Source organism: Pongo abelii, chromosome 10, assembly GCF_028885655.2.
Source record: "Pongo abelii isolate AG06213 chromosome 10, NHGRI_mPonAbe1-v2.0_pri, whole genome shotgun sequence".
NCBI classification, from domain to species: Eukaryota; Metazoa; Chordata; class Mammalia; order Primates; family Hominidae; genus Pongo; species Pongo abelii.
The window spans coordinates 99862260-100150617 of record NC_071995.2 but is presented as its reverse complement, the minus strand read 5'-3'; the positions used below and the strand labels follow the sequence as shown (position 1 = coordinate 100150617).

The 288358-nt window shown below is 40.7% G+C and overlaps 3 protein-coding genes, 3 non-coding genes and 1 pseudogene across 7 annotated transcripts; 2 read left to right on the top strand and 5 right to left on the bottom strand.

Annotated features, from left to right (window-relative positions):
* Positions 1 to 62868: 62868 nt before the first annotated feature.
* SPIC (Spi-C transcription factor) lies at positions 62869 to 74435 on the bottom strand. The gene is made up of 6 exons (XM_002823642.3): positions 74269 to 74435; positions 72714 to 72793; positions 71975 to 72068; positions 70133 to 70245; positions 66953 to 67061; positions 62869 to 63518 (listed from the first exon to the last, which is right to left on the bottom strand). The coding sequence occupies exons 2-6, from the start codon at positions 72714 to 72716 to the stop codon at positions 63091 to 63093; spliced, it is 747 nt and encodes a 248-aa protein (XP_002823688.2). The 5' UTR covers positions 72717 to 72793; positions 74269 to 74435; the 3' UTR covers positions 62869 to 63090.
* Positions 74436 to 82906: 8471 nt separating this feature from the next.
* Positions 82907 to 83022, bottom strand: LOC112136042 (U5 spliceosomal RNA). The gene has a single exon (XR_002917242.1). It is a non-coding gene; the product is annotated as a U5 spliceosomal RNA (small nuclear RNA).
* Positions 83023 to 125144: 42122 nt separating this feature from the next.
* LOC112135821 (small ribosomal subunit protein eS27-like) lies at positions 125145 to 125466 on the bottom strand (annotated as a pseudogene).
* A 12997-nt stretch (positions 125467 to 138463) lies between these two features.
* LOC112135923 (U6 spliceosomal RNA) lies at positions 138464 to 138566 on the bottom strand. The gene has a single exon (XR_002917152.1). It is a non-coding gene; the product is annotated as a U6 spliceosomal RNA (small nuclear RNA).
* Positions 138567 to 140862: 2296 nt separating this feature from the next.
* ARL1 (ADP ribosylation factor like GTPase 1) lies at positions 140863 to 156781 on the top strand. Of its 2 annotated transcripts, XM_054527551.2 has the most exons (7): positions 140863 to 141924; positions 142045 to 142270; positions 143913 to 144050; positions 146930 to 147011; positions 148705 to 148816; positions 153304 to 153482; positions 154233 to 156781. In XM_054527551.2, the coding sequence occupies exons 2-7, from the start codon at positions 142267 to 142269 to the stop codon at positions 154261 to 154263; spliced, it is 546 nt and encodes a 181-aa protein (XP_054383526.1). In that variant the 5' UTR covers positions 140863 to 141924; positions 142045 to 142266; the 3' UTR covers positions 154264 to 156781. The 2 variants fall into 2 exon arrangements, with proteins under 2 accessions (XP_054383526.1, XP_002823686.1); XM_002823640.6 differs by having other exon boundaries at positions 140863 to 142270.
* Positions 156782 to 159336: 2555 nt separating this feature from the next.
* UTP20 (UTP20 small subunit processome component) lies at positions 159337 to 266751 on the bottom strand. The gene is made up of 62 exons (XM_024257181.3): positions 266529 to 266751; positions 265659 to 265739; positions 261231 to 261297; positions 260985 to 261117; positions 260357 to 260545; positions 257825 to 257906; positions 256602 to 256739; positions 255984 to 256139; positions 254990 to 255136; positions 254476 to 254610; positions 253358 to 253435; positions 250925 to 251103; positions 246939 to 247094; positions 246714 to 246802; positions 244237 to 244342; positions 240815 to 240965; positions 240122 to 240184; positions 238881 to 239039; positions 237362 to 237438; positions 235428 to 235507; positions 234954 to 235194; positions 229637 to 229822; positions 227661 to 227751; positions 226355 to 226440; positions 225666 to 225791; positions 219675 to 219841; positions 217477 to 217685; positions 211464 to 211607; positions 210405 to 210484; positions 206615 to 206841; positions 205936 to 206080; positions 204283 to 204370; positions 202339 to 202482; positions 202089 to 202139; positions 201833 to 201985; positions 200177 to 200332; positions 199243 to 199383; positions 198350 to 198487; positions 192760 to 192899; positions 192425 to 192507; positions 190436 to 190722; positions 188864 to 189003; positions 188475 to 188631; positions 183501 to 183599; positions 181827 to 181994; positions 179961 to 180127; positions 178891 to 179032; positions 177612 to 177728; positions 175711 to 175881; positions 175046 to 175177; positions 174437 to 174547; positions 172656 to 172735; positions 172151 to 172220; positions 171854 to 172036; positions 170989 to 171120; positions 170173 to 170305; positions 166399 to 166586; positions 164758 to 164829; positions 162631 to 162903; positions 162275 to 162401; positions 160207 to 160352; positions 159337 to 159967 (listed from the first exon to the last, which is right to left on the bottom strand). Exons 1-62 carry the CDS (start codon positions 266571 to 266573, stop codon positions 159812 to 159814), a joined length of 8358 nt encoding a protein of 2785 aa, XP_024112949.2. The 5' UTR covers positions 266574 to 266751; the 3' UTR covers positions 159337 to 159811.
* LOC112136015 (small nucleolar RNA U13) lies at positions 186678 to 186779 on the top strand. Its single transcript, XR_002917225.1, has one exon. It is a non-coding gene; the product is annotated as a small nucleolar RNA U13 (small nucleolar RNA).
* Positions 266752 to 288358: the final 21607 nt, after the last annotated feature.

Genomic DNA, 288358 nt, shown 5'->3' with positions numbered 1-288358 from the left:
GTGATAGTGAGTAAGTCTCATGAGATCTGACAGTTTTATAAAGGGAAGTTTCCCTGTACAAGCTCTCTTCTCTTGTCTGCCTCCCGAGTATCTAGGATTACAGGCATGTGCCACCATGCCTGGCTAATTTTTGTATTTTTAGTAGAGACGAGGTTAGGCCATGTTGGCCAGGCAGGTCTTGAACCCCTGACCTCAGGTGATCCACCTGCCTCAGCCTCCCAAAGTGATGGGATTACAGGCATAAATACATAAATAAATAAAGAACAATTAAACTATTTTTTACTATAGTCACTCCGTTGTGCTAGCAAATACTATGTCTTTGTTGTTCTAACTATTATTTTTGCACTCATGAACCAACCCCCTTCCCCCATCCTCTCCAACTACCCTTCCCAGCTTCTGGTAACCATCCTTCTACTCTGTCTCCATAAGTTGAATTGTTTTCATTTTAGCTCCCATAGATAAGTGAGAACAATGCGATGTTTGTCTTTCTGTGCCTGGCTTATTTCACTTAACATAGTGACTTCCAGTTCCATCCATGTTGTTGCCGATGACAGGATCTCATTCTTTTTTTATGGCTGAATAGTACTTCATGGTGTATAAATACCACACTTTTTTAATCCATTCATCTGATGTTAGACGGTTAGGTTGCTTCCAAATCTTGGCTATTGTGAATAGTGCTACAATAAACATGGGAGTGCAGCTATCTCTTCTGTATACTGATTTCCTTTCTTTTGGGTATATACCTATTAGTGGGACTGCTAGATCATATGGTAGCTCTATATTTTAGTTTTTTGAAGAACCTCCAAACTGTTCCCCATAATGGTTTTACTAATTTACATTTCCACCAACAGTGTATAATGGTTCTTTTTTCTCCATGTTATTGCTAGCATTTGTAATTCCTTGTCTTTTGGATAAAAGTCATTTTAACTGGGGTGAGATGGTATCTTATCATAGTTTTGACTTGCATTTCTCTGGTAATCAGTGATGTCGCACACCGTTTTATATACCTGTTTTCCATTTGTATGTCTTCTTTTGAGAAATATCAATTCAGATCTTTTGACCATTTTTAATTGGATTATTAGAATTTTTTCCTATAGAGTTGTTTGAGCTCCTTGTATATTCTGGTTATTAATTCCTTGTCAGATGAGTAGTTTGCAAATACTTTCTCCCAATCTGTGGGTTGTCTCTTCACTTTTTTAATTGTTTCCTTTGCTGTGTAAAAGTTGTTTTTTAATTTGATGTGATCCCATTTGTCCATTTTTCTTTTGGTTGTCTATTCCTGTGGGATATTGCTTGAGAAATCTTTGCCCACTCCAATGTCCTGGGGAGTTTCTCCAACATCTTTTAGTAGTTTCATTGTATCAGGTCATAGATTTAAGTCTTTAATCCATTTTGATTTGATTTTTGTATATGGCAAGAGATGGGGTCTAGGTTCATTCTTTTACATACGGCTATGCAGTTTTCCCAGCACCATTTATTGGAGAGACTGTCCTTTCCCCTGTGTATGTTCTTGGCAGCTTTGCTGAAAACAAGTCCACTGTAAATGTTTGAATTTATTTCTGGGTTCTCTATTCTGTTCCACTGGTCTATGTGTCTGTTTTTATGCCAGTACCATGCCATTTTGTTTACTACAGCTTTGTAGTATAATTTGAAACCAGGTAATGTGATTCCTCCAGTTTTGCTCTTTTTCCTTAGGATAGTAGAATCATGAAATTTTAGATGGAATTAATCTCCCTTTTCTCCCTCCAATGGGATGCAAATCAAGCTTCCAGAATAACTAATAATTTTTTTTGGAAAAAATAACCAAAGGTATGCAGAGGTAATTAGCAGATTTTCAAATTCACATTTCAAACTATAAACAAAGATGGCGAGTAGATGTTGGAGAAGCATCTACAATTAGTGCACTATGTACATTCAGGAAACACAAAAGTAAAATAAAAGAATGTATTTCTACTATTAGCTCCAACAGGAAGGGATCTTGTTTTGTTTTGTACACTAATGTATCTCAAGGGCCTAAAACAGGGCCTGGAAAAGATTAGGTACTTGATAAGTATTGTTAAGCAGGTAAATAAATGGATAGATGAATTTGTCAATTACATAAGCAAAAAAATTCTGTTTCTCTCAGTGAGTACAATTTCTGTCATTTTAGACCCAAAGTGTTTTGACTCATGCACTCATCTTTTTTTTAATCCTACTCTCCTTTTCACCCCTTCTTCCCATTTTCTGAATCTATGTTAGATTCCTTCTTTCTTTTTCTTTTTTTTTTACTTTTTTTTTTTTTGAGACAGAATCTCACTCTGTTGCCCAGGCTGGAGTGCAGTGGTGTGATCTCAGCTCACTGCAACCTTCACCTTCTGAGTTCAAGAGATTCTTATGCCTCAGTTTCCCAAGTATCTGGGATTACAGGCACGCACCACCATGCCTGGCTAATTTTCGTTTATTTTGTAGAGATGGGGTTTCGCTATGTTGCTCAGGCTGGTCTTGAACTCCTGAGCTTAAGCCATCCATCCGCCTTGGCATCCCAAAGTGCTGGGATTACAGGCGTGAGCCACCATGACTGGCCTCTTTCTTTCTCAAGCGTGAGATTTTCCAGTAGCACCCATGCGTACTGCTTAGACCCATAGAAAACTCAACCTTCAGGATAAGTTTGCAGGAGTAGGAAAAAACCTTCCAGATGAGTGTGTAGGAATAGAAAAGAGCTTCTTGCTCAGCAAAAGAAACAATCAACACAGTAATCAGACAACGTTCAGAGTGGGAGTAATTTATTTGCAAACTATGCATCCAACAAAAGACTAGTTAGTATCGAGAATCTATAAGGAACTTAAATAAATCAACAAGAAAAAAACAAATAATCCTATTTAAAAATGGGCAAATGGGACCAGGTGCAGTGGCTCACGCCTGTAGTCCCAGAACTTTGGGAGGCCGAGGCGGGAAGATCACGAGGTCAGGAGATCGAGACCATCCTGGCTAACACGGTGAAACCCCGTCACTACTAGAAATACAAAAATTTAGGCGGGCATGGTGGCAGGCGCCTGTAGTACCAGCTACTCAGGAGGCTGAGGCAGGAGAATGGCATGAACCCGGGAGGCGGAGCTTGCAGTGAGCCAAGATTGTGCCATTGCACTCCAGCCTGGGCGACAGAGCGAGACTCTGTCTCAAAAAAAAAAAAAAAAAAAAAAAAGGCAAATGGCCAGGCATGAAAGCTTATGCCTGTAATCCTAGCACTTTGGGTGGCCAAGGTGGGAGCAACCCTTGAACCCAGGAGTTCGAGACTAGCCTGGGCAACACGGGGAGATACCATCTCTATTTAAAAAAAAAAAAAAAGTGGGGCCAGGCACAGTGGCTCATGTATGTAGTCCCAGCACTTTGGGAGGCCAAGGTGGGTGGATCACCTGAGGTCAGGATTTCGAGACCAGCCTGGCCAACATGGTGAAACCCTGTCTCTACTAAAAATACAAAAAGTTAGCCAGGTGTGGTGGCAGGCACCTGTAATCCCAGCCACTCGGGAGGCTGAGGCAGGAGAATCACTTGAACCTAGGAGACAGAGGTTGCACTGAGCCAAGATCGTGCCATTGCACTCCAGCCTGGACAACAAGAACAAAACTCCATCTCAAAAAAGGAAAGGAAAGTAAAGGAGAGGAGGGGAGGGGAGGGGAGGGGAGGGGAGGGGAGGGGAGGGGAGGGGAGGGAAGGGGAGGAGAGGGGAGGAAAGTAGGCAAAGGATATGAACAGACACTTCTCAAAAGAAGATACAAGTGGCCAACAAACATCTGTAAAAAATGCTCAGCATCATTAATCATCAGAAATGTAAATCAAAACAATGAGAGAGAATCTTATACTAGTCAGAATGCCTTTTATTAAAAAGACAAAAATAACAGATGTTGGCAAAGATGAGGAGAAAAGGAAACTCTTATACACAGCTGGTGGGAATGTAAGCTAGTATAGCCACTGCAGAAAACAGTATGGAAACTTCTCAAAAAAACTAAACATAGAATTACCATTCGATCCAGCAATCCCACTACTGCATATCTACTCAAAGCAAAATAAATCAATATATTATGTTGGTGCAAAAGTAATTGCGGTTTTTGCCATTAAAAGTAATTTTTGCCGTTACTTTTAATGGCAAAAGCCACAATTACTTTTGTACCAACCTAATATCAAAAGGAAACCTCCACTTGCATGTGTATTGCAGCACTGTTCACAATAGCAAAGGTGTAGAATCAACCTGTGTCCCTCAAGAGATGACTGGATAAAGAAAATGTGGCATGTATAGGGAATTCATACCATGGAATACAACACAGCCATAAACACGAATGAAATCATGTCCTTTGCAGCAACATGGATGGGAGCTAGAGGCCATTATCCTAAGTGAAATAACTCAGAAGCAGAAAATCAAATACCACATGTTCTCACTTATAAGTGGGAGATAAACAATAGGTACACCTGGTCACAAAGATGAAAACAATAGGCTTGGCACGGTGGCTCACGCCTGTAATCCCAGCACTTTGGGAGGCCGAGGCATGGGATCAGTTGAGGTCAGGAGTTCAAGACCAGCCTGGCCACAATGGTGAAAACCCATCTCTACTAAAAACACAAAAATTAGCCAGGCATGGTGGTGCACACCTGTAATCCCAGCTACTCAAGAGACGGAGGCATGAAAATCACTTGAACCTAGAAGGTGGAATTTGCAGTGAGCTGAGATAACACAACTGCACTCCAGCCTGGGAGACAGAGCAAAACTTGTCTCAAAAAAGAAAGAAAGAAAGAAAGAAAATAATACACACTGGGGACTCCAAAAGTGGGGAGAACGGGAGTGAGGCAAGGTCTGAAAAATGACCTATTGGGTGCCATGTTCACTATTGGAGTGATGGGTTTGCTAGAAGCTCAAACCTCAGCATTATATACAATACACTCATGTAACAAACCTGCACTTGTACCCCCCTGAATCTATAATTTAAAAAAAGAAAAAGAAATGAAGGTCTTCACGATATTAGGAAAAGCAACAATTCCCAAACTTCAAAGAACATTGATCACCAGTCAGGTGTGTGATGATTTTCAGATAACACCCTGTGAGGCCAGGCCTACATTTATTAGTTTTTCTCTGACACTTGATATAAATGCTGTATGACAAATTTGAGGAAATCATCCAGAAAACCTGACAAAAAGAAAGATATGAAAAATAGGACCTGAAGTTGCCCAGGCAACGGTGGCTCAAACCTGTAATCTCAGCATTTTGGGAGGCCGAGGCGAGCGGATCATCTGAGGTCTGGAGTTCGAGACCAGCCTGGCCAACATGGCAAAACCCCATCTCTATTAAAAAGACAAAAATTAGCCGGGTGTGGTGGGCATGCGCCTGTAATCCCAGCTACTCAGGAGGCTAAGACAGGAGAATCACTTGAACCCAGGAGGCAGAAGTTGCAGTGAGCTGAGATCTCGCCACCGCACTCCAGCCTGGGCGACAGAGCAAGACTCCATCTCAAAAAAAGAAAACTAGGAGAGTGGTAGCTCATACCTGTAACCCTAGCACTTAAGGAGGTTGAGGCAGGAGGATCGCTTGAGCCCAGGAGTTCGAGACCAGCCTGGGCAACACAGTAAGAACCTGTCTCTACAAAAAATCAGAAAAATTAGCTGGGCCTGGTAGCACATGCCTGTAGTCCCAACTACTTGGCAGGCTGAGGTGGGAGGATCACTTGAGCCCGAGAGATCAAGGCTCCAGTGAGCCGTGGTTGTGCCACTGCACTCTGGCCTGGGTGACAGAGTGAGATGCTGAAAGAAGAAAGAAAAAGAAAAAGAAAATAAAGAGAGATACTGGGCATGGTAGCTCACGCTCGTAATCCTAGCACTTTGGGAGGCTGAGGCTGGCGGATTGCCTGAGCTCAGGAGTTCGAGATAAGCCTGGACAACATGGCAAAACCCCATCTCTATTAAAAACACAAAAAATTAGCCAGGCATGGTGTCACATGCCTATAGTCCCAGCTACTCGGGAGGCTGAGGCGCAAGAATCGTTTAAACCCAGGAGGCAGAGGCTGCAGTGAGCCGAGACTGTGCCACTGCACTCCAGCCTGGGCAATAGAGTGAGACCCTGTTTCAAAAAAAAAAAAAAAAAAAAAAAAAGGAGAGAGAAAGATAAAATTACAGGGCCAGTATAGGAGCTCCAACACCTGAATAACAAGAGTTATAGAAAGAACAGAGGAAATGAAGGGAAGAAAAGCATCAATTAAATATTTCAGCTTGAAGTACCTGAGCTTCCAGATAGAAAGCATCCATCAGGCATCTTGCTCAAAGGATAAGAATGGACCCATACCAAGTCACATTATTATAAAATCTTAGCACTCTTTCAATTAAAAAAAGATCCACAAAGCTTTCAGAGATGGTAAAAACAAAATCAAAAACAGATTACATATAAATAATAATAAGACAGGATTGTATCAGAGTTTTCAGCAGCAATGCCAGGAACTAGGAAGCAAAACAAACAAAAAGAAAGCCATGTTTTCAAAATTCTGAAAGAAAATTAGCTCCGTCCAAGAATTCTATGCCCAGCTGTGTGTGGAAAAATAACCTCAAGACTTGCAGTTCCTCCCATAAAGAGGTAGAGTCACCACCCACCCCAACCCCATCCCGCCCCTTGAATCTGGGCTTGAACAATAGAATGTGGCGGAAGTGATGTTCTACAAGTTCCAAGACCTCAAGAAGCCTTGAAACTTCTTCTCTTGCTGCTCTTACAAACTGCAACTACCAAGTGAACTAGCCTGGGCCAGGATGGTGGATAATGAGAGATGTATGGCCCAGTCAACCTTGTCACCCTAGCCAACAACTAGCTGATCCCAAGAAGCAAAACAACCTAGGTGATTAGCAGCTGGCCTCAGACACACTAGTGAATGAACTCAGTGGAGAACAGCCAAAATTGGCATCCCATAGAAATGTGTGCTAAATAAATGGTTGTTGTTTTAAGCTACCAAGTTGTGGGGTAGTTTGTTATGCAGCAGTAGATAACTGATACACCAGCCAAATCAGCAATTAAGTGCACCAGCAGAATAAAAATGTTTAGGGCCAGGTGTGGTGGCTCACACCTGTAATCCCAACACTTTGGGAGGCTGAGGCAGGAGGATCACTTGAGGCCAGGTGTTTGAGACCATGCTGGGCAACATTGTGAGGCCCTATTTCTAAAAAAAAAAAAAAAAAAAAGCCAGGTGAGGTGGCAGAAGCCTGTAATCCTAGCTATTTGGGAGGCAGGAAGATCACTTGCCCCCAGGAGTTTAAGGAGTAAGTTATGATAGCACCATTCTAGTGTAGCCTGGGTGACAGAATGAAACCCTGTCTCTACAAAAATAAAAAATATAAATAAATAAAAACGTTTTTAGGTATGCAAGGTTTTGTGTAGTTGAATTTCATTTACCTCTTCATCCACATAACAATATTTATCAAGCCCCTGTTATGTACCAAGCACCATTCCAGGTATTAACACTAGGAATTAAAATCTTCCTTAAAAACAGCCTTTTAAATGATCTTCCAATTTTCAGCCTCATCTCCTCATGCTTCCCCAGATAACTGATAGTGTTGTGCAATTCTTCTTGGCTTTCCCTGCTTCTGGCATGGGCTTCTGTTTTCTCAGATCTGCTAAAGCTGGTTAGTAATTACCAATGTACATTCAAACGTCCAAAGTGTTGTGGTAAAGTCTTATCATCCATTCTCTTTGTCCTTGTTTGGGTTTGTACCTGTTTTTTAACCCTTTTACTGGCTTTTTAGTGGGGTATTTAGGAGAGCGTGGAGGATATTGCGTATATTTCATCTGCTATCTTGATCTAAAACAGATTGATATTTATAGGGAAATACTGTATTCCAAAAGGAAGATGGAAGCATGCCCTTCTTTCATTCAAATACTTATTAAATAAATACCATGGGCCAGGCACTGTGCTGGGCCTAAGGAGTACATCACTGAAAATGGCATAGTTTCTGTTCTCAAAATGTTTGTGATCTCTTCCTCTGAAAGGAAAAGACAATAGCAAGAATTACAATGGAGGAGCCAAGAAGTAGACACAATTGAGCCTCCTATAGTTTGAGGCTGAACGTTCTTTCTCAGCAGCGATCTCAAGGACAAAGCCCATGGTTGACTCATGTCTGTAACCCTCGCGTCTGACACATGGTGGAATCTTGATCTGGATTAGATCTGAGTCTCTGATATGACCTTTGTGACACTTAGAATGAGCATGAACCAGTGAGATTTCACCCATGTTGCCGTTTTGAGCAAGACCTTTAAGGGTTTGAACTAGATATTGTATGTGGTTCAAAAGCTAAAGAGAAATTGTTGATATCACATTGTGCATGTATTAGTGGAGAATATGTGTCTCTGGTCTGAACCTTAACATCGCTGCTCGCACCACATTTTTCTTGGATATCTTTGAGGCATCTCAAATTCCACAAGCTGAAAATTGAACACATAGTCTTTTCCCTCAAATCTTGTTCTCTCTGTGTTCTGTATCTTGAAGAAGGGCACAGGCATCCATCCAGCTATACAGCTGAAAACTCCAGGAATTATTCTTGACATCTCCCTCTCCCTTACCTTCTATATCCAGTTATTACCAAGTCCAGTTCTGACCTTCTAACTATCTTTCAAATTTGTCTACTTGTCCTCATATTTAATATCACCTCTTGCCTGGACTATAGCAAATAGGATTCTTGTCTCCCTGCATGTTCTCTTTAGCTCCTCTAACAATTTTTTTTCACATTATATTTAGTTGTCTTTTTTTTTTTTTAGACGGAGTCTTGCTCTGTCACCCAGGCTGGAGCACAGTGACGCAATCTCGGCTCACTGCAACCTCCGCCTCCCAGGTTCAAGCAATTCTCCTGCCTCAGCCTCCCGAGTAGCTGGGATTACAGGTGTGTGCCACCACACCTGGCTAATTTTTGTATTTTTAGTAGAGGGGGCGTTTTGCCATGTTGGCCAGGCTAGTCTCGAACTCCCGACCTCAGGTGATCCACCTGCCTCAGCCTCCCAAAGTGCTGGGACTACAGGCGTGAGCCACTGCACCCAGCCAGTTGTCTTTTCTAAGGCAACTCTAATTATGTGTTTTGCCTTTGCCTCCTACCTAGAATTGAGGCTCATTGGCCTTAAATGTGTAAGAGCTTCACTTCCTTATCTGGAAGAGTTGGTCTCTTCTGAAGTTCACCTCTAAGCTGCGGTCCAACTTCTCTGTTGTCTGCTCTCCCAAACGTCAAGACAGAAATCCTGAGACAGAGGCTCAGAATTGGTTGGATAATTGGAGAAGGGTAGCCGAAGGGAGGACCAGAGACAGGCTACAGTTACATGGCTACAGTGTCAGGTTGCACTTGATAGGGAATAAAAGGCATGTGAAGCCCTTTGCCTAGTCTCTCTATCTCTTGATGCACTGACATTTTTATTTAATCACCATTATAAAGAATCAAAGTGTGGTTTAACCCAGCAAAGAAAAGCATCCTGAAGTGTTGGAGACCCAGTAACAGCTTCCTAGTGTTCTCCATGTAAATATAAATTCTTTAATAGCTGTCAAGAGCCTGCTATCTCTGCTCCTACTGACTTCTCTAGCCAAACCTCAGCTCTGTCCTTACTCTCTGTGTAAGGCCCACTGCCCTCTTTCCATCTCACCACACTTCTGCCACACCAGGATTTCTGTCCATGCTGTTTCCTCACCTAGGATGCATTTCCCTCCCTCTCCACCCGGTTAACTCTGCCTATCCTTCAGCTGTCAGCCTCATGAGCACTTCTTTCGGGAAAAACATCACTGACCAAATCAAATTTCCTCCTCATAGACAATCTGAGCGACCTTTCCTCTTCTTAATAGCAATGATACCAGTTGGCAAGTTTATTTGTGTGATTATTCAATTAACGTCTTTCTCCTCGACTGGACAGTAAGCTCACAATTTACATATCATGGTGCTTAGGCCCTCAAATATATCCTGTGATTTTTATTTTTATTTAATTATTTATTTTTTGAGACAGGGTCCCACTCTTTCACCCAGGCTAGAGTGCAGTGGTGCAATCTTGGCTCACTGCAACCTCCACCTCCCAGGTTCAAGTGATTCTCCCACCTCAACCTCCTGAGTAGCTGAGAGTACAGGCTTGTGCTACCAGCACGGCTAATTTTTGTACTTTTTGTAAAGACAGGGTTTCACTATGTTGGCCAGGCTGGTCTTGAACTCCTGGCCTCAAGTGACCCACTCACCTCAGCCTCTCAAAGTTATTCTGTGATATTAATATGGATTTGTGGCTGGAAGCCATAGTTTTGAGAAGACAAGTACTATCTTCTTACCCTGGTAAAGCAGGGTTTAAATCTCTCCAGAGATTACCAAAAAACAAGCTGGGAAAATTCTACAGCCGTGAACCTAATTTTACATCCTAATAAAAATATGATACTGCTTATTTTCAAAATTCAATAAGAGTCTATTTGCAGACTTAATGGTGTAAAGAAGTTTGTCAGATTACAGGTTGCCCAGCTGTGAAAGTACAGCTCAAGACCAAACTTTCCCTGTTAAGCTTTGAAGTGAAGTAGGAATTTTAAAATGGCATATGATTTTCATCATCTTAAGATATCAGACATACGGTTCTAATTTAGAAACCCCAAAGTCAGACCTTACTGAGAGATTGCTTTGCTCATTAGGAGGTGGTTAAACTTATATCTGATTACAGTAAGAGCTAACATTTATTGGACACCAACTCTGTGCCAGGCAATGTTTTAAGTGCTCTTTTAATCTCCATAACAATTCTAAATGAGGTTTGTACTATAACTTCTCCCAGTTTATAGAAAAGGAAACTGAAGCACAGAGAGATTATGTAATTTTCCCAAGATTATACACTTAGGTCTTTTATGTGTATACTAGTCCATGGGGCTGTTGGGGACTTGAAATGTGGCCCAGCCAGAGTTGAGATGTGCTCTGAGTGTAGAATACATACTAGATTTTGAAGACTTAGTATGAAATGCTATATAAAAATCTCAATAATTTTTTCTGTTGATTGTGTGTTGAAATGATAATATTTTCAATAACACAGGATTAGGTAAGACATTATTAAAATTAATTTTTCTTTCTTTCTTTCCTTTTTTTTTTTTGAGACAGAGTTTCACTTTGTCACCCAGGCTGGAGTACAGTGGTGCGATCTGGGCTCACTGCAGCCTCAACCTCCCAGGCTCAAGCGATCTTTCCACCTCAGCTTTCCGAGTACCTGGGACCACAGGCATGCAACACCACGCCTTGTTAATTTTGGGGTTTTTTTTTGTTTATGTTTTTAGTAGAGAACAGGTTTTGCTATGTTGCCCAGGCAGGTCTCGAACTCTTGAGCTCAAGCAAGCTGCCAGCCTCCGCCTCCCAAAGTGCTGGGATTACAGGTGTGAGCCACTGTGCCCAACCATAACATTACTAAAATTAATTTTATCTATTCTTTTTCTTTTTTTAATGTGGCTACTAGAAAATTTGCAATGATATTCATGGCTTTCATTCTGTTTCTGTTGGACAGTGCTGATCTACAATCTTACACTACATTATACTGTCTCTCCATCTGGTAGCAAAACCCTTCGTGGCTAATGGCTGCATTTTGCCTAAGGCTGTCAGTAAAGTGAACAATGCATTGAAGAATGTGGAATGAAAAACAAGAAGAGAAGCAGAGATGTCATCCGAACGTATCAGCATTAAAATACTGAAGCAGGGAGACAAGTTAGCTATTGAGTTCATCACCTATAGCTCTGTGGAGCTATTCATTGTCTGCAATGCCTCCTCATGTCTAGACTCTGTTCTGGCTCAGGCATTGATGGGCAGTCTCCAGCAACCAATCAACACCTTCCTTGTTCCCTTCTAGACAACAGAAGAAAAACCATGCCTCTTGTAGTACAGTTTGAAGTCAGGTAGTGTGATGCCTCCAGCTTTGTTCTTTTGGCTTAGGATTGACTTGGTGATGCGGGCTCTTTTTTGGTTCCATATGAACTTTAAAGTAGTTTTTTCCAATTCTGTGAAGAAAGTCCTTGGTAGCTTGATGGAGATGGCATTGAATCTGTAAATTACCTTGGGCAGTATGGCCATTTTCACGATATTGATTCTTCCTACCCATGAGCATGGAGTGTTCTTCCATTTGTTTGTATCCTCTTTTATTTCCTTGAGCAGTGGTTTGTAGTTCTCCTTGAAGAGGTCCTTCACGTCCCTTGTAACTTGGATTCCTAGGCATTTTATTCTCTTTGAAGCAATTGTGAATGGGAGTTCACTCATGATATAGCTCTCTGTTTGTCTGTTGTTGGTGTATAAGAATGCTTGTGATTTTTGTACATTGATTTTGTATCCTGAGACTTTGCTGAAGTTGCTTATCAGCTTAAGGAGATTTTGGGCTGAGACAATGGGGTTTTCTAGATATACAATCATGTCATCTGCAAACAGGGACAATTTGACTTCCTCTTTTCCTAATTGAATACCCTTGATTTCCTTCTCATGCCTAATTGCCCTGGCCAGAACTTCCAACACTATGTTGAATAGGAGTGGTGAGAGAGGGCATCCCTGTCTTGTGCCAGTTTTCAAAGGGAATGCTTCCAGTTTTTGCCCATTCAGTATGATATTGGCTGTGGGTTTGTCATAGATAGCTCTTATTATTTTGAGATACGTCCCATCAATACCTAATTTATTGAGAGTTTTTAGCATGAAGGGTTGTTGAATTTTGTCAAAGGCCTTTTCTGCATCTATTGAGATAATCATGTGGTTTTTGTCTTTGGTTCTGTTTATATGCTGGATTACATTTATTGATTTGCGTATATTGAACCAGCCTTGCATCCCAGGGATGAAGCCCACTTGATCATGGTGGATAAGCTTTTTGATGTGCTGCTGGATTCGGTTTGCCAGTGTTTTACTGAGGATTTTTGCATCAATGTTCATCAAGGATATTGGTCTAAAATTCTCTTTTTTGGTTGTGTCTCTGCCTGGTTTTGGTATCAGGATGATGCTGGCCTCTTAAAATGAGTTAGGGAGGATTCCCTCTTTTTCTATTGATTGGAATAGTTTCAGAAGGAATGGTACCAGTTCCTCCTTGTACCTCTGGTAGAACTCGGCTGTGAATCCATCTGGTCCTGGACTTTTTTTGGTTGGTAAGCTATTGATTATTGCCACAATTTCAGCTCCTGTTATTGGTCTATTCAGAGATTCAACTTCTTCCTGGTTAATCTTGGGAGATTGTATGTGTCGAGGAATTTATCCATTTCTTCTAGATTTTCTAGTTTATTTGCGTAGAAGTGTTTGTAACAGTAACCAAAACAGCATGGTACTGGTACCAAAACAGAGATATAGATCAATGGAACAGAACAGAGCCCTCAGAAATAACACCACATATCTACAACTATCTGATCTTTGACAAACCTGAGAAAAACAAGAAATGGGGAAAGGATTCCCTATTTAATAAATGGTGCTGGGAAAACTGGCTAGCCATATGGAGAAAGCTGAAACTGGATCCCTTCCTTACACCTTATACAAAAATCAATTCAAGATGGATTAAAGACTTAAACGTTAGACCTAAAACCATAAAAACCCTAGAAGAAAACCTAGGCATTACCATTCAGGACATAGGCATGGGCAAGGACTTCATGTCTAAAACACCAAAAGCAATGGCAACAAAAGCCAAAATTGACAAATGGGATCTAATTAAACTCAAGAGCTTCTGCACAGCAAAAGAAACTACCATCAGAGTGAACAGGCAACCTATAAAATGGGAGAAAATTTTTGCAACCTACTCATCTGACAAAGGCCTAATATCCAGAATCTACAATGAACTCAAACAAATTTACGAGAAAAAAACAAACAACCCCATCAAAAAGTGGGCAAAGGACATGAACAGACACTTCTCAAAAGAAGACATTTATGCAGCCAAAAAACACATGAAAAAATGCTCACCATCGCTGGCCATCAAAGAAATGCAAATCAAAACCACAATGAGATACCATCTCACACCAGTTAGAATGGCGATCATTAAAAAGTCAGGAAACAACAGGTGCTGGAGAGGATGTGGAGAAACAGGAACACTTTTACACTGTTGGTGGAACTGTAAACTAGTTCAACCATTATGGAAGTCAGTGTGGCGATTCCTCAGGGATCTAGAACTAGAAATACCATTTGACCCAGCCATCCCATTAGTGGGTATATACCCAAAGGACTATAAGTCATGCTGCTATAAAGACACATGCACACATATGTTTATTGCGGCATTATTCACAATAGCAAAGACTTGGAACCAAGCCAAATGTCCAACAATGATAGACTGGATTAAGAAAATGTGGCACATATACACCATGGAATACTATGCAGCCATAGAAAATGATGAGTTCATGTCCTTTGTAGGGACATGGATGAAATTGGAAATCATCATTCTCAGTAAACTATCACAAGAACAAAAAACCAAACACCGCATATTCTCACTCATAGGTGGGAATTGAACAATGAGAACACATGGACACAGGAAGGGGAACATCACACTCTGGGGACTGTTGTGGGGTGGGGGAGGGGGGAGGGATAGCATTGGGAGATATACCTAACGCTAGATGACGAGTTAGTGGGTGTAGCACACCAGCATGGCACATGTATACATATGTAACTAACCTGCACATTGTGCGCATGTACCCTAAAACCTAAAGTATAATAATAATAAATAAATAAATAAATAAATAAAAAGAAAAACCATGCCTCTTGATGACTTACCTTTGTGTCTATTAATATAACACCTCCCTCTACCCAGCAGTTGTATTCATTCATGGATTTATTCTCTCCCTGCCAGTTTTATTGAGGTAGAATTAACAGATAAAACTTGTGTATACTTACAGTGTACAATGAGATACTTTGATACACATATACATTGTGAAGTGATTATCACGGTGAAGCTAATTAACCTATCCATTACCTCGTATACCTACTTTTTTAATGTGTGATGAGAACACTTAAGATCTACTCTCTCAGAACATTTCAAGGATACAATACATTGTTATGAACTATAGTTACCATGCTGTACATTAGATCTCCAGAACTTATTCATCCTATAAATGAAAATTTGTATCCTTTGACCAAAATCCCGCATTTCTCCAACACCCCAGCCCTTGGGAACCTCCTTTGGTACTTCCTGATTTTATGAGTTCAACCTCTTTAGTTTCCACATATAAGTGAGATCATGCAGTATTTGACTTTCTGTGTCTGGCTTATTTCACTTAGCAAATGTCCTCCAGTTTCTTCCATGTTGCTTCAAATAGCAGGATTTTCTTCTTTTTTACGGCTGAACAATATTCCATTGTATATGTATACATTCCACCTTTTCTTTATTTCTTCATTCATCAGTGGACACTTAGGTTGTTTTCATGTCTTGGCTATTGTGAATAATGCCTTAATGAACATGGGAGTGTAGATATCAATTCGAAATACTGATTTCAATTTATTTGGATAAACACCCAGAAGTAGAATTGCTGATCATATGGGAATTCTATTTTTAGTTTCATGGGCAACCTCCACATTGTTTTTCATAATGGCCGCACCAATTTACAATCCCACCAACAGTGTACAAGAGTTCCATTTTCTCCACACCCTCAATGAACACTTATCATTTGACTTTCTGATAATAGTCATTTTAACAGGTGTGAGGAACTATGTCATTATGGTCTTGACTTGCATTTCCCCAATGATTAGTGATGTTAAGCACCTTCGTATATGCCATTGGTTTATTCCCGAGTCAGACAATATCCTCACCCTTGATATTTTGAGGAATACAGTCGTGTCTTCCTTTTTGCAGCTTCTATGGGACAAAGGATGTGGGGCTGTGGGAGAGAGGAGAAACGGGAGGAATTAGAAGTGAGAGACTCAGTGTGAAAAGGAGGAGGCCTTCATGGTCGTGGCCCAGACATAGAAGGGGACCCACTGTCCTTGTGCTCTTTGTCCAGGGGTGACAATGCCCATCACAGGATGAGCTTTGCTCCACCCCCACCCTCCAACCACCTCCATGCTTCTCACTACTCTGAAGCCTCTTTCAAGATTTAAGTTCTAGTTGTTTTCATCAGAATCACCAAAGGGGCAGGGTAATTAGCCAGGTTAGTCTTGCAGGAATAGAAGACGATGCACTACAAACAATATGCGTTCTGTTAACTCCAGGAAACTTTCTTCTTAAGACCAAAATAAATGTTCCAGAGTCAGAAGAAGAAATGGTGATGCCTGACAACTTGGTAAAACCTGAGACATGAACATTGAGTCCTGGACTCGGATTGTCTGGCTCTCAGGACAGGATACTCCAGAATTCACTCTGAGGCCTCCACTGGTCAGTCATTGGTCTGCTGAGAACATCACACCGTGGGATAAACTTCCTGAAGTCATAATTTAAATATTGAGTTTTCCTTTTACCCCAGCAAGGCCTTTATGTTGGCTCACAAAGCAATGTAATGACAATCTTGCTTAAAAAAAACAAAAAGAAAAGGAAAATGCTCCAAGCATACAGGAAAGGGAAGAAACAATAAACAGCTTACTGAACAATAACAAAATCATTAACCTGATTTAGTTGTTAAATTTGTATATTTTCCGGAGTCTTTAAATATCATCTACTAGAATGTAAATACCATGATGGCAAAGGTTATTTGTCTGTTTTGGTCACTGCTGTATCACCATCACCTAGAAAAGTGTCTGGCCCATAGCACCTACTAAAAAGATGTTTGTTGAATAAATAAAGGAATGAGTGAACGCCCAGTCCCACTCATATAATTAGAAAGAAATGTCTCAAAATGTCAATGAAGGCTATGATTGTGAGTGAATTGTATTTTTTTCTTTATAATATTCTGCATTTACCAGTTTTAGGAATAACCATGAATAATTTGTAATTGGGACAAAATAGGTATCACTTTTGAAAGACATTTAGACAATAACTTCTTAAAGTATATTGGTGTTTTTAATTAACATACATAGTTCCTCCTTTTTACCACATGTTTTAGAACATCTTTATATAACAGGCCAAATTAAAAGACGTTTGGTATGGAAGCTGCTTTTTTTTTTTGAGACAGAGTCTTGCTCTGTCACCCAGGCTGGAGTGCAGTGGTACCATCTCGGCTAACTGCAACCTCTGCCTCCCGGGTTCAAGCATCTGGGTTATCCTGCCTCAACCTCCAGAGCAGATGGGATTACAGGCACCCACCACCATGCCCAGCTGATTTTTATATTTTTAGTAAAGGGGGGGTTTCACAATGTTGGCCAGGCTGGTCTTGAACTCCTGACCACCTGCCTTGACCTCCCAAAGTGCTGGGATTACAGGGGTGAGCCACTGCGCCTGACCTGGAAGCTGCATTTTAATTGAGCAAACATTTATGAGGACCTACTGTGTGATGAACAGATGAGCACTATGGACATAAAAGGCTGAATGATAAAGTTCTTGTCCTTAAAGATGATCATGGAAAAGAAAATCTGAAGAAGTGAAATATTGCTTTAAAAAAATCCTTGCTATTGTATTGGGTTTACCATATTACTTTAGTTATCACATTAAAATACATAGAGCATTTTTAAGAAGTCAGTCAGGCAAGTGCTATTATTCCCATTTTACAGATGAGGCTATGCAGCTGAGAAACTGAGGTACTTGCTCAAGATCATATGGTTAGAAAGTGGTAGATCCGGGCTAGATGTGGTGGCTCACGTCTGTAATCCCAGCACTTTGGATGGCCGAGATGGATGGATCACGAGGTCAGGAGTTTAAGACCAAGAGGGTGAACGCTGTCTCTACTAAAAATACAAAAGTTAGCCAGGCGTGGTGGTGCGTGCCTATAATCCCAGCTACTCGGGAGGCTGAGGCAGAGAATTGCTTGAACCCAGGAGGCAGAAGTTGCAGTGAGCTGGGATCGCACCACTGCACTCCAGCCAGGGCTACAGAGCAAGACTCAGTCTCAAAAAAAAAAAAAAAAAAAAAAAAGAAAGTGGTAGACCCACACATTAGCAGGCCTTTACCCAGCGTTATCAGCTTTTCAAAGCCCTACCACAAGAAGGCTCTGCACACATATCGAGAAGGAACTCCAAGCAGACGTCTGTGCTCTCCAATATGACAGCCACTAGCCACATATGGCTATTTAAATTGAAATTAATTAAAAAATATTAAATATTCAGGTTTTCAGTGGTGCCAGTGACATTTTAAATTCTCAATAGCCACTTGTACCTAGTGGCTACCAGATAGAACAGCACAGAATAGAACATTTCCATAATTCCAGAAAATTCTATAAGCTAGCACTACTACTAATTCATTTTAATTGGCATGTATTAACAAATAACAATCAATGCTTATTAACGTGAGACTTCATTTAAACTTTGTAACAACCTTACGAGGAAGGCTCTATTATTATCTCCGTTTTCAGACGAAAGAACTGAGGCCAGAAGGATTAAGCAACTTGCTCAAGATCATGTGTCTAGTGAGGAGGTATAGTTGGGATTTGAATTCAATTAGTCTAGCACCAGAGTGGGTGACTTAACCACTGTGTCAGTCATTCTCCAAGTGTGGTGCCCCAGGCAGCAGTAGCAGCACATGGAAACTTGTTTGAAATTCAAATGATCAGGCCCCACCAGACCGACTAAATCAGAAACTCATGGTGGGGGTGTCCAGCCATAGGTTTTAACCAGTTCTCTCACCCCCAGCCGACACTGATGCAGGCTCAGGTTTGACCACCGCACTTTTCTATGTTGCATCCCACTTTTTAAGCGTCTCTGACATGCCCAGCACAATGCTAAGCCTTGACTGTTGGGGTCTTTTAAACAGGAAATAATGTGTCCAAGGAATCTTTTTAACAGAATAAAAAGAATAATTATTAATTAACATGCACTGAGCACTTGCCCTACAGAAGACTTGGGGGTCCATTTTTCACTGAAGTGGACTCAGAGCCATTATCTAATTTGCCCATGGTCACCCGGCTCATACGTTGTGGGCTAGGGAATGGGAAGCCAGGACCCGGACCCCACCGGCCCACCTCTTCCCCACCAGGTCTTATTTAGCGGACAGTATTTAGTGGACCTATTGAGTAAGAAGTAACATGTCCTGTCCCTAAATACAAATTCCTTTTTTAATCTGCTGCTTGGAGTGTCCTCACTTCTATTCTCCTAAAGGAAACAGACTCTCCCTTTTTCCCCTCCAGGTAACATTCTATCGATTTTTAAAAAATAACTAGCCCAACAGAATAATAACTTTTCACCTCAAAAGATTTCTATCCTGGAGCATGCCAACCTGAGATTCAGAATTTTTTTTTTTTTTTTTTTTTGAGGCAGAGTCTCACTCATTCTGCTGCCCAGGCTGGAGTATAGTGGCGCAATCTCAGCTCATTGCAACCTCTGCCTCCCAGGTTCAAGTGGTTCTCCTACCTCAGCCTCCCAAGTAGCTGGGATTACAGGCGCCCACCACCATGCCCGGTTAATTTTTGTATGTTTAGTAGAGACGAGGCTTCACCAGGCTTAACCAGGCTGCTCTCGAACTCCTGACCTCAAGTTATTGGCCCGCCTCGGCCTCCCAAAGTGCTGGGATTACAGGTGTGAGCCATTGTGCCCGGCCAAGATTCAGAATTTCTATCATTGGGGGTTTTCAGATAAGATCAGGCCCATTCTGGGTGGTATGGCCATATACTCCCTGGAGGTTTTCAAACAGCAGATATCCCTCCATTTATTCTTCCATGTAACAGATCTTTATCGAATACCTGCTATGTGACACACATAGTCCTAGGCAACAAAGAAGCAGCAATGAATAAAAGACAAGGCTCCTCCCCTCACAGGGCTTATATTCTTAGTGTCTTATAAGAAACTATATTCTTATATTGTTTGTGGGAGAGATACACAATACATAAGCAAATACATAAAGCAATAAATGCAGACTGTATACCACAGTAAGAAGGCTGCTGTCTTAGGGAGTAAATGGTGGTCATTAGGGAAGACCACTTTGCAGAGGTGATGTTTAGGCTGATGTATAAAGCATGAGAAGATGCTTGTCATCTGAAGAGCCTAGGAGATGGCATTTCAGACAGGGGCAATGGCATTTACAAAGGCCCTGAGGTGGGAAAGAATTTGGCCACTTCTAGGAGCTGACAGGCTGTGGGAAACAGAGGAGAATGGATACAGGTGGGCTGAACTGATTCTGCAGAGGTAGGAAGAGGCCAGGTCGTGCAAGGAAAATGTTTGCATTTTATTGCGAATGCAATATTCACAATACCCTATGCAAACCCTATGAGGGTTTGTGCTTTAATAAAGGAGCAGCACAATCTGATCACAATCTTTTACAGTTTTGGAAGATCACTCTGGCTGTGAAATGGTTTGAGTCTAGAGTGATGCTGAGCACGGTGGCTCATGTCCGTAATCCCAGCACTTTGGGAGGCTGAGGCAGGAGGATCACTTGATCCCAGGAGTTCAAGACTAGCCTGGGCAACATAGTGACACCCCTTGTCTACAAAAAATTAAAAATTAGCCGGGCATGGTGGTGTGTGCCTGTAGTCCCAGTTACTCGGGAGGCTGAGGCAGGAGGATCACTTGAGCTCAGGGGGTTGAGGCTGCAGTGAGCTATAATCATGCCACTGCACTCCAGCCTGGGCGACAGAACAAGACCCTGTCCCCCCAACAACAACAACAAAAGAGTCAAGGGTGGAAGTAGGGAAATCAGTTAGGAGGCTGATTGGATGATGGCAATGGAGATGGAGGTAAGTAAATAGACACAAGAGACATTTTGGAGGAAGATGATAGTGTACTCAGTACCTGATTAATAGACGGTGGAGACGGATTTGGTGGTGCACACTTGGAGTCCCAGCTATTAGAGAGGCTGAGGCAGGAGGATTGCTTGAGCCCAGGAGTTTGAAGCTGTAACGAGCTATGATCACACCACTGCACTCTAGCCTGGGCAACAGAGTTAGACCCTGTCTCCAAAAAAAGGAGGAGTGGGCAGTGAATAACTATGTACTCAATGAATGAGATAGTTCTAGATCCCACCCCGGGACAGTGTTTTAGTCAACATGTCTCCTCAGTACTTAATACAGTGCCTATTTAATAACTATTTGTTGAACAAATAAATCCAGCATGAGGACTCTAAAATGGACTCCAGTAAGAAGAGTGCTAAGATCTCTTCTCTTCTGGCAGCTCTAATTTATGGAGTACCTTTTGTAAGCCAATTATACATTCATCAATTTGTCCTCACAACAACCCTATGAAATGGGTACTATTATCATCCCCATTTTACAGCTGGGAAAACAAATTCACAAACATATATACTCAATACACTTACTCTGTAAGTGTGTATCCAGTGTCTTATGTGCAGGATTCCACGAATAATAAGTGGCAGAGCTAGTTTTGAACCCAGGACAGTGCGATTTTGAAGCTCACGCACTTTCACTAGATTATACTACCTCTAGTAATAATTAAAGAATTGAAAATTCTGCTGGGCCTGGTGGCACATACCTGTCGTTCCAGGTACGCCAGAGGCTGAGGCGAGAGGATCACTTGAGCCCAGGAGTTTGAGACCAGCCTGGGCAACACAGCAAGACCCCCCACCTCTAAAAAAAAAAAGAGAGAGAGAGAGAAGAAAAGAAAAGAAAAATGTATAACCTTGCTAAACCTGCTCTGTAATTTACAGATAACAGCGTGTACAAAATGGGAGCTGGTTAGGCTGGGTTTAGAGCACACCATAAGCCTGTACCCCTGACCTTTTATCCCCAACTCAGAATACTCCTATGCCTGACACCAGGATATCTTGCCACGGGTAGAGACTGGGAGCTGGCTGGCTCTGTGTATCTGCATTCCCACTTGCTGTCCCAAAGGCCCAATTGCTTGCAGCTCCCCAACGTCCTGCCTTGATTGCTAAGTCTGGTCTGGCACAGGGGCAGAGGGACTCCGAGGCCTAGGAGCTGAGAATTCTTGCTGGCGGCTCAAGAGAGCCAGATAACACAAGCCAGACGCCGGCATGCTAAAAAGAGGGAGTGCTATTTTGAGAATCTGGTCAAGCAATGTTTCACAGTGGAAAAGTGGTGGCATTCTGCAGCAGGATGTGACCTGACATGAGTTACAGCTCAGGTGTCAGTGCTCTGGGTTTCTATTTTTATTGCTAAACTTGCAGTCTGAACTCTAAAAGGGCTGGCCCCCTAGGAAAGAGGTAAAAGTTGATATGCAATTTGAAAACCTTACTGTCAAATGTCACAGATAAAGACTGGAGAGTCAATCTGTTGAGTCCGTCATAAGACGGCTACACAAAGGAACACCATGCAGCTATAAAATGATGATACGAAGTGTTGCTTGTCAACAAGGAAATACATTCATATGAAATTTTTCCATGCAAAAAGATGGTTACAAAACAGTGTAAGTTATGGCATCATTTTATAAAGTATTTGCATGTGTGTATGTGTATAGAAAAAGGAGACCTAAAATGGTGGTTACTGAGTCTTTATATTTAGTCCATAAACTTTTTTTTCTTTTTTTGAAACTGAGTCTCACTCTGTCACACAGGCTGGAGTGCAGTGGTGCGATCTTGGCTCACTGCAGCCTCCACCTCCAGAGTTCAAGCGATTCTCATGCCTCAGCCACCCAAGTAGCTGGGATTACAGGCGTGTGCCACCATGCCCAACTAATTTTTGTATTTTTAGTAGAGATGGAGTTTCATCATGTTGACTAGGCTGGTCTCGAACTACTGGTCTCAAGTGATCCACCTACCTCGGCCTCCCAAAGTGCTGGGATTACGGGCAAGAGCCACTGTATCTAGCCTATGAACTTTTTATAAATATAGATTATGTGGATATCACCAGAAAATAAAAGATGAAGCGATTTCCATTTTTAAGGAAACAATACAGTGATCAAGGGATCCAAGGCAAGCGATTAAGGGAAATCCTCTAGGGTGAGGTTTGGATAAGAAAGCACCCACATCCTTAGCTCAAGCTTTGTTTCTGCTATTCTCGTAAAACAAAGTGTTCTGTTTCTAAAATTGTCCTCAATTTGTTTATATAATGTTGATTTGATGTGATTTGCAGATTAGATGTGTAGATTTATATTCAAACAACATCTAAAAAGTCAATGAAGGTAAAAAGAAGCTATAAAAATTAATCAGGCATCATGTCCAAAAGTTTACAGTCAGTGCACAAGGACTAATTAACATTGAATGCTTTGGCCAGAGCCAAGACAACTATTTATGTAGGGTTAACAGACATCTACTAAAGGCAGAGAGCCCTGGGAGAGGAGAGATGAAGTCTGCAAGGCAGGAGGTCAAAGAGCTTCCGGCACTGTGACTATGAGAGTTGACAGAGAACACATTGAATAGGGGAAATAGAAAGTTCACCTCACCATGTGACAGCGCAGAACTCACCTGTCCTCTTCAGTCTTCAGCTCTCCAATTTAGAGAGAGGGTTTTCACTCTCAATTTTCTTCTTGACTTCTTCTCAATTTTCTTCTTGATATTCTCCTAAACCTTGATTCATTTAAATGGCATAACATTTTGAGTAAATATTTAACCTAAAAGAGGTTGTCATTTTCATTAACAGTTTGGAAGATATGAAATGTATTAAATATGATGCAATTATGATACAGAGCACAAAGTTCTATGTGGCTGTGTTATGGATTGAATTATGTTTCTGCAAAATTCATATATTGAAGTCTTAACCCCTAATATCTCAGAATGTGGACTTTTTCTTTTCTTTTTTTTTTCTTTTTAGACAGAGTTTCGCTCTTGTCGCCTGGGCTGGAGTGCAGTGGAGCAATCTTGGTTCACTGCAACTTCCACCTCCCAAGTTCAAGCAATTCTCCTGTGTTAGCAATCCAGTAGCTGGGATTACAGGCACCCACCACCACGCCCGGCTAATTTTTGTATTTTTATTTTAAAAAAATTTTTTGAGATGGAGTTTTGCTCTTGTTGCCCAGGCTGGAGTGAAGTGGCATGATCTCGGCTCACTGCAACCTCTGCCTACTGGGTTCAAGTGATTCTCTTGCCTCCCCATCCCTGTAGCTGGGATTACAGGCACCCGCCACCACACCCAGCTAATTTTTGTATTTTTAGTAGAGATGGGATTTCACCATGTTGGCCAGGCTGGTCTCGAACTCTTGACCTCAGGTGATCCACCCACCTCGGCCTCCCAGAGTGCTGGGATTACAGGCATGAGCCACCATGCCCTGCCAGAATGTGGCCTTATTTGGAAACACAGTCGATAGGGATGTAATTAGTGAAGATGAGTTCATACTAGAATAGCGTGAGTCCTAATTAAATATGACTGGTATCCTTATAAAAAGGGGAAATCTGGACACAGAGACAGACATGCATAGAAGGAAGACACAGAGAGAAGATCCACATGAGTGCTACCATGCATGAAGATCCACAGAGAGAAGGTGATCACCTGCAGGCCAAGGAGAGAGGTCTGGAGCAGATCCTCCCTTCATTGCCCTCAGGAGGAGCCAACCCTGCCGGCACCTTGATTTTGAACTTCTAGCCTCCAGAACTGTGAGATAATATATTATTGTCATTAAGCCACTCAGTTTGCAACACTTTGCTTCAGTGAACTACCACAGAATGCAATATATTCTAATGATATTTGTGTGTTCAATTCTACCAAGAAGTATTGAAGGTGACTCATCATGTTTTCCTCATTTATGGGCGACGTCCCCAAAGCTCATAAGTAAAGGGCTTGACCAAGGTCAAGTAGAGCCACAAATTGTCTCCATGTTCTCTTTCTAAATCTGGGTTCCCTACAAACAATTCTCCACCTAAATCCTTAGAAGGACATCACAAATGGTAAAGTCATTTATCCCTAGCAAACCAACGCTTTGCTGAGGATGCAGACTGTGTTACCCATTAATAGCAGAAAGGACGCTGGATCAATTATTAAAAGTACCGGCCGGGCGCGGTGGCTCACGCCTGCAATCCCAGCACTTTGGGAGGCTGACATGGGTGGATCATGAGGTCAAGAGATTGAGACCATCCTGGCCAACATGGTGAAACCCTGCCTCTACTAAAAATGCAAAAATTAGCTGGGCATGGTGGCACATGCCTGTAGTCTCAGCTACTTGGGAGGCTGAGGCAGGAGAATCACTTGAACCCAGGAGGCAGAGGTTGCAGTGAGCTGAGATTGAGCCACTGCACTCCAGCCTGGCGACAGAGCAAGACTCTGTCAAAAAAAAAAAAAAAAAAAAGTAACTTGAAAAATTTAAGGAGGAATTTGTGCTTGCTGAGTTTTCTCCAAAAGAAGAAAATCATCATCTAACATGAAAAGCTGTAAGCATCCCTGAGTAGTGGCAGGTATCAGTGGATTGATATTCAGGGTGGCAGGAGGGGAAAAGACATAATAGCAAAAGATACAAAATACATAACAAGGCAGGGGATGCAACTGACGTCAGTATTGAGACCATGTTACTCCCCCTCTTAGCTTCCTTCAATGTTCTTCAAATCCTTCTTATGGCCCTTAGGATCAAGTCACACTCCAGCCCTGACCTCCAAGGTCTGCCCTCCAGCTCATCTCATTTCATTCTTTCTCTCATCACGTGCACACTGCCCCAGCTTCTCACATGACTGGCTCGTTCTTCAGGTCTCAATGCAGAGATCATCTCTTTAGGGAGGCCTTCCCTGCCTACCTGATGTAACATGGACCCCCTCCACCATCTTGATTCCATGTTCCACTTTGAATTCTCTGAAGGGCACTCAGGACATTTTTGTTTAACTACTTATTTGGTCATGATCTGTCTTTCCATTCTAGAAAGTGAGATCCCTGAGAGCTGGGACCTCATCTGTCCTGTGTTCCTCGCAGTGCTCAGTGGGGTTCAATAAATGTTTGCTCAATAAATTAATGGGCAATTTTCATTTAAATTAATAAAGAAGTTTGGGCCCGCTGTGGTGGCTGACACCTGTAATCCCAGCACGTTGGGAGGCTGAGGCTGGAGGATCGCTTGAGGTCAGGAGTTCAAGACCAACCTGGGCAACATGCTGAGACCTCATCTCTTTTGGCAATTTATGGAATGTTTCATTGAAATTCTGTTGGTGCCAATTATTAATACAATATTAGTGCAGGAGTACGGGGGGAGGTCTTTAACAAAATTAGGCATGCCACACACACTGTGAGAGGCTGAATGGTTTCTTTTTCTTTTTCTTTTTTTTTTTTTTTGAGCTGGAATCTCACTCTGTCGCCCAGGATGGAGTACAGTGGCACAATTTCGACTCACTGCCTCACTGCAACCTCCACCTCCCAGGTTCAAGCTATTCTCCTGCTTCAGTCTCCCAAGTAGCCTGGACTAAAGTTGCACACCACCACACCCGGCTAGTTTTCGTATTTTCAGTAGAGACAGGGTTGCACCATGTTGGCCAAGCTGGTCTCAAACTCTGAACCTTAAACAATCCACCCACAGCCTCCGAAAGTGCTGGGATTACAGGCATGTAATCCCATGCCCAGCCTGGCTAAATGGTTTCTTTCTTGACCCTAGAGTAGGAGAGTGTGATTGTATGAAGTATAGGAGAAGAATCTCAGTACAGCAGGTCATCACAAAATGTCCTTTCTTTCAACATCGTTTCCTTATAACATTCATGAGGAAAAAAATGCTTCCTAGCTAGGGCTGCAGTCTGAAATTTGCATGTTCCCTCCATGTCTGCATAGATGTTCTTCAGGTTCTTCGGTTTCCTCCCGCATTCCAAAGATGTGTGCATGTTAGGATAACTGGCACGACTGCGTGGTCCCAGGGTGAGTAAGTGTGGGTGTGGGAGTGGGTATGGGTGTGGTTGTGAGTGTGCCCTGCAGTGAAATGGTGTCCTGTTCAGGGATGGTACCTGCCTTGTGCTTTGAGTGCCTCAGTCAGGCTCCAGCCTCCTGAGACCCTGAACTGAAATAATTGGGTAAATCATTATCTTACTTGCTTTTATTAATTTTTCTTAAACATATGTATAGCTTACATTCGTTTCAATGTTTAACATGAGAAGTGTTTCGATCTTTATTTAGAAATTTGGTGATGTTGGCTGGGCACGGTGGCTCGCGCCTGTAATCCCAGCACTTTTTGGGGCTGATGCAGGTGGATCACCTGAGGTCGGGAGTTCGAGATCAACCTGACCAACATGGAGAAATCCCGTCTCTACTAAAAATACGAAAACAAACAAACAAAAAAAATTAGTAAGGCGTGGTGGCATATGCCTGTAATCCCAGCTACTCGGGAGGCTGAGGCAGGAGAATCGCTTGAATCCGGGAGGTGGAGGTTGTGGTAAGCCAAGATTGTGCCATTGCACTCCAGCCTGGGAAACAAGAGCCAAACTCTCGTCTCAAAAAAAACAAAAAAAAGAGAAATTTGGTGAAGTTTTCGTGACCAGAAATATGCCATAAGAACTTAGCTCTTGTTTATATAAACTAGCCTATGGTCAAATTGGTTTCTTTATATGTCATTTCGCCTAAAGTCACAGTTTCCAAGAACTTGTCAATGATGTTAAGTGAGGACTTGCTGTATATGATGATGCAGTTTGGGCTTGAAAACCTGAACAGTCCATAGAAAAGAAATGCTCCTGCTTAAGAATAGCAAATGAAATTTCCTTCCTGGTCCGCTGACTTCACCAGCTTTGTTCAGTAAGCATGTTAGTTAGATCAGGGTCTCTATTGTCAGTCAGCCTGGGCTTGCACCCCTGCTCTGCCTCTTCTTCACTGTGACCCCTCACACAAATCACAACCTTTCAGAGTCACACTTTCTTCATCTGTGCGGATGATAATTATTGCACACTAGGTCCAGAATTCCTATGTAGCAAGGGCTTAGGAGCAGCAGTGTGGTTGGAAAGAGATGTGAGGAGATTTGTTTAGAGCTGGTTTGGCTCTTTATTTAGATTGTTTATTTTGAGGCCCTGATGGAGATTTGGTGGACTTTGTGTAGACCTCCCAAGATACCTGTTGGTACCACCACTGGGTTGTTGAGTGGATTGAGTAAGATAAGATTTAAAAGCCCTTAGCAGAGTTCCTGGCACATAATAAGGGCTCAACAAATGTTCCCTGCTGCATCGATGCCATGTGGATGCTCAGAAGAGTAACATAAGGCCCCCTTCTAAACAATCAAACTGGGTTTTCCAAAGTGGGCAAGGGAGGGTGGGTGTCTCAACAAGTCCCTGGGGAGTACCAGTGTCCAGAGAAGAGACAAGCTTCGAGTTCAACTAGTAGATCTTTAAGGACTGAAAATGTAATTTCCCGAAATACATTGTCTCTCAGAAAAAAAAAAAAAAAAAAAGAAGTTTGGAAGTTTATAAGATGTTTCATTCAAAGGAGACTTTGAATGGGAGACTTAAGAGTCTCCCTATTTTTGAATCCTTAGAAAAACTTATATTATGACTGATATAGTTTGGCTCTGTGTCCCCATCCAAACCTCATGTCAAACTGTAATCCCCATGTGTCAGGGGAAGGACCTGGTGGGAAGTGATTGCATCATGGGGTCAGATTTCCCTGATGCTGTTCTCATGATAGTGAGTGAGTTCTCACGAGATCTGATGGTTTAAAAGTGTGTGACATTTCCCCCCACCACTTGTCTTCTGCCTCCCTGTGAAGAAAGTGCTTGCTTCCCCATCATGATTGTAAGTTTCCTAAGGCCTCCCAGTCATGCTTCCTGTTAAGCCTGTGGAACTGTGAGTCAATTAAACCTCTTTTCTTCATAAATTACCCAGTCTCAGGTAGTTATTTATAGTCGTGTGAAAACGGACTGATACACTGCCATACTCTTGCAATTACTTTATTTTTTGCAACAAAGTTCTGTTTGGGGAGGAGTTATTTGTCTGAAACCACCTCGATCAATGTTCATCTGAAAGGCTTATAAAATTGGTAAAAATGGAGACGAAAAATCTAACACAGATTTAGTTATTATTTCTGAGGATGTGACTTCACAATTGTGAGTGTTGGTGTCAGCAAGATTTTTAAAGTTCACTTTAAATTTATTCCTTCTATCTTACTATATGTTGTACTCTTTAATCCACTTCTATTCATCCCCTCCTCTCCCCACAGCTCACCCTTCCCAGTCTCTGTTATCTATATTTTCACTCTTACCTCCATGTGAGCAAATATTTTAGCTCCCATATATGAGCCAGAATGTGTGGTATTTGTCTTTTTCTGCCTGGCTTATTTCACTTAAGATAATGGCTTCCAATTCCATCCATGTTGCTGCAAATGACATGATTTTATTCTTTTTTATGGTCTAATAGTTTCCTATTATGCATATATACCACATTTTAAAATCCAGTCATCTGTTGGACATTTAGGTTGATTCCATATCTTTGCTATCGTGAACAGCTCTGTGATAAACATGTGAGGACAGGTATCCCATTGATAAATTGATTCTTTTCTTGTGGGTAGATACCCAGTAGTGGGATTGCTAGATCATATGGAAGTTCTATTTTTAGTTTTTTGAGACACCTCCATACTGTTTTCCATAGTGGCTATTCTAATTTCCATTCCCACCAACAGTGTGTAAGAGTTCTCTTTTTTCCGCATCCTAGCCATCTGTTATTTTTTTGTATAAAAAAGATCACCTTAATGTTTGCAAATGAGTACTTGGTCTTGCAATGACATTTCTTGTAATGGAATCATAAGTGATTCAAGGAGAGCTATAGAAACAATTCAGATGGCAAGGACAAATTAGGTTGGTGTCTTAAAAAGTGGCCCCAGTGACTTGGATGCTAAAGACCCATGTAAAAATGGAATAAAAACATGCTGTAGAATAAGAACACTTTTAAAAAGCAGTTTTCCTGGCCAGGCGCAGTGGCTCACATCTGTAATTCCAGCACTTTGGGAGGCTGAGGAGGGTGGATCATAAGGTCAGGAGTTTGAGACCTGCCTGACCAACATGGTGAAACCCCATCTCTACTAAAAATACAAAAATTAGCTGGGTGTGGTAGTGGGCACCTGTAATCCCAGCTACTCAGAAGGCTGAGGCAGGAGAATAACTTGAACCCAGGAGGCGGAGGTTGCAGTTAGCTGAGATTGCGCCGTACTCCAGCCTGGGTGACAGAGCAAGACTCCGTCTCAAAAAAAAAAAAAAAAAAAAGCAGTTTTTCTGAGTTAATATTGGCTGTGGGTTGAATGTATGTGTCCCCTCCAAATTCATATTTTGAATCTCTAATTCCCAATGTGACAGTATTTGGAGTAAGGATGTAATTGAGGTTAAAAGGGGTCTTTAAGGGTGGGGCCCTGATCTCCTGGGATTAGTGTCTTTAGGAAGAGACACTAAAGAGTTCTCTCTCTCCCGCCTTCTCCTCCCCACCTCTTGAGGACAGAGCAAGAAGATAGCAATTGCCATGCCAGGAAGGGAGCCCTCATTGGGAACTAAATTGGCTGGCACCTTGATCTGGGACTTCCCAGACTCCAGAACTGTGAGAAATAAATTTCTGTTGTTAAAGCCACCAAGTCTGCTGTGTTTTGTTGTAGAAACTTACATTAGTCAGAGTTCTCCAAAAAAACAGAATGTGTGTGTGTGTGTGTGTGTGTGTGTGTGTGTGAAGAGATTTATTGTAATGAATTGGCTTATCCAATTATAAAGGCTGAGAAGTCTCAAGATCAGCAGTCAGTGAGCTGGAGATGCAGGACACCTGATGGTGTAGCTCCCGTCTGAATTTGAAGGCCTGAGAACCAGGAGAGCCTGTAGTGTTAAGTGGTTTCAGTCTGACTTCAGAGGCAAGAAAAGACCAATGTCCCAACTCAAGCAGTCAGACAGGAGTTCTTTCTTACTTAGCCTTTTTGCTCTATTTAGGTTTTCAATTGATTGAATGAGGCCCACACACATTAAGGAGGGTGTGGTATGATATGTACGTGTACATGCATGTGTGTGTGTGTATGTGCGTGCGTGTGTGTATAGGTTTTTGTCCATGGTTCCTGGCTCATAATTCCCATAGCTTTTGTTATAATGTTGGGGTGCTTTAGACCTCAGAAATAGGCCCAGAAAACAGACTCTCTCTCTCTGACCTTCTGCCCTCCCTTTACCTGCTCCTTTCTCTTTCCAAGGCGAGAATCTCCCCTCACCTTTCTTTTATTTTATTATTATTTTTTAAATTGAGATGGAGTCTCACTCTGTTGCCCAGGCTGGAGTGCAGTGGCGTGATCTCAGCTCACTGCAATCTCTGCCTCCCAGGTTCAAGTGATTCTCCTGCTTCAGCCACCTGAGTAGCTGGGATTACAGATGTGTGCCACCACACCCAGCTAATTTTTGTATTTTTAGCAGAGACGGAATTTCGCCATGTTGACCAGGCTGGTTTTGAACTCCTGGCTCAGGTGATCCACCTGCCTCAGCCTCACAAAGTGCTGGGATTACAGGCATGAGCCACTATACCCAGACATCTTTCTATTAATATCTTAAAGTTGGCCATGTACACCTGGTGTAGTGCCTCATGCCGGTAACCCCAACACTTTGGAGGCCATGGCAGGTGGATCCCTTGAGCCCAGGAGTTCAAGACCAGCCTGAGCAACATGGCAAGACCCCATATCCTCCAAAAACAAATACAAAAATCAGCTGGGTGTGGCGGTGTGCTCCTGTAGTCCCAGCTACTTGGAAGGCTGAGGAGGGAGGATCGCTTGAGCCCGGGAGGCAGAGGTTACAGTGAGCTGAGATCATGCCACTGCACTCCAACCCGGGTGACAGAGTGAGACCCTATCTCAATAAATAAATGAATAAATAAAGTTGGCCATGAAGAAATCCTCTGACCCACCTTGTCTGATAGTAGGTCATAAGACCCCCATTTCAGAAGGGTTTCTGCCATGTACTCTAGAGGAAGGGATGCTGCACAGAGAGGCCAAGAAGAATCTGAATGTGTTTCCCCACTTGGTTTATAGTATTAGATCACACCCTTTTTGTCCAGTCACTTTTCTGCATGTTGGTCAATCATGCCTATGCAATGAAATCTCCATAAAAGGCCCAAGAGAACAGGGTTCAGGGGGCTTCTGGATAGCTGAACATGTGGAGGTTCCTGCAGGGTGGAACGCCCAGGGAGAGCATGGAAGGTCCATGCTTTTAGACTCCTAGCTCATCCTGTGCATTGCTTCATCTGTATCCTTTATAATATCCTTTATCATCAGCCAGTTAACATAAGTAAGTGTTTCCCTGATTTCTGCCAGCTACTGTAGCAAATTAATAAAGAAGAGTCATGGGAACTTCAACTTGAAGCCAGTCAGAAGTTCTGGAGGCCCAGGCTTGTGACTGGCACCTGGAAGATAGGGGAGGCAGTCTTGTGGGATTGAGCTCTCAACCTGTGGGATTTGACACTATCTTCAGGTAGATAGTGTCAGAGTTGAACCGGAGGACACCTAGCTGGTATCTGCTGCAGAATCACTTACTCGCTTGCTGGTGGGGAAAATCCCATGCACATCAGGTTACAGAAGTCTTCTGGGTTGATTTTTGTTGTGTGAGAGCAAAAGAACAGTTTGAGTTCTTCCACTATAACAGAGGGCAACTTCCCTTACTCAGTCTATCAATTCAAATGTTAATCTCCTCCAGAAACACCTGAATAATATAGACACAGTCAGAATAATGTGTGGCCAAATGTCTGGGCGATCTGTGGCCCCGTCCAGTTGACACATAAAATCAACCATCACCAGTCCACCACTTGTCAACGTGGCACCCATACATATCTCTTTAAACCAATAACACATTTATATTATTGATATAATTATAAATTATTCTATATTATTTTATATACATAATTTTAAATATTTATGAGTAATAACATTACTATACTAAATGTAGTCATTTGACTAATCTATACCCTAGAAGTTTATATTTTCTTTTTCTTTTTTTTTGAGACGGAGTCTCCCTCTGTCGCCCAGGCTGGAGTACAACAGAGCGATCTTGGCTTACTGCAACCTCCGCCTCCCGAGTTCAAGCAATTCTCCTGTCTCAGCCTCCCGAGTAGCTGGGATTACAGGTGCACGCCACCAGGCCCAGCTAATTTTTTGTATTTTTAGTAGAGATGGGGTTTCACCATGTTCCCCAGCCTGGTCTCAAACTCCTGGACTCAGGCAATCCACCCACCTTGGCCTCCCAAAGTGCTAGGATTACAGGTGTGAGCCACCGTGCCTGGCTGAAGTTTGTATTTTCAAGTGACTGAAAACTTTTTTTTTGGACTTCTCAGTGAGAAAACAAGGAATTGAGTTATATATGGAGTCAGTTTTAATTGGGGGAAATACAGCTTTTCTGTGGGGTAGATATGTCATTTAGCCCTCATGATAGCCTTGAGAGACAGTAATATCTACATTATAACAACAAATAATAATAATTCTTTGTGTCTCAAATAATTTAAGTCACTTGTCCAAGAATGAAGATTCAAACTCAGATTTTTCTACTCTAAATCTGGTGTACTTTCACAGAAGGAACTTAATACTTGTCAACCACTCATATTAAAAAGCACAACACCATATGCCATAAGCTTTGTTGTAATGCTCTTTCATCTATTGAATTTTCTATGCCATAAGCCTTGTTGTAATGCTCTTTCATCTATTTAATCTCAGCTGTAACTATTTAATTTACTTGTGATTCCCTTTCTCCTACAAATGACTTGCCAGATAGTTATAGTCTCCTCATCAAAAGCCATATACCAGCCAGGCGTAGTGGCTCATGCCTGTAATCCTTGCACTTTGGGAGGCTGAGATGGGAGGATCACCTGAGGTCAGCAGTTTGAGACCAGCCTGGCCAAAATGGTGAAACCCCATCTCTACTAAAAATATAAAAATTGGCCAGGTTGAGTGGCTCACGCCTGTAATCCCAGCATTTAGGGAGGCTGAGGCAGGTGGATCACGAGGTCAGGAGATCGAGACCATCCTGGCCAACATGGTGAAACCCTGTCTACTAAAAATATAAAAATTAGCTGGGCATGGGTGGAGGTGTGCGCCTGTAGTCCCAGCTACTCAGGAGGCTGAGGCAGGAGAATCACTTGAACCTGGGAGGTGGAGGTTGCAATGAGTCGAGATTGCGCCGCTGCACTCCAGCCTGGGTGACAGAGTGAGACTCCACCTCAAAAAAAAAAAAAAAAAAAAAAAAAAAAAAAAAAAAAAAAAAAACCATATACCAATCCAAGAAATAAGTTTAAAAATTCTCTTCTGTTTTACATGTTTTTAAATTATTTTTATTTTTAATATTCAGATGCAGAGGGTACATGTGCAGGTTTGTTACATGGATATATTGCATGATGATGAGGTTTGGGCTTTGATTGAACCCAACACCCAGATAGTGAACATAGTACCCAAGAGACAGTTTTTCAGTTCTTGCCCCCTTCCTTCTCACCGCCTTTTGGAGTCCCCAGTATCTATTGTTCCCAGCATTATCTCCATGCATACACAATGTTTAGCTCCCACTTATAAGTGAGAACATGTAGTATTTGGTTTTCTATTCCTATGTTAATTCACTTAAGATAAGAGCCTCCAGCTGCATTTATGTTGCTGCAAAGGACATGATTTCACTCTTTTTATGGCTGCATAGTATTCCATGGCATATATTTACTACATTTTCTTTATCCAATCTAGTGTTGTGGGCACTTGGTTTGATTCCATATCTTTGCTATTATGAACAGTGCTGTGATAAATATGCAAATGCAGGTATCTTTTTGGTAGAATGATTGATTTTCAAATCAGTAATTCTAATACCCAGTAATGGAATTGCTGGTTTGAATGGTAACTCTGTTTTTAATTCTTTGAGAAATCTCCAAACTGCTTTCCACAGGGGCTGAACTAATTTACAACCCCACCAGTAGTGTATGAGCATTCCCTTTTCTCTGCAACCTTGCCAACTTCTGTCATTTTCTGACTTTTAAATAATACCCATTCCGACTGGTGCATGATGGTATCTCACTGTGGTTTTGATTTGCATTTTTCTGATTATTAGTGATGTTGAACATTTTTTCATATGCTTGTTGGCCGCTTGTATGCCTTCTTTTGAGAAGTATCTGTTCATGTCCTTTGCCTACTTTTTAATGGAGTTGTTTGTGTTTTTCTTATTGATTTGTTTAAGTTCTTTATAGATTCTGGATATTAGTCCTTTGTCAGATGCATAGTTTGCAAATATTTTCTCCTATTCAGTAGGTTGTCTGTTTACTCTGTTAATGGTTTCTTTTGCTGTGCAGAAGCTCTTTAGTTTAATTATGTTCCAATTTTCAGTTTTTGTTTTTGTTGCATTTGCTTTACAGAATTGAGGAGGAAGTATTCCTCCCCAATTCATTCTATGCAATCAGTATTGTCTGATACCAAAATCTGGCAAAGACACACACACAAAAGAAAACTACAGGCCAATATTTCTGATGAACATAGATGCAAAAATCTTCAACAAAATACTAGCAAACTGAATCCGGCAGTTGAATTAACATCAAAAGTTAATTCACCACAATCAAGTGGGCTCTATTCCTGGGATGGAAGGATGTTTCAACATATGCAAATCAACAAATGTGATTCACCACATGAACAAAATTAAAAACAAAAACCATATGATCATTTTAATGGAGGCAGAAAAAGCATTCTATATAATCCAACATCTGACCAGGTGCAGTAACTCATGCCTATAATCCCAGCACTTTGGAAGGCCAAGGTGGCCAGATGATGTCAGGCCAGGAGTTGGAGAACAGCCTGGACAACATGGTGAAACCCCTCCTCTACAAAAAATACAAAAATTATCTGGGTATGGTGGCATGCGCCTCTGGTCCCAGCTACTCTGGAGGCTGAGGTGGGAGGATTGTTTGAACCTGGGAGATCAAGACTGTAGTGAGCTGTGATCATGCCACTGCACTCCAGCCTGGGTGACAGAGTGAGACTCTGTCTCAAAAAACAACAAAAACCCAACATCTCTTCATGATATAAACCCTCAAAAGACTAGACGTTAAAGGAACATAACTCAAAATAGTAAGAGCCATCTATGACAAACCCACAGCCAATATCATGCTGAATAGGCAAAAGCTGGAAGCATTCCCCTCAAGAACTTGAATAAGACAAGGATGCCCACTCTCACCACTCCTATTCAATATAGTACTGGAATTCCCAGCCAGAGCAATCAGGCAAGAGAAAGAAATAAAAAGGCATCCAAATAGGAAAACAGGAGGTCACATTATCCCTCTTTGCTGATTATATGATTCCTTACCTAGAAAACCCTCAAGATTACACCAAAAGACTCCTAGACCTGATAAACAACTTCAGTAAATTTCCAGGATACAAAATCAATGTATAAAAACCAGTAGCACTTCTATTTTTTTTATTTTTATTTTTTTGAGACAGAGTCTCACTCTGTCACCCAAACTGCAGTGCAGTAGCATGATCATGGCTCACTGCAGCCTTGACCTCCTGGGTCCAAGTGATCCTTTTACCTCAGCTTCCCAAGTAGCCGGGACCACAGGTGTGTGCCACCCCACCCAGCTAATTTTTGTATTTTTTTTAAGAGATATGGTATCCCTATGTTGCTCAGGCTGGTCTCAGACTCCTGGACTCATGCTATCCTCCTACCTTGGCCTCCCAAAGTGCTGAAATTACACACATGAGCCACTGTGCCTAGCCAAAATTTAGTAGCATTTCTATACACCAATAATGCTCAAGCTAAGAACCAAATAAAAAACATGATGCCATTTAAAATAACTATACACAAAATAAAATATACCTAAAAAGGAGGTGAAATACCTCTACAAGGAGAACTACAAAACATTGCTGAAAGAAATTGTAGATGACACAAACAAATGGAAGAACAGTCTATGCTCATGGATTGGAAGAAACAATATCATTAAAGTGTCCATACTGCCCAAAAAAATCTATAGACTCAATGCAATTCCTATGAAATTACCAACATCGTTCTTCACAGAATTAGAAAAACTATTATAAAACACATACAGAACCAAAAAAGAGTCTGAATAGCCAAAGCCATCTGAAACAAAAAGAGCAAAGCCAGAAGCATCACATTACCTGACTTCAAACTATACTACAAGGCTATCATAACCAATACAGCATGGTACTGGTACAAAAATAGACATATAGACCAATAGAGCAGAATAGAGAACCCAGAAATAAAGTCGCACACCTACAACCAATTAATCTTAGACAAAGTTGACAAAAATAAACAATAGGGAAAGGACACTCTATTTGATAAATGTTGCTGGGAAAACTGGCTAACCATAGGCAGAATAATGAAACTTGACTACTACCTCTTACCATGTACAAAAATTAACTCAAGATGGATTAGAGACATAACTGTGGCAGAGCATGGTGGTTCACATCTGTAAGCCACCACTTCACTTTGGAAGGCTGAAGCAGGTAGATCACTTGAAGCAAGGCATTCCAGACCAGCCTGGGCAACATGGCAAAACCCCATCTCTACTAAAAATACAAAAATTAGCCAGGTGTGTTAGTGCACACCTATAGTTCCAGCTATTTGGGAGGCTGAGGCATGAGAACTGCTTGAACCTGGGAGGCGGAAGTTGCAGTGAGCCAAGATGGCAGCACTGCACTCCAGCCTGGGTGACAGAGCAAGACTCTGTCTCAAAAAAAACAAAAAAAACAAAAAAAAAACTTAAATGTAAGACCTCAAACTATAAAAAAATCCTAAAAGATAACCTAGGAAATAATCTCCTAGACATTGGCCTAGGCAAAGAATTTATGGCTAAGTTCTCTTCATTATTTTTTACTTATTTACCAACCAAAGTAAGTCTCTGTACTCCACCAAAGTCAAATGAGTTGAATAACTTATTCAGTATGAAGGTAATAAGATAGCAAAATATTTTTATGAGTTGGATTGACATATTCCTTCTGCCACTCAGGGGACATGATAGGATATTCTTGCTCTACAAAAATGTTTTTACATCATCCTGCTATCAAGTAGTCCCTACATAGAAATGTTTCTAAAAATATCTATAAAAAATATTGGGTTGTTTTTGCCTCTGAAGAAATTTGCATAGAGAAACCTATAAGAAGTATTAATTTCATGTGGGCAAATGCATATAACTGATAGTTTTCCTTGTTTTTTTTTTTGTATTAATGTGAGGAGAGGTAGAAAATTTTTCTTGTATTTTAAAATGTCTTACATATTTTACGTATAGCAAAATAAAGTCTAAGAAACTTTTACAAAGTCTAAGAAACACCAAATGTCTCTAACGCTGATTTTCTAACTTCTTTGTATTAGATTAAGTTGATTTCCCAGTGACTTAACAAAAAATGTTACACAAAATTAACAAATCATGTTACTGTCTTTGAAGGAAACTGTCACCTTACAAAAAAAGCAATGAAGCCAGGTGTGGTGGCTCACGCCTGTATTCCCCACACTTTGGGAGGCTGAGGCAAGCAAATCACGAGGTCAGGAGTTCGAGACCAGCCTGGCCAACATGGTGAAACCTCGTCTCTACTAAAAATACAAAAATTAGCAGGGTGCAGTGGCGGGCACCTGTAATCCCAGCTACTGAGGAGGCTGAGGCAGGAGAATTGCTTGAACTTGGGAGGCAAGGTTGCAGTGAGCCAAGATCACACCACTGCACTCCAGCCTGGGTGACAGAGTGAAACTCTGCCTTGAAAAAGGAAAAAAAAAAGCAATAAACAAAATAATCAATGCAATAGATAGGTACATGTATACAGATATAAATAACAGATTGATATAGTACCTCAAAAGACTATAAAGCAGCAGACAATAAACACATAAAAAGCATATTGGATAAAGATAAGGAAAAAAACAGAAACCAAATATAGACAAAAAAGTGAAAATTAAATCAGAAGTCATGAATTAGAGTGCTTAAATAAATGAATAAATTAATAAGATTATTACTGAATGTCTATTATGTAATGTTTTGAAGTTGCTGGCTACCAAAGCAAGGAGAAAGAAGTAGAATTAGATAGAATCAGTGCTTCTGAAACTTTTCCCATAGACTTCAAAGAGAATGACTCCTGGGGTGCGTAGACTGAAACAATCCTCCAGAAGTGAGAAATCATTTTGCAATTTAGCATAAGAATTCATTAAAATACTGCATTCTATCTTCGACATAGTGGAATTAATTTTAAAATAATAATTTTTATTGTCCGTAATCTAGAGTGTATTAGTCTGTTTTCATGCTGCTGATAAAGACAAACCTGAGACTAGGAAGAAAAAGAGATTTAATTGGACTTACAGTTCCACATGGCTGGGGAGGCCTCATAATCATGGCAGGAAGTGAAAAGCACTTCTTAAATGGCAGTGGCAGGAAAAAATGAGAAAGATGCAAAAGCAGAAACCACTGATAAAACTATCAGATTTCATGAGACTTATTCACTACCATGAGAACAGTATGGGGGAAATCACTCCCACGATCCAGCCATCTCCCACTGGGTCCCTTCCGCAACAGGTGAGAATTATGAGAACACAATTCAAGATGAGATTTGGGTGTGGACACAGAGCCAAACAATATCATTCCACCCCTTGCCCCTCCAAATCTCATGTCCTCACATTTCAAAACCAATCATGCCTTCCCAACAGTCCCCAAAGTCTTAACTCATTTCAGCATTTACCCCAAAGTCCACAGTCCAAAGTCTCATCTGAGACAAGGCAAGTCCTTTCCACCTATGAGCCTGTAAAATCAAAAGTAAGCTAGTTACTACCTAGATACAATGGGGAATACAGGTATTGGGTAAATACACCCATTCTAAATGGGAGAAATTGGCCCAAACAAAGGGGCTAAAGGCCCCATGCCAGTCCGAACCCCAGCAGGGCAGTGAAATTGTAAAGCTCCAAAATAATCTCCTTTGACTCCATATCTCATATCCAGGTCACGCTGATGCAAAAGGTGGGTTCCCATGGTCTTGGGCAGCTATGCCACTATGGTTTGCAGGGTACAGCCTTCCTCTGGGCTGCTTTCATGTGCTGGCATTGAATGTCTGCAGCTTTTCCAGCTTCATGATGCAAACTACAGGTGTATCTACCATTCTGAGGTCGGAAGGACAGGGGCCTTCTTCTCACAGCTCCACTAGGTAGTGCCCCAGTAGGGACTCTGTGGGGTTCAGACCCCACATTTCCCTTCTGCTCTGCCCTAGCAGAGGTTCTCCATGAGAGTCCCGCCCCTGCAGCAAACTTCTGCCTGGACATCCATACATTTCCATACATCTTCTGAAATCTAGGCGCAGGTTCCCAAACCTCAATTCTTGACTTCTGTGCAGCTGTAGGCTCAACACCATGTGGAAACTGCCAAGGCTTGGGGCTTGCACCCTCTGAAGCCACAGCCCAAGCTCTATGTTGGCTCTTTTCAGCCATTGCTGGAATAGTTGGGACACAGGGCACGAAGTCCCTAGATAGCGTGCAGCTTGTAGACCCTGGGCCCTGCCCACAAAACCATTTTTTCCTCATAGACCTCTGGGCCTGTGATGGGAGAGGCTGCCACAAAGGTCTTTGACAAGCCATGGAGACATTTTCCCCATTGTCTTGGTGGTTAACATTCAGTTCCTTGTTAATCATGCAAATATCTGCAGCTGGCTTGAATTTCTCCACAGAAAATGGGATTTTCTTTTCTATTGCAAAGTCAGGCTGCAAATTTTCCAAACTTTTATGCTGTTTCCTTTTTAAAACTGAATGCTTTTAACAGCACCCAAGTCACCTCTAATGCTTTGCTGCTTAGAAATTTATTCCACCAGATACCCTAAATTATCTCCCTGAAGTTCATAGTTCCACAGATCTCTAGGGCAGGGGCAAAATGCCACTAGTCTCTTTGCTAAAACATAGTAAGAGTCACCTTTACTCCAGTTCCTAACGAGTTCCTCATCTCCATCTGAGACCACCTCAGCCTGAATTTCATTGTCCATATCATTATGAGTATTTTTGTCAAAGCCATTCAACAAGTCTCTAGAAGGTTCCAAACTTTCCCACATTTTCCTGTCTTCTTCTGAGCCTTCCAAACTGTTCCAACCTCTGCCTGTTACCCAGTTCCAAAGTCGCTTCCACATTTTGGGGTATCTTTTCAGCAGCACCCCTCTCCTGGTATCAATTTACTGTATTAGTCTGTTTTCACACTGCTGATAAAGACATAACTGAGACTGGGAAGAAAAAGAGGTTTAATTGGACTTAGAGTTCCACATGGCTGGGGAGGCCTCAGAATCATGGCAAAAGGTGAAAGTCAGTGCTTACACCACGGTGGCAAGAGAAAATAAGGAAGATGCAAAAGCAGAAACCCCTGGTAAAACCATCAGATCTCATGAGACTTATTCACTACCACAAGAACAGTATGAGGGAAACCACCCTCATGATTCAAATTATCTCCTACTGGGTCCCTCCCACCACATGTGGTAATTATGGGAGTACAATTCAAGATGAGATCTGGGTGGGGACACAGAACCAAACCATTCCGTGGAGTAAAATTTGTTTTCCAAAATAAAGTACCATGTTAATTCTGTAGCTTAACACCATGTTCCCACAATATGATGCATTTCCTCTTACCCCTGGGAAGTAAATATAATTTTAGAAGTCTGAGTTTACAAATTTCTCATCTTATTAATTTTTAAAAGCAGGCTGGGTTTCATGGCTCACACCTGTAATCCCAACACTTTAGGGGGCTGAGACGGGCAGATCACCTGAGGTCAGGAGTTCGAGACCAGTCTGGCCAACATGGTGAAACCCCATCTCTACTGAAAATATTTTTAAAGATTAGCTGGGTGTGGTTGTGCACCCCTGTGATCGCAGCTACTCAGGAGGCTGAGGCAGGAGAATTGCTTGAACCCAGGAAGCAGAAATTGCAGCAAGCCAAGATCTTGCCACTGTGCTCCAGTCTGGGGGACAGTGTGAGACTCCCAAAAAAAGAAAATTTTTAAAAATCATATAACAGACTTTTTAAAGTAGAATCTTTAAATTTAAATATAACATATGGGCAGGGATATCCCCCCAGGAGATAGTGTAAAAAGGGAAATAGGTTTTAGTCTTTATAAAATATAAAGACTGTCTTGAATTAGCTCAGTTTCTGACTGAATAAGGTGATCTACTCCTAATCTGTCCTCAATTGAAGCTAAGATAAATCCTTTCTGGAGGAAATAGTATCATTCACAGCCTATAATTTTTCATCTGCAATATCTAACATTTTCTTAAAAATTAATGAAATTGGCCAGGCACCAGTGGCTCACGCCTGTAATCCCAGCACTTTGGGAGGCTGAGGTGGGTGGATCACTTGTCATCAGTAGTTCAAGACCAGCCTGGCCAACATGGTGAAACCCTGTCTCTACCAAAAATATAAAAAATTACCACATGTGATGGTGCACGCCTGTAATCCCAGCTACTCGGGAGGCTGAGGCAGGAGAATTGCTTGAACCCAGGAGGTGGAGGTTGCAGTGAGCCAAGATCATACCACTGTAATCTAGCCTGGGAGACAGAGTGAGACTCCATCTCAAAAAAAAAAAAAAAAAAAAAAAAAAAAAAAATTAATGAAATCAAGAAATGAGACCAAGAAGAGAAAGACAATAGAAATAGACCCATTGGCTGGGCACAGTGGCTCACACCTGTAACCCCAGCACATTGGGAGGCCAAGGCAGGCAGATCACCTGAGGTCGGGAGTTCAAGACCAGCCTCACCAACATGGAGAAACCCCGTCTCTACTAAAAATACAAAATTAGCCAGGCATGGTGGCACATGGCTGTAATCCCAGCTACTCGGGAGGCTGAGGCAGAAGAATCCCTTGAACCCGGGAGGCAGAGGTTGTGGTGAGCTGCGATCGTGCCATTGCACTCCAGCCTGGGCAACAAGAGCAAAACTCCGTCTCAAAAAAAAAAAAAAAAAGGAAAAAGAAACAGACTCACAGCTTATATAACAGAGGTATAATAATTGCCTTGGCCAAGAAGAGAAAACCTCAATCTGTGTGTTCATAGACGGGGAAACTTAAGAGCAAAGTTGATTCTCCTCTACCTAAGAAGTTTGGAATTTGAGGGCACCAGGTATCATGGAAAACAGAAGTCAACGTAGGGTTGAAAATAGGGTCCTTGGTTGTAAATCTTTAAGTGGAGCAAATGCATCCCTAAGTCCACTATCCCAAAAGGTAACTATTTCATCTCCTAGGAGATCAGTTTTATTATGTAGATAACTTGAATCAGAATGGCTCCAATTTAGGTTGGAGGGCAAAGTGAAGTATGAACCTGAAAACATGAAGATGAGTGAACATCTGCTTATTGAATGGTAGGAGCCTCAGATTCTTATTCAACCTGCTCTGAGAACCTCAGGAACCAAGCATATGCCCCTCCAGTCAGGAGCCTGGAATATTCTTCTAAGAAAGATTTTTCTCCATGTGATGATATTTGGGTTCCCTCCAAAATATCCTGCTCCCAACTATATCATCTTAAAATGGACCCCATAGTCAGCAAGTTCTATCCATAAATGCCTTTCAGTGCCTCACACTTAACATTAGTAAAGAGACAAGAATCAATAGACAGTTGAAGAAAGTAACAAACATAAAAGAGAGAGGAAAGCAAGTAGGAAAAACATAAAGTAAAGGAGGGGCTTGGAAAGAAGGAAGATTATACTGGAAATGGAAGAAAACTTAAAGCTACATATGTAATTAATAACCTTACAGATATAAAGGATAATGCATTCATAGAAAAAAAAAAAGACATAATGAAAATGAAACAATCAGAAAACAAGATAAAACACTTGGAAGTTAAAAATATAATAGCTAAAATAAACTTTAAATGAGGAATTGGAAGAGGAAGTTGAAAAAAGTCTCCCAGAGAGTAGAAGAAATACAAAGAGAATAACAATGATAAGACTTCTACAGTCAATTCATTAGGTCTACCAATTAGAAGTTCCAAAATGAGAAGACAGAGAAAACCCCTGTGACACAAGTTTACCTATATAACAAACCTGCACATGTACCCCTGGACCTGAAATACAAGTTTAAAAAATAATTGCCATGTTGTCCTCCAAAGGTTGTACTAACGTATATTCCCATTAACAGTGACCGAGAGGAGGCAGTTATTTTGCACATGATTTTTGCTGATAACATTGAATAAACTTAGCAAAGGCTTTTTGGCAAATGATAATGTTATGGAGATCTGACGTTGCCGCAGGTGGAGAACCTATAGGAATGCATTCCTTAGATATTCCTTAGTCAGTGAGTAGGGTGGAATGGTAGAAAGAATTAGATGGACCTGAATTCAAATTGACAATGAAACCTGAGTTCAAATTGACACATTAGCTGTATGAATTTAGAAAAGATATTAAGATTCTTCCAGCACCAGTTTCTCCATTTACAAAATGGAGCTGTTAACACCCACCCTGACTCATGGTGTAGCTTGCCTGAAAGAGACAGAGAGAGTCAGTTAGCAAACATGCTAGTATTCTACTAAGCTCTGACTATCTGACCACTGCTCTTATTTATAATTGATCAACTGAGTGTCATAAGTAAGTTGATTCAGTTAATGGTTTATGTTGGGTTCTCCTTCACCCTCAGAAGCAGACGCCGAGACAAGAATGTGAATGTTAGTTTTTAAGAGGTGGTCCAGGAAGCATCAGTAGGAGAGTAGGGAAGTAAGACAGAGAAGAGAAGAAAGTCAATTGAAGGCAAGTTATCCAGCAGGTTACTGGAACTCAGTCCTCTTGGGTAATTCTGGGGAAACCGTGTAGAACACGTCTCGGAATTATCCCAACTAAGGGTGAAGAAACAGAGGCATGTGTCTACCACTCCCAGATGTCATTGATTGAGAACAACTGCCAAGGGGACATTAAAACCTGAGTACTTCCAAGGTACCCCTCAAGTCTTCAAAGTAAGCTCTGGCAGTCAGAAAGTGCTCCTGGGCAAAGAGGCAGCATCAATTATCTTCTATAATTGTAACTGGTTGATTGCATTATTTGGAGCTCTTCAAACTTAATTTTAGTGAAATTAAATCATAAAACCGGAATATGATAAGAGCTTCCTGGAAGAAGGAAAACATATAAAGAAAGCCTCTATATTGAGAAAGTTAGAAATTATAGACTTTAATTTCTTAGACTAGCTTCAGTTACAGAAATGTAAGTTATAATTTTACTTGATATTTGGAGAATTTAAATACCATGCTGAAATTGCCCTCTCAGAAAGATAAGGAAAAGTTGTTTAGGAGCTATTTAAATTCCTATGACCACAGAAGTACAAAGAACAAACAGTATTTTTGGAGATTAGCCAGGTGGGGCAAAGGTCTTTAGAATTAAACTATACATGCTGTGATCCTTGTTGTTACGGTTTAAAAAATCTAATAAACGTTTGTCATTTTTTTGGCTGCCCAGCATCTGAACTCCTTCCTATGTTTGGGGAATTCTTGACCTTGTGTCTTGGTAGGAAGAAGAAACAGTCTCCCAGTATAAGAGATGAGAGTTCCAGATAATCAATTTTCTAGTTTTCTTCATAGCCAAACATGGGCTCCTGACTTAGCCTCAGCCAATCAGAAGCCCCTTCCTCTAGAATTTGAATGGGTGATAGGGATATCGAGAAGAAGCAGGGAAACCTCAGCCAATCAGACGCCTCCTCCCCAAGAATTTGAATGGGAGGTTAGGGATGTCAAGAGGGAGGGATGATGGAGAACCATCTCTGAACACAATGGCAGTTGCAGCCAGAGAGTTTCTGGGGGCAGCCATGACACTGTGGATGCTATGCTAGTTGTGTTCAGTGATGTCTAAGTGACATAAACTAGAGGCAACTAGGGATTGGTAATAGTGACAATGATGTCTTCTCTTGAATAGATCTTTGGTGTGGTTCAGGGCTTTGTCTGACTGCATGTTCTCCAGGCTTCTCAGAGATTCCGTAAGCCATCTAATACCATTCAGCAAGTTCCCTTTGCACCTAAGTGAGGCAAAGCTGATTTCAGTTAGTTACAAACAGCAAAGTTTACTGCTTCAAAATCCAGCACCCAGGAAGAAGGGTGTTGTCAGTAGCAAATGCCAAAATGTAGAACTGGCAATCCCAAACCCCTGAACACATATGAATATATTGCTATACAGCACCAAGAAAAAACATCTTTCTAATGTCCATCTCAAAGAGTGCCATAGAAAAACATAAACAGGAAAATTATCCCAAAAGGCAGAAGCAGGGCGAGGGCCCATGGAGGATATGATAAAGAGTATTCCCTGAAGAGAGTGGAAATAGGGCCAGCCTGAGGGAATGACCAAAGAACATCCGCTCCCAGGCAGGAATCTCACCACTCGTGTGATGTTGGATAAGACATGTTTTACTTATTTATTTATAAGACATGTGTTTTATTTACTTACTTGCTTGATTATTTATAATTTCAACTTCTATTGAGATTCAGGGCTGGGCACAGTGGCTCACACCTGTAATCCCAGCACTTTGGGAGGCCAAGGAGGTGGGGATCACCTGAGCTCAGGAGTTTGAGACTAGCTTGGCCAACATGGCAAAACCCTGTCTCTACCAAAAATATAAAAATTAGCCGGACTGCACTCCAGCCTGGGCAATAGAACAAGACTTTGTCTCAAAAAAAAAAAATAATAAATAAATAAATAAACAAATAAATAAATAATAAATAAAAGATTCAGGGAGTACATTACATGTGCAGGTTTGTTACACAGGTATATTGTGTGATGCAGAGGTTTGGGGAATGAATGATCCTGTCAACCAGGTAGTGAGCATAATTCCCAATAAGCAGTTTTTCAACCCTTACCCCCTTCCCTGTCTCCCACTCTAGTAGTCCCCAGTGGCTACTGTTGCCCTCTTTATGTCCATGAGTAGCTATTGTTTAGCTCCCACTTAGAAGTAGAACATGCGGTATTTGCTTTGCTGTTTCTGTGTTAATTCACTTAGTATAGTGGCCTCCAGCTGCACCTATGTTGCTGCAAAGGACATGATTTTGTTTCTTTTTTGTGGCTGCATACTATTCCATGGTGTATATGTCCCACATTTTCTTGGATAAGATACGTGTTAATATGTGTTATAGACAAGTGGCAGTTGTTTTCTTCTCCTCCCCTTTCCAGATCAGACTTTATATTGTTGTCTATTGCAGGACTGCTGTGTTGCTGGAAGAGCAAATTCAGTCACGGATCAGAGGAGACAACTGAATGTTACACCGCAATCCTGGGCTTGGAGGTAGTGACCCCATGAGACTTAGGGTTGCCATTCCTTAAAGAGTATTTGAATACTTTCCACAAAGACATGAACATCTTTTAAGTGTTTTCAGAAAACGTGGTCAAAGAGGTGCACTAGAGCAAAAGTTGTTGATTTCCTACTCAACAACCACTACTCCCTTTCTCCTTCCAAGAAAAACTTATTTTATTCAGGTGTTTGTCCTCTCCTACAGTGACCTTTCTCCTCCTCCAGAGAGAAATCCTATTTGGTTTGAATCAGTCACAGCTGTCCCCTTCTTGCCAGTGATTGATTCAGTGCTGAGCATGAGACCCAGGTCTGGTCACCAAGACATGAGGAGATGTGTTCTGGGGGGCTCTAGGTGGTTTCCTCATGGCCACAAAGGAGACAGTGGAAGAAATGACCCTTTCTGCCCCTGAACATTGCTGTGTTGAGATGTATCTGGAACTGCAGTGTGAAGATAAGGCCAGTGGCAAGAAGAGGAGACCAAAGACTCAACGAAAACTGAAGCCAGAGCAAGAATGTATCATGGTTGTAGCCCACTCTTCCTTTGGACTTCTTGGTCAGTGGCATAATAAGTTTTATTGTTTAAACCAGTTCATGTCAGCATTTTTTTGTTACTTGATGCTCACAGTATCCTAACCAATCTTCTTGCTTTTACTGAGTTAATGAGGAGAAACAAAGTATTCCAAGAAATAGCATTCTGACTGCAAAGCTTGTAAACGTAATCTTTCACCACATGACTTGATAGAATTTAATTGCTTGTGTAAAACATGCTGGTTATATAAAAACTTATTGTTCGCTTACATCATAAGGTGTTTATTGGCTAGGCATGGTGGCTCATGCCTGTAATCCCAACGCTTTTGGAGGCCAAGGTGGGAGGATCGCTCGAGGCCAGAAGTTCAAGACCGATAGGGGCAATGTATAGAGACCTAGTCTCTACAAAAATAAAATAAAATAAAATAAAATTCAGCCAGATATGGTGGTGTAAAACTGTAGTTCCAGCTACTTGAGAAGCTGAGGTGAAAGGATTGCTTGAGCCCAGGAATTCGAGGCTGCAGTGAGCTGTGATCTCGGCACTGCACTCCAGCCTGGATAACAGAGCGAGACCCTGTCTCTTAAACACACACGCACACACACACAAAACAAACAAAAAATGTTTATTATAAGAAATTTGGTTTGCTTACTTGAGCTGCATATGGATTCATCAGCCTTTCATTGATTAATTCACCACTACAGAGCCCAGATGGGTTTACTTGTCAAAGAGAATCTTCACTAGCTCCTGCAGCTGTAGAGAATAAAGCTACCTCTGACAGCGAATCCAAACATTTTGCAAAGCTTTGTTCTTGCACAAAGTGCAAATATCTCTTATTTGAACCACGTCTACTTCTCTGGCACCAATTATTGGCTCAAGATCACCATGAATATGTTACATAACATATTAATGTGGTACTCCATTTTTGGGTTTTTAATCATGTGGTCCATGGCTGAGAAACCTGGATGCTACAGATTCATCTTCCACTTTCAGCTCTTTATTCATGGCTGGAGTAAGTTGGGACTGCCCCTGACAAAAAATTTATTTTTGTATTTTTGAGACAGAGTCTTGCTCTGTCACCCAGGCTAGAGTGCAGTGGCATGAGCCCCACTCACTGCAACCTCCGCCTCCTGGGTTCGAGTGATTCTCGTGCCTCAGCCTCTCAAGTAGCTAGGATTATAGGCATGCATCAACACACCCAGCTAATTTTTGTATTTTTAGTAGAGACGGAGTTTTGCCGTGTTGGCCAGGCTGGTCTCGGCCTCCCAAAGTGCTAAGATTACAACTGTGAGCCACCGTGCCTGGCCAGAAAATTATTGAAGTACTCTATTTCACACAACCATGGCAAAGCACAAACCAATCCCTACCTGCAGTCCTCTTTCTCTCTTGAATCTATCCATGCCCTTAAAATCCATCCAGGACTAAATTAGAGAGGCAGCCATCCACCAAACTCAAAACACTTTTTCATCATATTGCAAGGGCAAATCTAAGGTATCTTGAGCTTAGATTTGTGATCAAGAAACGTTAAGAAATACAGTTGTTAATAATGTCTTAATGGGGGATCTCAGTGCCCACTGAAATCTGGAGTTCTAATAGACTCCTGGATCCATATTTTCACAACTTAAGAGGGTCCCCCAACCCACATGTACATCAGCTGGAGACCTGACTGTGTCTTAACAAATACTCAAAGTGACCAGGTGTCTGAACAAGCACTAACACTGCCCACCTGCTCAATTGGTCCAAATTGCTATAGTTTATTCTGGACATCTAGAAGGAATTTGGGACATCTGAAACAATAGAAACCAGCTGTTTAATTTAACATCACTCTTCCAGCAAGTCCGTGTCTTTGCCAAGCTGAAGCTTTCCCAGTCTCATTGTCCAAGAGTTTCTAAAGAGCTCAATCTCCAGCTGGACGTGATGGCTCGCACCTGTAATCTCAGCACACACCTGTAATCTCAGCACTTTGGGAGGCCGAGGCAGGTGGATCACTTGAGGTTAGGAGTTCAAGACCAGCTTGGCCAACATGGCGAAACCCCATCTCTAGTAAAATACGAAAATTAGCCAGGTGTGGTGGCAGGCGCCTGTAGTCCCAGCTACTCAGGAGGCTGAGGCAGGAGAATTGCTTGAACCTGGGAGGTGGAGGTTGCAGTGAGCCAAGATCACACCACTGCACTCCAGCCTGGGTGACAGAGTGAGACTCTTTCTCAAAAAAAAAAAAAAATTAAAAAATTAAAAAAAAAAAAAAAAGAGCTCAATCTCCAGTCTCCATCTCCTTCCCACAGGTCTGTAGGTGGGGCTGAAAATTCACACCCTTTAATCACTGGCTCTTTCTGGGACACACCCCATCCTTAGGCTATCTAGAGGCCCCACCCTAAGTCATCTCATTAGCATAAGTTTAATGTGATAAAAGGGGACTTGTTAAAAATAGTAAAAGATACTCCCTTGCTAGGGCATGGTGGCTCATGCCTGTAATCTCAGCACTTTGGGAGGCTGAAACCAGAGGATTGCTTGAGACCAGGGGTTCAAAGCCAGTCTGGGCAACATAGGAAGACCTGTGTCTACTAAAAAAATAAACAACGAGCTGGGCATGGTAGCACATGCCGGTAGTCTCAACTATTCAAGAGGCTAAGGTGGGAGGATTGCTTGAACCTGGGAGACAAAGGCAGGCTGCATTGAGCCGTGATCATGCCATGGCACTCCAGCCTGGGTGACAGAGCAAGACCTTTCTAAAAATAAAATAAAAAAGATACTCCTATCACTCAGGGAAATGTGAAGGGTTTTAGGAGCTGCATGCCAAGAAAGAAGGACAAAGACCAATTTTTAAAAATATAAGGCCGGGCGCAGTGGTTCATGCTTGTAATCCCAGTACTTTGGTAGGCTGAGGTGGGAGGATAACTTGAGGTCAGGAGTTCAAGACCAGCGTAGCCAACATGGCAAAACCCTGTTGCTACTAAAAAGACAAAAATTACCCAGACCTGGTGGTGTGTGCCTGTAATTCCAGCTACTCAGGAGGCTGAGGCAGGAGAATTGTTTGAACCTGGGAGGCAGAGATTTGGGTGAGCTCAGATGGTGCCACTGCACTCCAGCCTGGTGACAAAGTGAGACCCTGTCTCTAAATAAATAAATACACAAATAAAAAATAAATAAAAATATAATACTACAACCTATGATACGTAAAGAGAGTGCATTAGTAATTTTTTTTTTTTTTTTAAAAGGCCGGGCGCAGTGGCTCACGCCTGTAATCCCAGCCCTTTTGGAGGCCAAGGCAGGCAGATCATGTGGTCAGGAGATTGAGACCATCCTGACTAACACAGTGAAACCCAGTCTCTACTAAAAATACAAAAAAATTAGCCGAGTGTGGTGGTATGTGCCTGTAGTCCCAGCTACTCAGGAGGCTGAGGCAGGAGAATCGCTTGAACCCGGGAGGTGGAGATTGAAGTGAGCCGAGATCATGCCACTGTACTCCAGCCTGAACGACTGAGCAAGACTCCGTCTCAAAAACAAAACAAAACAAAAAAACCAGCAATAAAAGCCCAGAACTAAATAGCTTCACCACTGAATTCTACCAAATATTTAAAAGATTTTTTTTTGAAAGGGAGTCTTGCGCTACATGCTAGATGAATTCACTTATGTGATAGTCAAGAAGGTGGGTATAGACTGGAAAACGACGTCAGGGAACATTAGAAGGTGCTGGGAATATTCTGTATTTTGGTCTGGATGTTGGTTATATGGGTGTATACATCAATCACAATATACAGTAAATATTAGTGCACTTTATATTTATTATACCCCTTGAAAAAAATTAGAAGCTAAGTCTAAACCATGCTGTTATCCATCTGATGCTAGCCAGCAGGAGCCTTAGAATGATTTCAACTTAGATATACTCTACCTCTAAAAACCTAGAATTAGGGGACTTGAATCTTGGAAAATCATAGGAAATTGTTTACATGAAAGTAGCAGGCCGGGCACGGTGGCTCACGCCCATAATCCCAGCACTTTGGGAGGCCGAGGCAGGCAGATGGCTTCAGCTCAGCAGTTCGAGACCAGCCTGGGCAACATAGTGAAACCCCATCTCTATAAAAAATACAAAAGTTGGCCAGATCTGGTGGTGGGCATCTGTAATCCAGCTACTCGAGAGGCTGAGTCGAGAGGATCATTTGAGCCTGGGAAGTAGAGGCTGCAGTGAGTCAAGATTGTGCCACTGCATTCCATCCTGGGCAACAGAGCAAGACACTGTCTCAAAAAGAAAAGAAAAAAAAAAACAAAAAGCCAGGTGTGTCTCATGCCTGTAATCTCAACACTTTGGGAGGCCGAGGTGGGTAGATCACTTGAGGTCAGGAGTTCAAGACCAGCCTAGCCACCATGGTGAAGCGTCATCTCTACTGAAGATACAAAAATTAGCCAGGCATGTTGGCATGCATCTGTAATTGTAGCTGCTTGGGAGGCTGAGGTACAAGAATTGCTTGAAGCCGGAAGGTGGAGATTGCAGTGAGCCAAGATCACGCCACTGCACTACAGCCTGGGTGATGGAGTGAGACTCTGTCTCAAAAAGAAAAAAAAAGAAGCAGTCAAAATTAAAATTAAAAAAAAAAGAAGAAATGCAAGACTCCAGTCAAAATTAAAATAAAAAAAATGAAAGTAGCATATGCCTCAGGGCATTCTTAGTGGATTTTTATTATTTAATTTAATTTAATTTAATTTTTTTTTTTGAGATGGAGTCTCGCTCTGTCACCCAGGCTGGAGTGCAATGGCGCAATCTCGGCTCAGTGCAAGCTCCGCCTCCCGGGTTCATGCCATTCTCCTGCCTCAGCCTCCCGAGTAGCTGGGACTACAGACGCCCGACACCACGCCCAGCTAATGTTTTGTATTTTTAGTAGAGACGGGGTTTCACCGTGTTAGCCAGGATGGTCTCGATCTCCTGACCTCGTGATCCACCCACCTCAGCCTCCCAAAGTGCTGGGATTACAGGCATGAGCCACTGCACCCGGCCAAATGAAGATAAAAGGAACACATACTTTATAGGATTGCTGTGAATAGAAAATGGAAAGTACTTAGCAAAATGCCTGCCATATAAAAGTGCCAAGTAAATGTTAGCCATTGTTACTGCTAAGAAAGTGGCTCAGAGAGGAACTTACCTGTCACCCTTCTCCCTGGTGTGCTAACTTCACCCCCTGCGCAGCTCTTTGATGTTGGCTTCGGCAGAAGAGGGTGAGAGGACCCAGAAGAGACAGGGAAGTGGCAAGAGGGCCCAGAGAGAAGACTAGAAGACCTTAGCAATAAGGAAGGAGAAAATGGGGCAAGGGGGGTGGGGGGAAGCAGATGAGCATATAACTAATGACATTCACTGAATTCATTGAAAGGATCTTTTTTTAATTTCTTTTTTATTTAAAAAGCTTTTCACTTCATACTGGATACCCCCGATGTGGCATAATCTACCTTGCACAGGAAAAGCAGGAGAAGAATAGGAAGGAAAAATAGAGGGTGGGAGAGAGGAGGGACACATATTGAAGCTGTCTTTCAGTTTATTATAATTAATGCCATCCTCCACTTAATGCATTTGGCTTTTTCCTTAATTTAGTAAGGAAGATGCCTTTGAGTAGGGCTGCTCCATAGAGTATTTTTTATACAGAACAGATGGCTGAGATGAGGAAAAAGAAAATATCCTTAGCACTGGTGCCTATGAATAGGAAGAACTGAAGGGAGAAAAAAGGATAAATCAACCAGAAGGCCCACCTGCTTCAGGACCAGAGCTCAGAGGAGCATTCAGTGATTTAAAAGAAGTGCTATCACTGATCATCAGGGAAATGCAAATCAAAACCACAATGAGGTATCACCTCACACCTGTTAAGATGGTTTTTGTCAAAATAGACTAAATGTTGGTAAGACTGTGGAGAAATTAGAACTCTTGTACATTGTCGGTGGGAATGTAAAATGGCACGGCCACTATGGAAAACAACATGGAGGTTCCTCAAAAATTTAAAAATAGTACTACCATGAGATCCAACAATTCCACTCCAAAAGACTTTAATCCAAAAGAATTGTAATCAGAATATTGAAATGATAACGGCATTCCCACATTTGCTGCAGCATCATTTACAATAGCCAAGACAAGGAAACAACCAAAATGTCCATCAACAGATGAACAGATAAAGACAATGTGGTGTGGTGTCGTGTGTGTCTGTGTGTGTATGTGTGTGTATGTGTGCGTGTATAGTACTATTCGCTGTGAAAAAGAAACTAATTCTCCAATTTGTGACAACATGGATGAACCTGGAAGACATTATGCTAAATGAAATAAGCTAGTCACAGAAGGACAAATATTGCATGATTTCACTTATATGAGATATCTAAAATAGTCATACTCAGAAGGAGACACTAGAACAGAGATTGCTAGGGGCAGGGGGGAGGAGAAAAGGGAGAGTTGTTGCTCAAGGTATATAAAGTTTCAGTGATGCTAAGTCGAAAATGTTCTAGAGATCTGCTGTACAACATAGGGCCTGATATGGTTTGCCTGTGTCCCCACCCAAATCTCACCTTGAATTGTAATAATCTTCACGTGTCAAGGGTGGGGCCAGGTGGAGGTAATTGAATCACGGGGATGGTTTCCCCCATACTGTTCTCATGGTGGTGAATCAGTCTCACGAGATCTGGTGGTTTTAAAAAGGGGAGTTCCCTTGCACACTCTCTTTTCTGCCGCCATGTAAGACATGACTTCCGCCATGATTGTGAAGCCTTCTGCCGTGATTGTGAAGCCTCCCCAGCCATGTGGAACTGTGAGTCAATTAAACCTCTTTCCTTTATAAACTACCCAGTCTCGAGTATGTCTTTATTAGCAGCATGAGACTAATATAGTGCCTATAGTTCACAATATGGTATTGTAATCCTAAAAATCTGTTAAGAGGGTAGATCTCATGTTAAGAGTTCTTACTAGGCCGGGCATGGTGGCTCATGCCTGTAATCTCAGCATTTTGGGAGGCCAAGGCAGGCGGATCACCTGAGGTCAGGAGTTCAAGACCAGCCTGACCAACATGGTAAAACCTCATCTTTACTAAAAATACAAAAATTAGCTGGCCATGATGATGGGCGCCTGTAATCCCAACTACTCGGTAGGCTGAGGCAGGAGAATCACCTGAACCCAGGAGGCAGAGGTTGCAGTCAGTCGAGATCACGCCATTGTACTCTAGCCTGGGCAACAGAGTGAGACTGTCTCAAAAAAAAAAAAAAAAAAAAAGAGTTCTTACTACTGGGACACCCCTGACCTACCTACCTTCCCTGACCCACCCTCCACACACAAAGGGACACAGGGAAACTTTTGGAGGTGGTGGATATGTTTATTTCCTTGATAGTGGTGATGGTATCATGGGTGTACACATATATCAAACTTATGAAATTGTATACCCTAAATGTGCAGTTTTTATTGTATATCAATTATACTTCAATAAAGCTCTTAAAAAATAAATAAAATCAGGTCTACAAAAATAATAAAATAAAGGAAGCAGTGACAGGAAGCACATGGAAGCAGAAGTTTAATGCATAATCCCTGGGCCAAGAAAACTAGTAATGGGAAGCTGCCCATGGGGATGCATAGTGTATAGGTCAAGTTTGCTTTTCAGACCTCCAGCTCAGTGGAGAAGAGTTTAACGAGCCATTCAACCAGATGAAAGTGACAAAATGGAGGATGGAGTACCATACACTAGAGATTGAGGGGGCATGAATAAAACTAAGAAGTCTTCCCTCCTTGTCCTTAGCAGGTGGGTGCACATGCCATGGCAGGGAAGAATGACCCTGTTTGTAATAGGACATCATTTTTCATAATAGAGGAAGAGTGTTTTAATCTCTGAGCACTGGTATGAGCATGTCTTTATAAGGAGGAACCTGCTTACAGAAATGGGCTTTGGTCAGCGCTTTTTGCATTGACGGCAGAGCCCAGGCTTCTGCCTGAGAGAAAGCAACTCTGTATAATGTAGGGAAGAGAGTTAGAGCTGTCTGGGAGCTTTGGGGAAGAATTGTCAAGATGAACCCCTCAAGCTGGCATTGGTTATAGGAGGAACTACGGGGAGAACTAAATGTTGATGGAATTGTATTAAGTTGTTGGCTGAATGATTTGTGTGATACACCCTTGTTACCCTTTCTCCTTTCTTTTTTTTATTATTTTTTTCAAGTTTCCATTGCCCAGGGGCCATTTCCCCTTTCAATCTTTGGTAAAACTTATGTTTCTTCTTAACTTCACTGTTGTTGCTATTTTAAATAGAGATGCGGTCTCACTGTGTTGTCTAGGCTGGTCTCAAACTCTTGGTCTCAAGTGATCCTCCTGCCTTGGCCTCCCAAAGTGCTATGATTATGGGTGTGAGCCATCACACCCAGCCAAAATTTATGTTTCTTATTAATGCTTTATAAGGCATTTTCTTTGTGGGGGCATGGGTGTAAATCTCAGTCCTGCTTTGAGATGAGCATGGATTGAAATAGACTACACTTGGAGACGGCCAATATCAAGTCCACCTTCCCTCAGTCACTCTGGATTGATCATGTCTTTTCCTCAGAGTCCCTGGGGAAGGTAGGGCACCCAAGAGAGGGACATGAAGGAAAAGAGGACACTGGACATTCTACAGCTCCCAGAGGTCAGGCCCAGGGAGCTCTTGGCCTGGACTGAAGATGGCCCATGTAGTCTAGAAAGTTTTCCTGCCTTGTGGTAATATAAATGACATACGCAGTCACCTGCCAAGCATGAAGAAAGAAAGCGTTTCCTTCCAGGGTTCCTTGTGAAATGTGGAGAATAAGTCATAGCTTTCAAGCCAGACTGCCTATATCCTGGTTCCTTCCTGAGTTTACTATTTGCTGGTCTGTGGCCTTTATAAAGTCTTTTTATTTTCCTTCTCTAACTGTTCTAGCCTGTCTCCACCGGGCTAGTTCAAGGGAAGAGACCATGTGCCAGATAGATACCAGGGCAACAGCACCTCCCTATGGCTTCGTGGCAGGATAGCAAGAAATATTAGCACCTGGATCTACCTAAGAAAAAGGTCAACCACGAAGGGGATTTGTAGGAGGTGTAAGCTTTAGATTTTTATTATCATTAAGGAAAGTGGCATTTTCCTTAGGCTGTCATCTGTTGAATGCCACATGGTTACAGATCATGAGTGGAAGTGCAGAGAAAATACAGACTCAAGATACCCACTAAAGTTTTTCTTTTTTTATTGTAAATTGACAATTTATAATTGTATAGATTTATGGGTTCTGTAAAGAGGGAGTTGCGTGGGGAAAAAATTTATGGGGTACAAAATGATGTTATGATTTGTGAACACCATATGATATAATTCAGTCAAGCTAGTTAACATATCCATCACCTCAAATACTTAACTTTCTTTGAGGTAAGAACATTTGAAGTTTACTTAGCAATTTGAAATGTACAACACTCTACTATTAACTATATTCACCATGCTGTGTGATAGAATGCACAAAAAGAGAAAACATATTCTTCCTGTTTGAAACTGTATACCCTTTGCTCATCACCTCCCCATCTCCGCCTCCTCCAGCTTCTGTCACCACAATTCTAATCTCCACTTCTAACAGTTCATTGTTTTAACTCCACATATAAATGAGAACATGTGGTATTTGTCTTTCTAGCCCTGACTTATTTCACTTAGCATAATATTCTCCAATTTCATCAATGTTGTCACAAATTTCAGGATTTCCTTCCTTTTTTTTTTTTTTTTTTGAGATGGAGTCTCACTCTGTCGCCCAGGCTGGAATGCAGTAGTTCCATCTCAGCTCACTGAAACCTCTGCCTCCCAGGCTGGAATGCAGTAGTTCCATCTCAGCTCACTGAAACCTCTGCCTCCCAGGTTCAAGCCATTCTCCTGCCTCAGCCTCCCAAGTAGCTGAGATTACAGGCATGCATCACCACACCCAGCTAATTTTTGTATTTTTAGTAGAGATGGGGTTTCACCATGTTGGCCAGGCTGGTTTCAAACTCCTGACTTCAAGTGATCTGCCTGCCTTGATCTCCTAAAGTGTTGGAATTACAGGTGTGAGCCATTGCACCTGGCCAGAATGTCCTTCTTTTTAAAGGCTGAATAGTATTCCATTGTGTATATGCAATACATTTTTTTAATCCATTCATCTGTTGATAGACAGAGATTGATTCCCTAACTTGGCTATTGTGCATAGTGTTGCAATGAACATAGGAATGCAGATATCCCTTACACAAACTGATTCTGAGTCTTTTGCATTACTACTCCGAAGTGGGATTTCTAGATCATATAATTCTATTTTTAGTTTTTTTTGGGGGGGGGGGAATTTCCATACCGTTTTCCATAATGGCTACACCAATTTACATTTCCACCAACAGTGTACAAGTGTTTCCTTTGCTCTACATCCTCACCAACACTTATCTTTTGTGTCTTCATTTGAAAACATTGTTTTGAAATAAAGTACAGGATGATTAAAAACATAATAATAAACATTTTAAGACATTCTGACAGGTGAGATATTATATCTTATTGTGGTTTTAATTTGCATTTCTCTAATGATTAGTGATGCTGAGCATTTTTTCATTGTCTGTTGGCTATTTGCATGACTTTTTTTAAGAAATGTTTTTATCACTGGAATGCAAGGATAGTTCAACAGATGCAAATCAATAAATGTGACATGCCGCATTAACAGAATGAAAGACAAAAACCATATAATCATCTATTAGATACCAAAAATCATTTCACAAAATTTAATATCCTTTTATGATAAAACCTTTCTCTTATCATCCATTCTGTAGGCAGACATTGAGAGCAAGAGAGAGGGAGAGAGAGAAAGATGACAAAAAAAAAGTTCACCAAATTATATGTAGAGGGCATATACCTCTTTGAGGATACCCTTGAGTGCAAATTTTTAAAAAAGGAATGTAAGGCCAGGTGCAGTGGCTCATGCCTATAATCCCAGCACTTTGGGAGGCCAAGGTGGGTGGATCACTTGAGGTCAGGAGTTTGAGACCAGCCTGGTCAACATGGTGAAACCCCATCTCTACCAAAAACACAAAAAATGAGTTGGGTGTGGTGGCACATGCCTGTAATCCCAGCTACTCGGGAGGCTGAGGTAGGAGAATCGCTTGAACCTAGGAGGCGGAGGTTGCAATGAGCCAAGATCACGACATTGCACTCCAGCCTGGGTGACACAGTGAGACTCTTTCTCAAAAAAAAAAAGAAATGAAATGTAACTCAACACAATAAAGGTCATTTATGAGAGGCCCACAGCTAACATTACACTCAAAACCTTTCCTGTAAGATCTGGAGGAAGACAAGGATTTATACTGTTTTAGTCTGTTTCCGTTGCTCAATAAAATACCTGAGCCCAGGTAATTTATAAAGAAACATGATTTATTTGGCTCATGTTTCTGCAGGCTGTACAAGCATGGTGCCAAATCTGCTTCTGGTAAGGGCCTCAGGAAGCTTCCACACATGGTGGAAAGTGAAGGGGAGCCAGAATGTGCAGATTACATGGTGAGAGAGGGGAAGCAAGAGAGAGGGGCAGGAGGTGCCAGGATCTTTTCAACAATCAGCTCTTGGTTGGGCGCAGTGGCTCATGCCTGTAATCCCAGCACTTTGGGAGGGCAAGATGGGAAGGATCACTTGAACTAAAGATACAAAAATTAGCCAAGTGTGGTGGCACATGCCTGTAATCCCAGCTACTCAGGAGGCTGAGGCAGGAGAATTACTTGAACCTGGGAGGCAGAGGTTGCAGTGAGCTGAGATCACACCACAGCACTCTAGCCTGGACAACAAGGTGAGACTTTGTCTCAGGAAAAAAAAAAAAAAGAGAGAGAGAGACTCCATCTCTACAAAAAATCAAAAAATTAACCAGTCATGGTGGTGTGTGCCTGTGGTCCGAACTACACGGGCAACTGAGGTGGGAGGTTTGCTTGAGCCAAGGAGTTCAAGGATGCAATGAGTTATAATTGTCACTGCATTCCAGCCTGGGCAACAGAGTAAGACGCTGTCTCAAAAAGGGAAAAAAAAACAATTTCTAGCCTGTAATCCCGGCACTTTGGGAGGCTAAAGTGGAAGAACTGCTTGAGCCAAGGAGTTCGTCTCTACCCCACCCACACACAAAAAACTTAGCCTGGCCTGGCAATGCACACCTGTGGTACCAGCTACTCCAGGGGCTAAAGTAGGAGGATTGTTTGTTTGAGCCCAAGAGGTTGAGGCTGCAGTGAGCCATGATTGTGACACAGCACTCCAGCCTGGCAGAACCTGTCTCAAAAAAAAAAAAAAAAGAAAAAAGAAAGAAAGCCCTTTGCAGGGACATGAAGCTGGAAACCATCATCCTCAGCAAACTAACACAGGAACAGAAATCCAAACACCGCATGTTCTCACTCATACATGAGAAATGAAAAATGAGAACACATGGACACAGGGAGGGGAATATCACACACTGGGGCCTGTCAGGAGGTAGGGGGCAAGGGGAGGGAGAGCATTAGGACAAATACCTACTGCATGTGGGGCTTAAAACCTAGATGACGGGTTGATAGGTGCAGCAAACCACCATGGCACATGTATACCTATGTAACCTGCACATTCTGCATGTGTATCCTGGAACTTAAAGTAAAAATTTAAATTAACAAAAGAAAAAAAATTTAAAATTCATATGAAACAACAACAACAACAAAAAAAAAACAAAAAAAACCCAAGGCAATCATGAGCAAAAAGAACAATGCTGGAGGTATTTGCTTCAGAGGTCTCTGAAGTTGACAAAGCTGGAGGTATCACACTACCTGGTTTTAAACTATACTGCAAAGCTATACTAATCAAAACAGCATGGAATTGGCAAAAAAGAAAAAGATATATCAACTAATGCAACAGATTAGAGAGCCCAGATTAGAGATGGCATGTTGAAAATGGAACTGATTTTCAACATGCCAAGAAGAAAAAGACAGCTTTATTCAATAAATGGTGTATGGAAAACTGAATTTCGGCAAACAGAAAAATAAAATTGGACCCTTATTTCAACACCATATACTAAAGTCAATTCAAAATGGATTAAAAACTTAAACATTCCTGCATTAGTTTGCTCAGGAAAATTGTCAACAAGAAAAAGAAAGAAAGAAAAGAAAGAAAGAAAGAAAGAAAGAAAGAAAGAAAGAAAGAAAGAGGGAGGGAGGGAGGGAGGGAGAGAGAGAGAGAAAGAGAGAGAAGAAAGAAAGAAAGAAAGAAAGAAAGAAAGAAAGAAAGAAAGAAAGAAAGAAAGAAAGAAAGAAAGAAAGAAAGAAAGAAAGAAAGAAAGAAAGAAAGAAAGAAAGAAAGAAAGAAAGAAAGAAAGAAAGAAAGAAAGAAAGAAAGAAAGAAAGAAAGAAAGAAAGAAAGAAAGAAAGAAAGAAAGAAAGAAAGAAAGAAAGAAAGAAAGAAAGAAAGGCTTAAACATAAGACCAAGAACCCTAAAACTACTTGAAGAAAACATATGGGGTCAGATGACAGTGGAAAGAAGGAAAGAAAGAGAGAGAGAGAGAGAGAGAGAGAAAGAAAGAAAACATAGGGGAAACATATAAGACATTGGTGTGGGTAGTGATATTTTGGATTTGATCCTGAAAGCACGGACAACAAAATTAAATATAGACAAACGGTATTACATCAAACTAAAAAGCTTCTTAGTTCATGACGTGTAGCTAAAACAAACAAACTAAAAAGCTTCTGCACAGCAAAGGAAATAATCACCAGAGTAAAGAGACAACCTATGGAATGGGAGAAAATATTTGCAAGCCAGACATCTGACAAGGGGTTAATATTCAATACGTATAAGGAACTCAAACAACTCAATAGCAACAAAAGAAACAAAAAAGCAATTAAGACCTGCTTTCTGCTGACCAAATCTTCTTCCTTACCCCTCCCTAATAAGAAGGAAGAAAAAAGGCAATTAAAAAAATGGGTAACTCCTCCTTAGTATAGTGGTAAAATTTAAACATTAAAAAAGTTTTGGGGCCAGCTCGGTGGCTCACACCTGTAATCCCAGCACTTCTGAAGGCGAAGGTGGGCAGATCGCCTGAGCCAAGGAGTTAGAGACCAGCCTGGGCAACATGGCAAAACAGTCTCTACAAAAAAAAAAAAAAAATTAGCTGGGCTTCAGCCATGTTTGTGTCACTGCACCTGAGCATGGGTGACAGAGTGAGACCCTGTCTCAAAGAGAAAAAAAAAAAAGCTTTAAGTTCTAAAAATGGGTAAGATCAAAAGAGAAGGAAATAAAAAAATGTGTAAGGAAGCTGAACAGACATTTCTAGTGATGTTTTTAAAGCCATGAACCCATTTTGGCACAAAGGCTTTATCATATGCAGTCATTTACAAATTTTTTTTGTAAATCCATCATATGAAAGTGTGAATTTTCTCACCTGAGTACATGACAAGAAAATGCTGAAATCAATATATAAATCAAATCATCTGTACTGGCACTGTTAATCTAGAAGAAGGTGGTTGCATAGAGAATAGCAAGAATTTAGAGCAGCTTATTGAAGTGTGAAAAGAAAAAAAAAAGAGAGCTTCAGAGGTAGGCTTTGCCTCTTAAAAAAAATTAAAAATAGCCAGGCACGGTGGCTCACGCCTGTAATCCCAGCACTTTGGGAGGTCGAGGCGGGCAGATCATGAGATCAGGAGATTGAGACCATCCTGGTTAACACAGTGAAACCTCATCTCTACTAAAAATACAAAAAAATTAGCTGGGCGCGGTGGCAGGCACCTGTAGTCCCAGCTACTCGGGAGGCTGAGGCAGGAGAATGGAGTGAACCCGGGAGGCGGAGCTTGCAGTGAGCCGAGACTGCACCACAGCACTCCAGCCTGGGTGACAGAGCGAGACTCCGTCTCAAAAAAAAAAAAAAAAAAAAATTTAAAAATATAAGTCACTGTCAGTGTTGTGCTTGGCAGTTAGCAGCCAAAAACAAACAAACAAACAAACAAAAAAAGAAGTCATACTCTGTGAAAAGAAAAGAAAAAGAGAAAAAAGAAAAAGACTTTGCATCCATTGAAGTATGCAGCAAAAGAAAACAATTTTTAAAATAAAATAAAGTGGGTATAGTAGGGAGCTTAGCAATGGTCATACAGAATGGAGTAATGGACACTGGAGGCTCCAAAAGGTGGGAGGATGCCAGGGGGATGAGGGATGAGATCCTACCTATTGGGTACAATGTCCACTATTCTGGTGATGAGGATGCTATGCAATATACTTCACCATTATGCAATATATCAAAGCAACAAAACTGCACTTGTACTCCTAAATCCATAAAAATAAAAAATTATCTTGGCTGAGACCTCTTTAAAAAATAATAAAATAAAAATTTTAATAGAGAGAGAATAGTAAGAGCAGAGCAAGGACCTTAGTCTATACTTTCAAGTGGGCTTGATCATTTGAAACAATAAAGTTGTTCATTGAATCTTCACAAAGTTTCATAAAAAAGTTGTTCATTGGCAGAATTTCCCAACAAGTTAGTATAGATTACATACTCTTTGATAAAAGCAACAATAAAGTTAATTTTTTTTCCTCTTTAGTATTTGCTTTAAGAGAAAAATCCTAAATTTCTTCAGAGGAGGAAAAAAAGAGAGAGAGGGAGAAGTCATTAAAACTTGTAGAGATTTCCAATGCCAGTAAACCATGAAATATGAAAGTATATTTAGCAATCATGGTGATTTAGCTCATGGTAATTGGCATATGTATAATTATAATTTGCATTCCAGTTATTTAAACTGAGATATTCTTGATCAGGTTGAACACATTGTGAATAGAAGATCTCTTTCCCCAGGAAATAGGATGGAGAGAGTCTTTGGAGAATGACCTCACTGAACTGGTAAGTCAGCTTCCTCCGGATTTTGGTAATTTCCCCACTTCTTCCGTAATTTCTGAGTGCCCTGGCCATTTTCTGGTAAGTCATGGTCTTCCTGTTGCCTTTTCTTTTCCCCCAAAGCTCGGCAAGTTTTTCTTTGTTTTTTGACACAAACTGAAAGATGCCTTTGGTTTTATCTACCCACTGAATACAAGATGCCATCTCCGGATTATACAGGGATTCATGAAGGTATTCAAACAGTCGGAGCTTCTTCCTGCCTAAAACGAAGGGAAACAAGGTCAAACTCCACCGTGGCTGTAAACTGAGAACATCCTCAGAAAGGGTTTGTTGAGCAACTACCGAATTAAAAGCTGCATCGAGACTGGTTTTTCTCCCACTCACTGCCCTTACGAATGCATGATGGCATCATTTTATGGGATTCAAAGGTAGAGGATCTATTTGGCCTATTGAAGTTTCAACTGGATCTTTCTTTGTTGGAGAAGTTGTTAAGAATGTTGCCTGGCCGGGCGTGACGGCTCACGCTTGTAGTCCCAGCACTTTGGGAGGCCGAGGAGGGCGCATCACTTGAGGTCAGGAGTTCACTAGCCCGGCCAATATGGTGAAATCCCGTCTCTACTAAAAATACAAAAATTAGCCAGGCAGGGTGGCAGGCGCCTGTAATCCCAGCTACTCCGGAGGCTGAGGCCGTCCCCTGAGGATTCTCCCTCGAACCCAGGAGAATCATTTGAGGTGGAGGCTGCAGTGAGCCGAGATCGCGCCACTGCACTCCAGCCTGGGCAACAGTGCGAGACTCTTGTCTCAAAACACAAAACAAAACAAACTTTCCACAGAACAACATTGAGCAAAATGGACCACAAGTTTAGCAGTTTCGAAGAGAAGCCTCAAAAGGCCATTTCCAGAAAACAAGTCATTTTAAGGGGCTTTATTCAAATGAGTTAAGGGATGTAAATGCACTTTGTAAAATGCAAAATAGAATGCAAATATAAGGTAATATTAAGGAAATTAATACCGAAGACCTAGGTAAAAGTGCTAACTCTGGGTTTGCGCAGTTACTTGAAAAATAAAAAAGGAGAAAAACTCATATGGAAATGCCAAAAATGTTTTTATATCACTTTAACATTATTCGTTTAACAATGCAATGGGCACTGTGATATTTCTCATTGTTGTGAAATAAAATGGTACCACTAGACTCTTAGGAACACAGCCATTTATATTTCAAAATAACTAGGCAGGAAATTTTGAGAGAATCTGTGTGGGTTTTGTTCAGTTGATAAGATTTATTTTGCATAACAGCTCATGAGAACAAAAGTGACAGCCCATTTTGTGACTTCTGAGTTAGTCTGTAAATACTGTGCTCTGCCAGATCTGTCAGTAGCTAAAAAATTTGCAGCCAAATTCCATTTTCCCTTGAGGAGGTATACTAGTGGATTCCCAAACTGCTTTAAACAGTCTCTGGGGAATAATACTCTTGCATGATGCATTTATCACTCATCCAAAGACCTCAAACATTTTTACAAAGATTATCTTTTGTATTATATTATCTTGAGTTTATGAATTGAGAAATGAAAGGGACTTACCAAAAAACACATCATGAATTAAAGACACAGCTTAAACAAAACTCTTCTGCCTCTCATTCAGTGATCAAATTGGTCTTAATGGATCATCATCTTTTAAAGTTTTCCGTATTTTTTTAATGTTTAAATTTTATTTTATTTTATTTATTTATTTATTTTTTTTTGGAGATGGAGTCTCACTCTGTCGCCCAGGCTGGAGTGCAGTGGCGCAATCTTGGCTCACTGCAACCTCCGCCTCCCGGGTTCAAGCGATTCTCCTGCCTCAGCCTCCTGACCTGCCTCAGTCTCCCAAAGTGCTGGGATTACAGGCATGAGCCACCATGCCTGGCCTATAATTTTTTTTTAACAATGCCCGGCCTATAATGTTTTTTAAAAGTGAATCAGGTAGCCTCCTTGAACCAGAATAGGTTCAGAGAGACTCCCTCAACTATATATTTATCTATCTATTTTCTTTATTTTCTTTATTACTATTATTATTATTTTTTGAGTTGGAGTCTCACTCTGTCACCCAGGTTGGAGAGTGCAGTGGCTTGATCTTGGCTCACTGCAACCTCCACCTCCTGGACTCAAGTGATCCTCCCACCTCAGCCTCCCCAGTAGCTGGGATTACAAGTACCCACCACCATGCCCGGCTAAATTTTTTGTATTTTTTGTAGAGACAGAGTTTCACCATGTTGGCCAGGCTCGTCTCGAACTCCTGACCCCATGTGATCCGTCTACCTTGGCCTCCCAAAGTGCTAGGATTACAGGCATGAGCCACCATGCCCAGAATTTACTTAAGATATATTATTTACTGGAAAAAGTGCAAGAGTACAATCCCATTTGTAATTTCAAAGGATATGCATATACTTGTATATGTGAAAATTTTTTTTAAAAAACTTTTCTAGAAATATGTAAAATACACTGGAACTTTTACTTTCACTTTGTACTTTGGTTTGAGTCTTTTACCATGAGTATATAATACTTCTATTTTGAAAAATAAAAAGAGCTAGACTCTGTTTCAAAAAAATTTAAAAAATAAATGAATGAATAAATAAAAATAAAAATAAATAAATAAAATGTATTGGTGAGGGAGTCTCTCTGAACCTATTTTGGTTCAGGGGGCTGCCTGAATCACATTTAAAAAAAATTATATGGCCAGGCATGGTAGCTCACACCTGTAATCCCAGCACTTTGGAAGACTGGATCACCTGAGGCCAGGGGTTCGAGACCAACCTGGCCAACATGACAAAACCCCATCTCTACTAAAAATACAAAAAATGGGCCAGGCGTGGTGGTGAGTGCCTGTAATCCCAGCTACTCGGGAGGCTGAGGCAGGAGAATTGCTTGAGCCAGGGAATCAGAAGCTGCAATGAGCTGAGATGATGCCACTGCACCCTAGCCTGGGCAACAATAAAAAAAAAAAGAAAAAAAAAAAGAAAAAAAAAAAGATGATAGTGGAGCTGAAAAATTCCTATCACCTATATATATTTTATCATTATTTTGTATTGTACTCCTTCTACTTAATTTTCTTTTAAAGTTAACTGTAAAACAATCAATAAATAATAAAATAAAAATTAAAAAATAAAAAGCTAACTGTGAATCAGCCTCAGGCAGGTTCTTCAGCAGGTATTCCAAAAGACACTGTTACCATAGGAGATGACAGCTCTATGTGTCATTGTCCCTGAAGACCTTCCAGTGGGACAAGATGTGGAGGTGGAAGACAGTGATAGTGATGATCCTGTCACTGTTACTCCTAGGCTAATGTGTGTGTTTGTGTCTCCGTTTTTAACAACAGAAGTTCAAAAAGTAAAAAATAAAAAAATTTAAAAATAGGAGGCTGGGTGTGGTGGCTCACACCTGTAATCCTAACACTTTGGATGGCTTGAGTCCAGGAGTTTCAGACCCAGCCTGGACAACAGAGTGAGGCTCTGTCTCAGAAAAAAAAAAAACACAGGAAGTCTCATCCAAGATGAATGGCTTGGACTGGTTCAAGAAGTCAGAGTTAAATTACTCTCGATTGTGATAAAAGAATATTTTGCAAATTCAGTTCCAAACTCTGTTATAAAATCCCTTTAAAGCAGCTATGAGGAAGATCTGGTTCTTTTACCTATGTAACGAATGATGGATCAACGTACCTTTTCCCCCCTTTTGCTGGAGAACAGTGGGTTGTACCAGCTGGTTTTCAGTTATGTTCTGCAGAGATTGATGAATATTTCCTTCAAAATAGAAGTCCGCAGCACTGTTCTATATAAATAATGAAGCAGGATGTTAAGTGAGACTTTCCCTGTTGCCCCCTATTATAGGCTGAAGTCAAAAGCTAGGGGAAAAAGAGGCTAAGCATCTCCCAGAATGTAAAAGGAATTACCCCCGACTGCAGCCAGATAGCTCCCAGGGCAGCACTAGCATCAAACCCACATAAGGAGAGGACCAGGGGACAGAGGGTAATCCTTGGCTTTGTGAGGAGTGTCATGTCCTACCCTCCCTACAAGAAAGAGGGATTGCTTAAAGTCTGTGGTACCATCAGAAAGGGAAGATGGGCTTCCATTCCTGTGTTGGATGCCCATGTAGGCAAGGGGAGATAAGAAAAGAAAGATGTCAGTAGGCAGCTAGCAAGATAAAATAAAATAAGTAATGAAAACAATAAAAATTTTACAAGACAAGAAAGGGCCGAGCACGGTGGCTCATGCCTGTAATCTCAACAGTTTGGGCAGCCAAGGCAGGAGAATCACTTGAGCCCAGGAGTTCAAGACCAGCCTGGGCAACTTAGAGAGATCCCACCTCTACAAAATTTTTTTTTTTTTTTTTTTTGAGACGGAGTTTTGCTCTTGTTGCCCAGGCTGGAATGCAATGGCACGATCTTGGCTCAACGCAACCTCCGCCTCCCAGTTTCAAGTGATTCTCCTGCCTCAGCCTCCCTAGTAGCTGGGCGTGCCACCATGCCCAGCTAATTTTGTATTTTTAGTACAGACGGGGTTTCTCCATGTTGGTCAGGCTAGTCTTGAACTCCCAACCTCAGGTGATCCGCCCGCCTCGGCCTCCCAAAGTGCTGGGATTACAGGCATGAGACACCGCTCCTCCTCATGCCTGTAATCCCAGCACTTTGGGAGGCCGAGGCGGGCGGATCACCTGAAGTCAAGAGTTCAGACCAGCCTGGCCAACATGGTGAAACCCCGTCTCTACGAAAAGTACAAAAAAATTGGCTGGGTGCACAGTGGCTCACACTTGTAATCCCAACACTTTGGTAGGCCGAGGTTGGTGGATCACCTGAGGTCAGGTGTTTGAGACCAGCCTGGCCAACATGGTGAAACCCTGTCTCTACTAAACATACAAAAATTAGCTGGGCATGGTGGCAGGTGCCTGTAATCCCAGCTAATTACTAGGGAGGCTGAGGCAGGAGAATTGCTTGAACCTGGGAGGTGGAGGATGCAGTGAGCCAAGATCACATTATTGCACTCCAGCCTGGGTGACAACAGTGAAACTCTGTCTCAAAAAAAAAAAAAAAAAATTAGCTGTGGGTGGTGGTGGGCACCTGTAATCCCACCTACTTGGGAGGCTGAGGCAGGAGAATGGCTTGAACCCAGGAGGCAGTGGTTGCAATGAGCCGAGATGGTGCCATTGCACTATAGCCTGGGCAACAGAGCAAAAAAATTTAAATTTAAAAATTACCCAGGCCTGGTGGCACATGCCTATAGTCCCAGCTGCTTGGGAAGCTGAGGCAGGAGGATCCCTTGACCCCAGGAATTTGAAGCTTCGGTGAGCTATAATCGCACCACTGCACTCCAACCTAGGTGAGAGAACAATACCCTGTCTTAAAAAAAAAAAGATGACAGCCAAGGGAAGGCAGAATAAAGAAAGGGAACAGGAAGAAGCAGCCCAAGCTTCTACCATTTACATATGGCAAGAATATTTGGGTTTTCAAGGGTTAAACACCAGAAGGGGCTGGGCTTGAGCTGTCTTTCCACGCCCTAATCAAGAAGGCTGACCAGCAGGCAAGGAGTCTCCAGGGATAAGAGGCTGTGAGGTGCACGCTAGAAAATGGGAGCTGAAGTAGAAAGAAGTAGGGTTGCCAGATTTAGCAAACAAAAATATTGGGCATCTTGCATTTTACCTGGCAACCCTTAGTGGAGGTGGAAGAGGTTAAGCTGGAACCGAAGCACCCTCTGTTTAAAATTTTTATTTACAAATTTTTTTTTTGAGACAGGGTCTTGCTCTGTTGCCCAGGTTGGTCTCGAACTCTTGGGCTCAAGTGATCCTTCCTCCTCAGCCTCCCAAAGCTTTGGAATTACAGGCGTGAGCCACTGAGCCCAGCCCAAAGCACTCTCTTAAAATAAAATGTCTTGTGAAGAGGCCCCAAGGGAACAATTTATAGAAACAGAAAAAGGACATTTGACATGGTGTGATTGAAGGTAGTGACTGAAGAAAAATAAAAACCAATTCACATTTATACCTCATCCCATGAAGACTGCTTGATAAAATGGATGCATGAAGAAAACAACTAAAAGAATACATGAATGGGGAGATGGCAGGGCGTTTCCCTTTGCAGATGCTGCTATTAATAAAATATAAATGAATTGGTCCAATACATGCAGATAACACTGAGTTTGAGAAGGAAAACAGAGCAGGCTAATACAAGACTGCAGGTAAAACCTGTGCAGGGGCAGTTTGGACCTTTGCCCTGTGGCTTTTAGGGGAAACTTTTTTGCAATTTCCCAGATGGACTAAGGAGAAGCAATTGATATTAACATCCTGAAAACACCTCCTTTTTACAGAAGTCATCCAAACCAGTCTGAGGCTAAGTAGAGAGCAATGATGAAGGGTTATTTCCTTCCTAACAGCACATGATCATCCATGTTGACTGTCAACTTCAGACTACAGCTGATGGCCCTTAAAAAGCATTTTCAGGCAGAGCACAGTGGCTCACGCCTGTAATCCTTCCCTTTGGGAGGCTGAGGCCGGTGGATCACCTGAAGTCAGGAGTTTGAGACCAGCCTGGCCAATATGTGGAAATCCTGTCTTCACTAAAAATACAGAAGTTAACTGGGCGTTGTGGTGCACGCCTGTAACCCCAGCTATTTGGGAGGCTGAGGCAGGAGAATCACTTGAACCTGGGAGGCAGAGGTTGCAGTGAGCCGAGATTGAGCCACTGAACCCCAGCCTGGGTGACAGAGCCAGACTCCATCTCAAAAAAAAAGAAAGAAAAAACCATTTTCATAGTCAATGCTGTCTTTAAGCTGGGTTTCAGACAGTGTATGTGAAATGGAAGGCTGGCAAGAGTAGGATATTTGCCTGTTACTAAGGGATGGTCTGGTACTTACAATTACCGTTCTCCAATTATAGACAGGCTCCTCTGTAGGCAACACTCCATAGCAGCTAGAATTTCCTTTGACATGAGGACGATGGTTGATTAAAGCCAGGTAATTTCTGTAATCTAATTTTAAATCAGAGAAAGAAACTAAAAAAGTCAAAGTTTGTATTTGTGCATATAAATATGTGTGTGTGTGTATATATATATGCACTTATAGATGCAATTGCTCTGTCTATGTTTTCTTGCCACTTTGCACTTCTCCTGTGGTGTTTATCTCATTATGCTGCTATTATGGATACTGTTATACATATCCCATTTGGAGAACATGCTCCTTGCAGGCTAAGACCTCATGATTTCTCTTTTTTCTTTTTTTTTTTTTTTAAGACAGGGTCTCACTCTGTTACCCAGGCTGGAGTGGAGTGCAGCCACATTATTTCGGTTCACTGCAGCATGTGCCTCCTGGCCTCAAGTGATCCTCCCACCTCAGCCTCCCAAGTAGCTGGGACTCGAGGCACACGACACCACATTTGGCTAATTTTTGTATTTTTTGTAGAGACAGGGTTTTGCCATGTTGCCCAGGCTGGTCTTGAACTCCTGGGCTCAAGTGATCCACCCACCTTGGCCTCCCAGAGTACTAGAATCACGGGTGTGAGCCACCGTGCCCTGCCCACATGATTTCTCTTATCTTGGAACGAGCTGTAATACCCTATGTAAACTTAATACATAACATATTTGCATTCTATTTAGACTATATAGTCCATAGGATAATGGGTGAGGAAGGATAAAAATACTTATTCTTCCAAGTAGAATATATCTTGTTGTGTGGGTGGAAGGTCTATAAGATTCATTGGAACAATTTAAAAGCCTTTTGTGAATAGTTAAAATGAACTATTAGGTAAATAAATGTCAACCAGATATTTCTAATAGCAGATAATTACATATCTTTGTATTCCCGTGTGGAATGTCATCCTCTATATTCTCTGCATTTTTATATGTAAGACTTTAGTTTTATTTAGGCTAGATACTCCTGGACATATTTTGCCTTTGCTAGAATTAATCCTGGATGCCTCAGGTAAAAATGATCTCATGTTTGAGTCCAGGAGTTCCAGACCAGACTGGGCAACATAGTGAGACCCTGTCTCTACAAAAAAGTAAATAAATAAAAATTAAATTAATGATAAAAAAGGTCGCCGGGCCCAGTGGCTCACGCCTGTAATCCCAGCGCTTTGGAAGGCCGAGATGGGTGGATCACGAGGTCAGGAGATCGAGACCATCCTGGCTAACACGGTGAAACCCCTCTCTACTAAAAATACAAAAAATTAGCCAGGCATGGTGGCGGGCGCCTGTAGTCCCAGCTACTGGGAAGGCTGAGGCAGGAGAATGGCGTGAACCCGGGAGGCGGAGCTTGCAGTGAGCCGAGATTGCGCCACTGCACGCCAGCCTGGGCGACAGAGCGAGACTCCGTCTCAAAAAAAAAAAAAGAAAAAAGAAAAAAAGGTCTTCTCTGTTCTGATCATTATTCTGGAATACAGTGGCGCCATCTCGGCTTGCTAAAGCTTCTGCCTCGGTTCAGCAATTCTTAAGCCTCAGCCTCCAGAGTAGCTGGGATTACAGTCGCGCCACCATGCCTAGCTAATTTTTGTATTTTTAGTAGAGACAAGGTCTCGCCATGTTGGCCAGGCAGGTCTTGAACTCCTGGTCTTAAGTGATCTGCCCACCTTGGCCTCCCAAAGTGCTGGGATTACAGATGTGAGCCACCGCACCTGGTCAGCTGATCATTATTCTTATATGTGTATGTGACCAACAAGCCATTTGATGTACCAGCAGAAGAGGGTAAATGACTCATCTTTACCTGGCGAGTACTGAAGATCTCCCGTTGAATGTTGCCTCAGAACCTCAAAAGCATCTTCAAATGCTTGACCCAGCTTGTCTTGTTCAACACACGTCTGTTGGAACAATGATAGAATTCTGGAGTTTTAGAATTACCAATTAAACTTAATCTCCCTGATTTAAAATAGTATTTAGTCTAAAGGAGGGTTTCTCAGTCTTGACACTACGGACATTCGGTGTTGGCTGTCTCTGTTGTCAGGGGGCTGCCTGTGCATTGTATGATGTTTAGCAGCTTCCCTGACTCCTACCCACTGGTTGCCAGTAGTACCTTCACAGTTGTGACCATCAAAAATGTTTCCGACCAAATGTACCCTGAGGCACAAAATCAATCACAGTTGAAACGCACTCCATTATAGTATAGTATTTAGAGAATGGTATTCATTCTATAGTATAGTATTTAACATTATTGCAAAATTTTAGCAAGGAGTTGTAGAGCAGAGGAGAGTGATTTAGAAAAAAAGGGTCAAGGAAATATCTTCAATGAAACAGAGCCTATGAATTGTTGTTTAAAAATGAAATGCTCTTATGTCTCCAAGACCTAAAATTGAATTGCTTTGCAAACTATTTCATATCCTTACTAATATGATCGATATATTTTATTTTTAAAATGGAGGGAGAGTAAAGAAAAAAATTTTTTTAATTATTATGCTGTAGAGCTCCTCTGTGGACAGAGTAAAGAAAATTTTAAAATGTCAGCTTACCATATTTCATTAATAAATTGACAATTCTGTTCCTTAGCAATTGTTGCTTGAAGAAAATAAAACAAAATAAGTTGACAATCCTGAAAAAGTTTAATATTTAAAAAGCAAAATTAAATGCAGTCTCTAATTTGATTCTGAATAAGATCTTGCTCAAAAATATTTTCTGAAAATACCTTACATAAACCAAGAGTACCTCCTGAATTCTCTTTGATGAGTACAAATTTTTTTCTACAAAATTTTCTACAAACATTTCTTTTTGCTTTTCCATGATTACAAAATGCTTTAATATTAAAATAGCTATATATTTAATTATCTAAGCTGTTGATTGATAAGAGAAAGTGGAAATAACTCAAAAGTATATATAAGTATTTCAAAATTATTTTAAATATTCTAAAATTCTGAAAATCAAAATTCTTTTTACCTTAGCATAGCTTTATAAAAGTAGGGCTTTTTTTAAAAACCTTTCTTTGGTGTTATATTGCCTTCTGAGAATCTGGCAAAAGCCATCCTTTTCCTCCCATGAAAATTGGACTTACATTGCAAATAAAATTTAGCCTGTGAAGACTATCCTTGGACTTGCTTGATTCCTAGGCTAAGAAAACTTGTCTATAATTTTGCTATTTACTTTCTTATCTCTAAGTAATTCTGATTTTGCTTTACATAAACAATTATCACACAGACCCACAATTAAATGCTTTTAACTCTACGTTCTATAGACCAACACAAGGAACAAACAAACAAAAACCAACCCACATAATAAAAAGAACTGTGGTGGGTCCAAAATTGCTTATCATTCCACTAAGTAAACCCAGCAATTCTTTTCATGCAAGTATTTATCTTCTCAGTATTTATCCCGCAAACACAATGTGTTTACTCTTAGTGTTAAAAGCTGAATAATAAAATGAGATGATGTAATCTAATGCCAATATTATACATATCCATCATATATCAACATAACATGTTAAATATCAAAATTCTATTTGGCTCTTTGAAATCATTACATCATGTCAGTTAAAAGAAAATAGAAGAAAATCCAGAAATCACTCTTTGGCTCATGGTCTTTAGTGAGTATTATCAGTAGTACATATTTTTTAAAAGCCATGTCAGTGATTTTCAATTAACTGCTTTGACTCAAAAGTGCAGAAGCACTGAATGTTGTATTTTGAATTAAATATTTAAAAATGAACATGTTCTGTGTTTATCTCCTGACCTTCTCTACACTATTATCCTATGACCCTGCCATATCCCCCTCTCCGAGAAACACCCGAGAACGATCAATAAATACTTAATTAAAATAAATAAATAAATAAAAAATTAAAAAATAAAAATAAAAATGAACACGTTCTCTTTGACTAAAATGCTCCACAAGACTATCGCAACTACTAAAAGTAGTAAATCTAAAGGGAAGAAAAAGCTCGAAAACATTATTGATTACTACGATTGCTTAATATTTCTTGCATCTGAACACGCAGACAGTGAGAAACACTCATTAGGCCAAAGGAAAAAATGAACAGTGATTAGAAGATATTTAGAAAAACATAAGCTGAGAACTTACCGGGAAGACACTTCAACCCTTTATAGAGATGTTTCATTAATATCAGAACGGCAAATTCAACGGTAGGCTATCATGAAAATAAAAAATTATTTTCCAGTGCAATGGCTCTGATGAAAAAAAAAGTAATAATTTTTTTAAAAAATTAGAATTGTTAAGACACAACCCTCAAGAACACACTGGCAGAGTTGCATTAAATAGCTGTTTTTAAGGAAGTTCTTCAAAAGGGGATTTTTTTTAAAAGATACAGTGCCTTCACAATTTCTATTTCACGATACGACCAGTAGACACCAGGGGCTATTATTTTGAAGAGGCACATAGTAGTTTGCATCCCATCAGCCAAAAAGCAAAAAAGCACTAGAACAAGCCCCATGAAACCCCCGCCCAACTTAGGTTGCAGCTCTTCAGATTGCATAGCCCCACCGGAAACTTCTAACCCATGCAACTCAGGCCCACCCTTCTTTTTTTAATTCATATTACTTCTCTCCCAATTCTGGACTCTATACTCTCTTTCTTGCCTGGACTGTCAACAGCCTTCACTCTGGACTCTCCAAATCGGTCTTTCCTCCTAAACCACTTTACTTACACTGCCATTCACTGATCGCCTTACTTAGAGAGCTTAAAGGCTTAGGGCCCTTGCCCTGACATTCGAGGCTCTTGAGCCTTAGCCTTATATCTTGCCACTCACTTGAGTGAGGATAATGGAATCCATGCTCTTGCTTTCCTCCACACCTAAATTTAGTAGGGGCTCCAAAATGGTTAGGAAAAGCTTATGGGGGGCCATGTGGTTGGACATACCTGAGGCTGCTGCATTCCTAATGCAGGTCCCGTTCTCTTACTTGGCTTGAAGGTTTATTTGGGGTGGCTCTGTTGGAAATTATGAGACGCTCCCTCCACCTAAAATACTTTCTTCCCAGTTCATCCCCCTGCAGATTCGCCCATTTTATGTTACCTGTCCATCAGTGTCCAAAGCAGCATCCACTTGTACATGGTGGAAATAACCTTCCCGTCCCCTGAAACACATGTCTGCCTCTCACTTGGCTAACCTGAAACCTGCCATTTTAGTAGCTGTCACATTTTGGCCAGGGGGAAAACCGCCTAAGAATTTTTTGTAAACCTTGTGGGTGGGGAGAGTGAAGAGGGTCTGTGATTTCAAAGCTGCCAGTAATTTCAGTTTTGCATTGTTGGAGCCTGACCTCACCTTTGATAAGGGACTATTGTTTTGGACCAATTACTTTTTTGAGCCAATTTGTTATGCAAATGTTAACACACAGTCCTTCTTCTGATATGTAGATCTTATAATAACACGTATAAAAGGTAATCACTAATGTTGATTTGTTTTTAATCTGTACTAGTCTACACCCTTTTCAAGCCACCTTATTTGGTTCATTCGTTCAACATATTACTGAGCTCTTCACTCTTCTGGGTACTGCCCCATGTCCAGGAGCTACAGCCCTGAACAAATCCTTATGAGAAGAAATGATTTTTAAAAAATAAACACATTGGTAAAGTATTAGATAAGAAGTGTCAAAAACAACGATACAAAAGAGAAAGATTGTGAAGAGAGTGTGCGAATAGCCAGGAAAAATCTCTGAGGAGGAAACCGGTGTGAGCTGAAACCCAAGAAGAAGACTTAAAGAGTGAACAGGCAGGCAGGGTGTCTGGTGCCTATATCCCCGCTAAGCAGCTACACAGGAGGATGGCTTGAGGCCAGGAGTTCGAGACCAACCTGGACAGCACACTGAAATCCCCAAGCCCTGCCTCCCCACCCTGTCTCAAAAAAATGAAGGAGTGACCAAAACAAAAAGCAGAGATGCAAATATTTGGAGGAGCACCTCCTGGCAGAGGAAACAGCAGGTGCAAAGAGTCTGGGATGGAAATGAGTTTGGCATTCAAGACACAGAAAAAAAGCAGAAGGAGGAGAGGAGGCTTTAGGAAAATGCACCTGGGAGCTAAGAGGCAAAGTTGGAGAAGAAAGAGGCAGGATCCAGATCAACATTCACATCAAGCCCTAAAATAATCAAAAGTCATGTATGGCAGTCGTTACCTGTGTACCCCCATGTCACAGATGAGGAATCTAAACTGAAGTTCAAAGATGTTTTGTGATTTTCCCTAAGGTTCAACCTCTAGTGAGGTGGGCTGGGCCAGATCCAAATTTCGGTTAATTCCACTTCATGTGCACGCTCTCAGCCCTGGAGCCCTGTGTGTGCAGTTGAGGCTGCCTTCGACCAGGTGCTCAGTCCCAACGGCAAACTCCACAGCACCCAGCCCATGCTTGTCACATATTAATACTACAGGTGTGGTGAGTATTTGAAATGAATGTAAACACAGTGAACTTTTTTTTTTTTTTTTTTTTGAGACAGAGTCTCCCTCAGTCCCCTAGGCTGGAGTGCAATCACACGATCTTGGCTCACTGCAACTTCCACCTCCTGGGTTCAAGCGATTCTCCCGCCTCAGCCTGCCGAGTAGCTGGGATTACAGGCCACCACCACATCCAGCTAATTTTTCTATTTTTAGTAGAGACGGGGTTTCACCATATTGGCCAGGCTGTAATCCCAGCTACTCAGGCTGGTTAATTTTTGTATTTTTAGTAGAGATGGGGTTTCACCGTGTTGGCCAGGCTGGTCTTGAACTCCTGACCTCAGGTGATCCACCCACCTCGGCCTCCCAAAGTGCTGGGATTACAGGCCTGAGCCACTACACCCAGCCCGAACTTTCTCTTTTTTTTTATTTTTAATTTTTATTTTTATTTCCAAGATGGAGTCTCTGTCTGTCGCCCAGGCTGGAGTGCAGTGACGTGATCTCGGCTCACTGCAACCTCTGCCTGCCAGGTTCAAGTGATTCTCCTGCCTCAGCCTCCTGAGTAGCTGGGATTACAGGCCCACGCCATCACACCGGGTTAATTTTTGCATTTTTAGTAGAGATGGGGCTTCTCCATGTTGGCCAGGCTGGTCTCAAACTCCTGGCCTCAGGTGATATACCTGCCTCGGCCTCCCAAATTGCTGGGATTACAGGCATGAGCCACCGTGCCTGGCCTATTTTTTTTTTAATGTAAATAAATTAAAACCCTGATATTTCTAGGTGGGATCTCATCCAAGTACTAAACTGGCCCTACACTCCTTGGCGTCCAAAATCAAAAGAGGTCAGGCCTGTTCAAGGTGTTATGGCCATAAAAAAGTGAAAATTTTTTTTTTTGAGAGTGAGCCTTGCTCTGTTGCCCAGGCTGGAGTGCAGTGACACCATATCAGCTCACTGCAACCTCCACCTCCCGGGTTTAAGCGATTCTCAAGCCTCAGCCTCCCAAGTAGCTGTGATTACAGGCGCCTGCCACCATGCCTGGCTAATTTTTGTATTTTTAGTAGAGATGGGGTTTCACCATGTTGGCCAGGCTGATCTCAAACTCCTGACCTCAAGTGATCTGCCCGCCTCGGCCTCCCAAAGTGCTGGGATTACAGGCATGAGCCACCGTGCCTGGCCAACAAGTGAACTTTCTAAGCTAGCATTTCCCCAACTATTGTCTCTAGAGTTTGATTATGCAGGATATTAATATATGAGCCTGGCAAAAGTGTTGAGTGGAAGCTAGGGTTGCTGCCTAGAACTTCCTTAGTGAAGTCAATGAGTGTGTTGATTTTTTTTTTTTTTTTTTTTCCAGGTAGGGTCTCACTCTGTCACTCAGGCTGGAGTGCAGTGGTGCAATCACAGCTCACTAAAGCCTCAACCTCTTAGGCTCAAGTGATCCTCCTGCCTCAACCTCCCAAGTAGCTGGGACTGCAGGCAGGCGCCACCATGCCAAGCTAATTTTTAAATTTTTTGTAGAGATGGGGTCTCACCATGTTGCCCAGGCTGATCTCAAACTCCTGGGCTTAAGCCATCCTCCTGCCTCGGTCTCCCAAAGTCCTGGGAATATAGGTGTGAGACACTGCATACAGCCTACTGGAGATATATGTATATACATACAGCCCTACGTTACAGATGAGAAAACAGAAATGCAGCTTTAGGGTTCTCTGTAGGGCTAAGATGTGAAGTTGTTTTGGCAACTTGAAAAGATAATGCAATAGACTTTTAGCATTTTAGAAGTCAAAACTCCTGTTTCTTGAGAATCTGATGAAAGCTGGCAGTTACTTTCCCAAGAAAATGCCATCAGCACACATTTTCAGGCAAACCTTCCCAGTAGGGCCAGTGAACTCCAATTTGGGAGCCCCTGCAGTATTTATTTAATATATGGACACCAATGTTTCCCTCAGCTCCGGAAATGAGCTAAGTAACAAGCTAAGGGCTCTGAAGAGAGGATCCCTGATTGACAGATTCACTTTTGCAGAAGTTCATTGTCCTCAGTGGCAATGGAGGTTATTTTAGAAAATCTTAAGCAACACATGTGCTGGCGTACAAATCATATGGTGACACGCTTCAGGTGGAAGACTGTGTTTTCTGAGAATAGGGAACTGCAGAACCCAAAAAGGGAGATCAAGTTCAAGCTCTTATCATTCTTCACAATTTCTTCTTAAATAATTCAGTTGTTGAAGTGACTAAAAAATTTGGTCTTAATCTTAGCAAGATCTTTGGAAACTCCAATAAGCAAATAATAAAGATTGTTAGCAGACTGGGGAGAAGGTGCTATAAAACTCCTCATGTTTGGCTGGGTGCGGTGGCTCACACCTATAATCTCGTTACTTTGGGTGGCTAAAATGAGAGGATCGCTTGAGGCCAGGAGTTCAAGACCAGCCTGGTCAACATAGTGAGACCCCCATCTCTATTATTTTTTTAAAAAAGAAAGGAAGGCTAGACACGCTGGCTCGTGCCTGTAATCCCAGCACTTTGGGAGGCCAAGGCGGGAGTTCAAGACCAGCCTGACCAACATGGAGAAACCCCATCTCTACTAAAAATACAAAATTGGTAGGGCGTGGTGGCGGGTACCTGTAATCCCAGCTACTCAGGAGGCTGAGGCAGGAGAATTGCTTGAACCCAGGAGGCAGAGGTTGCGGTGAGCCGAGATCACGCCATTGCACTCCAGCCTGGGCTACGAGAGCGAGACTCCGTTTCAAAAAAAAAAAACCAAAAAGCAAAACAAAGAGCGAAACTCCATCTCAAAAAAAAAAAAAAAAGGAAAAAGAAAAACAATTCCTCGCATTTGAGTAGGAGGAGTCATGGAGTCATAGAATCAGAGATTATGAGACAAATAGTTAACCCTCACCCTCATTTTAATAATAATTACTTGCAATAGATATTCTTTGAAATTTACTGAGACTTGTGGCCCAACATGGAGTCCATTTTGACTGAATTTGCACTTGGAAGAATGTATACTTTGCAGCTATAAAATGCAGTGGCTGATAAATATCAGTTATATCTAGTTGGCTGATAATATTGTTCAAATCTTTTATATTTTGAGGGGCTTCTTTTGTTTTCATGGTCTATAAATTAGTGTAAGGGAAATCTCCAATTATAATTGTGAGTGTGTCTATTTCTCTTCTTTAGTTCTGTCTATTTGTGCTTCATGTATTTTGAAATTTTCCCATTAGCTGCATACTCAGAATTAATTGCTATGTGTTCTTGATAAATTGAGCCTTTTGTCATTATAAAATTTCTGTCTTTTTTTTTCTGGTAATCCTCCCTGTCTTAAAGTCTACTTTGATATTAACCACCTCAGTTTTCTTCTCCTTAGTGTACATACCATTTATATTTTTACTTGCAACCTGTCCCACTTGTCTGTGTCTCTCTATTTAAAGTATGTCGCTTTAAGCAGCATATAGTTGGGGATGGCTTATTAATCTAGTTTGACAATCTCTGCCTTTTTAGTGTTTAGTCCAATGTAGTAACTCCTGATATAGCTCGGTTTAAGTCTACCATTTTGCTATTTGTTTTCTATTGATCCCACTTATTTTCTGTTCCTTTGTTCTTGCTTGCTTACTTTCTTTTTTATTGAATATTTTTATTATTTCACTTTATTTCCTCTATCATCTCTTTATAATGTGATTATATATTTTTCTTTTCTTTGTGTATGTGGGGGTTTTAAATTTTTTTAATTTTTGTTCTTATTTTTGTAGAGACAGGAGTCTTGCTATGTCGCCGAGGCTGGTCTCAAACTCCTGGGCTAATCTTCCTGAATCAACCTCCCAAAGTGTTGGAATTACAGGTATGAGCCACTGCGCCTGGCCTGATTATATGATACACTTTTGTAGTTTTTTTTTTGTGGTTGCTGTGGGGATTACAATATGTATTTTTAATTTATCATAGTCTACTTTGGGTTAATATTATACCACTTTATGTGTAATGGAAGGAAGGATAATTCCCTTTACGTCACCTCCCATTCTTTGTGCTACTGTTGTCATCTATTCACATGTGATAACATGTGATAACTCCCACATGTTATCACAGTTGACTATTTAAACCTCACAGTAATGTTGTGAGTTGGTATTATTGTCCCTGAGTTCTATCTGTGACTCTGTATCTCCTAGCTGTGTAAACCTGAACAAATAACTTAATCTCTCAGTTTCTTCTTCTGTAAATTGTGGATAATAATTTTACTTATAAGTAAGGTTAGTGTGAAATTTATCCCACGGAATCTATGTAATGTGCTTGGGGCAGTCCTGGTTTTAATACATGTTCAGCCTGGTGTGGTGGCTCATGCCTGTAATCCCAGCTCTTTGGGAGGCTGAGGTGGGCAGATCACCTGAGGTCAGGAGTTTGAGACCAGCCTGGCCAACATAGTGAAACCCCGTCTCTACTAAAAATACTAAAATTAGCCTGATGTGGTGGCACATGCCTGTAATCCCAGCTACTAGGGAGGCTGAGGCAGGAGAATCACTTGAGCCTGGAAGGCGGAGGTTGCAGTGAGCCAAGATTGCGCCATTGCACTATAGCCTGGGTAACAAGAGTGAGACTCCGTATCAAAATAAATAAATAAATAAAAATTTTAGAAGGCTATCTCTTTCTTTCTTTCTTTCTTTCTTTTTTTTTTTTTTTTTTTGAGACAGAGTCTTGCTCTGTCTCCCAGGCTGGAGTGTAGTGGCATGATCTTGATTCACTGCAAGCTCCACCTCCCAGGTTCACGCCATTCTCCTGCCTCAGCCTCCCGAGTAGCTGGGACTACAGGCGCCCGCCACCATGCTTGGCTAATTTTTTTGTATTTTTAGTAGTAGTGACAGGGTTTCACCCTGTTAGCCAGGACGTTCTCGATCTCCTGACCTCGTGATCCGCCCACCTCAGCCTCCCAAAGTGCTGGGATTACAGGCGTGAGCCACCGCGCCCGGCCTTTGCTTTCTTAATTACCCTCATTTTACAGATGAAGAAGCAGGCTCAGGGAGGCTAAGTAGCATATTCAAGGTCACCCAGCTAGGAAGAGATAGAGGTGGAGGTTTTCAAACCGGTTGTAACCAGAGGTTTTTAACCATTCTGCCTATCTTTCTTTCCTTATATGGAGCGAGGATGAGAAGAAGAAGAATGTGATAGTAATGGCCTTATGTCCTATGGCTCTTGAGAGCTTTTTATTTATTTATTTATTTATTTTTTTGAGACAGAGTCTTGCTCTGTCACCCAGGCTGGAGTGCAGTGGCACGATCTTGGCTCACTGCAACCTCCGCCTCCCAGGTTCAAGCAATTCTCCTGCCTCAGCCTCCCGAGTAGATGAGATTACAGGCGTGTGCCACCATGCCAGGCTAATTTTAGTATTTTTAGTAGAGACGAGGTTTCACCATGTTGGCCAGGCTGGTCTTTAACTTCCGACCTCAGGTGATCTGGCCGTCACGTCGTCCCAAAGTGCTAGGATTACAGGCATGAGCCACTGCACCTGGCCTTGAGAGCTTTTATGGTGCTTGAGAATAGGAGTAAACACTCACCATGATAGCTGTTATATCACCAGAAGTGCTCTGCTTTTACCATGTCTGGGACCTGCAGCCTCGTTTTTAAGTGGCAGAACCAGGGGTCAAACCCAGTTCTTCCCTTGCCATGTCTGGTACCTCTTCCTGATCATCAGGTTGCACAACTATTCCCCATAGGCTCTATGTATTGACCATAATTACTTTAATGGCTCCTGCCAGTGTTTATACCAACAGAGGAAACTTCTCTGACACGGAACTAGTAGGGAACAGCACAGCTGCACAGAGAAAGATGAGACTACAGACCCATTCTCATCGTCCCCATTAGGTGCCAGCAAGGTAGTGACTTTTTTAGTCTTGTGTTCTGAACCATGACTGATTGTGAAAGGGCACTTTCTAGTCTTTCTGAAGCAGCTAAACTCTGAGGACCTACTGGTGTATCTTACTGCATTCTAATTCTAGGCACAGAGAGTTGGGCTAAATCACAGCCAAATTCTTTTTTTTTTTTTCTTTTTAAATTAGCCCTGAATCGCAGTGGCTCATGCCTGTAATCACAGAACTCTGGGAAGCCGAGGTGGGCAAATCAACTGAGGTCAGGAGTTCGAGAACAGCCTGGCCAACATGGTGAAACCCCGCCACTACTAAAAATACAAAAATTAGCTGGATGTGGTGGTACATGACTATAACCCAGCTACTTGGGAGGCTGAGGCAGAAGAATTGCTTGGACCCCGGCAGTGGGGGTTGCAGTTAGCCAAGATCACACCACTGCACTCCAGCCTGGGCGACAAAGTGAGACTCCGTCTCAAAAAATAATAATAATAAAATAAAATCGCCTTGAAGACTAAAGGCCTCAAAAAATTTGGTTAAGACTCAGAATTGTTCCTCTCCACATGAATCTTTAGGAAAAGGTGAAAAATTGATATAATCTGAAGAGAAACCAGAGTATACCAGACTTTTTTTTTTTGGATGGAGTCTCGTTCTGTCGCCAGACAGGAGTGCAGTGGCGCAATCTCGGCTCACTGCAACCTCTGCCTCCCGGGTTCAAGCAATTCTCCTGCCTCAGCCTCCCAAGTAGCTGGGACTACAGGCACATGCCACCACACTCAGCTAATTTTTGTATTTTTAGTAGAGACGGGGTTTCACCATGTTGGCCAGGATGGTCTGGATCTCTTGAACTCGTGATCTGCCTGCCTCAGCCTCCCAAAGTGCTAGGATTACAGACATGAGCCACTGCGCCCGGCCTCCTTTTTTTTTTTTTTTTTTTTTTTTGAGACAGGGTCTCACTCTGCCAGGCTGAAGTGCAGTGTTGCAATCACAGCTCACTGCAGCCTCGACCTCCCTGGCTCAAGTGATCCTCCCGTCACAGCCCCACTAGTAGCTGGGACTACAGCTGCATGCCATCACGCCCGGCTAATTTGTGTATTTTTTGTAGAGACGGGGTTTGGTCATGTTGCCCAGGCTGGTCTACCAAATTCTTTATACATCTTTATCCTAAGCCTGAAGAACACATATGCCTCTGCTTCATCCCTTTTGGCCTCAGAAGTTTCTAAACCTAAGCCATTTACCAGCCTGGGAAAGGGAAGAGGAAAATGACTCCTCCCTTCATCTCTTAGTGGGTTTGTAATGCTTATTTTCACTTTCTAGTTTACTAAGAAGACAGACTTGCAATTGATTCTGCTTTAAACTTAGGTCCTTTGGTTAGGAATTTTTTTTTTCTAGTAGTTTGTGAGTGGCAACTCTCCCTGTTTTAACAAAATTAATTAGCAGGGCAATAATGTCCTTTTTACAGAGAAGAGGCATCTTGTTCTTATAGAAGTTAGCTGGTTAACTGGGAGTAGAGAACAAGGGTTGGGGAGTCCTCTAAACTCAAAGAAGTTTAGGAAACTGGCACATTAACGGGATCCCAAGTTTCAGCTACGTGCTTATAACCGGCTATAAGTTTCTGGTTCCAGTTGTCATCAGTGAGAATTCACTGCTGGTAGGAGTCTAAATTGGGACAACCATTTAAGAAAATAGTCATTAGCAAAGCTTAGCTCACAAATCCTTTTCAGGCATATATATAAGAGAAATTCTTGTATACAAGCATCAGGACATATGTGGAAAGAAGATGGTTTTAGCAGACATGTTTATAAGGGGAAAGAACTACAAACCATATATCTATATCTTTCTATAGATATATAAGTATAGATAGATAAACACAAACATATATAGGTCTGATAGATATATACTCACATATATAGTGACGAGAATGAGTGAATTGTGGTATGTTCACATAATAGAATACAGAATGTGAAAATGAATAAACTATAGCTAAGTGCAATTACTTGGAAGAATCTTGAACACATAATATTCAGTGAAAAAAGGAAAACCTAGATAACCACTTAAAATATGATAACATTTCTACAGAGTTCAAAAATAAACAAAAGTACACAATATATTATTTGTCTCTATCTATCATCTATCTATCTATCTATCTATCTATCTATCTATCTATCTATCTATCATCTATCATCACCAATCGTGTGTGTGTGTGTGTGCGTGAAAAGCAAGGGAATAATAAGTACAAAATTTAGGGCAATGTATACTTTTAGGAATGGGAAGGCAGGGAAATAGATGATCTAGGTGTGGCACATAATTTATCACAATTTTTTTTAGCTGGGCGTGGTGGCTCACACCAGCACTTTGGGAGACTGAGGCGAGTAGATCACCTGAGGTCAGGAGTTCGAGACCAGCCTGGCCAACATGGCGAAGCCCGTCTCCACTAAAAATACAAAAATTAGCCGAGCGTGGTGGTGCATGCCTGTAATTCCAGCTACTTGGGAGGCTGAGGCAGGAGAATCACTTGAACCCAGGGGGTGGAGGTTGCAGTGAGTCAAAATCATGCCATCTCACTCTAACAAGGGCGACAAAGCAAGACTCTATCTCAAAAAAAATAATTTTGTTTTTGGGCCAGGAGATGGGCTCATGGGTGTTTATTTCACTGAAGTATTACATATATGCTTTTGTATGTTTCAAAAAACTAATCATAAACATAACTAAAATAATAATGACAGACAAAAAATAATAATGAAAATAATAATAAACAATGACAGACAAAAGGAACAAGGGATAAGAGAAGGTCAACTAACAAAGCAAGTGAAGTTTCAAAAAAAATTCTAAGGAAACAATTTTGCTTCTTCTTTTCTTTTTCTTTTTTTTTTTTTTTAAGACAAGGTCTTGCTCTGTCACTCAGCCTGGAGTGCAGTGACACAATTTTGCTTTTAACAGTGAAAACATTCATCATTCAGTATTGTAAAATTAGTTTTCATTATGTGAAAACTCTTGCCTGATTTAAGTATAATAGTTCAAATTTATGACAGAAATTAATTATGAAAGTTTGGAGAACAGGCTGGGCACGGTGGCTCAAGCCTCTAATCCCAGCACTTTGGGAGGCCAAAGCAGGAGAATAGCTTGAGCCCAGGAGTTCGAGGCCAGCCCAGGCAACATAGCCTGGGCATGGTGGCATGTGTTTGTGGTCTCAGCTACTTGGCAGGCTGAGGTGGGACGATCACTTGCACCCAGAAGGTCCAGTCTGCAGTGAGCTATGATCATGCCACTATACCCCAGCCTGGGTGACAGAGTGAGACCCTGTCTCAAAAAAAAAAAAGTTTTGGAAACTCATTCTGCTCCCTTCAATTGCAAGAGCTTTTTTCTTGTTTAAAGTCCTATACTCGGCTGGGTGCGTTGGCTCACGCCTGTAATCCTAACACTTTGGGAGGCTGAGGCAGGCAGATCACTGGTCAGGAGTTTGAGACTAGCCTGGCCAACATGGTGAAACCCCGTCTCTACTAAAAATACAAAAATTAGCCAGGTGTGGTGGCGTGCACCTGTAATCCCAGCTACTCGGGAGGCTGAGGCACTAGAATCACTTGAACCTAGGATTTGGAGGTTGCAGTGAGCCAAGATCACACCACTGCACTCCAGCCTGGGTGACAGAGTGAGACTCTGTCTCAAAAAATATAATAAAATAAAATAAAAAATAAAAAAATAAAGTCCTATACTCAAATGGGAATAATTTTGCCATCAGATAACACTATAGTTAACATATGGACTGTCTCGATTCATGTTTCTTGGTGTGCCAGTGTGGGTAAATATGAAAGAAGAAACACTTGATTGAGACAGGGTCTCACTATGTTGCCAAGGCTGGTCTTGAACTCCTAGGCTCAAGTGATTTTCCCACCTCAGCCTCCCAAGTGAGGAGGAGGAAGCAATCCATTTCTGAACAAAGTCATCGCTATTGCAAAGATGGATGCCGGGTGTGATCGGCCGTGAATTTTAGAATATTTCAGAAGTGTTCAAGGAGACCAGCACCCTTGTGAGATGCAGAGACAGATTAAAAGTGGGCCAGACAGACAAGATCCAGAACAACACTTTACAATGAGCTCTAAAATATTACCATAAATGTAAGGATATTGGCAAAATCTATTTACCAGAATTCCTCTTGAGGACTGGATTATATGGGTTGGAAAAAAATGTTTGATAAACCATGGAGGAGATGAGGGATCTGCTCTTGTCTCCATGATAGTCCCTGAGATGCGTTCCTTTAATCGTCTTATGAACATCTACTGAGCACCAATAGTTGCTGCTCTAGATGCTGGGATACATCAATGGACAAACCAGACAGAGATTTCCTATCTTTGTATCATTTCTACAATAAGCATGGGTCTGATGCATGAATTAGAATCCATAGTAGAAAATGAATAGTTTGTGAAAGAATAAAAAGCCAAGCAGGGTAAGGAGAATCTAGAATGGGAGAGGGTCCCTCTTTACATAGAGTGATCAAGCCATGCCACATTAAGACACTAGCATTTGGGCAAAGACTTGAAGGAGGTGAAGAAGTTAATTGTGTGAACATCTGTGGGAAGATGACTCAGGCAAGGGAGCAGCAAGTGAAACAGCAGCTCCTCACGCCTATAATCCCAGCACTTTGGAAGGCCAACACAGGAGGATCACATGAGCTCAGGAGTTCAAAACTAGCCTGGGCAATATGGCAAAACTCCATCTCTACAACAAATACAAAAATTAGCCGGGCACATTGTGACATGCCTGTGATCCCAGCTACCTGGGAGGCTGAGGTGGGAGGATTGCTTGAGCCCAAGAGGTCGAGGCTGCAGTGACAGAGCCTGGGTGACAGAGCAAGATCCTGTCCCCCCACAAAAAAAGAGGGCCGGGCTCAGTGGCTCGCGCCTGTAATCCCAGCACTTTGGGAAGTCGAGATGGGCAGATCACTTGAGGTCAGAAGGCTGAGGCAGGAGAATCGCTTGAATCCGGGAGGTGAAGTTTGCATTGAGCCAAGATCATGCTACTGCACTCCAGCCTGGGTGATGGAATGAGACTCTGTCTCAAAAGAAAAAAAAAAAAAGAGACAGCTAGCAGCTCATGGGCTTTGAGAACATGAGAGCTGAGAGTTTGAGTGCCTTTCTGGAGGGAGGGTCCCAGTTCATTGGAGGACTATGTTGGTTGCTTGGGGGCACTGATGAAAGTGATCTTTTGGCTGGGTATGGTGGCTCATGCCTGTAATCCCAGCACTCTGGGAGGCTGAGATGGGCGGATCACCTGAGGTCAGGAGTTCAAGACCAGCCTGACCAACATGGTGAAACCCTGTCTCCACTAAAACTACAAAAATTAGAAGGGCGTAGTGGTGTACGCCTGTAATCCCAGCTATTTGGGAGGCTGAGGCAGGAGAATAGCTTGAACCAGAGAGGCAGAGATTGCAGTGAGCCAAGATCGCACCATTGTACTCCAGCCTGGGCAAAAAGAGCAAAACTCTGTCTCAAGAAAAAAAAAAAGGAAAAAGAAAGAAAGAAAGAAAGAAAGAAAGAGGCTGGGTGTGGTGGCTCACACCTGTAATCCCAGCACTTTAGGAGGCCGAGGCAGGCAGATCATGAGGTCAAGAGATCAAGACCATCCTGACCAACATGGTGAAACCCCATCTCTACTAAAAATACAAAAAAATTAGCTGGGTGTGGTGGCACATGCCTGTAGTCCCAGCTACTCAGGAGGCTGAGGCAGGAGAATCACTTGAACCCGGGAGGCGGAGGTTGCAGTGAGCCGAGATAGCGCCATTGCACTTCAGCCTAGTGACAGAGTGAGACTCCATCTCAAAAAAAAAAAAAAAAAAGAAAGTATCTTTTTTTCATCCTTCTTGTAGTTGGATGCACTCCTAAATGCTTTAAACATCAAGCTGATATTTAAGGAATGTGGGTTTGAGAGTTTACCAAATTAGAAGCTAGATGCCTATTTGTTTCCATCTCTTCTGATGCAGTAAATAGGGTGTGGAGAAAAGGAGACCACTGTACACTATTGGTGGGAATGTAAATTGGTGCAGACACTATGGAAAATGATACAGAGGTTCCAACTAAAAATAGAATTACCACATGATCCAGCAATCCCACCTCGGGGTACACACCCAGAGGAAAGAAAACCAGTATGTTGCAGAGGTATCTGCACTCCCATTTTCTCTGCAGCATTATTCACAATAACCAAGATATGGAAACAAATAAAGTGTTTTTTATGGATGAATGGCTTAAGAAATTATGGTGTGTGTCAGCCGGGTTGTGGTGGCTCACGCCTGTAATCCCAGCACTTTGGGAGGCTGAGGCGGGAGGATCACCTGAGGTTGGGAGTTTGAGACCAGCCTAACTAACATGGAGAAACCCTGTCTCCACTAAAAATACAAAAATTAGCCGGGTGTGGTGGCCGGCGCCTGTAGTCCCAGCTACACGGGAAGCTGAGGCAGGAGAATCGCTTGAACCTGGGAGGTTCTACAACCTCTGCCTCTCAGGTTCAAGTGATTCTCCCACCTCAGCTTCCCAAGTAGTTGAGATTACAGGTACGCACCATCATGCCTGGCCAATTTATTTATTTATTTTGAGACAGAGTCTCACTCTGTTGCCCAGGCTGGAGTGCCATGGTGCAATCTCAGCTCACTGCAACCTCTGCCTCCTGGGTTCAAGCAATTCTCCTGCCTCAACCTCCTGAGTAGCTGGGATTACAGCCCACTGCACCCGGCTGAAAAGAATTTCTTTAGAGAAGAACACACAAAACAAATACTAATCAAATAAAAATTCAAACATTTCACCTTAATCTTAATGTGAAGAACTTCTGTATCAGGCAGAGTTTCTTCTTCTTCTTCTTTTCTTTTTTTTGGAGACAGACTCTCGCTCTGTTGCCCAGGCTGGAGTGCAATGGCACAATCTCGGCTCACTGCAACCTCTGCCTCATCAGTTCAAGCAATTCTCCTGCCTCAGCCTTCCAAGTAGCTGGGATTACAGGCACCCGCCACCACACCCAGCTAATTTTTTTATTTTTAGTAGAGACAGGGTTTCACCATGTTGGCCAGGCTGGTCTTGAACTTATGACCTCAGGTGATCCACCTACCTCGGCCTCCCAAAGTGCTGGGATTACAGGCCTGAGCCACCGCGCCTGGCCCAGGCCAAGTTTCAATTGCAAACAGATGACAAACTCAGGCCAAGATGATTCAACTAGAGTTTGTTTACAAAGGGATTAACTATAACAGGAGGAACGGAGTGTTGGGGAACTATCAAGAAAACAATGCAGGAAGCCTGGGTTAGCAGTAGAGGAGCTCCCACCACCAACAGGAGGGACGGAGAGATAAACAGAACCTGAGAGAGAAGGAGAATCCTCTAAGACCGGGCTCCTTTGGCCAGGAAATGCAGCACCTCATGCAACCTCGCAGGGAAAGAGCTAGGAAGAAAAAAACACTGACTTCATTGTGTTCCCTCCAGCTTCCTGCTGGGGTTCCTCTTTTTGGCCGAACTCAAGTAGAAAGCAGGGGATATAAAGCCCACTTATGAGCTTCATATAGGTAGGACTTCTGGGGCAGAGGGGAGGTGGAAATCAACCTAGAGGGGCAAGCATGACTCATAATAATTAAAAAGCATCTTCAAGAAAATGAAAAGAGCCACCACTTACTCTATTTTATGGAATGAAGTATTGCCAATTTAAATTTTTAAAATAACATTTTAAAAAAGAATTTAAAGAAAATGAGGCCGGGCAAGGTGGCTCATGCCTATAATCCCAGCACTTTGGGAAGCCGAGGAGGGTGGATCACCTGAGGTGAGGAGTTCAAGACTACTCTAGCCAACGTGGTGAAACCCCGTCTTTACTAAAAATACAAAAAATTAGCTGGGCATGGTGGCAGGCACCTGTAATCTCAGCTACTCGAGAGGCTGAGGCAGAAGAATCACTTGAACCCAGGAGGTGGAGGTTGTAGTGAGCCGAGATCACGCCATTGCATTTCAGCCTTGAAAACAAGAGTGAAACCACGTTCAAAAAAAAAAAAAAAAAATTAAAGAAAATGAGAAGACAAGCAACTGGAGAAGATAACCAACTGAAACTCAGACATCGGTGGGCAGAAGTGTAAACTGGCACAATCATTTTGGAACATAGTTTAGTATTATCTGGCAATTTGAACATTCACAAATATTTATACCATTTTTATGCATATATTCAAAAGAAACTCTGGCTAATGTGTACCAAGGGACATAGAAAAACATGTGCAAACCAGTGTTGTTCATTATAGCAAAAAGGAGACAATAATTCAAATGCCCATTGACAGAACAAGGGTAGAGTATATTTACATAACTGAATAGTATGCACCAATGAAGTGGAATCTCAGCAACACAATGTTGAGTAAAACATCAAGTCTCAGAAGATTACAAACAGCATGTTGTATCCCTTCTACCCGCAGTACTTCTAGGATTTTCTTTATTCTTTTTTGTTTTTTCTGCAGATACACTCACAAATAATATATACAGGGATATGTATATAAAAGTATTCATTTCAGACGAGGTGCAGTGGCTCACGCCTGTAATTCCAACACTTCAGGAGGCTGAGGCAGGCAGATCACTTGAGGTCAGGAGTTTGAGACCAGCCTAACCAATATGGTGAAATCCCATCTCTACTAATAATACAAAAATTAGCCAGGCGTGGTGGCATGTGCCTGTAACCCCAGCTATTGGGGAGGCCGAGGCAGGAGGATTGCTTAAACCCAGGAGGTGAAGGTTGCAGTGAGCTGAGATCTCACCACTGCACTCCAGCCTGGGCAACAGAGTGAGACTGCCTCAAAAAAAAAATAATAATAATAATAAAATAAAAAAGTAATCATTGGATGGGTGTGGTGGCTCATGCCTGTAATCCCAGCACTTTGGGAGGCCGAGGTGGGTGGATCACCTGAGGTCAGGAGTTCAAGACCAGCCTGGCCAATACAGTGAAACCTCTTTTCTACTAAAAATACAAAAATTAGCTGGGTGTGGTGGTGCATGCCTATATTCACAGCTACTCGGGAGACTGAGGCAGGAGAATCGCTTGAACCTGGGAGGCAGAGGTTGCAGTGAGATGAGATCGTGCCGCTGCACTTCAGCCTGGGCAACAGAGAGAGACTGCGTCTCAAAAAAAAGTAAAAAATTAAAAAGTATTCATTTCAGCAAAAGATGGGAAACAAATCATGTCCATCAATAAAAAATTATGAAGCAAACCATGGTAATCCACCTGATAGGAATGCTGTGTAGCCATTAGAATGAATCATTTTATTTATATCAATATGGAACCCTAAGGTATATTATATTACGAAATAAAAAATGTGAGGAGCCATACCATGTGTAGCCTAATTTAATTTATATTTTAAAGGATATATTGGGCCAGGTGGGGTGGCTCACACCTGTAATCCCAGCACTTTGGGAGGCCAGTGAGGGAGGATCGCTTGAGCACTTGAGCCCAAGAATTCAAGACCAGCATGGGCAATATGGTGGGACCTTGTCTCTGTCTCTAAAAAAAAAAAAAAAAAAAAAAAAATACATTAAATATTATATGTGCTTATCTATACATGGTATACATGGAATAGCCTGCAAGGATACACAAGAAATTACTAAAAATGGGTGTCTCTAGGCAAGACTAGAGATTCGGTACTACAGGTAGGAGACTTATTTTTCACTATATACCTTTTGGTACTCTGAATTTTTTAATCATCTAGTTTTAAAAAATATAAAGCTGGTGCGGTGGCCCATGCCTGTAATCCCAGCACTTTGGGAGGCCAAGGTGGGCAGATCACCTGAGGTCAGGAGTTTGAGACCAACCTTGCCAACATGGAGAAACCCCATCTCTAATAAAAATACAAAAAATTAACTGGGTATGGTGGCTCGCACCTGTTGTCCCAGTTACTTGGGAGACTGAGGCAGGAGAATCACTTGAATCTGGGAGGCAGAGGGTGCAGTGAGCCGAGATTGCACCACTGCACTCCAGCCTGGGTGACAGTGCAAGACCCCATCTCAAAATATAAATAAATAAATAAACAGCTAACTAAATAAATAAAAATATAAAACCTTTAAAAGTTAAAGGCTGAAATTTTCTCATGTTACACAGGTTTAATATATATGTTCCTCCTTTGGAAGAAATTTTTCACAATTAGGAATAAAATGTACTTTGGAAACACTTAGGAGTATTCCATTAATACATAGCCTCAATAGAATAAAGAAACCCTCTTAGGTGTTGACAAAATGAAAAACAAAACCTTCAGTATGCATGTAAACACTGGCTGGGCATGGCCTAAAACTTACATTTTTTTTTTTTTTTTTTTTTTTTAGAGACGGAGTCTCGCTCTGTTGCTCAGGCTGGAGTCCAGTGGGGTGATCTCGGCTCACTGCAAGCTCCGCCTCCTGGGTTCCCGCCATTCTCCTGCCTCAGCCTCCTGAGTAGCTGGGACTACAGGCGCCCACCACCATGCCCAGCTAATTTTTGTATTTTTAGTAGAGACGGGGTTTCACCCTGTTAGCCAGGATGGTCTCAATCTCCTGACCTCGTGATCTGCCCACCTCACCCTCCCAAAGTGCTGGGATTACAGGTGTGAACCACCGCACCCAGCCTAAAACTTACATTTTAAGCAGGATTACCTCTTGCTCCATATCCATTGTTCAGGTTCCAGAAAAGTTTAGCTCTTTTTAAAAACCAAGTTAAATTGGGTGTGGTGGCTTGCATTTGTAAACCCAGCTACTTGGGAGGCTGAGATGGGAGGACTGCCTGAGCCCAGGAGTTTGAGGCTGCAGTGAGCCATGATCATACCAATGCACTCCAGCCTGGGCGACAGAGTGAGGCTCTGTGTACACCTCTATTTAACATTGTATTGGTGGTCCTAACCAATGTAATAAGGCAAGAAAAAGGAATGAGCATTCAGATTGGAAAGGAAGAAGTAAAACTGTCTTTATTTGAATATGATATGATTGGTTATGATCACAAGCCTAAGAAATTCACAAAAAGGTTGCAGAATATAAGGATATTTCTATATACAAATATCATAATCCCAGCTACTCAGGAGGCTGAGGCAGGAGAATTGCTTGAACTCAGGAGGTAGAGGTTGCAATGAGCCATCCCACTACTGCACTTCAGCCTGGGTGATAGGACAAGACTGTCTCAAAACACATACACAAAAAAAGAAAGGCTCAAAAAACTGAACTTCATTAAAATTTAACTTTGTCTCTTCAAAAGACACTGTGAAGAAAATTAAAACCCAAGCCACAAACTGAAAGAACATACATCAAGCCCTCAAATAACACATACTTTCAGTCCATCTTCTTTTGTCCTTTGGCTCTAACTTTGATGAGAAAACAAATGGATTCCTGGCCTGGGCCACTTCCTGTATGGGGTTGGCACTTCCTCTGCGGGGTTGGCACTTCCTCTGCGGGGTTGGCACTTCCTGTGTGGGGTTGGCACCTTCTCTCCATAGTCTGTATGGGTTTGTTTTGGTACTCCAGTTTCCTCTCACATCCCAAATATGGGTACGTTAGGTTCATTGGGGTGTCTACACGGTCCCAGTCTGAGTGAGTGTAGGTGTGGTTGTGGGTATGGACCCATCCTGAGATGGGATAGTGTCCTTTCAGGGCTGTTTCCCACCTGGGCCCTGAGCGTTGGAGAGGCTCTGGCCACCTTCAACCCATAACTGGAATAAGCAGATTGGAAAAGGAATGAAGAAATTTATACAAATTATTGTAAAATAAAGTTTGTAAAGTATAGGATAATTATACAAATGCATGACAATAAGCGATGTGACACAAGAGCACTCAGAGAGCTGCCATTTTGATCAGTGTTTGCTTTGGGTGAGGGGAGGCGCTTTCAAGAATTTTTGCTTTGCAAACATTTATTCCTTGATTTAACCCATGGCCACTGTGACTGCCTTCATCACTGATTCCCCCAAAATTAGGTAAATAATTATCTTACTTGTTTGTATTTATCTTTCTTAAATGAATACATACCTTCCATTTATTTGTTTAATATTAAAAGTGTTGGCCAGGCACGGTGGCTCACGCTTGTAATCCCAGCACCTTGGGAGGCTGGGGCGGGCGGATCACCTGAGGTCGGGAGTTCGAGACCAGCCTGAGCAACATGGAGAAACCCCATCTCCACTAAAAATACAAAATTAGCCAGGTGTGGTGGTGCATGTCTGTAATCCCAGCTACTCGGGAGGCTGAGGCAGGAGAATCTTGAACCCAGGAGGCAGAGGTTGCAGTGAGCCGAAATTGTGCCATTGCACTCCAGCCTGGGCAACGAAGAGCGAAACTCCATCTCCAAAAAAAAATACAGGATTTTGGTCTTGTTGGATGGGGTGGCTCACGCCTGTAATCCCAGCACTTTGGGAGGATGAGGCAGACAGATCACTTGAGTTCAGGAGTTTGAAACCAGCCTGGGCAACGTGGCAAAATCCCGTCTCTACTAAAAATACAAAAACATTAGCTGGGTCTGGTGGTACACACCTGTAATCCCAGCTACTTGGGAGGCTGAGGCATGAGAATCATTTGAACCCAGGAGGCAGAGGTTGCAGTGAGCCAAGATTGTGCCATTGCACTCCAGCCTGGGCAACAGAACGAGACTCTGTTTCAATAAATAAATAAATAAAATAATAGTAATAGAAAAATTGGTGGGGTGCAGTGGCTCATGCCTGTAATCCCATCACTTTGGGAGGCTGAGGTGAGTGGATCACTTAAGGTCAGGAGTTCGAGACCAGCCTGGTCAACATGGTGAAGGCTCCTCTCTACAAAAAGTACAAAAATTAGCTGGGCATCATGGCACATGCCTGTAATCCTAGCTACTTGGGAGGCTGAGGCAGGAGGATTGCTTGAACCCAGGAGGTGGAGGTTGCTGTGAGCTGAGATCACACCACTGCACTCCAGCCTGGATAAAAAAGCTAGACCCTCTCTCAATAATAATAATAATAATAATAATAATAATAAAACTCAAATTTTAGCCAGGCACGGTGGCTCACGCCTGTAATCCCAGCACTTTGGGAGGTGGAGGTGGGTGGATCATCTGAGGTCAGGAGTTCTAGACCAGCTTGGCCAACATGGTGAAACCCCATCTCTATTAAAAAAAAAAAACAAAAAATTAGCCAGGCGTGGTGGTGGGCGCCTGTAATCCCAGCTATTCAGGAGGCTGAGGCAGAAGAAGTGCTTGAACCTGGGAGGCGGAGGTTGCAGTGAGCCGAAATCATGCCATTGCTGCACTCCAGTCTGGGAAACAAGAGTGAAACTCCATCTAAAAAAAAAAAAAGTCCCAGGTTAACCAGGAAGGCTTGGTCACCACAGGCGTACTTAGCATAGCCATAACAAGAGGGCTAGCATTTATCAATTATCTAGAATATCTTGGGTGTTCCCCGTTCTAAGCACTTTGGATGTATTAGCTCTTTTTAATCTGCCCAACAGTTTTACCCCCAGGTAAGTAGTAGTATCAGTCCCATGATGCAATGAAGGACATCAAGTCACACAGATTCTCAAGGTCAAAAGCTAGGAGGTGGTGGAACCAAGCACAGCGACCTTCTAAAGTTCATGCTTTTCTCCATTGTTCTTTCCTTCTGGGCGCACATGATAATAGCCTGCTATTGGAACTGGGTGTGGTGGTGTGCGCCTGTAATCCCGGCAACTCTGGAGGCTGAGGCAGGAGGATGGCTTGAACCCAGGAGTTTGAGGCTGCAGTGAGCTATGATTGTGTCATTGCACTTCAGTCTGGACAACAAGCAAGACCCTGCCTCTAAAAAATAAAACAGGCTGGGAGTGGTCGCTTATGCCTGTAATTCCAGCACTTTGGGAGGCCGAGGCAGGTGGCTCACTTGAGGCCAGGAGTTCGACACCAGCCTGACAAACATGGCAAAATTCTATCTCTACTAAAAATACAAAAATTAGCCAGGCATGGTGGTGTGCACCTGTAATCCCAGCTACTCTGGATCCTGAGGCAGGAGAATCACCTGAACCCAGGAGGCGGAGGTTGCAGTGAGCCAAGATGGCATCACTGCACTCCAGCCTGGGCGACAGAATAAGACGTTGTCTCAAAATAAAATACAACATAAAAAATAATGGAAAAAAGAAAAACAATCAGCTGTGGTTGGTTCTAAGGAACTTAGACTACTCAGGAATGTCAGAACAAAGTCCAACTTGACAACGAAAGCATTCAAAAGATTACTAATCTGATTGATTTGAACCTAGGACTACCAGTCTCCCAATTCCATACCCTTCCAGGTAAACATTTCTAATGCTTTGAATGAAATTCTAGGTCCCTAGAACACTTTGCAATGGATCCTTACCTGTTCTGAGATAACTGTAGGTTAAGTGAGGGTCAGTTTCAACTCTGCTCAGCTAATATTTGTATTTTATCACTTTTCAAAAATCAGCTATCCTTAATTGAGAATGCACTATGTGTCTAACATTGTTTTAAGCATCTCACATATATTAAATCATTTATTCTGTATTGCCTTTTTCTTTCTTTTTTTTTTTTTTTTTTTTTTTTGAGCATCTTGCTCTGTCACCGAGGCTGGAGTGCAGCAGTGCAATCTTGGCTCACTGCAACCTCTGCCTCTGGGGTTCAAGTTATTCTCCTGCCTCAGCCTCCCGAGTAGCTGGGACTACAGTCATGCACCACCATGCCCGGCTAATTTTTGTATTTTTAGTAGAGATGGGGTTTCACCACGTTGGCCAGGCTGGTCTCGAACTCCTGATCTCAGGTGATCCACCTGCCTCTGCATTCCACAGTGTTAGGATTACAGGCGTAAACCACCACACGTGGCTGTATTCTGTGTTTTCTATATTGGTCTGCAAAAGAAGCCTGCCTGTGGCAGGGCGCAGTGGCTCACCTGTAATCCCAGCACTTTGGGAGGCCAAAGGTGGTGGATCACCTGAGGTCAGGAGTTCGAGACCAGCCTGGCCAACATGGTGAAACCCTATCTCTACCAAAAGTACAAAAATTAGCCAGGCATGGTGGCGGGCGCTGGTAATCCCAGCCCAGGAGGCTGAGGCAGGAGAATCACTTGAACCCAGGAGGTGGAGGTTGTGGTGAGTTGAGATCATGCCATTGCACTCCAGCCTGGACAACAAAGCGAGACTCCATCTCAAAAAAAAAAAAAAAAAAAAAAGAAAGAAAGAAAGAAAGAAAAAGAAGCATGCCTGCAAAAAAAGAGAAATTTGAAAGTTAGCTTTTTACCTATGGTTTTCTGAAAACTAAAGTAATAAATAAATAGGAATTCTTAGCCAGAGCAATCAGGTAAGAAAAAAAATAAATGGCATCCAAATTGGAAAAGGAAGTCAAACTATCTTTTTGCCAATGATACAATCATATACCTAGAAAATCTTAAAGACTCCTACAAAAGACTCCTATATTTGATAAATGAATTCAGTAAACTCTCAGGGTACAAAATCAATCTACATGTCAGGTGAAGTGGCTCATACCTGTAATCCCAGCACTTTGGGAGGCTGAGGCAGATGGATTGCCTGAGGTCAGGAGTTCCAGACCAGCTTGGTCAACATGGTGAAACCCCATCTCTACTAAAAAAAACAAATACAAAAATTATCCAGGTATGGTTGTGCGTGCCTGTGATCCCAGCTACTCGGGAGGCTGAGGCAGGAGAATTGCTTGAACCCGGGAGGCAGAGGTTGCAGTGAGCCGAGATTGTACCACTGCACTCCAACCTGGGCAACAGAGAGAGACTCCATCTCCAAAAAAAGAAAAAAAGAAAAAAAGAAAAAGAAAGAAAATCAATGCAATGTACACAAATCAGTAGCACTGCTATGTATCAACAACAACAAAGCTGAAAATCAAATCAAGAACTCAATCCCTTTAAAAATAGCTGCAAAAGGCAGGGTGTGGTTGCTGAAACCTGTAATCCTCACACTTTGGGAGGCTGAGATAGGAGGATCACTTGAGGCCAGGAGTTCAAGACCAGCCTGGTCAACATAGCAAGACTCCATCTCTATAAAAAAATAATAAAATAGCTGCAAAAAAATAAAATAAAATAAAATAAAATGGCTGCAAAAAACAAACAAACAAACAAAAAATAACTAGGAATGTACTTAACCAAGGAGGTGAAAGGATCTCTTTTAACCAAGGAGGTGAAAGGGCAGGAGTTTGAGACCAGTCTGGTCAACATAGCGAGACCTTGTCTCTATAAAAATAATAATAATAATAATAGTGGCTCCTGAGCTACTTGCTAGGACTTGCTCCCACCCTGTGGAGTGTACTTTTCATTTTCAATAAATCTCTGCTTTTGTTGATTCAAAAAAAAAAGTAAAATAGCTGCAAAAAAAAAATAAACAAACAAAACAAATACCTAGCGATGTACTTAACCAAGGAGGTGAAAGGATCTCTTTTAACCAAGGAGGTGAAAGATCTCTAAAAGGAGAACTACAAAACACTGCTGAAAGAAATCATAGATGGTACAAACAGATGGAGATATGTCCTATTCTTATGAACTGGAAGAAGACTCAACATTGTGAAAATGACCATATTTCCCAAAGAAATCTACAGATTCAATGCAATTCTTCTTTCTTTTTTTCTTTCTTTTTTTCGAGACGGAATTTCTCTATCGTTGCCCAGGTGGAAGTGCAATGGTGCCATATTGGCTCACTGCAACCTCCAGCTCCTGGGTTCAAGTGATTCTTCTATCTCAGCCTCCTGAGTAACTGGGATTACAGGCACCCACCATCACGCCTAGTTAATTTTTTTTTTTTTGAGATGGAGTCTTGCTCTGTTGCCCAGGCTGGAGTACAGTGGCATGATCTTGGCTCACCACAACCTCCTCCTCCCAGGTTCAAGCACTTCTCCTGCCTCAGCCTCCCAAGTAACTGGAACTACAGGCATGCACCACCATGCCTGGCTAATTTTTTATTTTTATTTTTAGTAGAGACAAGGTTTCACTATGTGGACAAGCTGGCCTCGAACTCCTGACCTCATGATCTGCCCACCTCGGCCTCCCAGAATGCTGAGATTACAGGCATGAGCCACCGCACCTAGCCTAATTTTTATATTTTTAATAGAGATGGGTTTTTATCAAGAAGTGCAATTCTTATTAAAATACAAACATCATTTTTCACAGAATTAGAAAAAACAATCCAAAAATTAATATGGAACCAAAAAAGAGCTCAAGTAGACAAAGCAATCTTAAGCAAAAGGAAAAAATCTGGAGGCATCACATTACCTGAATTCAAAGTATGCTACAAGGCTATAGTTACCAAAACAGCATGGTACTAGTATAAATGTAGATACATAGATCAAAGGAACAGAATAGAGGCTCCAGAGATAAAACCAAATACTTACAACCAACTAGTGTTCAACAAAACATACAAAAACATAAACTGGGGAAAGGACAATATTCAATAAATGGTGCAGGTAAAACTGGATAGCCACCTGCTGAAGAGTGAAACTGAATCCCTATCTCCATAAGGATCCATATACAAAAGTCAACTCCAGATGAATTTAAGATTTAAATCTAAAACCTGAAACCATAAAAATTCTAGTCAAAAACCTAGGAAAAACTCTTCGGGACATTGGCCTGCATAAAGAATTTATGACTAAGACCCCAAAAGCTAATGCAACAAAACCAAAAATAAATAAATGGGACCGAATTAAACTAAAAAGCTTCTTGCACGGCAAAAGAAATAATCATCAGAGTAAACAGACAACCTACAAAGTGGGAGAAAATATTTGCAAATTATGCATCCCACGAAGAGGTAATATCCAGAATCTACAAGAGACTCAAACAAATCATCAAGAAAAAAACAAATTATCTCATCAAAAAGTAGGCAAATGACATGAATAGACACTTCTCAAAAAAAAAATATAGACAAATGGCCAAAAATATATGAAAAAATGCCCGATATCACTAATCATCAGGGAAATGCAAATTAAAACCACAATGAAATACCACCTTACCCCAGTCAGAACTGAGTTTTGTTTCGTTGCTGTCGTTGTTTTGTTTTGTTTTTTGAGACAGGGTATCGCTCTATCACCCAGGTTGGAGTGTAGTGGCACAATCTTGGCTCACTGCAACCTCTCCTCCTGGGTTGAAGCAATCCTCCCACCTCAGCTTCTTGAGTAGCTGGGACCATAGGCATGCACCACCACGCCCTGCTAATTTTTTGTTGTTGTTGTTGGTATTTTTTGTAGAAATGGGGTTTCACATTGTTGCCCAGGCTAGTTTTGAACTGGACGCAAGCAATCCACCCACCTAGGCCTCCCAAAGTGCTGGGATTACAGGCATGAGCCACTGCACCTGGCCCAGAATTGTCATTATTAAAAAGTCAAAAAACAATAGATTTGACTGTGGATGTGGTGAAAAGGGAGTGCTTATACGTTGCTTGTGAGAATGTAAATTTGTACAACCTCTGTGGAAAACAGTATGGAGAGTTCTTTTTTATTTAAATTTTATTAAAGCCTATTTTTATGACAGTTTTAGGTTCACAGCAAAATTGAGAGAAAGCTACAGAGATTTCTCATATACCCTGCTCCCTCACTGCCACATGCACAGCCTCCCCGCTCTCAACATCCCCCACCTGTACATTTGTTACAATTGACAAACCTACATTGACACATTGTAATTACCCAGAGTCCATGGTTTACATTAAAGTTCACTCTCAGTGTTGTACATTCTATGGGTTTGGACAAATTTATAATGACATGTAATCCATCTTTATAGTATTACACAGAATATTTTCACTGCCCGAAAAATCCTCTGTGTTCCACCTATTCATCCCTCCCTCCCCTCCCACAACTCCTGACAACGGCTGATCTTTTAATGTCTAGTATGGAGATTTCTTAAAGATCTACCATTCGATCCAGCAATCCCACTACTAGGTATCTACCCAAAGGAAAATAAGTCATTATATCAAAAAGACACCTGCACATGCATGTTTATTGCTGCAGAATTCACAACTGCAAAGATATGCAACCAACCAATTGGTTGATTGGTGCCCATCAACCAATGAGTGGACAAAGAAAATGTGGTATATATACACCATGGATACTACTCAGTCATAAAAAGAACCGAATAATGTCTTTTGCAGCAACGTGGTTGGAGCTGGAGGCCATTATTCTAAGTGAAGTAACTCAGGAATGGAAAACCAAATACTGCATATTCTCATTTATAAGTGGGAGCTAAGCTATGGGTATACAAAGGCATACTGAGTGATATAATGGACTTTGGAAACTCAGAAGGGGGAGTGTAGAAGAGGGGTGACGGATTAAAAAAACTGCATATTGGGTACAATGTATACTACTTGGGTAATACGTGCACTAAAATCAGACTTTACAACTATACAATTCATCAGTGTAACCAGAAACTGCTTGTACACAAAAGTTATTGAATTAAATAAATATACATATATTAAAATATCATTCATGATAGCATCAAAATGAAATACTCAAGGATAAATTTAACAAAATATGTACAATACCTATATGCTATACATGACTGAGAAAAACCAAACAACACCTAAACAATGTTATTTACTGTGTTTATGAAATAAATAAATAAATAAAAATTTTAAATTTTAAAATTCTAAAAATTAGGCCAGGCAAGGTGGCTCACACCCATAATCCTAGCACTTTGGGAGGCTGAGGTGGGTGGATCACCTGAGATCAGGAGTTTGAGACCAGCGTGGCCAACATGGTGAAACCCCGTCTCTACTAAAAATACAAAATTAGCTGGGCATGGTAGCACACACCTGTAATCCCAGCTACTTGGGAGGCTGAGGCAGGAGAATCACTTGAAGCCAGGAGGTGGAAGTTGCAGTGAGCCGAGATCATGCCATTGCACTCAGCCTGGGAAAAAAGAGAGAAACTCCATCTCAAAAATAAATAAATAAATAAATACTAAAAGTAAAAATAAATAAATAAATAAAATTCTAAAAATTAAAAAAAGAAAGCTTTTCATCCTCTTCTAAAAATGACAATGGCTGACAGGATTAAAGAAATTCATGGGAAATTGAAAATCTATCTATGCTTCAATTAGTATTTCTCCTGGTATATAAATTATTTTATTTCTTCATCATTATTCTTTGCCTATGCAATATTCTGAAGTTATAAAGTTATGAAACTTGAAATCAAGTATCTAAAGTTTATGTTATTTATTTATGTATTTATTTTAAAGACAGGGTCTCGCTCTGTGGCCCAGGCTGGAGTGTGGTGGTGTGATCTTGGCTCACCGCAGCCTCGACCTCCCAGGCTCAAATGATCCTCTTGCCTCAGTCCCTTGAGTAGCTGGAACTACAGGTGTGTGCCACCATGCCTGGCTAATTTTTGTATTTTTTGTAGAGATGGGATTTTGCCATGTTTCCCAGGCTGTTCTTGAACTCCTGGGCTCAAGCGATCCTCCCGCCTCGGCCTCCCAAAATGTGGGGATTACATGTGTGAGCCACCGTGCCCAGCCTATTTATTATGTTTATTTATCTTTTTAAGACTAGTCAAGTGCAGTACTGAGAAGGGGAAAAGAGGAGAATAAGGATTTCAATCTTTGATTGCGAACAATCAATTGAGGTCACTCACTACCTTCGGAATAGCCAGGTTTATGACTTCATGTCTAAATATGTCTGTTTTGATGATATATATCACTACTGCATCATGATCACATTTGAGGAGTTTATTATTGTTATAATAGTTGCCTAATATAATGTTCATGTTAGAATATCACCAATTACCCCCGATATGTCCTTTATAGCACTTTTGACCCCCTTCTTGCCAGGATCCAATTCAAGACCATACATTGCACTTTGTGGTGGTTCCATTTCATCCCTTTAAATCTGGAGGAGTTCCTCAGTCTTTCTTTGTCCTTCACAGCATTAACTCTTTTTAAAAATTTTTTTTTTTTTTTTTTTTTTTTTTGTAGAGATGGGGTTTTGCCATGTTGCCCAGGCTGGTCTGGAACTCCTGATCTCAAGTGGTCCTCTTGCCTCAGCCTCTCAAATTGCTAGGATTACAGGTAACTTTTTTTTTGTTTTTTAAGACAGGGTCTTGCTATGTTGTTCAGTCTGGTCTTGAACTCTTGGACTGAAGCAATCCTCCTGCTTCAGCCTCCAAAGTAGTTAGGACTACAGTTGCATGCCATGGCGCATGGCATCGTTGACATTTTGAAGACTGCAGGGTAGTTCTTTCATAGACCGTCCCTCAATTTGGGTTTCCTCATGATTAGGTTCTGATCAGGCACTTTGGGCAGAAATGCTACACGAAATGTTGTGTCCTCAGTGCATTATATCAGGAGGCATATATGATCTCAGCTTTCTTCACTATTGGTGATGTTAATGACAGACGCTTCTTGAGCTGAGTAGCTAAATTGATGTTAGTTACAAACATGGATTTTTTTTTTTTTTTTTTGAGATGGGGTCTCACTCTGTCACTCTGTCACCTAGGTTGGAGTGCAGTGTTGTGATCTCGGCTCACTGCAACCAACCTCCGCCTCCCAGGCTCAAGCCATTCTCCCACCTCAGCCTTCCAAGTAGCTGGGACCACAGACGTGCACCACCACACCCAGCTAAGTTTTGTATTTTTTGGTAGAGACGGGGTTTTGCCATGTTGCCCAGGCTGGTCTCAAACTCCTGAGCTCAAGCAGTCCACCTGTCTGGGCCTCCCAAGGTGCTAAGTTTACAGGCGTGAACCACAATACCCCACAACAAATGGATTTTATAATTCTTTCCTATCTTCTATTTGTGTTATTAAAAACCAATCTGGTGTTCTTCAAAAGCTTCCACCATTGAAACACATAGAAGATATTAAGTCAGAGTGGCTAAGGGCACAGGCTAGAGTGCCTGACACATAGTAGTTCAAACCCCTGATCTCATTTATCAGTAGTAACCTTGAACAATTAACTAATTCTGTAGTTTCCTCATTTGGAAACTGATTGTAATGAGAGTCCCTGCAGCTCATTTGCTTGTAATAGTGTTAAATGAAGCAATTAATGTAATAAAGCACCCAGCACTTGGCCTGGCACAAAGTAAGTGCTCAATAAATATTCAAGATTTTTTTTTTAAAAAATCCTAGCCACTAGACCACTAGGGGCATGATTGTTATTATTACAATTTTCTTTTTCTTTTTTTATTTTTATTTTTTTGAGACAGAGTCTCACTCTGTCACCAGGCTAGAGTGCAGTGGCGCGATCTCAGCTCACTGCAACCTCCACCTCCCAGGTTCAAGTAATTTTCCTGCCTCAGCCTCCCAAGTAGCTGGGACTACAGGCATGCGCCACCACGCCCAGCTAATTTTTGTGTTTTTTAGTAGAGACAGGGTTTCACCATGTTGGCCAGGATGTTCTCCATCTCTTGACCTCATGATCCACCCGTCTCAGCCTCCCAAAGTGCTGAGATTACAGGCGTGAGCCACCGCACCCGGCCTATTATTATAATTAATACATACAAGATCAAGCAGAGACGGCTTGTTCTCCCTAAGACTTTGTCAGCCTCTTTTGCCGTTGGGATAGGGCCATATGATTCATTCTGGCCAAAAGACTAAAGGTGGAAGTGCCATATGCTGCCTGTATCTGGAACTTCCCCTGCTACAGGGACCTTGGAGGATGCATGCTCCAGGAGAAGTAGCTACAAGATGAAGATAGGTTGCCTGTCACATATAGAATTTCGATGAATAAGAAGTAAATCTTGGCCAGGCGCGGTGGCTCACGCCTGTAATCCCAGCACTTTGGGAGGCTGAGGCGGGCGGATCACGAGGTTAGAAGTTGAGCCTGGCCAACACGGTGAAACCCCGTCTCTACTAAAAATACAAAAATTAGCCGGTCATGGTGACTCATGCCTATAATCCCAGCTACTCAGGAGGCTGAGGCAGGAGAGTCACTCGAACCCAGGAGGTGGAGGTTGCAGTGAGCTGAGATTGCGCCATTGCACTCCAGCCTGAGCAGCAGAGCGAGACTCTCTCTAAAAAAAAAAAAAAAAAAAGTAAATCTTTTTGTCTCCAGCCACAGACATTTCAAGGTTTATATTTTACTGTAGTAGAATCTAACGTATCCTGGACTAATTTAAGTAGCATGTCCGTATAAGATGTGAATGATAGTTTGGCAATTATTCCACAGACTAAATATACGACTTTTTATTGTTGTTTTTCTTTTTTCTTTTTCTTTCTTTTCTTTTTTTTTTTTTGAGGGGGTCTCGCTCTATAGTTCAGGCTATAGTGCAGTGGTGCAATCACAGCTCACTGCAGCCTCAACCTCCTGGGCTCAAATGATCCTCTCACCTCAGCCTCCCGAGTAGCTGGGACTATAGGCGCGTGCTACCACACCTGGTTAATTAAAAAAAAAAAACATTGGGGGACCAGACGCAATGGCTTGCACCAGTAATTTCAGCACTTTGGGAGGCCGAGGCGGGCGGATCACTTGAGATCAGGAGTTTGAGACCAGCCTGGCTAACATCACAAAAACCCATCTCTACTAAAAATACAAAATTAGCCGGGCATCATGGTGGGTGCCTGTAATCCCAGCTACTCGGAAGGTTAAGGCAGGAGACTCACTTGAGGAGGCAGAGGTTGCAGTGAGCTGAGACCCTGCGCCACTGCATGCCAGCCTGGGCGACAGAGCAAGACTCCATCTCAAAAAAATAAATAAAATAAATAAAATAAATAAATAAGGCTGGGCTTGGTGGCTCATACCTGTAATCCCAGCACTTTGGGAGGCCGAGGTGGATGGATCACATGAGGTCAGGAGTTCGAGACCAGGCTGGCCAACATGGTGAAACTCCATCTCTAATAAAAATACAAAATTAGCTGGGCGTGGTGGCGCATGCCTGTAGTCCCAGCTACTTGGGAGGCTGAAGCAGGAGAATCGCTTGAACCCAGGAGGCGGAGGTTGCAGTGAGCCAAGATTGCGCCACTGCACTCCAGCCTGGGCAACAAAAGCAAAACTCCATCTCAAAAAATATAAATAAATAAATAAATAAAATTTTTGCAGAGATGGGGTCTTACTATGTGGCCTAGGCTGATCTTGAACTCCTAGGCCCAAACGATCCTCCCACCTCAGCCTCCCAAAGTGCTGGGATTACAGATGAGAGCCACCATGCCCAGTCTAAGTATACTATTGATTGTATGCTTATTGATAGTTTATTGATAGTTTATTCTGTGTTTCCTGATACTCATTCAACACATATTTACTGAGCACTGACTACATATCTGACACTGTACTGTCAAACATCAAGGAAAACTAGACAGGGTTTTTGTTGTTGTTTTCTTTTTGTTTTTTCGAGACAGAATCTCCCTCTCTAGCCTAGACTGGAGTGCAGTGGCTTGATCTCAGCTCACTGCAACCTCCGCCTCCCGAGTTCAAGCGATTCTCCTGCCTCAGTCTCCTGAGTAGCTGAGACTACAGGTGCATGCCACTGTGCCTGACTAATTTTTATATTTTTAGTAGAGATGGGATTTCACCATATTGGCCAGGCTGGTCTCGAACTCCTAATCTCAAGTGACCCACCTGCCTCGGCCTCCCAAAGTGCTGGGATTACTAGTGTGAGCCACTGCGCCTGGCCAAGACAGGGTTCTTGCAATCAAGAAGGAATAGTCTAGTGGGGGAGATAGGCATTAATAAAATAATGACAAGTGGATGTATCACTGGCATAAAAACGGACACATAGACGGACAGAACACAATAGAGAACTCAGATACAAAACCACAAATTTACAGCCAACTCATTTTTGACAGAGGCACCAATAAGATACGTTGGGAAAAGGACAGCCTCTTTAATAAATGGTGATGGGAAAACTGCATAGGATAACCCTATGCAGAAGAATGAAGCTAGACCCCTATCTCTCACCATATATAAGAATCAAATCAGAATGGATTACAGACTTAAATCTAAGACCTGAAACTATGCAACTACTAGAAGAAAACATTGGGAAATGCTTCAGGACATTGGTCTGGGCAAAGGCTTTTTAGGTAAGACATCAAAAGCACAGGCAACAAAAACAAAAATAGACAAATGGGATTACATCAAGCTAAAAAGCTTCTGCACAGCAAAGCAAACAATCAACAAAGTGAAGAGATAGTTTACAGAATGGGAGAAAGTATTTGCAAACCAGTCATCCAACAAGAGATTAATAGCCAAAATATATAAGGAACTCAAACAACCAAATAGCAAAAAAAGGATAATCTGATTTTAAAATGAACAAAATATCTGAACAGACATTTCTCAAAAAGAAGACAAATGGCTTACAAGTATATGTGAAAAAATGCTCAACATCACTAATCATCAAAGAAATGCAAATCAAAACCACACTGAGATATTATCTCATTCCAGTTAAAATGGCTATAACCAAAAAGACAAAAAATAATGGATGCTGATGAGGATGTGGAGAAAGGAAAATGCTTGTGCACTGTTGGTGGGATTGTAAATTAATACAACCACTATGCAGAACAGTATGGCAGTTCCTCAAAAAACTAAAAATAGAACTACCATATCATGTAGCAATCCCATTGCTGGGTATATATCCAAAAGAAAGGAAATCACAGTATAGAAGAATTATCTGCACTCCCATGTTTATTGCAGCACCATTTACAATAGCCAAGATGTGGAATCAGCCTAAGTGTCCACCAATGGATAAATAGTTAAAGAAAATATGGTCCATATATAATGAAATATTATTCAGCCATACGCAAGAGTAAAATCCTGTAAAATGCAGCAACATGGATGGAACTGGAGGTTATTATGTTAAGTGAAATGAGCCAGGCACAGTATGACAAATACCACATGATCTCACTCATATGTGGGAGCTTAAAAAGTGGATCTCATAGAGGTAGAGAGTTGATTAGTGGTTACCAGAGGCTGGCAAGAGAAGTGGGGCAGGGGACAAGAAAGAGAGATTAGTGAATGGGTACAAAAGCACAGTTAGAAGGAACAAGATCTCATGTTTGATAGTACAGTAGGGTGACTATAGTTAACAGCAATATATTATATATTTCAAAATAGCTAGAAGAGAAGAATTGGAATGTTTCCAACATAAAGAAAGAATAAATGTTTGAAGAGATGAATACCCCAATCACTCTGATTTGATCATTACACATTGTACATATGTATAAAAATATCACATGCACCCCCAAAATATGTACAACTATTATGTGTTAATTTTTTGAAAAGTGTTACTGGTGTCATGCTCTAAAGAAAAGAGGGAACCAGGGTGCTATGAGAGCCTGTAGCTGAGAAATGAGATCTACCACCAGCTGGATGATCTTTGGTAACTTAATAGCCTCATTTTTTTCTGTATAAGTACATTGGCTTAGATAATCATAAAGCTCCCTTCCAGCTCTAATATTCTATATTTCTTTGTGAAGTCCTCTTTCTCTTTATGTGTGTAAGCAGTTTTTTAATGGAAAAAACAATTTAGCAGAAACATTGGCTAGCTGATACGGCAATGTGACTTCTTTTCATACTGCTAATGTAAATCCAATAGTCATGGGTAGCCTCCTTCAATGTTTTTGCTGAAACTTTGAAATATTGCTTACTAATCATCTTCAGAGGAACTTTGTGAGCTATGAGTAAGCAAGTTTCATTAAATAAGAAAAAGGCAGCTTACATTCACTTAGCAAAGATGGCCCTCTCTGTGGTGGCATTTGAAAAGAATGCTAAGAAAGCTGGTAATGGGATAACCTCTCTCCTTCTAACTACCTGAAATCCCATGGTATTCATAACTCTTCAGAAAACTATTGAATGACAATGAATGTGTTTACTTGGAAACAATACCACTTTTTTTTTTCCTGTCTAATACTTTTTTTTTTTTTTTTTTTTTTGAGACAGAGTCTCGCTCTGTCGCTCAGGCTGGAGTGCAGTGGCGCGATCTTGGCTCACTGCAAGCTCTGCCTGCCGGGTTCACGCCATTCTCCTGCCTCAGCCTCCTGAGTAGCTGGGACTACAGGCGCCCGTCACCACGCCTGGCTAATTTTTTTTGTATTTTTAGTAGAGACAGGGTTTCACCATGTTAGCCAGGATGGGCTCGATCTCCTGACCTCGTGATCCACCCGCCTCGTCCTCCCAAAGTGCTGGGATTACAGGCGTGAGCCACCGCGCCTGGCCATTCTTATCTAATACTTGAGTGTGAATTTCTTTTTTTCTTTGTCTTTTCTTTTTTTTTGAGACAGTTTTGCTCATGTTGAAGTCACTGGACGCTAAGGAAGGAGTTCAGAAAGACCTGGAGCTTGAGGGACTTGGCCAGAGAATGCAGACTTCGGCTGGGGTCCAGAAATAGGGATGCCCTAGGAAGACCCTGGCTGCCAGGCCAAGGAGACTACCCAAAATGAAAGATCAAGCCGGACACAGTGTCATAGAACTCAGGAGTTTGAGACCAGCCTGGGCAACATGGTAAAAACCCGTCTCTACAAAAAATACAAAAATTAACCAGGTGTGTGTGGCTCGCGCTTGTGGTCCCAGCTACTCAGGAGGCTGAGGTAGGAGGATTGCTGGAGCCCAGGAAGTCAAGCTGCAGTGAGCTGTGATTGAGGCACTGCACTCCAGCCTGGGTGACAGAACAAGACCCGTTTCAGAAAAAAATTTTTTTTAATTAAAAGAAAAGTCAAGGAAAAATAACTTTACTGCACAGTGTTTTCAGGGGATAATAATGAGTGCCTGACATGTTCGTTACCAAATAAGTTCACTACCTGTTATGAAGCACTATAACATGCAACAATGGTCTTGCAGACTCTAAAGAAAGAAGCATAGTCTAAGTACTTCAAACAAGAGCAGAAAGGAGTGTGAATTTTTTTGAATGACTGAAAGTCTTTGCTACCAGATCCATAACGTCTTATACCTCAGATAGCTGTTAAAGACAAAAAGAACAAGAAAAAATTAGCATGAACATGAATTCATGTGACATTGATTCCCACGTTGATGCCAGTGAAAAAGTCAATACATAACAGCAAAATAACTTTTAAAAAATGACATGACTAAGCAAAGCTGGTATTAATAAGTCAGTTCTTCTTTTTGTAAAGGACTCGAAACTTGCTAACTTAATAGGAGGAGTTTTCTCATGCCCATAGCACCATTTTCACATCCCACATTTTGCCAGATTGGCATTTCCTTCCTTATTGTTAAAGATTGTCAGTATTTTGAAAGGAGAAAAGAAGTCCATTCGAATGTGTGTAGACTATTCTCAACAATTCTGATAGAACAAGGAGAATTTAAATCAGAAACAATTAAATATATTTTTTTTTTATTGAAAGGGCAAGGAACTTTGGTTAATGTTCTGTATTATTGGAGGAAAATGTCATATTTATATTAAAAGTAAATATATTTTCTGCATTCATTCAAGTGAAGTAATTCACTTTATTTATTTATTTATTTATTTATTTATTTATTTATTTTGAGACAGAATTTCGCTCTTGTTTCCCAGGCTGGAGTGCAGTGGTGCCATCTCAGCTCACCGCAACCTCCACCTCCTGGGTTCAAGCGATTCTCCCACCTCAGCCTCCCAAGCAGCTGGATTGCAGGTGCCCACCCTCACGCCTGGCTAACTTTTTGTATTTTTAGTAGAGATGGGGTTTCACTATGTTGGCCAGGCTAGTCCCGAACTCCTGATCTCAGGTCATCCATCCGCCTCAGCCTCCCAAAGTGCTAGGATTACAGGCATGAGCCACCGTGCCCAGCCAATTCACTTTATTTCATGTTATTCTTTTCTTTTGCTGGTCAATGAAATTATTATTTTTTTAACTATTCTTATTTCAATAGTTTTTGGGGAATAGGTGGATTTTGGTTACATGGATGAGTTCTCTAGTGGTAATCTCTGAGATTTTGGTGCACCCGTCACCCGAGGAGTGTACACTGTACTCAATGTGTAGCCCCCAAAGTCCATTATATCATTCTTATGCCTTTGCATCCTCATAGCTTAGCTCCCATATTTCATATTATTCTTGAGTTGTCTCAAACATGATGTACACATATAGTTTGTAAGGAATTCTAAGAAAAGAGAAAACAATTATTCACAATTATATCCACATCTTCTATTACAGAAGGAAATTTGGGGATCCAGTGGTTTTCAAATCTTTTTCTTTTTCAACCAGTGGAACATATTCCTACAACAGACTGTCACATGGAATGTTAACATATAAACCACAGGAAAACTACCGTAGTGGGGAAGGTAACTGAGACTGCGCCTCACATCTGGCCCTCCAAAGGCATCATAGAACTGTTTGAAAAATCACTGATCTATCCCAAGCTGTTGATGCTGCTCAAAAGGGAAAACTAAGTTGCCTAAGATTAGGTTAACTGGCTGGTCCCAAAACATAAAGCTGTTTTAAAAGAGAATCTGGGGCCTAGCATGGTGGCTCACACCTATAATCCCAACACTTTGGGAGGCCAAGGTGGGCGATCACTTGCGGTCAGGAGTTCAAGACTAGCTTGGCCAAGATGGTGAAACCTCATCTCTACTAAAAATACAAAAATTAGCAGGGCATGGTGGCAGGTGCCTGTAATCCCAGCTATTCGGGAGGCTGAGGCAGGAGAATCTCATGTACCTGGGAGGTGAAGGTTGCAGTGAGCTGGGATCATGCCACTGCACTCCAACCTGGCCAACAAAGCAAGACTCAGTCTCAAAAAAAAAAAAAAAAGAAACAGAGAGAGAGAGAGAACCTGGTACTAGAGCCTTGGTCTTTGATTCTCAACCCAGTATTCATTTAAAAAAATTTTTTTTTTTGAGACAGAGTCTCAGTCTGTCACCCAGGCTGCAGTGCAGTGGCACGCTCTTGGCTCACTGCAACCTCTGCCTTCCGGGTTCAAGCTATTCTCCTACCTCAGCCTCCCGAGTAGCTGATATTACAGGCATGCACCACCATGCCTGGATAATTTTTGTAGTTTTAGTAGAGATGGGGTTTTACCATGTTGCCCAGGCTGGTCTCAAACTCTTGACCTCAAGTGATCCGTTCGCCTTGGCCTCCCTATGTGCTGGGATTACAGGCGTCAGCCATCGTGCCTGGCCCCAGCATTCATTTTTAAATAAACTTTCTTTGCATCACTATTTTATCACACAGAGTTCAACACATCATAGGATCTTGAAAGAATATATTATGCTGACTCAGTCAATATCAAATAGAGAACATCACTTACATATGTATTTTTTTAATGATTTTTAAAAAAATTTTTTATAGAAATGGTGTTTTGCCATATTGCCCAGGCCAGTCTTCAATTCCTGGGGTCAAGCGATCTGCATGTCTAGGTCTCCCAAAGTGCTTGGAATTATAGGTGTGAGCCATCTTGCCTAGCCAAGGTCATCATTATAATACACATTTAAAAATTTATTAAAATAATGTAATGCTGGGCACGGTGGCTCACACCTGTAATCCCAACACTTTGGGAGGCCTAGGCGGGTGGATCACTTGAGGTCAGGAGTTGGAGACCAGCCTGACCAACATGGTGAAACCCCATCTCTACTAAAAATGTAAAATTAGCTGGGTGTGGTGGCGCACACCTGTAATCCCAGCTACTTGGGAGGCTGAGGCAGGAGAATCACTTGAACTCGGGAGGCAGGAGGTGGAGGTTGCAGGGAGCCAAGATCGCGCCATTGTATTCTAGCCTGGGCAACAAAGAGCAAAATTGCATCTCAAAATACATAAATAAATAAATAAATGTAATAATATAAACTATTTTAATAGTTTTTTTTTTTTTTTTGAGACAGAGTTTTACTCTTGTTGCCCAGGCACAATTTCAGCTCACTGCAACCTCTGCCTCCCAGGTTCAAGCAATTCTCCTGCTTCAGCCTCCCATGTAGCTGGGATTACAGGTGTGTGCCACCACGCTTGGCTAATTTTTGTTATTTTTAGTAGGGATGGGGTTTTGCTATGTTGGTCAGGCTGGTCTTGAACTCCTGAGCTCAGGTGATCCACCTGCCTCGCCTCCCAAAGTGCTGGAATTACAGGCGTGAGGCATGAGCCACTGCGCCCGGCCTATTTCAATATATTTCAAGTAAAATTTTATGGTAATACTTGGTCTTAAAATATGTTTTAGCCCTTGGCAAAGCAAAGTGGATTCATTTTTATTTGAGAGGTATATTTTGAGTGACACATTGTGCTATGCTGAAATGAGCCGAACAGGTCCAACAGCTGCTCTCCACTGTGCCTATATGCTTATCCTCAGTCTTTGCATGACTGGTTCCTTCTTACCTCCCACACTTCAGGCTTCAGCTGGAATGTTACCTTCTTTGAGCCCTTTCCTGGCCCTTCTATCTAAAACAGCCTCTTCCTCCTAGTTACACTTTATCACCTTACCCTTCCTCTCCTCCAGATAATTTACTGCTATCTGTATATATCTTACTTACCTACTTGTTTACATGTTGAAAGCTTCAAGTTGTGCCTCTTTTGGGACAAAGCCCCAGGAGCAAGCATGCCTGGGCTCAATGGCCAGGACTCAGTAAATATTTATTTATTTATTTATTTATTTATATTTATTTATATATATTTTTAAGATGGAGTTTCACTCTTCTTGCCCAGGTTGGAGTGCAATGGTATGATCTCGGCACACTGCAACCTCCACCTCCCAGGTTCAAGCGATTCTCCTTCCCCAGCCTCCTGGGTAGCTGGGGTTACAGGCATGCACCACCACACCTGGCTGATTTTATATTTTTAGTAGAGACAGAGCGTCTCCATGTTGGTCAGGCTGGTCTCGAACTCCCGACCTCAGGTGATCTGCCTGCCTTGGCCTCCCAAAGTGCTGGGATTACAGGCATGAGCCACCATGCCCAGCCTTATTTATTTATTTTTGAGATGGAGTCTGCTCTGTCACCCAGGCTGGAGTACAGTGGTGCAATCTTGGCTCACTGTAACCTCTGCTTCCCAGGTTCAAGTGATTCTCCTGCTTCAGCCTCCCCAGTAGCTGAGATTACAGGCATCCGCCACCAGCCTGGCTAATTTTTGTATTTTTAATAAAGACAGGGATTTGCCATGTTGGCCAGGCTGGTCTCAAACTCCTGACCCCAGGTGATCTGCCCACCTTGGCCTCCCAAACTGCTGGGATTACAGGCACGAGCCACCGCACCTGGCTAATTTTTGTATTTTTAGTAGAGACAGGGTTTTGCCATGTTGGCCAGGCTAGTCTTGAATTCCTGACCTCAAGTGACCCACCTGCCTCGGCCTCCCAAAGTGCTGGGATGAATATTTATTGAATGAATGAATGAATGATCAAACATGCATAGTGCCCAAAGGCACACAGCTGTACATGAGAAACTTAGAATTTAATAAGAGTGTGAATACAGGTTGTGCTTGGAATGGTTGTGGATAGACAGGGGTTCTCCAGCCCTGGAGAAGCAGTTTGGGGAAACAGAAGACTAATAACTATCCCCTGCATGAATACTTCAGCCCCACTTCTTTCCTTAGCTCGTACTTAACCTCACTTTCCTCAGCTATAAATGAGAGCAATAACATCAACTTTGGTGTCCATTAATGGAAGTCTCTTTTCTCCACGCACAGCAATGAGGCTTACAGGAGGTGCGCTGACTCTACAGGAGCACCTCATTGTGTGTATTTAGGGGATGGCAGGGAAGACTGGAATCACTCACCTTGAGCCAATGGTTATGGTTTCATTAAATGGATTGAGACCCAAATGGCACTGTTGGGAGGTTAGCTAGAGAGGGCCCACCAGAGGTCTATTTGCATGAAAGATCAGGAGCCTTCTAAGAAGATTCTTATTCCAAGGAATCACTTAGTTACTGTAGGACAAAGCCAATTCTGAATGTTGCATGTTGCTACTCACTCAGATTTGAAGAGTTTATGTATCATGTTGAAACCAAGAACTAAGTAATTTTTTTTCTCTTTTTTTTTTTTTTGGAGACGGTGTCTCACTCTGTCTCCCAGGCTGGAGTGCAGTGGCTCGATCTCAGCTCACTGCAACCTCCCCCTCCCGGTTCAAGCAATTCTACTGCCCCAGCCCCCCAGGTAGCTGGGACTACAGCCATGTGCCACCACGCCTGGCTAATTTTTGTATCTTTAGAAGAGAAGTTTTCACCATGTTGGCCAGGCTGGTCTCGAACTCCTGACCTGAAGTGATCTGCCCACCTCAGCCTTCCAAAGTGCTGGGACTACAGGCATGAGCCACTGCACCCGGCCAAGTAAGTTCTTTTGACACAGAAGTTTTTATGAGACGTGATGGGGAAAGGATTGCCCCGCACAGCTTGAACCTCTCTGTGTGTTGGCACATCGGAGAGTGCACCTGAACATCTCCCCATTGTAGGCTGAGAGAACACGCATGCATGGGCTTTGCATGGGGGTTAGGAGTCTTACAGTTTTATGTATAGAAAACAGGGCCTGAGAAATGCTATGTATTATTGTTAACAAATTTCTACCTTTTCATTTCATCTTCTTCCCAGTATCTCGCCAACAGAATATTTTACAGCTGTTGAAAGGAATGAAGTAACTCTACATGTATTGATACAGAATATTTGCCAACTTATGTTATTTTTAAGTGTAAAAAGATACAGAACAGTGTAAATATTATGCTGCTATTTATATTAAAGGAAATATGCATACATCTGTATATACATATAATACATTTAGAAAGAAACACAAGACCATTAATAGTAATTAGTTTGGCCAGGCGCAGCGGCTCACGCCTGTAATCCCAGCACTTTGGGAGGCCAAGGAAGGTGGATCACCAGTTGGAAGTTCGAGACCAACCTGACCAACATGGAGAAACCTTGTTTCTACTAAAAATAGAAAATTAGCCGGGCGTCGTGGTGCATGCCTGTAATCCCAGCTACTTGGGAGGCTGAGGCAGGACAATCGCTTGAACCTAGGAGGTGGAGGTTGCGGTGAGCCGAGATCGCACCATTGCACTCCAGCCTGGGCAACAAGAGCAAAAGTCTGCCTCAAAAAAAAAAAAAGTGATTAGTTCTGAGAAGTGATTCTGGGTGAGGAAGTTAGAGTTGCATATGTATATATATATACATGTATATATGTGTATATATATATTTAAAATGATGCATTGCAAAAATAAAATTAAAATTGAAATTGAAAATGACTCAGCCTGGACAACATAGTGACACTCCATCTCTACCAAAACATTAAAAAAAAAAAAAAATAACCAGGCATAGTGGCACATGCCTGTAGTCCCAAGTGGGAGGATTGCTGGAGCCTGGAGGTTGAGGCTGCAGTGAGCCAAGATCACACTACTTCATTCCAGCCTGGGTGACAGAGTAAGACCCTGCCTCAAAGAAAAAAAAAATACTGGTGAATTAGTCTGAAGTTTCTCATAGTAGTGTTGACTATGTACTTACTCTTCCCAAATAATAGGAAAAGAAGAACACACCAATAAGAGAATAATTTGTAAATATTTTCAGTTTTCATATGTGTATGTGTGCATGTGTTTTTTTTTTAATAAGGAAATTTCTTATTTTGGGTAGGCCAGTTTTTTTTTTTCCCCAGAGGCAGAGCACAGAAATAGTGCTGAGGAGGTCTGGTTCTGATGTCAGACAGCTTGGACTCTAATTCTAGCTCTGCTGCTTACTAGCTACGCACATTGGGCAAATTGCTTAACTTACCTAAGCTTCAATTTCATTGCCTTTAAAATATGGAAGAATAATAGTATTTAGTTAATAGTGTTGTTTATAAAGATTTATTTATGTACTTATTTATTTTGGAGATGGAGTCTCACTCTCCCAGGCTGGAGTGCAATGGCGCAATCTCGGCTCACTGTAACCACCGCCTCCAGGTTTCAAGCTATTCTCCTGCCTCAGCCTCCTGAGTAGCTGGGATTACAGGCACCACTATCATGCCTGGCTAATTTTTTGTATTCTTAGTAGAGACGAGGTTTTATCATGTTGGCCAGGCTGGGCTCGAACTCCTGACTTCAGGTGATCCACCTGCCTCGGCCTCCCAAAGTGCTGGGATTACAGGTGTGAGCCACCGCACTCAGCTATAAAGATTTTTTTTTTTTTTTTTTTTTTTTTGAGATGGAGTCTCGCTCTGTTGCCCAGGCTAGAATGCAGTGGCGCGATCTCGGCTCACTGCAAGCTCCTCCTCCTGGGTCACGCCATTCTCCTGCCTCAGCCTCCCAAGTAGGTGGGACTACAGGTGCCCGCCAGCACGCCTGGCTTATTTTTTTGTATTTTTAGTAGAGACGGGGTTTCACCGTGTTAGCCAAGATGGTCTCGATCTCCTGACCTCGTGATCCGCCCGCCTTGGCCTCCCAAAGTGCTGGGATTACAAGCATGAGCCACCGCGCCCAGCCAGCTATAAAGATTTAATGAAGTACGATAGTTGCCCCTTATCTGTGGTTTTGCTTTCCTTGATTTCAGTTACCCATGGTCAACCCTGGTTGAGGAAAATAGGTGAATACAGTACAGTAAGACATTTTGAGACAGAGAGATTACATTCACATAACTTTTATTACAGTGTATTGTTATAATTGCTATGTTTTATTTTATTATCAGTTATTGTTGTTAATCTATTTCTGTGCCTAATTTATAAGTTGAACTTTATCATAGGTTTGTAGATATAGGATAAAACAGTATATGTAGGGTTCAGGATACTATCCGCAGTTCCAGGCACCCACTGGAGTCATGGAACATATCCCCTGCAGATAAAGGGGGACTATGCAATGCAGTTGAAGCAAACAGCATTACTGACTGGCCCACAGTAAGCGCTTGATAAATGTTAGAAGGAAGTACATGTAATGAACATTCAGTGCACACACTATAAGAGTCTGTGGGATAAAGTAAACATTTGTTTTCCTTTTTGAAAAGTGTGGCTATCTTGTGACAGATACAGATAATAAAACCCATTTAGAGATATTCCACCTCTCTAATCAACAGTCTAGTAATTGCCAGTCACTGGTTGAAGTTTAAGCCTCTCAAGGATGGCAGCCATTGAGAGTTGAGACAGGTGTGGAGATGCAAGCTGCAAATGGCAGGGCTTTATGGCCGTCTGGAAGAGACTTTGTTACCTCCTTCATCTACCTGTGTTTTCTGATGCTCTTAATATTCCTAGTTTTCCCATGTCTCACTTCACAAGCTGGAAAGAACTACGGACTGAAGAAGAGAAGAGTTCAAGTTAATGAGCAGGGTAACCTCAAGGCCACAGCATCCCCAATTGTAAAACAAGGAGACTGGAACAGATGATCTCTGAGGATCTTCTGGTTCTATGAATTCTATAAAAATGCCAGGCCTGAGTCAGCCCTTCTGGTCTCTATGAATTCTGTATTCTGTGTTGCTCTATTCTGAAGAACTGAGATTAGAGATGACAGAGAGCTTTGCAAAACCAGAACTAAAGATGACCTCCTTCCATAAATATTTTATCAGAAGCTAGAGAACTAAAAGATAGTTAAAAGTGAATATTAATGTCTGTCTTCTGAGAATTTTCACTTTACTTTGTGAAGAGAAGTTTCCATCAGAGGTATATAAACTAAATTAAGAATAGAAATTCTTTAGAGTTTAAAGAAAACAAATTTAAATGACTAAAATCTGTTAAGAATAAGATTCATTATACTTTATAGCTCCTGTTCAAGTGATACATTACTTTTACTAGGTGTACTCATTTAGCTTATATTTTCCAGCATTTTCAGAAATATTATATGTTTTGCATAGTAATGATTATAATGCTTTACATTTGTGGAGCTAATACTTTACAAGTTTACCAAGAGATTTTACAGTAAATTTCAATTATAATGACTTACAACCAAAATATTTATCTGATCAAAAATCTGGTAATATGTAATATAGTTACTTACTCTTGTCAAAAATGATAAATTGATATTAGGGTTAAAGTGTATTTTATAAAACAAATATTGCAAGTTGGTTAAAACAGCAACTGTTCAATAGAAATGCAAAGTAGGATGGTAGGTTCTGAAATGCTTCTATTTCCCACAGTTGTGAGTTAAGCAATATTCAAAGAACTTCCTTATTTTAACTTTAAGATTAAAACAACTTCTCTATATCAATAATAAAGATTCTTTGTCTTTCAACAGGCAGAAAGTCCACTTCATTATTTGATATGCAGCATGATATTTAGTATAAAGCAGATTGTTTGACCAGGCTGTTGAAATCATGACATAATAATAAATCATACTCTATGGACAAATCTTTTATGCAATATGATGCTAATTTCTCATGCATAATATATTGTGTGTATTTGGCTTTGAAAAGTGAGACAAAAACAGCAGTAGCAAATGCCAGTGTTTCAGAAGCTAAAGAGAAATTTGAAATTTAATATCAACATTTATTTTTAATATCGTTAACTTTTGAATGGATCAAATTATTGCTTAGCTTGGACTGCCTCGTTTGAATAGGCTGGGGAAATTCCAAATTGGCAGTTTCCTCTATGTTCTGGAAAACAATTTTATAAAATACTGAAACATTTGATATCTCTCTGGAGCACCAGTGCTGTAGTAAGTTATTCATTCATTCATTTATTCAACAAAACTTGCAACTTACTATACCTGAGGCACTGTGGTAAGCCTCCTAGGAAAGAAAAATATATATATAACTGGTTACTTGTATGCATAATGATAAGCAACAATTAATAGTTATAGGTGATTAGTCTAACATTCCAAGTGCCAGCAATGGGTACTATAATATAATAAAGAAAAATGGGGGAATTGGGGAACTAGAGTAGTAATGGAAGGCTTTGCCCAGGAGAAAGAGCTTGAAAAGGTGAGTTGGATTTATATGGAGGGAAATTAATAGAGAAAGCATCTCAGGAAAGAGAAGCAATATACAGAACTTTATAGCATCAGTCATGAAAAAGACAATAAATAGACCAGAGAACATAGAACTTCATAATTACTTCAACAGTTGTCTTAGTCTGTTTTCTGTTGCTTAAAACAGAATACCTGAAACTGGGTAATTTATAAGAAAAGGAATTTATTACTTATAGTTACGGAGGCTGAGGAGTCCAAGGTCAAGGGACCGTATCTGGTGAGAGCCTTCTTGCTGGTGAGGACTCTCTGCAGACTCCCAAGGCTGCGCAGGATGTCTCATGGTAAGGGGACTGAGTGTGCTAGCTCAGGTGTCTCCCTTTTCTTAGAAAGCCACCAGTCCTACTCTCATAATAATCCATTAATTCATGAATCCATGAATCCAGAAATGGATTAATCCGTCATGAAAGCAGAGCCCTCATGGCCCAGTCACCTCTTAAAGGCTCCACTTCTCAATACTGCCACACTGGGGATTAAATTTCAACATGATCTTTGAAAGGTACAAAAAGGTACAAACATTCACGCATTAGCATCCCCTGGGAGCTTGTAGAAATGCAGAATCACAGTCTGATTGTGCATGTTCAAGGTCTTTGGTGCTTTTTTTGTTTGTTTGTTTTTTTGTTTTGTTTTTTTTAGAGACGGAATCTCACTCTGTCGCCCAGACTGGAGTGCAGTGGCACGATCTCGGCTCACTGCAAGCTCCACCTCCAGGTTCACGCCATTCTCCTGCCTCAACCTCCCGAGTAGCTGGGACTACAGGCGCCCGCCACCACGCCTGGCTGATTTTTGTATTTTTAGTAGAGACAAGGTTTCCCTCTGTTGGCCAGGATGGTCTCGTTCTCCTGACCTCGTGATCTACCTACCTCAGCCTCCCAAAGTGCTGGGATTACAGGCTTGAGCCACCTCGCCCCGCCTAGGTGCTTTGTATGTAGACATTAAAGTCTGAGGAGTTTCACTCTTGACCAATCCTTCATTTTGCAGAGGAATCTGAACCACAGAGTGGCTGGATGGCTTTCCCGATGATAATGGCAAACCTCACTATAGAAGCAAAATCTACAGAGTCCTGGAAACAGTGAGTTTCCCGCCGATTCCACACTGTTTGACTGAACTGGAGAGAGGTAGTCAGTTGGATCTGATTATGGAAGTACCTGAATGCTAAGTTAAGAAATTCAAGCCTCATCCTTCATGAATTCAACAAACATTTATTGAACTCCAGTGTGGTAGCACTGGGGATACAGAGAAGAATAAGAAAGATGCTGCCCTTAAAAAGTTAGCCTTCTAAAAAAGTAAGTAACTGCTATTATTTAAATGTTCCTGCCAAAACTCATGTTCAAATGTAATTGCCAGTTGGACACGGTGGCTCATGCCTGTAATCCCAACACTTTGGGAGGCTAAGGTGGGCGGATCACGGGGTCAGGAGGTCGAAACCAGCCTGGCCAATATGGTGAAACTCCGTCTCTACTAAAAATACAAAAATTAGCTGGGCATGGTGATGGGTGCCTGTAGTCCCAGCTACTCCGGAGGCTGAGGCAGGAGAATTGCTTGAACCTGGGAGGAGGAGGTTGCAGTGAGCTGAGATCACACCATTGCACTCCAGCCTGGGTGACAGAGTGAGACTCCAACTCAAAAAAAAAGTGTAATTGCCATTATAACAGTATTAAGAGGTACTGTTAGCTGGGCACAGAGGCTCATGCCTGTAATCCCAGCACTTTGGAAGGCTGAGGTAGGAGGATCACTTGAGGCCAGGAGTTTGAGACCATCCTTGGCAACATAGCAAGACCTTGCCTCAAAACAAAACAAAACAAAAAAGAGGTGCTTTCTCTTTTTCTTTCTTTTTTTTTTTGAGATGGAGTCTTGCTGTGTCACCCAGGCTGGAGTGCAGTGGTGCGATCTTCACTCACTGCAAGCTCCGCCTCCCAGGTTCATGCCATTCTTCTGTCTCAGCCTCCCGAGTAGCTGGGACTACAGGCACCTGCCACTATGCCTGGCTAATTTTTTTGTATTTTTAGTAGAGACGGGGTTTCACCGCGTTAGCCAGGATGGTCTCGATCCCCTGACCTCGTGATCCGCCTGCCTCAGCCTCCCAAAGTGCTGGGATTACAGGCGTAAGAGGTGCTTTCTTTAAGAGGTAATTCAGTCATGACAGCTCTGCCATCATAAATGGATTAATGCTATTATCTCAGGAGTGGGCTCCTGATAAAGGATGAATTCAGTTCTATTTCTCCTCTTGTTCTCGTAAGCTTGCTTAACCTTCTGCCATGTTATGATGCAGCACAAAGTCTTCACCGGAGGCAATGCCATGCTCTTGGACTTTCCAGCCTCTAGAACTGTGAGAAATTAATTTTTCTTTATAAATTACCCAGCCTGTGGTATTCCATTATAGCAGCAGAAAACTGATTAAGATAGTAACCAACAATTACGAACATCCTTGGCAATGAGTTTTAAGGATTTCTAATAGAGAAATTAACATGATATATTCTGTGAACATTTATTGAGTACCTAGTACAGGACAGACTTTATTAGATGCAAAGTGGTGGTGTTCAAAGGTATTTGAGGGCGAGGAGAAATAGGCTACTGTCCAAGAGTAGGAGATAAAGGATGAATGAATAAGATTTGGTCACTGTGAGGCCAGAGAAAGGCCCTCTACATTAACCCATAGGTGGCAAGGAGAGGTAGAATGTGGCTCATTGAGCAGAGAAATAAGAAGGTTGGGAGAGTAAATCAGATTTTTAGAGTTGTGTTTGTTTTACTTTTTAGTTAGCAAAAAGGTATGTTTGGTTTTAGACATATGAAGCTTGAGTGAATATCCCATAAAGAACTCTCTAGTAAGTAGTTGGAGATTCAGAACAGAAGCTTGAGAGAAAATCAGGGCTGGAGAAAGGGTTCATCAGATGTTTTTGTTCATAAGAATCCACTTTCTTTGGGAGGCTGAGGCAGGAGGATTGCTTGAGCCTTGGAGTTCAAAGCTGCAGTGAGCTATGATTGTGCCATACATCCCAGCATGGGTGACAGAAGGAGACCCTGTCTCTTAAAAAAAAAAAAAGAAAAAAAAAGCCAACAGTTCATTTTAATCACTGGTAAGTCAATAGGATTGATTGGGCAGTTTCAAGTTGTTGATTGGTTAGATATATTTCGTTTGCTTTTATTTATTTATTTAGAGGAAGGGTCTCACTCTGTTGGTCAGGCTGGAGTGCAGTGGCATGATCACTCACTGGTGCAGCCTCAATCTCCCCAGCTCAAGTAATCTTCCTGCCTCATCCTCCCAAAGTGCTGGGACTACAGGCATGCATCACCACGCCTGGCTTTGTTTGCTTTTAAATAAAGTTCCAAAGCCTTTGCTTTCTCAGCTACAACAACACAGTTATGTTTAATTATAATAATTGTTATGTTCACTTTGGGGACTCAGAAAACAATATCTGGCTGAGTATAGTGGCTTATGCTTGTAATCCAGCACTTTAGGAGGCTGAGGCGGGGGATTGCTTGAGGCCAGGAGTTCGAGATCAGCCTGGGTAACACAGCAAGACTCTGTCTCTACAAAAACAAAAACAAAATAGCCAGGCATGGTGGCATGTGCCTGTAATCCTAGCTACTTGAAGGCTGAGGCAGGAGGATCACTTGAGGCCAGAAGTTTGAGACCAGCCTGGCAACATAGTGAGACCCCGTCTCTACAAAAAAATTTAGAAATTAGCTGGATGTGGTGGTGTAGTAGTTTCAGCTACCTGGGAGGCTGAGGTGGGAGGTTCGCTTGAACCTGGGAGGCTGAGGCTGCAGTGAGCCGAGATCATGCCACTGCACTCCAGCCTGGGTGACAGAGTGAAATCCTGTCTCTTAAAAAAAACACAATACCCCAAAATGAAGGCCTCAGAAGCAAAACTCTTTCTCTTTCTCCTGATGTTCTTTCAGTCCCATTCTCCCCAAAAACTAGCCATAGAAACCAGAATCCCTCTTCCCAAGGCAGATCATAGAACTCAGAACACTTTTTCCCCAAAGCCAGCCATAAAACCTAAAAAGATTACTTTTATTTTTCTTCTATCTTTCTGTGTAAAAATTGGCCAAAAAAAAATTATTGGAGCTATCTTCTTTGACTGTTGATCCTAAGACCCTCCATTCCAGAGAGGGTCCTGGCCCTATAACCAGAAAAAAAAAAAATACCCAGAGAGGCTGAAAAGAATGTAGACACACAGGCATTTCTGGGGGTCCTACTCAGGCTATTAGCATTAGGTCATAACCCTTTTGTCCAATCACATTTCTACACCACTGTTCTAGTTTGTAAACCTAAACGTTAAAGGACAATTTTTCCTGTATTTCTGGATCTTCATTCTAAAGGCTCCTGTGTATACATGTTAAATACATCCGTATGTCTTTTCTGCTTTTGTTTTTCATTTATTTTATTTTATTCTTTAGAGACTGGGTCTTGCTATGTTTCCCAGGCTGGTCTCCAACTCCAGGCCTCAAACAATCCTCCTGCCTGAGCCTTCTGAGTTGCTGGGATTACAGATGTGCACCAACTGTCCCCAGTTGTTGTATGCATTTTCTTCAATTAATCTGCCTTTTTGTGGATTGATTTTTCAATACCCTTCAGAGGGCCAAAAGGAACCTTTCCTTTGGCCCCTACATTACAAAAGTCACCTAATTTCTTTTTCCTGTCAGTGCAACATTAACAGCAAAAATGCCAGTAACCAAGTTTTTTTTTTTAACTCCATTTTCCAAGTCCTATTGTATATTTTATCACGCAAGTGTTCACTTTTTAAAACATATTAGCTAACTTCAACTTCAGAAACAACAGCTATTCTATAGCCTACAAAATTTGACCAACTATATAAATAGTTATTATAGTTAATGCATAGCTGGGTAGTTTAAGTTCCTCTAAAAATTATGTAACAAATAATTTAATTTTTAATTTTTTGAACTTTGTTTTTTTAAATAATAGAGACTGAGTTTCACCATGTTGCCCAGGCTGGTCTTGAATTCCTGGACTCAAGTGACCTGCCTGACTCAGCCTCTCAAAGTGCTGGAATTACAGGCATGAGCCACCTCCCAGGCTCAAGTGATTGTTTCCACCTTAGCCTCCCAAATAGCTGGGACTACAGATGTGTGCCAACATGCCCGGCTAATTTTTTTTTTAATCCAAAATGTGTTTATTGAGATGGTTTCCCACTCATCTTGATTCAGAGCGCTTTTAGTGCTGCTTCCTCCTAAAGGAACATCCTTCTGTAAGCCTTGCTTTTCCTCTTGTAGGCTAGCAGTGGACAGTAGAGCAGCCAAAGCACAAAACTACTGTTTGTGCATGCTAAAGACCATGGTGATTTTATAGCATCCTGGGCATTTCACATCCATGAAGTAGGAACTGGGGCTCTGCACCAGGCGTTTCCTCTTGTGTTTCCTCTTCTCCTCTTCTGAAGAGGGATGAAGGAGATCCTTTGCAAGAGGCACATTCTCTTGGGTAGGTCATCACTGCCAGAAAGGATTTTTTACCTTTTTTTTTTTTTTTTTTTTGAGAAGGAGTTTCGCTCCTGTTGCCCAGTCTGGAGTGCAATGGCGCAATCTTGGCTCACCACAACCTCCACCTCCCAGGTTCAAGCGATTCTCCTGCCTCATCCTCCCAAGTAGCTGGGCTTACAGGCATGCGCCACCATACCTAGCTAATTTTGTATTTTTAGTAGAGACAGAGTTTCTCTATGTTGGTCAGGCTGGTCTCAAACTCCTGACCTCAGGTGATCCGCCAGCCTTGGCCTCCCAAAGTGCTGGGATTACAGGCGTGAGCCACTGCGCCAGGCGACTTTTTTTTTTTTTTTTTTGACATGGAGTCTCACTCTGTTGCCCAGGCTAGAGTACAGTGGGGCAATCTTCTCACTGCAACCTCCACCTCCTGGGTTCAAGTGATTCTTCTGCCTCAGCTTGCCAAGTTGCTGGGATTACTAGGAGCACGCCACCACACCCAGCTAATTTTTGTATTTTTAGTAGAGATGGGGTTTCACCATATTGGCCAGGCTGGTCTTGAACTTCTGACCTCGTGATCCACCCACCTCAGCCTCCCAAAGTGCTGGGATTACAGGCATAAGCCACTGTGCCTGGCTGATTTTTAAATTTTTTATACAGATAAAGTTTCATCACGTTGCCCATGCTGGTCTCAAACTCTTGGGCTCAAGTGATCCACCCTCCTTAGCCTCACAAAATTTTGGGATTACAGACATGAGCCACTGCTCCCAGGCATCAAAGTTTCTTTATCAAAGGATGAGTTTGGCCCCCTTTTGGCTCTCTCTTGCCGTCTCTTTGCCCTTCCACCATGGGGTAACACAGAATAAGGCCCTTGCCAGATGTCAGCTTCTCAGTCTTGGACTTCCCAGCCTCTCAAATCATGAGCCAATACATTTCTGTTTATCATATATAATACATAAATAAAAACAAAAATACAAATTTAGGTCACAGTCCAGGCGCAGGAGTTCGAGACCAGCCTGGCCAACATGGTGAAATCCCATCTCTAGTAAAAAAACAAAAATTAGCCAGGCATGGTGACGCGTGCCTATAATCCCAGGTATTCAGGAGGCTGAGGCAGGAAAATCACTTGAATCTGGGAGGCGGAGGTTGCAGTGAGCCGAGATCACGCCATTGCACTCCAGCCTGGGCAATAGAGTGAGACTCCATCTCAAAAAAAAAAAAAAAAAATTTAGGTCACAGACAGATCCTTTGAGATTCTGATAGAGGTTCCAGACTGTCTTTCTGAGAAAAGAATGCATGGGCCAGGTGCAGTGGCTCACACCTGTAATTCCAGCACTTTGGGGGGCCGAGGCAGGCGGATCATGAGGTCAGGAGTTTGAGACCAGCCTGACGAACATGGTGAAACCCCATCTCTACTAAAAATTAGCCGGGCATGGTAGCACGCACCTGTAATCCCAGCTACTCGGGAGACTGAGGCAGGAGAATTGCTTGAACCCGGGAGGTGGAGGTTGCAGTGAGCCGAGATCGCGCCATTGCACTCTAGTCCAGGTGACAGAGCGAGAGTCCATCTCAAAAAAAAAAAAATGCATGTACACACAGAGATAAAATTCTGAAAATAATTTTAATAGGTGTGCAGGCTCCCAGAAGTCTACTGTGAATTAACAGAATGTCAGGTTAAAGACCATTTCTCTCAACAAAATAAATAAGTTTAACCAAAGAACTATAATACCTGTTACTGAAAACTCCAAAACATTGAAAAAAATTTATATATATATGTATCTCACGCTTGTCGTCCAGGCTGGAGTGCAATGGCACAATCTCAGCTCACTGCAACTTCTGCCTCCTGGGTTCAAGCAATTCTTTTGCCTCAACCTCCTGAGTAGCTGAGACTACAGACACATACCACCACGCCAGCTAATTTTAGTATTTTTAGTAGAAACAGGGTTTCGCCATGTTGGCCAGGCTGAACTCGAAATCCTTACCTCAGGTGATCCACCCACCTCAGCCTCCCAAAGTGTTGGGATTACAGGCGTGAGCCACCACTCCTGGCCTGTATAATATTGTTTCTTATGGTTTTTTTTTTTTTTTCAGACAAGGTCTCTGTTTCCCATGCTGGAGTGCAGTGGTGCTATCACAGCTCACTGCAACCCTGACTTTCTGAACTCAATTGATCCTCTCACCTCAGCCTTCTGAGTAGCTAGGATTACAGGTGTGTGCCACCATGCCCAGCTAATTTTTGTGGTTTTTTTTTTTTTTTTTTTGAGAGGGAGTCTCACTCTGTCACCAAGGCTGGAGTACCGTGGCATGATCTCGGCTCACTACAACCACTGTCTCCTAAGTTCAAGCGATTATCCCACCTCAGCCTCTCAAGTATCTGGGACTATAGGCACATGCAACCATGCTCGGCTAATTTTTGTATTTTTAGTAGAGATGGGGTTTCACTACGTTGGCCAGGCTGGTCTCGAACTCCTGACTTCGTGATCCGCCTGCCTTGGCCTCCCAAAATGTTGGGATTATAGGCATGAGCCACCGCGCCCACCCTAATTTTTTTTTTTTTTTAATAGTTATGCAGTTTTATCATGTTACCCAGGCTGGTCTCAAACTCCTGGGTTCAAGCGATCCACCCGCCTTGGACTACCAAAATGCTGGGATTACCAGCATAAACTGCTGTGCCTGGCCCATAAATGTTGTTAAGATGACAGCACTTCCTGCTATGGTTTGAACGTAGGTATCCCTCCAAAATTCATATGTTGGAATTCAACACGGTACCCTCCTCTCGACCTCATCTATGGGGGATATGTTTCAAGACTCCCAGTGGATGCCTGAAACTGCAGACAGTATCAAATCGTATATGACAATGCTCTGGAGCGCCCAGGACTAGATCTCCTCACTGCTGATTACTAACAGTATTGCATCAGAGTACAAAGCATGGGAGTTGGAAAATGAGTAGTATGGAAGGGAGGGTTGGGAAAAGCAAAGGCTTCTTTTTGGCATATCAGAATTGCTAGGATCACTACTCTTGCATTTTGGGGTGATTTTCTTTTCTTTTCTTTTCCTTTTGAGACGGAGTTTCGCTCTTGTTGTACAGGCTGGAGTACAATGGTGCAACCTTAGCTCACTACAACCACCGCCTCCTGGGTTCAGGTGATTCTCCTGCCTCTGCCTCCCCAGTAGCTGGGATTACAGGCATGCGCCACCACACGCGGCTTATTTATTTATTTATTTATTTATTTATTTATTTATGCAAGATAGAGTGTTGCTCTGTTGCTCAGGCTGGAATGCGGGGCACGATCTCAGCTCACTGCAACCTCCGCCTCCGGGGTTCAAGTGATTCTCCTGACTCAGCCTCCTGAGTAAACTGAGATTACAGGCACACACCACCATGCCCAGCTAAATTTTGTATTTTTAGTAGAGACGGGGTTTCATCAGGTTGACCAGGCTGGTCTTGAACTCCTGACCTCATGATCTGCCCACCTCAGCCTCTCAAAGTGCTGGGATTACAGGCATGAGCCACCGCGTCCCGCCAATTTTGTATTTTTAGTAGAGACGGGGTTTCACCACATTGGTCAGGCTGTTCTGAAACTCCTGACCTCAGGTGATCCACCTGAAGTGCTGGGATTACAGGCATGAGCCACCGCGCCCAGCCTGGGGTGATTATTAAGTAAAACAAGAGTTACTTGAACACAAGCACTGTAATACTGTGACAGTTGATTTGATAACTGAGATGGCTACTAAGTGACTAGCAGGTGGGTAGCATATACCGCAGGGATATGCTGAACAAAGGGATAAAATTAACATCCAGGACAGCACAGAGCAGGATGGTGTGAGATTTTAACATGCTACGCAGAATAGCAAGAAATTTAAAACTTAGAATTATTTCTGGAATTTTCAATTTAATATTTTTGGACCGAGGTGGACCTTGGGTAAATGAAACCTCAAAAAGTTCACCACAGATAAGGGGAAACTACTCTATTTATGTGACAATATTAAAAGGTAGGACTTCTAGTGAAGGGATTAATTCGTGAGGGCTCTGACCTCATGTATGGATTAATACTCTTTTAAAAAAGGTTGAAGGGGGCTGAGCGTGGTGGCTCACGCCTGTAATCCCAGCACTTTGGGAGGACGAGGCGGGTGGATCACGAGGTCAGGAGGTCGAGACCATCCTGGCCAACATGGTGAAACCCCATCTCTACTAAAAATACAAAAATTAGCCAGGTGTGGTGGCACGTGCCATAGTCCCAGCTACTTGGGAGGCTGAGGCAGGAGAATCGCTTGAACCTGGGAGGTGGAGGTTGCAGTGAGCCGAGATCTCGCCATTGCACTCCAGCCTGATGACGGAGTGAGACTCGAAAAAAAGGTCGAAAGGAGTGCTCAATGCCTTTTGTCCTTCAACCATATGAGAAAGGACCAAGAGGCGCCATCTTGGAAGCAGATAGCAATCCTTACCAAGGACCAAACTTGCTAGTGTGTTGATCTTGGACTTCCCAGCTCTAGAACTACGATAAATAAATTTCTATTGTTTATAAATTACTCAGTCTAAGGTATTTTGTTATAGCAGCAGGAACAAGCTAAGACATTTCCCAAATTAATCTACAGATTCAATGTAATCCCTATAAAAATTCCAACTGCCTTTTTTTTTTTTTTTTTTTTGCAGAAATGAATAAACTGATTCTAAAATTCACATGGAAATGGAAGGGACCCAGAATAGCCAAGACAAAGTAGGAAAAGAACAAAGTTGGAGGACTCACACTTCCTAATTTTAAAACCTACTACAAAGCTACAACAATCAACAGCTGCTTTGGGAGGCTAAGGTGGGAGGATCACTCAAGGCCAGGAGTTTAAGACCAGCCTGGGCGACATAGTGAGGCTCCATCTCTGCAAAAAATTAAAAAATAAGCCAGGGATGGTGTTGCACACTCATAGTCCTTGCTATTCAGGAGACTGAAGCAGGGGGATTGCTTGAGTCCAGGAGTTTGAGGCTACAGTGAGCTATGATTGCATCATCATACTCCAGTCTGGGCAACAGAGTGATGCTCTGTCTCAAAATTAAAAAAAAAAAAAAATCAACACGGTGTGTGTGGTACTGGCACAAAGATAAACATATACATCAATGGACTAGAACTGATAATTCAGAGGTTGGGCACAGTAGCTCATGCATGTAATCCCAGCACTTTGGGAGGCCGAGGCGGGTGGATCACTTGAGGCCAGGAGTTTGAGATCAGCCAGGCCAACATGGTGAAAACCCGTTTCTACTAAAAATACAAAAATTAGCCAGGCATGGTTGCGTGCACCTGTAATGCCAGCTACTTGGGAGGCTGAGGCACGAGAATCACTTGAATCCAGGAGGTGAAGGTTGCAGTGAGCCGAGATTGTGTCCCTGTACTCCAGCCTGGGCAACAGAGGGAGACCCTGTCTCAGAAAAAAAAAAAAAAAGATAATTCAGAAATAAATTTGTAATGTAGTAATGTGAAATGAATACTGACTTTTTTTGTAAAATTAGTTAAAATTATTTAAAAAAAGAAAAAAGATGGGCCAAGTGTGGTGGCTCACCTCTGCAATGCCAGCAGCACTTTGGGAGGCCAAGGCAGGCAGATCACTTGAGCTCAGAAGTTTGAGACCAGCCTTGGCAACATGGTGAAACCCTGTCTCTACTAAAAATACAAAAATTATCTGGGTGTGGTGGTGCACACCTGTAGTTCCAGCTACTCAGAAGCCTAGGTGGGAGGATCACTTGAGCCCGGGAGGCAGAGGTTGTAGTGAGCTGAGATTATGCCACTGCACTTCAGCCTAAGTGACAGAGCAAGACCCCATTTCAAAAGAAAAAAAAAGGGAAAAAAGAAAAAAAGAGGCTGGGTGCAGTGGCTCACACCTGTAATCCCAGCACTTTGGGAGTCCAAGGTGGGCGGATCACCTGAGGTCAGGAGTTCAAGACCAGCTTGGCCAACATGGTGAAACCCTGTCTCTACTAAACATACAAAAAATTAGCCAGGCATGGTGGCAGGCACCTGTAATCCCAACTACTTGGGAGGAGGAGGCAGGAGAATCCTTGAACCTGGGAGGCGGAGGTTGTGGTGAGCCGAGTTTGCACCACTGCATTCCAGCTTGGGCAACAGAGTGAGACTCCATCTCAAAAAAAAAAAAAAAAAAAAAAAATAGCCAGGCGTGGTGGCACACACATGTAGTCCCAGCTACTTGGGAGGCTGAGGCAGGAGAAGTGATTGAGTCCAGGAGGTGGAAGTTGCAGTGAGTGGAGATTGCGCCACTACACTTCAGCCTGGGCAACAGAGAGAGACTCTGTCTCAAAAAAAAAAAAAAAAAAAAAAAGAAAAGAAAAGAAAAAAGAAATTTATATTACCTATGATCAATTGATTTTTGACAAGGTGTGAAGACCATTTAATGGAGAAAGTCTACTTTCTTCAACAAAAGGTGCCAGGACAACTGGATATTCACATGCCAGGGTTTGTTTTGTTTTGTTTTGTTTTGTTTTGTTTTTTTGAGACAGAGTCTTTCTCTGTCACGCAGGCAGGAGTGCAGTGGTGCAATCTTGGCTCACTGCAACCTCTACCTCCCAAGTTCAAGTGATTCTTCTGCCTCAGCCTCCCAAGTAGATGGGATTACAAGCATGCAGCACCACACCTGGCTAATTTTTGTATTTTTAGTAGAGACTGGTTTCACCATGTTGGCCAGGCTGGTTTCAAACTCCTGGCCTCAAGTGATCTGCCTGCCTTGCCCTCCCAAAGTACTGGGATTACAGGCATGAGCCAACCAAGCCTGGCAAAGCAAATGAATTTTGATCCATATTTCACACAGTTTGCAAAAATCAACCCAAAATAAAAAAAGATCAAAATATAAGCGCTAAAACAATAAAACTCCTAGAAGAAAATATAACTGTAAATCTTTGTGAGCTTGGGTTAGGCAATGGTTTCTCAGATATGATACCAAAAGCACAAGCTACAAAAGCAAAAAGTAGATTTTTTTTTTTTTTTTTTTTTGAGGAAGAGTCTTGCTCTGTTGCCCAGGCTGGAGTGCAGTGGCACAATCTTGGCTTGCTGCAACCTCCACCTCCTGGGCTCAAGTGATTCTCCTGCCTCAGCCTCCTGGGTAACTGGGATTACAGGTGTGTACCACCACACCTGGCTAATTTTTGTATTTTTAGTAGAGATGGGGTGTCGCTATGTTGGCCAGGCTGGTCTTGAACTCCTGACCTCAGGTGGTTCACCCATCTCGGCCTTTCAAAGTGCTAGGATTGCAGGCATGGGCCACCACACCCAGCTGAAAAAAAAAAATAGATAACTTGTATGTCTTAGTCCATTTTGTGTGGTTATAAGAGAATATCATAGATTGAGGAATTTATAAAGAAGAAAAAATTACTTCTCACAATTCTGGAGGCTGGGAAGTCCAACATCAAGATGCCTGCATCCTGTGAGGGCCTTCTTGCTCTGTCATCCCATGGCAGAAGGTGGAAGGGCAAGAGAGCCCTCTTGAGAGAAAGGGCAGAACTCACTTTCATAACAAACTTACTCTAGTGGTAACAAACCCACTCCTTTGATAACAACATGAATTCATTCATGAGGATAAAGCCCTCATGATCTAATCACCTCATAAATGTCCCACTTCTCAGTAGTGTGGCATTGCAGATCATGTTTCCAACACATGAACTTTGGAGGACACATTCAAACCAGAGCACTGGACTTCAACAAAATTAAAAACTTTTGGCCAGGCGCGGTGGCTCAAGCCTGTAATCCCAGCACTTTGGGAGGCCAAGACGGGTAGATCACGAGGTCAGGAGATCGAGACCATCCTGGCTAACACTGTGAAACCCTGTCTCTACTAAAAATATAAAAAAATTAGCTGGGCGTGGTGGCAGGCACCTGTAGTCCCAGCTACTCAGGAGGCTGAGGCAGGAGAATGGCATGAACCCAGGAGGCGGAGCTTGCAGTGAGCCGAGATTGTGCCACTGCACTCCAGCCTGGGCGACAGAGCAAGACTCCATCTCAAACAAACAAACAAACAAAAATTAAAAACGTTTGTGTGTCAAAGGGCATGCTCAACGAAGTGAAAAAACTCACAGAATGGGAGAAAATATTTGTAAATCATAAATCTGATAAGGATCTAGTACACAGAATATATAAAGAACTTTTACAACTCAACAACAGAAAGATAAATAATCCAATTAAAAGATGGACAAAAGATGTGAATAGACATTTCTCCAAAGAAGATATACATATGTCCAATAAACATGTGAAAAGATTTTCAAAATCATTAGTTTTTATCAGCAAAATTCAAATCAAAACCATGATGCAACCCACCTACTAGGATGGCTATAATTTAAAAAGTGGAAAATAAGTGATGGTGAGAATGTGGAAAAAACAGAACCCAGATGCATTGCTGGTGTGAATGTAAAATGGCATAGCCACCATGGGAAATAGTTTGGTAGTTCTTCAAAAAGTTAAATACACATATGACCCACCAATTCCACTCCTAGGTATATACCCAAGAGAACTGAAAACATATGTACCCACAAAAACTTGTGCAGAGATGTTAATAGCATCTTTATTCAAATAGCCAAAAAGTGAAAACAACCCAATGTCCACTAACTTATGAATGGATAAACAAATTGTGGTATATTCATATAACAGAATATTATTCGGCCATAAAAAGGAATGACATATTGATACATGCTACAATATGGATGAACCTTGAAAACATTATGCCAAATAAGCCAAACACAAAAGAACAAATACTGTATGATCCTACTTATATGAACTACCTAGATTAGGCAAATTCATAGAGAAAGAAAGTAGATTAGAGGTTACCAGAGGCAGGAATTTGGGGCAAGGACTAGAGAATTATTACTTAATTGGTATAGATTTTCTATTCAGGGTGCTGAAAATGTTCTGGTATTAGAAAGTGGTGACAGTTGCAAACCTTGTGAATCTACTAAAAACCACTGAATTGTACATTTAAAAATGGTGAGTTATGGTATGTGAATTGTATCTTAATTGAAAAAACAACAACCTTTAGTCTAAAGAGAAATTCTGCTTTGTTGGCAAAATACATGTCATTAAAAGGAAACATGTTTGAAACACTATACATATCCTGATTTGGGAAACTCAACACACCTAGTTATGATCTCAAATTGCTCCTAAATTTAAAATACAATTATAAATATACATAGTTATAAACCCTTATGAAGCCTATATTATACTTATATATTTATACTTATTATGGGTTTCTTCTTTGTAGAATAAAATCTGAACAACAGAATGTAACTTCCAATAGGCAATGGAACACACATAAATGCTAAGTTCCTAACTTTGGAAACTACAGCAAATACTTGAGGCATAGGCATGTATTTGAAAAGACATTTATGAAATGAATAGATCATGGCTCAGTTACAAAAGACATCATAATTTAGTTATTCCAGGCCAAGTTAAATTATCAAATTTGCTGTCCTGGCTTTGTTGTCTAGCTTGTTTTTACTTCTTTATGTGTAATTGAGGTGGCTGAAATTGAGGATTTTTCTAGCTTTAAAATTCTGAGCTTATTTGATCTTATTGTGACTTATAGTCAAAGGAGTTTTTGAATTATTTTGTTTGCTTGCAGTGCATTAAAACATTCACATTTCAAAATTTAGTGATTCCTGGACCATAAGATCTGAAAAGGAAGAAACTGCCCTCTCAGCTTTTAGTAAACTGACCAATTGACCTGATTCTAGTAAGAATTAGTCTGAAACAACACCACCACCTGGTGGCTTCTCTTCAAATATCAATTTCCTTGAAGACGATGGTTTGGCCTCTTGTATCAAATTAGGACAAGTGCTTCAGTTACCACTATCTTACGAAACAATTTTAATCATATTGCAGAATATATGCTCAAGAACTAAACTAATATTTATTGCCTTGGCCTCAAAAACTTACTTTGTAATTTAAACATTTGTTTAATGGCCATGTACAAGAACAAAATAGTGAACAAATAGACAAAAATACTTGCATTCATAGATCTTACATTCTAGTGAATGTAAGACAATAAATAATCAGCATAATAAGCAAGTAAATTATAATCTGGTGAGAAGTTGTATTAAAACATCAGGCTAAGGGTAGGTTGCAATTTTTTAAAATTATATTTTAAGTTCTAGGGTACATGTGCACAACGTGCAGGTTTGTTACATGTGTATACATGTGCCATGTTGGTGTGCTGCACCCATTAACTCGTCATTTACATTAGGTATATCTACTAATGCTATCCCTCCCCCCTCCCCTCACCCCACGACAGGCCTCAGTGTGTGATGTTCCCCTTCCTGTGTCCAAGTGTTCTCACTGTTCAATTCCCACCTATGAGTGAGAACATGTGGTGTTTGGTTTATTGTCCTTGTGACAGTTTGCTGAGAATGATGGTTTCCAGCTTCATCCATGTCCCTACAAAGGACATGAACTCATCCTTTTTTATGGCTGCATAGTATTCCATGGTGTGTATGTGCCACATTTTCTTAATCCAGTCTATCATTGATGGACATTTGGGTTGGTTCCAAGTCTTTGCTATTGTGAATAGTGCTGCAATAAACATACCTGTGCATGTGTCTTTATAGCAGCATGATTTATAGTCCTTTGGGTATATACCCAGTAATGGGATGGCTGGGTCAAATGGTATTTCTAGTTCTAGATCCTTGAGGAATCGTCACACTGTCTTCCACAATGGCTGAACTAGTTTACAGTCCCACCAACAGTGTAAAAGTGTTCCTATTTCTCCACATCCTCTTCAGCACCTGTTGTTTCCTGACTTTTTAATGATTGACATTCTAACTGGTGTGAGATCATTGTGGTTTTGATTTGCATTTCTCTGATGGCCAGTGATGATGAGCATTTTTTCATGTGTCTTTAGCTGCATAAATGTCTTCTTTTGAGAAGTGTCTGTTCATATCCTTTGCCCACTTTTTGATGGGGTTGTTTGTTTTTTTCTTGTAAATTTGTTGGAGTTCTTTATAGATCCTGGATATTAGCCCTTCATCAGATGAGTAGATTGCAAAAATTTTCTCCCATGCTGTAGGTTGCCTGTTCACTCTGATGGCAGTTTCTTTGGCTGTGCAGAAGCTCTTTAGTTTAATTAGATCCCATTTGTCAATTTTGGCTTTTGTTGCCATTGCTTTTGGTGTTTTAGACATGAAGTCCTTCCCCATACCTATGTCCTGAATGGTATTGCCTAGGTTTTCTTCTAGGGCTTTTATGGTTTTAGGTCTAACATTTAAGTCTTTAATCCATTTTGAATTAATTTTTTATAAGGTGTAAGGAAGGGATCCAGTTTCAGCTTTCTACATATGGCTAGCCAGTTTTCCCAGCACCATTTATTAAATAGGGAATCCGTTCCCCATTTCTTGTTTTTGTCAGGTTTGTCAAAGATCAGATGCTTGTAGATGTGTGGTATTATTTCTGAGGGCTCTGTTCTGTTTCATTGGTCTATATCTCTGTTTTGGTACCAGTACCATGCTGTTTTGGTTATTGTAGCCTTGTAGTATAGTTTGAAGTCAGGTAGTGTGATGCCTCCAGCTTTGTTCTTTTGGCTTAGGACTGACTTGGCAATGCAGGCTCTTTTTTGCTTCCATATGAACTTTAAAGTATTTTTTCCAATTATGTGAAGAAAGTCATTGGTAGCTGCAGGGGGATGGCATTCAATCTATAAATTACCTTGGGCAGTATGGCCATTTTCACAATATTGATTCTTCCTATTCATGAGCATGGAATGTTCTTCCATTTGTTTGTGTCTTCTTTTATTTTGTCAAGCAGTGGTTTGTAGTTCTCCTTGAAGAGGTCCTTCACATCCCTTGTAAGTTGGATTCCTAGGTATTTTATTCCCTTTGAAGAAAACTGGCACAAGACAAGGATGCCCTCTCTCACCACTCCTATTCAACATAGTGTTGGAAGTTCTGGCCAGGGCAATCAGGCAGGAGAAAAAAATAAAGGGTATTCAATTAGGAAAAGAGGAAGTCAAATTGTCCCTGTTTGCAGATGACATGATTGTATATTTAGAAAACCCCATTGTCTCAGCCCAAAAATCTCCTTAAGCTGATACTTCAGCAAAGTCTCAGGATACAAAATCAATGTGCAAAAATCACAAGCATTCTTATACACCAATAACAGACAAACAGCCAATTCACGGTTGCAATTTTTAAATAGGATGACATTTGAGATGAGATCAATTTTACATGGTTGTCTAAAGAAAAAAATTCTAAAGATTTTAAAGAAAAAAATTCCAAAGACTTACAATCTAAACATTTAGTTTTGACCAGGTGCAGTGGCTCATGCCTGTAATCCTAACACTTTGGGAGGCTGAGGCAGGAGGATCACTTGAGTCTAAGAAGTCAAGCTCAGCCTCGGCAACATAATGGGACCCCATTTCTACAAACAAATTAAAAATTTTTTAATTTGCTTTTCATGCCTGTAGTCCCAGTTACTTGTAAGGCTGAGCTGGGAGAATCGCTTGAGCCCTGGGGGTCTAGGCTGACATGAGCCATGATGACACTACTGTACTCCAGCCTAGGTGACAAAGTGAGACCCTGTCTCAAATAAATAAATACATAAATAAATGAAAACCAAACATTTAGTTTTAATTCTAGCATGATGCTATAATTCTACTTCCTCAAAGACTTCATTTTAATAAGCAGGAAACTATAATACTAGGTCAATATTAATAGGAATGACTACATTTTGAAAAGCAACATTGCCCTAAAGATATGTATCTTTCCTACAGAGTAATGGCTGTCATTAGGTAGAATCATAAAATATACAGGAAATGGAAGTTTTGTTATTTTATTTTTCAACACCTTATCATGACCTTTATGCATTTGCGTTCCTATAAAAGTAGGAACTTTGGTCATAAATTGAGAGAAGCAGTGGTGGAGGTGGGATGTAATCACCAATAAAGATTAGCTAAGTTTCTCTTGGCTATTTATGGCTTTGTTAATTATAAATTTGTCTCAACACTTTTATTCTTTTTTTAAATTTTTTAAAATATGGAACACTTCAATTTGCATGTCATTCTTGTGCAGAGGCCACGCTAATCTTCCTTGTATTCTTCAATTTTAGTATATGTGCTGCTGAAACAAGCTCTCAATACTTTAAAAACCTTGAGTATTATGTGTTGATAACTATTCTATTTTGTGTGTGTTGGCTCATTAAATCTCTTTATTCAATGTCTCAATACTTTATTTATCCATTTATTAGCGAAAAGGTCTTGCTCTGTTGCCCTAGCTACATCGTAGTGGCTTGATCATAGCTCACAGCAGCCTCGAAATCCTGGGCTCAAGCAATCCTTCTGCCTCAGCCTCCTAAGTAGCTGGGACCACAGGTGTGTGTCACCAGGCCCGGCTAATTACAAAAATAATTTTCTTTTTGTAGATACGGGGTCTCATTATATTGCCCAGCTGGTCTTGAACTGCTGACCTCAATCTATCCTTCTGCCTCAATCCAAAGTGCTAGGATTACAGGCATGAGCCATTGCTCTGGCCTTTGTTTTGTTTTCAATGCCTGTAGGGAATTAGGTCAGTTCTTTACTAACAAAGCAAAGCATTATATGATCAAATTTTGAAAAATAAGATTTTTTGATCAAAATGCCTAATGGGTCTTTTTTAGTCTTTATTACACTGTTATTTCCACAGTGACTTGTAATTAGTTGCTTTAGATTCTGAAAGGCTGTCAATACATTTAAGTTTGTATATAGTATTTCAGTTTACAAAGCATCGCGATATATATCTCATTTATCTGGTTCAGAATATGTAGTTTGAATACACAATTATATTACAGCACATTTTTTCCTTTCAGTTCTATTTTATTTATTTTTTTGAGATGGAGTCTTGCTCTGTCGCCCAGGCTGGAGTGCAGTAGTGCGATCTCAGCTTACTGAAACCTTCGCCTCCTGGGTTCAAGAGATTCTCCTGCCTCAGCCTCCCGAGCAGCTGGGATTACAGGCACCTGCCACCACACCCAGCTAATTTTTGCATTTTTAGTAGAGACAGGGTTTCACCATGTTGGCTGAGCTGGTCTTGAACTCTTGACCTCAGGTGATCCACGCACCTCGGTCTCCCAGAGGGCTGGGATTACAGGCATGAGTCACCGTGCCCGGCCTCAGTTCTCTTTTAAAGGGAATCTGTATTTTCAAGAATTACATACATCATACTCAAATATAAATCTGACATTGATGTAAGTTTGAAGTAGTAATGGCCAAGATCTTTCAAGTAGCAGCAAACTAATCTTGTTTAAGAGGAGGTATTACAGAATCATAAGCAGAGTTCCAATAATTAGACCACACAGTGCTTACAAAGGATAGCCTTATAAAGGTTCAGGTGTTTAGGTAAAGAGCCCTTCTCCCCTTCTCAAACCATTAACAAAAATAAAAATAAACAAAACAAAACAAAACTTTTCCTTGCAGGAAAATTTCCGTGAACCTGTGGTTTTGGGGGCAAGGATGAGAGCAACAGGCAAAAACTAGTTCAGAACCTAGACAACTAGAGGGGTCTGCAAACAAGTCAAAACCAAGATAGGCATGGTTGGTGAGCATGTAAATTGATACAGCCATTATGGAAGGCAGTATGGAGGCTCCTCAAAAAATTAAAAATAGAACTACAGTATAAACCATATAGTATATACCATATATATCATATATGCATATGTACCATATATACAATATATACATATATATCATATATTCTGGGTATATATCCAAAGAAAATGAAATCAGTATGTCAAAGAGGTATCTGCATCACCATGCTCATTGCAGTATTATTCATAATAGCCAAAGTATGGAATCATCTAAGAGTGAACTGATGGATAAAGAAAATGTGAAATATAGAAATGCGGTGTACGTATATTTATATATATAATGAATACTATGCAGCCTTTAAAAAGAAGAAAATCCTGTCATTTGTGACAACATGGGTGAATTTATGCTAAAGGAAATAAGCCAGGGCAGAAACACAAATACTTCATGATCCCACTTATATGTAGAGTCAAAAAAAGTGGAACTCATAGAATTAGAGAGCAGAATAATGGCGGGATCTTGGCTCACTGCAACCTCTGCCTCCCAGGCTCAAGTGATCCTCCCATCTCAGCCTCTCAAGTAGCTGGGACTACAGGTGCCACTGTGCCTGGCTAATTTTTTAATTTTTTTTGTAGAGATGGGGTCTCACTATGTTGCCCAGGCTGGACTCTAACTTCTGGGCTCAAGGGATCTGCCCGCCTCGGCCTCCCAAAGTGCTGGGATTACAGGCCTGAGCCACCACACCTGGCCGACCTTAAATATTCTTAGCACAAAATAAACATACACACACGCACACACGACTATGTGAGGTGATGGATATGTTATCATTTCACAACATATACATCTATGAAAACACCACATGGTACACTGTAAATATATACAATTTTTATTTAAAGTTAGAAAAATTATTTTAAAATAAACCAAAAAGGCAGTCCGTAAGCTTCTGTTGAATGGATAAAAATCTCTACTATAAACAAAAACATAATATACAAAGGTATTAAGATTTGGAAGAAAACCTAAGAGAGTATTAACAGTAGTGACTACTGGGGATCACCGAGATACAGGGTATTAAGGATGGAAGGTTTACTTTTCTCTTTTTTTTGAGACGGAGTGTCGCTCTGTCGCCCAGGCTGGAGTGCAGTGGCATGATCTCTACTCACTGCAACCTCTGCCTCCTGAGTTCAAGCGATTCTCCTGCCTCAGCCTCCTGAGTAGCTGGGACTACAGGCGCCCGCTACCACGCCTGGTTAATTTTCTGTATTTTTAGTAGGGACGGGGTTTCACCGTGTTAGCCAGGATGGTCTCGATCTCCTGACCTCGTGATCCGCCCGCCTCGGCCTCCCAAAGTGCTGGGATTACAGGCGTGAGCCACCGCGCCCGGCCGGAAGGTTTACTTTTCAATGGATCTTTGGGAAGTTTTAAAACATACATGCTCAACCTTTAAAAATTACTCTAGGGGAAATCCCTTCTCCACATCCTATAGGTGTGCTTCCTTCTTCCTCTCCATACACTTCACTATCAAAACCTACATTACTTCCAACAGTCGACCCTCGAGGGAATAAGTCCCTGGTCCCCACGATCGGGACCAGCCAGTCCACACTGCCGACCCCTGAAAGGCGGTCTCAGCTGCTCGGTCAGCGAGAAAAAAGGCCAGCGAGGTCCTCGTCCTGCAGGCCACAGCGAAGACAAAAACCTCCGGTTACTGGCCTCAGGTGCAAGGCTGCTCCGCATTGGCAGCGCGGGACCATTCCTATTATTATTACGTAGTCTTGTTTCTTTCTGGGAGAAAGCACCTGGGGAGAGTTGGGCTGGCCCCGCAGGGCGCTCCGGGACACCCGTCCTCTATAACGCCACAGCCCGCGCCAGCGTTCGACCCGGACGTCTCATCCAGGCCCGACTCGCATTTTTAGTTGTCAGATTCGCCACTTTTTGGTGTCAGAATTTAAAACAAAAATTCCAATTTCTCTATTTCAGAAGCTCTTTCTGTCCAGGAAAACAGAAGCAGGAGAGACTTCAGGTTTTTGAATTATTCGTCTCTTCTGGTCTCCACAGTATCGACATCCAGAGAGCGGGGACCGTGAGTCGAAAGCGACGACGCGGATGCTCAGGCCACCGTTCCCGGCGCGCAGTCGCAGCTGCCCCTCGCTCCCGCCCCCGCCTGGAGTCCGACGTGGAAGTTGCTGGCTGACTGGGCTTGCGAGGAAACCGCCTCGGAGCTGCAGCCGAAGGCCAAGGAATCACTGAAGATCGGCGAGGGAGGACAGGGGGTTCATCATGGGTGAGGGGTTCGAGAAGGGCACCTGGGCGCGCTCGAGGGGGCCGCGGCCGAGGGCTGGGGTGCAGAGGAGGAGAGGGGCCGGCCAGGGAACCCTAGAGTAGCCAGCTCCTCAGGGGGCGGGTCGCGGAGGACTTGACTCACCTTGGATCTTCATCTGTAGGGGTGGATCCGCCCTCTCTCGTTTCCCCTTCATTCCCGCGGGGTCCAGGGACCCGGACAGCTTGGGGACGTCCGCAGGGCCTGGGTTCGAGTTCTTTATCCTTATCATGAAGTTTTCCCTCATCCCCAGCTCCACTTGCTGGGCAGAGTTGTTCTTGCGGAGGCTGGCAACGGTCAGTCGCAGGTCCGCTGAGGTTTCTTGGTGAAAGATGAGCTGCGGCCTCAGAGTGGAAGCTTAATTATTCTCTTTACCAGGGGCGCTGGGACGGCGTCAGTTTGAAAAATCCGTGAGCAGGTGTTGCTTATGTTGTTTTATGGCCCGTTTGGCATTTGTCTGCTAATCTGCTGTAGCGTTTCATGTAATAATACGGGTATTTCTAGTCGGTAAATGAAATTTTATTCTCAGTTCTTGGCCCGCTGATTGAGGGAACTGCATTCTCACAAGCATCGGGTAACACCCTCGCCCCGCTAGAACCCAAATGAGGGTGCACATTCTTTAACTCGTTTCCCACCCTCCAAATGAAGGTGCAGATTCTTTGGCTTGGTTAAATCCCTCCACAGTTTTCTGGGGAGCATACTTCTTGCTCCCAAGCGTCACAGGCGCTGTCCTGTCTTCCATAACCGCCTTCAGTTTTGTTCCGCCTCTCTTCTACCTGTAAATGGTAGAAAGGACTTTGTCAAGTCACACCCATTCTGTTGAACTTTCCCAAGGTTCTCTAGCCCATGGTGTTGTTCATTTTTCAACTCGCAGCTCTTAGTTATGCCATGTCTTTGCCAAATAACAGTGTGGCATCACTTCTGATGTTAACTGTTTTTTTATATTGTTAACGTAATTTGTTTTTAATCTTCTCTAATGGCTCTGGATGGGAAAAGGACTGTGCTTCTATACTACACAATACTTGGTGTACAGGAAGCTTTCTGGAAATATTTTGTGATGCGTTGGATAGAGCTTTATTATTTTTAAAAATGGGTTTCTGTCAAAAATAGTTATTGTTTTCAGCTTCTTTCTCAATTTCTTGTACTAGTTATATTGCTTGGTGGAGAACTCTGATTGAAGTTGGTTATAGTGGTACTGCTGCTGTACAGTACTTTTCCTGTGCGAGGATTACATTGTCCCAGTATCCTCCTTACTGGCCCCTTGGTTTTTAGGGGTAGTGAAGGGATCATGCTAAAATATTCCTATTCTGCTGATTAGAAAATGAGATTCCCAAAGGCCGCGGCCGTATTTCTCTTATTATTTGGTTTATCTTCTGTGCCTGCATGACACAATAGTAACATAACTAAGGACATAGTAACATAACTAATTACTTGTTTGATATTGAATAATATATTTCATTTGGAGGAAGAATATGCAGCTGTGCATCCAGGAAATTATAATATTTAATTTGGTATATAGCTCTCAGAGGACAAGGTTAGATAGATGTTTTGTATACCTAGTTCACGAAATGACATTGTGTATGTTTTTTCTTTTATTATTTTTTAGGTGGCTTTTTCTCAAGTATATTTTCCAGTCTGTTTGGAACTCGGGAAATGAGGATTTTAATTTTGGGATTAGATGGAGCAGGGAAAACCACAATTTTGTACAGATTACAAGTTGGAGAAGTTGTTACTACTATACCTAGTAAGTGTTGGTATGATGAGCTAATTGCAGGGCTTTCTGGTCTCCATCTAACATAACTCTATTTCTTTCTTTCTTTCTTTTTTTGTTTTAGTAGAGATCCGGTATCACTATGTTACCCAAGCTGGTCTTAGACTCTTGGCCTCAAATGATCCTCCTGCCTTGGCCTCCCAAAGTGCTGGGATTACAGGCATGAGCCACTATGCCAGGCCTATTTCTGAATAAATTAATTCATATAATAAAGTATTTGATAAAGTTTGTAAACTGCTAGTATGAACATAACATTGGTAACACTTTTTCCATCAACTAAGAGGCAGCTTAGTGTAATTAAGGACCCTTGTTCTGGTTTACAGCTGGGTTGGCCTGTTTATAGGTTTAAGTTACTAAATCTTACTGAGAGCCAGTATCTTTACTAATAAAATACATAGGATAACAAATACCCACTGGTTTTCAGGGGGAAATTAACGAAGTAGGTAAAAGTACCTTTTAAATCTGTGTAAAGAATTATATAAATGTTAAGTGATATTACATGTGAAGTGCCTTTTTTTCTGTAGTTGTTACTATTTTAATTAAGATTAGTTTATCTTAGGTAATTCTGTTGATTACTTTTAAAGATCTGAGTTGCAGAGACTGAGTGTTGAAGTAATTTGGTACCTTAAAAATACCAAGAGAAGGCCGGGCACAGTAGCTCACGCCTGTAATGGCAGCACTTTGGGAGGCCAAGGCGGGTGGATCACCTGAGGTTGGGAGTTCAAGACCAGCCCGACCAACATGGAGAAACCCCATCTCTACTAAAAATACAAAACTAGCCAGGCGTGGTGGTGCATGCCTGTAATCTCAGCTACTCGGAAGGCTGAGGCAGGAGAATCGCTTGAACCCGGGAGGCAGAGGTTGTAGCAAGCCAAGATTGCGCCATTGCACTCCAGCCTGGGCAACAAGAGCAAAACTCGGTCTCAAAATATATATGTGTATATGTATATATTTATTAAGAGAAGAAATACCTCAATTTTAATTATTACTGTCTTACAAAAATATTCTCCAACAGTCTTATTTGACTATATGAGAATACTGTTGTTATTTATACTTTTTTCATTTGTTGCCCTGAATTTACTTGGAGAAGAGTAATACATTTAAATTAAAGAGTTCATACAGTTTGCTCAAGATTTTTTAAATTATGCCTCTAACGTTAGTCTGCTACTCAGGGTATTTCTGTATTGTTACTGTTTAAATTTATGGACTAAAACGAAAGAGGCTAGCCTCTAAGAAAGAAGAGCGTTTTGAACCCTGTAATGTCTGTTACTCCTTTTTGCTACCTTCAGTAAATTTTAGTTCCCTTAGTTTTTGCTTTTCAAAATCACCCATCTCTGTCTGGGCATCTCCTGCGGTGCACAGAGCAGCACAGTGGATAGTTTCGAGTTTCAGTGAGTGCTGCTTTACACCACGCTCTTTTTTGAGACAATGTCTTGCTTTTTTGCCCAGGCTGGAGTGTAGTGTGGCACATTCATAGCTCACTGCAGCCTCTACCTCTACCTCCTGGGCTCTAGTGATCTTCCCACCTCAGCCTCCAAAAGTGTTGGGATTACAGGCATGAGCCACTGCACCCAGGCTACACCATTCTCTTGTCTTGCACATATAAACGATGTTTTTTTACCATTGGTGAACATTGTGATTACACTCCTACCTAATTCTAAGGGAGACATCATGAATTTGCATTTTAGTTTTTTGCTCAAATTTGTCATAGTATTGTTATTTTTTAATTGTAATAGACATACTTGCCAAACACTCAAAGGTATCACTTACCACTGCAGACTTAAATATAAAACAAAAGCTAATTGTCCAGTTATAGCTGGAAGTTATTTTTTATTTATTTATTTTTTTGAGACAGAGTCTCACTCTATTGCCCAGGCTGAAGTGCAGTGGCAAGATGTCGGCTCACTGCAACCTGTGCCTCCCAGGTTCAAGTGATTCTCATGCATCGGCCCCCAGAGTAGCTGGGATTACAGGCATGTGCCACCATACCCGGCTAATTTTTGTATTTTTAGAAGAGATGAGGTTTCACGGTGTTGGCTAGGCTGGTCTCAAACTCCTGACCTCAGGTGATCCACCCGCCTTGGCCTCCCAAAGTGCTGGGATTTCAGGTGTGAGCCATCGCACCCAGCCATGGAAGTTTTTTTTTTTATCTATTTTTCACCTAAGAAGGATGGCAGAGAAAAGGGGTGGGACACCTGCCCTTTGACCACCCGGCCATGACCTTATTACAAGTGAGTTCTTGAGGATGTCTGCAGATGGGCTGTGAGATTGAAAGCTGCAGCCATGGCTGTGTCCATGCTGAAGTTTAGAACTGAAGTTTAGCTTTTTTTGCTTTTGGTCTGTTTATTTGCTGCCAGCCAAAATTCTGCTTTTTATAGTACATCCACAACTGTACTTTCTAAATACAGCTTTCAAACACTTTTGACTACTCTATTATGAGGGGAGTTTAATATAATAGGATTTCCATTGAGCTAAAAATTATGTTTTCCTTTTTATTTCTTTTTTAAATTCTTTTTTAAATTTATTTGAGCTAAAATTATATACTTCATTTGCAGAACTGCTGGCTTTTAAAAAATATCCTGAAGATGGTAATGATCTTGCTAATTGATGTTTTGTGCACACACCTGCACATGTATGGGGGAGCATTTCATCTTAAATGGTATAAAATCTCAACCAATAATGTGATTCAACAATTACCATTTCTTTTTAACTCGAATCCTAAGACAAATTATATATATATATATATTTTAAACTCTAATAACAATTACCATTAATTGCTGTAACTCAGATAGGATATTTTGAAGGTGGAATGTATTAGTCTACACATACCACTGATTTGATTTCTCTTCCAGCCATCGGATTTAATGTAGAGACGGTGACGTACAAAAACCTTAAATTCCAAGTCTGGGATTTAGGAGGACAGACAAGTATCAGGTATGGTACAAAGACCAGGTTATTTGGTAGTATTTGACATTTATTGATTCTTTTAAGGGTTAACATCAGTCAACCCGAATATGTGTTCTATTGTAATTTAAATGGAGCCACCTAGTTTAAAATGAGGTAAAATTTGGAACTATTTCCTTAGAGCATCCATTGAGTTAAAACTTAAGGAAGCCCAGTTTTCCAGATACCTGTTTAATGAAAATCTTTTCACGAAATCTTTTCACGAAAATCTCAAGACCTTATTACGTCAGCTATTCTCAACTAGAAAGGACCCTCCATTTAGTTCTTGTCAGTCTCTCCTCTCTGAAACACATTATTTTGGAATTCATTAAAGTACCTTGCAGGCATACCATTTAGGGCTAATATAAAAATAAATGCCATTGGCCGGGCGTGGTGGCTCATGCCTGTAATCCCAGCACTTTGGGAGGCCGAGGTGGGCGGATCATCAGGTCAGGAGTTGGAGACCAGCCTGCCCAACATGGTGAAACCTCGTCTCTACTAAAAATACAAAAATTAGCTGGGCATGGTGGTGCGTGCCTGTAATTCCAGCTACCTGGGAGACTGAGGCAGGAGAATTGCTTGTACCGGGACTTGGGAGCCGGAGGTTGCAGTGAGCTGAGCTCGCACCACTGCACTCCAGCCTGGGCTACAGAGCGAGACTCTGTCTCAAAAAAAATAAATGAATAAATAAAAAATAAATGCCTTCTGCAGTTCAGGTCTTCTGCTTAGCATTTTGGGCTTGACATGGCAACAGTGAATGTTTGGTGACCATCAGTAGTTGCTCACGATAGTACCATATTAAAAGATTAGTAATGCATTCTCCAAACATTCTGACTTCTTTTAAGTCATTTCTTGAGTCACGTTTCTTTTTTTTTAAATTGTGCAGCCTCCCAAGCCAGAGTAGGCTCAGAGAGACTCCATTGAATCACTTTTGAGTTTATTTATAATTTTAGCCATTTCTGCTGCTTGATGTCAGTGATTAATTTCATGACTTAAATAAAATCACATTTAAGAAGTTTATTCCTCTTAAGGGGTGCATAGTTAAAGATTTGTTTAAGAAGATGTAATGATCAGGTCTGTGTACAACTTTTTTATCAGTATATTTAGTGATTTCATAGATTGTAAATAAATTTTGTCAGCCTGAAGTCTGAATTCATTTTGAAACTCCCTGGTCCTGTGATTCAATGTTTATCAACATTCTTTTTTTTTTTTTTTTTTTTTGAGATGGAGTTTCACTCTTGTTGCCCAGGCTGGAGTGCAATGGCACCATCTCAGCTCACTGGAACCTCTGCCTTCCTGGTTGAAGTGATTTTCCTGCCTCAGCCTCCTGAGTAGCTGGGATTACAGGCACCTGCCACCATGTCCAGCTAATTTTGTATTTTTAGTAGAGATGGGGTTTCTCCATGTTGGTCAGGCTGGTCTCGAACTCCCGACCTCAGATGATCTGCCCGCCTCAGCCTCCGAAAATGCTGGGATTACAGGTGTGAGCCACCGTGCCTGGCCAATGTTTATCAACATTCTTTTGACTCCATCACATCTGAGGGATATGGTACATATTTCCACCAGAAACAGTGAATCATTAAGGCATTGATTCTAACATGTGTGGGACAGAATTGGCAATTGATATGTCAGTTTCTTCTTTAAAACAATAACAATATGTTCTCCCCTTTTGAATTTCCTCTAGGCCATACTGGAGATGTTACTATTCAAACACAGATGCAGTCATTTATGTAGTAGACAGTTGTGACCGAGACCGAATTGGCATTTCCAAATCAGAGTTAGTTGCCATGTTGGAGGTGAGAAAACTAACCACTTTAAAATGTGGGGAACTCATTTACGTTTGCTGACTCTTTCCAGTACTTATTGTTATATTGAAGAATAATTAAAAAGAATGCAGGGGTTGTTCCCTCCATCCTTTTAATATTATTTTCTTTTATGCAAATGATTTTCTATTCCAAAAATACAGTTGAGGGGGGGTGGAGACAAAACAACAACAAAAACTAACCTTGTAACTTCCTCTTCCTCTAAGCCAGATTGCTTGATTTTCCAGGAGGTTCAGAGCTCACTTAAACAAAAGCATCTATTCTAACTCACTTCTTTGATGTGACTTTTAAAATATGTCTTTTTATTTTTAGCTGTTTTAGAAGGATTCAAGTTCAGAGAAATATGTATTTCTGGGTTACTAGCACAATGCTGGCCTCGCGTTTTATCATTTTTTACCCTTCCCAGTGTTTATGGTGCTTTAGCTTCACAGACCTTCTTTCTGTTCTTTGGACACGAGATTGCACACCTGGCTTAGGGCCTTTTGTACTTGCTGATCCTTCTGCTTGGAATACTATTCTCCAGCATCTTTGCATGGCTGCCTTCCTGATGTGTTTCTTCCCACATCTCTTCCCCAGAAAGAAGTCTTATTTATTCTCTAATCCTTTACCCTTCTTTATTCTTTATACCAATATTGTTTCTTTTTTTTTCTTTTTTTTTTTTTTTTTTTGTAGAGACGGGGTCTAGCTATGTTGCCCAGGCTGGTCCCAGACTCCTGTCCTCAAGTGATCCTCCTGCCTCAGCCTCCTAGTGTTGGGATTACAGGTGTGAGCCATTGCACCCCACTTACTGTTTTTTTACATTATTTTTAAATGTATTTGTTGGCTGGGCGTGGCGGCTCACGCGTGTAATCCCAGCACTTTGGGAGGCCGAGGCGGGCAGGTCACCAGAGATCATCAGGAGTTTGAGACCAGCCTGTCCAACATGGTGAAACCTCATCTCTACTAAAAATACAAGAAAATTAGCCGGGCATGGGGGTGTGTGCCTGTAATCCCAGCTACTTGGGAGGCTGAGGCCGGAGAGTCGCTTGAGCCCGGGAGGCAGAGGTTGCAGTGAGCCGAGATCGTGCCCCTGCACTACAGCCTGGGTGACAGAGTGAGACTCCGTCTCAAAAAATAAAAATTAAAAAAAAATATATTTGTTTACTTATGTATCTCTCCCTCTAAAATGTAAGTTCTTTGAGTTTACCCTGATAGGAGGAACAATGTATAGCACTTAATTAAGACTTCAATACATCTTATTCACTGAAGTTAATAAGATCATATATTGGCTAACTGATCAAATTCAGAGGATGTATTAAATAACCCATTTTTAAAAAATGAAAAAATAATCAAATGTACTATGATAATAATAAAATTGCCCTTGCTCTGGAAAATTAGATGGATAAGTTTCTTTCTCTTGTCAAAAACTGGATTCTGAATTGTTTAATCAAGGGATGTTTAAATATAAGTTCTAGGCCAGTTGATACCTAGGTAAAAGCATCCTCAGACGAGGAGGGGACTATGGACTTTTGATTTTTTTTTTTTTTTTAAAGACAGAGTCTTGCTCTGTTGCCCAGGCTGGAGTGCAGTGGCGTGATCTCCACTCACTGCAATTTTCACCTCCCGGGTTCAAGCGATTCTTCTGTTTCAGCCTTCGGAGTAGCTGGGGCTATAGGCTTCTGCCACCACACCCGGCTAATTTTTGTATTTGTAGCAGAGATGGGGTTTCACCGTGTTGGCCAGGCTGGTCTCGAACTCCTGACCTCAGCAGTTTGCCCGCCTCCTGATCTGCCTGCCTTGGCCTCCCAAAGTACTGGGATTACAGGCATGAGCCACCGCACTCAGCCCAGGACTTTTGATTTCTGAAACTACTGACTTCTTAATGGCTTCCAAGTTATAAATTGCAGACTTAATAGTTTTAAACATTTGGTTAATTTTTTTTTTTTACATCCTAGCATTATATTTATTATAAGAGCTTCTTAGACAAAATTTAAATGTAAGGATAAGGTTTAATTGCCTTGGGTATAATGGGTTTTTTAAAGAACAGCTTTATTTAGGTATAATTCACATGATATAATGTATTTTTATCATATAAAGTATTGCTTAAAAGGAATGGATTATTGACTTCAGTTTACAATTCTTGAGTTGTGCAGGATTGTTGTTACTTGCAGTGTTAGGATTTGACTTATAAAGTCTTACAGAGAAAAAAGTAAAAGTTGGATTCTTTCTTTAGGAAGTCACTTTTAATTCATCAATAAATATCATGTTATGTTAAGTACGGGTCAAGTACGAGTCAGGACTGTTAATGTTAAAACATATAGACACAGGCCGGGTGTGGTGGCTCACCCCTGCAATCCCAGCACTTTGGGAGGCCGAGGCAGGCGGATCACTTCAGGTCAGGAGTTTGAGACCAGCCTGGCCACCCATATCTACTAAAAATACAAAAAATTAGCTGGGTGTAGTGGCGCACGCCTGTAATCCCAGCTACACGGGAGGCTGAGGCAGGAGAATCACTTGAACCCAGGAGGTGGAGGTTGCAGTGAGCTGAGATCGTGCCACTGCACTCCAACCTGAGTGATAGAGTGAGACTCCATCTCAAAACAAACAAACAAAAAATATATAGTATAGACACAAAAGCAGTTTAGGTTTCAACTATTTTTTTTTTCTGAGACAGAGTTTCACTATTGTTGCCCAGGCTGGAGTGCAGTGGCGCAATCTCGGCTCACTGCAGCCTCCGCCTGCTGGGTTCAAGCAATTCTCCTGCCTCAGCCTCCTGAGTAGCTGGGATTGCAAGTGCACACCACCACACCTGGCTAATTTTTGTAATTTTAGTAGAGACGGAGTTTCACCATGTTGGTCAGGCTGGTCTTGAACTCCTGACCTGGTGATCCACCCACCTCAGCCTCCCAAAGTGCTGGGATTACAGATGTGAGCCACTGCGCCTGGCCTTTCAACTTTCTTATACACAAAAATGAATTCTAAGTGGGTAAATAATTAAATGTAAAAAATGAAAATTATAAGAATATATAAGGAATTCAGAAGATGAGATTTAATTATATTAATGTAAACAAAACTCCCCCAAAGCTCAGATATGGCAAATATAAACAAGATTAAGATAAGAAACCAGGCCTAACCAGAAACCAATGACTAAGGATTAGTGATCTTAATCACAGCAAGATCTTTTGCAAAATGAGCAAAAGGCAATTCGTAGGGGAAAAAACATTGCTAATAACATTTGCATTTGTTTTTAAAGAGACAGGGTCAGCAGGGCGCGGTGGCTTATGCCTGTAATCCCAGCACTTTGGGAGGCCGAGGCAGGTGGATCACGAGGTCAGGAGTTCGAGACCAGCCTGACCAACATGGTGAAACCTCATCTCTACTAAAAATACAAAAATTAGCTGGGCGTGGCAGCGGGTACCTGTAGTCCCAGCTACTCAATAGGCTGAGGCAGGAGAATCCCTTGAACCCGGGACGCGGAGGCTGCAGTAAGCCAAGATTGCGCCACTGCAACTCCAGCCTGGGCAACAGAGCGAGACACTGTCTTAAAAAAAGAAAAAAAATAGAGACAGGGTCTCCCTCTGTCCCCTAGGCTGGCGTGCAGTGGCACAACCAAAGCTTATTATAACCTTGAGCTCCTCTCTCTGCTTCCTTTTTTGTTTGTTTTTGAAAAAAATTTTTGTAGAGACCCTTGTGTTGCTCAGGCTGGTCTCAAACTCCTGGACTTAAGCGATCCTCCTGCCTCAGCCAATTTGCATTTCGAATACCCTAGTAATATATAATGAGATGCTATGTTTGGAAAAGTAAATAATTCCCAACTCTACAAAGGCTGCATTGAAGATGGAGACTTTTATACGCTGTTGGTAGGGTAACCTTTCTGGAAAGCTGTTCATGCATGTATTCAGTTTATCAAAGCCTGAAAAAAAATGTTCATACTTTGACTCCATTTTTAGAATATTGTGTTAAGGAAACAGATTCAAACAGGAATTTTTGTAGAAAGACCCTGTCACTTGGGTTTATCTAATAGTCTAGTGGAAAGACTCTAATAAGAGTCTAATACTAGAAAATAGTTAACACAGTTTATGGTGCATGCATCCATAGTGTAGAGCATATTTAGCCATTGTTTTATTTTGAAAAAGTTGTTACAGTTTGGAGAAACATGATTTTAATTTTTAGACAGGGTATGGAACTATATATAAATGTGATCTTAAATGTGTAAATGTATTTACTAAATAAACTCTTAAGTATCTGCAAAACAAAGTACTAGTAGAAAACACCCAAAATGTTAACAGTGATCATATTTGGGAGGTAGGATTATGGGTGAAGCTTCTTTTCTTTATACTTCTCTATATAATTTCTATATAATTTCATAATGTATAATGAATATAATATAAAATACACTTTTAAAACGTATTTTTGGACATTTTCTAAACTCGAGAGAGCACATTAGTTAAAAGAAATTAAATATTTTCAATTTCATCTAGGAAGAAGAGCTGAGAAAAGCCATTTTAGTGGTGTTTGCAAATAAACAGGACATGGAACAGGCCATGACTTCTTCAGAGATGGCAAATTCACTTGGGTTACCTGCCTTGAAGGACCGAAAATGGCAAATATTCAAAACATCAGCAACCAAAGGCACTGGCCTCGATGAGGCAATGGAATGGCAAGTATCATGTTTCCAGAAGCCATCTGTGCATTTGTGTGTGCTTGCAGCTATGCACGTCCACGTGTAATTTTTCTCCAGTGTTGAGGATGAAACTTTGATTTACTTAGCAGCTTATTTCATAAGTTCCTCCAGTGTTTTCTCCCACTGGTCTTCAGGTGCATCTGTCTTCTTCTCAACTACACCTACCTGATTACAGTTACTTAGATAAGCAAATTCTTTGCCAATTTTTAGCCTTTTCCCTGCCTCACCTCACCCTCCAATTCCTTATCCTTCAGGAATTAGCTTAAGGCTCTCTTCTGAAGAGCTTTTCCTAATGTATCTCTATTCCTACTGACTAATCACTCACTTAAAGTTAGATGCCCTTGTCACAGATTAGTGACATAGTACTTGTTTTGCTGTCTTGTAATTGTTTGATTTGTTCATCTACTCATTAGATAATCACCTCCTTGCAGATTGAGACTAGTTTCACCTCTGAGTGAAACTAGTATGTAGCCCATCCGTATGTAGCCCAGAAGTAGTAGTAGCCTGGAAAATAGATATTTGGTCTTTTTTGAATTTTTCATTCAAATCATAGACAAATTCAAAGCTTAAAGGAACCTTATGGATATCTAGTGCATAACCTCATCTGTGTTAGCTGTCATCATTTTAAGTACTTTGGAATCCACCTCCAATACAAAGTTTATTATAGATGATCATGCTTTATACCTGAAAATTAATTTTATAAAACAGTTCATTTTCTCTTTACAGGTTAGTTGAAACATTAAAAAGCAGACAGTAATTCAGTCCATTCTTCTCCCCTGAAATGAAGACTACATCACCTCTCTCCCTTTGGAAACAGTCAAGTGTACTTCACACTACTAGATGTTAAAACTATATGATTATTGGCATATACTGACTGACTGCAATGTTTGTAGTAAATAGGGAAAATAAGTATTTAGTTGGAGGGATAATTCGATCGAATCACCTGAATGTTCTATGTAATGTAAAATATTCTTTTCTTGCTTTCTTGTGTTAAGGTATATATTCTATTTGTATGGAATTCTTATTCAAATACAGTTCTATTAAAGAGTATACTCCTATTGGATGAAAAAAAACCTATTTTTGAATAGTAGTTGCAGCTTGTTTGTATAAATACTAAAAAATATCTTAACAGATTTTTTTCCCCTTAAAATGAATTATCTTTCCAAAGATTAGACTCAGTATGAGAGTAGGTGAGGAACATAGTTTGTATAATATAATCTTTATTTGCTTACCTGACCACTTTTTATTAAGCTGTTTTGTTTAAAAGCTTTTGGTTATAGGCATGAATATTATTTTAATGGTTAACTTCATTGACTTATTTGTAATTGTCATTTTATAGTACTTCACAGTTGTCAAAAAAAATCCTACAAATATTGATCTAGTTGATCGGTACAGGAAGCTTCTGAAGTAGGTAGGACAGGTTATGATGTCTTCACTGTATGGACATGAACCCAGGGTTCTAATAGGTTGGCTTGCCCAAGGTCACCTGCTAGCTAGTAAGGTAGGAATAGGGCTCAAAGTAAAACTTTTGGTTCAGAAGCTTGACTCATAAACTATACTATATATTCCCAAAAATGTCAGTATTGACAACACAGTCTAACTCTTAAATAAAATTATGCTAATTAGTTACATTCAAAATAATGTCTTTAAACTTATTTGTCTATACTAGTAGAAGTGATCAGTGACATACTATAAATAATCCTAAATGGTTATATTTGATGGAATTCATAACACATTAAAGAGAAAATTTCACATTAAAGGAAGGTTTAAAAATCTATTTTCAGATTATAAAAGGTGTCTTTACTGGTTTTCATTCCTTTTATCTACATATAATTGGACATGTAAACTTGTTAAAAATCAAAATCTTACTGATTGTACAGGGAGGAATTAAGCATTCTGTTTTAAAAATTAGGCTTCTTACTAGACTGTAAGTTTAAAAACAATTCATGTTCAAAGGAGCTTTTCAAATTACCCACTCCGCCACAGAATCAGCTAATGTGACAGAAGTAAATATGGTGCTTCATAATTGCTAAAAACGGTGAATTTCTTTCACTTAAGTTGGAAAACTAGCCTCTAAAAAATTAGGTGCTGGCAATGAGAGCTTAATACCATGGTTCCCCGCAGGTCTCAGAAACATTAGTAGTTCCTTTCTTGGCCCTCACTGTCCTTCCAATGTTGCCCTCTGGCCTCTTCCCCTCACATTTATGTTCATTCTCCGGGCTTATATTCATTCTCTGCTGCTTTCTCCCTTCACCCGTGGGACTCTTACCCTTCTTGCTCATTCTCCAGCACCCATTCCTACTTTAGTCTCTTTGAAATCTTTTTGGAGATTTTCCTTCAGCTATAAGTGTTCCAGTACAACCAATATTACTCCTGAGGGGCAAAGACCGTTTCATATTTATGTCCCTTGTATCTGGTATGGTGCCTGGCATATGGCATTTCAGAATATGTTCATAGTTGAAGTAGTAGGATAGAATTTGTCATCTTGACAAGTAGCACTTTGCAATTTATACTTGAGTTCACTTCTGGTCAATGGCACATGGCTGGAAAATGCAGAGAGCAAGTTCACTTACAGCCTGAGGCTTGTAAAGCTTGTACAGCTGCCTCCCGGCAGTTCAGGAAAGCTGCAAAAAATGGGAAGTAGGGTCCTGGCAGGCAGACCTGGCATGTAGCCGCTGGCCATCTTGAATCCCAGGGCATGAAGTTGCCCCAAAGTTCAGCACTTGGTTAAGCCTGATCCCTCTGGTTTATCACAAAGAATAGGATGGGATAAAGAATGTGGGCACTTAAATAAGCTATAAATTATATGGTCCTTGTCTAGCAGGAGACAACTGCACAGGTATGCTACCAGCGTTTGGATATTGATATATACATGGCAAATCTGAATATTGTTTAATGAGAGGCCTGGCAATGGGAAAAACACCAAACTTGAAATCAGAACATAGGTGCAAATGGCCACTCCTGTAGTTTCTTTTCTGTAAAATGGGACCTGGACAAATGATACCAAATGTTTCTGACATTCTGTTTTATAACTCTGGCCTATGGTTGTGTTGTGTCTTGCATTAAAAAAAAAAAATTTGAGAGCGGTAGAATTACTTCTGTTATCTGAAATACCTGAGATGCACTTTAAACTGTTGAAATGTAAGCTCTGAAGGCAGGAACCGTATCTTATTTACTGTTAGTATCCCTTGCATCTAGTGTGGTGCACCTGGCACACAGTAGGCACTCGATAAATATTTATTGATTAAAAACAAAGATGTCTTCAATATCCCAGATATATTTGTCCTTTCTGATCTTTGCCTTAGTATTTTGTTTTATTTTTAAAAATTTTATGAAAGCAATACATGCATTTACTTTAAGTCACTTAGAATTAATTAAAATCAGTCTTCTAAGATGGCCTCCTTTTGATATATTACAAAGCCCTTAGAAGGGTGAGAACTCCCATTTGAGATACACACTACATCAAAGCACAGATGCTGAAGTGAATGAAGATTTGATTCCTATGCCACATGCTGTCATATTCTAAGCCCATAATTACAAATTATAAAGCATGGACTTTTTTTTTTTTTTTTTTGAGATGGAGTCTCACTGTCGCCCAGGCTGGAGTGCAGTGGCACGATCTCAGCTCACTGTAACCTCTGCCTCCCAGGCGCAAGTGATTCTCCTGGCTCAGCCTCCCGAGTAGCTGGGACTACAGGTGCCGTGCCACCGCACCCGGCTAATTTTTGTATTTTTAGTAGAGACAAGGTTTCATCATGTTGGCCAGGCTGGTCTCGAACTCCTGACCTCAAGTGATCCACCTGCCTTGGCCTCCCAAAGTGCTGGGATTACAGGTGTGAGCCACCGCGCCCAGCTCAAAGCATGGACTTTGAATCTTGATTGTACCACCTACATCCTGTATCACCCTTAGGCAAGTTATTTACTCTTGAGTCTCAGTTTCTTCATCTGTAAAATAGGAACCAATTGTAAGAATCTCTCAGGAATACTAGGATTAAACAAAATGTATCCAAAGTGCCTGGCACATAGGGTGGATTTCCCACCCCATATGCCCCCAAATATATGGGGCACTAAAGAATATTTCTTCCACATCAAGTATAGAGTGAGGCAAAAGATGCTATAAAGTTGAACAACAGAAACAACTTGAGCCACCTCTAAATAAGTGTGGCTTATTACCATTTTAGTTGTAAATAGTAAACCTTTAAAGTTTCAAAGAAACCACTTGTTTTCTTTGTACTGGTAACTTTGTATTAATGTGTTTTTGGCCGAACATTAGAAAATGTTATCAGGAAATATTTTATGTACAGAAAGTAATGTAATGAAGCATTATAAACTTGGAAATCTGGCACCAAATGTAAGACACTGAACATTATGAGGACAGTTTAAGTCCCCCAACCCCACCGTGTTCTTCTCCCTTGATCCTATTCCTTCTCAGAAGTACCCTCTATCCTGAAAACTTTGAAATCATTAATTTTTTTCTACAGATTTATATATGTACACACAATTTTATTACAGTGGTAGTCAACTCTTATTTTTCTTTTCCCCCCACTCAACATTGTTTCTAGAATATCATCTATATTGATGTATATATAATTAGCTGATTTCTGCTACTTTATTTCAGTATATGAACATACCATTTTATTTATTCTCTTGTGGAAGGACATTTGGATTGCTTCTAGTTCTTGACTTTCAGCAATGGTTCAAGAACATTCTTCAGATCCATGGTTCATGGTTTCTCTAGGAGTGGAACTCGGGATCAGGGAGTATACCCGTCTTCAGGTTTACAAGATAATGTCAAACTGCTTTCCAAAGTGGTTTATAAGATTTCCTATGGCTCCACCATGCTTGCCAGCACTTGGTATTGTCAGCTTTATCAATCTGATGATTTCAAAATGGAATCTAATTCTGGTGATAATTGGCATTTTCCTAATTACTGATGAGGCTAAATACAGGAGTGACTCAAACAATTTAACAACTAGACATAGCTAGTACAGTAGGACTCCGACTAGTCCAGGTATTCTTTAGCTTCTGGTGTGAGAAGGTATGTAATCTAAGAACTTCATGTAGCCAGGGTGGCACCTGGCGGTCTCAATGTAATGACTACTTACCAAGCAGTGCATAATACTTAAAAAAGAAAAAATGGCAGAGTCATGTCAGCTAACCATGTTTAAGGACCATTTATGTTTCTCCTTTTGTGCAATGCTCATTTCTTTCTTTTGCCACTTTTTCCACTAGATTATCTGTGTTGATTCATCAGTATTCATTATATGTCCTGGTACTACTAATTGTTTAACAGTATGTGTTGTATGCCATGTCCCAGTTTGTGTCTTTTCCTAAGCAGAAGTTCTTAATGAAGTAGGATTTATTACACGTTCTCTCTATAGGTAGTTTTTGTGTCTTACTTTTGATATCCAATAGGGCAAGTCCCTCATCCTGTTCTACTTTTGTAAGAGCGTCATGGTTATTCTCGGCTTAATATCTTCCATATACATTTTAGAATCAGTTTGTTGGGTTAACGTGAAGAACTCTTGGGATTTTGCTCAGATACACATTTAACCAAAGGGATCAACTTGGGAAAAAAGTAGGATTTTATGATCCTGAATCTTCCTAGCCGTGAACATGGTTATAGTTCTATTTGTGCAGATCTTTCTTACTGCCTTTTCCTAAAATTTTAGAAAGTACTATAGAACAGTATTTGCAAATGTTTCGTCTGATTAATTGCTAACTTCTACATTTTTTCTTGCTATTTAAAAATGTATCCTTTTATTTACAAATTATATTTTAAACTCTTTGACTAGTGTCACATGCTTTTTAGACAGTGAAGACCCAGCAGTAGTATAAAGTGTTTTATTTAAAAAATATGAGCATGATTACATTAAGCTATATATTATACAATCTATCCAAAGTTTAACTTAAATAATAAAACCTGGTTGGGCAGGGTGGCTCACACCTGTAATCCCAGCACTTTGGGAGGCCGAGGCAGGCGGATCAGTTGAGCCCAGGTGTTCGAGACCAGCCTGGCCAACATGGTGAAATCCTGTTTCTACAAAAAATACAAAAAATTTGCTGGGCATAGTGGTGTGTGTCTAGGAGGCACAACTACTTGGGAGGCTGAGGTGAGAGGATCACTTGAACCCAGGTTGAGGCTGCAGTGAGCTGTGATGTTGTCACTGCACTCCACCCTGGGTGACAGAGACCTTGTCTCAAAAAAAAAAAGAACCCCTACCCCCTACCCCAGACAACCTGCTGTAATTTCAGACTAGCAGAGTATTCCAGAAAGTTCATGCTTGTATCAGCACAGGGAGACATTACTCCACTATTGCTAAATCTTTCAGGCTATGGGTTTTTTGTCTCTTGGCCTTATAGCCTGGACGCAGGAACTCTATCTTTCTCTTCTTTGCTTCACTTTTATTTTTGTGTTTCTTCATTTTTTTCTTGGCAGCAATATCAGGATTAGTTACAAACTGGAAAAGAGAATAGAAATTTTATATTACTTTTAAAGTAAATGTTAAACCAATAAGAATCAAATACAGAAATAAATGTAAAAAACACATGCTCATTAAAGAAAATCTGAAGTCCCAGCTATAAAGTCCCCAACCGCTCAAACCCTTGATCCTCCCTAAGTGTAAGTGTGACACAAACATGCACAATTAGTAGTTATCAAGTCCAGTGAACATGCCATATTTTCAAAGAGCAAACTTACCTCCAGGGCCTTCCTCTTTTTCCGGAGTGCCCTTTTCTCATTAGCCTGTTTCTGTACAGAGGCAAAGGCTAATGAGAAGCTCTCAAGCCCAACCAGCTTTTTGAGTAATTCTATGATTTCCTGGGATAGATTCTTCAGCAAAGGATCTAATCACACACAGAGAGTAATGATCAGAGACAAGGTAGGAAAGGACACATTTGAACATCAACAAAATCAACAATATGTACAACATTTATATCCAGCTACTGATCTGGCAAGAAACCCCAAATAAAACAACAAAAAAATTAAACTCTTGCAGCATCATCACTGTTACTTCAACATGAAACACTGATATAAAACTGGCCTCTATGTTCCTGGGATGGGGAAACCAGCAATGCTAGACATAGCACTCCAGCCACCACCTCACTCAGGATGCAATAAGAAATCAGAGAACATGAGGCCCACTTCCCAGCGGAAACCTGGCCCTGAAGACTAGGATTAAAGTAACTTGGGACCTTGACAGAAACGTTTTGAATTACCTCTGTTTACCTGTTGAGCTCTTGCAGATGGGGGGAAAAGTAAGAGATTCCCTCTCTAATCCATGATGGGTCACAGAGGCTTAGCTCTGCCCACAGTAACTTTTTTTTTGTTTTTTTGGCGGGGGAGTGTCAAAGCCTCCTTTTTGAAGTTGACAAAAAGGCCATCTCTCCCACCCTTCTCTGCCACTCACCCCCAAATACAAATAACCCCCGATTTCAATTTCACAGGAGCTCAGGACATCTGTTCTAGATCACAAGCTTCTTGAAAACTTTCCTGCTGTTGAATCCCTGGTGCCTGGCAGATATTAGGTGCTCATTAAATGTTGACTGGCTTGAACCAAAGCACACCTGAACCTGCTTTTGTCAGCAGCCTCAACCTTTACCATTGCTTTTTCCTTTCTAAGAGTGAGGAAACTTTCTCTCAAGGTTGTAGGACTATAAGAGCTCTTGCTTTGACATTTGCTTCATTTGTTTTATTTTTAAACTCTGAACATTCACTTTACCTCCTCTCCTTCCTGCCCCCAGTTCCCTCTTTACCTGTTATTACCAACAATTAGAATAAGTGAGGGAAATGTATCAGGCAAGGAAAAAGAAGAAATGTTAAAATGATATTTTAAAACTATTTCATATAAAAATGATAATACTTATATTTTTGCCATATAATCTTTTTTTTTGAGACAGTGTCTCACTCTGTTGCCCAGGCAGGAGTGCAGTGGTGCAATCATGGCTCACTGAAACCTCAACCTCACAGCCTCAAGAGATCCCCACCCCCTCCGCAGCCTCCTAAGTAGCTGCAATTACAGGTGCGCTCCACCACACCCAGCTAATTTTTGTATCTTTTGTAGAGATGGGGTTTTGCCATGTTGCCCAGGCTGGTCTTGAACTTCTGGGCTCAAGTGATCCTCCCACCTTGGCTTCCCGAAGTGCTGGGATTACAGGCGTGAGCCACTGCGCCCAGCCCATAGTTTTTAAGATGAGAATGTCATGACATTTTATTGTTCATTATTATTCATTGTGCTATGAGGTTTAAAACTACTCTGAACCATAGTTTTCTTTGACTATTTAATCTATGTTGAGGATAAAGCATCATCTTCTATGTGAGAAACATTCTTTCTGGGACAGCAGAAAGCATACAGAAGAGGGCAATCAAATATAATACAAATATGCCTATTTGTTAATTATCTTGATATAAGTTTTCTTTTTAAAAATAAACTCTGGCTGGGTACAGTAGCTCACTTCTATAGTCTCAACACTTTGGGAGGCTGAGGTTGGAAGACTACTTGAGGCCAGGAGTTTGAGACCAAGACCAGCCTGGCATAACATAGTGAGACCACTACTCGTCTCTCTCTTTTTTTTTTAAATGTATGTGTGTGTGTATATATATATAAATATAAACATATATAAGTATATAATATATAATTAAAATACATATATAAATAAAAATAAATCTCAGGCAGGGAGGGAGGACAGAAAGGAAGAAGGAAACATTCAGGAGAGAAGTTAGAAATCCTCATGTGCAAAAGGCAGGAGAACAGACGAGGCAGGGTTACCTTGCTCTGAATAGGTGCTGTTCAGTTCTCGAAACAAAGGAGCTATGATCATTGGGAGATACGGCTTTACCTTGTCTATCCCAAGATCCATTGCTACGGCGCCGAGGAACTTAAAGATGCATGTTCTCTGAAAGTACAGATCATTTTTTTCATTTGAAATACTTCTCTTTAGCACTCAATCATAGACACAGCATTAATTTAGAAAACAGGGCTCAGTCTATTTTGGGACGGATGTTATTGCTGCAGTTTGGGGTTCAAAGATAAAGTTTCTAGGGACTTAGGAGGATCACTAATATCATTAAAATACTCTTTAAAGAGAAATGACTACTCTCAGTCATTCTGTGCATTCATCGCACCTTTAAGGGGTTTCTTGGCGAATAAGCAGCTTCCAGTTTTGCGATCCGGGACAGCTTCTGGATCAACCACAGCAGTGTGGCCGGCCTGCCGAGCTCTTCCTTCACCTCTTCCTTCTCTTCTCCGTCAGACTCCGCCTTCTCATCTGCACAGGCCACACCATCTTCTAAAGCTTCTTCTTCTTCCAGGTCTTCTTTTATCTTACTTTGCTTATCCTCGCAATAAGGTTGCAGTAAATACAAGACTTTGGCTACGAACAACAAATTCTTAACAACCTTTAAAAAAAACGGGGTGGGGGAAGAAATTGGACATTGATTTTGAAATAAATAAGGCTTAGTAGAGCATAAGCTAAAATAGGTATTCTACAATTAGAAAACCAAAACAAACTGGTATTACAACTATTTAACAACTATTAAATGATGATGGCTCCATTTTTAGATCATTCCTTTTTTTTTTTAAAGACAGAGCCTCACTCTGTTACCCAGGCTGAGGGCAGTGGTGCAATCTCGGCTCACTGTGACTTCCCCCTCCCAGGTTTAAATGATTCTCATGCCTCAACCTCCTGAGAAGCTGGGATTACAGGCACGCACCACCATGCCTGGCTAATTTTTATGCTTTTAGTAGAGACGGGGTTTCACCATGTTGGCCAGGCTGGTCTCAAACTCCTGACCTTAGGTGATCTGCCCGCTTCAGCTTCCCAAAGTGCTGCGATTACAGGTGTGAGCCACCGTGCCTGGCCTAGATCATTCTTAAGTTCTTCCTCATAGGGCATCCAAACCCATTTCCATGTAACTTTGATCTATCCGGACTAGCTCTACCCTTTAAAGTCACACAGAACAAGGAAACAATTTCCTTCCAGGCCCTCCATTTACATTTTTTGTTTTGTTTTGTTTTTTGGGTATTTTTTGAGACAGAGTCTCACTTTGTCACCCAGGCTGGAGTGCAGTGGTATGATCTCAGCTCAATGAAACCTCTGCCTCTGGGTTCAAGCAATTCTCATGCCTCAGCCACCCCAGCAACTGGGACTACAGGCTACCGTGCTCAGCTAATTTTTGTATTTTTAGTAGAGACAGGGTTTCTCCATGTTGGCCAGGCTGATCTTGAACTCCTGGCCTCAAGAGATCTGCTCATCTTGGCCTCCCGAAGTGCTGATGTTACAGGTGTGAGTCACCACACCAGCCCCATTTTACATTTTTAACAACAGCTTTCATCTCTACCTCCATTAAATTCCTTCTGCCATTCTACATAGAAATAACTATTTCTCTCTCTCTCTCTCTTTTTTTTTTCTTTTGATACAGAGTCTAGCTCTGTTGCCCAGGCTGGAGTGCAGTGTGGTGATTTCGGCTTACTGCAACCTCTGCCTCCCCAGTTCAAGTGAGTCTCTTGCCTCAGCCTCCTGTGTAGCTGGGACTACAGGCATGCGCCACCATGCCCAGCTAATTTTTGTCTTTTTAGTAGAGATGAAGTTTCACCATGTTGGCCAAGATGGTCTTGAACTCCTGGCCTCAAGTGATCCACCTGCCTCGGCCTCCCAAAGTGCTGGGATTATAGGCGTTGAGTCACCGCACCCAGACCCTTACTGGGAATTTTAAATGGAGCAAAGAGTAATCCCAGTACGGACCCAGCGTTGACAAGACATATGTGTATTTGAACATATATTTGAGTGTATGTCTGTATTTCATCTAATCCCCCAAGCATTAAGATAGGTTCAAAACAAAACAAAATAACAAATGTAAGCTTAGACTGTTGATAGAATTCTATCAGATTAGACTGTTGATAGAAATCAAGAATTCCTTCTTTATTTCTGAGACGGAGTCTCGCTCTGTCACCTAGGATGGAGTGCAGTGGTGTGATTTCGGCTTACTGCATCCTCCGCCTCCCGCGTTCAAGCAATTCTCCCTGCCTCAGCCTCCCGAGTAGCTGGGATTACAGGCACCCGCAACCACGCCCTGCTGATTTTTTTGTATTTTTAGTAGAGATGGGGTTTCGCCATGTTGGCCAGGCTCATCTCGAACTCCTGACCTCAGGTGATCTGGCGGCCTCAGCCTCTCAAAGTGCTGGGATTACAGGCGCGAGCCACCATGCCCAGCCGGCCCCTTCTTTTAAACTGGGAGAACTACAATTCTTACCTGTTCTCCTAGAGACTGATCCAAGAATTTGGAATGCAATTGATGGCAAGAGGCGAGAGAGATACTTTTCATCTGTGAAAAGAAAATGGACATTGGTAGACAAAACACAGGACATTTCTGATTGTTTTTAAAAAGCTAAACATAATAACTGTAATACAACTAACGTACTGGATTTTGCTCTGAATGACCACCTGTATAGATTTGGAGAGGAAAGGTTCATGACCAGAAGTTGTGTAACTGCTCCCTTCTACCTGCCCTAAGCATTTCATCCCAAATAAATGGCATACTTTCACATTCTGGGGAGAAACAGGTAATAATCCTCTACATTTTTTTTTAAGACAGAGTCTCACTCTGTGGCCCAGGCTGGACTGCAGTGGAGTGATTTCCGCTCACTGCAACCTCTGCTTCCCGGGTTCAAGCAATTCTCCTGCCTCAGCCTACCAAGTAGATGGGATTACAGGCGCCTACCACCACACTCGGCTAATTTTTTGTATTTTTAGTAGTGATGGGGTTTCGCCATGTTGGCCAGGCTGGTCTCGAACTCCTGACCTCAGGTGATCCACCCACCTCGGCCTCCCAACGTGCTGGGATTACAGGCATGAGCCACCGCGCCCGGCCAATCCTCTACATTACTAGTAGAGCACTTTGCTACAGTCCAATATTTTTTTCTTCCTCTTTTCTTCCCTTCTACCCTCCACTCATTCAGTATTTATGGGGTTCCACTATGAGTGAGACATTGTGCCAGGACCTAGGAAACCAGAGACACATATACCATGGCCCCTAACATTTTCTTTTCTTTTCTTTCTTTTTCTTTTTTTGAGATAAGATCTCGGTCTTGCCGAGACTGGGGTACAGTGGCATGATCACAGCCCACTGTAACCTTGACCTCCCCAGGCTCAGGTGATCCCCCTATGTAAGTCTCCCAAGTAGCTAGGACTACAGGTGTACACCACCATGCCCAGCTAATTTCTGTATTTTTTGTAGAGATAGGTTTTCGCCATGTTACCCAGGCTAGTCTCGAACTCCTGAGCTCAAGTGATCTGCTTGCCTCAGCCTCCCAAAGTGCTGGGATGACAGATGTGAGTCACCATGCCTGGCCTGGACCCTGACATTTTCATAAACGTGATCTCATTTACATCATCAACAAGGTTATTAGGAGGCAAGACAGACAGTATTAATCTTGTTTTCCAATGCTGATAAAGAACTTAAACATTAGCTGGGCGTGGTGGCGTGCACCTGTAATCCCAGTTACCCGGGAGGCTGAGGCAGAAGAATCCCTTGAATTCGGGAGGCAGAGGTTGCAGTGACCCGAGATCACACCACTGCATGCCAGCCTGGGTGACAGAGTGAGACTCCATCTCAGAAAAGAGAAAAAAAACCTTAAACATATAATGGAAGATGGGCATTCTAAATAAGCAAATTAGAAGTCTGACTACACTAATGGTCTAAAAATTATCTTTGAAAAAACCCTGGCCTTGAGAGTGACCCCTCTCCAGTAACTAATATTCCTATTGATTCACCTGTACAACAAATTGTTGGTTGGAAGAGTTTCTCCCAAGGGCTGGCCCGAAGATAGTTACATGAACCAGAAGGAACATCTTACAGTCACAAGGGAAGGAAAAGGTTTGAGAGAAACCTTACCTTTTGGTCAAGGTCACTGGCTAGGAACTTGATTGCTACAGGTTCTGGGAGGTGTTTTTTGGTCTTTTTGGTATTCCATTTTTGAATAAGCTCCTCTGGCTGGCAAGAGGCAAAGAGTAATCCAAAAATCTGGGCTGCTGTGAGCCACACCCAGTTGTGTGGATGTCTCAGGTGAGAATGCACATGACCTAAGGGAACCAAAAAGCATTCGCGGATGTCACATGGCCTTCCTGATTGTTTAGAGGTAAATATGACTAAGTTAAGCATTTACAGAGTATTATGTGTTTGGAGTGGGGAACCAAATAGGCCAGTGGCTGGGAAGTGGGGGCAGGGGATGAAAAGAGAGTGGTTAATGTGTACAAAAATAGAATTAGATAGAAGGAATAAGTTTAGTGTTGGACAGCACAGTAGGGTGACTATGGTTAACACTGATGTACTGTACATTTCAAAATAGCTGGAAGATTTGAAATGTTCCCAACACAAAGAATAAATGTTCAAGGGGAAGGATATTCTCATTACCCCAATTGGATCATTGGACATTGTATGCATGTATCAAAATATCATAGATACCCCATAAGTAGGCATAATTATGTATCAATTTAGAAAAAGACAAATAGTCCTTCCTTCTCAGAAGCTCACAGGAGCTAGAGAGAAGTGAGTTGAGAGAGGCACTGGAAATGACTAGAAAACCAACTCCTAGAGTAGTTAAATGACTCTAATGGGGTACAAACAGCCCTCAAACAGACCAGCTCCATAAGAACTAGTTTCAGATTCAAGGGAGATGAGGTGACATTAACTCTTAAATTTTCTTTTCTTTTTTTTTTTTTTTGCGACAGGGTTTCATTCCCATCGCCCAGGCTGGAGTGCAGTGGTGTACTCTCAGCTCACTACAACCTCTGCCTCCTGGGTTCAAGCAATCCCCCTGCCTCAGCCTCCTGAGTAACTGTTACTACAGGTACTCACTACCACACCCAGCTAATTTTTATATTTTTAGTAGAGACAGGGTTTCATCATGTTGGCCAGGCTGGTCTCAAACTTCTTAAGTGATCCACTTGCCTCAGCCTTCCAAAGTGCTGGGATTAGAAGTGTGAGCCACTGCGCCTGGCCAACAGTTACATTTTCTAAAGTGAGTAATGTAAGTACGTACATAGGTACAGGCTTGTTTCTAATCAGTAGAATTGGTGGCTCCAAGTAGCTGCCTGTAAAGCTATCATTTACTTACTGAAGGTTTTCTATATGCCAGAGACAGGGCTAATTGTGTTACATGTATTATCTCATTTACACCTCATAACAATTCTGTGACATTGGAATTATAATTTCCATCTTACAGATGAAGAAACAAGTGTTCCAGAAAGGCTGTGTGACATGCTAAGCTATAACAGGCAGAGCCAGGCCTGGGCCCTAGCTTGATTTGACCTTCAAACTCTTAATTCTTCAGCATTTGGCTACATGGCCATTCTCCATACACCATACTCAGAAAGTTATTTTTTATAGAGATGGGGTTTCGCCGTGTTGCCCACGCTGGTCTCAAACTCCTGAGCTCAAGCAATCTGCAAGCCTCAGCCTCCCAAAGTGCTGGGATGACAGCCATGAGCCTCCATGCCCAGGTGAGACCCTAACATTTTCATGAACATGATCTCATTTAACCATCAACAAAGTTCTTAGGAGGCAGCACAGACAGTATTAATCTTATTTCCCAATGCTGGTAAAGGACTTGAACAGATAATGGAAGACGGGCATGCTAAATAAGCAAATTAAAAGTCTGACTACACTAATGGTCTAAAGATTATCTTTGAAGAAACCTTGGCCTTGAGTGTGACCCCTCTCCAGGGACCACCACTCCACTGAGACCCAAACTTCCCCTTCCCTGCTGTATCCCCCTCCGTGTGAAGGAAAAAGAAAAGAAAAAAAAGTTTTAGGCTGGGAGCGGTGCCTCATGCCAGCACTTTGGGAGGCCGAGGCAGGCAGATCACGAGGTCAAGAGATGGAGACCATCCTGGCCAACATGGTGAAACCCTGTCTCTACTAAAAAATACAAAAATTAGCTGGGTGTGGTGGCACGTGCCTGTAGTCTCAGCTACTCAGGAGGCTGAGGCAGGAGAATCGCTTGAACCCGGGAGGCAAAGGTTGCAGTGAGCTGAGATGGCACAACTGCACTCCAGCCTGGCGACAGAGTGAGACTCCATCTCAAAAAAAAAAGTTTTATAACGTGGGTTTTGGGGAACAGGATGGATTAACCACGTCATATCTCAGTTTTAGTCTTTGCTGCTATATTTCATAGACATGTTTTTACTTTTGATCTATATGAATCTTTGTAATAATCTGGCCATGTTGCAATAAAGCCACACCTGAGAAGGTCATACAGTAACCTTGTTATTTCTCACAAATCTGAGTTCTGGCTCTTAAACCAGGTGAATACTTTATTTCAGTTAACAACAGACCACATAAGACGTGGTCTCGGCTGGGCACAGTGGCTCATGCCTGTAATCCCAGCACTTTGGGAGGCTGAGGCAGGTGGATCACCTGAGGTCAGGAGTTCAAGACCAGCCTGGCTAACATGGTGAAACCCGTCTCTACAAAAATATAAAAATACAAAAATTAGCCGGGTGTGGTGGCTCACGCCTGTAATCCCAGCACTTTGGGAGGCCGAGGCAGGTGGATCACCTGAGGTCAGGAGTTCAAGACCAGCCTGGCCAACATGGTGAAACCCCATCTCTACAAAAATACAAAAATTAGCTGGTGTGGTAGCATGTGCCTGTAATCCCAGCTACTTGGGAGGCTGAGGCGGAAGAATCACTTGAGTCCGGAAGGCGGAGGAGGTTGCAGTGTGCTGAGATCGTGCCATTGCACTCCAGTCTGGGTGACAGAGCGAGACTCCGTCTCAAAAAAAAAGTGGTTCCATAAGATTACAAAACAGTTTGGCACTACTCATTAAAAAAAAATACACACTGTATTTTTACTGTACCCTTTCTATTTTTGGCTGTGTTTAGATTCCCAATGACCCTGTTACAAATGCCTACAGTATTCAGTACAGTACATGCTGTAAAGGTTTTTAGCAACAGGCTGGACCATATAGTCTAGGGGTGTAATAGGCTATACCATCTAGATTTGTCTAAGTATACTGTTATAAAGTTCAAACAACAAAATCGCATAACAATATATTTCTCAGAACGTATCTCTATTGTTAGGTGATGCGCAACTGTGTGACAACTTGTGAAATCATTTAGTAAATAATGGCATATGTACATAACGGACTACTATATAGCTATTTAAAAGGATATCTACTAGGTGTCTTACAGATAGTAATATGCTTACTTAGGTACAAATAGGATATCAAAGTTTATATGGAACTAAGCAACCTCTCAAAAAAACCCTATGCCTACTGAACAAAAAGAAAAACTGGATGGAAATATAGACCACAAGTACATACATCAAAACAATACATTGTACACCATAAATATATAGTTTTTACTTGTCAGTTGTACCTGAGGGAAAATAAATAAATAGGAAAAAAAGAGACACATATCTGAAATTATTAAGTACCAAACAGGACTTTGAAAGGTATTACTTATGAAATCATAGATACTTTTTTTTTTCAGAAGGGAACATTTTCACTGTAATCACTCTGATAGAACCTTTTAAGTTTTTTCTCATGGACTCTTTTCCTGACATTGTATACTTTCTGAAGTATTCATATTCGAATTTCTCAAATCTACTTTCAGTAATTCTATGACAACAAATGTGTTTGATTTAAATAAAAAAGGAAATACTTACTCCAGATTTTACTCAAAGTCTCAGCGGGTTTGGTAAACTGAATAATATTACATTCCTTGATAAGTTTAGTTATCAGCGTAAGAAAACTAAACAGAAGGCGATCTGCAGCTTTTTCTTCAGTTTCTTCCATGATCTAAAAACAAGACGGATGTAAATCAATGAAAACAACAATCTGAAAGTATCTGACGGACAGTTTTACTCCAGCATGTCAATCCACCCGTTTCTGAACCTCCCTCGGCACTCCTGACATTGTGGGCCAGATGATCTTTTCCTGTGGGGGCTGCCATGTGCACTGTAGGATGTTACCAGCATCCCTGCTCCTCTATGCTCTAGATCCCAGTAGCACCTCCACCCTCCAGTTGTGACAATCAAAAATGTTTCCAGACATTGCCAAATGTCACCTGGGGGGGCAAAATCGCCTGAGTTGAGAACCTTTGATCTTCATATACCATGAAGATACTTTAACTTTAATCCTCCAACCCCCCATTTTTTTTTGAGTCAGGGTCTTGCTCTGTTAGCCAGGCTGGAGTACAGTGGCACGGTCCTCCTGCCTCAGCCTCCTGAAAAGGTGGAAATACAGGCATGCGCTACCATGCCTGGCTATAACGCTCATTTTAAAAAGTTCCAATTACACTGAATTTTTGCTTTTATGATAAAGGAGACAGTTTGAACACAAATATTTAATTGATTAGCTATAAATAGCTATAGCTATAAATATAAATATTTAACCTATAAGCTAATATCTAATCTGTTAGCTACATCACCTCAAGTAAAACTATAAGTTAGAAAAGTTTTATTCCCTAGCAAATTACTTACATCTTTAAAGTTTTCAGGATCAATTTCCTTTTCAATCACAGGAAGGACAGTTCCAAGTCTTTTCTCAAAATCAACTCCTTCACTTTCCACAAACAAGCCACAGATCAGGGCAGCAAGTTGTCTATTTAAGCGCTACCAAAAATAAACCACAAGACAATGTCAAGAGAACTTGGGAGGCCTTTTCTGAAACTGTAAAATAAAGGTGAGCATTATTTTGTCCTCAAAATTCAGAGAAAATAAACATTTCTTTCTGATGCCAGAAATCAGTAAATTATGGAGCTTTGATGGCCAATATACAAAATGTGGGGAAATTTTTACACTCAAGAATAACATTTTAAAAAGAGGCATTATTATTATCCAGTGAATACTTTAATTTTTTTTTCCATTTTTAATTAAAAGGAAATGGAAAGAAGTCTCATGCCCACCCCACATTGTGGGTATGCAACAAGTTACTCATTAACACAGGGCACATGTTGTTTATGTTTCACAAAGATGGGCCAACAATGATGGTGGCAGAGGTACCAGGCGGATAAAAGGATAAAAATTACATTTCAGTAATCGAATATGCAAAATTGGAAACAAAGGTATTCATCATCAGGAGCTGGTTAAGTAAATTATGTTACATTCATGTAGTGGAATACTTTCCTAACAATAACGCAGTAGGAATACGGGTGATTTTTATATTACTTTCTATAACTTCTTACACTTTGGGAAACTTTAAGAATATACTATTTGCATAATCAGACAAAAATAACACTATTTGGGAAAAAAACCAATTCAACAGTGTATAACATATATTCTTACTTAAACTATGATCCCCAAAGCTAAGACTTGTCACTGAACTGTGACTAAAAGCAATGCACACCTTTTTTGCTCCAAACCAAGTGGTAACCATATCAAACAGCCAATCTTTTTTCTCGAGGCTGATTTTACCAAGTAGTGACTTGATTGTCATGGATGCCATCTTTTTGCACGTGGCAGAGTCATCATTGATCGTCATTAGACAAAGACGGATAAAGAACATTCCACAGTTCTCATGGAGCAGCCCCTAAAAGAAAAGAGGCACGTGTGAGCACTCAGAATGGAATTCCTACAGATGCTCTAGCAAAGGGGGACTGAGGACTTCCAGGAGTCACCGGGCTTATCTCTGGGGTCACAGTACCTGAGGGAACGTGTCAAAGAGATAGGCGATCATTTCCAAGGTGGACTCTCTCCCGGTCTCATGTTCGTAACTAGGGGAAGGACATTAGGTGGATTTGTTAGTATCTTCTAAATTTACAAATAATTATTAAAAAAATTAAAATATTGTATCAAGGTGTCAGCTTACTTCTTAAAAAAATGGAAAATGCTCTGTTTCCCTAATTTTAATGCTCGTATGTATCCATTAAGCTATCATTGTACAGTTTTAAATGTAAGTGTGTCAGATTTCAACATTCTCCTAAGTGGACTCTTATGACAATCAACGGTTAAACTAGATTGAAAAGCAACTCAGAACGGCTATATGAAGCCAAGCACAATGTCTGATTATCAAGTCAATGAGCCATCTAACAGTATGCTCAGAGAATGTACCATTATACTTAGGCCCCACCCTTTTCAAGGCAGCCGCCATGTTAAAGGGAAAGAAGAAACTACCCTCTGCCCCTGTGTAGTTAATAGCTTAAGCTTACTTCAGTTGAGCGAGCATGAATTCCAAGTTTGGTCTCAATTTGTCACCCAGGGGATAGTCAAGAATATATTTCAGAAAAACCTAGGAACAAAAGTCACACAGATGATTATTTGGATCTCGTCTCTAGTATTCCTGTTTCCTAAGCTGCTTTCTGGAACTCACTGGTAGGTTATAAAAACTTCACAGAATGGCAATCAATCAGGCTTTCCAATGGACTCCAGCTAAATCTGCCTATGAAGTCAATAGCAACTGTGACCCTTCATTTCTCCCACCATTTATCTGGTCCTGCCCTATGTGCCTGACAGAGGCAAGCCCTGGCCTGCCACTGGCACTATGGTTTAAGACTTCAAATCTAAGCCCACAGGTTGGAAGCTGATCTCTCTGTGACAGGTGGTGACAGGTGTACCACAGTACGGACTGTGGTCCAATCTGGTATCTCCCCTTCAACAAGAATAACAACATAGTGATAATATCAATACTGATAATAATAACTAATGTATTTACTAAAAACCCTCTATGTGCCAAGCACTGCGTTAAGTGTTTCTCAGTTAAATCTTACCATTCCCTTAGGAAGTTCGTGATAATAGCCCATTTTCTAGTTGAAGGGAATGAAGTTGGCTGAGACAATAAGAAACTTGTTCATGTGACACTGCCAGAATTCCATGCCTAGTCTGTGTCCAAAGGCTGCACTTTCAAACCACTATGGTATCTAGCCTCCTTTATTAATAAACTGTGAGAACTAAGAGACATCATTCAAGTTTCCAAGGCCTGCCTCTCCCTAGCGGTAAAATGGGGATACTGTTTCTTCTGAAGGGTACCTGTAAACAGAGGTCATGCATTTAAAGCGTTAGGCACACAGCTAGTGCTTAATAGCAGCTGATCCTTCTTCTTCCTAATAGTGGCCAAGCAATTATTTCCAGAGACATGCATCTTCCCTTCCACCCTGGCCTCCTCCGCAGCCCAAACCCACCTGCAACCCTGAGTTCCTATTTCCAACTTAGACCTTTCCACCTCTTTGGGCACAGTATGTGCTCATAAAATTAGAGATTGACAGATGTATAGATATAAACCTGATCCTGTCACTCCTCTCCCTAAGGATTTAAATAGCTCCTTACTATTCTTAGAACAAAGCCCCACCAGGCGCCATGGCTCACGCCTGTAATCCCAGCACTTTGGGAGGCCAAGGTGGGCGGATCACAAGGTTAAGAGATCAAGACCATCCTGGCCAACATGGTGAAACCTCATCTGTACTAAAAATACAAAAATTAGCTGGGTGTGGTGGTGCATGCCTGTAGTCCTAGCTACTCAGGAGGCTGAGCCAGTAGAATCACTTGAACCTGGGAGGCGGAGGTGGCAGTGAGCAGAGATTGTGCCACTGCACTCCAGCCTGGCGACAGAGTGAGACTCCATCTCAAAAAAAAAAAAAAAGAACAAAGCCCCAAATCTTTAACAAGACCATAAGGTCCTGCCCAACCTGGCTCCCCACCCCTCAATTCACTTACCTGTGTTGAGCTCCTCAACCAAGCTAAGCTCTCACTCACCTCAAGCCTCTACTGCCCCTTCACCTTGAAAGCTAAGCCTTTTTCTTCCTTCAAATGTTGGCCTGCCCGTCAGTCCCCAGAAAAGCCTCCCCTGACCACCCGCACCAGGACGCCCAAGTCGCAGCATAAAGCAACAATACGACACAAGGTAGTCTTCAGAATTCAGCCAATGTTGACACCTCTGCCACAAAGATGCGGCAGGGCCCAGCCCTTGCTATGGGGATAAGTGCTCTCTACAAACCTGTCTGCACTGGACCCTGGCAGGTTCACTTTGTGCAGAGACTGCCAACTTGGATACTTTCCGCATGACCTCATCGATTTCTGGGACCAACAGCTTTCTTGATAAAATTGCCTAAGACACAAAAGGAAAAGACACACTCATTTCATGTGTTTTGCTGCAGATGCATGGAAGCAGACTTGATGCTAAAGCAACCACAGGACATTTTCAAACACAATAAAGTATCTTCAAAAGAAAAAGGATACACACTTAAGCACAAAGAACACACAACACTTAAACATGCACTTCAAATGGGTAAAAATAGTGAATTTTTTAAAATGGTGAGTTTTATGTTATGTACATTTTACTACACTAAGAAGAAAAACATATAAATAAAAACAGAATACCTGTATTTGTACAGAATTCCCTGGAAATGTTAATACAGTGCTCACATTTAAACATTTTTCATAAGCAAATGTTCGCCTGTAATTGACCCACCAAAATCATAATAATCTTTACAAATTACTCAATTTCAGAAGTCTACAGCTAGTCAAAACACTATGATCTATGTGTTCAAAATATCTGCTGTGAAACTCATAAACCGTAACAGTCAATATTCTGGCGACACCATACCTTCAGAAGACCAAAGGCAGTGGCTTGTCTTGAAGTATCATAAATGTCCTCCTCAGCATAGGCCAGTAGAACTTGGAGCTGTTTTTCAGTTATCTGGTAAGACTTGACTTTCTTGACAAGTATGGTCACACACTGCAAGTTACAATAGTCATGTTAACAGCCAGCACATCCCACAGTTGGGATCCAGTGAAATGACAAGGACTTAACACACAAGTATGCTTTTCCACACAGGATGCCAGCCCTCTAGCCTTGGCAAATTACTCTGGAAAAAATTTTGGCCATAACCACAAAGGGCAATGGGGAAAACTAACTTTGATGTTAATCCTGGTTCTAGTTTTTTATCAGTCAGGGTCTTGCTCTGTCACCCAGGCTGGAGGGCAGTGATGTGATCATAGCTCACTGCAGCCTCTAACTCCTGTCAAGTGATCCTCCTGCCTCAGCATCCCAAGTAGCTGGGACTACAGGTACACATCACCATGCCCAGCTAATTTTTTTTTTTTTTTAATGTAGAGATGGGGTCTCGTTATGCTGACCAAGCTGGTCTTGAACTCTTAGGCTCAAGCAATCCTCCCACCTCAGCCTCCCAAAGTGCTGGGATTATAGGTGTGAGCCACTGCAGCCGGCTCCATCCTGGCTTTTTCCAAGTGCAAGTGAAGACATCTTACCTTGAAACAATTGACCACAAGGTGGAAGTTTTGGCCCCTGGCGGCCCCGATCTTTGCGTAGTCCTTCAGCAGAAGGAAGAGGTGTTTTGTCAGCTGCTCTGCTTTTGTTTCTATGGAAGGTAGCGGGAACTTCAAGACCCAGATGAGGCACTGTAAAGCACCTGTGATCACCTGAAAAAAACAAAACAAAACACCACCAACTTGTGATGTGACCAAATCCAACTATCCAGCACCTGAGGCTATGCAGACTTTTTAAATGATTGTGCTGAATAAATAAGATGCTAAGCGCAGCCCACTCTGGAAGAACTGTGCCCAAAATGTAAGAAGATAAAGACGTTTACAATTCCTGGTTGTAGAAGAATGTATTGCTTATCTGTAACAATGGATCCTTATGATGGTAGATCATAAGGAAATAAGAAAAGGCACCATATTCTTTTTATAATTTAATCTTTGTTTAAACATTTTTGGGCTGGTCTTGAACTCCTGGGCTCAAGCAATCCTCCTGCCTCAGCCTCCCAAGTGCTGGGGTCATAGGCCTGAGCCACCATGCCCAGCCACATTTTTAACCTACTTATAGGGGTTTATGGAGGTTATATGATTTGGATAGGTTGGTCAATTTTACAATTTTTTTTGGAAAAATACATCTTAAATGACTTTTCTGTTTTCTAGAATGGTACTTTAATGTAATCTACTCTTACTAAACTTGAATCAGGTATACAAGGCACTCTAATGGTTATTATAAATACAAAGATAAAAAGGATACCATCTCTGCATTTATGCAGCAGATGGTTAACTCAGAAATTAGGCATGGGAACAACTGACTATCATTTAATATAGTTAAGGGCTATGGCAGAAGATATGGAAACAGTGTGCTGAGATCCCTGACCCCCCAAGGCCAAACCTTTGAAAGCACCTGGATCAGCTAGTTCAGCTCTATCTAATAACACCCGTGCTGCTCCAGCTGCTGAGAGCTCCTCAGTGGGCTGGATTAAGACATAGAAGAGCAAGCTTGGGAGTCAGAAAGAACTTGGCTTACGTCCCAGCTCTGCAACTGATTACCTGTTTGACCCTAGAGATGTTACTTAACCTCTCGGCACCTAGGTTCATAGCCTAGATCTGTACCTAGGCCCTCGCCCTAATTTTCTCATTTATAAAACATAAATAGTAAGAATATATGCCTCCGGGGTGGTTGTGAGGATCAGACATAATGTTCTTGGGATTCATAGCATGGAGCAGTAATAGTGACAAAGGTGACGATGATGATATTGGTAAGGGGGCAAAATCATTCACCCTCATGAAGCTGTGAGGATCAAATGAAATACTTAATGTACCTAGGAGGGCTTTTAAAACTGTTAAAGGCTATCCAAATTTATAGAACTAGTAAATTGGGAAGCGATTTAATGTAGCAAATAGTGGTGGTTCATGATGTCATAAATCTGTTTAAAAACTCAATCATCTTGGCCGGGCACAGTGGCTCACGCCTGTAATCCCAGCATTTTAGGAGGCCAAGGAGGGCGGATCATCTGAGGTCAGGGGTTCGAGACCAGTCTGGCCAACATGATGAAACCCCGTGTCTACTAAAAATACAAAAGTTAGCCGGGCGTGGTATTGTGCGTCTGTAGACCCCGCTACTTGGGAGACTGAGGCAGGAGAATCCTTTGAACCTAGGAGGTGGAGGTTGCAATGAGTCAAGATCGCACCACTGCACTCCAGCCTGGGTGACAAAGCAAGACTCTGTCTCAAAAAAAAAAAAAAAAAAAACCAAAAAACCCACCAACCAAACAAATAAACCTCAATCATCTCATAAAGCTTGAGCCCAAATATAACCATTAGGTATTCTGCAAAACATAATTCTTCTGAAGAAACAAATGCTCCAATGCAGAGTGCAAACTGATGCTTACCTTCACATCCATGGAGCCCAGGCAGTCTATGAGGAGAGACACAAAAGGATCCAGCATTTCCAGGACACGTTCACTTGAAGACTTGATCTTGGAAGTCTTCAGACTCAGATGCAGCAGCTAAGAGAGTTCAAAAAGATATTTCACATTAGTTGCCCATTAGACCAGATGAGTTAGGTAAATGTGAAATGATGTTTAGAGAAAAGCAAGAAATGTTAAGATACTTCTATTAGAAATGATAAAAAATTTTTAAGGACTGACAAACTGCCTGGGAGGGTCTCAGTAAGTCAAAGTGAGAGCTCGCTCTGCAGCTGAGATGCTACCACTGTTTACCAGAGTCAATTTTCTCAGCATCTACTGTGATTCCAGGCACTGGCTCAGTACGCAGGATATGGCAATAACCAGGATGGACATGGTCTCTGTCTTGATGGATCTTAGCCAGACTCTAAGGAAATGATGACATGTACAGGTAGGGTGCTTTGAGAGTTCTGTGGGAATCTTTGTAGCGCAAAGAGTGGACGGTGAGTTCCTAGGGCAGGAAAGAGTATGGTGACTTTCTAGATGGGAAGGGAAGCCAGGGTGGCTGGAACGTGTGTTAGAAAAATGCGAGTCAATGAAGGGTTTTAAAAAGGAAATGATTAGATTTGTGCTTTTAAAAGCTCACCATCTTTTATTTTTATTATTTTTTTTTTAGAGACAGGGTCTCATTATATTGTCCATATTGGAGTGCAGTGGTGTGTTAATAGCTCACTGCAGCCTCAAACTCCTGGGCTCAAGTGATTCTCCCACCTTAGCCTCCTGAGTAACTAGGACTACAGGTACGTGTCATCATGCCTGGCTAATTAAAAAATGATTTTTTTTTGTAGAGACAGAGTCTCGCTATGTTGCCCAGGATGGTTTTAGACTCCTCCTCAAGTGATCCTCCTGCCTTGGCCTCCCAAAGTGCTGGGATTATGGGTGTGAGCCACCATGTCTGGCCACTCACCATCTTTTAAAAAAATTCAAAGTAGTTCAGAGGGGCTCATGGGCAAAGCATCAATAAGACCTTAATACATATTAGAGCAGAATCATTAATTCTGGGACAGTTACATCTTCAATGTAAGTGCTACAAGAGATAAATAGTAAATGGACCAATGCACCTGTAAAAAAAAAAAAAAAAATCTAAAATGTATTTACAGTAAGGCATTTCCAATGGAAGTAAGCAGTACTAGAAATTCAACAGAAGATTAAAAGGCGCAGACTCCCTGAAAGTAGCAAGTCTCATTTTAAGGTTAATTCTTACCCGAAGCCCAGACTCAATAAATATGTGCATGTTGGTTTTCCTGCTCACAACAGCTTTCTGTCCACCTCGAACTGGAGTTGGGGGAAGCAGAAGGCAGCTCTGGGGTGGCAGACGTGGATCTGGTGCTGGGGCTACTGGATTTCTGTCAATCACGTGGCATGAGAAGAGGGTAAAGAACACTGTCAGCTGCATTCCAAGAAGTTAGAGTGGCCCTTCTAAAGTGACGAGAGCCCAGCACTAAATAATGTGCCATTTGCTTGGGTTTTGCACCCCCCAAACCCCCAAACCATGAGACACAGAAGAGATTATTAGGCTGTTGATTAAGGTTACTAGGACAACATATTTACATTAAGATCAACAGCAGGACACTCCCTTGTTTGATTTCTGAAAATAAATGCCAACGAGTCTCTCCTAGACCACAGAAGCAAGACCAAAATGAAGTTTACTAATATATAAGATTTTGTTTTTTGAGACAGTCTCACTCTGTTGCCCAGGCTGGAGTGCAGTGGCGTGATCTCGGCTCACTGCAACCTCCGCCTCCCGGGTTCAAGTGATTCTCCTGCCTCAGCCTCCTGTGTAGCTGGGATTACAGGTGCCCAGCACCGTGCCTGGCTAATTTTTGTGTTTTTAGTAGAGACGGGGTTTCACCAAGTTGGCCAGGCTGGTCTCAAACTCCTGACCTCAGGTGATCCGCCCTCCTCGGCCTCCCAAAGTGCTGGGATTATAGGCATGAGCCACTGTGCTCTGCCTATAAGATATTTTAAAATCTTTCAAGGTCTCAATCTCTGTTTAATCAGAATACAAGATACAGATTTAAAATCTATCCTATCTTTGAATCAATAAATCTTTTTAAAAAATGGTATCAGAGAAATGCCAAAATAATTGGCTGTTGTCACTGCTACCTCATTAATGAGAAAATCTCATGTTGAAATGTATCACACCATAAACTACCATCTGAGAACTCAGGTGGAAATTATTTTATTTTTTACCAAAGCAAATTATTAAAACAACCCACAGAATGGCTTATCAGACACAGAGACCTAAATGAGTTTGTTTTTTTTCCAACTTACTTTTCTTTCTCTGTTAACAGGGGAAGATTTTCACTGATCAAACCATAACTGAGTAATAGAATGGATTCAGCCGTCATTTCCTGATTTACAGTTAATCCCACTGTGATTCGGCGTAAAGTTTCGTGAACTTTCCGGGCCAGTTTCAAACTCGTGGTATTTTGTAAGATCTAAAGGCAAAACATAAATGTCATGCTGAGATGACACAGAAATGCATTTTGATTTGTCATAATGGTGGTTTTCTTTTATATATTGGCTTTCTAATATACATTTGGCTTTCTCCTAATTAAAAAGCATTCTTAATATAATTTCAAACACAGATATAACATATAAGGTGAAAGTTAACTACAATCTCAATCCCAGGAAGAACCACTGTGCAGGCTTGTGAACCTCGGGGTTTGCTCCACTACCTCCCTGTTCTCTGCTGGTGAGGCCTCCGGGCACAATGCCAGAGATATGAGACTTCTAAGTTAACATCAGCTCTCCTGGTACATTAACAGGGGTGACTTTGAGGCACATACACACACACACACACGAACAATCAACAAAATGTATTCACTCCTCATAGAAAACCACGAGAATGAAGTGCTACCATGGCCAAGCCTCAGGGTCTGATACCAATTATCGGGCCAAATCAGAGGAACCTAATGGGAAGCAGGATCAGCAACCTCAGGAAATACTTGGTGCTTCAGAGCTATTATCTTGCATGAGACATAGTATTAACTCTCAATACCTTGGAGGGACTTTGTAAAATACATCATGGATATCTGTGCTCTGTTGACTCTTTTTCATCCTGAAAATGCATCTAAGATTCTTAGATAAGGCTCAGATAAAACTAAATGCATTCTAGGAGTAATTATGGAGTTCATCTAGCACCAGAACATTTAGACCTAATGTAATTCATGTCAATAGATAGTGCTCTTTGCTCTAGTTTTAATACACAAAACTAATAAATTAATAACATTTACTGGATGTTCACCTCTGCAATAAGAACAGAAATCAATAAATCAATAGGAAGGTGGGTAAATTACATCCCTGATCTTCAGGAGGCAGAATGAAACCATGCTAGGAATGTTAACTTGGATCAGAAAGATCTGGAACTAAACCCTAAACCCTGACTTTTCTCTTTATCCATGTTCCTTTCTACCTTTCCAAGCCTGAATTTTCTTATTTGTAAAATGGAAGTACCATCAGTCTCACAGGGTGTGCAGATTAGGAGAGATAATGTAGCAGTGCTTGGAATATAATATGTCAATAAATGCCAGTGTTCTTCCTCTTGGCAACCTGAAAGTGGCAATCTGTGTCCAAAGGCTTTCTAATATATATTTACTCCTAACTAAAATGATTTTTTTTTTTGTCAATGTAAATATACATTTTTAAATAGAGACAGGGTCTTGCTATGTTACCCAGGCTGGTCTCGAACTCCTGGGCTCAAGCAATTCCTCCCACGTTGGCTGGAATTACAGGTGTGAGCCGCCAGGCCTGGCCTCAAATAAATCCTTAATACAATTTCAAACATGGACATAACATATGAAGACATGGTACTCATAACCTCAACCTCAGAGATAAGCACTATGCGGCTTGTGTGCCTCTGGATTTCTTCATGTTCTTAGCTGCTGACTTGACCCAGCTATAATATTCACCTGCACTCAATTCTTGTTGCCTTTCTTTCTCATCGCATGGTTTACATAGGGTACTATGATTTTTGAATCAAAGCATTCACTCACTGGCCATATGGTCCTGGGGCCCTACCACCAAAGGAAATCATGGGTGATCAAGAACAGTGTTTCAGTTTGCCCCACACGGTTCCTTTTAGGAACTCATGAGATTGTAATGCTGCGATCTCCTGAATTGCATTTAAGTCCTTACCTCTTTTAATGGAAGGATAAGTTTTGTAACCTGATCTTTTCCTATAAACTTGCCGAGGATTTCATAAGAGTCGTAACTTTTGCTTCTTCGTGCTTCCATGACTTTGGAGAGGATCTGCTTTACTTCCTTCTCTTCAGCAACAGCACCAAACAACTCATGGTTAAAAATCTTTGGAAGAAAAAGGACAAATGGCAATTATGTGCACTCAGCAAGATATGCCAACATAAGCAGTCACTGAATAAAGGCTCTGGGATGTCCAAATCAAAGAAATGCAAGTTGGGCTGCACTCAAATTAGATGGAAGAAATTTATTTTAGAATGCACTTGTTTTCAATGCAATTTAGGGACCAATTACTAAAAAAAAAACACATAAGAAACACTTAAAGGTGATACTAATGGGAAACAAAAAAAAATCCTTCACAGATGTACATATATAATTGTATGACTGTACAGTTACTTCTTTTTTGACGTACCAAAGAGTAGCTTAATTTCCCTTCAAGAAGTTCTTAGAATATTTGCAATCTAATTATTCACATTCCAATCATAAACTACAAACATTTGCAATCTAATTATTAGTCTAATTAATTAATTATCTTATTTTTTGAGATGGAGTCCCACTCTGGCACCCAGCCTGGAGTGCAGTGGCATGATCTCAGCTCACTGCAACCTCCAGCTCCTGGGTTCAAGCAATTCTTGTGTCTCAGCCTCCCAAGTAGCTGGAATTACAGGCATGTGCCACCCCACCTGACTAATTTTTGTATTTTTAGCAGAGACGGGGTTTCACCACATAGCCCAGGCTGGTCTCAAACTCCTGATCTCAAGTGATCCACCCATCTCAGCCTCCCAAAGTGCTGGGATTACAGGCGTGAGCCACTGTGCCTGGCCTAATGTAAATATTTAAATTGAGATTCAAAATGTTAGTGTCTACATTTTAAAACAAATGAACAAAAGGTTATGTGGCAAATTTATTCTCTTCACAATGGTAGCCTCCAAATTAGCACACTATCCAATTTTGTTTTGTTTTGTTTTTTTGAGACAGAGTCTCACTCTATCACCCAGGCTGAAGTGCAGTGGCGCGGTCTCTGCTCACTGCAACCTCCACAGCCCAGGTTCAGGCGATTCTCCTGCTTCAGCCTCCTGGGTAGCTGGGATTACAAGTGTGCACCACCATGCCTGGCTAGTTTTTGTATTTTTGTTAGAGATGGGGTTTCACCATGTTGGCCAGGCTGGTTTTGAACTCCTGGACTCAACTGATCTGCCCACCTCAGCCTCCCAAAGTGCTGGGATTACAGGCATGAGCCATAGTGTCTGGCCCAATTTTAAAAGTTATTATTAATTTCCCACTGTATTATAAATAAAGCTCCTGTGAACATACCTTATTTCTTAAAAATAGATTCTTAGATGTGACTGAAAATCTTTTCTCATTTCAAAAGCTCTTGATACAAAATGGCAACTTACTTTCCGGAAAGATCATACCAATTTATGACCTCCTTGCAGTGACAGAGTGCCCATCTCACTTTAGTCTTAACTTTTTAAACCTCTGCTAATCTAAAAGATGAGGTGTTACATTATTTTCATTTTTATGGGCTATTATTATTTCTTATTTTGTGAATTGATTTTTTTGCGTCATTGGCCCACTTAAAAAAAAATTAGAATTCGTTTCTGTAAGTCTTACCTCAATCATTATACCTAAACAAGAGTCCAAATCTCCGACTTGCAGCTTATTGGTGAGGCCTTGCAGCAACATGTGAACAGTGAAAGTCAGCACGTGGACCTAACATGAGACACACAGTAACAATATGAATATTAACAATGTCACACCAGGAAAACATAAGATCTAGGAAGCACTACAAAGAGAACACTCAGAGTTTTTATGTCTTTTATTGCCAGGAGAAGCTTTGGCAAATGACACATAGTTATTTCACTATCTAAAATCTTATAACCAAATGATCACTTTGTACCAAATGTGTTCAGAAACACACTACCATTCTTAGGATCTATTGTTGTGACTAAACCAGGCCAGTGATTTATAAAGAAAGGCAAAAGAGTCTTGAACTTTATTTTTATTTATTTATCTTTTATTTATTTATTTTTGAGACAGAGTGTTGCTCTTGTAGCCCAGGCTGGAGTGCAAAGGTGTGATCTTGGCTCACTGCAACCTCCGTCTCCTGCGTTCAAGAGATTCTTCTGTCTCAGCCTCCCGAGTAGCTAGGATTACAGTCACCCGGCCCCATGCCTGGCTAATTTTTTAATATTTTTAGTAAAGATGGGGTTTCATCATGTTGGCCAGGCTGATCTCGAACTCCTGACCACAGGTGATTCGCCTGCCTCAGCCTCCCAAAGTGCTGCAATTACAGGCGTGAGCCACCATGCCTGGCCAAGAGTCTTGAACTTTAAAGAAAGAAGACCAACCTGTGAATTAAGGAGCTTGCCTATGTTGAATGTAATCAAAGCTTGTAAATAAAATATTATGAAGGAAACAGGTTTCTGCACCCAACAGCAATCAAGCTGATGTTTTCTGAGAGCTTACTACAGGGTAGGTACTGTATTAATAGCTTACATGTATTAAATCATTTAAGCCTCACTCTTCCAATCTATGGAGTAGGTACTACATTATCAGCAGTTTTTAGATGAGGAAGCTGAGGCACAAAGAGGTCATGGATAGGAACTGGTGGAGTGAAGATTAGAAACCAGAGTCCCGGGCTCCACAACAGGTTATCCTGCCTCTCAAGCTTTTTGAATTCTTTATGCTGCTTCTAGTCCTGTGAAATTATCAAGGTAAATATCAGATAACGGTCATAGGCTAAGGAAACACATTTAGTTGCCAAAACGTAGATTGGGTCTTAAACGCATAGTTTCTTATGTAGCTTCTTGCAATCTTTTATTTTTTTGGAGGCAGAGTCTTGCTCTGTCACCCAGGCTGGAGTGCAGTGGTGCGATCTCAGCTCACTGCAACCTCTGCCTCCCGGGTTCAAGAAATTCTTATGCCTCAGCCTCCCAAGTAGCTGGGATTACAGGCATGTGCCATGCCAATTTTTATATACAGATATTTTTTAGTAGAGACAGAGTTTCAGCATTTGGCCAGGCTGGTCTTGAACTCCTGACCTCAAGTGATCTGCCCACCTCAGCTTTCCAAAGTGTTGGGATTACAGGTATGAGCCACAGCATTCGGCCCCTACTTGTGATCTTTAAGTACTTTTATATATAGACGGTTCCTGACTTACAATGTTTTGATCTATGATTTTTCAACTTTATGATGGATTTATTGGGACACTGTCTCATCATAAAAGTCAAAAAGCACCTGTATTTGAAATGTTTGCTGTGAAATTAATATATATATTTTGAGACCGGGTCTTGCTATGTTATCATGCTGGTTTTGAACACCCTGGGCTCAAGGTGTTCACCTCCCACTTCGGCCACCTGAGTCGCTGGCACTAAAGGCACACACCACTGTGCCCAACTTTCCTATAACTGTAAAAAATCCTTTTGGTGGAGGTGAGGATGACGAGTGATGCTCGAAGAGAACAATTTTGGTACAGTCTACATGATTAATACTAAAGCTGAAATCAGTTGTTCTCTCAACTCTAATTTAGTTATTTTAACAAATAATGGGACAGACTTGAAGAACAGATGGTTAGAGAAAAAAAGGGCTACTCATTTAAATACCTCAGGTGTTCCTTAAAAATGTGTGCATGAATCCTCAAGAACAGAGATGTATTCCTCCTTGTGCGTCCAGTTCCCAATATACCATGTCTTGCAATGCTGTGGTGGTGGCAGTGGCCTTGAAATGGGGAAGGGCGGGAGCTACAACTCTGGGAGGGGAAGCTTCCTCTCCATTCATTGGAGCTACAGTTCTGAGAGGGTTGGCCTAGTCTAGTTGCTTTTCTCTTTCTGTACTACCATTGCTTGGCCCCTGACATGGGCAAAGCTGCAGGAGGCACATGGCAGAGTGGGAAAAATAAAGCCCCAGTTTTCTAGCTGAAAAACTGAAACAAACGCAAAAATTAAGTGTCAGCAAAGAAAGAGAAGATCTAAAGAAAAAATAAATGAAAATTTTAGAACTGAAAAACCCAAAAACTGAAATAAGAAACTCATTGGATGAGCTCAATTGCAGAAAGATATGAAAGAGGGAAGAGTCAGTGAATCTGCAGATAGACTGAAAGAAATTATCCAACCTAAACAGAGTGGAAGAAGAGCAATACACACACACACACACACACACACACACACACACACATACAGCCTCAGGAACCAGTGGGAGAAAAATAAACATTCATTTCACTGGAGTCCCAGGAGAGGAGAAAGAGTGCACTGCAGGAAATTTATTTTAAAAAATACTGGGGCTCGGTGCAGTCGCTCATGCCTGTAATCCCAGCATTTTGGGAGGCCAAGGCAGGCAGATCTCTTGAGGCCAGGAATTTGAGACCAGCCTGGATAACATGGTGAAACCCCATCTCTACTAAAAATACAAAAAAATTAGCTGGGCATGGTGGCTCATGCCTGTAATCCCAGCTACTTGGGAGGCTGAGGCATGAGAACTGCTTGAACCCGAGAAGTGGAGGTTGCAGTAAGCCAAGATCGCACCAGTGCACTCCAGCCTGAGTGACAGAGCAGGACTCTGTCTCCAGAAACAAAACAAAAAAACAAAGAAATACTGGCCAAATAGTCTTCAAATTTGGTCAAGAAGCTCAGAAAATGCCAAACAGAGTAAACCAAAGAAATCCACACTTAGACACATCATGATCAAACTGCTGAAAAATAACGATAAAGTTTTCAAAGCAGCCCGAGAAAAACAGCACATTAGTAAGAGGGGGACAACAAATTGAATAACTCATCAGAAAGGTAGGAAGGGATGCTTCTTAATTTATAAGTGTGATGATTGGGTTTCTGTGTTTATGTGTGAGATGCGTCTCCCTCAACCTTGTTACAACAGTTGGGCATTATCTGACTGATGTGGAAAAAAAAGAAAAGAAAAGAAAAGAAAGGTGTGGAAAAAAAAGAAAAGAAAAGAAAGGCTGGAAAGAAGTAGAACAATATTTTTAAAGGAAAGAACTAAACAGCTAAAAAGAAAGAACTGCTAAAGCGAAATTATATATCCAGCAACAATATGTTTCAGGAATGAAGGTAAAAGGAAGACATTCATAGAAGAAAGAAAACTAAGAGAATCTGTTCCCACCGTGTCTGCTCCACCGCATTGCTAAAGGACACCCTCTAGACTATGGCAAAATGATATTAGAAAGAAGCGTGGAAACTCAGAAATGAAGGAAGAACAGCAGAAATAGTAAATATCTAGGTAGAACAGACTACTCTCCTCTTGAGTGCTTAAAACTTGTTTGACAATTATAAGCAAAAATTATAACATTGCCTAATGAAGTTTTTAATATAGAGATGTTAATACATAAAGAGCTATAATACAAAGGGTGAAGGGCAAAGGGACATACAGGGTGATATGGTTTCTACATTCCACTTGAATTGGTAAAATACCGATTCTCAGTAGACTATTTAAATATATGGTAATCGATAGAGCAACTACTAAAAATCTACACAAAGAAAGATAGTCAAAATGAATATGACATTTCTTAGTGTGTTAGACTTACAGTCTGTAGACTAGGAACCTTACCCATCAACAAACTAGGATGTACAAAGTAAAGCTAACTACCAGGAGTCTTAATCATGTAGACTGTACCAAAATTGTTTTCTTTGAGCATCATTCTTCATCCCCACCCCAACAAGTAACATGGCTGCTTACTTGAAAAGAAGCTGCAGCGTTCCTCAAACTTTAAATCACCCAGGGATCATATGAAAACGCAGTTTCTGTAGGTCAGGTGTAGGACCTTTAAATCCTGCATTTCTCACAACCCCCCAGATGCCGCTGATACTGTCTGTCCAGGCGCCATGCTTGGAGCAGCGAGGGGCTAGATACCACATAACTACTTGGAGTGCTGTATATTCCACTTGGCGCTCTTATTTTATTTTTTGAGATAGGGTTTCACTCTGTAGCCCAGGCTGGAGTTCTGTGGCATGATCACAGCTCACTGCAGCCTTGACCTTCCAGGCTCAAGCAATCCTCCCACTTCAGCCTCCTGAGTAGCTGGGACCACAAACGTGTGCCGCCAAGCTTGGCTATTTTTATTATGTTATATAATAAAACATCTCACTATGTTAACCAGGCTGGTCTTGAACTCCTGGCCTAAGTGATCCTCCCGCCTTGGCCTCCTAAAGTGCTGGGTATACAGGCATAAGCCACCACACCCAGCCCCTTATTTTGTAATTTACATTTTATATTCCAACTCTTAAACAGATGTGTATGTTCTTTATTGTTCACACCAGTGATAATACAGTCAATACACATCCAAAAAGAATTATATTAGGAACTCAGAGAATATAAAACTTCATATGAAGTAATTTGAGAGAAAAAGATAGGTCATGTAACCCAGGCCTATAAGGATCTTTTAAAAATCAGATATAGGAACTATTTAAACAACAGATTTCCTTAATACTAATTGGAAACTTTTGAATATTACTGCTCAGTGTCTCAGTGGATCAAATTTATTAAAGACAGGTCCGAAGTTCCATAACTTACAGTGTTCAAGCTGCAAATATTTTAACTCCAATACAACTTGAGTATAAAGCACAAGATGCAATTTACCTGGTATCCACGGACAAGAGTAGTCTGTAATTCTTTTAAAACATATTGGAGGAAGTGCACACCAAGATCCTCTATTATTTTCCCAAGAGTGCTGCGTGCAATGTCTCTGATTTCTTGGGCTCTGTTCTTGAGTAGGGCACACACTTTCAGCAAAATACTAGAAAATGAGAAGTTGAAAAATGACTAATCAAATAAACAGAAGCAATTAAACATATACATAACCTTTTGTCTCTTAATTACTCGTAAGTCAAATTTCCCTGTTAAGATTCTAAACCACAAGAAGTTATGACAGTACTTTTTCCTCTTCCTGACAAAATAGATTCAAAAGTAAGGAAGAAAAGAAGCAATTTTTGAGTTTCACTAAACTTCTAATTTGTTACAAAACATACCTTGGCAGATTAGCTTCCAAAACTTCTTGTGGAAGGGACTGCATTAGTTTAACCATGGCAAAAGCTAATGGAACTCGAACCACTTCCTCATCATTCACAACTTTTGACTTGATAAGCTTGTGTTCTTCTTCCCTTTTAGTCTGTAAGAAAAATTTAGGTTAAGCTAAAATGAAAATAAATGAATCAGTGATCTACCAACACTGCAACCTTGTATTTGAAAGAAGCTTTTCTAGAAGGATGGATGATCATAAATAAAAAGAAAGAAAAGGCTGGGCGTGGTGGCTCATGCCTGTAATCCCAGCACTTTGGGAAGCCAAGGTGGGCGGATCACCTGAGATCGGGAGTTTGAGACCACCCTGACCAACGTGGAGAAACCCCGTCTCTACTAAAAATACAAAATTAGCCGGGCGTGGTGGTGCATGCCTGTAATCCCAGCTACTTGGGAGGCTGAGGCAGGAGAATCGCTTGAACCCGGGAAGCAGAGGTTGTGGTGAGCCGAGATCGTGCCACTGCACTCCAGCCTGGGCAACAAGAGCGAAACTCTGTCTCAAAAAGAAAAAGAAAGAAAAAACAGCTCTTTCTATAGATCTTAAACCCATCTCTAAGTTTATTTAAAAACAAACCAAATCTCTAATTTGAGGATAACCCTCTAAAAATTATAAAAATAACAGGTGTAAGAATGTTCTACTTTTCGAAGAAGCCATGAGAAAAAAATAAAGCCAGATTTTCACCAATGTGGGTTAAGACTGCTGTCAAGTATAGGAAACTCACACAAAACGTGTGTCGGTGGGAACTGTCAACTGTGTGAGTGACACTGTTAGCATATAATAAATACAGGGCCTCAAATAAAGGTTTATTTACAAATATATAAATTTGTATTACAAATATACCAAATATAAATAAATATTTACAAATATACAGAATATAAATCAATATTTTATACCAGGAGTTAGCAAACGTTTTCTGAACAAGGACATATAGTATTTTTGGCTTTATGGGCTCTGTTGAAGTTACTCAACTCTACTGTTGTGATGAAAAGGCAGTACTAAACACTACGTAAACAAATGGGTAATTGTGTTCCAATAAAACCACACAAAAACAGGCCACAGGCTAGATTTAGTCCCTGAGCCATAGTTGGCCAACCCATGTTTCACCCTGAGAAGGAAGGAAAGGCTCTGGCTTCATGAGAATGCACTGCTAAATGTTATCCCTGTTAACTAGGAGAAGGATGAATTTTGAATAGTGCAGAACTGACCAAAAAGTAGAAAATGGAAACATATTCTAATTTTTAATAACCTTTTTGGGACATGGGAGTCTCTTAAACTACTTTGGAGATGAAAAAACATTTATCTACCCTATCAAAATCATAAAGAAGGAGCGTTACTGCTTAGTTGTAGCAGGATAAGCCTGAAGTTGAAGAGGTAAGAGTAGAGGGGTGAATTGTGAAGTGTTGAGATAAAAGGAAATGTAAAAGCTGAAATCAATCAATAATCACCAAGAGCCTCAGTGTGACAGGGCCCCACCAACACCAGAATTCACACAGACCTGCTGGACCCCGAATAAAGTTATTACCGTAGATGCTAGGCATTTATGTAGCCTGGGGAGAATATCCCCAGTTATGGTTCCTTGGATATTTTTAATTGTTCTCTCTAATTCTTCCTTGTTTTGAGGAAGGGAAGAGACAGGCTTTGTGACACACTCAGATTCTTTAGCTGATGTCCCTCCAGAGTCAGCTGGATCAGGGGTTCCCGGTTGTCCATTGTCTGACAAACTCTTGCATGTATTTTCCTTCTCTTCCTCATCCACGTGCTCTAATTCCATGGCCTCAGGCTCTGGTAACTCAATTGCTTCAATTGCATCTATGTTTAATAAACAACAAAAGTCACCTTAAATCAAATAAGGAAACCACACAGTTGTGGTAAGCAGTTTTTCCCACCAACATCCAACTTCCGATAAAAAATATCTAATCAGCAACTGTGGGCAGGCAAGGTAAGTGCTGAGGAAAGAGCAGTAAATGAGAGGGCTATGGGTTTTGCTTTCTCACAGTTTAGAGTTTAATGAGAGAGACAAATAAACTGCCGATTATAAAAGAACACAGAACTGCAAGTACAGGGTAATTGGGGAACACACTGGGAGGCTTGGGGGGCAGGAACGTCTTAACCAAATGAAGCACCTCCATTCATGAGCATGAAAATCCTAATGACAGCCAACTGCCCATAGAGTCTTTGTCAGTTTCTGATTGCGATTACAACAATTTTACAAGTTAGTGGGCATTCCTCTTTTCCAATCATCTGAAATAGCTGGTATAGGCTGAAATGATCTACCCCTTGAATGTTTGGTAAAACTTAGCTATTAAACAATCTGTGCCTGGTGTTTTCATCAGATGACTAACTGCAGATTCAATTTCTTTATTTCTTTTTCTTTTTCTTTTTTTTTTTGAGACAGAGTCTTGCTCTGTCACCCAGGCTGGAGTGCAGTAGCGCGATCTCAGCTTACTGCAACCTCTGCCTCCTGGGTTCAAGCAAATCTCGTGCCTTAGCCTCCTGAGTAGTTGAGATTCCAAGTGTGCACCATCATGTCCAGCTAATTTTTTGTATATTTAGTAGAGACAGGGTTTCACTATGTTGACCAGGCTGGTCTCGAACTCCTGGCCTCAATTGATCTACCTGCCTAGGCCTCCCAAAGTGCTGGGATTACAGGTGTGAGCCACCGTGCCCCAGCCTAACTGTGTATTCAATTCCTTTAATGGTTAGAGATCTATCTGGATTTTCTATTTTCTTCTAAAGTCAGTTTTTGTATTATATTTTTCTAAGAATTTGTACATCCCAGCCAAATATTCACATTTATAAATACGAAGATACCTTTGCACTTAATTGTGACCCTTAAATTCCTAGTAATGTTTATTACGTCTTCTATTTTTATAGATCAATCTTGTCAGGCATTTGCAAATTTATAACCTTAAAAAATTTATTTTTAATTTTTTTTTAGACATAGGGTCTCACTCTGTCACCCAAGCTAGAAGGCAGTGGTGCTATCATGATCATAGCTCACTGCAGCCAGCTCCCGGGCTCCACTGATCCTTCTGCCTTAACCTTCCAAGTCGCTGGGATTACAGTTGTGAGCCACTGTCCCTGGCCCAATTTATAACCTTTTCAAATACTTATTTATTTTTAGCTTTGTTGATCTTTTCTATTGTATCCAGTTTATTTTTCACCAATTGCTGCTTTGATTTTTAATTACTTATTTTCTTACACTTTCTTTCCATTCATTGTGTAATGCTCTTTTCACACAAGAAGGTGATAAAATTGGATTTCTATATAAATAATCTACAGCTCACATTTTTTCACTAATACAATTTAGACTAGCCTTCTCTTTTGTTAAATAAAGTTCTCCAGGAATACTTAAACCATTTATTTTAGCCTCCCTCCTGACTCATTAACTGTCCATTGCTAGTAAGAGCAGACAAAGGGAATAAGTTGAATGTCACCATCTTTAATTCATTATCATAAACTCTCCAAGAATAAGATGAAAATCTCATTTAATAAAGTTTAAGAAACTTACTTTCTTTATTCTCAATTTTTCCCATTTGTTCTTCAAGAGTTTTGTGGTCAAAGTGGAATGCTTCTAACACTATTACTAGCAAACTGTTAAAAAAAAAAAAAGTACATAGAAATGTTCATTTGATTATTAATATCATTGGACTATAAAAGGAGAGGAAATTTAAACACTAATAAACATTAAAATTATTTTTATTAGTATTTTTAATTTTAACAAGTATTAGCATAACCTTATTAATACAAGATAAAAGTAAATTGAGATTACAGAAAGACTAATTCAGAAAATATTTTTAAAATTACATTTAAAAAACAAAACAAAAATAAGAAGTTTGACCACACCTGACACCCAGTTTTTGATTGATCTGTCCTGTTTGTAAGACATGAATGAAATGTTTCAAGTAATATATATACGCTGACCAAGAGAGATGTTTGCAAATGGCTCCAATAATCTCTGTGGCAGCAATGGTCATATTTTCATGCTGTAAAATAAATGAAGAACATCAATGTAGAACAAGTATTTGCTAATAAAATGGAAGGCAAACTCAGTATATTGAAAAAGTTAGTAGGTTCTCAGTAATTACAGAACAGAAAGAATGTCCAAACTATACTAACTTTTTCCCTCTAACCCTAGGAAAACATGCTATCGATTTAAAGGAATGACAACATTCTTTAAACATATTTAACATATTTTGGACTCTTTTCCACTCAGACCTCCCGGATACGTTCAAGACCACAGAAAGCGAATGAAATAAATTCCATGTAGAAAAACCAACAAATGACAAAAACTATATACTGTGCTACTCAGCCCTCAAAAGTACATTGTGGGTGATGGGGGTCGAGGGGAGGGAGATCATCAGGAAAAATAGCTAATGCATGCTGGGCTTAATACCTAGGTGATGGGTTAGTAGGTACAGCAAACCACCATGGCACATGTTTACCCATGTAACAAACCTGCACATCCTGCACATGTACCCTGCAACTTTTAACAAAAAAAAAAAAAAAAAAAAAGTACACTGCCTCAGAGACATCTCTTTCAGGCCATGATGAAGAACAGAGAGTGGATTTACCTTTAGACCTTAAACTAGAAAAGCAGACAAAATACATGAAACGGACCAGGCGTGGTGGCACACGCCTGTAATCCCAGCACTTTGGGAGGCCGAGGCGGGTGGATCACAAGGTTAGGAGTTCAAGACCAGCCTGACAAACATGGTGAAACCCCGTCTCTACTAAAAATACAAAAATTAGCTGGGCGTGGTGGTGTGCACCTGTAATCCCAGCTACTCAAGAGGCTGTGGCAGGAGAATCACTTGATCCCAGGAGACGGAGGTTGCAGTGAGCCAAGATTATGCCACTGCACCCCAGCCCAGGCGACAGAGTGAGACTGTGTCTTGGAAAAAAAAAAAAATACATGAAACAACAGTTTCCAAACCTTGGATATCAACCACTGCAGGCCAGTGATCTCTGAGAGAAAAGAAATAAATAAAGTGAGGCTTATAATTACCCCAATTTACTGTGTGGAGAAAACTGTTAAGTTGCAGCACAGGAAGAGAAACCCAAAAAGAGCCCAGTGGTCTTCCTGAGTTAGGAGACAGGGTTGAGGCTACGGTAGCTAGAATCCACGGGGCAGAGCACCAGAGAAGAGAGCTGCACAGAGGGAAGCTGCACAGAGCAAGCCCCTGGAGTCTTCGGCTGAGTACTGAGCAGTAAGCGTGAGTAAGGAAGACACGGGAAAAGAACCACAGAAGGGAACAGGCAAAACAACCATCAAAGACCATATAAGGTTGAGGCTAGTTCACAGTCCTATCAGCCAGAGTGAAATGCCTCATGCAACACAGGGCATTGGGTATTTAGGTACTTAGAATAGTAGTGTCTCAGTGCCAGGGCCATATTAGTCATAAACTAAAGGCTGCTTCTGCCCTAAGAGAGCTTGAAAGCAAGACTCTAAAGAATTAGACCATTCACAAGTAACCTAACTGCATCTGAGAATAATTCTCAGGAATACTTAAAGACATCCAAGTGTACCCAACACCCAGTAAGGTAAAATTCATATGTCTGGCACCTAATAAGAAATTACAGCTGGGCATGGTGGTGCTTGCCTGTAGTCTCAGCTACTCGGGAGGCCAATGTGGGAGGATCACTTGAGACTAGCCTGGGCAACAAAGTGAGAACCCCATCTCTACAAAAAATAAATTAAAAATTAGCCAGGTGCAGGGGTGTACACCTGGAGTCCCAGGTACTTGGGAGGTGGAGGTAGGAGGATCATTTGAGTCCAGGAGTTTGAAGCTGCAGTGAGCTATGATCATACCACTGCACTCCAGCCTGGGAGACACAGCGAGACACTGTGCAAGTTTTCTAGCAGCCTTAGCAATAATTTATAAAATTCTCATATGGTTATAAGTGGTTAAAACATTAATATTTAGAAAAATAAAAGAAGTGAGAGGAAAATATGAGCATGTTAAGGAGAGACATGAAAGATATTTTAAAAAGATGAAATTGAGCTTCTAGAGATAAAAAAGACAATTCTGAGAGGGAAGATATACTGGATGGGATTTACAGCAGATTAGATAATGCAGAATAAAAGATTAGTGAACCTGAAGACAGAGCAGCAGAAAAATGAAACAAAATGAAACCCAGAAAAAAAAAACCATGAAAAAAAACAAAGCAAAACAATATAAAAGCCTCTGAGTTATGGGACAACTTCAAGTGACCTAATAATGTATACTGGAGTCTCCAAAGGCAAGAAGGGAACCCAAAAATCTTTAAAGAAATAATATTTGAAAATTTCCAAGTTTGGCTGGGAACAGTGGCTCAACCCTGTAATCCCAACACTTTGGAAGGCCACGGTGGGTGGATCACTTGAGGTCAGGAGTTCAAGACCAGCCTGGAAAACATAATGAAACCCTGTCTCTACCAAAAATATAATAAAATTAGCCAAGAGTCATGGCGTATGCCTGTAGTCCCAGTTACCAGAGAGGCTGAGGTAGGAGAATCGCTTGAACCTGGGAGGCAGAGGTTACAGTAAGTATTGATTACGCCATTGCAGCCTGGGTGACACAGTGACATTCTCACTCCAGCCTGGGTGGACAGAGTGAGATCATGTCTCAAAAAAAAAAAAAAAAAAAGAAAGAAAATTTTCAAGTTTGATGCAAACTCTACATATCTACATATTCAAGAAGGTCAATGAATCCCAAGCACAAGAATCATAAAAGAAATGACACTAAGGTACTCATAATCAAATGGCTTAAAACCAAAGGTAAAGAGATACATTTTTAAAAGCAGTTAAGAAAAAACTATGAAAAAAATCTAGAAACTGTCTACAAGGGCCAGGCCATACAACAACAACAACAAACAAAAAACAAAACAAAACAAAAACAAAAAAACCCCAAACACATTACATTTGGGGGAACAAAGTTATGAATAACTTCTCATTGGAAATAATACAAGACAGAATACAGTTGAGCACCATCTTTAAAGTACTGGAAGGAAAAAACAAAAACAAAAAAAACAATAAACCTGTCAATCTAGAATTCTATACCCGGCAACATTACCTTGCAAAAACAAAGACAAGAAAAGACAAACAAAAGCTGAAGGAATCAATCACTAGTAGACCTGTACTAAAAATTAAGGGAAGTCCTCTTGTTAGAAATAAAATGAAGTCCAGGCACAGTGGCTCATGCCTGTAATCTCAGTACTTTGGAGGCTGGGGTGGGAGGGTTGCTTGAGGCCAGGTGTTTAAGACCAGCCTGAGCAACAAAGGAGACTCTGTCTCTCCGAAAAAAAAGAAAAAAAAAAAAACCAAAAACTCACATACACACAAAAAAAACAAACAACAACAAAAAAACCTTTGTTTCCTGCCACAACAAATAAATAAGAAATTTTAAAAATATAATTGAAAGAAGAAAAATGATACCAGATCAATATCTGGATCTCCACAAAGTAACAAAGAGCACCAGAAACTATAAATATGTAAGCAAATATAAAAGATCTTTATTTTCAAAGAGCTCCTTAAAAGATAATTGACTACTTAAAGTGAAAATGACAACAATGTACTGTGTGGTTTAAAATGAATGGAGAGGCAAAAACCTATGGCAAAAATTCCTCAATAACTAATAAGCCAATGGAGATAAAATAAAATCTCAAAAAGTACAATTAATCCAATAGAAGAAAGATAAAGAGAAAAAAGAAAAAAATTGGGTCAAATGGAAAATAACAAGACTCAGATCTAAACACAACCTTATAAATAATCATATTAAATGTGAATGGTCTAAATACCAGTTAAAAGGTTGTTGGACTGGATAAAAAACAAGACCCAGTTAAAAGCTACCAATAAGAAACCAACTTTAAATGCAAAGTCATAATTAGGTTAAAAATATAAGGCTAGAAAAGGATATACCAGCCGGTCGTGGTGGCTCATGCCTGTAATCCCAGCACCTTGGGAGGCCAAGGTGGGCAGATCACCTAAGGTCGAGAGTTAGAGACCAGCCTGGAGAATATGGCGAAACCCCATCTTTACTAAAAATACAAAAATTAGCTGGGCGTGGTGGCGGGCACCTGTAATCCCAGCTACTCAGGAGGCTGAGGCAGGAGAATCACTGGAACCTGGGAGGTGGAGGTTGCAGCGAGCTGAGATCGTGCTACTGCACCCCAGCCTAGATGACAGAGTGAGACTCCATCTTAAAAAAAGGAGATACCATGTGAACATCAAACAAAGCTAAGAATACTTTATTTTTTCCTGTCTACACACCATTCATATTTCAATGGCATCAAACAGTTAGGCTGTGCTTACTAGCTTTTAAACTAGAATATAAGAGAGCTATCTTTTAACTACTTAGATAATTCTTTTAAACGTTTTGAATATCCTGAAACAACAGAGGAAATCTATTATTGTATAAGGCCATGTAATCAACAGTATAAATTTAAGTCACAAATCCTGACATTACTGCAGTTAGATTTGAATTTCTATGATCATTTAATACCACCTTTCATTAATCTTTTTTTTTTCAAATAGTCTCGTTCTGTTGCCCAGGCTGGAGTGCAGTGGCATGATCTCGGCTCACTGCAGCCTCCACCTCCTGGGTTCAAGTGATTCTCTGGCCTCAGCCTCCCGAGTAGCTGGGATTACAGGCATGCACAACCATGCCTGGCTAATTTTTATATTTTTGGTACAGATGGGTTTTTGCCATGTTGGCGAGGCTGGTCTCAAACTCCTGACCTCAAGTGATCCACCTGCCTCGGCCTCCTAAAGTGCTGAGATTACAGGTGTGAGCCACTGCACTTGACCTCATTAATCTTTTTAATCAGTAATTACTTATCTGGTCTTTACTATGTGCCAGGCACCATTCTAGGCACTGTGTAATATAAAGGTTAAAACAGCCCTAAGTTGGAATACCAGTTCTGACTCTGGGCGTCTCTGAGAAAGTTATATAACCTCACTTCTTCTCAGATTACTCTCCTGTAAAATAGTAGTTGAAGAATAGTCCCTACCCTACTCCAGAGGGTTGAGTTGTTGGGAGAATGAAGCACTTGAAATAGTTCCTGGTACCTGGTATGGTGTTAATGATAACCTATTTCATTTCATTTCTTGTAAGTCATTTGTGAAAATAATCACTGCTGACTAGGGGAGTTAACCAGATTTAAGTCCTATGACACAAAAATAAAGTATGCAATTTTAATAATGGGATAATTTCTAGGAGGAAGAATATTTTGTGCTGGGCGTTTGTGAGCTAATAATAGCAAAAACACAAATAATAGCCACCATTTATATAGCATTTACTATGTGTCAGGCACAGTTCTAAGAACTTTAGAACTATTCTAAACCTCTAATTATGGTGATGACATCAACACAAACACCACCAACTCCATGTATATTTTGGCAAAGTGTTTCATGGTATGGGAAGAGGGTCCTTGGTTTCTAGATCTAATGACCTACCTTGAGCATTTTCTCATCAAAAATTGGAGTCATGGCATAAGGCATGATGTAATTCTGAAGAGATTTAGAAGACAGAACAACTTTGCCTTCCATTAGTTGTTTTGCAAGTTTCTTCAAGGCTCTTGCTCTTCTGTGGATCTATGAGTAAGATAAAATATGAATTAGTTACTGAATAATCTCATCTACAACCAGCTCCATTTTAGTATCGTATTCTCTTTTCATGAAAAGATTAAAGGAGTGGCCAGGTGTGGTGGCTCATGCCTGTAATCCCAGCACTTTGGGAGGCCAAGAGGGGCAGCTCACCTGAGGTCGGGAGTTCAAGACCAGCCTGACCAACATGGAGAAAACCCCGTCTCTACTAAAAATACAAAATTAGTTTGGCATGATGGTGCATGCCTGTAATCCCAGCTACTCGGGAGGCTGAGGCAGGAGAATCACTTGAATCCTGGAGGCAGAGGTTACAGTGAGCTGAGATTGCGCCATTGCACTCCAGCCAGGGCAACAAGAGCGAAACTCCGTCTCAAAAAAAAAAAAAAAAGATTAAGGAAGTGAAACACGGTCCATGTGTTACAAGAGCAAACACCTGTGCCTTGATTTGCTTTCAGATATAATCCATAGCATTTGTTTAACAATGGACCCAAAGCATTTACACTTCTTAGGAAAAGGCAGAGAAAAGTGACACTATTATTAACTGTGGCTTGTGATACCACCAAAGAAATTAGAATCCAGGAAATGATCATCTTAATACAAATTTCAATGATGATCATAAAGACCAAGGAAAGAGAATCTTAAGCCTTTTTGGAAAGTTAAAACATGTCTTTCCAAATGAGGTAGAACTGTTTGAAATATGTATGCTTATGTCGTAGGTAGGACAAAGCAGAATTGTCTTCTACCTGAATGTGCTTCATGTTCTCAAAGAAGTCCATTTCTGGGTCATGGTAATGAGTAAGTTGTACCAAGTCTTTGAATTCCAGTTGGTTTGGAAAGGTTTGAATTAAACAGGAAAGTATTGTGGTATAATCCTGCTGAATACTCTGTAAATATGAAGTGGAGAAAAAAAATTTTATTTTAAAAAGAATTTGTTTCTGAGATAATATGAGGACACAGAAAAAGACATAAAATTTTAAAAAGTAAAATATTTCCACTGTTAAAAAAAAAAAATCAGGATTGCTTGAGCCCAGGAGTTTGAGGACAGCCTGGGCAACATGGTGAAATCCTGTCTCTACAAAAAATACAAAACTCAGCCAGGTGTGGTGGTGCACTCCAGCCTAGGCAACAAAGTGAGCCCCTGTCTCAAAAAAAAAAAAACAAAAAACCCTGACAGTTACATTAGATCCAAAGTGACTGGTGGCCAGGCATGGTGGCTCATGCCTGTAATCCCAGCAATTTGGGAGGCCAAGGCAGGTGGATCACTCGAGGTCAGGAGTTCGGTACCAGCTTGGCCAACATGGTGAAACCCCGTCTCTACTAAAAATACAAAAATTAGCTGGGCATGGTGGCATGTGCCTGTAATCCCAGCCACTCTGGAGGCTGAGGCAGGAGAATCACTTGAACCCGGGAGGCGGAGGTTGTAGTGAGCCAAGATCACGCCACTGCAGTCCAGTCGAGGCAACAGAGCGAGACTCTGTCTCAAAAAAAAAAAATAAATAAAAAGTGCTCTCCTTTCTAGACCCACTCCCATTAAAAGTCTGGTGACTATTTACTCAACCAAGTATTCTCATTAAATGCACTAAGCCTGACTACTTTTCTATACAACAGTAGCAAATGTGGGAAAACAAAACAAAACACAGCCTCAGACAGTAGTGCCTAAAACACAAAGTTATATACCTCTGTCTGGCTCTTCAGACCTTTTCTCAATTTCTCCAGGAGTGAACGGTGGATGATTTCTCTATAGTCTTTCTCTGTGACATTCAATGCAGCTAGCTTTTTGATGATACTCATCAGGCACATGCTGGCATTATCACTTAAACTCATATCTCCTAACTGCAAAAAAGAGAAAAAAAAAAAAAGAAATTATTCTCTGTAGTAACTACAATATGGAATATTACTTCCCAGTGCAAGCATCTACAAAATTCTGTCACTGTGCTTGTAAAAATGCCTACTAAGCAAGTTCCCACAAATATTTCAAACCTAACGGAGAACCAAATGTTCTGTGAGGAATATAATACTGCAAATGTCTGAAAAACCACGCTTCCCAAGAAGTGTCATTTAATTTCAGGCAGCACTATGAAATGTCCTTGTTAATTAGTTTTACTTCCCAAAGCAGGCAGTCTAAAAGGTTCACTAAAGCCAGTTTTCAATATTCAGTATCAGGTCATTACTGAAAGTGACAGAATTGGCTGCTCCAGAGTTTGTGGTTTGAAGAATGTCAAAGTGAATGTAGGGAAGGTATCCTTGACTCAGCCAGCCAGGCAGCGACTTAGAACTTTTTGTGCTGAATTTTGGCATGATTATGAAGAAAGAGTATAAAATGGGGAGATTATTTTTTCATATACTACGTAATCCTTAATATTAGATGAATAACTATAAAATGCCACAAAGAGATCAGATGCCACTACATGATTAACAATAATCACAGGTTTCATTTTCTGCATTTCTGGATTTTAATTCAGTTCAGCAACATAGCACTTAATATATTCCAAACACTTTTTAATTCTCTTATAACTTCAATAAAAAAGGGATAATTTTCAATTAGTATAGTTACATGTTTAAAAATTGACATAATCGACACACCATAAAATTCACCCTTTTAAAAAATTTACTATTTGGCTGGGTGCAGTGGCCCACACCTATAATCCCAGCACTTTGGGAGGCCAAGATGGGTGGATCACCTGAGGTCAGAAGTTCGAGACTAGCCTGGCCAACATGGTGAAACCTCATCTCTAATAAAATGCAAAAATTAGGTGTGGTGGCATGCCCCTGTAATCCCAGCTACTATTCGGGAGGCTGAGGTGGGAGAATTGGTTGAACCTGGCAGCAGAGGCTGCAGTGAACCAAGATCGCGTCACTGCACTCTAGCCTGGGTGACAGAACGAGATCCTGTCTCCAAAAAAAAAAAATTTACAAGTCAGTGGTTTTAAGTATATTCACGAGGTTGTATGATCATCACCACTAATTCCAGAACATTTTCATCACTCCCAAAAGAAACCCTAGACCCATTAGAAATCATGCCCCATTCCTCCCTTTCTGCAGTCTTTAGTGACCTAATGTACTTCATCTCTATGGATTTCCCTATTCTAATACATAACTTCTTGATTTTTTTCAAAATGCTTTTGTATGTATTTTTTTATTCACAATATTTGCATTTCAAATCATGAGAATAACTGTTTTGCCAGACAAAAGATTCTTCACCTAAAAGAAATTTAATCCTAAAAACCTCTGTCCCCCCTCAAAAAACAAATTTAAAGATTAGGTCACTGTATTAGGCAGCTGTATTACCAAAACAATAAAAAATAATTTATAAATTTTGCTATAATAACCTACCTCTAGATTATAGAAACAATTATGCATAACTGCAATTAGGTAGTTAACATCCACAATTTGCATTTCTTTAATATAAGAGGTGATGGTCTGGAAAGTCTCAAAGCGAACGTCAAAGTTGATATCATCAAGATGTCTTTGATCGAAGGCGTTAAGCTATAAGAAATGCCATTGAAATTATATAAATGAAGGCATATAAATCTTAAATAAACAAACATGATAATACTTCTGAAGCCAAAGAGAAACCCTTCTTTCTTACCTTGACAACATCAGTAATATATTTTAACCCACTCTCAAAATCAGAAAGAGTCTGAAAGGAAAGAAAACAGCATATTTATCAGTGAATAAAACCTTAACTTTTCTGCCCTCCTCCCCTCAGCTCGCTGTCCCCACTCAGATTCTTATAAAAACATCACCCTGGCATGAAGAAAGCCCCTAACATGGTTTACAAGTCATAATTACATTTTTTTTAAAAAGGGTGATTTGGAGTAAAAATGAATAGTACAGACCTCGAAAACTGTACAAAGCAATTTTCTTGACAGTTTGTTCTTAATAACTGAGAAAAGTTTTGCTATAGGCTTGAGGAAGCTTGTAGGGTCCACACAATGCTTTAACAAGTTTTGTACTGTCACCAGAATATCAACCTCTGTATCCTTGAGAAGAAATATTAAGAGAAGTCATATTTCAGTAAGTTATAAACTGGTCAACTTATACTTTAATACATTACAGCATAGAAAACAATTGTGAATAAGATGTAAAAGCAGTAATTGGAAAAATTATTTTATCATCTTTTAAAAGTTTTTAGCATTTTAATTTAATGTAAAACCCATAAGAACCCATAAAGGAAGTTTCTTCTTTTAATTATAATAAGCAATATATGTAGTTTTGAAACATAATTTCTTCTATTATCTAATCAAAAAAGATACAAGAAAATGAGCTTGCTGAAGTACAGTCATCCCTCAGTATCCAACGGGGACTGGTTCCAAAAAATACCAAACTCCAAGCATGTTTAAGTCCCTTATATAAAATGGCATGGTATTTGCATATCACCCACACACACACTTCTGTATATTTTAAGTCACCTCTAGATTACTTATAATACCCAATACAATGTAAACGCTATGTAAATAGTTGTTACACTGCATTTTTTAAATTTGTATTATTATTTTTAATTTTTATTTTATTTATTTTTTTTTGAGATGGAGTCTCACTCTGTTGTCCAGTCTGGAGTGCAGTGGCACAATCTCAGCTCACCACAACCTCCACCTCCTGGGTTCAAGCGATTCTCCTGCCTCAGCCTCCTGAGTAGCTGAGAGTACAGACACACGCCACCATGCCAGGCTAATTTTTTTATTTTTAGTAGAAACAGGGTTTCACTATGTTGGCCAGCCTGGTCTTGAACTCCTGACCTCGTGATTTGCCCGCCTTGGCCTCCCAAAGTGCAGGGATTGCAGGTGTGAGCCACCGTGCCCTGCCAGTTAAAATCTGTATCATTTTTATAATTATATTGTTATTTCTCCAAATATTTTCATCCATGATTGGTTGAATCCACATATGTGGAAATGTGAATACAGAGGGCCAACTGTATACACTTCTGGTTGTCTACAGATCTGTGGTCTTCTAAATTGAACAACTATGTGGTGAGAAATGTTTAGTATCACTACTGAGTTCTGACAAATGAGCCTAAGCCACTGGAGGACTCCTAATTAAGATTGAACTAGGGTTTGAAAATCATATCAGAAACACTTAGCTGTGTCTGAATATTAAAAGTCTGATTTTTATTCTGTTTTGCCACTGTGATCTACAATTAAGATTATATAATGTGTCCGGGCACGGTGGCTCATGCCTGTAATCCCAGCACTTTGGGAGGCCGAGGCGGGCGGATCACCTGACGTCAGGAGTTCCAGGCCAGCCTGGCCAACATGGTGAAACCCCATCCCTATTAAAAATACAAAAAAATTAGCTGGGCGTGCTGGCGGGCACCTGTAGTCCCCAGCTACTTGGGAGGCTGAGGCAGGAGAATTGCTTGAACCCAGGAGGTGGAGGTTTCAGTGAGCCGAGATTGTGCCATTGCACTCCAGCCTGGAGGACAAGAGTGAAACTCCGTCTTAAAAAAAAAAAAAAAAAAAAATTACACAATGCACTTCTTGAGTTCCAGGCTTGTTAGAGAAAGAAAAACCCCTGAAATGAATCAGAAGCTAAACAAGGGAAATAAAGGGGCTAGTACTTTGTTGTTGTAGATGACGATGTCTCCGCTTTCTTGCCTGCCCCTATTCCTAGTGTCTGTCCGTCTTTTCCCTCTATTTCTAATTTTTTTTATTTCTATATAAAGTATTTTTAGTTCCTTGGGACAAATGCATCACAAAATCTAGCCAGTAAAATTGCTGCTCACAAGTAAACCTAGTGATAAAGTGCCACTCTAAAGACAAAGTAAGTGTCCTATGAGTTTGTACCTCAGCAATACTGCTACGGTGGAGGAACGGAAGGAGAAGCGTAATGAGTACAGAACTTTGTTCTTTGTCTTTCATAAACTTGCTGATCCTAAAGAAGGAAAAAACAGGTATGTAAGGAACATATACAAGGATATTTCTCTAAGAAGTTAAACTTTTTGTAGAAAAACATCAATGACTAAAGACACAGTTTTAGCATTCCAATACACAGCTAGCTTTTAAGTATGTGTGCATGTATAAAAAGTTTACCTCAGTTACTTAGCTGTGCTCACTCTTACTCCTCTCCAACATCAAGCTCATGACCACTATTCTACTTCTTTTGCAATATCTGATTGTATGGGTTAGAGTGAACAGGTGAATAGGTGGGTTAGAGTGAACTCCAGTCTGGTAATTAGTAATTGTTTTATTTTGAAAAGGAATAACATTTTTAAGTGCCAAGACTTAAGGGTTTATGTACAGTATTTCAATTTAACACCAACGATAGCCCTGCAATATAGGAATCATCAGCCTGATTTTGCCCAGAAAAAAACTAAGACTCAGAGAAACTGACGTCTCACAGCTAGAAGAAGTACAGCAGCTCTTTCAAACTCTGGTCTTTCTGGTTCCTAATCTCCTCTCATCATCTTTCTACTACTACATAGCCTGGGATGAAATTTAATGAGTATATTAGTATGATTTCCCATTCTGTATAACTTAGAAATACAATAGTATTTTAAAATGCATTGCAAAGAAGTTTCTTGAAGATTCGAACATATCACTTTTTGTTGATATTGTTGTAAGTAACAGAAAAAATACATTTTCAACAACTAAGCCTTGTAATGGTCAATTTAAAATTAAGATAGAATTGTTTCTTGCACTCAGGTTTATCAACCTTTCCCTTTACCGAAATCACAATAGACTCCTAGGTCTACTGCCAAACAGACTCTTTTAACAACCCTTGTGAGATCTTCTTGACTCAAAAAACCGAACAATCTGCTCTTTTAAGTTAATTGTTTTTATCATTACACTAAAGAGTAAAAAACTGCAATTCCACAAAACTCAAAATACACAAAGGCTAAACAAACAAATCTGTTCGTCTACTTTAGGATTTTGAAAAATCTGTCTCCTTTAATTTTATTAAATAAAGGCAGATGCTATGAACGGTTTCTAGTAAGTAACCCAGCAGAGAAAGGGAATTCTGCATTAACTTAAAAGTAAAGGGCATTCAAAAATACTAAAAAAGTTTTTAGCTTCTTATTGCCAGATTCCAACACCTGAAAAACAAGATAATAATTTTTTAAAATTTATTTTATTTTATTTTTGAGATGGAGTCTCACTCTGTCGCCCAGACTGGAGTGCAGTGGCGCGATCTTGGCTCACTGCAACCTCCGCCTCCTGGGTTCAAGCCATTCTCCTGCCTCAGTCTCCTAAGTAGCTGGGATTACAGGTGTCCACCACCACACCCAGCTAACTTTTGTATTTTTAGTAGAGACAGGGTTTTGCCATGTTAGTCAGGCTGGTCTTGAACTCCTGACCTCAGATGATCCACCCACCTCAGCCTCCCAAAGTGCTGGGATTACAGGCGTGAGCCACCATGCCTGGCCAAGATAATAATTTTTTAAAAAGTTAAAACCAAGGATGGTAATGTTATCTTTTAAGTATCAACATATCACTTACTTTGAAAGAATGCCAAGCTCTTTACTGACTTGTGCTCTATTCTTTTTCTTTTTCACCTTTTCTGCGCTTATTGTGGTTTTGCTGAGATACTGAAGAATTGCAGGTACATGAGGTAGAATTAATCTTCCTCCTATTGTGATAGACTCTGAAATAGATAGTGATTTGATTTGATTTTAATAAACTCTCTTAAGGCATAATTGTACAAACCCTTCATGATGATAAGAAAAGCACTCAACCACTATGAACATTTAGTTAAATTTCAATTCTAAATAAATTCTAAATTCTAAATAAACAACTTTCTTCTTACTCAAAATAGCTATATTACTAGCTAAATCAAGAACTTATTTAAGAGACCCCTGAGGCTTTATTTAAACCATTTTTTGGTAATAGTAAGGGAATTATTTGGGATAATATGGTAAGAAGAATGTAGAGACATGACAGTAGAAATCATTTTCATAATTTCCTGGAGGAGAGTTGAGACTTCTTGGAGAGTAAATAATCTATTCTTATAAATGCAAAGAAAATTCAGTTTATATAAATTAGTATTAGTTCCCAGGGAAAAGAAACTTATGCGCATATGCTCTCAAGTGAGTCAAATTATACTGATTTTTTTTCTCTTCTAAGGAAACAATTGCTACAGCAGAAGTCTAAGAATTATCTGCTTTGTCAGCATACATACCACCTATGTTTTCTGCTATGCCAGGGTATACACATCCAGTTACCAGCAAGTTCAAAACTGTTTCTGTAGGCTCGAAATCTGGAAGGTTAAGAAGGTCATCAACTATGTCCATTACAATACTGGCTGTGGCATCAGAAAGATTCTTTGCTGAGAGAATTGCAAAAACATTGGTCAGGATATCACATTCTGGGTGCCCAGGCTTCTGTTTAGCCAGCAAAGGGAAATATCTAGAAGAAAAAACATTGTAGTAATCATCTTATTCTCAATATGTTCACTTCTAAAAACATGTCCATATGAATTTTCACCGTGAGTTTAACAAATATATATGCATATGTGTGTGTATCAACATTAATAAGATTATTCAAAGGGGAATTAGTTTAAATCTAAAATTTGATGGATAATAATTCTAAGTATTACCTTACAAACATATTACTTAGGCACTTTATATGTATTTCTCATTTAATTCTCACAACATTTCTATGTGGTTGTATCATTATCCCTACATTACAGATGAAAAAACAGATTTGTCCGAAGCCACTGAGCTAATAATAGAGCTGAGATTTGAATCACAATCTAATTCCAATGTCTAAGCTCTTTCTAAAAGAGACTTACTGAAAACAAACTACTTTTCAATTATAAGCTTTCAAGAATGTGAATGTTTATACACTCACATAAAACCCTATGTACTAGAACATAGGAGTTAGGAGTACAGACCAAACAAACTTTTATTGATTAGGATATGGAACATTCAATGTTGGGAGACGGGGATGAATCCATCCCCAATAATGAAAGACTCACATGAAAGTTATAAATATCCTTCCTGATGCAAATGCACCAACAAGGGCAGAGAGACAAAGGCTTTCCAGCCAAGGGTAAACCAGGAGTTGATTCAGTCAGAAATGCAATCCTAACAATTACTAGGAAGGTCAAACAGAAACAATTCAGATAGTTTGCCATTTTCAATTTATCATCACTGGAAAAAAAACAAAAGAGCTTGAGCTCTTTAACATACTTAGCACTGACAAACTGACAGAAAAGTTCTAAGAGGTTATATTCATACATCTTTCTGTCCAACAAATACTGTGCATAGTATGGGTAGGCTCTACACAAGACACTATATTATATATTATCATCTCTATTATCAATGAAGTAGGTCTGTTATTATATTCATTTTACAGGTGATGAAACTGAGGCTCAGAGGCCAACTCGACCAAAAGAACGCACAGTGGTGCTAGGATTTGCAGCTAGGTTAGTGTGGCTTCAGAAACTGTGCTCTTAACCACTATGTTGTTTTGTTGTCTTAAACTTTTTCTAGCAGAAAAGGGAAGAGAACTGCTTTCAACTGCGGGTAAAGTCCTAGCAAGAGCCCATTCAGATACAATGCAACTTCCCAGTGACCAAACCGTTTTCCCTTGACCAGCATAACTCGCTGCCACAGTACAATGAGCATGCTACATGCTAACGTGAATGGCTCAATCAGCAATTCCAATCACTCAGACAACATGCAATGACCATCAGCTACACATGGATGAAGATGTGTACTCCTCTGTGGAGTAATACATGAGACATGGTCTTTGCCCTGAAGGAGCTGTGGATAATACGTTATGAAGATAGATGAATACAACAAAGGCAGTATGTGATGACAGGGCCTTACAGAGCTGAAAAGAGCATGCAGGAAGAAGAGACTGTGCTATGTTGGGGCTGTGGTGACTAGAACCACAGCAGCTAAGAGAGAGCCCTGGGACATTCCCAGCTTACATTGGCTGTTTTGACTTACTTATTACATCTCTTTTCATCCTCAGGAGTTTTTCAGTTTGGACAAAAAAGTATATGCTTACCCCAGTTAGTAAGTTTTTGCTGTCCTGAGTTCACCTATTTCTGAGAAAATTTAAACTTACTTACAAGCTAGTAAAATGCTAGACTTCTCTATAGGTGAAAAATCTGTTTTAATTTCTGATTGACACTATGTAAACTGCAACTACACTTCAAAATCTAAATTTTTTTTTATTAAAAAGTAACATTCCCATTGAAGGGGTTCTGAAATATTCATTCGTTAATTCTTCCACACACAACTTCATATGCATATCTATTGCTATGTGGATTCCAAGGGAAGTCAATGCTTTTACAGATTTCTTCAGGTGAGTGTTAAGTATAAAAGGAAAAAAAAGGTTCTGCTGCCTAACTCTTCCATTGCTATATGGCTTCTATTTACCCAACCAAAAAATGAGAAATTGCAGAAAAGAACGAAGTGGCATCCAACAATATGGCTCAATAACTTGAATAAGGACCCAATGAATATAAAAATGAATCTCTACTGTAAAGTCTTCCTGGATGAACGTCCTTCATGGCTAATTTGCATAGAAATGACAAAACTATACAACATTTCTCAAGCATGCCTACGAAGTGTCGCTTACAAATGTCCAATGATAAAGATATAAAATTGCTGTGTCAAATTGGGGAATAAATGTAGAGAACATACTATTAGTAAAATAAACAAGTTTTCCTGAGGAAGACAATGTCAAGGTTTTTGGTTTGTTTTTGAAGACTAGTAACATGAAGAAATGTTCATGACATAAAGATACATGGAAAAAACAAAATCAAAAGCCAGTACAGTATGATTCCAATCTTGTAAAAACCAAGACTATGATTTTAACATCACTGAATCAATAATAAAACCTTTTCTGACCATGAGAGCTGAATGTACATTTAGATGGAGTTTCACAAAGAAGACAATGGTCTAGAAAATCTAGAAAGCCTGTGAGGTTTTCCTGATTTTCAGTGGGAACTGGGAAAAAGACATAGAATGCCAATTACAAGTCAGCATTTATTTTTAAGCAAGCATGCAGAAAATGATAATATTTATGTGATGATATAACTATCTGGTGTGTTTCACATTCTGTTTCTCCCTTTGCCAGGCCAAATCAAACTGTTGACATAATTATTACATATATTGGAAGAACATCTCTATCAATTCTAATACTTATAATTTTCAAGTTTTAATCAAACTGTAAAAATTATAAAAAAGTATTAGTTTTAGCTGTAATACATACTCTAAAATTTTCATTATTTTGCAAGATGTTATTTTACCTGTTTTTCCTTTTTAATTATTATAAAAAATTCAAACAGTCCAAAGGATGTATTATGAAAAGTCTCCTCTCCCTGCTCTGGTCTACCCAAACCTCCACGTGCTATGGCCACATTGTTAACAGTTCTCATGTGTCCTTCTGGACAGTTTCTATTTCATTTCATATTTATACACATAGACACATACCTTCCTGGATCACACTAAATATATTGTCTAGCAATTTATCTTTTTTTTTTTGAGACAGGGTCTCGCTTTCACCCAGGCTAGAATGCAGTGGCATGATCATGGCTCATTGTAGCCTCAACTTTGTGGGCTCAAGCGATCCTCCCACCTCAGCCTCCAAGTAGCTGGAACTACAGGCATGCACCACATGCCCAGCCCATTTTTTGATTTTCAGTAGAGACAAGACCTCACTACGTTGTCCAGACTGGTCTCGAACTCCTGAGGTCAAGCAATCCTGCCTCCGCCTCCCAAAGTGCTGGGATTACAGGCGTGAGCCACCGTGCATGGCTACATTTTTCTTTAAACTATGTATTTTGAGATCTTTCCTTGCTTTTACTCAGCTGCCTCATTCTCTTTAACTGTACCAAAAGTAGTTCACTGTATGGAAAGACCATAAATTACATTATTAGTTCCCTGAACTGCTTTAACCAGATTCATCTAAAACACTGCCCTTTTTAAAGAAGGAAAAAAGAAAGGTTATACCTTGCGTTTCCGCTCCAGATACTGATCAGTTTCAGCAGAGGAGTAGGAGAATATCGACTCTCAGATCCAAGCCTGCTGATCTAGGAGACAAAGTAAAAAACAGAACACCAATACATATATCAAATTATAGAAAAACCACAAGTAACTAACAAGCACAGAAATCACAGCAGAGGATGAAAAAGACAAGGGACAGAGATGAACATCCAAATGACAGAATAAGAAAAAGTATAAAGAGATCCAAAAGAACATCTACATAGGAAAAATGGCAAAGGTGATACATGGAAGTGCTAGACACTTGAAAGGAAATGGTATTTTAGGTTTCAGAGTGTTGGAAATGACTGGGACCTCAAACACCTAGAAACATTTCCTAAAATCAAATCTCTCCTTCAGTCTATACCTATACCAGTTACCATCACCAAGGGGTTACAACCAGAGAAATCAAAATAGGAAGTATGTAATAAAAACACCTGTGTGTTTTCCTTCACGCTTGTCAAAAGCCAGAGGCAACGCTATGTGAGGTGCTATAAAAGTCACGTTACAGGCTGGGCACAGTGGCTCACGCCTGTAATCCCAGCACTTTGGGAGGCCGAGGCGGGCGGATCACCTGAGGTCAGGAGTTCAAGACCAGCCTGGCCAACATGGCGAAACTCCATCTCTACTAAAAATACAAAAACTAGCTGGACATTGTGGTGCATGCCTGTAATCCCAGCTACTGGGGAGGCTGAGGTAGGAGAATGTCTTTCTTGAATCCAGGAGGCAGAGGTTGCAGTAAGCGAGACTCTATCTCAAAAAAACAGTTATGTTACAGTTGCTTAAGAGACACATTCATATTCAACTGAGCCTTAAGTGTAAATGCCATGGTATAGCAGAAACTAACTCTTGAGTTTTAGGTGGTAGTGAAGGAAAAGAAAAGTGTTCTAAAAACTTCCAGAAAGAAGGGCTCGATGTAAAAGAAAAGACCCGGGTAAGCATTCATGTCTGAGTGGTAGCTATGTTGGTGAGTTAGTAATAAAGGGAAAAGCAGAAGGTATATAGGCAGATGTAGAAATTGAGGTTTACCTGGGGCCAAACTGCACCATGAAACACAGCATCAACTTCTTCTGTTCTAAACTGATATGATTCCCAGTCCAAAAAGATATCAGTTACCATTTTGATTCCAAGACGTCTTAAATTTTTCAATGGATTAATAAATCTCAGCTGTATCTGTAAAACAAAGATCTTCTGTTTAAAAAATACATATATATCATTTTTATCCCTGATTCCTCAGAGAGGCACTCTTGCTCAGGTGGCTAAGAATCAAACTGGAAATCCTGTTACTAAATCTGTTGACTTGATTTACATGGGAACACCAACCAAGCAAACTGTCTTACTTTTCTCATTGAACAAGAAAAGAAAGCAGTCTTAAAACAATATCACTGCCTAGCAGTCACACTAGTTCTCCTTAAGAAAAAATATTACAACTGGAATAGTTGTTTTGTATTCTATATTGTTTTACTTTTTCATTCAAGTAAAATCCTGATTTCTTCCCATGAACAGAACATTCTAAACAAAGCAAAACTTTTTTAAAAAATTTTTTTCCCAACATAATGCCTTATATTAGGGGGAAAAAAATTAAATCTTCATTTCAAATAAAAGCCATTTTTCTATTTATTTCCATACTTATTATTTTACTTTTTTAAGACTAGAAGTTATAAATTATTCTTGTTAAAATTAGTCTAGGGGACTAGTTAAGGAATTTATGATTTTTCCATACAGTGAAATACTTTGTACAGCAAGAGGATGAGGTGACTGAGTCAAGGGATAGGAAGATCTCAACATACATAGTTCAAAGAAAAATGCAATTTAGAAAGAAATACGATTTGTCAGTTTAGAGGCATAGAGGCTGGAATGAGTGTGAAATAAAAGCAAACCTTTAAAGTAACAAATCTTGCTACGTCCACTGGCATCTCCTTCCCTGTGAGTTATAAAATCACAAATACGCAGCCAATTTGTTCAGGCTCAGAGTAGGACAATTTATTGAGTCCCTACTAATGGCTCCAGTGGCATGCCATTAGTATGAATTGAGGTCCTGACCTCAATTCAACTGAAAATCTTATTAAAGGCAAATTTACTGAATGTATGTGAGAGACTGAAAATGCCAAAGACATTTTTTTTTTTTTTTTTTGAGATGGAGCTTCACTCTTGTTGCCCAGGGTGGAGTGCAATGGCACAATCTGGGCTCACCACAACCTCCACCTCCTGAGTTCAAGCGATTCTCCTGCCTTAGCCTCCCGAGTAGCTGGGATTACAGGCATGTGCCACCACGCCCCGTTCATTTTGTATTTTCAGTAGAGATGGGGTTTCGCCATGTTGGTCAGGCTGGTCTCGAACTCCCCATCTCAGGTGATCTGCCCGCCTCGGCCTCCCAAAGTGCTGGGATTGCAGGCGTGAGCCACCACACCCAGCCCAAAGATATTTCAGTAGGAGGAATTACTACAAATTTCAGGATAGAGCTTCATGGAATAGGCAGATTTCTACTGGGTATTAAAGAATGAAGAGCTTTAGGCCAAGCAGAGGAAAGACAAGGGCCTCAAAGAGATTTTTCCCTAGCACAGAATGTTAAAAAAAAAAACAAAAAAAATGGGAGAAGATTCAACCCCTAATTGTTTTCCCACTTGATTAGTAAACTGCGGGCTCTAGACATACAAGTGATAATTTATTTTTATATATCACCTTAATTACCTACATGAAAACCTAAAAGCCACCTCACAATTTATAAAGACAAAGCAAATGCTCTCATATAGTGAATATCAAGTCTTACGGCCAAGATAACATGAAGAAAAATAGGAAAATTACTTATCATGAAAATCTGATAATCTGACAGAGGTATTTGAATCTGATATAGCACATTTTTAATTCAAGTAAATATGAACAAGGATGTCATTAGTTTGCTGAGCAAGCCTGGAATCACAGTATCTCACATATGGTCTACTTTTAGCTTATTATCTTACACAAGTTACAAAGGAAATGACAGGTAAGCAAGCACAAGGTGATGTAGTTACAAGTCATTCTGCTCTGCTTCAGTTCTACCAGCAATATTTTCATCAGCTGCATCAAGTTTAGTGAAAGATAAAAATTATCCCTGATATTTGAAAAACCATGGTATCTGGAGCAAATATGAAGCTCACAACTACAAACATGATATCAAATAGACACTCCCCACCCGTCTCCCATTCCCACCAACCACCCTTCCCATCGGGTACAATCTGCATGTTCTATTCATTTCTGTAACTAAAGTGCCAGCTGCCCAATTTACTCAATAATTGGTGAATAAACTAGAGAAAAATCCTGAAAATGAGCAATCATAGACTTTAATTCCTAGAGGAACAGTCAATATGATTGAGTTTGTGTATGTTTACAAGTTACACTGTTGCTAAATGTACAAAAAAAACCCCAAAACCAACAATTTTCAAGTATCTTTCAATGCTGATCAATGCCCTGAAGGAAAGACACAAAAAAGTAAATATATAACTGAGCTCAAGCACATAAATGTAGAACTTTAACTCACTTAAGCAAAACTACTGTGCAATAATTCACTTTAAGGAATTCCTTGGATGGGTCCAAGAATTTCAAAGGAAAATATAAGAAAGCTCCTATCTGTCAACAAGCTTAAAATCTCATTAAGTAATGAACTGTGAAATTGCATAAATGATCCTTTGAGTTACTGATTACTGACTTGGGAGTGAGGCTGCATTACTAAGTAACTCCTAAGTTAACCAAAAATGTGAAGGCACTACACAGGCAAACCTTTCACAATTTAATATATTCATATACATATAAAGTCACTATCACTTGCTACAAGGCATAAACAGGTTCTCACCTGATTCTTCCCGTGGCCCTTATTACGCTCTCATATAACAGAGAAAGAACTTTCTAAGACCTCTTTTCTGCTTCCATTCTTGGCCTCCTATAGTCCCTTTTCCACAAAGCAACCAAAGCAATATTTTTAAAAACACTCACAGTCCTTATCACTCACCTGCTTCGAGCCTCTCAGCAGTTTCCATTATCCTTAGAAGTAAATTCACCCCCTCGTCATAGCCCACAAGGTCCTACAGAGCCCCTACGACCTACCTCTTCATCCTCACCTTACATGACTCTTCCTGCTCCTGGTGCTCTAGCCACCACAGCCTCGTCTATTCTTACAATATGTCAAGACCATTCCCAACCAGGGATTTTGCACTAGTCATTTTCTTTGCCTGAAATGTTCTTCTCATGGTGAGGTGTAAGCTCAAAGATCACCTTTTTATAGAGGACCCTCACCATCCTAGTAAATGCAGCACCTATCCACCCCAACACTGATCACTTTCTATTATATTTCCTCGTCTTACATTAAATTTTGCACATCTTCCATGTCTCTCCTTAACATGCTCATGATTTCTTCTACTTTCTCTAATATATGGAGTGTTTTTATAATAGCTATTTTAATGTCCCTTTTTTTTCTTTCTTTTTTTTTTTTTAAGAGGCAGAGTCTCACTCTGTTGCCCATGCTGGAATGCAGTGGTGTGATCTTGGCCTACTACAGCCTCAGTCTCCTGGGATCAAGTGATCCTCTCAGTTTAGCCTTCTGAGTACAGGTGTGTGCTACCGCATCTGGCTAATTTTTTACTTTTTTGCAAAAATAGGGTCTTGCTATGTTGTCCAGGCTGGTCTCAAACTCCTGGCCTCCAGTGATCCTCCCACCTTGGCCTCCCAAAGTGGTGGCATCAGCTTCCTTGTCTAATTCTATTATCTGTGTCATTTCTGGATCTGCTTCTATTGATTGCCCTTTCTCCTCATTATGGGTAAAATTTTCCTCCTTCTTTGTATGCCTAGTAATGTTTGACTGCATGTCAGATATTGTGAAATTTATTTTCACTTAAATCATTTAAAATTTTGGGCTTTGCTCTGGGATCAAACTTGAAAAACGTTTGACCTTTTAAAATGAGCCCATAGCAGCCTCTATTCTAGTGCTAATTTGGATCCATGACAGAGGCAACATCTTCCAAAGACTCTCCCCTGGCACATTGTGTATTATGGGATTTCTACTGTGGCTGTTGGGGATGTAGGCTATTTCCAGTCCTGTGTTAGTCTGAGAACTGTTTTGCCTGCTCCTTTATAGTGGTTTTGCACTTCCAACCTTGATGGAGTAAAAGGGACTGGATTTACCTTCCTCTCTTAAGCAACTAAGGAAGTGAACGAAATATATAAACAATAATTTTCAGACATTGGACATCAGGCAGCAGAGAACAGTGATCCCTGAGAGGCAGAAAGCAATGGAAATGAGCCCTGTGATTTCCCTAGCTTACTGTCTGGAGAGTTTTCAGGCCTCAGTGCAGGGAGGAAGAGCCCAGGCAGAGTCCAGTGACCCTGAGATAAAGAGACAGAGCTGGGCAACTTGGGGAGGCAAAGGCAGCTAGAACTCACAGGGCGGAGTACTGGACAGGAGAGAGCTACAGAGAGAATGAGCCTCAGGGACCTGCAGAAGGTTCTCCTCATTTTATTTTCCTCTCAGAATATACTTCTCTCTGACATTATTTTAATTATGTGTGTATTTATTTATTTATTCTTTTTCTCCCCATATACTGAGTCCTCACATGTCTCACTCCCTACCTGGAACAATGTCTGGCACACAGTAGGTGCTCAATAAGTACTTAATGAACAAATAAATGAACATAAATGTCTGTGTGCTTTGTTGACTATTCCCAGTGCTTAGTACAGTGCCTGACACATAGTAGAGGCTCAATTAATATTTATTGAAGAAATGAATGAAAGAATAAGAAAAACAAAATGGTGCCTACCAAAATGGAAGAAGTGTTCTAAATCTCTGCATCTTGGCTATCAAAGAATATAATTTCATTACTAAAACAGATTCACATCCATGCATAGCCCAAACCAGCAGCCTAAAATTTTGGCAGTCAATTTTCACTTATCATGATCATATTTGACAGGCAGTTCACTGGACATATCTAGAAATCAAATGAAATAAATTTTGGCCAAATTAAAACTGTGCCTATCTGGAATTAACTAAGAGTCAACAGCAGAAATCTGAGTCTGGAGCTCTACTTCAAGTTGCATTTTCTCCCAGAAGCCTTCAGTCCCTAAGATATTATGAGGCCAGGTGCAGTGACTCGTGCTTATAATCCCAGCACTTTTGGAGGCTGAGGCAGGTGGATCACCTGACATCAGGAGTTCGAGACCAGCCTGGCCAACATGGTGAAACCCCGTCTCTACTAAAAATACAAAAATGAGCTGGGCGTGACGGTGGGCGCCTGTAGTCCCAGCTGAGTACTGCTCGGGAAGCTGAGGCAGGAGAATCGCTTGAACCTGGGAGGCGGAGGTTGCAGTGAGCCAGGATCACGCCACTGCACTCCAGCCTAGGCAACAGAGCGAGACTCCGTCTCAAAAAAAAAAAAAAAGACATTATGGACTATTTCCCTAAACTCTAAAGAGTTCACTCATGTCCACAGATCTATTTCAACACAACACTAATAGTTTTGAAGACAATTAGAAAACACTTCCTGAGTACCTTTTGGCAGTTGGCCAGCTGCTTTGTCTTGCCCCATCTTGCTACTTATATTTATTCAAAACACTGCACTTATTGTAGGTAAGTATTTACTTTTTAAAGACTTCCAGGCAACTTTCAAAATAACGGAGCTGATGGTAACAGTGGTCTATTCATTCTCCAGCCATTCTGGAGAAATGAGAGTTGCAAGATACCTTATACTTCTAGGCTCTTGGAATTAAAATCTAAGAAATACCAGCTCAAGCACTTGACTTGGATTCCTGAGAAACACAGAGAACTAACCCACTCACTACTAATCCATCTCTTTTTAAAATATACACTTGAAACAATTTGCATTTTCTGGTTATAAGTAAATATTTATAACAGCAAAGAGTCCCACTATGTGGAAGACTGTTTTAAGAAGATACTTTCAAAGGGTTGTATAAGGATTTAACTTGGAAGAGTGTTAGTAAATCAGGCCCAACCCAATGCCCAAGGACAACACAGACACCCATTACCCCAAGAAGAAAGCATTTATAGTGAATCTCTAACCTTTTCTCGTTGGTCAAGGATGTGTGATACAGTTGCTATCAAACAGAGCAGTATCTGCAAAATCTTCGGCAGGTATGGGCTGATCAGATGACTAATGTTTTTCAATACTATCTCAAGGCTGTTTAAGATACCGTGCTGACGACCTAAAGGAAGAACTTTAGACAAATCCAAGTCTTCTACTGCTTGAATGACTGCAGAATGGCACTCTCCTAGTGAAACAAAGGGGACGAGAGGTCATGTAAGGTAACATATTAGTTTGTTACTATTTATAATTGTAGTTTTATTTCCATTTCCCTTAATAATACAGTATTTTCTACTGTCATGGTAATTTATAGATGACAATGCACTTTTCTTATGTATTATCTCCTTTTGACTCTTACCAAATATTCAATGAGCCTACATAAGACAGGTTTAACTACCCCCATTTTAGAGAAGAAGAAACTAAGGAATAAGAGGGTAAGAAATCTGCAACAGAACTAAGTCTCTAAGCCTAATTTTCATCCAATTTCTTTACACTATCCCTCAAAACCTGAGTTATGAATAGTTTCTTATTCCATCTGGTAATTTTTTTTTTTTTGAGAAGGAGTTTCACTCTGTCACCCAGGCTGGAGTGCAGTGGTGCGATCTCGGCTTACTGCAATCTCTGCCTCCTGGGTCCAAGCGGTTCTCCTGCCTCAGCCTCCCAAGTAGCTGGGATTACAGGTGCCCGCCACCACACCTGGCTGGTTTTTGTATTTTTAGTGGAGATGGAGTTTTACCATGTTGGCCTGGCTGGTCTCGAATCCTGACCTCAGGTGATCCACCTACCTCAGCCTCCCAAAGTGCTGATATCACTGGCCTGAGCCACCGCGCCCGGCCCTCCATCTGGTAACTTTCTATATACTTTTCTTACTCTCCGTTTCACTCAGCTCTACTGAGTTTGGCAGTTTCACTAGAAGTACCTTTCTGTATTACAAGTTCCTTGAAGGCTGAGAATCAAGTTTTATTTCTCTTGTAAATCCTAGTTAATAAATAAAATCAGAGTCCCTTATAAATAGCTGCTGCCATATTAATTTCAAAATTTACTGAAAAGATATGAATTGTTATTGCTTGACCTTTACTTCAAACCATCTGATGTGAGGTCATGCGCTTCTGGATTCATACACCCAAACGGGCCATCCATAACAGTATCACCTATACCTATCCTCCTACAGTGGGAGTTATACATTGAACGGAAACTTTTTTTGGCATTTATCAGAGCCAACCTCCTTTACAGGGCAATATTATACTGAATGAAAAACCTGTTAACAGCTGGACCTATTATCATAGAAAAAATACAAAAACAAATGCAACAGAATACCCTATAAATAATTCTCTATGTTGGCCTCAAGCAAAGCAATTTGGGGACTGGAACACAGTTTTCATAACCAGAAAGGTCTGAGTTTGAATCCCGACTCTACCACTTTTCATCTGAGTTACGATGGGTGAAATACCTTTCTAAGCCTAAGTTTCCCCATCTGTAAAACGGGGATAATCAAGTAATGACAGCTCATGTGGTTGGTTGTCTGAAGGATCAACTGAGTTATAAGTAAATGGGTCTGTCATAACATCTGGCATAAAGTAAGCACTCAATACCTGTTAGTCATTACTGTTATTAATAATTACTGACACTGCATACCAAAGAACATACCACAGAGCACTCTAGCTCAACGTATACATGATTACATCCATTTCATCTCAACTATCAGGTTGAGGGCAGAGACTGTACTTTTCTATTTTTAACTTAACAGAGTGTCCAAGGCAAAGGAGGTATTCAATAAATCATTACTGAATAGATGAATGACTCAGGGAATGAATAAATGTCAAACAATTAAGATTAATTTGCAATGTGCTTTGAATTTCTTAGAAGAAACCTATTCTTTGTATTATATGGGTAAGTATTAACCATTTTTCAAATGGCCTACATATGCAATAAAAATACACATTTTCTCATCAGGGGCTCTAACACAAAAGTGCCGATAATCCACAGGGCCAACAGTCAGTTTCACGCAATTCAATCAAAGTTTAAATTGAACTGCACTTCAGCAAAAAGATTGCCATCAAGGTTGGGAGGAACAACCCTGTTAGAAAGACGCCCAGGAGAATGGGAAATGTAGCCTGAGATGTGAGAAGTCCACCGCAGACAACAGGTATTAGAGTGAGAGGTAGCTGATAGTTACCATTCTTGAAATGCTTCACCGGTTCAAACAGCAGGTCTAAGAATATCTGGATCTCTTCAGGTTGGGTCCCGGCCAGGAACCGCAGGACAATGGCCATGCGGGTGCCTGAAGCAGATTTCCCCTGAGTTTTATTCCCAGTCTTATTCTTCATTCGCCCATACAAAATTCTGAAAAGGCAAAAGCACATTATTTGTTTGCACATTAATTCTAAAATACGAGTTGTTTTATTTACCTAAAAGGCTAGAAGAGCAACTCAACAGATTTAAATGGATATATTATAAAACACAGAAACATGAAAACAGAAATTAGATATTTAACACAGACAATGAAAAAAGTCAACAACAAAATAAGGCTAAGAGAGCTGGGTGCAGTGATACGTGCCTGTAGTCCCAGACAGCTGAGGGGCTGAGGCCAGAGGATCACTTGAGCTCAGGAGTTTAAAGCGAGCCTGGGCAACTTAGTGAAACCATGTCTCTATAAAAAAATTCAAAAATTCAAACAAAACAAAACAAAACAAAAAACAAGGCTAAGGGAAGTAGGAAGGACAAAGGCCAGAAGGTGGTTTGTTATGGGAGAAAAAATAGGCAAATCAAAGGTAAGTCTAATCAAGAAAAAATGAAAATGAGAATACGTAGATTAAAAGGAAGTAAGAGAATACAATTATAAGTAAAATAAGGAAGCTGGAAACAGTTCAATGAAAAAGCTAATGTTCAGGAAAAAACACATAAATATAAATAAACAAAAGGAACTTAAGAAGAAAACCCACAGAGACCAATACTTATTGGAAAACATGAAGCTAATACAGTTTACAGGTGGGCTTTTTAAACTTTCAAGGAAAAAAATAATTTCTATGCTATGAAGTTTCATAGCAGAGAGAAAGAGGGAAACAGTCTTTTCTCATTTATTAATGTGGCATAATTGTGATATTGAGAAGGGTTAATGAACAAAAATAAAACTACATGCCAATCTTGCTTACAAACATAAAATACAACATTTGTAACTATAGTATCCAGTGTTGCACTAAAACCAAATAAGGATTGCCCCAGAAAATGCAAGAGTCATTAGTAAAATCTACTAGATTAATACAGATTAATGGTTCCTGGTAAAAGTTAATATAATCATTTTAATATATGTCCAATAGGCACTCTAATAATATTTAACATCCACTCCTGATAAAATTCCAAAGAACAATAAAAGCTACTTTCTTAACATGATAAAAAAACTTATTGACTTAATATTCAAAATCCAAAAATAGTTTTCAAACTTTTTGATATTAGGATCTCTTTACACTATAAAAAATTAATAAGGTCTCCAAAGAGCCTTGTGTATGTAAATTTTACCTATTTGATAGTTATTGTATTAGAATTTAAAACTGAGGAATTAAAAATATACATTGGTTTAATTCATTTTAAAACATTCACAGTAAACTTATTACATGTTAACATCAATAACATTGTAATAAAAATAATTATATTTTTCAAATCTCCCCCCAACTCCTGCAAATTAGTGAGACTACTGGCATTGTTTTATTTATTCTTTGTCGGACTTAATAGACGATAACTGGATTCTCATATGTGCTTCTGCATTCAATCTATTATAATATATTGGGGTTGAAGAAAATCCAGCCTCATACACAGATAGGTAGTTGAAGAAGGGAGAAATATTTTTTAAACTTTCAGATAATTGTAGATATCCCATTTTGATACTACATCAAAGCTCAACAAGTTGAAAGATTAGCTGCCATGTGGAATCTGAAACCCCATCAACAAACTTGATGAACTCTGTTACACTAAAATCCATCTATCTTACACTTTGAATGAATCTTTTACCCATACATGATACTATTACATGCATCAGTTACTTGGAAAATATTGGTTTACTAAGTTATGCAGAAATGTCAAATGTTGACACATTTCATTGCAAACCAAAAAAAGAAATTTCTTTATTAACATTTGTTAATATCACTAATCATCTCATCAGAAAAGTCTTTAAGCATTGGGAAGATGTCAGGTTCACAGTACCAGATAAAAGTTTTCTCCAAGCCTAATTTCCACTTGAATGCTAGAATTTAGTTATTGGAAATAAACGCTGACAGTTGTTTTCCTTGAAGTGGCAGGCTCACTGTGTTCATGTTCAAGAAAATGCCTGTGAAAAGAATCCTAGCGTATACGTCTTACGAATAAGAAAAGTAGCTAGTTCAGCTTGTACATCAAATACTCACACAAGTGCCATTCATTGAGACAGCCCATGCACAGCAAAAGTATTTTATGCATTCTTCCCACTTTATCATACATGTACTCAGGGTCAAGATTCATCAAGTGTGTTTGTTTGTTAAATAACTCCAAGTATGTGGCAATGAAGAATGACTAGTAGAATTTGGTGCCACCGTCTTGATTCATGTGCTAAGGCACTAGGAGTTTTACCCACCATTGTTTTTGCCTTGTCAGTACAAATGTCAACACAGTGAAAAAAGATAATGTCTTAGTAGTAGTAGTATAAAAAACTTTTGGCCAGCAGCAGAGGCTCAAACCACTTGAAGAAGGCATCGTTGATAATGACACATTTGAGATGAGACCAAATGAATGAGGTGTCAGCTGGCATGTCTTCCATGCAGGGGGATGAGCAAGTGCAAAGAATTTAAAGTGGATTCTGAGAGAGGTGGTAAACAGGAAGAAATATGGTTATAGATATCATTTGAAGCCACCATATCAAGCCCTGTAAGGAGTAGTAAGGACTTTTTATTATATTCTGAGTAAAATGAGATGTCGAAAGGTTTGTAAACAGGGGACTAACATAATCTGTGACTGTTATTAACATTTGTGATTTTTTTGATAGAGAAAATACAAGAAAACCCAATGAAAACTACTAAAACTAATAAAAGTTTTCATGTGAATGGCTAAATAACACAAAAATCAATAGCTTTTATATATAATTAGTTATGTAGCAAAAATAAGCTAGAAAATATAAAAGGGAAAATTCCCTCTACAACAACAAAACGTAGTTATCAAATGAAAACACTTTATTGAAAGACTACAAAAAAGGAATGATTTGAATAAATGAATATAAATACTGATACAACTTCTCCCCTAATCAAAAGGGGAAATTACTTTGGGAAAACCAAAGTAAATGTTCATCTAGATTCTAGAACAAACCAAAATATTTTGGAAAGAAAGGACTAATGAGATTTATGATTATTATTATAAACAAACCAGTGCAGAGTTGGAACAAGGCAGATTAATGTAAAACCAGCAAAAGCCAACTGAAGAGTCAATTATACATGGATATTTAGTGCATATTAAAAGTGGCACTCTGGCTGGACGTGGTGGCTCATGTGTGTAATCATAGCACTTTGGGAAGCCAAGGTGGGTGGACAGCCTGAGCTCAGGAGTTTTCAGACCAGCCAGGACAACACGATGAAACTCCATCTCTACAAAAAAATACAAAAATTAGCTGGGCGTTGTGGCACGTGCCTGTAGTCCCAGATACTTGGGGAGCTGAGGTGGGAGGATCGCTCGAGCCCAGGAGATCGAGGCTGCAGTGAGCTGTGTTGGCACCACTGCCTTGCAGCCTGCGTGACAGAGAGAGACCTCGTCTCTGAAATAAATAAATAAATAAATAAATAAATAAATAAATAAATAAATAAATGTGGCTCTCAAATCAGTAGAGAAAGTTTGGACTTTTTAAAAAAATTATTATTTATTTATTAATTTATTATTATTATTATTATTTTTTGAGACAGAGTCTCGCTCTGTCACCCAGGCTGGAGTGCAGTGGCGCGATCTTGGCTCACTGCAACCTCCGCCTCCCGAGTTCAAGTGATTCTCCTGCCTCAGCCTCCCAAGTAGCTGGGATTACAGGCACGCGCCACCACACCCAGCTTATTTTGGTATTTTTAGTAGAGATGGGGTTTCACCATGTTGGTCAGGCTGATCTCCAACTCCTGACCTCGGGATCCGTCTACCTCCGCCTCCCAAAGAGCTGGGATTACAGACGCAAGCCACCAGGGGGCGTCCAACTGAAAGTCTGGATTTTTTAAATGGTCTTGCGACAATTGGGCAACACTATTTGGAAAGAAATTAGGTTTAATCCTTATTTCATTTCATACAACAAAATAAATTCCAGATGAATAAAATAATCAAATTAAAACAAACAGAATGAGAAGAAAGCAGAGGGGAATATTATTTACCTGGTTTTAGAAAATACAAGTTGTCAGACATTAAAAAAAATTTCATGAAAAAATAAACACAAATGACCCATAATCTTTTAAAACAATTCATCTTCACTAGTAAATCTAAAATATGTGAAGTCATACAACATGATATCATGTATCACCAACAAATTAGCAAGAATTAAAACAATTAAAAAATAATAACAACAAACAACACCCTAGTGTTGGAATGGTGTGAAACAGGCATCCTACTGCCGGTAGGAATATAAAGTGGTTCAAACTTATGGTTGGTAAGAAGTAGTTCTGAACAACAATTTGGTAATATACACCAAAAAGTTTTAACATCTTCATCAACTTTCCTATCAAGAATCTATTCTAATCCATCAGTCGAATAAGATTTATAGGTATTCAATGTAAGATTTTCTATTTTGCAAAAAAGCCAAAATAAACAACAACAAAAACTACAGACAGGCAAAATGCTCAACACAAGTAAATGATGGCTTGTCTATATGATGAAGAATCACGTTTTGAAACATTTCGTGATCTAAGAAAATTCTTGTAAAATATTAAGTGAAAAAAGGTTATAAAACATTTTATAAAATATCATCTCAATTTTCTTTCACAAACTTGTGTGGGTGTATTATTTAGATGTTTTTTGGTAGGCTGTATTCAGCTACTCTGGACTTCATACAACCATCTGCTTTTTACTCTTAGAAATTTAAAATATACTAGTATTGCAGATGTTTCCTATTTACTATTGTTTTTGAGATTATAAAGTTGATAGTAGTTATTTTTGAGTGTTTGGATATAAGATGATTACCGCTTTCTATTTTTATTGTTTCTGTAATCCACCAATAACTGTAATTTTGTATATTTACTCATTCATTCCCTCAAATATTTTTATGTCTATTAAAGTTCTTAAAGCTTGCTATAAATGGAATCTTAATGCTGGCTACAAATGGAACTAAGCAGAGCCATTAGATAAGTGCTAGCAGAGTCCCTGAGCATATCTGAACCAGCTCCTATTAAGGAAACAGAAGTCCAGTGGATCTAAGACTTTCTTTACCTGATAGAACTACACAGTAAGGGCTGGACCAAAAGCAAACCTGTTAAATACCAATCCCATGATCTTTCCAATTCTCATCATTCCAGAGCTGGTGAGATGAAAGATTTGAGCTTCATTTTTCTTTATAACCAGCATATATAAACTTTGTATTATTTATGGATCATCTTTTTGCTCTACCATTTATAATTAAAGGAATAATAACATCATTAAATATCACACGATAGTTGGACAACAGAGTGAAATATTTCTACTGTATCTCAACAGTAAAATTCAGGAAAATATTAAATTTAATTATATTATTATCACAATAATACTATGGTAAGATCTTTCTTTATATTAGGGGCCAGGCGTGGTGGCTCACACCTGTAATCCCAGCACTTTGGGAGGCAGAGGCGGGTGGATTGCCTGAGGTCAGGAGTTCAAGACCAGCCTGGCCAACATGGTGAAACTCTTTCTCTACTAAAAATACAAAAATTAGCCAGGCATGGTAGTGCACGCTTGTGTTCCCAGCTACTCAGGAGGCTGAGGCACAAGAATAGCTTGAACCTGGGAGGGCGGAGGTTGCAGTGAGCTGTGATCATGCCACTGCACTCCAGCCTGGGTGACAGAGCAAGACCCCATCTCCAAAGAAAATGCAATCAAAAGAAAATAGAAAATGAAATATTCTATTACAATTGTTGAAAGAACCATAATACTGTACTCACAATTGTGTTTGTTATTAACTTTTTAAAAATCAGTGTTTAAACAGCATAAATACCTCATCAGAATAGGAAATAGATCTGCTCGGTGGGCTGTTTTCACTACAGCATTATCTTCTGAAATGCTAAAATGCACTATCTCTTCCTTAAAGCTTCTGTCTTCAAGCAACCTTTGTAAGTTTTCCCTTTAAAAACAGAGAACAGCACAAATCACCACTTGATCAACAGTGCTTTTGAATAATGAAAGAGTGAAATATGTACACAGAGTAATAACTAAAATAAGGTATATAGTACCTATTATGGTTGATATCCATAAAGGAAAATCCTCAAAAAAATCTAAAATGACAGATTTTCACATTTCAAAAGGTGTAACGATTAGAAAAGATTAGATTCTGTCCATAACTCAGCTGTTTAAAAAAGCATGATACAAAAAGCTTTCTTCAGTTCTTAGAGTGACTTGGATTCTCTAAGTAACCACCAAGATTTTATGGCATTATATTAATAAGAAGAGGAAAATGACATAATATTTACAACACATTTTTAAAATTAACATTCTCTATTTTAGTATCTATGGAGAACAACCCAACAAATATACTACTTGTTTGCATTTCTTGCTTGGAAATATGATGACCTCAGAAAAAAGGGAAACTTTCTAGGCCTTTAAGAAATTATTCTAGAAGAGGCTCTTATGCAGAAATATAAAAATCAGCCAAAGAAATAACAGTTCGTTAAGCTTCAAGTAACTTACCTGTAAGGGAGGATATGAGGATGTTTATATGTCATTATGCAATCCAAGGTTATTTTTTGTACCATTTGATCTTGGTGTAGCAACAACTAAGAACAGTATTTTACAGAATTAATGAAGTCATATATACATATACCATAGGATAGCAATTTACTTGTGGTTATTTGCTAAATGAAATTTGCTAAATTCTAAATTTTTACACAAGACCTAAACCTGATTGCTAACAACAGCTTCACATTTTCCTGGAAGTAAAAAAAGATGAACAGAATATGTGCAAAGAAAAATGGAAACAAAACTCTCTGACACCTGCATCCCACAGTCATACCCTGGGGTCTACCAGCTTTTGAGTGAGGCCAATCCTCTCTCTCTTTCTCTTTTTTTTTTTTTCAAACAGAGTCTTGCTCTGTTGCCCAGGCTGGAGTGCAGTGATGCGATCTCGACTCACTGCAACCTCTGCCTCCTGGGTTCAAACGATTCTCCTGCCTCAGCCTCCCAAGAAGCTGGAACCACAGGCGCCCACCACCACACCTGGCTAAATTTTTTTTGTTTTTGGTAGAAACGCAGTTTCACCATGTTGCCCAGGCTGGTCTTGAACTCCTGAGCTCAGGTGATCTGCCCGCCTTGGCCTCTCAAAGTGCTGGGATTACAGGCATGAGCTACTGTGTCCGGCCTGGTGAGGCCGATTCTCTATGTGAATTTGGACTTAAGCCAACTAAGCTGGTCATGTACTAAGGAAAATCTCTTATCCTATGAAGGTAATGATAGTCAGTAAGATGCCAGGAAAAACATCCAAATGAAAAATGAAAATTTTGTTTCCCCAGATGGCTTAGAATGACATCCAATGCTTACTTCATTTCTGACATTAATTCTTTTCTGCAAGCTTTTCTGAAATTCAGGGCCACATAATTATGACTGCAATGGACTACAATAGATCCTGAAATCCCAGTCCTCTATGAAGTCTGACTAAACTAGAAGGGAAAAGTAGTCACTTGTTTTTTTGTATAAACCCTACTCCCTTCTAAAAGCTAATTTCCATGATATAATTCATGCTTTGCTATTCTCACTGTTAACACAGCCAATCAATGTTTAGTCACCCAAAATGCCTTCAAAATCAGCTAAGTTAGTGCTAAAATTGTTTCTCAAGATAACAGAAAATATGTCTATTAATTTAAAAAAAAAAGGCTTTAATACTTAAAATGTAGACATGGGCCCTATTCAGCAATTATTGAAAATCTAAGCTACTCTGACAAAGAAAATGACAGAGAAAAGTTCACAAAGAATTATAGTGCCAAGAGCTTATTTTACTGACCTGAAGATATAACTCATATAGTTTGGATTCCAGATATAAGGCCCGTGGATTTGAAAATTTAGAGAAAACTTGCAAATGAGCAATTAATTGCCTAAACAAAAACAAAACAGAGTGTTACAGAATTAAAGAATTGAGATCATTTTCTTAAACTGACATCTACAGTTTTATTCTGACTAGAACTTCAAACACCCCGCCTATAGTTTCACTATTATATAAACAAGACTTAGTTATTTACATTTAGGAAATTATTCTCCAGAAATCCCCTATTTTGGGCAGGCCTGTCCCTAAAATTCAGGTTCTCCACACCAAAAAATCATTCAGTGTGTGCTCAGAATGGTTTAACTTGAACAAAAATTAGAAAGTAACCAAACTAGTAAAATATTCCAAAATTGAACTCAGATGATTTTTGGAATTATTCCTTGTCTAGGTTCTATGTGGCAGACAGGAAAGCAGTAGAATATATTCTCCTTCACTTTCACATAATGTAAATATAGACGTCAGGCAACAGAGGTCCACGTTAAGGCAACCAATGGCTGTTGCTCACCAAGAAGGAAGAAGAAATATATCTGAATATTTTCAGACTGTGGTTGACCATGGGTAACTGAAATTGTGGGAGGTGAAACCATGGATAAGGGGAGAGTATTGTATAGTGACATGAAGGCTGGCCATAATCTTCCCTGCCCCTGGGCTTCATACACTATTTCTGTTAGTGGACAAGACTTTCGTGGTTCTAGCTGTCTGGCAAACTTTCATCTTTCAGCATCAGAGGGCCTTCCCTGGGTCTTTTTTTTTTTTTTTTTTTTTTTCAAGATGGAGTCTCAATCTGTGGCCCAGGCTGGAGTGCAGTGGCACAACCTCGGCTCACGGCAACCTCTGCCTCCTGGGTTCAAGTGATTCTCCTGCCTCAGCCTCCAAAGTAGCTGGGATTACAGGCGTGCACCACCATGCCTGGCTAATTTTTATATTTTCAGTAGAGACAGCGTTTTACCATGTTGGCCAGGCTGGTCTCAAACTCCTAACCTCAAGTGATCCGCCCACCTCGGCCTCCCAAAGTGCTGGGATTACAGGCGTGAGCCACCATGCCTGGAATTCCTTACTGTGCTCCAATAACTTCTTTAAAAATATTTCTCCTATAAAAATATTTCACCCAGGCAGGATTGACTATGACTCCTGCATTGCAGTGGCTCTGTACAATTCATCTCTGCACACCAGCACTTAGCAAAGGGTACTCAATACAGTTGTTGAATGGATGAACTAATAAAGGGTTCAGGAGAAATACGCAACAAATGGGCATATCAGATTTAGATCTAAAGTGTTAAAATAACATTTGCACTAATCCAGTGGACCTGAGACACTCAATTCAGACAATCGTCAAGTAAGCTGAAGTAACTTCTAAAAGCATGATCACTTCTTCTTTTAGGTTTCTAACAATTTAGGTAAATGAACAACTAAGAGAATAAGAAAGAGAGTACAACATCAGCATGAGAAAAAAGTAACCAGTAGAAGACAAGTTAAAAGGCAGAGAAAAGTGCTAACAGGATGGTGGGGAGGGTGGGTGGAAGCAAAAAAAAGAAGTGCTAACATGCTTATTTTTAAGAAAAAAGATGTTCCATTACGTGTTCCCCTAGCACGCAAACACAATACCCTCATGCTGGGAAAGTGCACGACAAAGGTCAAAAGAATATCCAAACACTCCAGGTCCCAAAGTTCTCATCTATAAAAAGGAGCTACAATTAGATGACTCTCAAAAGTCCCCCAATCTAACATTATGTGGCTAACCAAGAAAAAACTAATAAGTAACCAACCAAAAAACTTGGAAGCCTGACAGTTTTAGGCTGTTAAAGGAAGTCCCAGGAAGATGTAGCGCTTACGTAAATAATTATCTGAGTAGTTGCTTTTGTATAAAGCCGTAAGAGACCTCTTCCTGTTCCTCCTAGAACTGTGGATCTGTGATCTTTCAGCAATGGTGAACTTACTTTGCTGCGGCTCTTCTTGTCTTTTTCTTCTGTGAGGATTCATCTTGGGGCACTGCCTCTTCCTCCAACTCTTCATCATCTCCTGCAGCAGGTTCCTCTTCAATTTCCTCTGCCACCATCCCTTTGCTTTTTCTCTGCAGATCCTGGGTTGGAGCAACTTGCAGATCTGCCGGGTAATACTCATTGCTACCGTGGAAAGAAAGTCACAGGAGACTGATGAAGAATGCACACCAATCTGAAAGGTCCTGATTCTGTTCATGAGACATGTCCACAGTTCACAGAATCACACACTGAAGAGATATCAGTGGCACCTTAGTCAAGCTTCCACAATATTACTCTAATTTGGTCCTTCTTTAGTATGCTATTTGACAAGCGAATCACTAACTGTAGAAGATAGCCCATTCCACTGTTATACTGTTGAAAATATTTGAAATGTCTGTTTTGGACTAAGTGGAAATCAGCCTCCTATCTCTGGAACCACCACTGGGGGATGAGGGGTTAGGGATGGATGATATTAAATGATTAAAGTATAGCATTAGGACTGTGCTGGTCACTTTCCATCAGATACATTCTACTTTGCCAAAGTTCTCCTGAAAGCATAGTACCACCACAAAATTTAGTCCTCCAGGTATGGATTGATAAGACAGATGGAACTACCATCTCCAGAACTTTTTTGAGCAGCCACAACGTGACGAAGATTGAAACTGAATGTCCATGTAATGAAAATCAGTGAGTCTTTATGTTTTATTTCCTCTAAACTAAGCTTGTGCAGCTAAGCTTAATACAGTATTCACTTCGTTTTTATTTCATCCTTTATTTTTAGTCCAATGTTGCAATTAATGAATATTATCTTGAAGTCTGTCATTTAATGCATTAGTTTATGTCACTTTCATTCACTCATCCAAATAATTATAAAATAACATGTTTGAGGATAGCACCCTACCAACCCTCCTAAAAGAAACTCCAGCTTAGCCCAAGTTAACCTCCAGATCAATAACACTAAACTACAATCTGAGGGCTGGGACACTATAGTACTTGGTATTTTCATCTAGCAGAATCTAGCACTTAATAAATCCAAAAATGGATGAATGAAACAAGTAAAGTTTCTGTAAGTTACAAACTGCACCATCATCCACTTAATAACATACCTATTATACTTGCAACGTTCAATTAACCACATATTACATACTGTAACCTTTATTTCCGTGAACAGCATGTTCACTCATTCATCTATTAAATAAAACAATTCACGCAAAGCATCTATAAGAGTGTCCAGCACACAGTAAGTACTCATTAAATGTCACCTTTTACTGGGATGCTGTTGCCATTGTTAGTCATTCGTTCTTGTTCCTGGTTTGGTTCGTCTCAGAGAATGTTTACAAGGGATTCACAAATTAGTTCTAATACCAAATTAATTCAAACATATTTAGAAATATAAATTGCTAGCCAAAAAATAAAAAGCCTATAATATACTTCAAAGTCAGAATTAAAGGTGACATTTGGGTTTTCCATTAGTTCGGATCATCTATAAATGTATTATTTATAGGTAATCCATGCCAACCAGTATTAATTTAAACATTTCTTAGAATTGTGTATCTTTAGTCCCTAAATCTTTCTAAACTCAGAGACCCATTCCCTGTTACAAGCTCCTGTTTCTACCTCTACCCCACAGCATCCTGTACTGTTAGAGTAAGATCTTATCCTTAAGCTATGGGGTAAACTAATTCTTTAGGGAAAAACTTGGAAAATTAACATGGTATGAAGTTTATATGCTACTAACACCACAAATGCCGGCTGGCATATGTACAGCCCTCACAATTCAAAAAAATGATAAACGTTATTTTATATAACCCTCAAAACAAAGCAAAAAAAGCTAAACATCATTCTTATTCTATAAATTTATGCCCAAAGAGTTATTTGAAAAAGAAAATCATTGCTCTTCTGCCACTATATCTACTGATCTGCTGCATCTTTGCTTGTGCCTTGCCAGAATGAATTATCCATGCAAACCTTTGAATTTATGTACTGTATCCATCTCCTCTTACCTATTTGAAGACATGGTTCTAGCCTTTTTTTTTTTTTTTTTTTTTTAAACGGAATCTTGCTCTGTCACCCAGGCTGGAGTGCAGTGGCACAATCTCAGCTCACTGCAACCTCTGCCTCCCGGGTTCAAGCGATTCTTCTGCCTCAGCCTCCCAAGTAGCTGGGACTACAGGGGCACGCCACCAGGCCCGGCTAATTTTTGTATTTTTGGTAGAGACGGGGTTTCACCATGTTGGCCAGGCTGGTCTTGAACTTCTGATCTCGTGATCTGCCCGCCTCAGCCTCCCAAAGTGCTGGGATTACAGGCGTGAGCCACCATGCCTGGCCAGTTCTAGCCATTTTATCCTTTCTTGCATTACCAATTTTCCCCTCCCGTCTGGATCATTTGCACTGGTATCACATACATACACACTGTTAAGTCTTTTTTTGGGAGCAGAGACAAAGTCTCGTTCTGTCTCTGTTGCCCAGGGTGGAGTGCCATGGCATGATCTCGGCTCACTGCAACCTCTGCCTCTGGGTTCAAGTGATTCTCCTGCCTCAGCCTCCCGAGTAGCTGGGACTTACTGGTACGCACCACCATGCCCAGCTAATGTTTGTATTTTTAGTAGAGACGGGATTTCACCAGGCTGGTCTCGAACTCCTGACCTCACGTGATCTGCCCACCTAGGCCTCTCAAAGTGCTGGGATTACAGGTGTGAGTCACCGTGCCCAGCCAACACTGTTAAGTCTTAACCCCAACAACAACAGCTCCCTCTCTGCCCCCGCATTTCCCTCCACCTACATCCCTATGTCTGTTTCTTTTTTACTACAAAAACTGTCCAAACTTGCTGTTTTCATTTTTCTTTTCCACTTTCTTGAGCTTTTATTTATTTATTTTATTTTTATTTTTATTTTTTTTTGAGACAGAGTTTCGCTCTGTCGCCCAGGCTGAGTGCAGTGACACAATTTCAGCTCACTGCAACCTCCACCTCCCGGGTTCACACCATTCTCCCGCCTCAGCCTCCCGAGTAGCTGGGACTACAGGTGCCTACCACCACACCCAGCTAATTTTTTGTGGTTTTAGTAGAGACGGGGTTTCACTGTGTTAGCCAGGATGGTCTCGATCTCCTGACCTCATGATCCACCCGCCTCGGCCTCCCAAAGTGCTGGGATTACAGGCATGAGCCATCACGCCCAGCCAAGCTTATTTTAATTAGGCTGTCATCCCTATCAGATTAATCAAAACAACTCGTTAAGGTCACCTTCATGTGGGTCACTCTGACTAAGGTCACTCCAAAGCCAGTGGTCACTTTATTCCTCACCTGATTGACTTTTCAGACACATCTGAGTCAACTGATTACTGCTGCCTTTAGTCTCTTCACTTGGTTTCCAGGATACCAAGTGGTCTTTCTTCTTCTGTCACTCTTTCCTGGCTTCCTTTTCTGGTTCCTTATCTCCCAACTTCTAAATATTGGTATCAGTCCCTGAAAGTCTTTTCTCTCTACAGTCACACTCTAGATGACTTTATTCCCTATCTGATCATTTAAAATACCATCCATATATTGATAATTTCCAATTTGTTACCTCCAGATCAAACCTTTCCCTTGAGCTTTGAACTTCTAAATTAAATGCCTCTCTACATGACAACTCTACTTGGTTATTTATTCAGTGTCCTAAACTTAAAACATCTACAAATGAACTTTTAATTCTCCACCATAAACCTACAACTCCTGCATTCCTCCTATCTCAGTAAATGAGAACTTTCTTCTAGTTGCTCAGGCCAAAGCCTTAGGGAACATCCTTGATTCTGTCCCTCCCCCATTCCTTCCCTCCCTCCTTCCTGTCCCACTCCCCACCACACACACCCACCCCACATCTGATCTGCTGGCAAATCTCACAGGCTGATCCAGTTGCAACCTTTCATAAATGTATCTTATCTAATTGAAATCATTCAAAAAATACCCATCTTCACTGCTATAACTTTGGTTAAGTCGCCATCACTTCTTGCCTGGACTTGCAATCTCCTCATGACTGGTCTCTCTACTCTCACCAATGTCATTCTACAGTCTATTCTCAACACAGCAGCCATAAAAATCCTTAAGAAAACTTAGGTCAGGTCAGCCTTCTGCTTAAACCTCCAAATGGCTTCTCATTTCACCAAAAGTAAGAGCCAAAGTCCTTCCTATCACTTAAAGGCCTACACACTTTCATCTCCTGCTGACTTTCTGCCCTCATCTCCAACCATGTCCTCCCTGGATCATTCTGCTAGAAGCACTCAGATCTTGCTGTTCTTTGAATAAGCCAGGCATGTTGTGGTTTATGGCCTGCTTGAGCTAACCCTACAGCATTTTCCCAGGAAACTACTATAGGAAAACATGCTTTTTATGTATTACTTAGTAATGTTCTGCACACCACACCCCTCATCTTTAGTTTTAATACAATCAGACTCTCACACAGCATATCCAGTTAAAACAAAACAATGCTCCAGAAAACTCTTGTTATTCCTCAGCATCATAGGCAGAAACATCAAGAGGCCCCAAGCAGTGTTGGCGTTGGGTCACTGGAAAATACCTTTAAGCCCCAGGCAGGCAATAAAATAACGAATAACAGGGCAAGAAATAATAAGGCCTTTCTACATGAATCAAACTCAGTGTGGCCCTTCTTATACTGTAACCCGGAATTTTTTATTAATACCACTGGTGTGCTGGTTAAATTTTGATTTAGATCAAAATCAAATGGTGAACTAAACTAGTTTAGTTGTTATCTGACAGAGCCAGTGCTTTGTAGCTGTGCCAATGATTTGAAAACGTGACAGATGTATAAAGAACTCAGCCTAGGCTGGGCGTGGTGGCTCACGCCTATAATCCCAGCATTTTGGGAAGCCGAGGTGGGTGGATCACCTGAGGTCAGGAGTTCAAGACCAGCCTGACCAACATGGAGAAATCCCGTCTTTACTAAAAATACAAAATTAGCCAGGCGTGATGGTGCATGCCTGTGCCCAGCTACTCTGGGAGACTGAGGTAGGAGAATCACTTGAATCTGGGAGGCGAAGGTTGCAGTGAGCCGAGATCGGGCCACTGCACCCCTGGGCAACAAGAGAAAACTCTGTCTCAAAAAAAAAAAAAAAAAAAAAAAAAAAAAACCACCTCAGCCTAATGGATGATTGGAAGCAGAAAGAAAAAAGGCAAAAAACAAAAAACAAAACAAAGAACTCAGCCACTTTGGGAGGTTAATACTTCTCACGTTCTCTTCTTCATGCCCCACCAGGGACATATTCTTAGAAGAGGAAACTTACTTGATAAATCTCAAGAAAAGCGGGGAAAGCTCCCTGGACCGTGGCTCTACTCTTTCTGGGAATTTGGTCAGAGCTCTCCAGAGCAGGAATCTGAAGTTGGTGTGGTCAAGTCTTTCCCGACAATCAGTTTTCAATGCTAACTGCTCATGATAAAGAGCTCCAACATCTCCTTCCTGGGTCTGCTCCCAACTTTCATCTCCAATGGACTTCTCATCTGTCATATCATTCTGTAGTTCCTTCTCTGCAAGAAAGAAAGTTGTCATAACCACCAGACAAATATCAACATTTATCTTAAGTGTTTTCTCAAGAGAGGGCATTTCTTTCTCTATAATGTAAGGAAACAATGTCACTCCCAAAAGTTATCAAGATAATATATGTTTCATCTCTGTTTTCCAATTTTGTAATTAAGCAGTAAAAACAAAACAGTTAAACAATCACTTTTCGTCGCAGCCTCCTCACAACCCCTTTACATACCAGCATGCGTAGCTGCTTTTTCTAGATGCTCATAGTAGACTTTCCAAAATTGCTTATTTTCCATTTCGTGTGCATGAGAACTAAGGAAAAAAAAAAATCACAAAATAAAAAGTGTGGTATGGTCATTTTAAGATTGCTCATAGAAAAATAAAAAGTGAAAGGATATAACTAAAATGTTAATTAGGTTATCCCTCAATGTGGGGTCGTAAACACCTTTTGCACTTTTCTATATTTTTCAAAATGCCTGCACTCAGCACAAATTATTTTTATAGTCATAAAGCACTAAAGAGTATTTTTAAAAATATAAGTAGTTCCTTAAGAGAAAATCATTTTTAAAGGCACACTAATGAAACTGGGGCATGAACAAGATCCATTAAGAGAAGAAGGGGCCCTCTGGAGAGAAAAGTCAGTTTGTTCAAAACTAACTTAAAAATAATGAGTTTCCCTCCACCAAATTTAAATATACTTATTAACACAAAGACAAACATTCACTAACTACATGAAACACACTTTTCAGAACTTAAAAGGAGACATTAGATGGATCACATAAAGTGCTTATGTAGTTTGATATCCTAGCAACAATACTCTCAAATATTCTGTCACTAATTTTCTAAGAATATGCATAAACTTTACACATGACATGTATTATATATGTTGGGAACTGACTCTACTCAGAAAACAAACCAACAGGTATGTTGTTGTTTCTATCCTTCCAAACTGAAAGAGGTACCCAACAGGAAGACAGCCCGGCCACTAGGGAGAATGCCTCATGGCATTCAGTAATTAAAGAACCAACACTGTTGATAGTGTGCCACTGGTAACACGTATGTCAAATTCTCTCTTCTGAAAGTGTAATAAACAAAATAATGAAGCTGATGTTGGGAGAATCTTGCTTTTGGCACACTGGTTTTGATGGCTTTGAAAGGTAGTAAAAGGTAGACAAATTGTAGTAAAAGGTAGACAAGGGTAGTAAAGGTAGACAAATTAGTTTCAAATTGTAAAGGGATCTGTCTATAAATGTTAACTCTCTTATTCTGTCAAATAAGAACTAATAACTAATCGTTGGGGTTTTGAAAGGCCTCACATGACATATTTCCAATCTGATAAAAAAGTGAGTGTGTATTATCTGAAGACAAATGTCTGAAGACAGATTTCTACACGAGCCATAACATGTTTTTTTTGTTTTGTTTTGTTTTTTCTGGGAGACAGAGTTTCACTCTTGTTGCCCAGGCTGGAGTGCAATAGTGCAATCTCGGCTCACCACAACCTCCACCTCCTGGGTTCAAGTGATTCTCCTGCCTCAGCCTCCCGAGTCGCTAGCATTACAGGCATGTGCCACCATGCCTGGCTAATTTTGTATTTTTAGTAGAAACGGGGTTTCTCCATGTTGGTCAGGCTGGTCTCGAACTCCCGACCTCAGGTGATCTGCCTGCCTCAGCCGCCCAAAGTGCTGGGATTACAGGCATGAGCCACCGTGCCCGGCCTGTAACATGTATTTTCTATGTGACCACTGAAGACATTTTGGGGCTAACGGGATTCTGGATGTTAGCAAGGTTTTGAAAAAGTCTTTATTTTTAAAATATGGCTCAATGACTCAAAATATAGAAATAAAATTATGCAATTATTATACTTCCTTGCTGTAACAAATTTTAATAACACAAAAGTATCATAAAAAGCAAAAAGAGAAACTCCTCCAAAGTTATTTCAACACACGAAGAGACACACGTACAACACTGCAACTACTGAAGATGTGGCATCAGAGAGAATAATTCATGTTTATTTTTAATTCACCTTGTCTCACAAAGGATTTAAAGTACTGTAAATACCATATACACCCATTCATTTAAATCACACCCAGAAGGAATATAATCTGGGCCCCATCATTCTGCAGTAGTTAAAGTATAATAGTTTCATCCCATTTAACCCATGTTTACCTTATGAGTTCAATAACAGGATCCCAGAGTGCACTGAAATTAATATATAGCATGCCTAACAAATAACGAAGTGGCACCTGCAATTACAAAAGACTAGTTTAGTATTGGGTAATGAAATACAGTACAGAACAGAAGTACTGAAATGCAAACATCCCAAGTTGGACAATCTGAGGTTTGGAAAGAAGCCTGTGTGATAAGAAAAAAAGTTGCAGGCACCAATCCAAAATTCAGTGTATACTAATTTTCCTCTTCTCCCCAAAATGTCACTCACTATTTAAAATAGAAGAATCGCTACAGCAAACATAGTATTCAAATTCACTCCAGGTATTCATTCATTTAAATGAACAGATTTGACTAATGATTAAATTCCCTTCTAACAAATGTTGCTGTCACCAGATTAAGACAAAACTTCAACAGTAGTCAGAAATGCACACGTGCCAAAGAACGCAAGGAAACATGCTGTGAATGACTGAGGCTTTGCAAGTTCAGTAAGAGGGTCTAAAGTTTCCCAGTCACCTTTTGGAATAAGGGTCATTATTACTAACATCCCCATGTGCTAGGGAGGCACCATCCAGACTGGTAGTTTTATTATTATTTAGGGATGGCGTGTTTGTATAATTCTAGCAGCAGTCTTCTTTCCAAATGAAACAGAAGTATATTTATATACCTAATTTATAAAACAGGTAAGAGAAGAACTGCTCTGACTGAAGGGAGAATGCCTCCTTTTGGCCTTACTCCCAAAGAGGTCTGTGATGTATCTTCGAGGGTCATGGAATGAAAACCCTGATATAAAACATAGAGGGCTGGGCCGGGCGCAGTGGCTCACGCCTGTAATCCCAGCACTTTGGGAGGCCGAGGAGGGCGGATCACGAGGTCAGGAGATCAAGACCATCCTGGCTAACACGGTGAAACCCCATCTCTACTAAAAATACAAAAAAATTAGCCAAGTGTGGTGGCATGCACCTGTAGTTCCAGCAACTCGGGAGGCTGAGGCAGGAGAATGGTGTGAACCCAGAAGGCAGAGCTTGCAGTGAGCAGAGATCGCGCCACTGCACTCCAGCCTGGGTGACAGAGCGAGACTCCATCTCCAAAAAAAAAAAAAAAAACATAGAGGGCTGATGTTCTGCAGCAGCAAACAAATCTAGTGAAGAAGAGCAGGCTTTAAACTTGACATTAAGTCCTGTTGCCACTATCTACCTATCTATCTACCTACCTACCTACCTACCTACGTACCTATCTGCATCACTCAGGTTCAATGAGCCCCTGCTTACTCGTTTCTAAAAAGGTACTAACATGGCCAGGTACAGTGGCTCACACCTGAAACAGAGAATACTAAACTATTCCTACTACTTAAAAAGCTGGCAGAGCTATTTAACTCAAAGCATCTAAGAGAACTGGGGATTTCCCTTATTATTTTAAAATTATTATTATTATTACTTTGGTGACTACTTGGTGTGCTTCCCCAAACAGGATTTAAAGCATGAATTAAAAAGGAAAAATAAAAGAACATTATTTTTACCTCCTGTAACGGCCCATCAGGGACAGCAGTCTGTACCACATCATGTCTTAGTTTTCTCAAATGAAGAAGCTTCTCTCTATAATCATTCACAGTTGCTGGAACAAGTTCTGCCTGGCGTAATATAGCAAAGACAGACTGCCGCTCTGAGAGCCCATCATCCTGAATAACCAGAGAAAACCATGGAGAAGACCGGTCAGTATTTTGATTTTCCAAAAAGAACATTAAATGTGACCAAAGGTCTAAAAATAGAAAAACTGGAATATATTAATTTTTTAATGAAATAAGCAACACTTTTTTTTTTGGTAAATGATTCTTTTCTCCCCATACCATTTACTTCTTGGTAGATAATTTAGTGTCTAGTGCATAAATGACAACTAAACAACAGGAAAATCATTCTCAAGTCACTCAAATTGATTGGCAACATTTGTTGAAATAAAAATAAAATGTATATATGCTTTCGCTTCACAAATCTACTCCTAGTAATCTGCCTTATGGAACTATTTCCCTACATAAACATATCCGTATAAGGATGTTCACTGCAGTATTGTTTGAAATCCTAAAAAAATGCAAAACCTACCTAACCATCCATCAACAAGAAAATGGCTAAATAAGACATTTTCAACTGTGGAGTAGTATTCAAACTTCAAAAGGAATAAGATAGATGTCGGCTGAGTACAGTGGCTCACACCTGTAATCCCAGCACTTTGGGAAGATGAGGTGGGCAGATCACTTGAGGTCTGGAGTTCGAGACCAGCCTTGCCAACATGGCAAAACTCCATCTCTACTAACAATATAAAAATTAGCCAGGCGTGGTGGCAGGCACCTATAATCTCAGCTACTCGGAAGGCTGAGCCAGGAGGATCGCTTGAGCCGGCGAGGCGGAGATTGCAGTGAGCCAAAATCACGCCACTGCATTCCAGCCTAGGTGACAGAGACCCCGTAAAAAGAAAAGAAATGAGGTATGAGGTAGATATAGAGGTAATCATATGGAAAAACCCCATTTGTTTAAATTATGTGTGTGTGTGTATTCAAAAAGTTTGAAAGAATATTCGCCGATTAATGGTGGATTTTCAGTGGTGACTTTATTGGTGGACAGGAGTAAGAGTTACCAAAAAAAATCAATTTTTACGATAGATATTTATATAGTGTGTTAATTTTCTGCAAAGGTATCATTTTGGAAACTACAATAATATGTAAAACTATATTTTTTTAAAACCTATCCACTCAAACAGTTAAAATACCTCCATTGATTCTGGAAGCTGGACATCAAAATGGTTTAGGATCCTTATTGTCAAAAGCCGAATCTGGAGAAAGTAAAAGCCGTCTTTCAAATTCCAAAGATTAACCATAAAAAGAAACTGATTCACAGTCAGCAAGATTTAAGTTTTATACAATTAAAAAAAAAAATCATTTGACCAGAGTAATATGTGCCTATTCTAGCCCTTATTTCGTATTCAACACCAACCAACACCTAGTTAAAATAGCACATGGAACAATTAGTAGTTTCTTTGAACTAAGACACTATAACCATGTCTGTAAATAAGTACAAAGAAGTTGATTAAGTTGACAATTCAATTAAAGTTAGTGATTTTTATTCCTAAGTAATGTACAATATTCAGGTATTTCCGCATACCTAAATGAGCAGGAGAACCACCCAGAAGACTTAAAAAAAAAACTATGTTGATTTTTCAGTTCTACCCTAGCCCTACTGAATTGGAATCCTTGAGGGTAGGGACTCAGAATTTGTATTTTTATTTATCTCCCTAACTAATCCTACTGCAATTGGTTTGCAGGCCAACATTTAAGAATCATTGCTTTAAACAGAAATCATCCCACAGCAACACTTTCTAACTAAGATGCTCTGAAAACCACTGCAGTCCATATAGAAACAGGAGAAGAGAGACTGAGGACACACTACCACAAAACACCATTACCTTGGATACACCAGTTGAAATGTTTGCTTGTAACTTGGGAAATAATTCCATTAAAGCCTCCTGGGAAAGTGGCCCTTTGCAGCCACACAAGGCTAATCTCTGATAATAGAGATCAGCCAACAGCAACACAGATGGCTCCAGGGGAAACGTTCTGCAACGAGATGTTCATTAGACCCAAACTGTACCATATAACCCAGAGTATCTAGACTATAGTATAAGCCACAGAAAATGATCACTGATGAAGAAAATGTAAAAGGTAACCGGCAAAAGTCTCATGTGGATATCTGGCTCACTTCATAGATGAAGAATCTGAGGCCCAGCAATAATGAGTGACGTATGCAAGGACACACAGCTGGTTGCAGGCAGAGGCGGGAGTAGAATATGCTAGACTCCAATGTTGCCTCTTCAATCCACATAGTTGTAAATGACAGCCACTTTTATATATATATATGGCTTTTGTTTAAAAAATATATATATATAAAAAATATTTATTAAGTGTTTGTCATGTGCCGGGCACCGAGCTAATGAGGATAGTAGAGAGGAGTGGTCTGACACACGAGCTCTGGGGTAGGGCAGCCCGGGGTTGAATCTGACACCATTACTCATAAGCGGTGTAACCTCAGGCAAGTTGTTTAACCTCTTGGTACCATCTTTCTGCAACAAATATTCATTGAGTACCTACTATGTACTGTGACTTTTCTAGATACTGTAGATATAGCAGTTAACAAAAGACAAAGTTCCTTTTCCTGGAACTTATATTCTAGTAGGGGAAAGTAGCCAATAAGTAAGTACTATGACAGTGACGAGCGTCATGGAGAAAAGTAAACCAGGGGAAAAAGGCTTGACAAAGAGACTGACATGCATGGAGTTGTGGCGAGACAGTGTGGAGGTGAAGAGAAGCACCATTTGATACAGGGGTGCTCCTAAAAAATGGAGACTGAAGGAAGTGAAAAAGTCAGCTAAAAGGGTATCTGAAAGAAAAGCATTCTAGGCAGAGGGAACTGCAGTGCCAAGTCTGAGGTGTGCTTGTCTGCAGGAACATCGAGGAGACCATCTCAGCTGGAACTAACAAAGAGTGCCTGAAGATGTCAGAACTAGCCAGGGGTTAGCTCATATGGAGCCCCGAGGAACATGATGAGGACGCTGGATTTTATACAGAGTGAGATGGGATACCTCTCGAGCAAGGTTTCTCTACAGTAGCACTACTGACATTTTGGGCCAGAGAACTCTTTGTGGTGGAGGGCAGTGCTGCCCACTGCAGGTGGCTCAGCAGCATCCCGGGCCTCCACCCACTAGATGCCAGTAACAGTGCTCCTTCCCCACGCTGTGACAGCCAGAAAGTCTCCAGGGTTGCTCCCAGTTGAGAAGCACTGTATTAGACGGTGATGAGCAAGGGAGTGGCATGATATGTCCTATACTTAGAAGCAGCAGGGCAAGAGCGGAAGAAAGGAGACTCATCAGGAGTTCAGACCAGGGCTTTCTTTTGAAACTTTAGTTCCTCCATCTATACTGATAACAGTACCCACACATCATGGAGTTGTTGTGACACAATCAATGCAATTGTTTATTACTATTATTGCATGCATTGTACAACTTAAGCTCTACAAGGTGAGATTTCTAATCCTTCCTTTTTTTCTTCACTACCCCTTTTTGAGAGATAATCAAGTTGAGGTTAACTAAGTCACCCAAGGCTACAGCTAGTAAGTGGTGGATTCCAGACTCAAAACCAGGCAGTCTTGGCTGTGAAACCTAGGTGCTCATCAGTCTACTAGCATAGAAAACAGAACAGAATCCTGCGTCTACTCTGCAAGTTTATGCCCCTGCCCTCAAAACTAGAGCCACTCCTGTTGGACAACTCTGTGTCTCCAAGGCTTAGAGCCACCTGGCTGGGAGGCAAGCTGGCCTTCCCCAGGGGGAACATGGACCCCATTCTGTGCTATGTGTGTCTTTTGTTTCAACTTCTACAGCCACCTTCAATTGTTTATACCAAGGGTGAAAGTATGAGAAGTTTAAACAGAATGATTTTAAAAGGGAGACTATGTAATATGGTAAATGTGGTGATGTCAAAGAACTAATCCTCTCTACAGGAAGTTAATTTAAACCAATGCAATTAACCATGGAGAAATGCCAACTTCACCCAGATTTGGAAAGGCAAAGAGACTCCAGATTATTATAGTATTCCCCTACAGTCTCAACACAGCAGCCGGAGTGATTCTGTTTAGGTCAAAGTCATTCCACTGCCAAAAGTCCTCTCACGGCCTCCCCTTTCATTCAGAGTAAAAGCCAAGGCCCTACGGTGACCTAAGGAGGTCTACTGCTCCACCTCTCTGTCCTCTTCTCCTACCGCCCACTCTCGTGCTCTGCTCAGCCAAGATGACCTCTCCTTGCTGTTCGCGCCAGGCATCCACCACCCCCACAGAGTGCTGGCACTCATGTCGCCTCCAGGTCTGGAACCCAGGGAGCAGCCCAGACCACAGGCATCCTCATGGCTTACATCCCTCACTGCTTTCCGCCTTCTGCTCAAGTGTCTCCTCCTCGGTAAGTTCATCTCAATTTAAAACTGCTACCACTCCCCTCACCTCTGGACTCTCCCTATCCCCTGACCCTGCTTTGTTTTTCTTCACAGCACTTAGCACCTCCTAACATGCTATACAGTTTACTTTTTATTCTGTTTAGTGCCTCTTCTGGCTAGGGCATTAGCTACAAGAAGGCAGGGAATTTTGTCTGTTTTATTCACTGTGTTTCACAGTGCCTGGAACAGGGCTTCGCACGTGAAAAAAAGCAAATGATTACCTACTGAACAGTGAATGAATAAATCTTTAAAACACTTGGAAATAAAATGGAGTAGACTTCAGGAAAAAGCAGCAAGGCTTGACCTTTAGAAAAGATATATTGTTGGCTCCCCGCAAATGACTCTGTGCTACCATCAAAATCAAAGGCTGGCTAAACTATACTTAAAAAGCAAACAAAGAAACCAAACCAACAAAAAAAAAGAAACTGGATTGTTTCAGTGTGTAGTAAAAAGACCACAGGGAAGTTTTCTGAAATGCTGACCATCTCAAGTTGAGGCCGAACAAGAGTGGGAAGGAATGTGCATGTTGGAACCACAAAAGAAGTTATAAAAGGTCAACACCATGCCATGTTACAGTTGGGAATGATCAGCATTACAAACCCTTCAAACTTTACAACATTAATCTACACACGCAATAAAACACCCTTTACAAAGATGAATCTGTATTTAAAGACTGTGTCAAATGTACTTATTTTAACTGGAGAATCTAAATCAATATTAAATTTCACTATGTGAATACAACTCAGGTATAAAATAGATCAAAGGGATTTTCTTTGTGTCCAAGATTTCACAACAATAGAGGGTTTTATATTTTATTCATTACTAAGCCAACTGGAAGATGTTTACTTACAATACTAAATTCTTGACACGTTCCACAGGAACCAAATGAAGAAGTTCAGAAGATTCTTCCAAACTTAGTAGAGTATTTACAGCTTGACAAAGAACAAATAAGTTTCCTAAGGGCAGAAAAACAGGAGAAACCACATTACTTATTTCTTTGACATTATAACTATCAAACACCTTATTTATCAAATACTTGCTACTTATAGGAAGTTCTTAAAGTGAATTTATGCCTTCCAAAGAATTGTCTGTCAAACATCCGAATATAACAGAAAGAAACAGAAGAGAGAAGTTTCCAAGTCCTATATTTTACCTTTCTTAAGAAAAATACAGGCTGGGCATGGTGGCTCATACCTGTAATCCCAGCACTTTGGGGGTGCTGAGGTGGGAGGACCACTTGAGGCCAGGAGATCAAGACTAGCCTGGGCCACACAGTGAGACTTCATCTCTATAAAATATTAAAAATTAGCTGGGCATGGTGGTTCACACCTGTAGTCCCAGCTACTCAGGAGGCTGAGATGGGAGGATTGCTTCAGCCTGGGAGGTCAAGGGTGCAGTAAGCCATGATCCTGCCACTGCCCTCCAGCCTGGGTGACAGAGCAAGATAGTCTCAAAATAAATAAATAAATAAATACTCAGAAGTAGAGAATAAAAAAGTGTATGTTCCATTAACCAAAAAGTACCAAGTATAATGGTCCCACTCACTGCCGTTATCAAAACTAGGACTTTTGAGGAGTGCAGGCTTGGATTTATCAATAGCTAAGAAATTATCTTGGTATAAAACTTGCTGATTTTATTTTTCAAGTTTATAAGAAGTCATATATTCAATGGCTACTACCCATAACACATTCAAGTAATGATATTATTTATTTATTTATTTATTTATTTTGAGACAGAATCTTGCTCTGTCGCTCAGGCTGGAGTGCAGTGGTGTGATCTCAGCTCACTGCAACCTCCACTTCCCAGGTTCAAGTGATTCTCCTGCCTCAGCCTCCCAAGTAGCTGGGATTACAGGCATGTGCTATCATACTCAGCTAATTTTTATATTTTTAGTAGAGATGGGGTTTCCCCGTGTTGGCCAAGCTGGTCTCAAACTCCTGACCTCAGGTGATCCACTCACTTCGGCCTTGAAAAGTGCTGGGATTACAGGCATGAGCCACCACACCCAGCCTTATTTTTTTAAATAGAGAGCCAGAGGGGGGGTCTCACTATGTTTCCCAGGCTGGTCTTGAACTCCTGGCCTCAAGTGATCCTCCTGCCTCAGCCTCCCAAAGTGCTGGGATTACAGGCCTAAGCCATGATATCCAACATAATTAATGATATTAATTAAACACTCATTTAGTCTCTGGCCCAGAGGTCAGCAAACTATGTCTCTAGCCCAGAGGTCAGCAAACTATACGGTCTGCAAGTCAGATCTGGTAGGCAGCCTGTTTCTATATGGACTGCAAGCTAAAAATGTTTTTTACATTTTGAAGGGGTTGTTTAAAAATATATATATGTGTGTGTGTGGGTGTATATACATATATATGCCACAAAGACTGAATGTGGCCCATAAGACCTAAAACATTTACTGTCTGGTCCTTTACAAAAAGATTTTACCAGTCCCTGCTCTAGGCTCTAGATCAGTGCTATATAATAGAATTTTCTACAATGGTAAAAATACTTGTCCTAATATGTCGCCACAATCCAGTACAGTAGCCACCAGTCACATATGGCTACAGAGCACTTGACCTGCAGCGAGTCCACTTTATTCTCTAATACGTCTGCTTAGTATCTAACACAGAATGTAGCACATTAATATTTAAGTGAATGAACGACCACTACATACACGTGATTTTTAAAAAATTCTGCATTAGAGTAAAACAAAATATTAAATCATTGCTTTTGAATTGCTGTTTGCAGGCTAGTGGGGGAGACATATAAGTATCTAATAGGAAATGGTGTTTTGGGCAGGGCAGTCTAATTCTGCCTGAAGAGTCATAAAGGCCTTCCTAGAGGTGTTGTGCCTGAGCTGAGTTTTGAAAGATAAGCAAGAGTTCACTGAATGACAAAGACCTAGAAAGGTCTCCATGCAGAGGAAACACATGGGCAAAGGCAGCCATACAGTTGTAAAAGTTGCAAAAGAATGTGTCTTCTCAGGGTAAGCAAATGGATTTGCTTGGAGCATAAGGTGTATACTAGGAGTCAGATGTACGTGGGAGATGAAAAACAGGACCTGGTATGGGGCTCAAAAACAAATGGCCTTCTAAGCCATGGCATCCTTTTGATATGTCCCCTTCCTTATGCTCAAGCCACCGTGACCCAGTCACCACATTATGTGGTACAAGTGAGACACACCCCTCATATCCTCATTTCTTCCAGAGTTATCATCCAGGGGGTTATGCCAGAACACAATGTAAGTATTATTCTCTAATAGCTCATGTGTTTACAATTACTTTGAGTGTGCCAGAAAAGAAGAGAAGAGAACAAATGATGATTGTAACTGACCTTTCCCAAAGCTCCCTTTGTCAATACTCATGAAGAGTGCCTCTATGAAGCCGGTGATGAGTGGTATCACCTTCTCTTTCTCAAGAGGTCTGTCCAAGCGGGGAGAAAAAGGGAAAAGTTCAAACTGGCATTCAATGGTTTGTTTCAGAGAACAGCAAGAAATGGCTAACATATTTTAATCAGCATGTTATCTCTTTCAAAATTAAACATAGCTTATTTTCTTACCTAATATGAGGTAACACCACGAGGGCTGCCCAAGATTGTGAAAGGTAAGTAGTATCTTTATTTGGGGGTAACTTAATTATAGATAAAAGATGGTCCAATACTGGAAACTGTTCGTTTCTTCCCTTGGATCTAGTCTTCTTCTGCTTTATATAGGATCTGAAGGATTAAAAACAAATGTTTAAAATAACAGAGAATGTAATCGAACTTGCCCTCTGAAGTCTGAAATAAAATTGGATTCTTACCATTGTGGAGCATTAGAGGGAAGGAATTGGTGGTGGTGGCTGGGCTAAACAAATGTGAGTCATTTACTGAGTTTTCAGTGAGAAACTTTTTCAACTCCACTGGCTCTACTTCCTCTCACTTCTATTTTAATTTGCTTTATAACTTAAACCAAGTTTCTTCTAGTTTTAAGTATGATTTCTCAATTTTGTGCTCCTGGGCATGTTTTTGATTGGCAATTTACTGGAATGAACTGACTTCCTCCATTCTCCCTTTCCTTTTTGACATGAATTTTACTACTTTCCACAAATGTAGAATGATGTTGCAAAGTTACTGTGATGAAGTTGACAAATATCACTAAAATGATTATGATATATAAGTAATTTTCTCCTGCTGCTTTGATCAGATGCACAGTTGCTCAATGACATTTTCCGACATGACATTCTGTTTTGAATATCTGTGACTCTGGTACTATTCTTGTTAGCCTCTTTTTATTTTTGCCAGTGTACTATACCTCGGTCCTATTTGAAATACAAAAATCTAATCAAAAGAAAAATCACAGAAATCATAAGTTAAATGATTTCTTTTACAATTTATCCTCCAACTCCCATTTGGTTAGCTTGTTATGCAATAGAAGTGGAATATCAGGTTTTTACTCTTGTGCCCTTTTTATCATTAAAATTCACCAAAAAACAGTCAGGTAGGGGCAGGAATGAAAAAAAAAAAACAAAGAAAAAAAATTCACCAAAAAGCTACATTCTCTTTTGTTTCATACTTACCAGGATGTTTAGTGTTTGGAAATCATGATAGATAATTAATTTAATTTAATTATCAATTCCTTAAAGTCACCACATCTTGATATATATAGTCTTTTTAGTAATAATCACGACTCAACAATCTGCAAAAATCTTACAAAATACTGAGATGCTTTAAAAAACAAAAATGAGTCATTAGTTGCCACGTCATTCCCGTTTTCTAGACCTGCCAATGGCTCCACCAATGAAGTCCATACTCCTTACGTCACCCTGTAAGGCCCTCTATGATTTGACCCTGGCCCACCTCCATCTCCTCTCATCCCACTCTCCTCCTCGCTCTTTACCACAGAGGTTTTCTTTCTGTACTTCAAACATGCTGAGCTTATTGCTGTCCCAGAGTCTCTGCAGTTAACTTTTCCTTCTCTCTGGAGAGTTTCTCACTGAGATCTTTGCAAGGCTGGATCCTTCCCAGCTTAAAATTGGACCAAACGTCCCCTCTCTGGAAAGTGACCCCTCTCCATTCACTCTCCCTCTCAATACTGCTTTGTCTTCTTTTATCACGATCTGATATCATCTCGCTTATTTGCTCACCTGCCTCACCACATTCCTTTCCCCAAAAGAAGGAACTTTTTTCTTATTCCTTGTTGCACCCCAGTATCCAGTGCCTGATACTGTAAGTAGTTGTCAAATGACAATAAGTTTATCTCCTAAAGAGTCTTTTCACATTTATTATCTTTATTTTTTCTCACAGCAAACTGCTGAGATGGGTAGATACAGTGTTACTAGTAATATTCAAACAATGATTTTAAAATCTTCATAGAAGGAATCAAAACAAAGGTGACCATTCACACATACCATATCTCCGTTGGGGGTGGCAGAGGGGTGTTTTTGCAGAGAAAGAAACACAGAAGTGGAAGAACTTGCCATGAGTTAGCACATTGAAATTTATTTATTTAACACGTCACCTTCCTGGGAGGATCTGAGATGGCTGAGATGATGGGGTAAGAAAGTCTGATGCCCAGTCTCAGTCAGTCCCTTAGCTTCACCTCATGGAAGCTAAACAACAAAGCAGCTTCACTCCCCCTGCACAGAACCCAGTTTTGGCATGTGCAAGGAATCTGCCTGTTGGAGATGGGCTTGGGTGTTGACAAATCAAGGGAAAAGTTTCAAAGGAATAATTCTATCGGAGTTACTCACTACCCATTCCTCAGGAATCAGAATTCAATACATTTAAAAACCAACAAGATTCTGTTGGCATATTTTAATAGAGAAGCAATTTGTAAGGTAGACAGAAGATGTAAGTAGGTGTTAAGATGAGTTTGCTAAACACAGTGGCTCAACCTGTAACCCCAACACTTTGAAAGGCCAAGGTAGGAAGATCACTTGAGTCCAGGAGTTTGAGACCAGCCTGGGCAACATAGCGAGACCTCGTCTCTACAAAAATTAAAAAACTAGCTGGGCATGGTGGTGCGAGCCTATGGTTCCAGCTACCTGGAAGGCTCAAGTGAGAGGATAGCTTGGGCCCTGGAGATCGAGGCTGCAGCGAGCCGTGATTGTGCCACTGCACTCCAGCCTCGGCAACAGAGCAAGACCTGGTCTCAAAATAAGAATAAGAATAATAATAAATACAACATTTAAAAAAGAAAATAAGTTCCTCCAGAATCTCAAGCTGATCAAACTCAAAAGCTAGCTCTGCTCTGTGACTGTGGGACAGTAACTCCCACCTCCATGGATATTTAAAAGTCGAGTATTCAGCACAAACTCAAGGAATGCCCATCAATTCCACCTCAAAGCAAACCAAAAACACAACGACAGGTCTAACTACTCCAAGAGAAATAAGAAGATTAAGTATAAAAACAAAGGAATGACAAGGCAACTGGTTTCCTAAGCTACAATTTCTAGACGCATACCCACTTAACTATTTGAGAAATGATACAATGAATCTTCTCATGTATGTAAATAAGCTTTGTTTTTAACTTCTAAAGAATGTGTCATTTTGAATGAAATTAAGAAAGTAATCCATGACACTTAACAACTGAAACAATACAAAGGTATATAATTTTTTAATTTATTTTTATTTATTTATTTATTTTTGAGATAGAGTCTTGCTCTGTCGCCCAGGCTGGAGTGCAGTGGCGTGATTTCGGCTCACTGCAACCTCCGCCTCCTGGGTTCACGCCATTCTCCTGCCTTAGCCTCCCGAGTAGCTGGGACTACAGGTGCCTGCCACCACACCTGGCTAATTTTTTGTATTTTTAATAGAGACAGGGTTTCACCATGTTAGCCAGGATGGTCTTGATCTCCTGACCTTGTGATCCGCCCGCCTCGGCCTCCCAAAGTGTTGGGATTACAGGCGTGAGCCACTGCGCCTGGCCAGGAGTGTGGTTATTAAAAGGTAGCATGAGGAATCCTCGTGGTGAGGGAACAGTTCCAGATATTCACTCTGGTGGTCGTTATAAATCAACATGTGATAAAACTGCATACGACTATATATCTACATAAGTATACACACTCAGATGAGTGCACATACAACTGATGATATCTGATAAGATTGATGGATTGCACCAATATCAATTCTACAGTTGTGATATCGCAGTATGCTTATGCAAGATGTACTAATGGGGGAATCTGAGTGAAGAGTATATGAAACCTCTCTGTGCTATTTCTTGCAAACGCACGTGAATCTACAATAATTTCAAAATAAATGGTTAAAAAATTAAGTCACCTCTATCTTTCCCTTACCATCCTTCTGATGAAAACAAAGTTAACAGGTTTGTGTATTCTTCCACATGTTTTTCTATGTTCATACACACTTTTTGCTTTACCTTGCAAAATGAGATCCTACTATACGTACTATGTGTGTAGCTCTACAACTTGCTTTTTTCACACAACTTATCATGGACATCTTTCCAGTTACATATATAGATCTTCATTTTTTTACAGTATTCTTGATACATTATATTTAAACGGGTAATCTTATCATCATTACAGGAATAAAAACTCAGAACTCACCCCACCATCTGCGTTGAGAAAACCAGAGGGTACTTTTCAATTGCCATCGAGCCAGCAGTGGGAGGTGCTGCTTTGTTCAGAATGAGCTTGGCCAGAATGGCCAGAGCTTCGTCTTTGACTAGAGCATCATCAATTAAGAAGCAATTCACAATATATGACAGAAAGCTTGGTAGAAAAAGCTAAATTTAAGAAAAAAAAAAATCACACTTATTAACAGATATAATAAAGAGAAGACTGTAACAATTCAAAAAACTAGACCAAAAACAAAGGATCAAGAATCACAATGGCATTAGATCTCTACATAGGAACAATGGAAATTAAAGACTGTGCAGCCATGTCTTAAAAACTCTGAGGAAGGATGACTTAGAATCTAGAATTCTATAGCCTGCCTACTAATAATGCAGTGTGAGGAGAGAATAAAGACATTTTCAGATTTATTAAATCTCAATATTTTATCTCCATGAACCCTCCCCACCCCCAGGAAATTATGAAAAATAAATTCCACCAAAATTAGAGACTAAACTATAACAAGGGAAAAACACGGAACCCAGGAAATGAGAGAAGCAAAAGGAAGTCCCAGTACAACATTTGTGCACTGGGCAGAGAAAGCAATGCATTTAGACTGGACTTGCTCCAGGAGAAACGTCTCCAAGAAAGAAGAAAAAGAAAAATTGAGCTGCTAAATTATCTGACAGTTTTGTCATGTGAAGGACATTTACAAAGCTGCTGGAAGACAGACTCATTGGCCAGCTATTCAAAGAAAACAATTTCCAGTTTTTAAAGAATGAGGCAATTATAAACTCTAAGAAAAATGAGGCCAGGTGTGGTGGCTCATGCCTGTAATCTCAATACTTTGGGAGGCCGAGGCAGGCAGATCACCTGAGGTCAGGAGTTAGAGACCAGCCTGGCCAACATGGTAAAACCCCGTCTCTACTAAAAATACAAAAATTAGCCAGGCGTGGGGGCACACAACTATAATCCCAGCTACTCAGGAGCCTGAAACAGGAGAATCATTTGAATCCAGGGGGTGGAGGTTGCAGTGAGCAGAGATGGCACCACTACACTCCAGCCTGGGTGACAGAGTAAGACTATGTCTCGACACAAAAAAGAAAAAAAAAAAAAAGAAAGACGAGAATGTATACAAAAAGGTCATATAATCATAAAATACTCCTTGTTTATATAAGTATGTGGTGAATATGGAGTCAACCAAAATTTCTAATATAATTCTATTGGGAGCATGAGAGGTATAAAGGAACTAAAGTCCATCTGCCATAGGAGGAAGTCTACACATGAGAACTAAAACTAGCAAACCAAGGTAAAGCAGTATATTCAGATGATTTAAAAGTATAAAGTAAATATAAGAAAAAAATAGCTGGCCAAGGCGGGCGGATCACAAGGTCAGGAGATTGAGACCATCCTGGCTATCATGGTGAAACCCCGTCTCCACTAAAAATACAAAAAATTAGCCAGGCGTGGTGGCGGGCACCTGTAGTCCCAGCTACTTGGGAGGCTGAGGCAGGAGAATGGCATGAACCTGGGAGGCGGAGGTTGCAGTGAGCCAAGATCGCGCCACTGCACTCCAGCCTGGGGAACAGAGCAAGACTCCATCTCAAAAAAAAAAAAAAAAAAAAAAAGAAAAGAAAGAAAAGAAAAAAAAATAGCTAAAAATCATTAGACCCAATGGCTCCTAATAAGATGGGAACAGAAAACAAATGACTGCCGTTTAACCTGGTTTGACTACCTAAACTACATATGTATATGTAGTATTTGGATAAAAATAAGATTAAAAAAATAAAAAGACCAAAGGGAACAGGGGAGAAAGGAAAAATGCAGTTGTTAAACAGAGTGAGATGAAGAGTCTTCATGGAGCAGAAAGAAACAGATCTTGGACAGGTACCAAAGTGTTCTTTTTAGGCAAATGAGAATACATAGTATTAAAGGCTAAAAGGAAGAATATTGAGAGGACAGATACAGAGACACGTTTCCATGACGTATACTGTAGGGTTACTAGTTAGGAGGAGGGGCAAGTGTTTGATGAGAGGGAAGAGAAAAAAATAAAATAAATTCAGGATTAGATAAGAACATTTTCTCCCTCACTCAGTTACCTTATTTTGGAGCAATGAAATCAATTTGCAAACTTCCGCCAGTGCAAATTGTTTCACAAACTATTTTCTATGCTTCAAATTCACATAAAAGTTTCTTAAACTGTTTTTTCAATTTTACCACATGGTTCTGTAACTACCTAAAGGATTATTAAAAAAACAGGTAGTCTAGAATTGAATATAATTTCTTTAAAAAACATATTGACTAAAACATGAAGCACTTATCCTGTTCCTCTCAAGAAACAAACAGAAAGAACAGGATTTCAAATCTGATCGTTTTTTCTTGACAGATTTGTTTTTAAAAATACTCTGAACTTAGTATCTTGCTTACCTGCTCAAACTGCTTCATGGCAAACATGACTTCAGAAAAACTGAAAATTAAATGTTTTTCAAATCTGCTCTCAAATATCTGTGACCAAGGTAAAAAATATTAATGTAAGTACACAGAGAGTACTTTCCTCATCCCCCCAGCAAGCAGCTATAGAAGGGAATGGCAGGCACACTTCACTCAGTGCTCTGTCCAGTTGCCCAGCCTTCTCCAAAGGCGCTTCCACAGATGCAAAGGGCTTCTGCTGATTACACAGGGCTCTGCCTAAAGGCTGCTCAACTCTTGCCCAGCTACAGTGAATTATGAAAGGGCAAACAGCACGATCGTATATCTTCCCTTAAAGTGTACTGCTGTGCTCCATTAAGCTAGAAAGAACTTAACCAACCTTTCTATTTTCAATCCCACTTTCAAATTCACTAAAAAGCAAATCTCATCAAATCATATCCCTGCTTGAAATTCTTTCAGGGTCCTCCATTAATGCAGAAAAAAACCCAATCTAACTTTTCAAAGCCAAGCCAGAGCTTTGCTGATATCATGTTATATCATGTGTCCATGTGCCCAGACTGCAAACATTTATGAAACACATGTCTTTCCTGTTCCCTCTCTTAGTATTTTTAACCCCGCTTCTGACTGGCAGACTGCTTTTCAACCTTCAAGGACTATCACAAATACAAGTCCTTTGAAAAGCTTTCTCTGTTCCTCAACCCCAGGTAGAATTAATAGTTATAATTCAATATATCTCCAATAGACAAATTCGCTAGACTATAACTACTTGGTTCCAGGCTCCATTTCTCCAACAACTATCAAAACCTGCAGGCATCACTGTTCACCCTGGAACACCCAGCTCATACCCAGCACACAGTAAGCTCTACATATTTGCAGAATATATATAGATTTAGCTTTTGCCACACTTTATTTTGCTTATTTGCTATATAAATTTAGCATTTATCACACTTTATTTTGCTTATTTACATTACTGCATGCAATTCCCATTTCCTTAACAAGATTATAAATTCCTTGAGGGCAGAGCCTTTGCCACACTTTACTTGTATTCCTCAGAAGGTTACTCAATGCTAAACATATTGTTAACTGCTCAATTAATATTTGTTGAAGTAAATTACTTTTTCTATGGTTTCTTTGATGAGGGTCTCCGGCAAGGAAACATTTTCACCCAGGATCAAAGCAGAAATTACATCCAAGAGGGTCTCCCAACAAGATGTGGAGAGACTGGCTACTTGCAGTGTTTGAGATAACACCTGCAAAAAGAAAAAACAATGCATACTCAGCAATCAGCTTTTAAAAAACAGACTCTCGAGCATATTTTTTTTTTTTTTTTTTTTGAGACAGAGCCTCGCTCTGTTGCCCAGGCTGCAGTGCAGTGGCGCGATCTCGGCTCACTGCAAGCTCTGCCTCCCGGGTTCACGCCATTCTCCTGCCTCAGCCTCCTGAGTAGCTGGGACTACAGGCGCCCACCACCACGCCCGGCTAATTTTTTGTATTTTTAGTAGAGATGGGGTTTCACCGTGTTAGCCAGGATGGTCTCGATCTCCTGACCTCGTGATCCGCCCGCCTCAGCCTCCCAAAGTGCTGGGATTACAGGCATGAGCCACCGAGCATATTAAGTTGGGAACTCACCTTACAGACATCAGCAGGCGTGGTTATCTTTGTCCCACTTCCATGTTTTGCAAGTATAAGGTATGTTTCCAACAACCTTTTAATCTGTTCAGAACTTTCACAACAGTTAGTTTTTGTTACTTTTGTATGTAGATCCAAGAGCGATTCCTGCAAACAAAGAATTTAACAGAGAGAATAACTATAAAGTATCAAACTCAACTGTTAATCCAACAATAAAAACTGTGGGACAGTTCAACTTTTCCCATTCTTTTGCTTTGGAAGAAAAAGATACATTTACCAGGAGTCACTAATGATAACAGCTAACATTGGCTGAGTGCATTGTTCTAAGTCTTTCTTTTTTTTTGAGACAGAGTTTCACTCTTATTGCCCAGGCTGGAGTGCAATGACGCAATCTCGGCTTACGGCAACCTCTGCCTCCCAGGTTCAAGCGATTCTCCTGTCTCAGCCTCCCAAGTAGCTGGGATTACAGGCATGCGCCATTTTGTATTTTTAGTAGAGACAGAGTTTCTCCATGTTGTTCAGGCTGGTCTCAAACTCCCAACCTCAGGTGATCCACCCACCTTGGCCTCCCAAAGTGCTGGGATTACAGGCGTGAGCCACTGTGCCCGGCCCATTCTAAGTTTTTTACAAGTATTCACTCATCATCCTCACAGCAACCCCAAGGGAGAGAATATTACTACCCCCATTTATTATCTGAAGAGACTGGGGAATCGAGATTTCAAATAATCTTCCCAGGTTACACTAGCAGTAAGTGGAAGGGTCAAGACTCAAATAGGCAGTCTGGCTCCAGAGCCTTCTACTGCATCTCAAGATAACATATCAAATAAAAAATAGCACAGGGGGCAGAGGGAAGGAAAATTTTAATATGTGTCTAGAAGTAAAAATAAAACAATTATAAAATATAACTTCTAGGAGTTCTTTGCAAAACTGAGAGCAGAAACAGTAAATTCTTAGACTCCTTATGAAAAACCCATCCTTAAATATTAGAACTCACTTGCAAACATTCAAAAAATGTACCAAAATGTTCCTTGGAGATGTAGGATACAGTGGATTTGACCATGTTTTTGAGTGTTTCTCCAATTAACATCCATGGTAGTTGAGTTTCTGTTTCAGTGACTGGTCCTAGCTTTCGCAAAATTAGCTTCACTGCCTGTGGGAATACAAGTCATTAACATTAATATATAAACTCTTATTTTCAAGTATTGCTCTGGGAGTCACCACTCTGATTACATTAGCTACCTTAAAAATCAGGTGTGGAATAGTCAAGGATATGGTAACTTTGATGGTAAATAATGTGTCCCAAAAGGAACTTCTAAAATAGGATGGGAATTTTGTCATTACAACTGTTCCCTCCCGACCTGCCCTTGCCCATTAATCAATTTATCTTACCCCCTAGCATTCAAAATAAAGAAGACATCAATGACTCTGTAAGTAACATCTCACTGTCCAAGGCCTACATTGGGTAAGCATTGTTTCTGAACACCCAACACTCCCCATTTAGTGCTTTCTATCTACTCTAGGCTGTCTTCCCTCCACATCATTTGCCTCATTCTTTTCTACTTTCTGTTTCATCCATCCACATAGACTCTAAGCACCCCTCCCCGTTGTGTACCTGGCCTGTACAGGAGTGAAACATATTTCTAACTCCTTTGCACATTTCAAAGAGCAACTGTCCAACACCTTCAACTTTTTCTGGATGTTTATCAAGATCAAGAAACATTAAATTGAAAAGTGCATTTTTATCAGAGACCTAAAATATAAAGTAGAAATGGAAAATTATATTCACAAACATAAACATATCCAAATGAAGAACTCTCATTTGCTATTCTACATATTCTTATTTAAATATACTTAGGAAAAAATTGTGAAAGGAACAGACATTTGTAATGATTTCAAACTACTCTAATAGTGTGTTCTCACTTGGAATGTCACACAAAAAAGTGAATTCATTGGTATTACGGGAAGATATGTACTACAAAAAAACTACAGAAGTCAACATTCTATCTTTTAAAGTAAATACATTTGTATTTTGTATTGTATACAGTAAAATATTTGTATTTTATGAAATAAAAAATTTAATATTAATGTTTTTGTTACAAAAACCCTCTAACATTTACTACGAATATTTTATACAAACACAAATGACACCATGCTACCAGTTACTTCCAGGAAACTATTAGAAAAGTTCTTATTAATGTCACAGTTCATGTATTTACTGACCTGAATTAGAGAGCATTTTTTATATATACACACTGAAAGCTATCACAAACCTAAATAACAATACAAGTGACCCAAATTAGATCACATCAATTTGTGAGCAACAAATAAGTCTTACTGTGAGATAAATTCAAAATAGTAACAGATTTCTGTTAAGTATATATATAGATACATAGAAAAAATTAGCCCATAATAACCACATTTTTAAAAGATATCCACTTCTATTCATCAGATTATTATTATTATTATTATTACTAGTGTGTGTGTGTATGTGTGTGTGTGTGATATGGAGTCTTGCTCTGTCGCCCAGGCTGGAGTACAGTGGTGTGATCTCAGCTCACTGCAACTTCCACCTCCTGGACTCGAGCAATTCTCATGTCTCAGCCTCCCGAGTAGCTGAGAATACAGGTGCACGCCACCACGCCCGGCTAACTTTTGCATTTTTAGTACAGATGGGGTTTTGCCATGTTGGTCAGGCTGGTCTCCAACTCCTGACCTCAGGTGATCCACCTGCCTCGGTCTCCCAAAGTGTTGGGATTACAGGCATGAGCCACCACGCCTGGCCTATTCATCAGATTCTTGATGATTAGCAACAAACAGATAAAATACCAGACTAACCTTTCTCATCAAAAAAGTAAAACTTTCGGCAGCAAAATTTCTTATATGTAGTTTTTTATGAGCCAGGAGTGTGCTGTACATGCTATACATGAAAAAAATAAGATATATTTCATTAATCATATAATTTTAATAAATACATACTACATGTCAACAATATGGGCAACAACGTGCTAGGTATGCGAGGAATACACAGCAGGTATCAAACAAATTTAAAATCTCATTAATTTATGGAGACACCCACATGTTGAAAGGAAGACTTGACCACAGACATGAAGAGTCCTAGGACTGGTGGTACTGGTTTTACAAACAAGACTCCAGGAAAAGTTGAAATTTGTAATGAGCTCTGAATGAAAGAAGAATTAGGTGGGGACTGCAGTCCATATTATTGGTATAAAAGCAAGAGCAAAGATGAGGCAGGTGGAAATGATCATGGTCATGACAAGGAGGCTGGTCCATCTAAAAGAGGAAAGATGATACAGTAGAGGAGGGCAGCTATGGATAAAGTTGGTCAGGCAGACAGGTCTAGCTTACATCTGTATAAGCGTTTACTCTGTGTTACTCCATTTAATCAGCACAATAACTCTATGGGATGGGTACTATTATAATCCCCCCATTCTACAGATAATGAAAATGAGGCAGAAAGCATAAGCAACTTGCTCAAGGTCAAGCAGCCATGCATCTATAACTAAATAATTACTTATATATAATCACATTGTTCAATTTGGTCTCCCTAATGATAGAAGGGTATGGAATATATCTCTCCAATTTTCTCATAACCCCAGTACCTAATAGTTTCTTGCTGACAGCAGGTACTAATAAATGTTGGCTGAATGAGAAATGACTATTTCCAGAAAGACTAATTTGGCAGCAATATACAAGATAAAATAAAGGAGGAAAGAAGAGTCTGGTAATTCAATCAGAAAACTGCTCAAGTCATACAAGCTTGGGCTAACAGGCATGAAAGAGACTGGAAGGAGAGGGAAATGGCAAGGGATGAACCCAGTAGACATTTCAGGAGTTCCCGCAATGAAGCCGAAGACCTTACAGCGGTCCACAGGGCCCTGGATGATCTGGCCCCTGACTACTGCTTCTCTGACATCGCTTAGCTACTCTCACCCTTCTACAGGCTGCTCGGCCACCCACGACTTCTTGCTGGGCATGTGCCCAAGATGTTCTCCCCCTGCTAAAATGTAAACTTTGTGAGAAGAGGGATTTTTATCTGTTTTATCTGTGACTGTATCTCAAGTGCCTGACATACAGACAGTGTCCAATAAATATTCACTGAGCAAATGCGTGAATGACAGAATCAAAAGGATTTGGACACCTCTGAAGACAACTGGGTTAGTGATGCCTCTGATATGCCAAAACTCAGAGACAGGAAGAATGTTAGTATTAATGACAGAAAATGGGCAACCAAACAGGGCCTGGCATACGGCAGACACTCAATACCTATTTACTGAACACTTGAATGAATGTACAGATAAGAGGAGTTGATTTAACAGTAACGTGTTGAGTTCAGTTTCAGTAATACAAGTGAAAATAGCCAGGCTACTGAAGTTGTCATACCGAAAGCAAATAAATTTAGAACTGATGAGCCTGACTTAGGAGACATAAAAGTGGCAGCTTTTATGACAGCTTAAGTCATAAAACTAAATCAATTATTCCCCAAAGACCTTGTTGGTTGTTTAATGAAATAATATTGGTTTCTAACATATTTGACCAAAAGCTTCATAGGGAACTAGTGAAAGCTGGAAAAAGATTTCTTTCTCTTTCTTCATTCAAAGTTCCTAAAAGAGAAGTGCGTGGGCTGAGTGAAAGGGGTGGCATAAAACAAAGTCTATTGTCCCATACCATGCACACACCATTTATTGGGGGGTAAGGGGCTGATGACTGATATTAAACATTCCCATGGCAATTATAGAACATGAAAACAACCAGAAGACCAAGTGGAAAATCCCACCAAACCCCAGACTTAAACAGATAATAAGACAATCTTTGCTTACTTTAAACAAAAGGCTACTACAAAATTCATTCTCTTTCCCTGTCCACATTTACTCACAAATACTGAGTGTCTCTTTCAGCTTAGTAAGTGTTAGTGGCTGGGGAAATGTCAATGTTTAAAACAGGGTTCTTAACCTGTCTTAAACCTCCCTTATACCAGGTGTAGAGAGGACAGCAATACATTATAATCAAACAATTCTGGTAAAAGTTGTGTGACACAGGTGGTTAAAAAATGCCAAGAGGATAGAGAGTATAAAATGTTATTAATACTTCTGGCAAAGGTGCCTGTTTGTGGAGGCTGTAGGGACCAAGTCAGGCCTTCATGGGTGGGTAAACTTTCAGTAGCTGGAGAGGAGAGATGGTCATGGCAACTCAGACTGGCAGACTAGATTGTGGACCACTTTGGCTGGAGAATCAGCTTTGTACATGGAAACAATTAGGACTGAGCTGGCAAAGTGGTTTGGAGTCAGAAAGAAGCCAGGGAAAAAGAAGCAGACAATTAAAAACATACTAGAGAGAGAAATGGGTTACCTGTATATACTGGACATGTCCTTCACCATCAGTCTCCACAGGTACTTATAAAGATATGATAACGAGGTGAAAGCCCATTCTAACAACTCTGTGTCCTGAGTCTCCAGGATCGAGGTGATAGTCAAAAAAAATTCTGGAAAGTGTGGGTAGAAATCCATCTGCAGATCTCGTGCCAACTGTACAACCAAACTGGATTAAAAAAAGAAGCAACTGATTATGTGGATTTTTTTAAAAGGCTACAAATCTACTTAACGATAGTAGGTGGCCTATGATCATAGGATTAATTAAATAAAAATACTTCTAAATCAAGTCTGAAAATGTATAAAATTCTTTAAATCTTAAGACCTCAGCAAAGAAATCAGGCAAGAAGTTACATTCCATCACAATTTGTAGCCAACTGTTCCTATAGTGTCAAAGAAAAATGGGATTATCTTAGTATATAACAAATGCAAAATTATACCCCAAGATTCTACTTTATGGTAATGCACCCATTCCTAACAGGAAAGGAAAATCCTTCTTGTTTCTAAATTATGAGCACCTGATCTGAGGCATATGTAGCTTTGAAACACAATCTTTCTTAAAACTCAGACAAATATAGTTATGAGCTTTCTCTCAAGATGCTACTTACTCCAAAAGGGGTTGATAGGCAAAACTGTTCTTAACTTGCAGGTGAGTCTTCAAACTCTGAACTATCTCGTTTTGATGATAGACCAACTGATTGAATGATTGGCATTTGTCGATAACTTCTTTGTAAAATTTCCCTGAGTGGGGGGAAAAAAAAATATGTTCTTTTCTATCACACCACTATTCAGCTGTATGGAACATATAAAGTGCAAACTATGGGTGAATAAAATAGAAACAAAATAGAAAATACCAAAGTGTTCTGTGAGGTTTAATTCTCTCCATTTCAGCAGACCCTCAAAAAAGTAGGTTTCAACCTCCTGTCAAGATTAAAGCAGTCCATTAATCAAATAACTCTAAGAAGGCAATGATCAAGGTAAATAGAATAATGATATATTAATATCTTAAGACAATGATACTGAAGAGTTTAAGAACTCCTTTTAGTTTTTTAAAACAGGCCATTAAGTAACACACTTTAAAAAGCAATCAGAAGTTATCAATAGACCATTTATAAAATATTGTGTTGTTGATTTGGTTGCAGCAATAATTTTCTGGAGCCTATATATATTGTCCACTAAAGGAAAATTATTTTCTGTGTTTTTTTATAACTTCAGGCAAAGAATAAGGTGTTGGTTCTTTACAGTTCCTTCAATCTGCTTTTAGAAATATGAATTACTACAACCTTATAAAGAAGTAATATGGCATTCCTACTAAAATTCAAAATAGTTATGCTCTTTGACCCAGGTAGTTCTTATAAAGTTTGCAAGCCTATAAGTAAAAGATGTTTATTCAGCTTAACTACAGTGTGGGGAAACATTAAACAGGCTAAAATATCCGACAATAGGAAAATGGATGGAATATCCTGTGGTCTATATATACTAGGCATATTATGTGGCTACTGAAAAGAGTTATATCTCTATTGAACTAGAACTACACGGATGATATGCCCCCAAAATGATAAAAGCAAGTTATGCAGTGAGAGGGTATGGTAGGATTCAATTTTCCTTAAAAAACAAAAACAAAAAACCCTCTATAAATGTTTGTACATACAAACATGAGAGGACAGTATGGAAGAATACAACTATACTGAACTGTCAGTGTTGGCTTCCTTGGGAATTAGGGGCGGGAGGAGTGAGATAATGGGCTTTTCATAAGTTTACCACTATGTTACTTAACTTGTTAACATGGTATCAATTACTTTGTACTTTGAAAGGTAAAGCCAATAAATTATCATACATGTATGTATGTATATGTGTGTATAGATGTATAAGTAAATGCATACCCCCCCAAAACAATCATTCTACCAAAAAGATAGAACATGCATTCGTATGTTCATCTCTGCACTATCCACAATAGCAAAGACACTGAATTGGCCCAGGTATCCAACAATAGTAGGTTGGATAAAGAAAATATAGTACATACACACCATGGAATACTATATGCCTTAAAAAAGAATGAAATCATGTCCTTTGCAGCAATATGGATACAGCTGGAGTCCATAATACTAAGCAAATTAACACAGGAACAGAAAACCAAATACTGCATGTTCTCACTTAGAAGTGGGAGCTAAATATTGAGTACACCTAGACATAAATATAAGAACAATGGACACTGTGGATTACTAGAGGGTGGCGGAAGTGGGGATGGGTTAAAAAAAAACTACTTGTTGGGTACTATGCTCACTACCTGGGTGACAGGATCCATACTCCAAACCTCAGCATCACACAATATTCTCATGTAACCAACCTGCACAGGTACCCCCTGTATCTAAAATCAAAGTTGAAATAAAAATAAAAATAAATACAAATACGTATTTATAGAGAGAGAGAGAAAAAGAGAGAATAAACACATAAGCACACATGCAAACAGCATGCCAAATCTACAATCTCAAAAAAAAAAAAAAAAATCCTTAAACTGTTCTTTGGAAATCTTTAAAATCAATAGTTAGGCAGAATAGATACTATGTAACCACAAAAATTAAAAACTAAAAATTAAAAAAAATGGCAGAAAAGAAAGAATCCCATTAAATTTTGTTTTAGGCTGGGGACAATGGCTAATGCCTATAATCCCAACACTGGGAGGCTGAGGCAGGAAAAGCATTCGAGCCCTGGAGTTTGAGACTAGCCTAGGCAACAACACGAGATCCTATCTCTATTTTTCAAAAGTAAAAATATTAAAAAATTTTTTGTTGTTGTTTTCATGTCCTTTAAGGCATTTTCATGTCCTTTAAGGCAGAAGGAAAATACGCCACACAGTTTAAAATTTAAATGCAGAACGCATTTCTAGATCAGCACAGACCTGGCACATGCCAGCTATGTGTGAGAGACCATGTCGCGTCCTTTTGCAAGGTAACTCTGGAGCTTCTTTCACCATGAGACGGAGTCTATTTCCTCACCCTTTGAATCTGGCCTGGCTCCTGACTTGCTTTGACTAATAACATGCAATGAAAGTGACTCTGATGACCAAAGCAAAACTTTATGAGGCCTTGACAGCTTCTGCCTTCACTCTATTGAAAAGATTCTGCCACCATGAAAAGAAGCCTAGTCTAGTTTATCGGGGAATAAGAGGCCATGAAAAGAACCAAGATCAACAAGCCACAGCCAACTGCCAGACACGTGACAGAGGCCATTCTGGACCATCCAGTCCAGGATTCTAATTTCAGGCTGTCTTCTCTGCCTCCTTAACACTACCTCTTGATACTTTCAACCTCTCCTGTGGCTTAAACTATTAATCATATTCTAAATGCCAAATCTGTAATTTCACCTCTGAAGTCACCTATACTCCAGATCCATATATACAAACATCTTTTGGACACTATCATTTGGATGGCCTCAGGTATTTCAAACTCAAGCCCCAAATGGAATTAATTATCTTATCTTTACAACCTTGTGCTCCTTTACCTATAAATATATCTTGATGAGTAACATCCTCAACCATTCAGCCTTAACCTCATTATCTTCCTTGCTGCAAACCCAGTAGGTCACAAGTACTATCCATTCATTCTACTTCCTCAACATCTCTGGAATCTTTCTCTTCTCTCTATCTTGATTGCTGCTACCATAATCATTTCTTACTTAGAAGACAGTCAAATCCTCACAACTGGACAACTGAGATTGGATCTCCAAGTTAAAGGCATGTTACACAGGACCTTAAAAGGCTAGCAGAGGAATCATGACATGATGCAGAACTGCAGTCCTGCTCTTTTCTCCACACTAAAGCCAGAGAGATTGAAAATTTAAACCTGATCATGTCATTCATGCCCCTGCTTACAGTCCTAGAACTCTAAGTCCCTACAGCTTCAGGATAAAACCCCAACTTAGCTTCACATATGAAGCCCTTTATGATCCTTGCCTACCTCTCCAGCTTTATCTCACCAGCTGCCCCCTTGTCCCATCCCAGTCACCATGAATACAAAAAGAACACCCTATACACACCTATAACCACATTGGACTGCTTTGCAGTTTCTTGAATGTGACATGCATTCTCTAGCTCCTGTTCCTTTATATAGACTTCTCCCTCAGCCTGGAACAGCCTTTCCTGTCCTCTTTACCATGCTAAAACCTATATAAACAAAATTCAGGTGTCGCCTCATCTAGATCACCTTTTTTTGACACCCCTAAAGAATGTAGGTTAGGTTCCCTTTACTATGAGTTTTCAAACCACAATGTCCTCACCTAGATGACATCATTTAACACATTGAATTTACACGGTGGAGATAATGCATTCAAAGACACAGTGAGTGGAGTCTGATTATAGTAAAGAAGAATATTAAGAACTGAGATTGGATCTCCAAGGTATAGGCATGTTACATAGGACCTTAAAAGGCTAGGAGGAATAACGACATGATGCAGAAAAAGACTTCTGCATAAAGGGATGACAAGGCCGGGCGTGGTGGCTCACACCTGTAATCCCAGCACTTTCGGAGGCCAAGGTGAGCAGATCACGAGGTCAGGAGATTGAGACCATCCTGGTCAACATGGTGAAACCCCGTCTCTACTAAAAATGCAAAAATTAGCTGGGTGTGGTGGCACGCACCTGTAATCCCAACTACTTGGGAGGCTGAGGCAGGAGAATTGCTTAAACCTGAGAGGCGGAGATTGCAGTGAGCCAAGATCATGCCACTGCACTCCAACCTGGAGACAGAGCAAGACTCCGTCTCAAAATAAATAAATAAATAAATAAATAAATAAAAATAAAATAAAGGGATGACAGAGTCAGAGTATGGTTAGAACTGGAAAATATTATGTAGTCTAGCCCCTTTATTTTTATAAAGGAGAAAATTAAGCCCCGGGAAAACGGCTTCCTCAAAATCACTTTAAAGTTATAGCTTCAGGAATATGGATCTGCAGCAGTGCTTGGAATGCATAAGGGAAAGGGAGAGGCTAGAATCACAAAAGCCAGCTGAAAGTCAAGTCAATTGTCTAACAGAGCTTCACCCAATGGAACTTCCTGCAAAGATGAAAATGTTCCAATTCTGTATTTATTTAATATGTTAGCAACTCTCAAATTTTTAATTTACTTTAAATCCAATTTGTCATATGTGGCTACTGTATGAAACAGCATAGGTCTAAAGCATTTCATGTCCAAAAAGGAATACCTTGAAAAACAATTCACTTCTACTAACAGAAGAAACTAAAACACCATGAACACTTGAAGATTGGCTAGTATCACATTCTCTTACCTCCTCATAGCTTGCAGTTCTATCAATCCGGTGAATAATATCAATATTCACATTCCCCAGTCGTTCAGCAAATGTAAGAAACTGGAAGGGAAAGTATATTTAAGATACATAATTATTTAATATTTATCAGATCTTTAACATCTATTTGAATGCTGCATGTAGGCATCTCTAATCACAAAGGATAAGTGGAAAAATAAACTGAAAAACACAGGGCCGTAAACAAATGTACTGCATCACTGTTCAAAGATAATGAATACATCTATATGTTTGCATAATTTCTCTCAGCTATGTCATTTCAAATAAAATTTCCATTGCTAGACTGGTGAGCCTAGGTGGATGCTGGCAATTAGTCTCGCTAGATCTGTTAGGTTTCATACCCTCCCATAAGCATGGGGACCTAGCAAAGTCGCGCAATAAAAGTGTTTTTAAACATATACAGACCTATGATTGTATCCTAACGAAGACCTGGAAACAATCTATCAAGGGGCAAACAGAGAAAGCGCTGTATATTTGCCCTTAGCTGGGAATCACTCACCGTCAGCCGGCTCGCCCAATTCGGTCTTTAAAGATAAAAGAGCAGGGGAGAATCGGTCCTAAGCAATCTCCCGGAATAGTGAATTTAATTCTGGACTACAAGAAATTCCCAGGACTGGCCAGACCCCATAAAACATGGGTGAAACTTGCTGTCCAGACTTCTTTCCTCCCCCAACCCATGTTTACTACATCCAGTGTCTCCCTCTTTCGCCGGAGCCTCCAGGCAAGTGACACGCTCGGCCTAGAAGTCTGAGGCCCCTGGAGTCTCGCTCAGAGCCTATCTCACGACTGAGGCAGCGGAGACTCGCGACTCCCTGCCCAAGCTCCCGCGCTCACCCGGTAGGTGTTCTCGGTCTTGTGGGAAACGGGCTTTGTCTTCATGGCTGCAGAGGAGGAGTGGCCCGCGACGGCCTCGGGAGGGTCGAAGGGATGCAACCGACAGTAAGGAGGGGAAAGCGGCTCACAGGCGGTACTCTCCGATTCCCAGATGCCCAGACTTTCTCACGTGCGGCTTGAGCCCCTGGGCGCCACCATGTTGAAGACAAGGAGGAGCCTGAGTGGGTCACGTGGACGGGAAAAAAAGAAAGGCGCAGGCGCACCCTTTGGCGGGGGGCCTGCAGGAGGCGGGGCTGCGCACATAAGGGCGGGCGTTTGGGTGAGGTGTTCTTTTCACCCCCTTCGGTAAAGGTTTAGAAGACCAATGTATTTTCATTATAAAATAAAATATACCTGTCATCATTATCAACTAACATTACTGCCCCTCACTATGTACCCTGCACCGTGCAAAGATCCTTTCATCCATAATTTCAAAGTAAAGCTTATTAGGGATGTTAATACAAAGGAGGTACTGAGTCTATCTATATGTCTATATATAGATATATACTTTTTTTTTTTTTTTTTTTTTGAGACGGACTCTCACTCTGTCTCCCAGGCTGGAGTGCAGTGGCGCGATCTCGGCTCACTGCAATCTCCGCCTCCCGGGTTCAAGCAGTTCTCCTGCCTCAGCGTCCAAAGTAGCTGGGACTACAGACACCCGCCGCCACGCCCGGCTAATTTTTTTGTGTTTTAGTAGAGACGGGGTTTCACCTTGTTGCCCAGGCTGGTCGCGAACTCCTGAGCTCAGGCAATCCGCCCGCCTCGGCTTCCCAAAGTGCTGGGATTACAGGTGTGAGCCACCGCGCCCGGCCGGTACTGTGTATATTTTTAAGCCAATTTAACACAAGAGGAAACCAAGGTTGTGCAGCTGGTAACTGGCAGTCTTTACTCAGACTCTAAATTTTGGTATTCTTAACCACTACGCTGTAAATAAAATTGAAAAATAGAGAAGGAGTTTTAAAGAAAAATCTTTTAATTTCACGCACAACCACTGTTAATGTTTGGTGTTTTTCCCATCACTTTAATGTCTACACATAGCGTGTTGTTAAATTGTACAGTTATATATATGTACAATTTAAAAAAATAATTTAAAAATATAATTATTTACCCCATTTTACATTCATTCATTCATTCAGCAACTATTTCTTGAGAGTCCTCTGTGGACCAGGTACTGTTCTGGGAGCCGAACGAGAAAGGCAATAATAGTATTAATAATTATTTGAAAATATTCACAGCCTCCAATTCCTGGGCTAAAGTGAGCCTCCCACCTCAGCCTCCCAAGTAGCTAGGGCTATGGGCATGCACCACCACACCCAGCTCTTTTGTTATTATTATTATTATTTGTAGAGATGGGATCTTGTTATATTGCCCAGGCTGGTATCAAACTTCCGGACTCAAGCAGTCCTCTTGGCTTGGCCTCCCCAAGTGCTGGGATTACAGGGGTGAGCCACCACACCCAGACTGGAAATACTTGGTCTGAGATGCTTACATTTTAGTCAAGGAGTGATGTTAAGTAGACAATTGGATACATTGTTGTACAGAGCTCACTGTAGCAGTCTGGGCTGCAGACGTGACTTAAATACACCTAAATACCTCAAGTGTGAGGCATTTGCGACTGGGAAAGAGAGCCAGTAAGGTAGAAACAGACTAGTTATGGCATGGAAGCAGAGCTGGTGGCCAACTATACTGCAAATTCGAGGATAGAGAAGTGGTTGCTGGATCTGACAAGGTGAAGGTCACTGGTGACCTTGATAAGTACAGTCTAGTTGAAAGAAAGGAAGTGAAATATGCATGGATTGAGGAGGTAATCAGAGTTGAGAAAGTGGACATAGCACTTTCAAATTGTTGTTGGTATTATAGCATCAACATTTTCTGTGTCACCACGGGGTTGTTCTAAATATTTTAATGCCTCCATAGCATTTATAGTTTTTTTATAATAGAACATTGACGTGCCTAATGTTCCGTTGGCTTTCAGTAGGCTAATAATTGGTCTTTTTTTTTTTTTTTAAGCCTTTTATGGGTCACAGGGAAATCCAAGAAAGCTGTAGAACTTCTCCCAGAAAGATGCAAAGAAGCTCATCCACACTAAAATGTGCACATTTCAGAGAGTTAGAAGCTTGCAGTTAACTGAGGGTAGAAGCCCCCACTCAAAGCAATATTTTCCCAACCGGTTGTCAAAATCACCCCCACATCATTGTGCCATTTTCTTTCTCTGCAATTTATTTTTGGTAATGGAGTTAACTGGACAATAAGGAGTGAAGAGAAAAATCGAAGAAACTGAAAGAACTGACACAAGTTATATTGACCATTTATTGTTTGCATTGTTCTTCGTTACATGACCCTCATACATTGACTTGACTCTGACTGGCTTAACAATATGTCAATAGAACATGGTGGTTGAGAGCATAGATGCTGGAACCAGGTTGTCTGGAGGCAATCCTGGTTCTGCCATTTATTAGTAGGGTCAATTACCCTTTCAGAGTGACATTTCCGTATATGTAAATGAAGCTATCAAAAGTACCTACCTCACAGGTGGTGATTACGCAGAGTAAATAAGTTAATGGATAAAAGATGCTTAGAATGTGCCAGACACCATAATTGCGCAAGCTCAGAAATTACTTAACCTTTCTGAGACTGAATTTCCTCATCTATAAAATGGAGATGACAATAATGCCAATCTTTCAAGATACTGTGTTGGTGCATAGAGCATGAAATAAGTATTTGCTAAGTGGATAAATAAATGACCATTTATTCTCTACTACCTGGCTACCTGACAAGTTCCTTAAGGGCTGACACCTTATACTTTTTCAACTTTGTGTCACCATCAGTTCCCTTGAACTTAAGAGTTGTTTAATGAATGTCTGTTGAATTAACAAAGCTTATAATGCTTACATTGATCCTGACAAATGTAAGAGTAATATAATTCCAGCATTCGATGTGAATTGCACTACATGATTTTTGGTCTCTCTCAAAACTAAGTTTCTAAGCTTTAATGGAATATCCAAAGCATCCATGAAGAGCACGAGTGTTTCTTATAAACATTTCCTTGCCTCCAGGTTTTGTCCTCTGTCAAGGCCTTTGAATATCCTATACCATCCTTTATTTCCTTTTTCCATTAGCGCTCTGCCTGTCCTAACTACACTAGCCAGGAAACAACACACATTATTTTTTCATTCTTTTATTCTTAAGCTTTATAGGGAGCTCCTGGAAGTTTTGCTTTTTAATTTTTGTTTCCTTATTGCTTAGTATGCTGCAATTTCAAGCCAAGAAACTTTAAGAGCATGTGAGAGCCAGGCCCAGTGGCTCATGCCTGTAATCCCAGTGCTTTGGGAGGTCAAGGTGAGAGGATTGCTTGAACCCAGAAATTTGAGACCAGTCTTGGGCACCATGGCAAAACCCCATCTCTACAAAAAATACAAAAATTAGCCAGACATGGAGATGTGCACCTGTAGTCCCAGCTACTCAGGAGGCTGAGGTGGGAGGAACACTTGATCTAAGAGGTCAAGGCTCCAGTGCTGTGATCGTGCGACTGCACTCCAGCTTGGGTAACAGAGTGAGACCCTGTCTTGAAAGAAAAAAAAGGAAGGAAGGAAGGAGAGGGAGGGAGGGAGAAAGAAGGGAAAGGAAGGGAAAGGAAAGGAAAGGAAAGGAAGGGAAGGGAAGGGGAGGGGAGGGGAGGGGAGGGGAGGGGAGGGGAGGGGAGGGGAGGGAAGGGGAGGGAAGGGGAGGGAAGGGAAGGGAAGGGAAGGGAAGGGAAGGGAAGGGAAGGGAAGGGAAGGGAAGGGAAGGGAAGGGAAGGGGAGAGGATGGAAAGGAAGGGAAGAAAGCACATGAGGAGTTTACCCAGCCTAGACAAGAAAGTGGAATCCAGAGAAGGCTTCTTGGGGAAGGTGACATCTAAGCTGAGACCTGGAAAATGAATAGGAATTAGCCAGGCAAGGAATGGACATGAATGGTGTTATCTAGGTAGAGGGAGGAGTATACGCATTTGTCTCAAAACGGTTGAGACAAATTTGGTTACTTTTAGTTTCCAAGACAAAGCCACACCCTGTCAAATTAGCATTGGCCATGGGTATCATCTTTTGCAACCTTGGACTCATAATAGGAAAGAATAGGGACAAGATGAAACTCAGAGGTAGGAAGAGCCTCGGTTTTCTCATCTGTAAAGTGAGATAGACATATGAGAAAGTCAACAGTCATATGAGACAGTTGAAAGATTAATTAACACATTGTATCACTTCTCACAGTCATATGAGACAGTTGAAAGATTAATTAATACATTGTATTGCTTCTCAGCCTTTTGGCTAAGATCAAGTGTAGTAATTAATACATTGTATGTGGTGATCTGGAAGGGGGCAAGTCTACCTGGTGGTATGGTCTTGTTTAGAAAAGAGTTCAAGGAGTGCTATGTATCAAGGCAGAGAGGATTTGACTCAGAAAAAGGGACCAAGGAAGTGAATGTAAAAACAAGAAAGAGAAGAGAAAGTTTTAGTAATTCTTTGTTGGTTTTTTCTTAAATAGAGACAGGGGTCTCACTACATTGCCCAGGCTGGTCTTGAACTCCTGGGATCAAGCGATCCTCCTGCCCAGTCGAGTAGTTCTTGACTGTGGTAGTAAGGAAAGCTGATCCACATATCTCATCTTGAGAGAACTGTATATTGTTCACAGTGTGTGTAAATCAGGAAGCAGTGAGAGCATGGAGTTTGGATTTGGGACAACAGGGTCCCAGTTCTAGCATTTTTCATGTATTAGCCAGCAACTGGGCAAGTGACTTAACCTTTCAGCCTCAGTTTCCTCATCTTTGAAACAGGCATAATAACTAGTTCTGCCTTTTCTCTTAATGGTTGGTAAGAAAACCATTTGATATAAAGCAGGCAAAGTCCCCTGTAACCAATACAGAGGAGTTATAGAAACACTAAGTATTGTTTCCTTTTGTACTGTGTGATCATGTTCAGCCCTGAGACCACTGAGCTTCTATTCTCCTTTCCTTATTTTGAAGCTCAGGCATTAGAAACATTAGACCAGAAATTGCATATTTGTGGGGCCTATAAGCTCAGGTAGCCCACAGATAAGTTTTGTTTACCAAACATATTCTTCTTCTTCTTCTTTTTTTTTTTTTTTAAAGACAGTGTCTCACTCTGTTGTCCAGGCTGGAGTAGAGTGGCATGATCATCACTTACTGCCAACCTCAAGCTCCTTGGCTCAAGCAATCCTCCCACCCCAGCCTCCCCGGTAGCTGGGACTACAGGTGCGCATCACCATGTCCAGCTAATTTTAAAAACATTTTTAGAGACGAGTCTTGCTGTGTTGTTGCCCAGGCTGATCTCAAACTCCTGGGCTCAAGTGATCTTCCTATTCCAGCTTCCCAAAGTGCTGGCATTACAGACATGAGCTGCCATGCCCAGCATACCAGATGATATTCTTGAAATTTATTTTTATTTTTTATAATCAGGTGCTCTCTCAGCAGAATCACAAATATTTTAATTTGTTAAAAATCTGAAATCTTTAGGTAAAAATCGAGATTTTCAACTTCTCTTGAAAAATAAAAAAAAGAAAACTGCAACACTGGGCCCATATTTTGAGAAGCAACAACCAGCTGGAGTTGAGTAGTAGTGGCTCTTTGATGCCACCACTTTGTCTCTGTGCACACCATTCCTTCCTTGCCGTCCTACCCCAGGCCCGTGTCATGACTTAAGGTGGATACCTGGGCCCCTGTGAAAGCTCAGCGTGCAGGCTCTGCATCAGAATATTCCTCAGGCAGAAGGCTGTTCTCGTCTTTGGTTTTAAACATGCCTCATAGGCAGCAGATTTTTTTTTTTGTTGCTTCTGTTGGCTGCTTTTATTGTTTAATGCAGTGAGTGACTCAACTTGTTGTTGCTGTTGTTGTTTCTGTTGTTTGAGACAGTCTCACTCTGTCTCCCAGGCTGGAGTGCAGTGGCATGATCTCAGCTCACTGCAACCTCCACCTCCCAGGTTCAAGTGATTCTCCTGCCTCAGCCTCCCACATAGCTGGGATTACAGGGACCCGCCACCATGCCTGGGTAATTTTTGTACTTTTAGTAGAGACGGAATTTCACCATGTTGTCCAGGCTGGTCTTGAACTCCTGACCTCGAGTGATCCACCCGCCTCGGCCTCCCAAAGTGCTGGGATTATAGGCATGAGCCACCGCGCCCAGTTGAGTGACTCAACTTTTTATAAGGGAGTCAGTGCAGTTTTTCAATTGGTATTCAAATATTTGTAACACCTTCCCTATCCCTGAACACATACACACACACCACTGTGGTCTGTATCCGGCTTGTTTTCCTTCCTCACTTTCACTCACCATTTGCATTTCTGTCATGGAGTTTAATTTCCTTATTTTTTAAAGTAAGATATGTCAGAGGATAATCTAAATTAAGCTGCTTTTAGAACAATTTAAACATCCACATACTTTTACCTACCCCTGTTGATGATTTTTATCCTTTCTTTTGATCATTAGCTAAATTGTTGGCATTATGTTTAGGAAGGATGAGTAGTCTCACCACTGGGTTGTATCTCCCCTTTATTTTTTCTTTCTCTTGGTTTGGTTTTGGTTTCCATTGTTACAGTGTGATTGCTTCTTTGAACACAAGGCGCTACGTCACAGTACAAAGGAGCTTGGACTCTGCACCCATCCCTCCCAGGCTCACACACTTGGGCTGCCACTGCTCTAGGAGCTTCCATTTACTCATCAATAGGGGGGATACTAGTGCCCCTCATGGGGTGGTTATGAGAAGGCAATGACCTCATACATTGCTTCTCAAGTGTGGTCCCTGACCAGCAGTATCAGCACCTCATGAGAACTTGGTTAGCACTGTAAATTCTCAGGCCCTGCTCCAACCCTCCTGAATCAAGAACTCTGGGGATGGGGCCCAGCAAACTGCTTTCATAAGCCTTCCAGGTAATTCTGAGGCAGGCTCTAGTGTGGGAATCACTGACTTAACATATACTACAGCACCTAGAACATTGTCCAACACATACCATGTGCTACAGAAAGTGTTTATTCTTATTACTGTCTAGTCTTTACATAAATGTTTGCATCATCATTATTTAATTCTTCTATTCATCTCTCTGATATAGTAGTATGATAGTATTAGCCTTTTTATTTTTTATTTTTATGGATACATAATAATTATATATATTTATGGGCTACATGTGATATTTTGATACAAGTATACAATGTGTAATGGTCAAATTAGGGTAATTGGGATATTCATCACCTCAAGCTTTTATTATTTCTTTTTGTTAGAAACAATCCAGCTCCCGTCTTCTAGTTATTTTGAGATGTGCAATGAATTATTGTTAACTACAGTTGCTCTATTATGCTACCAAACACTGGATCTTATTCCTTCAATCTCATTGTATTTTTGTATCCAATAACTAGCCCCTTTTTATGCTTCCTCCACTACCCTTCCCAGCTTCTGGTAAACATCATTCTACATTCTATCTCCAGGAGATCAATTTTTTTAACTCCCACATATGAGTCAGAACACTCATATTATTTGTTTTTCTGTGCCTGGCTTACTTCATTTTACATAACATCCTCCAGTTCCATCCATGCTGTTGCAAATGATAGGATTTCATATTTTTTATGGCTGAATAATATTCCATTGTGTATATTTACTACATTGTCTTTACCCATGCATCCATTAATGAACGCTTAGATTGGGTCTATGTTGATTATTACGAATAGTACTGCAATAAATATTGGAATGCAGCTATCTCTTTGATATGCTGATTTCCTTTTCTTTTGATATATACCCAGCAGTGAGATTGTTGGATCATATCATAGGTCTAATTTTAGTTTTTTGAGGACCGTCTATACTGTTCTCCATAGCCATTGTACTAATTTACATTTCCACCAACAACATATGAGAGTTCCCTTTCTCCACATTATCACCAGCACCCATTATTGCCTGTCTTTTTTATAAGTCATTTTAACTGGAGTGAGATGATACCTCATTGTAGTGGTTTGTGGGGCTTTTTAAAAATTTGTTTTGTTTTGTCAGACTTGAGCCTTTCCCAGGCTGGAGTGCAGTGGCATGATCATAGCTCACTGCAGCCTTGAACTCCTAGGCTCAAGCATCCTCCTGCCTCAGCATCCGAAGTAGCTGGGACTACTTGTAGTTTTGATTTGCATTTCTCTGATGATAAGTGATGTAGAGCACCTTTTTACATGCCTATTTGCCATTTGTATGTCTCCTTTTGAGAAATGTCTATTCAAATATTTTGCCCATTTTTAAAATCACATTTATTTTTACTATTGAGCTCCTTCTATATTCCGGTTATTAATCCCTTGCCAGATGGGCTTTGAAAATATTTTCTCTCCATGGATTGTTTCTTCACTTTGTTGGTTGTTTCCTTTGCTGTGCAGAAGCTTTTTTAGTTTGATGTAATCTCATTTGTCCATTTTTGCCTTGGCTTCCTATGCTTTTGAGGTCTTACTCAGGAAATCTTTGTCCAGACCAATGTCCTTGAGCATTTCCTCAATGTTTTCTTCTAGTAGTTTCATAGTTTGGGGTCTTAGATTTAAGTATTTAAGTAATTTTGATCTGATTTGATTTTTGTATATGATGAGAGATAGGAGTCTAGTTTCATTTTTCTGCATGTGGATATCCAGTTTTCCCAGCATCATTTGTTGAAGACACTGTACTTTCCCCAATGTATGCTCTTGATGCCTTTGTCAAAAAAGAGTTGACTGGCTGGGCGCAGTGGCTCTTGCCCGTAACCCAGCACTTTGGGAGGCCGAGGTGGGCGGATCATTTGAGGTCAGGAGTTTGAGACCAGCCTGGCCAACATAGTGAAACCCCATCTCTACTAAAAAATAAAAAAATTAGCCAGATGTGGATTACATGCTTGTAATCCCAGCTATTCCAGAGGCTGAGGTGAGAGAATCACTTGAATCCAGGAGGCGAAGGTTGCAGTGAGCCAAAATCATGCCACTGCACTCCAGCTTGGGCAACAGAGTGAGACTCATCTCAAAAAAAAAAAGGAGTGAGGAGTTGACTGTAAACATGTGGATTTATTTCTAGGTTCTCCATGTTGTTCCATTGTTTTATGTGTCTATTTTTATGCCAGTATATATTATGTTTTTGGTTACTATAGTCTTGCAATATAATTTGAAGTCAGGTAATGTGATGCCTCTAGCTTTGTTCTTTATAAGTAGCCTAGTTTTAAATGAGGGATCTGAGGCTCAGAGAGCTGCTAAATGGTAGAAAGAGTTGAAGCTGGGTCTTCTAACTTCATGTTTAGTGCTCTGTTTCATGTCCCCACACTATCTCACATAAGAGTGTAAACTAATAGTGGCAAATTTAGATAAATTGGCCAGGCGTGGTGGCTCACGCCTGTAATCCCAGCACTTTGGGAGGCTGAGGTGGGTGGATCACTTGAGGTCAGAGTTTGAGACCAGCCTGGCCAACATGGTGAAATCCTGTCTCTACTAAAAATACAAAATTAGCCAGGTGTGGTGGCACATGCCTGTAGTCCCACTTACTCAGGAGGCTGAGTCAGGAGAATTGCTAGAACCCAGGAAGCAGAGGTTGCTGTGAGCTGAGACCATGCCACTGCACTCCAGCCTGGGTGACAGAGCAAGACTCCGTCTCAAAAAAAAGGAAAAAAAAGATAAATAAATGCTTGGCTGTTGTAGATATTTGTAGATTTCCTTGTCCTCTCTTTTCAGCAGCAGTCCCCAACCTTGTTGGCACTAGGGGCTGGTTTCGTGGAAGACAATTTTTCCACAGACTGGGGGCTGCGAGTGAGGGGGTGGTTTCAGGATGAAACTGTTCCACCTCAGATCATCAAGCATAGTTAGATTCTCATAAGAAGTGCTGCAAGCTGGATCCCTGTATGCACAGTACACAATGGGGTTCCACTCCTATGAGAATCTAATGCCGCCGCTGATCTGACAGGAGTCGAAGCTCAGATTGTAATGCTCTTTTGCCTATCTCTCACCTCCTGTTGCGCATCCCAGTTCCTAACAGGCCATGAACCAGTACCGGTCCGCGGCTCAGGGGTTGGGGACCCCTTTTCAGGAAACAGCATCTTGATTTTCCTTTGAGGAATCAATCTGCCTTCACTCTTAGTGTCTGAGGTTCGAGCTAGGGTCCAGGGAAGGTCTGTGTCCTAGGCTGCATTTCTTTGACAAACATCATTGATTTAGAGATGGGCAGGTACCCTAAGCTGGGCCAAGCCCCTGAGCTGAACTTTTACTAGAGCTAAGCCATAGGTAAGAAGGTGCTTCTTTTTCTTAGATTTGCCAGGATGATAGGAGCCTGAAGTTTTTGGTGGTCCTCATTGTCACTTCATGGAGAGGTCGGCCTGAGAATGAAGCCTATGCAAAGGAAAACAGAGGGGACAGGGAGAGAGAAATTGATAATAAGTATTGATTAGCTTATTGGATCCATCCAGTCCTTGGACTTTCAGTAACCTTAGTTCACTAATTCCGTCTTCTGTGTTTAAGCCAATTTGAGTTGGGTTCTGTCATTTGCAACCAAAACAGTATAGAATTTATGCCGATAATTTAAGATTCGTATGTTGCTCATAAGACTGGAAACCTAAGCCTTCCTCTGAACACAAATATGTGAGTAAGAATAAAAAAAGTCAAATACAAAGTCTTGATGATAACAGTCAATGGGATGGATTGGAAAGTGTCGGACTAGGAGTCAGAAAACCTGGGTGCTGATCCTAGGAGGTTCACTTAGCCATGTGACTTTGTAAAATGTGTGAAACTAACGCTGTAAAATATGTAAAATTAACCCTGCAACAAAAAAGTAATGTACACATACATATTTTGAATGTTGCATGATGTAAAGTCAAATAATTATTAGAGTTGCTCCCAGAACTTGTTCTGTATATCCAATAATTAGTTTTCAATATTAGTGAAGGAAAGACCTAGGAGTGGACATTTCTCAGTCTCTCATATACCATATACACTGATCTGGGTGACAGAATACCTTTGAAGATACACTTAAAAATGCATCTTAAGAGAATAAGACAAGCCACAGACTGGGAAAAATATCTGCAAAACACATATCTAATAAAAGTTTTGTATTCAAAATATGCAAACACCCTTAAAACTCCACAATAAAAAACAAATATCCCAATTAAAAATGAATGAGAGATCTGAACAGACACCTCACTGGAGAATATATACAGTATGAAAAGATGCTCAACATCATATGTCATTAGAGAACTGAAATTTAAAATAACAAGATACCACTACACACCTATTGCAGTGGCTCCACTCCAAAATACTGACAACACCAAATGCTGGAAAGGACGTGGAACAGCAGAAATTCTCATTCATTGCTGGTGAGAATACAAAATGGCACAGCCACTTTAGAAGACACCTATTTCTTAGAAAGCGAAACATAGGCTTACCATATGATCCAGCAATTGTGCTCTTAAGTATTCATCCAAATGAACTGAAAACTTATAGCCACACAAAAACCTGCACACAAATATTTATAGCAGTTTTATTCATAATTGCCAAAAATTGGAAGTGACCAAGATGTTCTTCAATGGATAAACAAACTATGGAACATTTAGACAATGGAATATTATTCCGGGATAAAAAGAAACGAGCTAACTATCAGGCTATTGCAAAGTGAAAGAAACCAGTCTGAAAAGGCTACATAGGCTTCATCTTTAAGACTCCAACTATGACATTCTAGAAAAGTTAAAACTGTAGAGGCAATAAAAATATCAGTGGTGCTAGAGTGGGTGAGGGAAAGAAGGGAGGGATCATTAGGTGGAACACAGGGCATTCTTAGGGCAGTGACACTACTTTTATGACACTGTAATGATAGATACATGACTAATGCAACATATTATTAATGAAGAAAATTGTGTGGGGAGGGAAAGTAGGCATATGGGAACTCTCTGTACTTTCTGTTCAATTTTTCTATAAACCTAAAACCGCTATAAAAATAAAGTCTATTAATTTTTTTTAAAAATATGTGTCTCTCTGTAATTCCTTCTGCCTCTCATCCCGAAGTCCTCTCTGAAATGGAATCAGGAAAGACAGCACCTTACTCTTGAATCCTGGGAGCCCCAAGAGGAAGTAGGACTGGAATCTCAGGAATACTAGAAACCAGGAAAATTTGGATCTATTGACATCCAAAGTGGATCAGAAAGAAAAGTGAGTGCCTCAGACACCAATTGGAAAAGAAAAATTTATTTACTTTCTCAATGAATATTTATTGAGTGCCCACTGTGTAAGGCACTGGTCTAAGGGCTGAAGATACAGCAGTAAACAAAGTTTCTCCCGTCACGAGGCTCAGGTTCTAGTTTGGAGAGACAAAAAAAAATAAAAAAAAATAAAAATGTAAATTTATAGACTGTCAGATGCAATAAGTGCCATGGACATAATATAGCTGGTGAATAGTGTGTGGCAGAAGCTGTTAATTTTTCCATAGAATTCATTGTTCCATTCATCTTTTAGAAAAAGAACCCTTATCTCAAAGTTTACTCGGTTATGCATCTGTGCATTACAATCTTCATTTCCCCGGATCTGTTCTACTCCCCTGCCCCCTTGCACCTAGATACAGCCTTGTGACCAAGGTCAGCCCCATGGGATATGCATGGAAGTGCTCTGCGTAACTTCCAGGTCATTTGCTAAAAGATAAAGCTACTTGCCTTGGATTCTTTCTTTCTCTCTCCTATTGGCTGGGAAATAATGATTGAAGAATGCCTGGAAGCCAAAAGTGGAAGACAGCAGAGCCCCCAGCTGTAGTCTGTTCGATTCTTAGCTGTTACATGAGAGGAAATTTTTTTTTTTTTTTGAGACAGAGTCTTGCTCTGTCACCCAGGCTGGAGTGCAATGGTGCAATCTTGGCTCACTGCAACCTCTGCCTCCTGGGTTCAAGCAATTCTCCTGCCTCAGTCTCCCAAGTAGCTGGGATTACAGGAGCCTGCCACCATACCTGCCTATATTTTTTGTATTTTTAATAGAGATGGGGTTTCACCATGTTGGCCAGGCTGGTCTCGAACTCCTGACCTCAGGTGATCCACCCACCTCGGCCTCCCAAAGTGCTGGGATTACAGGCATGAGCCACTGCGCCCAGCCAGGGAAATAAATTTCTATCTACTATAAGTTAGTTTGTTTTTAGACTTCATTGTTACTGTAGCTTAGCTTGTATGAAATTCAGGGAGCACCAGGGCAAAGTTGGGGAAGTTTTCTGTGTTACATAAGGTGGTCAGGGAAGGCCTCCCTGATAAGATGACATTTAAGCAGAAACCTTAAAAGAGGGAGAGAGTGAGCTGTGGGGCTATTTGGATAAAGCGGCAGAGGAACACAGCAATCACAAGGGCACTGAGGCAGGATTGAGCTCCAGGCTGGTTCAGGAACAGCCAAAAGTCCAGCATGTCTGCAACACAGTGAGTAAAGAGGAAAGAAAATTAGAGGGGATATAGGGGAGCAGATCACATAGGGCCTTTTAGGCCATCACAGAAAATTCTGGAAACAGCCTCATAGCAAAGAGCTCACAGGGAGTCTCAAGGTAAGGACAATGGAAGAGAGTCCATGGAGTGGGACAGTGCCAGAGAAAAGAAGACTGCCATGCCCTTCTGGAGCATCTATAAGTTGAATTTGGCTTATATTCATAGGGAATTCCAGAGACAAGGGCATTGTCGGGCTCAAGATGTACTGGTGGACATATTCACTGTATCAAATACTAAATTTATAATCAAATACTGTCTGGGAAGATGTATTTTCTAGAAACTCAGTGAGGATTGAACTCAACTGATGAGTAATGCTCCTCTAAGAAGTGACCAGACTCCCTCATGCCCAGAAATCTCTTTGGCACAAGAGCTATGCAGTCACAAAATTATAGGCATCTCTCCAATTTTCATTTTATAGACCTGGGAAGCCTGGAGAAACAAAATGACTCATCCAAGATGACATAGGAAATTAATGGCAGAACTGGAAACTAGAACCCAGGTGCCCTTACCCTAATTGAACACCCTTTCCATTGCAATCAACTTTAATTCATGCTGGGTACAAAAGGTGGTGGTGAATATTTCACATTATAAAACAATTCTAGTGACTTTTGAACTGGGTTTGATCGGGGAGTCACTATTTTATGTCAGCAGCAGATTTTCTTTCCTAATGATTCTTTGTGTAAAACAGCATGGGATGAAAAACTGCCCTGATTACACATAAATCAGATTATCTGGATGGAGATAATTAGTATAAATAAGGTCTCTTATTAATAAAGGACTTTGAGCTGTTTAGAAAATTTAGTACCCATTTTCACCTCTGATCTACATGGCAGCCCTGTGAGGTAAGCAGGGTAGATATCATTTCCATTATATTATAGAGAAAGAGATAAAATAATTCCAGAGACAGTAAATGACTCAGCCAAGGTCACATACCTTTTTTGATGATACCAGATATTCTTATCCAGCTCTGCGGGACTTGGCACCACAGGCATCTTCCCAGGTGATTAATAGCTGGCACTGGCTGGGTGCGGTGGCTCACGCCTATAATCCCAGCACTTTAGGAGGCTGAGGCAGGTGGATCACGAGGTCAGGAATTCAAGACCAGCCTGGCCAAGATGGTGAAAGCCCGTCTCTACTAAAAATACAAAAATTAGCCTGGCATGGTGGCAAGCGCCTGTAATCCCAGATACTCAGGAGGCTGAGGCAGGAGAATCGCTTGAACCCAGGAGGCAGAGGTTGCAGTGAGCCAAGATTGCACCATGGCACTCCAGCCTGGGTGATAGAGCAAGACTCTGTCTCAAAAAAAAAAAAAAAAAAAAAAAGCTGGCACTTTATAGCTCTTACTACGTACCAGACACTGTTCCAAGTGCTTTGCATAATAATGATTCAGTTACTTCTCCTACTAGGTAAATTCTGTTATCTCCATTCACTGATAGGAAACTTGAGGCACAGAGAGACTGAGTAACTTGCCCAAGGTCACGTATCCTTATAAAGTAGTCAGAGCTGGGACCCAGACACGTGCAGGCTGTGTTCAGAATCTGTGCTTTGCACCACTGCACTATGCTACCTCTTCAATTAGGAGGACTTAGAGGCCATTTTGTGATTCAGATAGCTCATGGGCACATTTCAAGAGTCTTTGAGATCAAGTTCAGATACCCTATTAGCTCTTATGATTTTTGCAAGCCCTTCCTTTGATGTGTATTATCCACTTATCTAATAGAGAGATGTAATCAAAATTTGGTTTTTAGGCGGGGTGCGGTGGCTCATGCCTATAATCCCAGAACTTTGGGAGGTCGAGGCGGGCGGATCACGAGGTCAGGAGATCGAGACCATCCTGGCTAGGTGAAACCCCATCTCTACTAAAAATACAAAAAACTAGCCGAGTGTGGTGGCGGGCGCCTATATTTCCAGCTACTCGGGGGGCTGAGGCAGGAGAATGGCGTGAACCTGGGAGGCGGTTGTTCATTCTCAATCCATGTGGTTTTGACGCCAACACACCCCCTGTCTTCATGGTTGGATGCATGACCCAGGTCCAAGCAATGAGAGTGTTTCCTCCTGGATACAAACACTGATTGACTCAGAGATAGGTAAGTGATCTTAGTCAGTCCAGCGAAAGTTGGTCCCAGGACTTTTACTTGAGCTGTTGGGAAGCAGAAACCCTCTTTCTACTTAGTGAGTAATACAATAGAGTATAAGCTGGAGGCTGGTGGACTTGCACAAGAATGAAATGAAGACAAATATAGGTAGAACCAAGTGCTGGAGAGAGAATCAAGTCCTGGTAGCAAAGTTGGGGCACTTATCCAAACTTTGTCAACGCTTGGACTTCTCAGTAACATAAGGCAATATATCCCCTTGTGTGTATAGGCAAGCCTGAGTCAGCCTTCTGTCACTTGTAACCTAGATTAATTTTTTCTGATTAATTAATTGTTCCAATTAGTACAAGAATAATTTATATACTAGACTTTCTGCCTCACCTTGAAACCTGGAAGCTCACGGTATCATTATCTCTTGCCACAATGAAGCTGCTTGAAAAACAACCACAGTGGCATGCAACAAGTCTACAGTTGGCTGAGTGGCTCTGCTATTCTGGATTGGTCTTGGCTGACCTTGGCTGGGCTTATTCATGTGTCTGTGGTCAGCTGGCAGACTGGCTGGGGGCTGGCTAATCTAGCACAGTTTGGGCTTAAATGACCCAACTACCTGGCTCTGCTTCACAGCATCTCTCATCATCCATCAGGCTATCCTGAGCTTTTTTCATGGTAAAGCAGGGTTCTGAGAGAGACAGGCAGAATGCAAGGTCTAGGCTCACAATGGTCACAGTACCACTCCCACAGCATTCTGTTGGGTACAGCAGGTCACAAGGAAGGCCCATATTTAGGGATGGAGGAAATAGCCTCTACTTCTCAATCCGAAGAGCTGCAAATTCCTATTGCAAAAGGCATGGCTGCCACACGGAGGGGTGGAGAATTGGAGCCATTTTTGCAATCAGTCTACCACATTTATCATAATTGTTCCCATAATTAAACAGTGGTGGTAGAGAGAAAAGGAGCAACTGGATACTGGAGCTTCACCAGGTGCCTACTAAGCCACAAATTCCTCAGTACATGCAGGGGATGAAGCTATCCTCTCCTGATTCCACCCATTTAGCATATGTGATTTTTTTTTAAGTTGGAAACAGGCAGAGAGACCCTGTTTTGAAAGAGACCTTAAGGGTCGTCTGGCCCAATCTCCATATTTTTTCAGAAGAAAGAACCAGGCACCAAAGTTAGGGGACTTGCCCAGGGCCACACAGTGAGTGAGGGACACATGTGGGTCTAGATGTTTGCCTGCTGACTCCCCGCACAGCAGACCTTCCACGGTCCTGTGCTGTTCTCTTCTCACGCCAAGGCAGAACACAGCAGTGGCCACATGCTTGCACTTTGGAGGCAGTTAGCCTGGGTTTTCTTTCTTCCTTTCTTTCTTTTTTTTTTTGAGACGGAGTTTTGCTCTTGTTGCTCAGGCTGGAGTGCAATGGCGTGATCTCCGCTCACTGCAACCTCCACCTCCCGGATTCAAGCTATTCTCCTGCCTCAGCCTCCCGAGTAGCCGGGATTACAGGCATGCACCACCACGCCCAGCTAATTTTGTGTTTTTAGTAGAGATAGGGTTTCTCCATGTTAGTCAGGCTGCTCTCGAACTCCTGACCTGAGAGGATCCACCCACCTCGGCCTCCCAAAGTGTTGGGATTACAGGCGTGAGCCACCACGCCCAGCCAGCCTGGGTTTTCAACCTGGCCTGTTGCTTATTACTTATGAGACTTTGGACAAATTATTTAACCCCTCTATCAATGACGGTAATAGTACTGGACCTCATAGGGTTGTTGGGCAGATTAAATGAAAGAAACAAAATGAAGCACATAGTAAGTGCTCAATAAATTTCAGCTATTATATTTTCTCTAAAAATGTAGCATTTTCCTATTTGGCTTGTTCTTGTGTGCATTTAGTTTGGGTGTAGGCATTCAAGAGAGCTGAAAATATCATAATACTAAATGTTTAGATGGCAAAGAATGAATTCATCTTTTAAAAGTACCTGGAGTATAAATTCACATTTTCTTGTAAGAAGAGATATTTATAATCTGGTTTATTTGTTTACTTACTAACAAACATTTGCTGAGAGTCTACTGCGAGTCAGGCATTGTAGTAGTTTGCTGTTGCTGCAACTTATTACCACAAACTTAGTGACTTAAAATAACATATGTTCTGGAGGTCAGAAGTCTGAAATGGATCATCTGGGCTGTTCCTTCTGGAGACTCCAGGGGACAATCTGTTTCTTTGTTTTTTTCCAGCTTCTAGAGGCTGCCAGAATTCCTTGGATCATGGTCTGTTTCACTCCAATCTCTGCTTCCACCATCACCTCTCCTCTCCCTTGACTCCAGTGTCTCATTGCCTTCTCTGACACTCTTGCCTGCCCATTATCAGCCTCTCCATATGGATTGTGCTTTCTTATAGCACGGTGGCCTCAGGGTAGTCAGACATGGTGGCTCAAGGCTCCAAAAATGAGTGTTTTCAGCAAGCAAAACAAAAGCTCCATGCTCTTTTATGAATTCACATTAGAAGTCACATAGCTTTGTATTCCATGTGGGAGCTGAAGAATGAGAAGACATGGACACAGGGAGGGGAACAACACACTCTGGGTCCTGTCGTGGGATGAGGGATGAGGGGAGGGACAAATACCTAATGCACGCAGGGCTTAAAACCTAGATGACGGGTTGATAGGTGCAGCAAACCACCATGGCACACATATAGCTATATAAGAAACCTGCATGTTCTTCACATATATCCCAGATCTTAAAATAAATAAAAAATAAAAATAAATAAATAAAAATAAAAATTATATTTAAAAAAGAAGTCACATAGCTTTATTTCCATACCCCATGGGTTGAAGCAGTCACAGCCCATTCAGATTCCAGGGAAAGGGACACAGGCCACATCTCTTGATGAAAAGAACGTGAAGGAATGTGCAGTTATGTGTTAAAGACATCCCGGTAGAGTTCACAAGCATGAGTTTTTACAGCAGACACTACATTTCCCTGCCGGTTTACCTGCCTTGGGATGGTGGAGATCTTGGGAAGTTGGCAGTCGTTTCCTGCAGGATTCTAAGTTGGATGGCAGCAGCTCTCCAGCTCTGTGGCAACGAAACTGAAAGCTAGTGGAGAGTTGCCTGACTTTTGCCTTCTCAGGTCTTTCCATGAGTTCTGTGAACACTCAATTTCCTGTATCAAATTCCTTCTTCTTGAAAATACTTAGAGTGATACCTGTTTTTTCTTCTGGAGGCTGACTGATTCAAGCTCCAAAGTCTTTCCTCCTAACTGCCTCTCGCATTGTTCTAAACCTTTCTGGTGCTCCTGACCTGCTCCTTTGCAACCCACACATGCTCACACATCCAGCATGCCCTAAGAAGATGACACTGCCTCTTAGTGCTCACAAAAGGAGTGCAAGCTATATGAATCTCAACTATCCTTTCTATCCAACTGGAACTGTATCTGTCTGTTTTTCCCCCTTCTGCTCCATCTTAGAAGAAAAATTCATCAATACTTTTGGGAAAAAGGTAAACTTTTAAATACGATGCACGGCACCCTTCATTTATCTTTTCAACCTGATTTTCTGCCATCTTTTTATATGTGCCCATGTTAATTATGGTAGACTAACTGCTTTACCAAATAGACTCATAAAATTGGTGGAATTATTGCTGCAACAGAAAGACCCAAAGGTCTACAATGGCCTAAACCCTGTAAAAGTTTATTTCTTGCTCAAATAACAATTATAGGCAAGCAAATAATCAGTGACATATGCTCTTCTCTATATAGGGACTTAAACTAATAGAGAGGCAACCATTTCCTTCCTTCCCTCCCTCCCTCTCTCTCTTTCTTTCTTTCTTTCTCTCTCTTTTTTTTTTTTTTTTTTTTGATGGAGTCTTGCTCTGTCGCCCAGGCTGGAGTGCAGTGGCGCGATCTAGACTCACTGCAATCTCCGCCACCCGGGATCAAGCGATTCTCCTGCTTCAGCCTTCTGAGTACCTGGGATTATAGGCGCCCACCACCACGCCCGACTAATTTTTGTATTTTTAGTAGAGTCGGGGTTTTGCCACGTTGGCCAGGCTGGTCTCGGAGTCCTAACCTCAGGTGATCTGCCTGCCTTGGCTTCCCAAAGTGCTGGGATTACAGGCGTGAGCCACTGCGCCTAGCCTGAGACGACCATTTTCAACATGTGCTTTCCAAGGTCACCCTTTCCAGACATCCAGAAGAGAATGTAAACTAAAAATAAAATCCTAAGCCCCCCAACCAACTGAACAGACCCCCTCTTGGCCAAGGAGACCTCAAGAAAAACTTAAAAACTGAATTCCTGGCCATCACAAGAAGGGAAGGTCCAATATGCTTTGTTATCCTCCCTCCCTTTTGGAGTTTAGGCACAACTGAACAGAATTAGTGTTAAAATAGAGATCATAAAGCTAACAAAATGGACTTATTGTCACAATAAGATGCCAAATTACAAATAGGACCTAACATGACACAAGAAGCGTTGAGTCACACATTCTTATAATTCACTGTAACCCAGTGTACTGGAAAACAATATCTTAACATGAAATATTCCTTTTTTGCTGCCTCTGAATTTTTAGACAAAGCTTTATTTCTTTAACCAATTGTAAATTAAACAGTCTCTGAATTTACTTATACCCTGTAAGCACCTGCTTCAAGATATCCCAACTTTTCAGGCTGAACCAGTGTAAATACCTTCCATGTGATTGATTTATATCTTTGCCTGTAATGCCTGCCTCCCTAAAATGTGTAAAATTGTACTGTAATCCTACTACCAAGGATGCACTTTCTCAGGACCTCTTGAAACTGTGTTCCCCAGGCCATGGTCACTCATATTGACTCAGAATAACCTCTTTAAAATATTTTAGCCAGGTGTGGTGGCTAACACTCATAATCCCAGCACTTTGGGAGGCCATGGCTAGAGGTTAGCTTGAGGCCAGGAGTTTAATGCCCAGCCTGGGGAACATAGCAAGATCCCATCTCTACAAAAAAAATAAAAAAATAATTAGCTGGGTAGGTAGCACATACTTGCAGTCCCAGCTGCTCAGGAGGCTGAAGTGGGAGGATTGCTTGAGCTCAGAGTTTGATGCTGCAGTGAGCTATGATTATGATCATTACACTGCACTCCAGCCTGGGTAACAGAGTAAGACCTTGTTTAAGGAAAAGAAGAAAAGAAAAAGAAAGAAAGAAAAGAAAAGAAAGAGAGAGAGAGAAAGGTAGAAAGAAAGAAAGAAAAGAAAAAGAAGGAAAGAAAGAAAGAAAAGAAAGAAAGAAAGAAAGAGAAAGAGAAAAAAAGAAAGAAAGAAAGAAAAATTTTTTTATGGAGTTTGGTTTCTCCATTAACAGGGGGAAACATACAGAGGGTATATGTGAGAGGCTTTTTATGGGTTAGCCCTGGACATGGTACATGTCACTTCTGCTCCCATTCCACTAGCTAGAATTCAGTCACAAGGCTACATCTAGCTGCAAGGGAGGCTGGGAAACGTCATCTAACTGTGTGCCCAGGAAGAAGAGAAAATGAGTTTTGGTGAATGACCAGCTAGCAGTCTGTGCCATTGTGCCTTAAACCTTTGCATGCTTATTTAATTTTCCTATAGTTCAGCTTTGTCATTTCAAAGTTGAGGATCATCGTGGCATCTCCTTCATAGGGCTATTGTAAGGATTAATTACATCAGTACTGTAAAGACCTTAGAACATTGCCTGGCTTTTTGTAAGCATCCCATAAAAGTTATCTACTATTGTTATTATTCTTGTAATCCTTAGAGACTCAGTTTTGATATTACTTCCTTACATGAAATCTTTCTTCTCCCTTTCTCCTCTAGCCCATTCTCTCTAGCAGCATCATATCGTATTATAGCTGTCTGTTTTCTGGTTGGTCCCTCCCCTACATGCTTCTTGAGGATGTAGGATTATGTTTAGTTATGTTTTAAGTAACTAACATAGTCTCTGGCATATGATAGGTACTCACTAAATATTTGCTGAGGGAGGAAAGGAGAAAGTGATAAAGGCGAGAAGGAAAGCCACCAAGTGGATCAGTATCTTGTCATGGGGAGATCTGTGAAAGGACAGTTTGATAAACTGTCCTTTCATGGATTGTAGTCACCATCTTCCAGGTCCCAGAGGGTTACTTGGTACTGAAGTCTTACCAGCCTAGGGACCAAGGCTGCCTGCCCTTCATGACCCGTGTGAGACACTGCTTCTGCACTGCCTCACATCCTCTCAACCTACCTTTTCTCCAGTCCCTGCTGCAGCACCCAG

Bases quoted from the DNA above. Each gene is read 5' to 3' on its own strand.
- SPIC (XM_002823642.3), bottom strand. The intron at 70,246-71,974 runs GTAAAGATGAGT...ATTTAAAATTAG, and splicing joins AGATCTTCAGTACTCGCCAG to ATTACAGAAATTACCTGGCT. The intron at 63,519-66,952 runs GTACGTTGATCC...CCTTCGTTTTAG, and splicing joins CCAGCAAAAGGGGGGAAAAG to GCAGGAAGAAGCTCCGACTG.
- UTP20 (XM_024257181.3), bottom strand. From the start codon at position 266,573: ATGAAGACAAAGCCCGTTTCCCACAAGACCGAGAACACCTACCGG. The intron at 172,037-172,150 runs GTACTGTGACCC...CTTTTCTTTTAG, and splicing joins TCTTTGACACGTTCCCTCAG to GGGCTGCTCCATGAGAACTG. The intron at 159,968-160,206 runs GTAAGTTTGCTC...TCTCTTTTCCAG, and splicing joins AAAAGAGGAAGGCCCTGGAG to TTTGTAACTAATCCTGATAT.
- ARL1 (XM_054527551.2), top strand. The intron at 148,817-153,303 runs GTGAGAAAACTA...AATTTCATCTAG, and splicing joins AGTTAGTTGCCATGTTGGAG to GAAGAAGAGCTGAGAAAAGC. The intron at 153,483-154,232 runs GCAAGTATCATG...TTCTCTTTACAG, and splicing joins CTCGATGAGGCAATGGAATG to GTTAGTTGAAACATTAAAAA.